Source organism: Haliotis rufescens, unplaced genomic scaffold (genome assembly GCF_023055435.1).
Source record: "Haliotis rufescens isolate VD_foot unplaced genomic scaffold, xgHalRufe1.0.p SCAF_1, whole genome shotgun sequence".
Classification (NCBI taxonomy): domain Eukaryota; kingdom Metazoa; phylum Mollusca; class Gastropoda; order Lepetellida; family Haliotidae; genus Haliotis; species Haliotis rufescens.
This window is the reverse complement of record NW_025963779.1, coordinates 51,026,326-51,259,765: the sequence shown is the minus strand read 5'-3', so window position 1 is coordinate 51,259,765 and position 233,440 is coordinate 51,026,326. Positions and strand designations below refer to the sequence as shown.

At 41.3% G+C, this 233,440-nt stretch overlaps 7 protein-coding genes across 8 annotated transcripts; 4 read left to right on the top strand and 3 right to left on the bottom strand.

Moving 5' to 3' along the window:
* Positions 1–13,482: 13,482 nt before the first annotated feature.
* LOC124131364 (chondroitin sulfate synthase 1-like) lies at positions 13,483–83,586 on the bottom strand. Its single transcript, XM_046494600.2, has 2 exons — positions 82,015–83,586; positions 13,483–20,820 (listed from the first exon to the last, which is right to left on the bottom strand). Exons 1-2 carry the CDS (start codon positions 82,816–82,818, stop codon positions 19,237–19,239), a joined length of 2,388 nt encoding a protein of 795 aa, XP_046350556.1. The 5' UTR covers positions 82,819–83,586; the 3' UTR covers positions 13,483–19,236.
* Positions 83,587–86,173: 2,587 nt separating this feature from the next.
* LOC124131365 (SH3 domain-containing protein C23A1.17-like) lies at positions 86,174–107,048 on the top strand. 2 transcript variants are annotated; one of them, XM_046494601.2, is made up of 10 exons: positions 86,174–86,570; positions 88,419–88,548; positions 90,754–90,854; positions 91,243–91,409; positions 92,809–92,935; positions 93,923–94,098; positions 95,787–95,973; positions 96,450–96,536; positions 102,033–102,089; positions 102,893–107,048. In XM_046494601.2, the coding sequence occupies exons 1-10, from the start codon at positions 86,417–86,419 to the stop codon at positions 105,127–105,129; spliced, it is 3,423 nt and encodes a 1,140-aa protein (XP_046350557.2). In that variant the 5' UTR covers positions 86,174–86,416; the 3' UTR covers positions 105,130–107,048. The 2 variants fall into 2 exon arrangements, with proteins under 2 accessions (XP_046350557.2, XP_046350558.2); XM_046494602.2 differs by lacking the exon at positions 96,450–96,536.
* Positions 107,049–115,132: 8,084 nt separating this feature from the next.
* Positions 115,133–147,868, bottom strand: LOC124131366 (regulator of nonsense transcripts 1-like). The gene is made up of 25 exons (XM_046494603.2): positions 147,515–147,868; positions 141,598–141,737; positions 139,498–139,587; positions 138,811–139,020; positions 138,498–138,636; positions 138,076–138,149; positions 137,243–137,415; positions 130,256–130,354; positions 129,845–129,953; positions 129,464–129,671; positions 128,808–128,954; positions 127,086–127,174; positions 126,445–126,559; positions 125,860–126,003; positions 123,951–124,164; positions 123,569–123,686; positions 122,826–122,982; positions 122,401–122,543; positions 121,983–122,025; positions 121,650–121,781; positions 121,212–121,284; positions 119,598–119,756; positions 118,989–119,131; positions 118,221–118,337; positions 115,133–117,904 (listed from the first exon to the last, which is right to left on the bottom strand). The coding sequence occupies exons 1-25, from the start codon at positions 147,701–147,703 to the stop codon at positions 117,785–117,787; spliced, it is 3,345 nt and encodes a 1,114-aa protein (XP_046350559.1). The 5' UTR covers positions 147,704–147,868; the 3' UTR covers positions 115,133–117,784.
* Positions 147,869–147,922: 54 nt separating this feature from the next.
* On the top strand, positions 147,923–182,316 carry LOC124131368 (poly(A) RNA polymerase gld-2 homolog A-like). The gene is made up of 13 exons (XM_048397428.1): positions 147,923–148,047; positions 149,651–150,140; positions 152,574–152,736; positions 153,013–153,127; positions 158,082–158,173; positions 161,624–161,687; positions 162,332–162,398; positions 163,227–163,303; positions 165,252–165,380; positions 166,451–166,497; positions 167,464–167,597; positions 178,634–178,743; positions 179,000–182,316. The coding sequence occupies exons 2-13, from the start codon at positions 149,677–149,679 to the stop codon at positions 179,137–179,139; spliced, it is 1,602 nt and encodes a 533-aa protein (XP_048253385.1). The 5' UTR covers positions 147,923–148,047; positions 149,651–149,676; the 3' UTR covers positions 179,140–182,316.
* Positions 182,317–184,858: 2,542 nt separating this feature from the next.
* LOC124131370 (TM2 domain-containing protein 3-like) lies at positions 184,859–193,340 on the top strand. The gene is made up of 5 exons (XM_046494606.2): positions 184,859–184,990; positions 188,020–188,270; positions 190,550–190,721; positions 191,445–191,520; positions 192,024–193,340. The coding sequence occupies exons 1-5, from the start codon at positions 184,906–184,908 to the stop codon at positions 192,187–192,189; spliced, it is 750 nt and encodes a 249-aa protein (XP_046350562.1). The 5' UTR covers positions 184,859–184,905; the 3' UTR covers positions 192,190–193,340.
* A 283-nt stretch (positions 193,341–193,623) lies between these two features.
* Positions 193,624–215,700, bottom strand: LOC124131369 (AP-5 complex subunit beta-1-like). The gene is made up of 25 exons (XM_046494605.2): positions 215,559–215,700; positions 215,016–215,107; positions 213,811–213,937; positions 213,472–213,600; positions 212,834–212,946; positions 212,063–212,111; positions 211,042–211,206; positions 210,145–210,219; positions 206,288–206,425; positions 205,276–205,423; positions 204,143–204,299; positions 202,446–202,535; positions 201,535–201,670; positions 200,983–201,118; positions 200,495–200,601; positions 200,269–200,341; positions 199,110–199,176; positions 198,801–198,853; positions 197,920–197,990; positions 197,307–197,385; positions 196,646–196,675; positions 196,321–196,384; positions 195,455–195,631; positions 194,644–194,726; positions 193,624–194,498 (listed from the first exon to the last, which is right to left on the bottom strand). The coding sequence occupies exons 1-25, from the start codon at positions 215,691–215,693 to the stop codon at positions 194,347–194,349; spliced, it is 2,646 nt and encodes an 881-aa protein (XP_046350561.1). The 5' UTR covers positions 215,694–215,700; the 3' UTR covers positions 193,624–194,346.
* A 4,996-nt stretch (positions 215,701–220,696) lies between these two features.
* Positions 220,697–221,254, top strand: LOC125371934. Its single transcript, XM_048380625.1, has one exon. It carries the CDS (start codon positions 220,697–220,699, stop codon positions 221,252–221,254), a length of 558 nt encoding a protein of 185 aa, XP_048236582.1.
* Positions 221,255–233,440: the final 12,186 nt, after the last annotated feature.

Below are 233,440 nucleotides of genomic sequence, written 5' to 3'. Positions count from 1 at the left end.
TGTGGACGATTGACATTAATACCAGCAGACTATTTCCAGCTTCGGCACGGGCGATCTCTGCAGCACAGCAACCACGAGCAGGTCCCATTGACGTGGTGCTTTGATTTTAATGTAATTAAGTTATGGAACTGCGTTACATTTTCATTTTAAGGATGAGGTTTTACGGATACATAACGTCCTGACGCCTTTACTGCAGCCTTGGGATGTAACGCAGTCGTACAAGCTCACGATTCCGTATCTCTAACTATTCCGTCATGTGTCTGTACACGTGTCGCCTGGACGGAAATGTGTATCTCAACATGGAGACACATAAACAACATGAATGAAGCAGCAGGGCTGGAAATATGCCTCGTATATCAGCTCGAAAGCTACAATTGCAAATATGTTTTCCCTGATTTATATTAATAAAATAGTCGTAGACTGCAAAAGCCATCATTCTTGTGTCTCCTGATTGCAGGACCAGTTATAAATGAAACACATACTCACGTACTCCCGCGTCCTTGGTCTAGATTATGAGTAGGGGACCGATCCCGCCAAATTCTTTCTGTACGTGAATTTGAACTGTGTGTGTAAAAATATATACAGTAAACTACGGTTATAACGAACACGCTTATAACGAACTGACGGATATAACGAACTTACTTTTTGGTCCCGACTATTTGCTGTAGTTATGCTGTATATATGTTTATTACGAACTACGGTTATAACGAACTAAAATTAGGGGCAGGGGTGGGGTGGGGTTGGGCAGGGTGTGGTGTGGTGTGGTGTGGTGTGGTGTGGTGTGGTGTGGTGTGGTGTGGTGTGGTGTGGTGTATGGCGTGGTGTGGCGAGGTATGTTGCGATATGGGCGTGGTGTGGGTGTGGTGTATGGCGTGGTGTGGCGAGGTATGTTGCGATATGGGCGTGGTGTGGGTGTGGTGTATGGCGTGGTGTGGCGAGGTATGTTGCGATATGGGCGTGGTGTGGTGGGGTATGGTAAGGGCGGTGCGGCGCGGTGGGGTGGGGTAGTGTGGGATGGGGTAGGGTTGGGTGGGGCAGGGTGGTGTGGTGTGGTATGTTGCGAAATGGTGTGTGGTGTTGTATGGTAGGGTGGCGCGGTGCGGTGTGGTATGTTGCGAAATGGTGTGTGGTGTTGTATGGTAGGGTGGCGCGGTGCGGTGTGGTATGTTGCGGAATGGTGTGTGGTGTTGTATGGTAGGGTGGCGCGGTGCGGTGCGGTGTGGTATGTTGCGAAATGGTGTGTGGTGTTGTATGGTAGGGTGGCGCGGTGCGGTGCGGTGTGGTATGTTGCGAAATGGTGTGTGGTGTTGTATGGTAGGGTGGCGCGGTGTGGTATGTTGCGATATGGGCGTGGTGTTGTATGGTAGGGTGGCGCGGTACGATGCGGTGTACATACTGTGCCAGAGTTCAATTTCCAATCAATAAAATTACAAACAGCACCCCAAAATAACACGAGACATTAATTGTGACCACCATTCTGTTCCTTCCACAGCTTACCTCTATACTGGGGCCATCACATTAGTGATCGTATCCAATGCTGTAATTGTGGAACGTTCATGCATCTGTTAATCCATGCATCCAGACAGGCCAGGTGATGTGGACAGCTGATAGTGTCAAGCGGGGACCTTCGTGCTCTCAACAAAATGACAGCGTTATAACTGATTCAACTCTATCAGATTCCGAGCAGCTGTTGATTAAAATTGTCAATAGAAAGTATAATCTCCTAGCTTGCATAGTGGTGTGTGAAATTGATGACTATATATATGTATGTCCTCAGTCCACAGGTGGGTCTCATACATAACCGCTACTTTACAACATAGGTCAGCTTGATGTACAGAAGTATGTACAACAAGTCATATGAGGCATCCACGCAAAATTATTATTACAAACATCCTCCGCAGACGGAGCAGATATAGGTCTCAGATAAAATACCCATATTTCCAGAATGTGAAAGAAAATATACCAGTTCTCTACTATGTGCCTAAACAATTTTAAAATCTTACTCCTTTTTAAGTCACTCGAAATTCCGGTTACGTTTTAGTATTTCAGTAATGCTCATAGTGTATCAAATTCGGGTTTCAAAAGGAAGTCGGTCACTGGATCGTGAGAATATTGTGATTGCCGATAAGATTTTATTTCATATTCTAACCGAAAACCACACAGTCATAACCCCCCAAGTTCAGCTGGCGTGTCACGTATCGGATACACATATGTATATGGAAAGTTGTAGTCTCGCCGTCTGTGTAGGGTATGGCATGGAGCCTATGGTAGAGCCACGCCTTTCAGCATGTGTTATAAAACTTGCCATCCCTGCCTGAAGTCGGAGTGAAGATCAGAAACACAACATAAACTCTGTATCATATCTCATGTATATCGACAAACATTGCTTACAGTTTAGGGAATGGGTACCCTACCTCATGTATATCAATAAACATTTGTAGTGTATACATTACTTACAGTTTAGGGAACAGGTACCCTACCTCATGTATATCAATAAACATTTGTAGTTTATACAATACTTACAGTTTAGGGAACGGGTACCCTACCTCATGTTGATCGATAACCATTTGTAGTTTATACATTACTTATAGTTTAGGGAACAGGTACCCTACCTCATGTATATCGATAAACATTTGTAGTGTATACATTACTTACAGTTTAGGGAACGGGTACCCTACCTCATGTATATCGATAACCTTGGGATACAGACAACGTGAACAATACCTCGTGTGTATGAGTGAGTCAGTATGGTTTTACGCCGCTTTTAGCAATATTCCAGCAATATCACGGCGGGGGACACCAGAAATGGTCTTCACACATTGTACCCATGATGGGAATCGAACCCGGGTCTTCGGCGTGACGAGCGAACGCTCCTATCGTGTGTAGAAAGAATCATACAGTGTATACATTATCTGGACTACACCATGCACAGAAATCATTATCTAGACTATACCACAGAAATCATTATCTAGACTATACCACAGAAATCATTATCTAGACTATACCACAGTCGACGTCACAATTCCATGTGGTCATGTTACAATTTGACATTGACATTACCTTGTATATACAATGTAGGTGTTTCTAGTCTGTGTTTGTACATGTAAAACAAACAAATGACAATGAAAAATCTGTCTTGACTCTATTAGTATAAACATAAATATTATACACTGAATGAGGTTTCATGTAACTTTGATCTTCGGGAATTTTGCCATCTCGCTATGAGAGTGTAAAATAGAGTATATCAATTCTGGACTTGTTCGTTTTTTTATCAGAGCAAAATACAATGTGATCAATGACCCGGATCACAAGTGCACGTAACGTTATTACGAGGAAGTACGGAAGTCCCAGAACCGACGTTAACGATACGATTGCTGGAGTCTCGAGTATAGATGTCGTAGTGATTAGATAAATGTGTAGTAGTAGCTTCTGGTATTTCTTTTACAGACAATGTGACAAAGAATGTGTGTAGATATGACTACAATTAATTATTTCCTAGTATTTGAGTTTTGTTTCTTTGTTTAAAACCACTGTTACACCACAGCAACATTCCAGCCATATCACGGCCTGTTTGTTTTGAATTAGCGACACACGCCGAGCACAGTGAGTGAGTATGGTTTTACGCCGCTTTTAACAATATTCCAGCAATATCACGGCGGATGACACCAGAAATGGGCTTCACACATTGTACCCATGTGGGGGTGGAATCGAACCCGGGTGTTCGGCGTGACGAGCGAACGCTTTAAACACTAGGATACCCCACCGCCCGCACGCCGAGCACAGAAATAGCAGCATGACCACTCGATCCATTAAGTCGCCTCTTACAACTTGTATATAGTGTTGGGGACCTTTTCTAACCCAGAATTTACCTTTGAATGAGCTTTCGAATTAATCAAAATGCAAATTTCATGAATCACTGGGCGTTTGTTTGTTTTCTTTGTCCCCGACGCATCCAGCAATATCACAGCAATATAAAGGCGGTATGTGAATAATCGCAGCGGGTTTACTCATTTGGTACACAAAATGTTCACAGAGGAAAAAACACTTTACATGTTTGTGATCCTGAAGCTTGTTTGTATAGAATGTAATGTTCTTGAAGATGAGAATCATGTCATATTCAATTTCCCTTTATAAGAAGATGGGAGAGTTATATTTAGTGATGTGTTAGTTAAAAATAGCCTACGTTACCAAACGTTGTACAGCCAAAGATAAAGAAACAAATTGTACGTTTGCGAAATATTTACTTTTTATGTTCCACATAAGAGTTGAAATGTAGCCTCAAGTACATTTATTTAACATACATTTTCATGTAATATAGCTTGTGAATAATCGAGTCTGACAATCCAGTGATTGACATCATCAGCATCGATCTACGCAATTGGGATACGACGACATGCATGTACCAAGTCAGCGAGTCTGACCAACCGATCTGGTTAGTCGCCTCTTACGACAGGCATGGGAACTGCAGCATGGGTTGCTGAAGGCCAGTTCAAACCCGGATGTTGACAGGATAAAGTACTGAATGAATTATGTTTTATGACGCACAATAAGTCACACATTGTGAACACCCGATCCTCTGTGGTCGGTTCAAGTAGGACAGAGTGAGGATCTATCCTGCCCCGGAATTTCGTTGGAGCCATAAAGTATTGCAATGGTCTAACTGGAACCAAACCTGTGTTAAGTGTAAGCTAATGTGTCTAAGCTCAAATGGAGAAAAATAGGAGAAAAACGTGAATAAGCCACTGTACACTTATTTTGTTTTCATCACTGAATTGTTTGCGTATTAATAACATTGGACAACTTTGGAGTAAGGGCTAAATCGAATCCCTTGACAATACCACGAAAACCCAAATTGAATCTTAAAACAATAACAATTTCTGTGATGAAAGAAATATCGTTTACAGCAGAATATAAGATAGCTACGCGATAAATCGCAAGAGCAATGCAGAACAAAGCGTGGTTTATTTCACGATAAAACATTGTTCTATCATGAGGTCATTTCTGAAGATTCGAACATATGTTGGACGACGTTATATTGAGAGGGAAGCGTCTGGTGAGTTGTTCCTCATATAGATGTAGCTGGCCAACGCAGATGAACGCAGTGGCCGAACGATCGCATCCAAAAAGTTGGAGAGATATGACAATCTGTTTTGGAAGAAAAGGAACAGATAATCGACGTGAAGATTGTGAGAATATGCGATAAATACAAACTTAACCCACCTGTTCAGTAAATGGACTTTTCCGACATCGCCGAGGTCGGATTCTATTCAGGGAGTCATCATTATTAAAATTATGGTGACTATTTTCAAAGCTTGCACATTATATCAACATCCTCAAAGTGACTGTGCATAATGTTGATATCTCATATAAAATATAACGTGATCGTTGTTTATCGTACAATAAAACACTGTATAAAGTCAGTATAAAACACATGCTCGTATAATAATCTTAATAATATCAATATTATGTAGAGCCTCTTTAAGGATGTTAAAAATAATGTACAAGTTTTGAAATATTTACTCGTATTTAAAACAATAAAATCTGTAACCTTTCCTCTCAATACCGATTGTCATATCGCTCCTACGTTTGGATACGATCGTTCGACCATTACGTCTGTCAACGTTGCCAAGCTTCATGTATGGGGAGACACATGAAATATCCTATTTATTATATAGTTTTTCTGTAGTTATCTACCGGAAAATTAAATTATTTAATTAGAAATGTAAAACCTAGAAACGTAAATTCTCCCTACCAATCACGAATGGACGTTTCACCACCCCTTGTATCGCGACTTAAAAAGTGGCTACGTGTTTGCAAAATCTTAAAAATATATACAGTAACCAAAAATATTTAGGGTCACAGAATTGTTTTATCATACATTTGGATAAGATTATATACAAAATCAACTTGAAAATATTCTTGAAATCTACGAGACAGCTGTTGGAAACGAAAGAAGACACGCTGGTCAAGTAGCAAAAATGGCGCATTTTCCATTTACGATAAATGGAGACAATTTGCAGGAAGGTAACTCTTGAATGACAATAGTTCCGTCCAAGTGTTCACTGCAGTGAAATATCAAGTGTTATGTACACTGCAATGAAGATATCGCTTTTCTCAAGTTCGGAAAGGTGAGTCTCTCACACTGAAGTATACAATAAAAACCACGCTTCGTACTTCATTGTTCTTTGCGATTTATCACGTAGCTATCTCATATTATTTTATAAATGTTAACTTATGTGAAATAGGGGCAGTTACCAAGTCGCATCTCACCGAGCCAAGTTGAAATACAAGTATCCCTTTGACTCCTCTGTTTTAACATGTTACATTGTTCACTGTTTACACGGGGAGACAGAAAGTCGTGACAGGGGAAACAAGCAGGGTTGAAACATCAAGAAGTCCGGAAACACCTGTATCAAACACTCGGTGATATTTGGCTCAGTCTGCAAAATCTACACATAACCGTGGCTCCAGGAATTGACATTGCCGTTCAGTTGTAGGTTAAATCCACCTATTACTGATTAGTGCCTATATAATCCACTATTGACATCTATGATCCACTGTTTGTACTTATGATCCACTATTAGTGTCTATAATCCACTATTAGTGTCTGTGAGCACGTTTCTGCATGAGACGGTAATTATTGTTGCAGTTTAGAGAAAACGGCACTGATCGTTTCAGGCTATTAACACTAGCTCGCACTTTATCTAATTTGTAAACAGCCCCGTGTCCGTTTTGAACTGCATCTGGACATCATATTGGATTTGGATGCCAATCTGTGCCCACTCTCTATTCTAATTTCTCCCGTTTTATCCCTGGCAAGACCTCTTTCTCCTATAGTTCTTTTTAGAAAAGTGTTCAGTCGGTAGATGTATGGTACAACCCCCTATATAGAGTTCTGTAGGAAGGTGAGGTGAGGTGAAATGGGATTAAACGTCGCGTCCAAGATTATTGCACTTACATGGCGACGTGCATGTATGTGCGTGTGTGTGTGTGTGTGTGTGTGTATGTGTGTGGCTGCTTGTACTAGTCCGGACTAATGCCAATTTTATAGTGTTAGCCCACTGAGATACCATGCCGCAGTTTAACAAAGTTTTCTGACTCCCGACTTGTTTTAGCTCCTTACCGGGCGCCAGGTAACAACAAGTACCATCTTGTAACGTTGTTTGGTATGACGAGACCGGGGATCGAACCCCGACCTTCAGCGTTTAAGCGACACATGTATAGTACAACCGCTGCCTGTTATTGTTTTGTAGGAAGGCGTTCAGACGGTACATGTATGGTACAACCGCTGCCACCTATAGTTTTGTAGGAAGGCGTTCAGACGGTGCATGTATGGTACAACCGCTGCCTCCTATACATGTATGGTACAACCGCTGCCTCCTATAGTTTGTAGGAAGGCGTTCAGACGGTGCATGTATGGTACAACCGCTGCCTCCTATACATGTATGGTACAACCGCTGCCTCCTATAGTTTGTAGGAAGGCGTTCAGACGGTGCATGTATGGTACAACCGCTGCCTCCTATACAGGTATGGTACAACCGCTGCCTCCTATAGTTTGTAGGAAGGCGTTCAGACGGTGCATGTATGGTACAACCGCTGCCTCCTATACATGTATGGTACAACCGCTGCCTCCTATAGTTTGTAGGAAGGCGTTCAGACGGTGCATGTATGGTACAACCGCTGCCTCCTACACATGTATGGTACAACTGCTGCCTCCTATAATTTGTAGGAAGGCGTTCAGACGGTGCATGTATGGTACAACCGCTGCCTCCTATACATGTATGGTACAACCGCTGCCTGCTATAGTTTTGTAGAAAGGTGTTCAGACGGTACCTGTAGGGTACAACCGCTGCCTCCTATAGTTTTGTAGGGAGGCGTTCAGTCGGTACATGTATGGTTATTTGGTCATTTTTAGTTTGTGTTGACACTTACTCTTCTGATATATAACCAGTCGTTGGCCTCACCATATGTAAGACTTACGGTTAACTGCGTGCAAGACTGAAGGCTTACGCTAATCAACGAGAAATAACACCAAACCGAAATCTCTATTTAGAGCAACATGTCATTGCAGTTAATGCATGTAACTTCACTCTCATCTTTCACAACTGCAACTAACAGTTGTTCTGACACGTCCTCACCAAGGTGACGCAGACATGACAAAGCGGGGACCCGAGCGTTCAGACATCACCGCGCACGTGCGGTTGTCCCTATGAGCCGCTCAACTCAACCAGACATACGATCAGAATGTTGTACAATGCCCAATGTGTTCACAATACCAGACTTTTACCATTTCATGTTCGCAAGATAACATTACGACGTAAATCCAATTTGTGTGGTCTGGCTAGAATTTCCCCTTATTTTGTTGAAACCTCTGTCGATAGAAAATGCGTTAACTCGGGTTGCATTGCTCGCAATTGACGCCTGACACCCCGCTAACTGCACTGCGCCATAGGAAAAATAGCCCGCAGATGACATTATGGAGAGCAGACGACAATTTACAGCCTTTCGTCCTAAACGTGCAAGACATCAACAACGAGCTGGGAAACCAGGATGGTCGCTGAAAAACGGAAGGAAAAGAAAGGGGTTTATGTTTCAGTATTGAATAGCATAATAAGTGTGATTGTAAAAGGTGGGTGGGTTTGATTATTCACAGAACCCTTCCCATTGCACCAGATTTGTTCAGTTCGAGAAAAGGTTACATGTAATCAAAATGTCATCCTGTGTCAATAAACGAGAGGTTTTAAATGTGGGACCGCGTGTCTGTTACATGGCATTATATTTTGCGAAACATTTTCTGGCCACTTTGCAAAATAAATGCATTGAAATATATTATGTTACATGACGTTCAAATGTAAATGTGTAATTGATGGATTTCGGTCCTGTGTACTATTGTGTCACAGTCCATGGTACTTGGCACTTCCTCATCCGTTATTTCAAATGAGATACGACGTGCACGAGCTAACACTGGGAGGTCAAGACCAAAATAACAAATATTTCACTATGATCATTCATGAAGATAATGACTAATGGAATAACGCGAGGCCGGGCTATAATAGGTTGATCTAGGTAGGGTCCCGTCCCAATCAGTATATTTCGGTAACAAGATCCACGTGGGATGCAATAACGTGTGATAGCGTCAGTATTACATATTTCTCACTTGCAGAGAAAGTGTCACACTACAGGCCACACAAACTATAATACTTGTTTTTCCGAAATCTTTCATTCCAAAATATTCATTTAGTGGAAGTGAACTAATCATCATGAACATACATCTATATTTAGGTAAAAATACTCTATGTTGCCATTCGATGACTTGGAAAAATGGATCTCAGAAGGAAAAGCCCTAAATTCTGAAACTAATGACATGTCGATATTGACACAGCTAACCACAAAATTGTTTCTGCCTTTGAAAACAATAAATGCTTGTTCAACAAACCTGAAAACAGGTTCTGGATAATATCTTTTTGAACTGAATTCTTTCAGGTTACAAAATGAGTTCAAATGCCGTCTCACTGCATGTAAGGCAAACGCTTGCCGGATGCAGCAGGACTTAAAACATATCCATCTGAATAAACTTAAGAATTCACTTCTAGTATGTGCTATTTGAAGTAATAAGGCAGTCACAATATCTCTCATGCTATCAACAAATAAACAGGACCAAACTATTGACAGGTGTTATAATAAGCAACTGACCTTAACGTTTGACATATTAGTGGCATTTTTATCACTTGTCATCATTTACACTGATGGAAAAGTGTTTTCTCATGAATTAAACTAGTTTTCCAGATTTGGTGACTTGGACTGTAAGTCAACCCAAATGAGAACCCACCTCCGGAGATGATGTATGTGAAGCTTGGTCAAGACCTATTACAGTGGCACAAGTTGCTGTGGTGAGAAGCCTTTCTGATGGCTGTGTTCATGATTGACCTCGATCGAAAATGTCAGTCATTACCAGCAGCAACAATTATGAAGTTATTGTATCATATCGGCAATACTTCAGTACACACTTGTAAGTTCATGACCTACTAATTGATGTGTATTAGGTGTTGATAAATGTCACTGATTGTAAAAATGTTTGTTTTCTCAGTAATAAAAAGCAAATTTGCAGTGGTTGCGCAGACCTTCAATGTTACCTAGTCACCATCTTCCCGAGGCAAGGGAGTGAACTGACTGTAGAAGTCCAGTTTCCACCCTTGCCGAACTAGACTGGAATTCCAGAGTGACATCTTGGCTGGAGTCTATGCACAGTCCAATCAAAATCGCGCAACGAACTAGACATCCGGTTCGTAAACAACATGAATTTCAACGTGCAGATTTCCGTCGACTGCAGAAATTGCAAACGTGTACTGCCAACTGGGCGTTGACAGATATTTTCCAAATCTTTTCATGTTTTTAATCATGGTGATCAAATGGTTTGATGCACTTCGCGAGGTAAGACCGTTTCCATTACAACATAGATCTTAAAGGGGCACTAATCTAACGCAATTCCCCGGGACTGGTTGTTGCCTTTGTTATTGTTTTTCCCCAGTGAGTACCCGGATGTACAGCAGAAATCTAGACTAGTTCGCGACCTCTGCTGCGCAATTCGTAAGCGCATCAGTCACTTTTATGGGTAGTAATAAGGGCGTATGGTCACATTGATCAACAAAATGAAACACAGTTTTCGAGATAATAAGGAAATGTAGGTATATTTGTGGGTAGCATCGGTAATGGTGACGAAGTTTTGATAAGTCACTTTCTTAGTAATTTTGCGATTTTCGTTTACACTATTTTGACTTGCAACACAAAGTAAATATTTCAGCTGAGCATTGCTTTTTTATAGTGTGTATATTTTTTTACTGTCAAAATATGTAACATTTTCAAATTTATTAAACGTCTAAATATTCAGTTATTTTACAAAGTGACTGAAAAACATTTCCATCTGTATTATTATGATAACGAATTCCAAACATTTTGATGTTTAATGTCATCACCAAGAGACTGAAAATGTTCCGTTGAAAAGTACATTTCTATGTTGTTTGGCTTCTAATCCTACATAATAATCTGTTGTGACTGAAATATTTACACATTTTATAAATTGCCTGAGAGAATCACATTTTACAAATTGACGGTAATATATACACGCTTACAAAGGAAAAGACCTGTGAAAAGAACGTCTATCGCGCATTGAAAAAATTCCCAACCAAGACGTAGAGAAACAAGAACGAATCGGTTCAAACGAAGGAAAACCAAATTTCAAATACCATTATTGCAACCTACCAAATTTATGTGTATAAATTTTAGGCAGCTTCCTTGGTCGAGGAGTGTATCCGTGAATATCCACACAAAGGAACAATATCCTACTCGTCTGCAGCTGTACAAAGAAACTTATTCGATGTCACGTGTCTCTGTAACAATCAAATATTTTAAAAGATATATATCGGTTCAGGATATTATAACCCGTGTTCCTTTCTCAACTGATCACTTAGATTGTTTCAGGTGTTTCACATAGGTGTCACGTCTCAAGGGTCGGCTGAGAAAGCCCACGTGACAACTATTTCAATAACGTCCACGGTTCCTAAAAAATCCATTGAGTGATAGATAACAATGAGCAATCAATCAACGTATTATTAGTTAACCCATTGAACAAAGTATGTTGTTTTTACATCGACACTTCACGCCATGATATGAGTGTATTCCCTTTGTTTTAGTAAACCTAGACATGTAAACACTCCCTTTTGACATATCCACTGTGCAAGATAACAGTGATTAATCAATCAACGTATTTTCTGTTAATCCTTTGATGACTAGGAACGATCCGTTGATTTACAAAAAAAGTAAATGAACTGATCATTCACCTCTTGCTGGGCTGCCACGTGCATATTACATAACACACATTTCACCTCACTTTAAACCTGGATTTAGATTGAATAATTACCCCAGACACAATAAATGCCAAATGGGAACCTTTGTCAGGTAATCTAAGTGGTGCTACCACTAATTGTACCTGTAATAAATTCATTAACTGAGCATCAAGTGAATGACGACAAATACACAAGTGTAGGGTTATACGAGAAAACGTGGAGGACAACAAGGGAGTAGTAATCGTATTATCGACGCAATCCGAAATCCGAAAGTGCTTTCACTGCATAGATACTTATTTTAGTATTAAACTATAATCATTTTGGGTATTTCCAAATGACGACATCCGATGAGCTCCGGCGTTCTTTTTATCTGTTTGTTTAGGCTGAAGAAATTAATTAACATGCGCCCTTTGTCGAAATCTTTATAGATCACAGTTAACCAATCAGTGTTTATGCAAAAATGCGTAAAACAAATATTGCCTCCAGCCTCCAAGTTTATTTAGCTGTCCTTGCAGACGGTAGCCCAGTCTCTGGTCACGCTCAGTTGCGTTGCGTATCATCCGGGTGCTCACGGGGAAAAAAACAATAACAAAGGCAACAACCAGTCCGGGGAATTGCGTTAGATCAGTGCCCCTTTAATTATCGATCAGATCGTCTTCACTGGGTGTCACAATTTTGTTCAAAGCAAATGCAAGTGAGATGAGAGGTGGAATCTGACTGGTCAATGGGAGGGACATAGAAGGGACATTACTCGTATTAGACACTGGTGGCGCTACGATCGAGCCAAGAAATTCCATCCTGGTTTGGTAAGGGTGGAAACTGGACTTTTGTAGTCAGTTAACTCCCTTGGTTCGGCAATATAGCAAATCACATATTCCCCAGTATATACATCTGAGGTGAAAGTATGGTTGTGAAAAGTTCAGACAAAGGCATCTAGCAGCTTCTTGTTGGTCTAGATATCTTCTTTTCTGGCATGATTAAGATTGTTAGGGTAACATCTTCTTTTTTACATTTAGAAATTACTTTGTCTAAAAGACACTTGTGTCTGACTTGTGCGTGACTTGTGTCCCAGTGTTGTATGTGCATTTGGTGATGTCCTGGAGGGTTTTGGTTCAACATTCTGGGGGCTGTTCTTATGTTCTTGTCTGAAGCATCACTTGGTAAATTATTCTGAGGAAACCTTCAGAAGGCTGAGAACAGTGATGATGAGGTTTGTAGCCAAGGGTGTAATGAAGAGAGCTTAAGTGAACCTTCACTCCTGTACCATCCTCATGCCATACAAGACAATAGCACTATCAGGTTCACTCTCATCTCCTGATAAAGTTGGGAATTGTATGCATACTGAACAAAAAAAGGAATCATGAATATTTTGGGGGATATGTTTTTGTAGTGAAGGCAGTGCACACACTTTCATAAAATATCCCCAAAAATATTCCTAACTCATTTGTTAACTGTGTACTAATGTGAATTTTGATATGAATATTTTTATCCAAAAATATCCATCATGATGATTTCCCTGTATCAACCATTCTGTAACTCCTCAGAATCTTTGCTTGTTGAGTACAATCAAGACTGAACCCTTGAAATCCCATATTACTCCATTCTCCCTCTTAAGTAATTTCATCACAAAATGCTTTTGTAAATAAATAATTATTTATTTTGATTCTTCACAAGAAATACATTCATTGTCAAAACTCCAATGTTTCTCTTCGGAAATTCTCTGTGTGGCACATATGATGTAAATCACAAAACATGTATGAATCATATACAAGAATATAACAGTGCGATCATGAGCAGAGTCCAGTTAGATGAACCACCATATATGTGATGCTACAAACCCACAATACATCATCATCCCATGACAACAAGTGATCCTACAACACTACAGCATACATGAACCTATTGTCACACCATAATATTACCATAATCTCCCTCTATGTCTCATTGTGAACATTCACAAATCAAAGACTTACATGGCTATATATATGTCACATAGGAAGAAAAGGAAATGATACTGTTTTATTCACAAAGTTCTGAAATGAATTACTTTCTTGATGGCATTAACATTTACAAGTCATGCCTATGAAACGTTCAAGGGTGAGTGAGTATGCTTTTATGCTGCGTTTAGCAATATTCCTGCAATATCACAGCAGGGGGACACTTGAAATGGGCTTTACACATTGTACCCATGTGGGGAAACAAACCCAGGACATAAGCATGACAACTGAACAATTTAACCACAACGCTACCCCATCGCCCCTAGTTTTCCCAGAAAAGATTTGAATAGGCATTCAAATTACCATTAAAACACACTATATTAAAAAATCCCTTACTTTTGGCACAATTTCTAACTTCCTACTTGGAATTCAGTGCAGGAAAATGTAGGATTCTATTGATGCATCTAGAAATACTCTAATGACATGCACAAAACTATAGCTCATTCAATCTACTGAGTATCACTAATGTGTAAGTAACACTTCTAAGACTAGACTGCTCAGAAATACCTCACTACATTATTTCCCCTTATTTCGCAAACATTAGTCTCAACAAGCTCAAAACCAATATTCTTGATATATTTATTTGTTATACTGAAGGTGACTGTCACAAACCACAAACAAACCTTGGTGCCAACTACTAATATCATTTCTAAACAGGCATATTAGCGAAACTGTGCAAATGAGCAAATTGTTGACAACTTTGCACACAAACACATAAAAAAGGTAGAATTCTACACAAGCATGTAGATGTTCCACACGTGACTACCTGCTTCAAACACCAGACTTTGAAATATGTGAGCAAGTGCAACACTTCACTGATGAATGCCCGCCCATTACAGACAATCTTACAGACAAACATGGCTTCACTACAATAAATATCAGGTATAGATTAAAATAAGAGAGATTACAAAAGATTGGAAATGACACCTCCACTAATGATCAAGTCATGTATCGGTTTCAGGGCAGGAAAGAAGACTACACCAGAGCAAAGGGTTCTGAATAATTATAGTTGTCACGATTGCTTAGAAGGAAAGGTTCTTCGCAATGGAGCCTAGTTTAAGTAGATGCATACTCACATATGACAAAGTAATAAACCATTCGATACCCATGTCAAATTGTAAAAGTTGAAGATAGTTTTTCTTTTTCTGTTTTTGTGTGCAAGTTTTATAAAAGTGTGGACATGTTGCAAATTTTCAATACAGATGTAATACTTCTTTACCTGGCTTGTTGGATGTGCAAGTAATGCACATATTGTGGAACCCACTCCTCCCCACCCATGCCACCAGAAGTGTTGTCACACTGTGCACACAGGCCGGCAGGGTACTGGGACCAACTCCTCCACACAGGCCAGCAGGGAACGGGGACCAACTCTTCCACACCGGCCAGCAGAAGTGTTGTCACACTGTGCACACAGGCCGGCAGGGTACTGGGACCAACTCCTCCACACCGGCCAGCAGGGAACGGGGACCAACTCCTCCACACAGGCCAGCATGGTACGGGGACCAACTCCTCCACACAGGCCAGCAGGGTATGGGGACCAACTCCTCCAAACAGGCCAGTAGGGTACGGGGACCAACTCCACACAGGCCAGCAGGGTATGGGGACCAACTCCTCCACACAGGCCAGCATGGTACGGGGACCAACTCCTTCACACAGGCCAGCAGGGTATGGGGACCACCTCCTCCAAACAGGCCAGTAGGGTACGGGGACCAACTCCACACAGGCCAGCAGGGTACGGGGACCAACTCCTCCACACAGGCCAGCATGGTACGGGGACCAACTCCTTCACACAGGCCAGCAGGGTATGGGGACCAACTCCTCCAAACAGGCCAGTAGGGTACGGGGACCAACTCCACACAGGCCAGCAGGGTACGTGGACCAACTCCTCCACACAGGCCAGCAGGGTATGGAGACCAACTCCTCCACACTGTGCACACTGGGTATGGGGACCAACTCCTCCACACAGGCCAGCAGGGTATGGGGACCAACTCCTCCACACTGTGCACACTGGGTACGGGGAGATGCAGGTATTACTCCAGATGTGGAGGCTGCAGCACGCCAATAATTATCCATCATCAGATTATCTACCGTATATGACCGTAGATAAGCCGATCTCACAGTTAAGCCAAGGTATTAACTTGGATCAAAATGTTATGTGCGGAACATACGCAGGACCTCCAACCTAAAACTATGTCTCCTAATGATCCGTCACCGGAAGTAGAATATCAACAAATCTGTATTGAATTACACGTTAATCAGGTCAAACCAGTAGACTGAGAATAACATGTGTACAGCTTAGTTTACGAGACAATACACACAGTAATCTTTATTCCGGCTATATATAAAACAATACGTAGCATAACAAGAAATACAATCATCTTGTCTTCTGATGTTTAATCGCAAATTTCACATTTTCATGGCAAAGTTTGTTTTAGACTTGATCCTTCACCTGAAGTGATACCATGTAGTTTTTTACCAACAGAATAAAAGTTGGATGAAAATGTAACCTTTACATAAGCTGAACCCTTTCTACAGAACCTTTTTTCTGGTCCTCAAAATTCGCCTTATCTAAGGTCATATACGATAATACAGAAAAACAGTTGTCATCAGAAGTTACACTGGTGGCAATCATTTTTAATACTAGTAAAAACTGGCAAGAACAACCTAATCTACACTTTCTAAATCAGAAAAAAATTCAGCAGTGCAAGTGAATTTTTCACATCTGCTACATAACAATCCCTTCTACTGATACCAAATGCAAAACAGAAGTAATATGTCCACACACAAAAACATGTTTGTTAAACAAATCCGTGATAATTTGATGGAAGGCTGTGTTATTGTTATTGCCAAATTCAAAATATGACTGCCAAAGTTCTAATAATGAAATATAACAAACAGTGCACATGACACAGGATGACATGATCCAGTGAGTGCAGATCTGTGTTCAGTGGACCATACATTTGTATTGCTGGAAATAGAACCTATCAAAGTGGACTGTTGTGTATGTACTAGTGGTATGACCACAGCTAGAAGTCAAGTTCACCTGAACAATGCCATCAGGGGATCAGCTGGACTTGCTTTCTACTTGGACACATTCTCATTTCCACCCCATATTTACAACCTCAGACAGAGCAACCCTTGCTTGGTTTACAAGGAAGACTTAGAACACTCAATAGTTTAAGACACTTTCATAGAAACTTTTTTTTAAATAATTCACACACATCTCTTGATAGGCTGTTAAAATTCACAACCAAAGCCAGACTCAAATGGATGGCACTGCAAGTTTTCCAAGATAAATTATGAAGACAAAGTGAAGGCAGAAATTCAATAACGTGAAAGTGTCTGCTACACAGTACAAGACAAGTAAAGTTATTTTGACACATAAATTTGGTAGAAATATGATAAAATGGTGGCAAACCCTACTTAAAAGTTTTATACTTGAGCAGGAATACAAAATTACTCATATTCCAAACAAAATCTTTAACTGTACTGTGCAAATTGATTAACATTGCACGCATGTTTTTGTGAAACTATTGGTACCCAGACAATTTTCTGCCTATACTGAGAGGATGATTTGGGAATTAGTGATAAGACCTCACCTGAAGTGGCTAGTTGATTATTAATGTAATGAGAAAAAGAAACATAAACAAAAGGTCTTAACAGAAACAGACCCCTCTCTGACTGAGCCATAGTTGCCTACATGATTAATGCTAAGGATGAATAACATTGCTTAAAGTGATTGATACACAAATGTGAATTGATGCACAACCAAGAATTAACTCGCATAACATTCATGCTTTTGCTGTACATACTGGGCCCACAAAGACAATTTGGTTTAGTTTTCAAGCACTGTTGACATATGCACACACACAGATGTCAAAAAGATATTTCCCTTAAAAGCCCATACCCACCCTAAATACAAAATATGAATCTGGGTATGCAAACTTTTTCAAATTAAAAGAATGATAGAAAAAAATCTTTGTCACACTATAAAAGAAAAAAAAAAAAGAAGAAGCTTTCTTTTGCGCCTAAAAACTAATTCCTCTTCTTTGCAGGTAACAGGTTGCAACTTTCTGTTCCGAGTTACTTGCGCTTCCAGTTTCAACAGGGGACGCTGAGCAACACTCAACCTGCTCTTATGCAACACAGACGAATATGTACAGTATGGTATGGACATCATCATCAAAGAGCATCTCACAATGCACTGCTATTTACAGTACATCCCCCTTCTGCTATGCCATTAAAAACACAACTCATAAAATTATAATTATGTCATAAATAGGAATAAAAATACTTTATCTAATACTTTTAGTACCAAAAAAAATGCATCGTTAATACCATATTCATACAATGAAGACAAAGCTTGTTTCTCTCTCACTTGTAACTATGAATTCTGAGTCTTACTTCATGAAATCACTTAAAACGATCTTTGTCTCCAAACATGCCAAATGTATATGTAGGTTATTTCATGTGTCTTGTAATGCTCCTAATGGATTGTTTTCATGAATATCACATTGATATCATCAATATTATAACATTAAAAAGACTAACATTTAAAAATAATGTGACTGTATTTCAATAATGTCAACCACTTTGCTGCCTTGTTACATAAAGAGAAGCATGTTTCAAATTCATGTTCTGATGAAACTTTATCCTTTACTATCAATGGAGTTCTGATATTGAATACAGCTTCAACTGCAACTTAATAACATTTGTATATTAAAAACGGGAATTCGAGCACTTCATAATTTTCTCAATAAAAAAGCTTCAAATACCTCCCGAAATGAAGTATGTATGAAGTGAAGTGATTCTGATGTTGAAGTGGTTGGATGGATGGATTAAACATGTGCAGAGGTCTAGAGCTGCACTAATTATTTACACATGTAAGTTGTGGGAACTCCCGAGGCAATTTACACCAGAAAAGGTGCATAATGGACATCTACTTTTCTAAGTCTATCTCATTCCAAGAGGCACATAATGTTTCTGTCATACAAAGCTTTTGATTCATCTTGGACTACAACATTCACAAAGCATAACATCGTGCACATTATCACACATGAATGAAGATAACAAATAAACAGCTTATATTTTGTTCTGTAAATAACATTTGTTCCCCAGTTGTGGTAGCTCTACCACTCCCATCCATGGCAATGGATACACGATGTAACATTCTTGAGCAAAACAGGACAAAGCAGCATATGAACAAATTCTACACTTTTACAAACATATAAACATCCATGAATATATCAACAGGCACATATGGTCTAATGTAGATGAACACTGAAGTACTTGAAGCCTGTCAAATGTCCCCCTGTACAACCCCCATCCGACCCTGTAGAATATATGCAGAGCAAAATGCAATGAGGTCCCCAGTGAGATCCTAGGTTGGATGTTCATTAGGATCGCACATCCAGTGCATGCTTCTCGTGGCGCCGCATGATGTCATCCTCTTCATACACTGTCTTGGCCATCAGCCACACTGACCCATAACTCTGGGCTTTTGAGTTGATACACATGGTCATCTGGTTTGTCTCGAGACTAGCATCACACTCTATTGGGTGGAATGCATGTGTCATTCCTGGGTCTATAGAGCGAAACACTGTGATATTGCTTTCGATGAATTTCGTGTAGAGGTCCACGTCCTCTTTCCCCCAGCCCTCTATGCTGAGATCGAAGCCTCCTACTGACAACATGTCACTACGATACATGGCAGCAATACCGAAGCCAAACTGTCTCCAGTAGCCTGTGTCATGATGAAAGTCGTATGGCTTGATGAGACAGTTGTTGGTGCTGGTGCACACACAGTGCTGGCTGTCCTCCTGGCACACTGATGATGGGTCGAACTGGCTGAACACAATGGGGAAGTACACCTGGAAGCCTTGCTTTGTGTTCAGGCGAATGCGATTAAGGGCATCTCTCCTCAGAACAATATCCACATCCACAAAATACAACAATGCATCACTTTTGCATTTTGAAGCTCCCAACTCCAGTCCCCTACCACGATTGAAAGCACCGTTTGCTTGTATGATCTCGATGCTATTGCCACCATATTTTCTCTGATACTTCTGAAGCAGATCGATGCTCCGCTCTAAAGCCATGTCCTCCTTTTCACTGTTGAACAACACCACATGAAGATGCACATTTTCACCAGTTTTTAAACACACCTCCTCAATGTTTCGCATAAAGCGCTGAAATATTTTTAATCGTCCTGCAAGAGGCATTATCAAATGAATTGTTTCTTTTCTTTTGTCTAAAGCTTTCTGATCATCAGAGCCACCTGCTATTTGCCTGAACAAGTTCATCACTTGCCCCCCAACACTTGGCCTTGGATGATATTTGGGAATCTCCTCAGTAAACAACACATTCAGAAAGGATTGCTGCAAATAAGCATGGCGACGCACAGGCACTGTCATTTTGCGGCCTTTGTGTTTGCGATATATGAGCAATAAGTCAAGAATGTAATCTGCCCCAAATAAAGGGTTAGTCCTCCTATAACCATACAGTATTTCTTTAAAATCTATAGTCCTCCCTCTCTGGCGGGCGTTTTTATTCACTAACTGCATGACTTGCATCACAACATCATCCAAAGCCCCGGACAAGGATGCCTCCATGCCCCGCTTTGGATTCAAATGATTATGAGAATATATTGGCTTTTTCAAAAAGTCCCAAGTGAGCACCTCCTCCTCTGATTTTGGTGGATACTTATTGAGCGAGGGCAAGATGCCCAGCTTGTCGTCCACGATGTTGGACTTCTGCAGTCCAAGCAGCTGCTCCATCATGGTGACCTCGCGCACAAGCTGCAGCTCTTTCTGATGCAGGTTCATGATGATGGTTGACTGGATATGGTTGTAGATGCGGTACTGATACACAGGGTCCTTCACTGGGTGCAGGGTCACAGCCTTCTCCACCTCCTTGCTCTTCAACGTCTTCTTGAACGATCCCTTGTCCTCTTTGTAGTTCTGGTACAGAATCTGCTGCATCTGAAACAACATAGGTGTGTTCATGTACATAATCATAATAACATACATGTGCTAGCTCAACAAAAATGCTAAAGCCATCAACCTCAACTGAGGAGTGAAATGTGGCTTTGAAAAGAATCCCATTTGTATGATGATTTTCAGGATTTGAACAAACAACCAGTCTAAACTTCCTCACCATCTCTTGAGTATACCCAAAGCATCTAATATCAGCTACAAACCTGGATTTATTTACACAATACAATTGGCCCTTCTTAAAAGGACTTATTTGTGACCTTAGATTCAAATGCATAGGGTTGATGTCTTGACTCGGCATATTTTCCCTGCTACATGGCAACAGCCTCTTACAAGCATTGGTCATTGGGGACATAAAGTATTCTGTACATCAGATACTTGTGACTTAGAATAGTATCAGATAGCGGAGGCTTGGACTTCGCTGTGACCAGAACAATGAACACTATACCTAGGGTCAGTCACAGAGGATAATCTGCTGTGTATGACAACAACTATGGTGTGGTGGACACACACAGTAAGTGTGACTGTTCAACTGCAGCTGGACATTACTCTTCCTTCATTATGACCAAGCATACAGCCAGCCAACGTTGAACATTGTGACTGAGCACTACTGGAGTGTAAACAATGCACCGCCACCCTGGTGCAATACAGGAGGAGTAGATGCAACAATGAGTTTTTTCTTATTTTTTTCTAAACAAGTCCAAGCCAATTGCATTGGGGGTTGAAATAAAACTTTTGGGTGATTACAATAAAACAGTTGTATTGCAAACTTCAATTTACATGTTGTTTAACAAGACATTTACACAAATGTACAACAGAATTTATATAGAATGACTAGGCAATGCTCAAAGAATTCATAAACCTATCTAAACATTAATTATTACTGAAAATGATTTGATGCAGAAGGTTTGCTAATGGGAGCTGCATGAACGCTGCATTGTGTGAATTTGAGCCCTTCACCATCATCTGATCTCACTGAAAAATTTCAAGATTTCTAGTTGTCATGAATAAAATACAAAACATCTTCAGTATGTTCAATGAAGGTAAAGTTAAATTTCCAGTGAAACGCCATGCTCTGTCAACTAACACTGCCCCACAACATGTGAAAATGATAAACCTTCCAGTTTGTTTTAGGCCATTAGCTACAGCTAAATCATGTATTGCCTGACTCAGGCTTGTCTGTTGCACTTCTTACAGAGCAATCACTCCAACCAAGCTGGCAATGTTTTCATTACTGGTCCATACCTCTTCACTTGACCTATGTTTGAAGGGATCCCTACCACAAGTTGTCTTGTGCCTACACAAGCTGTGTACAAAGGTTAGATGTCTTACACATGGACACTGTGTTCCGCTCCACCATACACAAACTTTCACCTCAGGGTGTGCTATTTACTACTGACTCAAGTGTTACTACACTTGTGTTCATCAAAAAGCTAGGGTAGGTTACATCTTATGTAAACTGACATACGATAACTTAGCCTAACACCACCTATGCAAGTAGGTATAGTAGAACAAGTTAAAGAACACCCACAACTGGAAGGATGTTTGCATACCAATCAGCTATGACAGATGAACTAGTCATATGAAAACATTGGGTGTTCTTTAACTTCTTTTGAATAGTATACATATGTACCAATTCAATATTCCTGCTCAAATTTGAAATGTCAAATTTGGGTTGAATGACCAATATGTTTGTATACTGCTAATGTCTGCTATATCATTCATAAGAAGGATCAATCTGATAAATACAATTCTTCATTTTTTGGTCTTCTTTCAAACCCAACCACAACATGTCCCATGCTGAATTCCTGGCCTAATGAGGAGCAGTCCAACCCTTCAAATATTGGGATAAGCAAGACTTGTATAGAATTGTGTCCACTCAAGGCAACAATGCGGGTAAATGTGCAGCACATTGAGGGCTGCTGGAAGCACTTGGCCGTCTGCTCCTGGCCTACATCGGGTGACGGCGGCGGCACAGTACAATCCTGGCAATGTGGTAGAAAACAGTAAAGAGAGCCCTAACAGTGGAGTGGGAGGCAAGTGACAAAGAATGCCTTTACTATTACATGGAAGCACATGGGCAACCCTTGCACTCCCCACATGTGTGTTCCACCTTCTGTTTGGCCTGGCCACTTGCTGCTGTGTAGCTTCCTTTACAGCAGCAGGATGGCCTACTTCAGATCCATGCAGACAAGATGACCAACTACAGAGCTGCATGGCTTATATGTCTTTCACGGAAATGTCATTTGAACCTAGGTATACATATCCTCCATGATAGCAGTTAGACCCTGCCAATATAACACTGGAAGTAAGTTGCCCTTGAATGCCAGCCAAAAGGAACACATGGCTGGCTTAGCTAGCATTTCATCACACTTCATTCTGTGTTCAACTTAGGTCTGTTTGTCCACACACATAACCTTAGCTGTTATATTAGTCTGTCTCACAGTCCCTGAACCATAATAATTTCCCCTCTATCCAGCCCTTACTGTAATGCTATGGCTCTAATTGAAGCAAGTCTAGATTTTCACTAGGTTATGAAACTCCCACACACAGGGGCTCTTTTTTAATTGAGGGGCAGTTGTTTGTTGCGTTAGTCTGCAGTTTGATGGACAGCATCTCATAACACTTCATCAATGTTCAACTCAGACCTGTTTTTCCATACACTTGCCTAAGCTGATATGTTCACATTAATCCAGACCATGAACTTCACATACCCACACTTTGTGTGACACTTCTCATATGACATTAAATTAATCATCATAATACGTGGACTACTGATATTGCTTTCAACTTTAAACGCTGAGAGACAAACTGCCGATTCGTAAGTTGTACCACATGTGAGGTTATAACTTATCGCATGAGAACATCATGAAACAAACTCTTGATGTTCAACCTTCTAATATGGTGCATTTCCAAGGATCTTTTATGGCTTGAACATAAGACCTCTGTTTAAAAACTTAATGAAAACTTTTTTCACATTTCACACATTTACAAGTGTTCGGGATATTCCTCGTTCACCAGAGGTGAGTTCATATCAGTTTGTACATCTCAACATGAAAGCTAAATGAGCATAGACTTAAGGAATATTATGTATAGAAAAACAGACATATTTCATTTCAACTACATATGGGTCAGCAATTGCCATCTAAAAAACACTCATTTCGTGTAATTTCGAAATTATGGAAGCAATGAAAAGTTCAGGTCATGGACTTTCAGACACATGTTTTCAATGTAATTACTTCTAAAAAAAACCTCACTTTCTGCAATGTTTGGATATTGTTAAACTTCCTTGATGGATGTTATCCATTGAGTCTTAATTAGGCAACACTATTTTCCTTTATGGTTAACAGATTTTACTGTGCATAGCACTATACTCATTGAGTTGATTATCAAATGTGACACCGAAAACAGAAAGTCAAGTTAATCCTTTTAGTACACTATGTGGTAAAAAAAAGTGTACATTGTATATCTTGATGTATGTTTGTTGTCAATTCTGAACAGTAATTTTGACGAAATCTAGTGTGAACTGATTGGCAGATTGCACCCACTCACCATTATTTAAAGCACCCATAATCAGATTGCCCCAAATGATACCTTGAAATAATCATTAGTTGTCATAGAATGGATACATATATAAAAAACGCCATACAAAGCAAGGGTCCGGAAACGGTCATATGCCCCGGACATGTCCCATTTGGAATCTCAAATGTCCGGTTTGAAATATTTCTTACCAGACATTTAAATTTTTCTGTCCAGACATTCTTAAATTTTGACCGAACATTCTTAAATTTTGACTGGACATTATCTACAGTTAGGACTGAGCAGCTTCTGTCTCCAGTTGTAACACAATAAAGATCATCTACACTGACAAGCTTTGTTTGTTTTGATTACTGTAAATACATCGTACCTACATGACAGTCCAAGTGGTCAATCACTGTAATAGGCAATAAACTGAGATCAGTCGAGCGGATCTGCCAAACCCTCAAAGTCTGGACAATCATTTTGTAAGTCGTGGTTAACGACTTTCACTTGGTTGACATACAATGAGGATGTTCAGGTAAAAGGAATTTTATTGTTTTCAGTCATATATTGAATCTTGATCATCTGCCATTTTGTTTTCTGTGACGATCGATATATTTTTAGTACAGATGAAAAAGATATTCAAATAACTATCGCTATCAACGATATTTTAGTATTTGTGGTCATATTATCTGTCTTGTTTATAAAAAGTCTTTAGTTTTAAATAAAATCTTTTCCCGTGAGGTCACGTGATAACCAAATATGGGATATAGTCTCGATCCAAATGTAATAACGCATACACTCAAGCAGATACAACTCATGAATATTAATTAGAAGACTGACCGTTCACTATGGAACAAATCAATATTATAACAGAAATAAATGTATGTTTTCCATGTAATTTTAAAATGCGGAACACGATTGAACGACTTTGACCCTAGACCGACGCTACGACGATGGAAGGGCAGGCGAAACAGGCAGATAGATGATACAGGAAAAGTTATTAATATGGCCTTGTCATTTGTTATTAATATTCATATTTATGTATGTAAATAAAACAACATGAATATCGGTGTTTATATTGTTTACTTCATCATATTATGAATACGTAACAACTTGTAATATGTGTGAAAAGTCGTACTAAAATATGCTATTTGAAGGGGGCGTGGCCTAAATGCAAATGTCCGATTGGGATTTTAAATTTTCCGGACCCCTAATACAAAGACTCATAAAAAGTCATATCTGTTGTAGTTTGACCATTATATGTCTACATATTGTTTTTGCATTCGAAACTGCAAGACTGCAGGAAGCCTCAAACGCTGACACATGAAAATATTCCTTACGTAACATATCTGGCAGAATACCAAAATGCTATGCTTATGGTTATTTTTTGTTTTTAATGTGTAGAGTAAATGGTGCATCTAAAATAACAATATATTAGAATATATTATTCCTGGGACAATAATAGTTTCTGATACAATTTCTTCCAATCACTGCCTCAAAATCCTTTTCAGTTATAATTTTGGGTACATTGGTACAAAATGTGTGTACAGCTGATTGCTATTTCTGGCTTAGTTTCAGAGACAGATACACATGGTAATCTTTATCTCATGATATAAAACAATGGCAAGCATAACAGGAAATACAACTGAAACTGAAAATCATCCTGTCGAGTGATGTTTTATCACAAATTTCACATTTTCATTGACAAAGTTTATTGTTATCTCCTATTTGTTCACCTGAATGTGAGTGAGTGAGTTGGGTTTAACACCGTTTTTAACAGTATTAGTTAGCTCAAGCGTGTCAGCTCAAAGTGGGAGGAAAGCCCGAAGTGATGCAGGTCTCAGACGTTTACCACTTCGGTGAAACCCACGAGCACGGGTATGGTGCTGACAAACCTAGAAACATTATCAGGGCGAATCAGGATTTGAAGCCACAATCATAGGTTTCTGGTGTGCCCAAGGGACGCAACTCTGCACAGCAAATCGCAGCGCCTTAAGACTAGGCCACCCGTGCCCCCTGAAGCAATATGATATATTTTTGACTGTACAAAATATACAAATAGCTATTTCCCTGAAACTTGAACCCAAGAGTGGAGGCTGCTAACTCAGTATATATAAAAAAAACAACCAAAAAAACCCCCGTAATCAATTAGTTTCAGAGGGTCAAAATATGAATAAGTTGTTGTGTAGCATAATATTTGTTCTTCTAATTGTCATCAAGTTCTATGAGTTTCCTGGATGTTTACTACCTTTAATACAATATATATATATATACATATATATATTTGCACGTCTAAACTGTGTTCATAAATAATTTCCCACTTTATGAGCTGGTGACGTGACCCCTGTAGGATACATAGGAAACGTACTTTCAACTGTGTAACCAAAATATATCAAAACCACCGAAATAATGACTAAATAGCCATTTGAAGTCAAGATTTAGTTTTTTACTATCAGTGACCCCTTTAATTCATGACCAATGTTAAGAAGACCATGCACATACATTAATAAGCTACCTATTTCAAGGGAATCATCAGGGTACTCCTGATTCAACCCTGATTCCAAAACTATTTATGTAACTCCGCCTGTCCTAAGTATATCAGTGAAGGCTCAGTTCTCTATGTTAGATGTGTGCAGTGGACAGAGACTGTATTAATGATGCACCTGGTCAGTTTTTATCTGAAAGTTTAACAGTTATTGTTGCAGGTGTAACTTTCTGTTTTCCCAATACTCAAAAAGAGCAGACATTAAACAAAAATATATCTTTTCTTTTTTTATATTATTTTCTTTTGATGGCCTTTTGCTCAGGTTGGGCACCTTAAGGCAAGAAAGTGAGAAACAATTTAGGTACATTATATGGTTATGCTTCTGGTTTGTTTTCTCTTTCCTATTCTTCAGTGTGGAACATACAAGCATTGTTATGCAACCCACATTACTAATCACATATTGAGAGAGTTCGGGCAACCCACATGATGTCAGGTCTGTGTTGGAGACGTGGCAGTGATATTGTTTTGTGACCGCCCTGTACTGAGGCCAGGTCAGGACGTCCACCCGATGCCATAGGCCATGTCATTGCCCATCCCCAACCTCCTGCCATGGGACCACATTACAACCATGGTGAGCCCTATACAACACATTCCATAAGAAACATCTTTGAAACATTTTCTTTCAATATGATCCCTATTTACTACCTGATCTCCTGAATGAGGGAGGTCTGTTGTTGGCAAGCTCAACCATGAGCCCCCTGTGCACTCATGATAAGATGGTCACTAAGAAGACTCCAAGACTTGGCTTAGTTATGAAAAGGTTCTGCTCAATATTGAATATTAAGTGATAAGTTGCTATTGATCACTATCAATACTGCTCTTGGTCAACACTCTCTTTAATAGCTAGCACAATTTCAAACCAAACATTCTGATTAATAAGCGTACCATCCACAAGTGTATACCGCTTCAATTTTACACTACAGCAGGTACATGAAAGTCATGTACTGTAACATTCTGTGCCATGCACGACCACCACTACTTACTGAACACTGACTGTACACGACCACCACTATTTACTGAACACTGACTGTACACGACCACCACTACTTACTGAACACTGACTGTACACGACCACCACTACTTAATGAACACTGACTGTACACGACCACCACTACTTAATGAACACTGACTGTACACGACCACCACTACTTACTGAATACTTAATGTACACGACCACCACTACTTACTGAACACAGACTGTACACGACCATCACTACTTACTGAATACGACCACCACTACTTACTGAATACTTAATGTACACGACCACCACTACTTACTGAATACTTAATGTACACGACCACCACTACTTACTGAACACTGACTGTACACGACCACCACTACTTACTGAACACTGACTGTACACGACCACCACTACTTACTGAACACTGACTGTACACGACCACCACTACTTACTGAACACTGACTGTACACGACCACCACTACTTAATGAACACTGACTGTACACGACCACCACTACTTACTCAACACTGACTGTACACGACCACCACTACTTAATGAACACTGACTGTACACGACAACCACTACTTACTGAACACTTAATGTACACGACCACCACTACTTAATGAACACTGACTGTACACGACCACCACTACTTACTGAACACTGACTGTACACGACCACCACTACTTAATGAACACTGACTGTACACGACAACCACTACTTACTGAACACTTAATGTACACGACCACCACTACTTAATGAACACTGACTGTACACGACCACCACTACTTACTGAACACTTAATGTACACGACCACCACTATTACTGAACACTGACTGTACACGACCACCACTACTTAATGAACACTGACTGTACACGACCACCACTACTTACTGAACACTTAATGTACACGACCACCACTACTTACTGAACACTGACTGTACACGACCACCACTACTTACTGAACACTTAATGTACACGACCACCACTACTTACTGAACACAGACTGTACACGACCACCACTACTTACTGAACACTTAATGTACACGACCACCACTACTTACTGAACACTGACTGTACACGACCACCACTACTTAATGAACACTGACTGTACACGACCACCACTACTTACTGAACACTTAATGTACACGACCACCACTATTACTGAACACTGACTGTACACGACCACCACTACTTACTGAACACTGACTGTACACGACCACCACTACTTACTGAACACTGACTGTACACGACCACCACTACTTACTGAACACTTAATGTACACGACCACCACTACTTACTGAACACTGACTGTACACGACCACCACTACTTACTGAACACTTAATGTACACGACCACCACTACTTAATGAACACTGACTGTACACGACCACCACTACTTACTAAACACTGACTGTACACGACCACCACTACTTAATGAACACTGACTGTACACGACCACCACTACTTACTGAACACTTAATGTACACAACCACCACTTCTTACTAAACACTGACTGTACACGACCACCACTACTTAATGAACACTGACTGTACACGCCCACCACTACTTACTGAACACTTAATGTACACGACCACCACTACTTACTGAACACTGACTGTACACGACCACCACTACTTACTGAACACTGACTGTACACGACCACCACTATTACTGAACACTGACTGTACACGACCACCACTACTTACTGAACACTGACTGTACACGACCACCACTACTTACTGAACACTGACTGTACACGACCACCACTACTTACTGAACACTGACTGTACACGACCACCACTACTTACTGAACACTGACTGTACACGACCACCACTACTTACTGAACACTGACTGTACACGAACACCACTACTTAATGAAAACTGACTGTACACGACCACCACTACTTAATGAACACTTAATGCACACGACCACCATCACTTAATGAACACTGACTGTACACGACCACCACTACTTACTGAACACTGACTGTACACGACCACCACTACTTAATGAACACTGACTGTACACGACCACCACTACTTAATGAACACTGACTGTACACGACCACCACTACTTACTGAACACTTAATGTACACGGCCACCATCACTTACTGAACACTGACTGTACACGACCACCACTACTTACTGAACACTGACTGTACACGACCACCACTTTTTACTGAACACTGACTGTACACGACCACCACTACTTACTGAACACTGACTGTACACGACCACCACTACTTAATGAACACTTAATGCACACGACCACCACAACTTAATGAACACTGACTGTACACGACCACCACTACTTACTGAACACTTACTGTACACGACCACCACTGCTTACTGAACACTGACTGTACACGACCACCACTACTTACTGAACACTGACTGTACACGACCACCACTACTTAATGAACACTGACTGTACACGACCACCACTACTTACTGAACACTTAATGCACACGACCACCACAACTTAATGAACACTGACTGTACACGACCACCACTACTTACTGAACACTGACTGTACACGACCACCACTACTTACTGAACACTTAATGTACACGACCACCACTACTTAATGAACACTTAATGTACACGACCACCACTACTTAATGAACGCTTAATGCACACGACCACCACTACTTAATGAACACTGACTGTACACGACCACCACTACTTACTGAACACTTAATGTACACGACCACCACTACTTAATGAACACTGACTGTACACGACCACCACTACTTACTGAACACTGACTGTACACGACCACCACTACTTAATGAACACTGACTGTACACGACCACCACTACTTACTGAACACTTAATGCACACGACCACCATCACTTAATGAACACTGACTGTACACGACCACCACTACTTACTGAACACTGACTGTACACAACCACCACTACTTAATGAACACTGACTGTACACGACCACCACTACTTACTGAACACTGACTGTACACGACCACCACTACTTACTGAACACTTAATGTACAGGGCCACCATCACTTACTGAACACTGACTGTACACGACCACCACTACTTACTGAACACTGACTGTACACGACCACCACTACTTACTGAACACTTAATGTACAGGGCCACCATCACTTACTGAACACTGACTGTACACGACCACCACTACTTACTGAACACTGACTGTACACGACCACCACTACTTAATGAACACTGACTGTACACGACCACCACTACTTACTGAATACTTAATGTACACGACCACCACTACTTACTGAACACTTAATGTACACGACCACCACTACTTAATGAACACTTAATGCACACGACCACCACTACTTACTGAACACGACCACTATCACTTAATGTACACGACCACCACTACTTACTGAACACTTAATGTACAAGACCACCACTACTTACTGAACACTGACTGTACACGACCACCATCACTTAATGAACACTTTATGAACACTTAATGTTCATGACTACCATCACTTAATGAACACTTGACTACATGACCACCATCACTTAATGAACACTGACTACATGACCACCATCACTTTATGAACACTTAATGTACACGACTACCATCACTTAATGTACACGACCACCATCACTTAATGTACACGACCACCATCACTTAATGTACACGACTACCATCACTTAATGAACACTGACTACATGACCACCATCACTTAATGAACACTGACTGTACACGACCACCATCGCTTTTGAAAATGTTTTTGTAAGTTATGTGCAGGACTTGCTGAAGACAGTGACATGATTTCACTGCCAATAGTTGTGATGTACATATATATATTGTTGATGAATAGATCTCAGGAGTGAATCTGGCCAAGGAGGAAAGTTAGTAAGTTACAACAGCAAGCAGACCCAACCTAACATTATACTGTCACCTCCCCACTACACTCAATATACAACTGAGGACAAAACGTTATTAGATTTGTTGCAACCTAACTATATATGTTTATATGTTCCAGTCCGGACATATGCTGACTGACTGAATGACAAGGCTCCATGACCGAGTGGCAGCTTATCGCCAGCAGATCTGTTTGCTGGGAGACCCAGGTTCCACTTGTAACAACAAAACATGTAACACAGAAGGTGACAGTCTACCCCTGGGCTGATTGCTGCTGCACTGTGTACACTGTGTACAGTGGCAGAGCAAGGAAATGCAATAGACACCGGTGGAGTGACAGACAGTTGTTTGTCCTGTACTTACTGAATGAACAACCTAGACTTGCTTCCTGACTCCCACATGGAGTGAGTGTACAATCTAGACTTGCTTCCTGACTCCCACATGGAGTGAGTGTACAATCTAGACTTGCTTCCTGACTCCCACATGTAGAAAGTGTACAATCTAGACTTGCTTCCTGACTCCCACATGGAGTGAGTGTACAATCTAGACTTGCTTCCTGACTCCTACATGGAGTGAGTGTACAATCTAGACTTGTTTCCTGACTCCTACATGTAGTACATGTATCTAGACTTGCTTCCTGACTCCCACATGTACTGAGTGTACAATCTAGACTCGCTTTCTGACTCCTACATGTAGTGAGTGTACAATCTAGACTTGCTTCCTGACTCCTACATGTACTGAGTGTACAATCTAGACTTTCTTTCTGACTCCCACATGTAGTGAGTGTACAATCTAGACTTGCTTCCTGACTCCCACATGTAGTACATCTAGACTTGCTTCCTGACTCCTACATGTACTGAGAGTACAATCTAGACTTTCTTCCTGACTCCTACATGTACTGAGAGTACAATCTAGACTTTCTTCCTGACTCCCACATGTAGTGAGTGTACAATCTAGACTTGCTTCCTGACTCCTACATTTACTGAGAGTACAATCTAGACTTGCTTCCTGACTCCTACATGTACTGAGAGTACAATCTAGACTTTCTTCCTGACTCACACATGTAGAAAGTGTACAATCCAGATTGCTTCCTGTATACTACATCTTTCACCACTGACTCCATGACAAAACCCTCTCAATACCCATATAAGGTAGGGCATAGATCTGTCAATGAAAAATACACAAACATATTCTCCACACACAGAAATTTATCCAAAAGTTTAATCCCTGTATTTACGACAATCTGTATTCTGACGAAAGTTCATTATCACAAGAAATCTACCCCAAGAGACTTGCAAAATGATTTCAACAATCTGTATGGAACCCTGCTACAAGACAGAGCTCTGGACGTGACAGAAGTTTGATAAAAATACCTGCAGTGATAAGGCTATCAATATTTTTTTTCTGTGATTCCCATCTCCTTCCTGCCCTGTCTTTTCATTGCAAAATAACAACAAGTTTTCTTATCTTAGTTCCTCTCCCATGGAAACTTATGCCCCAATTTAATACTCCTACAGTTGCACGTCTTTTTTTAAATTTCGCCCGTCCAATCCCTAGCAGGTTGGAGATGTGAAACACATAAAAAAAATATGGATAGCCTAAAGTGCAGTACATTCACCTCAAGTAGCTTGATCAAGACAGATACAGTGTTCCCTCGCTATTGCACCCTTTTTCATAGCTGTAACTTGGTTATATAGCACATGGTTTAATAAACTCAAGTTTCACACTGACACTATGTTTTTCCCCATCTCAAAAAACATTATCAGCTGATCACCGCAAGCACGTAACAATGGAAATACTAGTCAACAAATCCAAACTAAGTACACAATTTAATCCCATTATTATACCATCTGGTTATAAAAACGTGTCCATTGTATAGCTGGACTTATGTTTGTAATATTTTGTAATATTCAAAATTTCATTCAATATTGTTTGTGAAGTGATTGGTAGATCGCACAACTCACCGTTATTTACAGCAACCATTGTCAGATTATCGTTAGTAATGCCTTGAGACAAACTTCAGTTGCCAGAGAATGGATACATATATCATATATGCCATACTTTGACTCATCAATAGGCATATTTGTGGCAAGTTGATTATGATATGTCAACATAAAGTTTTCACAATCAAAATATATGTAACACGGGAAGTCCCAACATTGACTGGACAGATTGTTCCATATGTTAAAAAATATCCTGCAATAGCAATCAGCTGTACCAAAGTGCTAAGTTTACGAAAATAACACAATATTGGAATATATTATTCCTGATAAAATAATAATTTCTGATACAATTGCTTCCGACCTTTGCATCAAAAGTCGTTAAGTTGTATCATTGGGTACTTTTTAACTGAAAACGTGTGTACAGCTGATAGCAATTTCCGGCTTAGTTTTCGATAAAATACACACGGTATAGTTTTCGATAAAATACACACGGTAATCTTAATCTCTGCATATAAAACCATGCCTTGGAGTCCAGGAAATACAATCTAATTGGTAAATCATCATGTCTAGTGATGTTTAATATCAATTTTCAAACAAGATTGTCATACCTGTTCGTTCACCCAAATTCGCTGAAGGGATAAGATGTGGTTTTTTTACTGCACATAACACTCGATAAAATTTTTTTCACACTATGAATCATAAACAACTATTCTAATCTTTTTTCAAACTCTAAAGCATGCAGCATTTGGTGTCATTATTACTTACAAAACACAATGTTCCTGTTTTTTTAACTTCTTTCGCTCCATCGGATTCTTAGACAGATGAATCATAGCTATTTAAAGTTTGAACAAACATCAAGCTGCAAACACAAAGCTGTGATATGAGATAGCAGGTAATTATCACCTGGCTGAGGCATGTGTAAGAAGGATCTACCAACCCATACCTGACAACAGCGGCTTCACAACCTACACGATACAGGAACAACACTGGCTTCACAATCTACATGGTACAGGAACAACATCAGCCTCACAACCTACAGAAAATAGCAAAAACACTGGCTTCACAACCTACACGATATGGGAACAACACTGGCTTCACAACCTAGACGATACAGGAACAACACCAGCTTCACAACCTACATGATACGGGAACAACACCGGCTTCACAACCTACACGATACGGGAACAACACCGGCTTCACAACCTACACGATACAGGAACAACACCGGCTTCACAACCTACACGATACAGGAACAACACCAGCTTCACAACCTACACGATACATGAACAACACCGGCTTCACAACCTAGACGATACAGGAACAACACTGACTTCACAACCTAGACGATACAGAAACAACACTGGCTTCACAACCTACACGATACAGGAACAACACTGGCTTCACAACCTAGACGATACAGAAACAACACCGGCTTCACAACCTACACGATACGGGAACAACACCGGCTTCAAAACCTACACGATACAGGAACAACACTGGCTTCACAACCTACACGATATGGGAACAACACCGGCTTCACAACCTAGACGATACGGGAACAACACCGGCTTCACAACCTACACGATACAGGAACAACACCGGCTTCACAAGCTAAACGATACAGGAACAACACCAGCTTCACAACCTACACAATACAGGAACAACACCGGCTTCACAACCTACACGATACAGGAACAACACCGGCTTCACAAGCTAAACGATACAGGAACAACACCGGCTTCACAACCTAGACAATACAGGAACTCCAACAGCTTTACAACCTACACGATACGGGAACAACACCGGCTTCACAACCAACACGATACAGGAACAACACCGGCTTCACAACCTAGACGGTACAGGAACAACACCAGCTTCACAACCTACACAATACAGGAACAACACCGGCTTCACAACCTACACGATACAGGAACAACACCGGCTTCACAACCTACACGATACGGGAACAACACCGGCTTCACAACCTACACGATACATGAACAACACCGGCTTCACAACCTACACGATACGGGAACAACACCGGCTTCACAACCTACACGATACGGGAACAACACCGGCTTCACAACCTACACGATACAGGAACAACACCGGCTTCACAACCTACACGATACGGGAACAACACCGGCTTCACAACCTACATGGTACAGGAACAAAACCAGCTTCACAACCTTTAGATACGGGAACAACACCGGCTTCACAACCTACTTGATACAGGAACGAGGGCAGATACTGGTCATTGTATCCTAATTGCGTAGATCAATGCTCATGAAGTCAATCACTGAATTGTCTGGTGAAGACTCAATTAATAACAGACCACTGTCAAAAAGCTGGAATATTGCTGAGTGTGGCGATAAACAATAAAAAAAAGAACAAATATAATCTGGTTCCATCTCAAATCTGCTCAACCTTTACTATATTGTTCACAAGGTACAGATGGGATTGTCATTGGTTGAATTTGGTATCACAAATTCCTGTGTGAATGTCTTCTAAATGTATCTTTGAACTCAACTGCTGCTAATCCTGCCATTTCCAGGAGGTACCTACCCACCAGAGTGAGGCCTCTTCAACATCCTATCGCATCCATCTTACCGTTCTATACCCTTTCCACCGAAACAATGACAAATAACCCTCATCTAACAATTAACTTTTTAAAATGCCACCATGTTATGGGATAATGTCAACTCCCTTATGCATGAGGGGCATGGACATCATATGTTACATTCAGGTTAGACTGTGCTGTAAAAAATGCCATAAAACTATAGACTCAGTAATGTCATGCTGATCCACAGCAACTCTCAAAATGAGAGAGCAAGCCAGTGGGAGTGAGTGGGTGTGAGGGAGGGAGGGAGGGAGGTCACATCTGAAAGTCAGTCTTCTCTTGTTGTCACTGATGTAAGTATAGGTTAGACCATGAGGACCCAGTGACTAATCGTTAAAATGGTATTAAACCACTTAAACCATGTCCAATATTAATGGCACCTAAAATGCTCAAAAACCATTGTTTTGTGAAAGGTAATTTGAAAGATATTCAGGAACTCTATGCCGATTTTGCCGATTTGGGCTATGAAATGCATGTCCCGGGGCAAGTATACCATTCATTTTGGACCAACTCAAGTACATTTATCAGTAACCTAAATATTACTTGCCCATGTTGATGGGCCTATAATGAGCAAACATAGCCCTGATCAAGATAATAGTAAAAAAAATTCTATCTGTTCGTTTCATTGAACGAAAATCTACAAAATCACAAGTACTGTACAAATACTAGAATGCATAGCGTAACATACTGTATAAAAAATGTATAAAACACATTTCACAGTTCATAAAGGGATAAGCAATTGGTACTGATGTAAGTAAATATTCAGTTGTTAATTTCATACCATTTCTCCCATGTCGCTGTGGCAGAAGACTACATTCGTCAGCCTTCGGTGCGAAGTTTGTGGGTTTAAATCCCGCTGGTGACAAACATTTTTCACAAAATTGTTTTATCATCAAGATAAATGATATGGGAAAGAAGAAGTTCCGTCACTGCCAAGTGGTGTTTAACTAACAATTCAGTTAGTTAAACCACGGTCAAAGACAAAGGAGCCATGGTTTAACTACAGTTCACCTTCAGCAGTTCTTGTGACTACCTGGATGACCCAATCCCCGACAAGGATGGTGTCCAGGCTCCCTATTCTGTCCCTGAATACTGGCTGGGGAACAATAGTCCATGTGAAATGATAGTGCCCTACTTTGACAAGAGTCTGATAACATACATAGCAACCTTAATAATGGCCACTAGGTCCTCAATGGACCACAATACATTTTTATACAACCAACACCTTTATTGATGGCAAGACTTAAGATCCTTGGGTCAGCCAATTTCATGCCCTAACTTTCAATGTCAGGGCCACTGTGCAACATGTTTTTATGTATAAGCACTGGCAAATGGTTCGTTGATGTATTGGATATTTGGTATGTGTAGTCTCAAAGGATTTAATGTGCTGGAAGACTGTTTTCCACAATATGTCCTTGACGGATGTATGCGGTGTGTGTTTAGTGTTCAGGAAGAGTGAGTTATTTTGTTTTTAGACTGATCTCTTCATAACATAAGACAACCAGATACCAGATACCTAAAGTTTGAGTATCATGTTTACTTCAAGCATGTCACACGATAGAAGTTTAATCAACATTTTTCAAAGAATGAATCTGATCTACACCGAGCATATGTATAAAACTGCTCCTTGTTGTAAGTATCCCACTTAGAGCTGTGCCCAATACTTCCTCCACTTACAGGCTACATATACACACAGCATGGGGCTGAGTCTCCAGTCCTGCCATGTCACTGTGCAGGAAGGGACCTGCACACCCCAGCTACACACAGCATGGGTGTGAATCTCCAGTCCTGCCATGTCACTGTGCAGGAAGGGACCTGCACACCCCAGCTACACACAGCATGGGTCTGAGTCTCTAGTCCTGCCATGTCACTGTGCAGGAAGGGACCTGCACACCCCAGCTACACACAGCATGGGTGTGAATCTCCAGTCCTGCCATGTCACTGTGCAGGAAGGGACCTGCACACCCCAGCTACACACAGCATGGGTCTGAGTCTCTAGTCCTGCCACGTCACTGTGCAGGAAGGGACCTGCACACCCCAGCTACACACAGCATGTGACTTAGTCTCCAGTCCTGCCACGTCACTGTGCAGGAAGGAACCTGCACGCCCCAGCTACACACAGCATGGGTCTGAGTCTCTAGTCCTGCCAGGTCACTGTGCAGGAAGGGACCTGCACACCCCAGCTACACACAGCATGTGACTTAGTCTCCAGTCCTGCCACGTCACTGTGCAGGAAGGAACCTGCACGCCCCAGCTACACGCAGCATGGGACTGAGTCTCTAGTCCTGCCACGTCACTGTGCAGGAGGGGACCTGCACACCCCAGCTACACACAGCATGTGACTTAGTCTCCAGTCCTACCACGTCACTGTGCAGGAAGGAACCTGCACGCCCCAGCTACACGCAGCACGTGACTTAGTCTCCAGTCCTGCCACGTCACTGTGCAGGAGGGGACCTGCACACCCCAGCTACACGCAGCATGGGACTGAGTCTCTAGTCCTGCCACGTCACTGTGCAGGAGGGGACCTGCACACCCCAGCTACATGCAGCATGGGACTGAGTCTCTAGTCCTGCCATGTCACTGTGCAGGAGGGAACCTGCACGCCCCAGCTAGTGTGTGTTCTACACTGTCATGTATACATCCTTGACTAAACAATCAGACATGCTGGCTGCTAGTAGTACACATGGAAACTGTCTGTCATCACATCTGTACACTGGTCCAGAGTCAGTTCATAGGTTGCCACATCTGTACACTGGTCCAGAGTCAGTTCATAGGTTGCCACATCTGTACACTGGTCTAGAGTCAGTTCATAGGTTGCCACATCTGTACACTGGTCCAGAGTCAGTTCATAGGTTGCCACATCTGTACACTGGTCTAGAGTCAGTTCATAGGTTGCCACATCTGTACACTGGTCCAGAGTCAGTTCATAGGTTGCCACATCTGTACTCTGGTCTAGAGTCAGTTCATAGGTTGCCACATCTGTACACTGGTCCAGAGTCAGTTCATAGATTGCCACATCTGTACTCTGGTCTAGAGTCAGTTGATAGGTTGCCACATCTGTACTCTGGTCTAGACCTCCACACTGACCTCACTACCTCCACAAGATCCTTAATCCCCCACTACCCCTACAATAACCCAATTCCATCCATGATCCCCCACTACCTCCACACTGCTCTCATACCACCACACAGCTCACTAACACACATGCACTGATAACCCTCAGGAGTTCAAAGAACAGGGCCACTTGTCTCAAATTTCTCAACCAACCCTGATATGACAACTTTAGCCAAGGTAGCATACCATCTCTTTTTTTGCCTGTCAGGCTAAGGGCCGTGACAGGTAGTTATTAATTGTAAAAGCTTTCCCTCTGCTGTGCCACATGTGACAGTGTACAGCCTAGAAACAACAATAGTACAAGGTTTTCTCCTGTCCTGGGTAACCACTTACATCGCTATTAATAGTACATGAAGTGGGCCTGCTGCACTATATCATGCAGCTGAAACATCACAACAATGACCATGCGAGTCCAGTGCTATGTGATGAAGGGCATGTCTTGTCCCGCTTATGACTGAAGTATAGAAAACTAATTCCCATATATCTGCACATGGGAATATGTTTCCACAAAAGCAAAAGAATTCTTCTCGTAACAACCTTCCAAAGGTATTACAAAAATAAAACTCTCCTAAACCAGTCAGCAACAGCTTCCATCAAGTCCCATATTTCTCAAAACAGACACTTTATAGGAGTACTGTATCTCAACAAATTCCTTTGCAGGCTATGTGGCACGTCAAGCTGGCACTCCAGTGTGTGATATATAGTTTGTCAGCAATACAACACACTCCCATGATGGCTGTCAGAAGAGTTGTAGAAGCATTTGTCCTCAAAAAGTGAACTTTATGTTGAATGTAAAATATTCTCAAAAAAGCAAAGAAAGGAGTTAAAATATATATTTGTAATGTGACATCAAACAAGCAGAACTGACATTGGGAGATGTCTCATAAAATATTGGGGAAAAAAAGAGGTGATTCTCAGCAATCTTCAATTAATAAATGACGTTTTGTTATTTGATCTTACCAATTTTTGTTTCAATAAGTTCAACAGGTGTTGTTTTTTTATAGTGGTCATACAAGTTAAAGAAATCAGAAAAAAGACCTTTTCCATTCAGCATGACATCAGAAATTCTGAAGATCTGTCTATCTACTCAATACAGTTGATGAAATGGCTCTTGTATCAAATAATTCATCATACAAGCCAAATTATGCCATCAATTTCTAGAAAATTCTTGAAATTCAACAAAGAAGACTACATCTGTTCCTTTGATATAATTAGAGTAACAAGAAAACACTGATGTGAAAATTATGCTATTTTATGCTTCCGTCTGTCAGGATTTATGTTTTGGGTTTCAACACTATGCGGTTGGTCTTGATCTCAGCTGCTTGAAACAGGTGTCAAGTAGATACCACAGAAAAACAACTGTTATATTTCACAGCAGAAATCCCAAGCTGATAAATGCTGACTGCCTGAATGACCCTGCAATAACTTCAGGCATTCTATAAGTTTGTCTTGTTTTTAACACTCCAATCACATCACAGAAGCCAGTAAATAGTCTAATTCTATCCCAGAATCCCCACAGGTCTGGCATGTTAGGAATATGGTTTTATATATTTATTTGGTAAAATGAGATCATCAATGCCTCATTAACATGATTTGCAGACTGTTTTAAAAATCAGGATTTGTTATTTTTTTCAGTTAATTTAGGTTCACATTTTTAAATTTCCTGGATGACATTGGCACTGTGTGCGATCATAGGGTCTGTTGTCTGTCTAATGGTATCCATCCAGTACATCACCAATTCCTCTGCACCTAGCCCATCACCAATTCCTCTGCACCTAGCCCATCACCAATTCCTCTGCACCTAGCCCATCACCAATTCCTCTGCATCTAGCCCATCACCAATTCCTCTGCACCTAGCCCATCACCAATTCCTCTGCATCTAGCCCATCACCAATTCCTCTGCACCTAGCCCATCACCAATTCCTCTGCATCTAGCCCATCACCAATTCCTCTGCACCTAGCCCATCACCAATTCCTCTGCACCTAGCCCATCACCAATTCCTCTGCATCTAGCCCATCACCAATTCCTCTGCATCTAGTACATCACCAATTCCTTTGGAAACAACCACATTTTGACAATCATTACCTTGCAATTCAATGTTTTGGACACAAATATCTCCCATAAGCCAAGCAATGTTTATACAAGGAAAAAGTTAACAGAGACTATAGTATTTTAAAGAAAGAATAAACATAATCTTTGGCTGCCATTTGACATTCAAACATCAGGAGAATCCATATTTTCCCATCTGTTACTGCTTAGGCCGGCACCTAGAACCACGGTTTTAATGTAAGCAAAGCAACAGAAACACTGCCTGGGATGCAAAGGAGCAAAAGCAATAAAATAATGGTTGCCTCTTTTCCACTGTTACATCTGAGGCTACTATTCCAGATTGTCTGGACCAAATATTACTCTTTGTGTTTGTGTATGTATTAAGCGCCTGACAACCTTATGACCTCCAGTCGTCAGCTTGCTGGTGTTGCATTTGTTGGGCACCTGTTGAGGGGTACAGTTCCTCCTAGAACTCTCACCAAGGTTGGTCAGGGTGTAGGTATTTTGCCACGTGGCCATGGTCACAGGGAGTGGGAACTAAGGGATGTTTCTGTTATGGATGACTATCCAAGCAGACTGATAACCAACATTCTACAGGCTTGGGTCTTGTATACATGATGTCACAGAGCCTCCCAGTGAACCTCCCTACCACTGTCACATGTCACAGGGCCTCCCAGTGAACCACCCTGCCACTGATACATGATGTCACAGAGCCTCCCAGTGAACCTCCCTCCCATCACATGTCAGAGCCTCCCAGTGAACCTCCCTCCCACTGTCACATGTCACAGGGCCTCCCAGTGAACCACCCTGCCACTGACACATGATGTCACAGAGCCTCCCAGTGAACCTCCCTGCCACTGACACATGATGTCAGAGAGCCTCCCAGTGACCCACCCTACCACTGATACATGATGTCACAGAGCCTCCCAGTGAACCTCCCTGACACTGATACATGTCACAGAGCCTCCCAGTGAACCTCCCTACCACTGATACATGATGTCACAGAGCCTCCCAGTGACCCACCCTACCACTGATACATGATGTCAGAGAGCCTCCCAGTGAACCTCCCTACCACTGACACGTCACAGAGCCTCCCAGTGAACCTCCCTTCCACTGAAACATGTCACAGAGCCTCCCAGTGAACCTCCCTACCACTGATACATGATGTCACAGAGCCTCCCAGTGAACCACCCTGTCACTGATACATGTCACAGAGCCTCCCAGTGAACCACCCTGTCACTGACACATGTCACAGAGCTTCCCAGTGAACCACCCTACCACTGATACATGATGTCAGAGCCTCCCAGTGAACCTCCCTACCACTGACACATGTCACAGAGCCTCCCAGTGAATCTCCCTACCACTGACACGTCACAGAGCCTCCCAGTGAACCTCCCTTCCACTGACACATGTCACAGAGCCTCCCAGTGAACCTCCCTACCACTGATACATGATGTCACAGAGCCTCCCAGTGAACCTCCCTACCACTGACACATGTCACAGAGCCTCCCAGTGAACCACCCTACCACTGATACATGATGTCACAGAGCCTCCCAGTGAACCTCCCTACCACTGACACATGTCACAGAGCCTCCCAGTGAACCTCCCTACCACTGATACATGATGTCACAGAGCCTCCCAGTGAACCTCCCTACCACTGACACATGTCACAGAGCCTCCCAGTGAACCACCCTGTCACTGACACATGATGTCACAGAGCCTCCCAGTGAACCACCCTGCCACTGACACATGTCACAGAGCCTCCCAGTGAACCACCCTACCACTGATACATGATGTCACAGAGCCTCCCAGTGAACCTCCCTACCACTGATACATGATGTCACAGAGCCTCCCAGTGAACCTCCCTACCACTGACACATGTCACAGAGCCTCCCAGTGAACCACCCTGTCACTGACACATGATGTCACAGAGCTTCCGGGTCCAAGTGAACCAAATTCTATATTATTCTCCTTCACCTTTCTACAGCCTTTGGAGATCTCAACCTCGGAGAGGGCAAACATTGTTAGTCACGATTCTAAACATGGATGAATGGATCTCTCAATTTCATGGTATTTCATTTAAAAGAAACTGAAAGAACTGTGTTGTGAAGCATAGTGTTCTCACACAGACGATATAATATTGTCCATTGAACAAGATGGGGCTACTAGCAGGTACCCTTAGCACAACAAGGGTGCGCCCTAGATGTAGGAACACTGAATACACGCAGCGGCACACACAGTAATTGTGAAGCCACAGTATTAGGCTAAACAAAAAAGGGGAGTGTTTAACGGTCATCGGCATGTCACATTAAATCCTGCATGTCGGTCAATTTTATTGCCAAAGCAAAAACAAAAACTCAAATTTCCTGAATCATATAAAGTGGACTGTCATCCTTCATTAACAACTGTCATTAAATTAAATTGTATTAAAGGGCTGTGTGTGCCCAGTTGTGTTTGTTTGTATTCTTGATGAGAAGCGAACAAAAAGTGTTCCTGTCATCACTTTTGTTTTCACTATTAAAAAAGAAACAAGAAAAAACTCCCCTCCTCACATTTGAGAAACAAGAAACATCAAAACAAGTTTATGCAGCCTCATGAACTCAACACAGACTATGTATTTACAGACCAACTGAAATCAGCTGTGTGTCAGGTACCCACAGCTCATTTCAGTTTTTTACCAAATTGTATTCTGCATACATGCAGTGTTACCAGATACTTTAACAAGGTATTTATGACGTTGGAATGAAAAATTCTTTTGTATTTCAGGCATGTAGACACTATTCATAGAATGGATGGTTTAAAGGAAATGATGATACACATTTTCAAGCCTGACAACCATCACTGTCTTCATGCTAAACAACCATGAAACTCTTTCTGTATGACCCAGTTATCAGTATTCTGTCATGGACAGTCACGGGCATTACTAATCACTGAGATCCGGGGTGGAATAGGTCTTCAGCAACCCATACTTGCAGTAAAAAGCCACTAACGGGATCGGGTGGTCAGGTTCACTGACTTTGATGAAACATGTAATCGACCCCAGTTGCGTGGATCGATGCTCATAATATCAATCTCTGGATTGTCTGGTCCAGACTCGATTATTTGCAGGCATATAGCTGGAATATTACTGAGTCTGGCGTAAAACAACCAACCAACAAACCAACTAATCACTGACAGCTTGACAGCACATTTCAAATCTACACCTCTAACTCAGGATTAAAGTACATGCAAGAATGACCACTTTCATGATGATAAACTGCATGAAGAATAAAGAATCATAGAAAATCCGATCCCGTCTGTGCCAGTATCTAGGGCTTTGACTACCTTAACTGCCTCTCTCAATTGTTTCCTTGTGCATGGAGACATTGCTTGTGTTCCAGTCAACAGAGATGAATTTTATTCCAATCAATCAGCCCTAGGCAATTACAAGCAGGTAAAGACATGTGTTTACAAGAGTGGCTCCATTAAGACAGGTAGGAACTTAATACAAACAGGGCACCAGTTTGCAAAACAAACGCTTTCTATACAAACATTTTCTATAATTACTGGTGACGTACAGACACTACAAAATGTCTACATGCTGCTGTCTTCTGCCTGTGAACAGCCCCAATCTGGCTGTAAGGACCCACCAGATGATAGGTTGTCAACACTTTTTAGTCACTTCCAAAAATTGCATTGATCATGCTTAGTTGCAATGCTGATGTGTTCACCTGGTCCACATACTTTCTATTGTTGATGTCAATAAAGGACTTTAAGGATGATTGTGTTTGATAAATAAGTAAGATGTTTACAAAACATGAGCAGGAAAGCCAAATGACTGACTAACAATCTTAGTTGAACAGCATAAGCTGAATTATTTCTCCATCATCAAACAAAAAAAAGAAGTACAGCAAACTATCTTCATTGTCAAATATTACACCATTCAACTGAAACCCTCTCCCAGGTCGCCACACCTACAATTCCGTACACTGAATGAGGAAATAACATTGGACACGGCTCAACTCATGCAGGTCCTGACCAAACACGTCCTAACAGTAGAAAATGAGAATGAGAAATTCAGTTGACAATGAAACAGTTCAGCAGGTGCAGAGGTTTTGGTAATTGGGCAATTAAGTAAGTTTGGATGAGGCTAGATGAGGCTGGAGGGTTACTGGGCCTCACTGTCAGGTCACATCTCTGTGCTGGGGGTGAATAGTGACACACAGACACAGCCACAGCTAATCACACTGAACGCTGAACATCTGCAGGGCAACCACTACACATGGTATACACACTGAACACGGACACAGGTGGACAATAGTTAAGAAACTGACTGCAAAGTGATACCCATGATATAATACTGTATCATGGGTATATAACACTGTAGTATGTGTACTTAACACTGTATCATGGGTATATAACACTGTAGTATGTGTACTTAACACTGTATCATGGGTATATAATACTGTATCATGGGTATATAACACTGTAGTATGTATACATAACACTGTATCATGGGTATATAACACTGTAGTATGTGTACTTAACACTGTATCATGGGTATATAATACTGTATCATGGGTATATAACACTGTAGTATGTATACATAACACTGTATCATGGGTATATAACACTGTAGTATGTGTACATAACATTGTATCATGGGTATATAACACTATCATGGGTATATAACACTGTAGTATGTATACATAACACTGTATCATGGGTATATAACACTAGTATGTGTTCATAACACTGTATCAAGGGTATATAACACTGTAGTATGTGTACATAACACTGTATCATGGGTATATAACACTGTATCATGTAGGGCTGCAACGATACACCTAGGTCATGATACGATACGTATCTCAATACTTACATCACGATTCGATACGTATCTCGATACGCTACGATACACATAGTGACAAGAGAAGAAAAGAGATATATGAATTAAACTTAGTTTATTAAAATGAAAAATTAAATGAAAGTGAATGAATGTTCATGAGTCATAAAATATATACTGTAATGAGTATTTTAACTTAATGAATCATCTGCCATTTCCATGTAATGGCTAGCAAACACAAAAGTAACAGTCCTACATATTTGTGAGTTGTGACTAGATGGTAGATTCTAGGAGTAAATACTAAATGTACCAGTGTCCAGTAACTAATGATTTGCCATTTTCATGTATAAAGGCAAAAAAACAATTAAAAACAATTATAGCAACAGCCATGTTATACACCATTTGAAAGGTCTAGATCTAATCCTAGTGTTTATAAATATGAAAGTTATGTTTATCACATTATTTAAATAATGCATTGACGACTTAATTATGTTCGTTATAAATAAAAAAATATGTAAGCTAACACATTCATAACGTCCAGATTAAGGACCAAGGAAGCGAAAATTTGACGATTTTGGGCAAATATAAGATTTCAAAAGATCTATTTATTTCTTTTTTATTTTCATTGTTTACGTAATTGGAAAATTATTTTAAAAAGAATTATGAATAGTATCTGTTTTCACTCATTTCCAGGTATCAGCGGCTGTCCGCTCAGTAACATGAAGAAATACCTCCGTTTTCGAAATCTTTGTATGAATAACACGTTCGTCGAAGACTGACATGTGAAACATCGCTAGAAAGCTTGTTTTTTCATCTACATGCTCGTAACATTGCCTGGATTCTTTTCGAAGCTTTAACATAACTTTTCATTGGATAAAAAATGGTTCCTAATAACGCTTTCTTGCCTGAAGGTTCATGATTGGTCAAATTTCAGCACGTGACCTGAGGCAGGCAATCAAATTACAAATCCTTGTGTACGATGAATTTCAGATTTTTACAAAATATTTTGGTTAAATCGTGTTATTCTGAACGTTTTAAGCAGGAAAACGCGGTCAATATTAAAAATATGGAGCTTCGTGGATGTATCATGCTAGGTTACAAGCTGTGACAAAGATTTTTCATGCATATATTTTGGCATTGAACATTGTGTCCGAGCCGAGAATTCGATGCGACGAAAGCCGAGATGTCATTTGAACTAACATTACACACGATCGCACGAAAAGATGGAAATAATAACTTAGCTGTAAGTTTGACCACTTTTAGATATATTTTTGTTGATTTTATTTATCACTTTGTATAATATATTTAAAGATTTGCTTGAAACGTCTCTGTTTTGCTCTTTGACATGTTCGATGTGCACCCGTTGTTGAAGTGTGTGTCCGAGAATTATATTTTCAATAACATTGCGGGAAATAGTGAATAACTTTTTAATCGATAAAAAATGATAAATTGAAATAGAATACATATTTCAGACATTGTGAGATGTGTTAGATTTAATAAATGAATGGTATGACAGGTAGGTGCATAAAAATATATACTATATTGACGTGACTAAGGCTTGGCCGGTTAACCAGCCTACGGTGCCTGGGGACTTGATGCTTCTTGGCCGGTTTACCGGCCTACGGTGTTGAAAGAGTTAAAACACATTTAAAACGTATCTGTGATAAAAGTTTATTTACAACAAAAAAAAGACATACGTATATACGTGTCTGAAAAAACGTATCGTGAAAAATCGAGATACAGCACCTCACAAATCGCACACCGTAACGTATGGAGTGAATCGCGATGCATCGGTGTCCCGGGATATCGTTTCAGCCCTAGTATCATGAGTATATAACACTGTAATATGTGTACATAACACCATCATGTGTATGTAACACTGTAGTATGTGTATATAACACTGTAGTATGTGTATATAACACTGTTGTATGTAAACATAACACTGAAATATGTGTACATAACACTGTATCATGTGTATGTAACACTGTAGAATGTGTACATAGCAATGTCCAGTCCACACAACCTCCTCTCAACATACATATATATAATATGTGCTGATATATATACTCAAAAAAAAAATGCTGTGACACCAATAATTAAGTGTATTTTTCAAACAAGTAAAGTTTGGGTTTCAATATTGTAGTACATGTATGGAATCGAGTCACAAAAACGCAACTGCTACAGAAAAGCATGCATTCCATGCAAAAGTTGACTTTTATGCAAGCCCCATGCATTTCACTACGCAAGAATGGGTATAAAATCATGTGCGTTGACGGGATTCTATATGTATTGTTTAGCATCGTGCTGACAACAACCAGTCAGAAAAATAACAAAATTACGCAATTATTCAACATTACAAAATGCCACGCCTGTCCGAAAATGAGCGTCTGCGAGCCATTGGTATGCTTGAAGAAGGATCGAGTAAATGTGATGTTGCAAGACAATTTAACGTCCACAGAAACACCATTTAGTCGAATGCAGTCAGAGACCATCCACGGAGTGGCAGGCCACGCGTAACCAATTGACAAGACAACTGGATTCGAACAACACACCTACGAAATTCCAGCCAGCAACAGTGACTGCAAGAAGCATCCCTGGCCTTCGACGAGTATCTTCACAAACCATACGTCATTGCCTCAGATGTGCAGGGATCGTCGCCAGAAGACCCTCCAGACGTCCAATTTTGACAGAAAAACCACCATCAAGCACATCTACAGTGGTGCAGACAGCGTCTACGCTGGACGGCCATGCAGAGGAGACAAGTTCTATTCACTGACGAGTCTCGTTTTCAGTCAGTATGGCAAATTAAACCATTTGAACACTTACAGGAGTCTTTTATCTGTTGCAAACCGAAATTGTTTCAGATTTAATAAAAAACATAACTTTGCATTAAATCTTATTCAATGTCACAGGAACTTTCGTTGTTCAGTATACAATAACAGGATATTGTTATCCAAAATATTGATATCACTCCTTGCCAGGGGCCACAGTCATTGAAAATAACAAATGGCCTTCAATTTCAAAGCAATTTTGGTCCCCTAACATTGCTAACCTTCTTAACGCATTGTGGCTCACTCTACCGATGTGCAGTACAATCAACCGGAAGCCATGCTATATCTTGCAAACTTCCCTGTGCTTTGAGGCAGATTTACAGCTAATCACACTCTCAATAAACAAACCTTTTACAAAATAGTCCCAGTTGTGAGGATTCAAAACAACAGACAAAAGCATGAAAGAGAGAAGTCAAATTACAAGCAAGCTGCTTGAAAGGAGTCATTTGTATCTTCATAACATACCATGATTTCAACTAAGAAATCAAACACAATGTCAGTTGCAAAGAAACTGAAATGCTCTTTACTTTACTGGAATGAAGAAAGAATCCTGTATAAATCTGGGCCAAATCACACAGATCATGTTTATTATGTTTAATAAGATATTCAGAAGATGAATATTTCAAAGTCAAAGAAAACCAAATTCTTTCTTCGAAAACCCTCTAAAAAATACTAGTTCCCTAAGGATAATGTGTGTAGTTAAGAGTTAAAGTCAGACAAACATGTCTGTATGAAAGCCCATTTTACGCATAAAAAATGATGCATGGTTTTCAATTGCATTGTTTCCAAAGACTCAGAAATCACAGCTGATGCTGGATAGAGGTGTGAGCATAATACCCAACCCTAATTCTTACAAATGCAAATCTCTAGGAGGCAAGTTTAAACTGATGTAATGCTGATCTCGACAAACAGACCATTTTGGTTATGGGATTGGTGGAATCCAACCATGGCCTGATGTTCTAAACCAACAGACCAAGAGGAGTGCAATCAAAATACCTGGTATCTCCAACGACACAAAGTTGGACAAAGTTTCTCTCAGGCAAACATTTAACTTGCCATAAGTTCCAATACCTATAACAGAGAGAGGAATGACCTCTTTGATTTACAGGGTCTGAGGATTAAAAGATACTGGAATGTTATTCCAAGGGATTTAGCTTGGTGCAGTTTCAGATTTATTTGTAACTGTATCTCAATTCATTTTTGATGGCTTAAAGGATCATTTGAAACATATGTGAGCTTAAATGTGTCAACTGGCCTGGACGGCAGTGGCAAAAACTGTAGGAGGGGGTTTGAGGGAACAGTTCAGCTTCATCCACAATTATTAGGGTAGTCATAATTGTGATGATTATAGGATTACATTAATTATATGATCAGGAAATTACTGACTTTGATATCCAAAACATGTAAAAACTACTACAAAATAGTGCTAATCCATTGTGAAACAAAAGAGACAGGACATTTGAACAAATCACATCCTTGATATTTGAGAAAAATAACATGAAATCTTAAAGGAAATATTGTGTAGAAAGGAAACTTTTGTCTGGTTAAATCTTGTTATTTTAAAAGGTAATTCTCAGTTTCCGTTAGAATGTGGAACCTCAGCTCTTGCAATCGTATAAACCTCACTGCAAACCCACTGTCTCACCTGCGAAAAGACAAGTTCAGTTTTTCACTGGAGATTTGAAATAACAAGCATGTCTAGTCTGACTGCCTCCCCTTGTGTGGTTCATCCCTTTCATCTTGGCCCTCCCCCTCTACACTGGAAGCAAACCGAGGGCACCAGTTGAGAAATACCAGCCTCACTTGCTATAGATGTGCCACTGCCAACTGCCTACAATGACAATACCTGGAACTGTTGGCCATTTCTCCCTTTAAAAAGAAGTGTCACTAATAGTTGGTCTAAAGCATATCGCAAATGTTGGGATTCCAGTTGGGGAGAGGGATTCTCAGGAGAGTCTCCGGAAGTGGCGAGCAGTCCGACATATGCAGGCCATTTGTTCAATCTGGCAATTGTAGTGAATTATACACACCGCCAGACTTCACCAGGTAACAATGGTGTTCAAATAAACCCAGGGTTCCTCTCCCTCCAAGTTAGGGGAAACTGGGATGTGTGGGGACGGGGTGCAACAGCAACCTGATCTGCTTGTCTCCGCAGCCCCTCCCTCCTGGCAACAACATGCTTGAGGTACATCGTGCACAAGCACCTGTACAGGTCACCATGATCACGCCTTTGTGACCCTTTACTTCTTATATCACCTCTTGCCAAATCTGGTACATTTGTCTCTGATGGCAATGAAAGCATCCTTGCATCTGACTCACGTAACCATAGAAGGATATAACAAACAATACCAGAATGTGACAGGTCAGACATTTTCTACAACTAACACAAACATGTTTCTACAGCTGTCAACAGTTTCCTCACAATCCTTCCCAAGGCCAGTTTAAGACTCACAAATGTAAATTATACAATTTTCTAGGACACTGATTAATTCCATTTTCAAACTACTACACACTATTCTTTTAGCTCAATATGACAGCCGTCATAAACATAAAATCGTATCATTTGACGCATAATATTGACAGCATAATCACATTCCATCAAAAACATGCCATACATTTTTGCTGAAGCTTTTCCAATTTGATCCCACTAAATGCGTGAGCCCTGACTTGTGCCAACAAACGTTTCCCCTGTATGGTGGTAGTGATAGTCAAGACACGAAGACACAAAGCCACAGATCTGATCAAATACGGGATGTTTGAAACAGACTTTATAAGGTGGGTTATCAGGTACTGTGCGTTTGTTTACAGCCCTCAGAATGGCAGACAAAATAAACATGACATGATCGGCTGAGTTTCAGCTCGTCTGCCTGTCCTACTGCCTTCCTTATAACGTAGAAACAGACAAATTGGACACCGGACTGATTATTTACATTATCTTCCATGCACATTTCTAACAATTCTACTTCACAAACTGCTCAATTATTTGTTTTTGACAAAGTACAACCTATTTGACATTGTGTGTGGATTTTACAACTAGATAAATATAGTTCACAATACAATGGCTGTTACCCTAATTTTGCTTTCATTGAAGAAAAAATTTAATTTACGGCTTACTACAGACATAATATTTTCTATGACATAGCTCTGATTGTCGAACAAGATAATTAGAAAATAATTAGAAAGCAATTCATTTGGCTCCTCCCATTCCAACAATAACATACCTTTAATAGGTTTTCAAACATACCTTGATGTTTCGCTATATCACATCAAGAAATACAAAAACCCACAGCCTTACATTTCTAATTTGTATTTTGTGGACATCATTTGGGAGTAGTCCAAAAGGTTAATGTTGGATACAAATATGAATTCCTGAAGTTCAGTATAGGCTAACAGTTGTGCAGTTTTGGGGTGGGGACGTTAACAGTTGTGCAGTTTTGGGGAAGGGACATTAACAGTTGTGCAAGTTTCCCATTTGCCAAAATCAACCCTTTAAGGACCCTACAGTTCAATTAACAAACAAAACACAATACTCAACCAGACATACTCTGAAATCAAACAGCATCACTATTATTAATAAAATGAGATGAAATACTTTGAAAACTGTGCCAGTTCAAAATCCTTCCTTGATATTGCTCACAGAAGAATTAAGTCTTTTTGTCTAACATTAACCATTTGAACAACTCCCTAATGTGATCCAAAACCAAATATTCATGAACTCTACATTATATTTTAAATTAGAAAAAAACTAACTACAACACTTCTTCCAGTGATACTGCCATACACTCATGGCATCAGGACATTGTCAGGACTCATTAACTTTTCACAGGCTATTCCAGTATATCATTACCAAAATTGAAAAATAGCTTTAGGACAATTTGGGAAGCAATCAGTCCATGTCCTAGAAAGTGAACGAATCGGACATTATGCACACCTGCTGAACGCAGTGGGAATGGGGTTGTCCGTTCATTTTCATTCAAGCAGTTATTATTCAAGTATCGGTGTGAATATTCTCAGCTAGTGAGCACACATTCAATGGGGCAGCCCCAAGGGGCATGCTGGCATAATAAATCTAGAAGCAGACAGCCGCTGCATTGACACAATACACACAAGACGCTTGAGTGAATGCCCTGCTAAGGATTTAACCCAACATAACTATTTACTGCATTTGAGCATTTGAACAAGGACTGTGTACATTAAAGTGCAGGTAGTTAATCATGGTTGCAATGTTTGAGCAACAAGTAACCTGTTTATGACAACTGTTGACAAAACAGAACTTGGATGAACTATCCCTTGCAGCGATATCACCAAACCAACTACCCTTGTCGTTGTATGACCAATACAACTACCCTTGTGGTGATATGATCAATACAACTACCCTTGCAGCGATACGACCAATACAACTACCCTTGTGGTGATATGACCAATACAACTACCCTTGTGGTGATATGACCAATACAACTACCCTTGTGGTGATAGGATCAATACAACTACCCTTGCAGCGATAGGATCAATACAACTACCCTTGTGGTGATAGGATCAATACAACTACCCTTGTGGTGATAGGATCAATACAACTACCCTTGTGGTGATAGGATCAATACAACTACCCTTGTGGTGATAGGATCAATACAACTACTCTTGTGGTGATAGGATCAATACAACTACCCTTGTGGTGATATGACCAATACAACTACTCTTGCAGCGATAGGATCAATACAACTACTCTTGTGGTGATAGGATCAATACAACTACCCTTGTGGTGATAGGATCAATACAACTACCCTTGTGGTGATAGGATCAATACAACTACCCTTGTGGTGATAGGATCAATACAACTACCCTTGTGGTGATAGGATCAATACAACTACCCTTGTGGTGATAGGATCAATAAAACTACCCTTGTGGTGATAGGATCAATACAACTACCCTTGTGGTGATAGGATCAATAAAACTACCCTTGTGGTGATAGGATCAATACAACTACCCTTGTGGTGATAGGATCAATACAACTATCCTTGCAGTAATAGGATCAATAAAACTACCCTTGTGTTTCCGTTTTTGTTGCCCATACATCTGTCAAAACTAAAAATAGGAATGTATTGTGATAAAACACTACCTTGTCTTGCAGTACATGTATTTATTCCACATTACTTTTTTCCAATCAAAACTGACATCAGTGGATTAAGCTGCAAATCCAATTCAATTATCAGTGGTACTGGCAAGGTGAAATTGATTAACCTAAATATACAAATCGTTTATTTCATGTGAAATCAAGGAACGTCAGGGATCGTTGCCAAGGTTTCAGAGCACGAAACTCTGCCTTTGATTATGATGGATTAAGTGAATGTTTGATGTGCACGATGGTATAACGTCAGGATGAGTTGGCAGTTAAAACTGCTGCACACCACAACTTGCCCAATGTCAGAATCCACTGGCATGTGAAACCAGATTGTCATATCAGAAGATGGTTCAATATTTGAACACAATGTTTTCTTGGCAAACTGTAGTTGCAGCAGGAAGTCAAATTTTCTTCAATTATTCTCAATACTGTGTGAACAATGAGAAGTATTTGGTACCGACCATCTGCCACCCATTCCTCAAGAAATTCCAATTTCATGCATCAAGTAAGAGAGGGTTTAAACGACATCCATTCTTAACTGTGTCTGAAACATTAATAACCTCGTTGAATTAAATAATTTTTTGTTTCCATATACAAATTTAGGCAGTGCCTTTCATGGTGTAGAATTTCTGTCAGCTGTAAAGAGTAGCCTGTTGCAAATGTGTAATATAAAATATGTGTTTATGCAAGCACGGAGAATTGCTTGCTTTTACATGCACACCTGTTTTCTATGAATGTTGTACTATGGAAAGTTCTGCCTGGACTGGGACGGGTGACTTGATCAACTGCTTGTGCATAGGCAGGGAGACTGGGACACAGAGACACTGGTTTGCTCAAGGTTTGGATTAAATGCTGTCATGCTCCTTGCAGTAGTTTCCACCTGCTGTGACAGAGAGGGTGGTTTGTCTCCAAGTTACATAAACTTGGTCAGGATAAATCAGCAATTTGGACAATATTTGGTGGCAAGGGAACACCGGCACATGAAGCAGAGACTAACATTGGCAGAATTTCACTTCTTTCCTTCAAAATTCTGGTAATGTTTTCTGTGTGGAATTTTTAAACAGGCAATGTTGTCTAGGTCTAAAATGTGAAATATGCAGTATTCGAGAGCATTGTTTTCATTGAGGACTTGGGGTTTGGTTGATGCACATTGGAAAATCCATTTTCATTACCATTGCTGATCTTTTAACATTGCTGTTTAAATTGATGCAAAAGGCAATCTTCAAACAAATTGATGAAGGACTTGTGTAAACATTTCAAAGGAGTTAGTTAGTCGCCTCTTACGACAAGCATAGTCGCCTTTTACAACAAGCATGGGTTGCTGAAGACTTATTCTATCCTGGATCTTCACAGGTCGGCTTTTCCTTTTGAACCTGTTGACATATTAAAAGTCAGTAAGTTTCAACGTGATTTGACATAAACATGCATATCCCATTATTTTTCATATTGTGACCTATATATCAGGACCTTGCTGTATCGTTTCAACCCAAAAAGATATGCTGTTATTTTTAAGTGTGTCACTGAACACTCCTAAATAAAGACTTGGAATGTAAGTTGGCCAACAGGAGGAATAATTGGGATCAATCTTTGAACTCAGGAAACAACATAACCTAGACCATTTCACATTGTGAAAATCATACTTTGCATAAAGTGTGTTCATGTTGTCATTGCCAGTGTATATATCAAGTTTAGTTCAGTGAAACTACATTTGACAGAGACTGTGCCCCATTCACTGAGACCATCTACCTGGTGTTGTGACCTGACACAGACTGTGCCCCATTCACTGAGACCATCTACCTGGTGTTGTGACCTGACAGAGACTGTGTCCCATTCACTGAGACCATCTACCTGGTGTTGTGACCTGACACAGACTGTGCCCCATTCACTGAGACCATCTACCTGGTGTTGCGACCTGACACAGACTGTGCCCCATTCACTGAGACCATCTACCTGGTGTTGCGACCTGACACAGACTGTGCCCCATTCACTGAGACCATCTACCTGGTGTTGCGACCTGACACAGACTGTGCCCCATTCACTGAGACCATCTACCTGGTGTTGTGACCTGACACAGACTGTGCCCCATTCACTGAGACCATCTACCTGGTGTTGTGACCTGACACAGACTGTGCCCCATTCACTGAGACCATCTACCTGGTGTTGTGACCTGACACAGACTGTGCCCCATTCACTGAGACCATCTACCTGGTGTTGTGACCTGACACAGACTGTGCCCCATTCACGGAGACCATTTACCTGGTGTTGTGACCTGACACAGACTGTGCCCCATTCACTGAGACCATCTACCTGGTGTTGTGACCTGGCACAGACTGTGCCCCATTCACGGAGACCATCTACCTGGTGTTGTGACCTGGCACAGTCTTTGCCCCATTCATTGTGACTATCTGCTACCTAATGTTGTTATTTTCTACACACAGGCCCAGGGCAGTGAGTCCCTGTGTGTAGCCATCATGTTGTCAGGGTCCTGGTGTTTACTGTGTGGGGAAGATGGCCAGTCTATTGATGGAAGCAGCAGCCATGATAAGAAACACAACTTGTTTAGTTCTGAGGAACCCAGTATTCACCACACTAATGTGAGGAGTGTGAAAACGAAAAAAAGACAATTGGTCACAAGTCAGGCTCTGACAATAACAACTCTCTTCTTGGTGTCTTGAAGATGTTATGAAATCATTTGCCCAGAAACATGATTTGAAACTGGAGGTGCCTAAGTATTCTGTTCATAGGTGCAACACTAAAAGGAAATCATACGCATGGGATAATGAAATTTTATGACCCAATTCACTTCCACAGATTTTTTCAAAACAGATAGCAAGGACACACTTTACAGACTTGTTTGGTTCTCAGTAACATCCCTTCTGAAACATGACAAGAGTATACCAAACCAGTGGTTGCACTGCAGCAACAGCCTAATAGTGTGATGGTTTAACGTAACATGTTACATGAAATAACTATGGAAAAGTGGTATCAGATGTCATCAAGTTCTTTATTCTTGTGTCATTTCAAAAGATGAAGCCAACCTTTCCAAAGTGATTATGTTGTCTGGACAAAAACATAACACCTGTAACAGCCATGATAAATCTATAGTATCCTCTCAAAGTGGACTCTTCATGTGCAGAGACCAAATCCATCCGATTACAAGGCTGCCCTAGTGTCATCGCTGTGGTAACCCAGAACAACCACCACACATATGTAACGGCACACGAAGGTCTCTGCTTGTGAAATGACTCATGAAACAAACAGTTCATTCAGGAGCTCCTCTCACAACACCGGCATCACTATCTGGCTGGGGAGGCTGTGATGGCTTAATCTTCCCTTGCTGCCTGCCCCAGATAAAGACATTGGCACTGCCTGCATACTCGGTCAAGGTAGTGATCACTCAGTTGGGGGTGCAAAAAGTGGAGCAACCCTTCGTGACTGTAGATTCAAGCTAAGTGGAGATATTACTTATTCATCAGCATAAAGACATAAGAGTTCATTAATGTTTCCTCTTAACAAAGCTGTAAATCCAATGACGTCAACAGACAGAACAAATGTTTGCTCTCCTAAACACGGGGTGTCTCATTGGATATCCAAATAGGATCTTCGGACCATTCTCTAAAAGTGCTCAGGAACTTTCCACTGGTCTTGAAATGAAATAAGACATCTGTCACAGTTATCTCCTGACACAAATATACACATGTAGTGGTTGCCATTGATACTGGAATTCTGTTTATCATCACAAATAAATATGTACTAGGGAATATAATCAGTTAAATCTGCAAACACTGATAACCTGACCACAAGCAAATAAATACTGAATCCTCAGACAATGAACAGATCACCCAGGTAGGTAGATGTACAGCCTCAGACAATGAACAGATCACCCAGGTGGTACACGTACGGCCTCAGACAATGAACAGATCACCAAGGTATGTACACCTACGGAGTCAGACAATGAACAGATCACCCAGGTGATACATGTACAGCCTCAGACAATGAACAGATCACCCAGGTAGGTACACATACAGCCTCAGACAATGAACAGATCACCCAGGTAGGTACACATACAGCCTCAGACAATGAACAGATCACCCAGGTAGGTACACGTACAGCCTCAGACAATGAACAGATCACCCAGGTAGGTACACGTACAGCCTCAGACAATGAACAGATCACCCAGGTGGTACACGTACGGCCTCAGACAATGAACAGATCACCCAGGTGGTACACGTACAGCCTCAGACAATGAACAGATCACCCAGGTGGTACCTGTACGGCCTCAGAAAATGAACAGATTACCCAGGTGGTACACGTACGGCCTCAGACAATGAACAGATCACCAAGGTGGTACACGTACAGCCTCAGACAATGAACAGATCACCCAGGTAGGTACACGTACGGCCTCAGACAATGAACAGATCACCCAGGTAGGTGGTTTGGTTTCTTTGTTGTTTAACGCCGCACTCAGCAATATTCCAACTATATGATGGCGGCGTGTAAATAATTGAGTCTGTACCAGACAATCCAGTGATTGATATGCATCAACCAAGTCAGCAAGACTGACCACCCGATCACGTCAATCACCTCTTACAACAAGCACAGTCGCCTTTTACGGCAAGCATGGGTTGCTGAAGACGCCTCAGACAATGAACAGATCACCCAGGTGCTACATGTATGGCCTCAGACAATGGACGGATCACCATGGTGTGCCCTCAATAACATAATATAACTGTTGAGTTACTAAGGAAAAGTACTGTGTGCAGGCCGAACACTGTTGACCTCCTATCACTCTGTATGTATCAAATAAGACAAGGTGTAACAGTGTTGACCTCCTATCATCCTGTATGTATCAAGTGATACAAGGTGTAACAGTGTTGACCAACTATCACTCTGTATGTATCAAGTGAGACAAGGTGTAACAGTGTTGACCCACTATAACTAAGTATGTATCAAGTGAGACAAGGTGTAACAGTGTTGACCCACTATCACTTAGTATGTATCAAGTGAGACAAGGTGTAACAGTGTTGACCAACTATCACTCTGTATGTATCAAGTGATACAAGGTGTAACAGTGTTGACCAACTATCACTAAGTATGTATCAAGTGAGACAAGGTGTAACAGTGTTGACCCACTATCACTAAGTATGTATCAAGTGAGACAAGGTGTAACAGTGTTGACCAACTATCACTAAGTATGTATCAAGTGAGACAAGGTGTAACAGTGTTGACCCACTATCACTAAGTATGTATCAAGTGAGACAAGGTGTTACAGTGTTGACTCACTGTCACTAAGTATGTATCAAGTGAGACAAGGTGTAACAGTGTTGACCAACTATCACTAAGTATGTATCAAGTGAGACAAGGTGTAACAGTGTTGACCCACTATCACTAAGTATGTATCAAGTGAGACAAGGTGTAACAGTGTTGACCAACTATCACTAAGTATGTATCAAGTGAGACAAGGTGTAACAGTGTTGACCAACTATCACCCTGTATGTATCAAGTGAGACAAGGTGTAACAGTGTTGACCCACTATCACTAAGTATGTATCAAGTGAGACAAGGTGTAACAGTGTTGACGCACTATCACTAAGTATGTATCAAGTGAGACAAGGTGTAACAGTGTTGACCAACTATCACCCTGTATGTATCAAGTGAGACAAGGTGTAACAGTGTTGACCCACTATCACTAAGTATGTATCAAGTGAGACAAGGTGTAACAGTGTTGACCCACTATCACTAAGTATGTATCAAGTGAGACAAGGTGTAACAGTGTTGACGCACTATCACTAAGTATGTATCAAGTGAGACAAGGTGTAACAGTGTTGACCAACTATCACCCTGTATGTATCAAGTGAGACAAGGTGTAACAGTGTTGACCAACTATCACCCTGTATGTATCAAGTGAGACAAGGTGTAACAGTGTTGACCAACTATCACTAAGTATGTATCAAGTGACACAAGGTGTAACAGTGTTGACGCACTATCACTAAGTATGTATCAAGTGAAACAAGGTGTAACAGTGTTGACCCACTATCACTAAGTATGTATCAAGTGAGACAAGGTGTAACAGTGTTGACCCACTATCACTAAGTATGTATCAAGTGAGACAAGGTGTAACAGTGTTGACGCACTATCACTAAGTATGTATCAAGTGAAACAAGGTGTAACAGTGTTGAGCAACTATCACCCTGTATGTATCAAGTGAGACAAGGTGTAACAGTGTTGACCCACTATCACTAAGTATGTATCAAGTGAGACAAGGTGTAACAGTGTTGACGCACTATCACTAAGTATGTATCAAGTGAGACAAGGTGTAACAGTGTTGACCAACTATCACCCTGTATGTATCAAGTGAGACAAGGTGTAACAGTGTTGACCCACTATCACTAAGTATGTATCAAGTGCGACAAGGTGTAACAGTGTTGACCCACTATCACTAAGTATGTATCAAGTGAGACAAGGTGTAACAGTGTTGACGCACTATCACTAAGTATGTATCAAGTGAGACAAGGTGTAACAGTGTTGACCAACTATCACCCTGTATGTATCAAGTGAGACAAGGTGTAACAGTGTTGACCAACTATCACCCTGTATGTATCAAGTGAGACAAGGTGTAACAGTGTTGACGCACTATCACTAAGTATGTATCAAGTGACACAAGGTGTAACAGTGTTGACGCACTATCACTAAGTATGTATCAAGTGAAACAAGGTGTAACAGTGTTGACCCACTATCACTAAGTATGTATCAAGTGAGACAAGGTGTAACAGTGTTGACCCACTATCACTAAGTATGTATCAAGTGAGACAAGGTGTAACAGTGTTGACGCACTATCACTAAGTATGTATCAAGTGAGACAAGGTGTAACAGTGTTGATGCACTATCACTAAGTATGTATCAAGTGAAACAAGGTGTAACAGTGTTGACCCACTATCACTAAGTATGTATCAAGTGAGACAAGGTGTAACAGTGTTGACCCACTATCACTAAGTATGTATCAAGTGAGACAAGGTGTAACAGTGTTGACGCACTATCACTAAGTATGTATCAAGTGAAACAAGGTGTAACAGTGTTGAGCAACTATCACCCTGTATGTATCAAGTGAGACAAGGTGTAACAGTGTTGACCCACTATCACTAAGTATGTATCAAGTGAGACAAGGTGTAACAGTGTTGATGCACTATCACTAAGTATGTATCAAGTGAAACAAGGTGTAACAGTGTTGACCCACTATCACTAAGTATGTATCAAGTGAGACAAGGTGTAACAGTGTTGACCAACTATCACTAAGTATGTATCAAGTGAGACAAGGTGTAACAGTGTTGACGCACTATCACTAAGTATGTATCAAGTGAAACAAGGTGTAACAGTGTTGACGCACTATCACTAAGTATGTATCAAGTGAGACAAGGTGTAACAGTGTTGACCAACTATCACCCTGTATGTATCAAGTGAGACAAGGTGTAACAGTATTGACCAACTATCACTAAGTATGTATCAAGTGAGACAAGGTGTAACAGTGTTGACCAACTATCACTAAGAATGTATCAAGTGAGACAAGGTGTAACAGTGTTGACCCACTATCACTAAGTATGTATTAAGTGAAACAAGGTGTAACAGTGTTGACCAACTATCACTAAGTATGTATCAAGTGAGACAAGGTGTAACAGTGTTGACCAACTATCACTGAGAATGTATCAAGTGAGACAAGGTGTGGTCATGATGCGGACCATTCCCAACATCTACAACAATACTTCTGTTGAGTTGCCAACAAGCTCTTTCAAAGCAGTTTTGGCTGTTGTCAATATTTGGGTAAAGGTGCGTGAAGCTACTTTGAATACATAGATATAAGCCTGGCCCAGACCTTGTAGACAGTGTGACCCACTGGCTTCAGCTGCTGTTGGCTAGACAATTGTCATTAAGTTCAGGGTGGGCGAGAAAATGGCTGCCCTTGTCCTCCCAACCCTTTCATTTCAGTAACCTGATCTACAGCGTGACAAATCCCCTAGAAAAATGAACAGTTTGGTGATTGAATAAAGCGTTTACCAAATGTCAGAAGCTTTGTGTGCAAGTGCTTCACATGGGGCTGTTGCTGATTGCATCAGTGTGTATTCCCCTTGAAACCCGAGTCCATGTGTGCAGTCTGGAAACATGCCGTCACACACATTAGCAAATAAATCAAGCCAGATTGTCTTCAAAAAGCCCCACATCAAAAGTCTTCTGTAACAAGTTTGCATGATACATTTCAAAAATAATTTTTCTGTCTGTGATTTTCTTTCAACCAGACATATTCTTTTACAGTATTTCTGATCCTTAACAAGCATTTAAGAAAATAGAAAATGGAATCCCAGCTTTAATGAGAGGCACACCAGACAGGATCTGCACAAGCAATTAGTCTCCTCACTTGCATAGCAAGTCATAGCATGGCTTATTGACTTTCTTCATTCATACATCAAGGTGCCATAATACTCTCACCAAGAGTTACCTGGAGAAGGCATGACCCCATGATCTTTGCAGGCGTAGCAACACTGACTGTCACTGCAGTCATGCTCTGGCAAGAAATTATCACGGCTGCATATTGAGATGACCACTGCCTTACAGGCAAACATCTGTACAAGCACAATGGTTGTATGATAACTCAACATCAACTTGATTCCATCTACTAGACAATGTACTCAGAATGTACTCAGGTCAAATAAAATATTCAGCAAATTTCATGCTGAAGATACACCCACCCACACCAAAAAGTGTTAAACGACCCAACATAACTCCATCAAATACCTTTTTCCTTTCCTTGTTCTGTTTTTAACACCGCACTCAGCAATATTCCAGCTTTTTGATGGCAGTCTGTAAATAACTGAGTCTGGACCAGACAATCCAGTGATTGATATATTGAGCATCCATCTGCGCAATAGGGACATCATGACATGCATCAACAAAGCCAGCAAGCCTGACCACCCAATCCAATAGGTCACCTCCTACGACAAGCATAGTTGCCTTTTACGATAAGCATGGGTTGCTGAAGACCTATTCAAGCCCGGATCTTCACCTTTAGTTCAATATCATTGTATTCTCAGAAAAGTTCATTCTATTTGTATACACCCACTAAACCAACATCTAGTATCTAAAATGAACATATTTTACAGAAAATAAAAGATTCTACATTAACTTAGAAATATATGCTAAGGGATGCAAGATACTTTCTTCATGCCTAAAAATGTAGTAATCCAGACCTGACAAATATTTATAGACTAGCATGGGCTGAATTGGACAGACTGTATGACTAGACAACCACCACTACACTCCTTTTGAAATATTCGATAGTGACCAAACTGAGTCACTTGATACATGCATAGTGCACATTCAAATCATTTGATAGCATAGGTGGATCCACTGGGGGGATCCAGATTGGATCTGGATCTGGACCACCCCACATACATACATACATACATACATACATACATACATACATACATACATACATACATACATACATACATACATACATACATACATACATACATACACACCTTTGGGAAACCAAATGTAGTATGTTGTAGGCAGTAAAATTATCTGAGAAGATTTTGATATTTTGGACCCCTCCCTTTCAAAAATGCTGGATCCGCCCTTGGGACGTCATCCTTGTTCATGCTTGTAGCTGACCAGGCACACCACTCACAGCCACAATACACCTGTGTTGACACACTTGCAGTGGTTTGGAAGTGGAAAGCTGTGATGGTCAAATATAGCAAGAGAACACACAACAAACAATGATTCGCAAAGATCTTGAAACAAAATACCTGATCCCTGTTTATCACACCTGCATACATTAATGAAAGAAGACTGCAGTGGCAAAACATCTGTGCATATCAAGGCTGAGTATTTCAATTTTGTTGTATAGATTATTTTATGATTGATTTACCACTACTTATTTGGATGAAAATTGTTTTTCATGCAGTTTACCACTAACCCAACTAAGACAACTATTTCCAAGGGGACAATGCTCCCCCAAACAAAATGATGCGACACTAGGACAGCCTTGAAATCCGATGGCTTTGGTCTCTGCACTTGAAGAGTCCAGTTAGAGAGGAAATGATATTAGATTTATCATGGTACACACCGGTATGTGTTTATGTCCTGACTACAAATTGGAATAGAACATGGAAGCAGGACATCAACAAGTTTGTTTGTTTGTTGTTTAATGCTGCACTCAGCAATATTCAAGCTATGGACCAGGCAATCCAGAAACTGACATCATGAGCATCGATCCAAGCAGTTGGGATTCGATGACATGCATCATCAACCAACTCAGCGAGCCTGTCCGGCCAATCCCGTTAGTAGCCTCTTATGACAAGCATAGTTGCCTTTTACGGAAAGTATGGGTTGCTGAAGACCTATTCTACCCCGGATCTTCATGGGTTACATCAACAAGTAATGCACATGTTGTTTAATGTCTTTGCTTATACCAATTAATTTACTGTTGTATTTTGTTGTACATTAGCTCTGCACTAATGCTGTCAACAATGTCACACACTGGGATCATCTCCCAGAATTCCACAAAACAATATCATAGCTCATATATTTATGACCTTATTGCGCTGAAATTACTCCATCAAATATTGTGTGCCTGTTAGTCTAAATGCACCCCTGACAACAAACTGGAAAGCAAATATTATGGCTAACAATATCGGTTTCCTGGACAGGGCAGCCACGGAGTTTATGCCCAGTGTGTTGTCAATCCCGCTAAAGTTCACAAAATTCTTCACAGCGTTTTGCAAAGATCTCTGTCAACCAGATGCTTCCACACTTCTGGCTGTCAATGTAGACGGAACCAGGGACCTGACTAACCAAAAAGTGGGACTTATCATGGCACTCTGAGACTTTTCAAAAGCGTCCGAAACACCATACAAGAAGCGACACAGGCCTGTGTGAGAAAACAGTCAGATTGAAGTCAAATGATGCTGTCTAGTTAATCTAAAAGCAGCCGTGCACCTTAACTCCACAACAATTAAACATCTAACAAACTTATACCAAATAATGTGGAAACACATCCTGTCTTGATATCAAAGACAGCCATTGTTTGGAAGTCATGCGTTCATAGAAAGCTCTGATGAAACAAAATTTCCTCTGGAATATTTCCCCTGACCTGAAAGCAGAGGATTACATGGCCCTGCTGGGAAGCTGTGCTCCCCCTCCTCATGGGGCAATGTCAAGAGCCTGCGAGGGGATATCTGACACACAGTTATCAACAAGACAAATAATCCTTCATGTTCCTGGAATAACTTCAGCTTAGTTTTCACCTCCTATATACAGAAAGGTTACTGATGTCTGCAGCATGTGTGAAGACACAGCAAACTTCAACACACCAAGTCAGTGCTGGTGTTATCATATTATTCCATTTAACACAGGAAACAGGGCATGACCCAGCTACCCTGCTGAGCTAGTTTTCAGGGCATCAATCCTTGCCTCTTCCAACCCAGTTTCAATGAAAGAACATCCCTTCACCCTTATATAGATTAATCCTGATCATATTGAAATATGAACTCCATTATATAGACTAGCGTGTTCATATTTCAATATGAACTCCATTATACAGACTAGCATGTTCATATTTCAATATGAACAGGATTAGTCTATATGAGGGTGAGGGTGAGGAGGGTGAGGGGATGTTCTTTCATATTGAAATATGAACACCATCATATCATCAGACTATTTTACTTCACCAGGAATCCCTTGCATTTACAGTTGATATCAAAGATTCCATTTCAAATCCAAACTGAAATTTAATGACTCATTAATACAATTTTCATTACATCAGATATCAATGATTTCTTCACTAAATGGGTCAGGTAATTACATGCTGAGTTCAGTAACAAAACTGAGTTAGTAGGTGAATGAATGTTTTCGGACCCAATATTAGCATTTATTACTTGCCCGTGAAGAGATCACCTGTTTAATAAATAAACATACAGCTGTATTACACATTGTGTAATACCAAAGCGCGTGCTTATGTACTGCTCTCAGCATTTCTTGGTTTATTCAACGACATTGCTTGTGGAGATGATAGATCACTGAGAGGAGCTTATGCACACTCAATGACCCCAGCAACCTTGTTGCTAGGCTGGCATCATATGGCATTGTATTACTGATGGATCTTGCAACAAAATTCCACTAATTACGTCATCGGGTATTTTGTGACCTGATTGTAAACTTTGTGGTGCAGGGCCTCGTTTCACAAGGCGATCGTACTCTAGCGCAACGACGTAGTCGCAAGTTTCTGTTAGAGTATGTGAGTTAGGATAACCTTAGCGCTACGATAACTTTGTGGAACGGATGCCTGAATTCTAAAGGTGGGCGGTTGTAAGGTATTAAATTAATATGTGTGAACGTTTTACGTGTTTTGAAGTATTATTTTGTTAAACTCAATTGGACTACGTTGTGGATCGTGTAGTTGTCTGCCTATTCATACCTAACAGTTAAATTCTAAAAAAAAGTTATAAATGGCAAGTCATAAATGAAATACAAAACGAGCTCCCGTGTAATACCAATTTTATGAAACTCATGAATAGTTCTCGTCAAATAACAGAAATGTTCACTCGCTTCATAAAATTGGTATTACACGGGAGCTGTTTAGTATTCTATATACTTGATAGGGGTCTGTGAGAAAGAATCACAAAAAACAATAAACACCACCTTTAATAATTAGCATTGTGAATGTAGTTTTACTTGACCACTGTAGCCCTGAAGTTCTAGTCCACAATGCTCAGACACTCAGGATAGATCAGTGGTAATATTGTTATAGTAGTAATGGGTGTGGTTGGACCGAAGGACCTGTGGACTGCCACATGGAGCTACGAAACACTTTCCCACAGCAAGAACATGATTCACACGGCAAGGGTACTGGGACAACGTAGTGCATGTGGACAGGAGAATGTGGATGTTCACTTCCCCAGCAAGTAGAAGAGGAGAGCTCATTCATTCATCCCGATCATTGAGATACCGAGCAAGTATTTCCTGCATCTGCCCCTATTCCCACTTTATAGCTGGCCCCATTCTACTGGCTGAAATTGATTCAACTATAGACAATGACCATGATTATCAAGTTGACATTTGTCTTGATGATAATGATGTCTATTTTTAATAAGTTTAGCTTTGATCAGTAGTTGATAAAAAATAATAAAACCATGGCCTGGTTTGGGTCATAATTCTAAAATTTGACTTGTATAATGACAATTTATTGTTGGAAACTTTGTGTTTTGGTCACATTGTCGGCCGATCCGTAAACCAGGCAGAGGCCATATAAGGATTAATTGATATCCTTACAAAGGGGTGATTAATTAGCACTCACTCAGTCCAGTGATAAAGGTATCCTTTGATGTACGGGAAATGTCTTTACATTTGATACATGTTTACGGCTGAATTATTTCAGAAATATTGAAATAAAAAGTTGTCACCCGTCTCAGTCAACAACATCAGAGCAGTTTTTGTTTTTGTTTGTTTGTTGTTTAACAAATGTTTAATGCTGCACTCAGCAATATTCCAGCTACATGACGGCGAACTCTAAATAATGGAGTCAGGACCAAACAATCCAGTGATCCACACAATTGGGATACGATGACATGCATGAACCAAGTCATCGAGCCAGACCACCCGATCCTGTTAGTCGCCTCTTATGACAAGCATAGTCGCCTTTTACGGGAAGTATGGGTTGAAGACCTATTCTACCCTGGATCTTCATGGGTCCAAAAGAGCAGTTGGTATTTGTTGCATGAACAATGTTTTTGGTCATTCAGAGCTACTACCCAAATGTGGTAATGAAAAATATGTCAATAAGATTTAGTCCGGTTCTAAAGAGAATTTGGTTTTGCCACCAAAATCATAACTCAGCATTGTCTCTAGTGTTGGGGGTTAGGCTAAAAATTTGTGATCGATAATCAACATCAGCAATCAATCAATATTCAATAATTTACCGACAGTGAATGTTGATCAGAAGTTTACGATCATGTTTTGTTATTGCATTTCCGTGTCTGGTTACCTCAGCTTTGTAGCCTTTCGTAAACATGCAAGTCAGTCCTGTCACCTTACTATCTTGTTATAAAAGGTGTTCAGTATATTTCTGGCTTTATGTTTTCAATCTCTACAATGAAATATATTGAAAATATCATTCAATAGTGGGCATATACATTAATTTCAGCAAAATCTGTGCGTGAACTGGTTGGCAGATTGCGCCATCTCATGGTTGTTGTAAACAACGGTGATATGGCGCAATCTGCCAACAGATTTTTGCTGAAATTAATGATTAGATTACTGCCATTGATGCTTCGAAAAAACTTTGTGTGTCAGAGAATGGATACAAATAAAATACAATACACTTTGGCTCATAAGTCCTAGTTATAATTTGACTACTGTATGTCTGTATGTATTTTTATGAGCTACACATACAACCACTGGTTTCCTTCATGTCGCGACTTGTCAAACTGTTCCAATACGTAGAAAAATAACTGCTAATATTCCTAACTGTTTCACTTTTGATTATTTTATATGATAAAAGTTATAAGGGGCATTTTATTAAATGAATCACTGGTAAATCACAGAAGAAAATGTATGTACAGCCTACACAGCTATTTCTGGCTTATGTTTTGAGACAAATACAAGCAATCTATTTATTATAGCATGAATTTTTCAAGGAATATATGCTATCATATGTTATTATCAATAGAATCACAAATTTTCTATTTTCATAGCTAAAGGACTGTACCTCACATTCATAATCAAATGGAGTACCGAAGACTCAATATCACTAACTCAAACTCATGCATCTAATGTGTGACGGCCTGCAAGTAATCAAATTTAGGCCTGGCATACCAGTGGTTGACAGCATGAGCAGCGATCAGTCTTTAGGGCACAGTGACCTATACTCAGCCAGGTCACACACTGCAGCCACCTGATCCCTGTCAGTCTGAGGACATACATGGCGTGCTGGGACCCACTCTGCCCAGGCATTATTCTGATGCAGGGACTTCAAACAAAGTCAAGTCTGACTGATAGTATAATATGTCAGCCTTTCAAGTGAACACATCCTTGATTACCCAGTGTATTGTATCTCCAGTTTTTAAAAAATAAACGACGAATGGGATTATGATAAAAATAGTTACCCATATTTAATTAATGATGACGCCCTCAAAAGAATCCGACCAAGTCCATTTTGTGATCAGGTGGGTATTTGATGCATATTCTCACAATCCTTATGTTGAATACCTGTATCCTTTTCTCCCAGTACTGATTGTCATATGTCTCTCCCGCTTTAGGATGTGATCGTTCAGCCATCAGGTTTATCAACACTGACCAAATACATCTATGGGGAAGAACTCACTGGACATTCCCTTCTCAAAAATAACGTCGTCCAATACATGTAATCAATCATGTTCGAATCTCCAGAAATGATGTCATGACACAACAATGTTTTATCATGAAAAGATCAACACTTCGTTCTTCATTGTTCTTTGCCATTATAACTATCTTATATATTACATTCTACCATGAATTTGGAATTTACTCGATTCTCGACTTACTCGACTCACAATAAACCCCCTCTGATTGAAACAGCTGGTTTGACGTCCGCATCACAGCGGAAGCTAATATTCATATTCAATTACAGGTTACAAAATGCACAGTTGCGGTTACTACGGTATTCAAAGGATGTGTGGCAATACATTTCGTGCAGAAAACACGATAGAAATCTACAAAGGGAATGTATTTACGCTTTGGAGACAACAGAGAGCTTGGAATTTTGGCGCTTTTCTATATACGACTGTGACGTCATATCTTTTGCGTCACAATGAGCGATATGACGTCATATCTTTTGCGTCACAATGAGCGATATGACGTCATAAGGGTGATGTGCGATGTAGAGCGAAAGCCTTGCAAAGCTTGCTTTGTATATTTTGTTCGGTGATTCCATAATTCAGATTGATAACCACTCAAAACACTGGACTCTGCCCACGCCGCTTCACTCAGTATATTTGCTAACACCAAAGTGTTCGCGTTTTAGTTAGTCAGGGTAGATTGGAGATAAACATACTGTGTTTTCATGTAGAGCTAGGTTACCTGTAGATTTAACCGCACGTTCGGTTCCAAATTCAATTTAGCGCGGTTAAATCTACAGGTAACCTAGCTCTACATTGAAAACACAGTATCTCCAAAATAAATAGCATAAAGACATCCATCCCTGTTTCAATACTACAAAAACATCTCTAGACAAAAAATCATTTATCTGTGAGTGAGTTTGGTTTCAAGCCGCTTTTAGCAATATTCCAGCATTATCATGGCGGGGGAAACCAGAAATGGGCTTCACAGATTGCACCCTTGAATCAAACCCAGGCCATTACTTTGCATGACAAGTCTCACTCACAAACGAGAGAAATTCTGTTCTAAGTAATCAGAACGGTGGAGTTAGTGACGTCATTTGGTAGTGAGTGGGTGCAGGGTATTTATCAGTAAAGAATGGAGACACAATACTCTTGATAACACACTTGATGACATGAACCTGGTAAAACTGCCTTTATTCAATATACTTATGTCTTATTAGGAACGTGATGGGGAAATAACCAACGCTACAGCAGTCACGTACACTGTCTTTGAAATGTTTGTTTGTATAGAATACCTAAATCATCACAAATGCTTTAAAATATCAGATATTCATTTGAATAAATTGACTGCACTCACAATGGCTAGTGGGAGGTAACATTTACTTGGGTGGAGCATCTATATAAATATCTGTGAAAGAACACAGAAAGGTACGTGATGTCTTGAATACTCAAAATCCTGTCAGAGATTGAAGCAAAGTATGAGATGGCTATACAAACAGATCCACAATCCTGTCCTTGGACACTACGCCTCCACAATCACCATTTTCAGCAACAACTTGAGTTCACAATGGCATCAAGAACTAGGTGCCTGTTTCACAAAGTAATCGTAGCACTGATTGTATAGGAGTTACAATAGCCGCAATGCTACTACATGTATCACTTTGTGAAACTGGGTCCAAGTCTATACTCAAATGGAATTTGTATTAATTCAAATTTTTACAAAAGTCTTGCCAGAGTCAATGTGTTGTTGTTTTCCAGTCTGCTACCATCACTTTAGGCTAATGCTTAGCCCCTGACAAAAATATAATTTTGACAGAAACAAATAACTCCATTTCAATAGAAAACTAGCCCCAGTGAGATGGGGGAGTCAGCGGCAATCTTGACTTGCTTCATTTAAGACTTCTGCATTACAGTCAGAAGGGAAAATAATATCATTCAGGGACAGTGAGACGGACTACCATCACTTTATCTACACGTTATTCAGTGGAAATCTTTTAAGAGTTCTGTAACAAATATATCTGTATGTAAAATGATCATCAATTCTTGTACTAATGCACTGAAATTTAATCTCACGCAGATTTGTGTTCTTCAAACAAATGACATTTTAGGGCAAGGATCACAAACTCTTCCTCTGCATGTTTATCATCCTAGAGAAAGTCATGAAAGCGACTTCCACTGTGAAAATGAGACCACTGGCCGTACAGCTAGGTGAGAACTGGGTTCCAGTTGAAACAGTAGCCTGGTTCATGCTGAGTGCAGGACCCTGACAAGTGACAGATATTAAACATCATTGCTGGTGTTTAATTTCCCATGCATGTCACATGTCATGTTTTATCAAAATTCTAGACAAAACTTTATGCCAAAACTCTGACACAAACTTAATGGCCTTAAAAAGTTCACTACAAGGTTATCACTTGGGAAACTTTGTTTTGGGTTTCTTATTTGGATTTTTAATGAGATAAACATATGGTTATTCTAAATACCAACACTCATTGTTCAGTTTCTTGTAAAATGTGAAAATCATTAAGATCTTCTGTAGTTCACCAAGAAAATATTTCCAACGTACTAAAAACTTCTGAACCATGCCACCATGTTCCTGACAAACCCAAATCTCATTTAACTTAAATCATTCCCAAATTTTTTTACTAAAAAAATTCCAAAAATATTTTTCTAAGTATTACTGTTCTAGCCAAATAATGTACTACATTGTGTGCTTAAAGAACTCAAAGATGCTAAATATGGAGTTGCAAGATTGCTGAATTTGCACAAAAGACCATCAAAGTAGCATTTCCGTTAGTCTTGTTCCCTGTGACATCAGACTAAATAATAACAATCCCGTTTCTCATCACTTACCGACCCTAAATTTACGAAAATAGAAACTGTGCTTGCTAAATGAGGTTCCAGTGTCTATGTCCAAGTTAGTGTACATTCTAAATTCTGACAATTGGCAATGACTTTCCCCAAGTTTGCAAATCGGAAAACCTCTTTACATCATTATTTTCATTTGGTATAATTGTAAATTTTAGATCAAATTAATAAAAGAATTTTTTTTTAAATCACCCTCCCTACCAATTGGGGATTTTTTAAGTTAAGACAGAGAATTATTTTTTGTGCGGCCAAATGATCACAATTTTGGGGTCCACTGATATGAATGATGAAATAAACTGAATGGCAGCTTACTAAACCCTGACCTACTCTCTCAGTTTTCCTGCTTCTTGTCATCTATCTCTTATCCTGCATATAAACAATGTCAACATGCCATAAAACATTCATGTGACATTATCCCCTACTGTGACACTGTTGAAGGTGGTGACTCAGTAACAACAGTGGCTCTTGGCAGCTCAAATAACTCGCCACCTCAATATCTAATCCTTACACATGATCAATATTGCCTCTTTTATGAAATCATACATTCTGTATAAGTCACCAACCTAAATCCTTCAATCCCAGCTCACTCCCTGAACCCAAACATGTCAGAGAAATATGCATCAACAAGATAAGCCTATCCAACGTGGTAAAGATGTGCAGCCCCTGCAGCAGCACCACAGCAGTTGTAGGACAAGTCACAGTCATTAAGGTTCTGCTTGTAACATAATGCTTGGCTAATACTTGTAACAAGTTACAAGGAATTATGGTTACCTGCCTAAGTGAATTATTTGTGAATCACACAACTTGGCAATTGACTTTCAAGACAAATTCACAAGTGATAGATGCTCCTTATTTTAGGTTATTCTAAATATTATCAATAATCTGGTAACCAGTGATGTACGGTGTATTTAATACACAGGCTTTCGTGCAATACGCATGATTGAAATAATTAATATTTTATTTTGCAAAACAATTACACAAATTGGTGTCACATGTTACATGTCCGGTGGGTAGTAAGCTGTGTTATTTATATCGCATTAAATGGTCTATGATTTGACAAAAAATGAAATGAATAAATCAAATATTGGAGAGATGATAGGTGTACATTGAACATTTTGTAGTCAGTAGAGGCCACGAATAGCCACGCAACTGCTGGTAGGGTTAAAATAATTATCACTTACTAACTAAGTCAAGGACATAACTTAGCACCCTATTTGCAGTCCTGATACAACTTCTATGCAGAAAGAGTGAGCTTCACATACCCCCAAGTGAGGAATTGAACCAGGGTCTCCTTATCAAACTGCTAGGCCTGCCAGGCTGTCCCGGCCACAGTACATTGAAGACGATTACACTAATGCTGGCCACAGTACATTGAAGACGATCACACTAATGCTGGCCACAGTACATTGAAGACGATCACACTAATGCTGGCCACAGTACAATGAAGAGGATTACACTAATGCTGACCACAGTACATTGAAGACAATCACACTAATGTCGTGTAGCTTGACCTCACTAAACCTCAAGCAGGACCAATGTCTACTCTGGACTTGGCCAACAGATCAAGAACATATCAAGTTGCAGGTGTGTCCTGATTGATCGAAGTTGCTGCAGGTTAGAAGGGAATCTACATGGTATAGCAAGTAGTCAATACATTCTGGTTTTACAAAAATCCTGAGCAATTCAGCAATTCACCTTCACATGTACCTAATGCTTCAAAGCTGACATGCCTTCATTTTGTAACCACCACAACAATAAACCCTACCTGTTGTTGAAAAAGTATTATATAATGAATGATGTTTATATTTCCATCAACATTGTGGAAGTGATCTCTATGCATGCGTGAGGCCATAATTTCCTTAATGTCTCTATACACAATGAACTTCCTTCACGCACACCCTAAATGATTTCACTGCTGTGTTATTGCATCGGGTCAAACAGACATTTTATCTGGTCTTACAGACACTTCAATAGAGAATAAATCTTTCATGTAAAGTTTACACCATATACAGCTTTTCAATGGACAAAGAGGTCGGTCATATGACCATGAAATTGAAGTTCACAAGTGTATGAACATCACTGACTTTCATACATTTTTCACAAGACTGTATTCTTGAAATGAAGTTAGCAGTGAAGGACTACTTCCACATTCCTAGGGAAATCCCTTTGAAATCCAAAGCACGAATAAATACAGAAGCGTTGTTTTTGATCGTTCAGACCCTTTAACTTGGCATTTTAGCATCGATTATGAAAAGTCAGAGAAGGATATCTTCACTACGACCAATCCTGGTAAACAAAACGAAGAAATGCACATCTAAACTATCGCTGTATATATATATATCGACTCGATCCGTGTCTAGACGCACAGTGAATTAAGTATCTATTTGACGCATCTTTACAATCACCTTTCAAATGATCGGCCAGTTGATCAATGATGACTGACACTTGCGCAAGCTCCGACGTTCATACAGTTTGGCTCTCACTCTATGAAGATGCATGGTCCGAAATGAACGGTCAAAGTCTCACTCACATGGATCTGGGGGTGTTTAGTTGGCCTAGTGGTTAAAGTGTCCACTCGTCTTGCGAATATCTAGGTTCGATTCCCCACATAGGTACAATGTGTGAAGCCCATTTCTGGTGTCCCCCGCCGTGATATTGATGGAATATTGCTAAAAGCAGCATAAAACCATACTCACAAACTCACATGGATCTGATAACTTTGCCTTTTAAAAGGTAGGCTCATCTAATGTTAGTGCAGGTCCTGTAGGCTTCAAGGGGCCATTATCACAGCTTTTTTAGCATAACATGGATTATTTTGATGCTTCAATTAGGTATACTGACAGTGTTTGCAAAAACATTTCACTGATGAGTGAGTGAGTGAGTGAGTGAGTGAGTGAGTGAGAGTGAATCAGGTAGGCCTTTGCTTATTACACTTGTATGATGCTGACAAACCAAGAAACATATAGTCAGGGCGACTCTTCGATTCAAACCCATGATAATAGCTTTCTGGGATGCCAAAGGGACGGAACACTGCAGTTAACTGTGGCACCTTAGAGTGGGCCACCTGTGCCCCCTGAATATGGAAATATGGGGAGGAGGCACATCAAATATTTTCTACATGAAATTGTATTCTGTAGGAAAGAGTGAGTGAAAAAAACTTTCTGTCACATCAGCAAAAGAATTTTCAGCCATATTGTGGCTTGATCTAGATCTAGTCTACATTGATATTATTTAAAAACAAAATTGCTAACGAACAGTACAATCACTAGTACTTTATCACAGACAGAATACCCATTACTGGGTGGAGAAAACTAAAAATATCACACTATTAGACAATGATACATTGTGCTGAAGACCACCAGCAACCAATGTCAGGCCCCATACTACATGTACTAGGGACCATGGGGACTCAGCAGGATTTACACCATCCCCTAGCTGCTGGTGATAGTCAGAAAGTTAATCCAAAACTTAAAATCAACAAAATACTTTGAATGATGTGGCCTTACATGCCCTTTCAGAGAAACCCGTAGGCAAGACATTGAATAAGGTACATATAAGCTCAGTACTAACAGGAATAGTCCCGTGAAGATTCTGGGGTAGAATAGGTCTTCAGCAACCCATGCTTGTCGTTAAAGGCGACTATGCTTGTCGTAAAAGGCGACTAACGGGATCAGGTGGTCAGGCTCGCTGACTTGGTTGATGAATGTCATCGATCCCAATTGCTTGGATCGATGCTCATGATATTAATCACTGGATTGTCTGGTCCAGACTCTATTATTTACAGACCGCCGTCATATAGCTGGAAAATTGCTGAGTGTGGCGTAAAACAACAAACCAACCAACCAACCAACTAATAGGAATATCATACTGGAGTGTGATGATTTCAGTCCTGGTAGATAAACTTTATAGTGAGTGAGTTTGGTTTTACACCGCTTTTAGCAATATTCCAGCAATATCACGGTGGGTGACACCAGAAATGGGCATCACACATTGTACCCATGTTGGGAATCGAACCTGTGTCTTCGGGATGACAAGCGAACGCTTTAACCACTAGGCTACCCGACCGCCCCCATTTATTTCAGGGAAATTGTGTATGAAGGGATCAGAAACAAACTTTAGTTGACAGATAGTAGGTACATGTGTCATAAATGCCATACTTTACAATACAAATTTAACATATGGGCCGAAAATTTCTTAATGCCTTTTTTTGCAACTATTATACCAAATGTAATGCAATGTTTCCAAATCCACCAGAGCCATTACACCTATAACCTTTTTTTGAGTGATTCACTCAGTGGACAATATATCACATATGTTTACATTGTATTGTGTTGGATGCAACAATGTGCAAACCGACAATGGTGTGCAGTCAGAATTTAAGAAGGCTATAATTATATAATGCAAGCTGATGTCACATAAATTGTTGAGGAGACTATTTGAAAATATGGACACATTAACTTATCCAGTGAATCACATGTAGAGAAGTAAAAGGTGATTGTGTCTTCCAGAGATTAGGTATATGGCTCTTTTGGGCATCAACCTGACACTGGAGAAAAAGTGAAAAAGTATCTGTTCATAGTCTAAGCTCTATCACATCCAGTGTCTACTTAACAGAAGATATACTGCCTATTATGAGAATGGGATTTCAAATTCTAACCTTGTCAAGCTTGTCTCTACAGCATTTGACACTAATGCTGGTCCTTCAGACACATTCAAGAAACATTTTTTCAAGTACCAGCAGGGAATTATCAAGATCGAGACAGCAAAAATTCCCAAATTGAATAAAACATTTCCCTATTCCTTACAATTAACAAAAGTAAAAACAGTAAAAAAAAATTCAATCATAAATTTGTTGCCAAATTTGCCTGCCAATTGCACTCTCAGAACAATCAGCAACCCGAACAATCCTGGAATACTGTTTGCTTTCTGTATTAATTATCACACCTAATTCCTTGGACAGGACCACTGGAGGACCGCCATTGCTCCAGATGTAGGCCATCAGAATGGAGCAATGCAGTAAGTACAACTGTCAAAATACTGGGAAATGTTACATACATCAGTGACATGACCTACACAACACTTCTTTCATCCCAGACAAGAAATGACAATGTAGCATGATCAAGGCTTCAATACAAGCCTCACTACAGCTTGTACAGGTGATCTGTGCTGACCGGCAAAGCAATTAACACAAATGTATTATCATACTGTCATCAGGGTAGTTACTTCAAGCCCTCTGGGCCAAGGACGGTTATTTCACAGTCGACTGCCATGTGCCTGCAGACAGACACATGATGGAATGCATGTTAGCTATTGATCTGAAGACATTCCAGACTCCCCCCTTTGCCCACTCCAATGTCATGGACCATCTATGATTCCAGCACCAAACCCGGCTCCTGCCATTGTATTAACATTGACTCCGTATATCTCTCGCTACCCCCCACACACAATGGATGTTCTATAAAACTGCCCCATCCCTGTTCTATTTGATATCTTAAAAGTTAGGATATTGAATTTTAAATCGTCCAATATCCAATGTTTCTGTTTTCTAACAGAGAAATACATGTGATACCAGACATCCACCCAGGATGGGGGAATAAATTTGACAAAGTCATTATGTCCGTTTCACCGTTGGTGGAGTTTTCCAGGATTGGAACTAAATCAATGACATAAGCTGAGTCAATTATACAGTGTTAAACTTCACTTTACACTAAGGCCAGAACAATGCATTCAGTATCCCTCATTTTGGTGGTGGTAACCTTCTGACCATAAACCTGTTACCTTATTCAGATACAGCCTTGAATCAATCTCATTTAAAGGCAGATTGATCCTCCATTATAGAGGCCATATCCTCAGGGGAAAAAGACTTGAAGAAGTATCACTTTATCATCGCCTCACCAATTATTGTAACCATTCCCACAAAAGAAAAATATATATGCAAATATACAGTTATTACTACTTATCTCAGTGACTTTAAATACCCCCAAACTAAAGCATCAGTGTCAATGTTGACCACATCCAACTTACACACTTTCTCATGTCACAAGGTATTGCAAGCTAATCTACAGCTCACATAATGGATGTTTAATTAGGCCTCAATGGGTTCTGTACACTGTGATAAGCAGCTGCAACAGACTTGTGTTAATCTCCCAGCTGATAAGCTAAGGGTGTGAAGTACACAATGCTAATTAAGGTCACTGCCTTCAGGCGAAAGGTGTTATCTGGAAATATCTTCTAGTCCGAAAGCTGTGTTATATTCAGTAGCCAAGTGCTGTGAAGCCACACAGGAATAAACCACTCAAATAAACATACCTAACAATACAGGCAAGTTATGACCATCATAAATGAATAATTTCCTGCAATAAAACAATAAGAAATACATAAATGAATAATTCCCAACCACTCGAGTTTTAAGGATGACACTTGCCCGTCTACAAGGGCCTCCAGGTTACGACAAGGATCTGTTGAGTCGCATGCTAAATTTGAAACACTGTACACAAGGAAAAGAAATTAGAAAACTACATAAAAGCATCATGTCTCAACAAGTCAAATATTAATATTCTAAATATGCCAATGCAAATATCACTGGTGAACGAGACATGGCATGACATAACATACACTTCACCAGTGACCAAACATATGGGCTATCTAAATTAGCATTCCAACAAAACATGCCCGGCATAATTGATTGCTTCATCTTCCAACCACGAACAAGCAACTGCACTGATTATTCAACGAGACGCATTGATTGCACTGAAATTATTTAAACGTCTCAGCAAAGAGAGAGACAGATTACCTGCTCATTGACTCTGCTTCCAAGGACCACAGTATATATACTTAATGAATTATGAAGGTTTCCACACCATATTAACATGGGACAAATATAGCCCATACTGACACTAATTATTACCTTAGATTACAATGTGGTACTACAACAATATACAATTAGCTCTACAACAATATGCAATTAGCACTACAACAATATGCAATTAGCACTACAACAATATACAATTAGTACTTCAACAATATACAATTACATGTAAACTGAACATTATTTCAAACTATAGAATATATGAGAAAGATGTCGAAAATAAATGAGAGAAGGTTGTAGAATCAAAGTGAACACTTGAGAATATCTAACAAGACTAGAAAACTTGTACTGCATGAGGTTACAACATATATTTTGGAGTCCCACTACACCAGACCGATATACTGTGTGCATAAGTGTCTCTGTCACCCCCTACACTGGATGTGTCAATGTGAGAACACGGAACATTCCCAGGCCTGGCAATCCATGAGGAGTTCAATATCAGGACTACCAGTTACAGGCAGAGGATAATTCAAACTATCACATGAATTTGAACTTTAAAACCAGAGTCTCAAGTTACAGACAATGTTTACTTCAATATCATCTGAAACAAAAGTGTTTAGTTTAAGGAACATGAGACATCAATTAAAAAAACCTCAAAAAGACGATGAAGTATTTGAACAACTAACAAACTTCAAAGTTGTAATCGCAAATCAATGCAACTGTTTGATGTCCCAGAACTTGAAAAGAAGCACACCCTTTACATCTGCTAACAACAGGTAGGATTCATGATAAGTTAACACCCATCCTTGTCGTCGCATAAACAGGTTCTGTGAAGACTGCACAAAACATAACTCTGTGCACACAATTGTCTGGGTGGAAAGTAACCTGACGATGCAGGCTTGAAATACTGTCCGACATAATGAGCCCAAGGAAGGGTGTGAACCAATTGAACACATCAAATGGATAATCAGAGCATTTTGCCCTACTTCTGAGATATAAACATGATATGACCACAATACATTCATTATTACATTTTTTTAATCTCTATTTTGAAAATGTTGGTAAGGAGGCAAATTAATTTTTAATATTACTGTGTGTGAACCTTTGTCAGTTGATGAAATACTCCATATCCTACCTACTAAACATCCTTGCTTTGTATGAATCACATCATGACAGTAAATGTACACAGATGCCCGGAATAATGTTGAAAGAACAAACATTCTTACTGTAGACTGTGATATTGCAAGCGACAAATGTCATTAGGACATTTAAATGATTACTAACTTTTGATACCATTACCACTGATTACCAATTTTGAATAAAATCTTGGGAATATATTCAGTCAATGTCCTTGAAAACAAACAGATCTGAAATCTGAAATCCTGTCACCACACTTGGGAAAATGATGTAAGACTGGGTGTTGGTAGTGAAGCGATCTAAGTGCGAGGCGAAAACTGAAAAAGTTATTTGTCGTGGCCTGACAGAATATGTCCTTACAGCTCTGTGTCTTGCAAGTCATAGCAACTTTCCCAGTGGTTGTTTATGTATGAAACAACCCCAATCCTCATTATGGAAATGAAGCAGGCAGATAAGCAAAAAGCATGTTGACACTGACATGATTGGGCACACACCCAGCCTAGGCACTTTAAGTGATTAGAAGAACTAGGAAACCAAAACAGACTCACAAACTCATATACTGGGAAGCCAGTGCTTCCTTCAAAACTAATGTTCACCACAACATTAATAGTTCTGATACTTCACTTGTAGAAAGGGAAATACCCCAATTTTCTCAGAAGTAACCCACTTGATAACAACATATGTCAAAAAGATAATAATAGTAATATCTGTATTTCATTGTGTATATCAATGTTTAAAACTTTCTGTTATAATTAGTCATGTTCATGCTCTGTGCCCTGCCCCCTGTGGGTGTTTATGCAGCAGTAGAAACTAACAGTTTCAGTCCACTAATCCTTATAATGATAACACATAGCAAAAACTCTAAAAATGGCAAATTTCTACATGTCCTTATGATACCTTAACTATTGGGCAGTTTGGCAAGGACTGCAGGACAAGTGCCAATTTCTAACACTGTTTATGTACAATAAATCTTCTTCTTCAATCCCATCTTTATAAAATTGGAAAACACTGCTTCAGAAAATCATGTCTGATTCTCTCCAATACCATATTCCTTGAAGGATATTCCCCATCCCTGAACTGTTTCTGAGGAATTGTTGCAATACAGCTTGAACAGTGAACGTGGATGACTTGCTCATCAGCAATCATAACAAAGCAAGAAGTAGTTGAATATAATACATACTTTCACCACTAGTTAAAACTTGAAACTACAAAGAAAGGGGTTGGACTGACAATAAACAAGGGTCTATACTGTGATGCCTGTGTATTGCTATACAGTGACTGTTGCATTCAGTTTAACACAACATATGTTCGTCATTTACTACTCATTTTACAAAAATGACGACAAAATGATTTTATGATGTCCCTTTGGTCTTATAAGGTAAATCCATTTTTGATATTCATAAACCTGTACAAACATATCTGGCACACATTAATAAGTAAATCCACTTTATGAAACGTAGCAAATGAGAACTTCACTTTTAAAGTTTTTAACTGTTTACTGTGACAAAAATCACCAATTACAGAAAATAATACAAACTACAAAGTTTAAAACAAACAAGGAGACAGGTAATATAAAAAACATAAAATTTTACCTCATAGGCCCAGGTACATTGTATTCCAGCATACTTTCTCACACATCTTCCGATTTCAACATCTTCATGAGTGGTATACAAATTCTGAAGACAGTTGCTTACATAGGGTGCCATCCGACGGAGTGTTTCACGACTAAATATCATGCCAGGCCCTCCCATACAGAAATTTTCTGTTGCAGTCAAACTGAGTAGACCCAATTCTTCTGGTTTTCCAACACCTGCTTGGCCAATGAATTGAGGTTTGGAGCTATTAATTGATCGAAGAAATTTATCAAGTTTGTCTCCCTTGACAAAGACGTCGTCATCGGCCCTGACAAACCATTCGTATTGATCAAGAAAATGATCGTGCATATATTTTAACATCATGAAGGATTTCTTTTGGGGTGGATAAGAATCATCAACATTTGGTAAAGCCACAACAGGTACTCCATGTTTGGATATGGAACCTTCACTTGAGAAGAATCGCACCTCTCCATTGATCGTGTTAACCCAAGTTCGATGAGCCGCTAGCCCTCTTGAATCAATAAATTTTTTGGCTGTCATGATTCCAACAAAAACAAAATTATTTGTGGGTTTTTGATTTTGTTGCCCGTCAGATGATGTTTTGGCCATATTTTCATCTGGGGCATTGCTGGCCGCAATCTCTTCACGCCAAATATCTGGTAATCCACATCCTGTGGAAACTTTATTTTTGTAATAATTTTCAAGAAGTATACCCCCAAGGAACCCCAAGAGCAAACAAGTGGCATAGGTCTTAACTCCATTACGCTTCTTTGCCATAGTAGTTCCCAGTTCGCCATGCATCTGTCAAGATGTATAAATCAAGAGAAATAATACCACAGAAACAATATTGGAATTCAAGTTAACGCGTGTTCAGTCCGACATGTAATGATATATGATTACGCAACCACTTGATTCTCTCTCTTACGGAACACGTGTCTCCCACAGACATGATCAAGTTCTATTGACACTAAATAAATCCAGTCGTATATCCGTTACTGACACTATTCGTTCACATTTCAACTGACACGACACGCGGCACATGAAAAACACAAAGCGACTGGCTCGTAGTCTAACTTCTAAGATTCCATTCAGAAAACATCACCAAGTTCGAAAACTTTTTGGATGAGCCGAGGTACAACATCGACATATATCAGCTCATGTTTTCGCGTTCCTCATCTCTTTCTGAAACTTTCAGGCGTCCCATGGTCGCTGATTATACGGTCACGTGTAATCCAAGAACTTTCAGCAACTTTCTGTAACTTTTCGACGTGTCGATATGGCAGGAGGGGGCAAAACAACCACTCCCCGATTCCCTCCCAAATCACGAAAGTGTACGGCCGAGCACGCGAGTGCAACACGTCAAAACTCTTATCAAGTCATCCTGCCCTAGCACTGGCCAGTCCACCCGATTGAGAAGCCAGAGGGGTGTTTGCTGCTTTACAACCAACCGACGTCAACTGAGGGCATGCCGATGGGATCCCACCCGTCATTGTCAACAGCTAATAATAAACCACTTTGTACGCTTCAATGACTCGCTGCTGCCGCCACTGTCACGACCGACCCACTTTGCCTTCGGCTCTCTCCGTATATGAACGGAGGATGCCGATTTGATATATACTATAATCCGCACACCTATTTATCTAGTATATTTTCGAAAAGTACTCTACCGAAAATGGGATATTTAAATGGCTACATGGGATTCTCAAATAAATTCATTATTTTTTTCTTATGTATTGCTGTAGAAAACTGCTTTTTAGGGTTTTGAGTTTGAGAAATCCATTACGTATCACCAACGCATGATCAGTTGATATGCACCATCAAAAGGTTTGGATGCCTCAGACTTTGAAAATGTTGATTCCTTCTCTTCTTGTTGAACATGGAAGGGACATACGTCAAAAATAAAAATTCATTGTAACAAGGAGCAAATGAAGAAGATTTACTTTCCGTGAAGAAATGTTGCATTCTTCTTTTCAAATTCCTGAATTATGGATTCACCAGGTTAAACTTCGTGGGTTTACAAACAAACACAGTCAACGTCGTCACCGTTTTGTATTCAATCTAAGGTTATACAGTATTTCCCATTTCATTTCAATCAAATCATTTAAAAATAATTTTGCGTGAAAATAATCAACTTTACGTGTACGTCTTTTATCTTTTCCTATCTGCCAAACCAAGTTTCATGAAAGACAAACAATGAACAATTGAAATATTACAATATGGCATACCCTCTCCAAAATAAAAACAAGTTGACATGTGTAGGCAATGCATCGAAAACCTATGAAAATTAAGCATGTTCACATGTGATTTCATTCTGCATAATTGTGTGGATTATTAGATTAGTTTAATTGAAGATCAGTATAATAGCAAATCACGTGCGTCAGGTATAATACGTGCCACTTGTATATGCACAAAATGGACATATCATAACTGACCAGGGGGGATTCGAACCCAAACCAGTGCCACTGGCTCCTTGCAAATTAGAGTGATGATACACTGGATAATCGAGGGTGAGAGACACATCACTTCACATATATTCATCTTCTATTGATATTTTATTCATGTGTGTGTGGTTTTTCAATGGTGGGGATGGGGTGAACCCAATTATAAACCAGTGCAGTACGTACATCATGAGTCATCCAAAATACACAAGTGAGTGAGTATGTTATTACTCCGCGTTTGAGCAATATTCCACCAATACCACAGCGGGGACACCAGATATGGGCTTCGCACATTGTACCCAGGTAGGGAATCGTACCCGGGTCTTCGGCGTGACGAGCGAACACTTAAACCATTAGGCTACCCCACCTCCCCTCAAAATGCATAAACACATAGGTGAGGTGAAATGAGGATTCACGTCGCGTCCACGATTATGGCACTTATACACCGATGTACATGCACGTGTGTGTGTGTGTGTGTGTGTGTGTGTGTGTGTGTGTGTGTGTGTGTGTGTGACCAGGGATCGATCCCAGGACTTTCCGCTCTTCGGGCGGCCGCTCTCCCACATATAGGGGACCAAGGGACAGACATAGAGTATCTAAGGCCTCTGGGACTGAACCAACAAGTATATGTATATGGACAAGTAACTGAACAAACAAAGTGAAAACGTTTTTTTCAACAATAAAGATACTGTCCTCAAAGGATATCATTATACATCACAACAAATAGGTTATTTCGAAAAATAAAAAAATTAGCTTTCCTTCGCTGCTCAGTTGAAGGATAAACATGTCTCTAAACAAAAGCTACGGAAATGTAAAATACGGCTACAAGGACAAGCCAGTTGCGCCAGACCGCCCTTCAGATGACCACGGATTTCAGAATGCATTTCAAATGATGTGAACCTTTACGAGAACATGGTTTGCTTTGTAGTGTCAAACATTCATAGGTTTTGTTGCGTGACATAGCAATCAGGAAAAAGCGTTTCTTTTTCATTGTCTGCCGACTCCTTTGAACTGTGTGTCAAATTAGATTTTACAGACGCATCAAACTAATGTTCTCACCCTTAGATTTAATTACCAAGTGGTTTTTTTTAACTATATATAACCGGTCAAATGTAATGTCAATAAGAATTTTGAAATGCCAGTATGTAACATTTAATAATGAAATTGAACACGTGATCCCCCTGCCGGGCTTTCATATACACGAAAATGTAAACCGGTCACTTGACACAGTTTATTTGAGAAACAAAATCAACTTCAGTCCTATTTGCTTAGATAATGATAAGTTAGCAAAAATGCTGTATTTTATCGTATTTAATTGTGCTGTTGTTGCCGTTTTGTCCGTCAGCAACAGTGAATCCTAATTACTTAATACCAGTTGTTAGGGGTCTGTTCATCTGATAAACTGGGCTCCGACTCTTTGTAAATGCCATACAATGCCTTGCAAAGCTGAAATGTATGGATATAAATGTCGCAAATGTCATAGCGCAAAGGGAACTGGTAACCAGATTACACCAATCGCCTGCCGGCACCTGCTGAAAGACCCGATTTTCCATACAGTTCGTTAACCTATATAGTTTTAACAAACGTATATTCGAGTTTCCACGTTGAAAGTTAATAACAGTTGTATGCATTCTGTTTTTGCCCGAATGGCTCTTTTAGAAACAAAATGACGTATTTTTACAGTTTTGGAATATTATTCTTGTGAGAAATTATTTCATGTGATATATCGTGCTTCCGTTGGTTGGAACATGGCGGATGGCTACTTGGGAATGCCGTCGTGAATATCGGAATTGTTGTTCAGATTTTGTTTAAAGTCTCAAGTTGCTAATAGTGACAATACCTGTGTTTCAAAGACAATACGTGCATGTGCTTTGACCTGATCAACTGCATTAATTTCCTGGCGTTTCATAACTGGAAAATATGGTAATAATCTTCATGTGACCGGGCAAATAGAATCAAACATGGCGTCTGCCTTGAACGAGGAAAGCGTACAGAAGAAATTGCAGAGTGTTACAAACGCCCAAGACAGCATACAAAGCCTGTCTCTCTGGATCATACACCACAAGACACACCACAAAGAAATTGTGCGTTTGTGGTTGAACGTATTTAAAAAAGGTAATCATTGTATGCTACCTGCAGTATTTCACGTCAAATGAGGACAGTGTCATGTGTGCATGTTTTTGTGACAAAATATATAAATATATATTTACGGCGAATTGTATATGGTATTTTTCATCATGCATTGGACATTGATCGCAAGGAACAACTTAAATTGTAAAAATTACATGTCAATTTCATCAGATTAGGACACAACAGGGATGGGTACCATAAACAACTTTGGATACACATGATACAGTTGTCACATGTGCACCTAAGAAATGATCTTGCAGTGTTTGATAGGAAGTTTCCCTGTACACTTCCCTTCAGTGTCCATGGTACTACATGGGATGTTATTAGTACTAATCAGGTTGGAAATAACCACAGATCTTGCATGTTACAGGTCAGTCTACAAAGTGTAATACCTCGTATTGCTCATTCGTTGATACCCGATCAGCATTTGATGTCATGATTTCAATAGAAATCAATCATGAGATCTGGAAATTGTCTCCAAAATACTAAGTTGTGTTGTACCCTTATGTGTAAGTGATATGGTTTGTATTTTAGATGACTGATTTGTTAAAATATTTGTTAGGCATCACGATACATAGATCACGATACAATGCATATCGCAATACGCATATTTACGTCAAATCGTGTGGAAACTTCTTGACTATAAATATTTCAGAGCAGGTTCAAAAGGTAAAGCAATCTGTAGATACATGTTCATAGCGGCTATTTTTCGTAGTGAACTTAGGAGCAGCTTTAGCATACAGTACTACAAATTCTCATGGGGATGATCTCTGCTGTAGATCACATGTCTCAAAGACAAGCAACCATTTTTTGTGAAAATCCGTCGGACACGATCTCGTGACTTTTGGATTATTAGCCTGACAGGTACTGAGCTATGTCCACACTGTAAAAGTAAGTGCAAATTTAACTAGTCATGCCTACGCCATTTTAGAACTGAATGAAAAGGGTTGAATAGGTGACGGACACCTACAAAAGTTACGGGTAGGCATGGTGTTGTGACTTTAGAGTTCAGGGTAACATATCCTAACACCAGCGACATTTGGATGTGTTCAGCACAGATATAATAAACCTAATAAACTGCATTCCTGTATGTTAGTTCCCATTAATAATCATTTTTGCCGCTTGAATTACGTCAGAAACGAAATAAAAAATCTGTTGAAAATAAAAGTGCTTTCATAAACTAGCGCTTGCTATGAAATGTGCTTGCTGCAGGCTATATGTAGTAAACAAATATTAAAAACTCTCAACATCGCTGGGCTTAGCCTTATTCAATGACTTTGCGTGTAGAGTTGATAGATCACTGGGAGGAGCTTATGCACACTCAATTCTCAATACTTCAGTGAACTGTTACAGCCTTCCTTTGTACTTGCCCCGCGAAGATCCGGGCTAGGATAGGTCTTCAGCAACCCATGCTTGCCGTAAAAGGGTTGACTGTGCTTGTGTAAGAGGTGAATAACGGAATCGGGTGGTCAGGCTTGTTGACTTGGTTGATGCATGTCATTGTGTGGATCGGTGTTCATGATGTCAATCACTTGATTGTCTGGCCCAGACTTGATTATTTTCAGACTGCCATTATTTAGTGGGAATATTGCAGAGTGTGGCTTTAAACAAACAAACAAACAAACAAACTAACAAATTAACAAAAAACACACCTGGGCCCACTTGCACAAAGCGATCTTAGCGATAAGACTATTGTAAGCCTATGTTAAAGTATGGGAGTTACGATCATCTTAGCGCTAAGATCACTTTGTGCAAGTGGGTTCTGGACTGTTGTGGGTCATTTGTATCATTGATGTCATCCTTAATCATGTTAATGTTACCTGTTACTTTCAGCTAAAGCTGCCCATCGCCTGACTCTGTTTTACTTGTGCAATGATGTTGTACAAAACTGTAAGAGGAAGAATGCCATTGTGTATCGGGAGAGCTTCAAGGATGTCATCAGAGCAGCTGCTATATTTGCTAGGTAAGTTCAGCAAAGAACTGGGCACTAGTCCTGTAGTCCTTGCCAAACTGCCCCAATGGTTAAGGACTCATAAGGACTGGTACAAAATTGCCATATTTGAAGGGATTTGCTATATATTATCAATATAAGGACTAGAGGACTAAAAATATTAGTGTGTATTGCTGGAAGTTCATTATGTTTGCTGTTAAACCTGTTCCAAGTCATCAGAAATGTTTTTGTGGATGGGTGAGGCATCATCATGATAATTCATTGTCCTAGAAGTTCAGCTACATTCCTTCTCATGTCAGACCCTGTTGCTGTATGTACCTACTTTTGAAAAGGCACGTCAACATGGTCAACGTCAGTCAAACAAATGTAAATGAAAGTTCTTTAATCACAGATCTACCATTTAGAAAACCCTCTGCTTGAAGATCTTACAATAGAATGTCATGTCTGTGAACACTGAGCACATTTTGACTGCCCAATCTAAATGAAGGATGCATAGGCATTATACTAAAAGTGTCATTTCCGGAGCACAACTTGAAAACTGTGAAAGACTTTTCATCCAAACCTTGTACATATATTAACCAAGGACTGAAGTGGTGCCTTTTGCTATTTAGGAGTTTTTCAAAATTTGTTTTTTCCCTTCCTCCATGGCAACAAGTTTGACTTTGGATCATGTTCATAGAGGTGTGTTTGTCTGTACCATACCTCTAAAACTAATAGGTATTCATTCATGACACTTTGCACAAGACACTCGTCAAGCTGAAGACCCGGTTTTGTTTCCCGACATGGGTACAATGTGTGATGCCCATTTCTGGTGTCCCCCGCCGTGATATTACTGAAATATTGCTAAAAGCGGCATAAAACCATACTCACTCACACACTGAAATAAATGTAAACAATAGTATATTAAATTTTGAATGAAATTAAATAAACAGGTTGCAAACACAAGTCCTGATATACAAAGAACACTTTTTTTTACCAGAAAGTGTAATTACATAATTAATTTGCACTTTGGGGGGACACACATCACAGCTCGTTGTGTGTATAGTGTGCACACCCTTCTACACTTCTGTGTCTCTTTGAAAAAAGTGTGCTCAAAACTCAAGAAATATGGTAATTGATCTGATTTTGTTGAGTTTGAATACTCGCAATATTTTACTAAACTAGTGTGTTCTTGGCTCCTTAATTTGTCACTGACAATCAATGTCATGTCAGTTGACAATCAGTAATATTTCAACAGTGAATGGTGACAGGTGCTCAGAAGATCATGATCATGTGTTGTGTATGGGTTTTTATATTTCACTTTGTGGTTGAGTTTCTTTATCATCATAAATGTCAGCTTTAGCTGACCGATTTCAGTATTACAAGTCTTAACTTGCTACTACTGAAGCAGACTGGCTCTGTAGTCTAGTGGTAGAGTATCTGCCTGGAGGGAGGAAGTTCCGGGGTCCGATTCCCGGCCACAGCATACCAAAAGACGTTAAAAGGTGGTACTTGTTGTTACCCCGCCTGGTGCTCGGCATGAAGTGGCTAAAACAAGGACTGGTCGGCTCGGAGTCAGTATACTTTGTCTGAGTGGGGTATTCATGTTAAACTGCGGCATGGTATCTCAGTGGGTTAGCACTATCAACTTGCCATTAGCAGATTAGTCTGGACTAGTACAAGCAGCCACAAACACACACACATGCATACGTGTCGCTATGTAAGTACAATAATCTTAACATTAAACCTCATTTCACCTCACCTACTCCTGGAGCACCATGCATGAGACGTGGCAAAGATGACAGGCTGGACAATTTAAAAGCTTTTCACTGCTCACTTGCAGATTATCTAGCTGTGGGCTCTTAATTCCTTGTTGATTTAACATTATGTGACAGATGATAAAATTTCATCATACAGTGATCATATGATTTGATTGATGCCCCACTACCTGAGATGAGGAAAATTGAGTATGTTTTGTTTTCACTTGGATTACCTGTAAATACAGAAGGCTGAGAAGAAAACCAGCCAGTCCTCTGACCAATGAGCACTCAGATTGGATTACACGAGTGGGCATGTTGTCATGCAACAATTCTTAGACTAAGACTTAGACATTACTACACCACAAATCATCCCTGTGTATTTGTGGCTAATGGAGGAATGTAGTGTGTAAAAACCTGTGAAGTATTCTGTGAAGTGTCTATCCCTGGGTTTTGTAGTAATTCCTTTTTTTGTTCACAGAGATAAAATGATCAAGGGGAAGGTGGAGAGGATCTTCAACATCTGGAAGGAACGCAGTGTATTTGATGGGAAGTACATCTCTAGTCTACACAGCATCATGGGTGAGTAGACAGACGCCCACTATCTAACATATGAACAGAGTCAGGAGAGAGAAATCCAGTGTCTCATGAACATGGAACAGCATTCTGTGTAGGTGTCTGCAGCTGGTTGTGAATTCAAGGTTCGCCCAATTATGCTCCTTTGTCTGCATAGCCATATTTATGTTCATTAGTTGTACAGAAATAATAACAAACAGTGCCACTTTGACTTTCTTCCCACATAAAGACAACATGCCATAAAATAACTGACATGCCGTTCAAAGCAGTGGTTATATGCAACTCTTTTGTGAAAATGATTTCTCTTAATCCCGCCATACTGAAATAATTTCTCTGCATGTAAAAGGAATGCTTTGTTGAAGGATATATATAGATACATTACATATGATTGCAGGCACCGAGTCAGCATCCCATTCCTCAAAGCGCAAGACATCTTCCAAGCAAGCGTCACTTGCAGTTGCTGCAGCCTCAGTGACCCCAGCTGCCACTGTCTCCACGCCTCCTGTGGCACCTAAACCTGCCATCCCGCAGGTGGACCCCAAACTCATTGCTGATTTCAAGGTAGATACAGTTTCTTATATCATCTATTGTAAGCACTGACACTTAAGTCATTGCACTACCCATTGTAAGCCCCAACAAGTAAGTAATTGTGCTACAACTCTTGTGAACCGTTTTTTTCATACAAGAGTGTTTGAAATTAAGGGGGACTTATAGGTCTTTTGTTTATGAATCAAGGGACCACTACACCTACTTGTAACATTCAGGTTATAACATAGACCTCTTGACTTTCATGCCTTATTCAGGGTTAACATTGACCCACAAACCTAGGGCAGGTGGAGGAAAATCTCATACAGCCTGACAGAAAAATTACCAGCCACGGCAGGCAGTTATTTCGGACACTGGTGCAATATCATTTTCAACAATGCAAGGCATACTTCATTCTGTATTGATTCATCTTGTTGATGTCAATTTATTAATTTTAATTATCTCATTAGAAAGTCTTCAAACAGGTATACATATTGCTTGACATTTGGCTCCATAATTGCATCGGATTATGTATTGGTATTTGACTTATCGAAATCTCATTAAAATCAGACCTGAGTTCTCGCTATCGCTAAACAAAGATTTGAGGACATCCCATTACAGGTCACGTCAGAACGACCTTTCACAAACTTTGACCAACGACTGAAATGACAAACAAGAAGTCGACATCAGCCAATTAGAAAGCAGCTTTCTCGATCTTTATGGCAGTCGTTTCAACCTGGCGACTTCCATTTCAGACTACGTTTGAAAAATGTGTTGACACAGTTCTCGATTAAAATTTTGAAAACTGAACAAATGAACACTCCGGAATGTCTAATATATGGTTGAGATTGTATAGCAATGCTTCCCACATACTGTTCAACGTCTCCTCTGTTCAAATGTTTATCCCATTGAAGCGAGAGATAGACGATAATTTTGACGAATGAGTTGTACTGGTCGTAACTGTCGTTTGGAATACCCCATGTTGACGTTTTCAAGGTTGCATGATTAGGAAACACATTCCGACTGTCACTTTCATGATCTGGACCCTGATTTGTCGGATGAAAGGTCGTTCTGACGTGAACCGTAATGGGATGTCCTCAGATCTTTGTTTAGCGATAGCGAGAACTAGGATCTGATTTTAATGAGATTGTGACTTATCACTAGTTATAGTACACATGGTGGTTTCTTAATAATAACAGTTTGTAGTAGCAGAGTATATTGCCTATCTCCTTCCTATTACAAACAAAAAATTTACCAGCCTTTTAGGAATTTGGTACATCAGTAAATTTAATGCAGAACCTTTAAATAATTAACATTCTTCATTTCTTCAGGACAACTGAAAGATAACATGAATAGCTTCTGATTTGTTTCTGTATCCATAAGACTGCTTTATTATGTAAGATACAATGGGAAATTGATGCTGGTTGTGTTGTAGCCGTCAGTCCTCCTGGATAGGATGAGGACTTTCAACCTTCTGGAGCAGGAAGTTGTTCTCAGGCACAGACAGATGGCCCATCTCAAACTGGATGTGTCCAGCCAGGAGGCTGTTAAGCAGCTCAAAGGTAGGGGGGATTTCTAGGCATGTGCAATGCTTGAAGAGGGCACGGGTGGCCCAGTTGTCTAAGGTGCAGCATTTCACTGCATCCCTTGGGCACTTCAGAAACTTATGATTGTGGGTTTGAATCCCAGTTCGCCCCGATTATGTTTCTAGGTTTGTCAGCACCATACCAGAGCTTGTGTGTTTCACCATTGTGGTCAATATCTGAGACCTTCATCACTTGGGGATTTGGGGGCTGTTTTTCTATAAACATGTTTTCTGATTAGTGTAGACTAAATCATGTCTGCAGAAGCATGAGCAGGGTAAAATGTCAGTCGCATGTCCTTGGAACCAATGCTTACAAGTATTTGAAACAGTATTGAAAATATCATTTCATAATTAATCATAGGATGTGTTTCTGTGGAATCATAGCCTTGGTGTACAGCGATTTCCCCACAGGATACTTCAAAACATCAAAATTATATTATTTGATAGGAATCTGTAGATTCAAGTGTCTTCCTGCAGGTAGTAATATAAGAGCCCACCCGGCAAGGGAGGGGAGACATTGTTTTTGGCTCGGTTCCCATTGGCTTTGGCGATCCCATCCTATTCTGAGCCATGACTTGAAAAACATTCAATGTTTTTTCAACAATTTTGACTTAATCTCAAACAATTCTAGGTTTCGTTTCCGAGCCATAACTCTCAAACTGATGAATTATTTTGCATTGCCTTTTCATATGTTTCAATTTTTATATATATATTTTTAATTTCCTGTTTCCATGGAAACATTTTGACTTAATCTCAAACAAGTAGCATTTCTTTCCCCCAAAAATTCTACAGCATTTTTACATGAAACCATCCTCTTGTTTTTTTAATTTGCAAACGTGGGTATAGTAACAACTTGAACTAATGTATCCCCAAAAAGGAGGGGGAGACATATGTTTTATGATAAAAAACACATTCCAGTTTCTGATGGCTGACCTGCATGGTTGACATGTGTGATGTGTTTCAGACAAGACGCATGGGAAGGAGTTCTCCCATCAGTTCGAGGACTCGTGTGTGAAGCTGGAGGAGTACCTGGAGAAGCTGGACACACAGAATCTAAACAGGAAGGCCCTCCTGGAACTCATGGAGACAGCGCAACTCTTCTATGATGAGCAATACAGAGAGGCCAAGATTGTTGCCAATGTGAGCAATAGTCTCACAGAATCTGCTCTTGTCTTGTTTCTTGAGATTCTTTAAAATGTCTTTGTTTCAAACAATCTGAATATTGTATGGTACGAGGGGTGTTCATTAAAGATTTCCCCTAAACCACTTAGGGTTATCATATTTGGTTGAAATTTCACATGTGTAATGATACATATATCTATGGGTTGTGTCTGAATTTGCAGCACCGAACTATTAATCTTACCACTTTTACAGGTGTTATGATCGAGTAGGGTGTGACAATGGAGCCAGTAGAATACCGAGCAGTGATTAGGTTTTTATATTTGAAAGGTCGCACACCAAAAGAAACTTTCGATGAAATGAAAGCAACTTATGGGGAAGATGCCCCATCATATGACGTTGTTAAACACTGGCATCGCCAGTTCAAGTGTGGTCGGACATCTGTGGAAACAGCTGCCATTCCTGGTTGCCCCCATTCAGCCATTGATGAGGAAACTATCCATCAAGTGGAGACCGCCATTTTGGCAGACGGACGTATAACTGTTCGCCAGTTAGCACAAGATGTCAAGATCAGTGTAGGGTCTGTGGAAAAAATCATCCATGACAATTTGAACATGCATAAGCTGTCTGCACGATGGATTCCCAGGTTGCTCACACCTTTCCAAAAGCAGGAACGAGTCAAATGCTCAAAGGATCTTTTGGACATGTGCCAAAATAAACCAGGTAAACTTTTTTAAAAGACTTATCACACAGGATGAAACATGGGTCCATCACTATGATCCTGAGACTAAAGTTCAGTCGATGCAATGGAAGCATGTGGAGTCACCACCCCCAAAGAAGGCACGTGTCCAACCCTCTGCAGGCAAGGTCATGCTCACAGTGTTTTGGGATCAGCACGGAGTAGTGATGATGGATTTCTTGGCAAAGGGTACCACAATTACAGGAGCTTATTATGCTTCACTGCTGCGGAAATTGCGGGACGCTATCAAGCTTAAGAGGCGTGGCATGCTGACCAAGGGTGTCCGTCTCCTGCAAGACAATGCTCCAGTACACAACTCTCATGTTGCCCAGATAGAAGCACGGTCCTGTGGCTATGAAATCCTTCCACATCCTCCTTACTCTCCTGACCTTGCACCATCTGACTTCCACCTCTTTCCAACCATGAAGTCATTTTTGAAGGGAAAACATTTCACAGATGATGAAACACTGATTTCTGAAGTCAAGTCCTGGTTTGAGACACAAAATGAGGGCTTTTACAAGCGAGGTCTCCATAGTTGCATAAAACGATGGGAGAAGTGTGTAACTCTTGGTGGTTCCTATGTGGAGAAAGACTAATACCTATGCCAAGTTTCATTCCACTAGTTCCATCGGAAGTGGGTCAGGGGAAATCTTTAATGAACACCTGTATGACAGCTAATTAGGGGTGTCTTATGCTTGGTATGGAAATGCTTGAATGCTTGCTCTGAAAGTGTGAACATGAATGAATCAATTTGATCCATTGTTGGTGGTCGTTTTGAAGAATTATTTCCTCTATATTTTGTTAACTTTAAGTGGGCTTATATGTCTTTTTATACAGGCTGTAATTTCATGATCATACTCATGTGACCTTGGATATTTAGCCAGGGAAACTGCATTGTGGGGGGTGGGTGGGGGCTTCATTAATTAGGTTTGGGTGAAAACAAAGACTTATCATTTTTCTTCCGTTCCAGGCATACAAGAATTTTGGTACACGCATTACCAACATGAGTAAGCGGGTTAGTGACCTGAAGAAAAGCCTGCCATACACGATCAGCCCTGTTCCTTCACCTGCTCTTGATGCCCCCTCCCCCGGCCAGACTCCCAGAGAGGACGACAACACGGAGGCAGTGGACATGGATCTGTCCGAGGATGATGCAGGTGGGTAGACTGGAACCTCTGGAAGCACAGATTCACATATTGACATGGATGTACTCAGATATAGGATTTCACCATTGATTGAGAAGATAGAAAAGTTGGTCTGTGAATCTTTTCAAAGGGTGTATAGTGGCACGTTTCAAGGAATTCAGTTTATTCTTTGTGTTAGAAAATCTACAGATTTGCAAGGCTTTTTAGCACAACTTTTAACATAGAGGGACATTTTTGTAAGTACTATAAGACATTCCTGATTACAAAATAAGTTAAGTCATTTTGGAAATATTTTGAGATAACTTAATTATCTTCTGCCTTTTTTCAAAATTCTCTGCTGTTCTATTGATGGTTCTTATAGGCTAGAAAATATGAAATAAAGCCTTTGATTTAAACTGTATATGAGATATGATTAAGCGGCAGGAAAGTTTGGTGAAGGACCTCCTTTGTCCACTAGGACATTGTGTGACAGCAGTTGTGTCTTTCAGCTTCGGCAGTGGGGATACATGCTCACACTACAACTACAAAGTCCATCTTAAAACCTATTGCAAGTGTAACAGAGATTACAGTGAAAGGTAGACTTTGTGCCTACACTTATTCCTAATCATGCTTGTGTGAGAACACTTTCCATTCTTAAGTGGCACTCAAGTCAAGAAGTCCTCATCCATTTCAACGCTTTACCATCTTTGCTTAACCAATCATTGCCCACTTGAGCTTATGCTATCACAAATCTGTTGATTGTTCAAACTTTTTATGTCAATAATTCTCTTTAATACCAGGTCTCATTAGGATGATGCGATACCTCTGAAGTTAGTTCTTTTTATGTCAACAATTCAGTCTCCTTAAAACCAGATCTCATTACTGTGATGCGGTACCTCTGAAGTTCTGACATTCCCCCAATTTTTGCATCAGGTGAACTCTACAATCAGCTAATCAATGTTAAGATTTCTAATTCTTAGTATGAGTGTGCAAGAATTCATTGCAGTGTATCTGCTTTCTGTGTCCTGAAAACAAACAAGCACAGGAATATGTATGGAAGATAATAAAGGCTGTGCTATATATGTTGTGGATATTTGAAACAGCCTGTTGTTTCTGAGAGAATTGCATCTGCACCCACAAGGAAGCAGTTGTTGTCAGTGTTTTCTTTTATTAAGATCAAAATTTCTGAAGTTGACATCTGATATGTTTAAGAACCCATGCATCCTTCATTTTGGTGGCCAAACATAGCTCAGAGTTATCCTGAAGTGACCTCAATGGATGGTCTGTCAGTTCATATCGGAGTAAGAGATCTTATTTTAATGAGATTGGGCAATAATTGGAACACTCTGATCTTTAAATGCAACATAAATTTTAACAGCTGTCTGAATCTATGTATGGTAAACAGCAAGATGTGTACTTTCTTTGCTCACTGTCAAAGTTCCCTCTCAGCAATAATGATATTACCTGGAACAGATGTTGACCTCAGCATTAGCAGTGATATTTTCAGCCTATCTAAAACCAGTTGAGCACAACAGTCTTGGTCTGTAGTAGCTGCTTAATAGTGTCCCCTTTTTCCCTACATTTTGTTCAATGTTTTACTCATGTTTTTTTTATTTTGTAACATTATTGTGATATTATGTTAAGTAAGCATACCCCATAATACAAGTTGCCATGAATAGCTGCAATATTGTTGGTGCGGTTCACTCACAAACTCACCGAGAGATTTCAACAGATGTGTGGCAATAATCTGCAGCTGACTTTTGGATCTTCATCTTGCCTCAGTTATTCATGATCAGTTTTAATAAAATTTGGAATTTGCCTGTTGGTTATTTGTGTAGATAATGCTCTAATTACATTAAGTAATACGTTACCACTGTTATACCGAGGCTGTTGTCCCCCACAACTGCTCTTATAGCGAAATCTTCCACAGAGATCTCAATTACGTGCGTAGCCACCTAGCTGCCATGTGACACCCTTCACTATAGTCTCTTCGCTTGCCTTCGCAAGACGTATCAATACACTGCTCTTTCCTTTGTACCAGCCTCCTGCTATCCTTGGTGATATTTATTACTGTTTCTTAGTCCTAAGTGAACTGTAATATACTGGGCGTTCGTTATACGGCGCTTAGAAAATTTTCTCGCCTAAATTTGTGCGCCTTTTTCGCTACCCTTTTTCGCTACTCATTCCCCCGAGCCGATACTCCCGTTATGGACTAAGGACCGTGTGGCCATGGTGTATGACCTCTTTGAGGACATGCCACGGCCCCAGCCGGTACCCCGGGGAATCCACGGCTCGGTGGGTTCCTCCGAGGTTTTCGACGAGTCCGCTGACAAGACTCCCGTTACCTCCTCCGTCGTGGAGAAAGGGTTCGTTCCCGGTGCATGACTTGGCCTTCCCGGAATCAAGTCCCACCGCGGAGGCCCATGTGGAGAGGTTGGGTGTCCGTGCCCCACCTGCTGCTACAGTCACTCAAGCGACTTTACAGCAGATGGACACCCTCTCTCGGCACTCCATGCTCGCTATGTCACATGGCGACACCTACTTGGCGGCGGCGCCCAGTCTGGTCGAAGGTTCCCCCACGGACCGAGACCAGCGCATTTACAACTGTTTGATCGGTTTGAATGCAACCCTTGAGTACGTTGCCGGGGCTTCGGCCTTTCTTTCCGGCACGTGCCATTTTTTGAGGCGGCAAGCGTACCTTGCCTCTTCTGGGTTGGACGCTGCCAACCAGGGGGTGTTACTTTCGCAGCCTTGGTCTGTGCAGACCCTATTTAATAATCGGATCCCTGGTGTTCTAAAAGAACAGCAGTCTGCTTCGTCTGCCGCGGCTTCGCAGCATAAGTTGGATCTGGTTGGGTCTCTGCACAGACGCCTGGGTGGTGCCCCTAAGCGGAGCGCCCCTCAGGATGCTGCGGCCGGGAAGTCCAAGGGTTCGGTGTCTTCTTCCTCCGGGAAGAGGTCCCGCTCTGAGGGCCCCGGTAAGGGCAACCTGCCGCCCTTTCGGGGGAAGAAGGGACACTGGGGGAAGCCTAAGCCGTCTTGCTCCTCCAAATGACTCTCTCTTGCAGGGTTCGTGTGCCAACAGCGCCAGCTTCGGTTGGCCCGTAGGCGAACCCCAGTCATTCAGCCCTGGACAGTTGCGTCTGCCGCAGCCTGTCAGGCCTCCCTTCCCTTCCCCTTACTGGTAGAATTGGGAACAAGTGTTCGACGACCCATGGGTGGTCAACACGATTCGGTACGGCTATCGGCTAGATCTCAAAGCGGATCCGCCGCTCACCGTCGCCCCGTTGGAAGGTTTCTATTCGGAAGCCGATCTTCCCATCCTCGCCGATGCCATCAGCAGTTTGGTGGAGAAGAGGGCGGTACGGGAGTTAGTCCTACCAGAAATAACACCGGGGTTTTACTCCAGGATATTTCTGGTTCCCAAGAAAGACAGTGCCGAACTCAGAATGATTCACAATCTGAAATCGTTCAACGAGTTTTACCTGCACAAGCCGTCCAAGTTCAGAATGTTGACCTTGGCGGACCTGAAAGCTCTGATCATGCCGGCCGACTGGCTCGCTTCGATCGACCTGAAAGATGCTTATCTGCATGTTCCGATTCACTCGGATCATCACAAGTATCTCAGGTTTGTCTTTCAAGGCAGGCACTACGAGTGGGTTGTACTCCCATTCGGTCTTTCGTCCGCTCCCTGGCTGTTCACCCGGTTAACCACCCCCATGATGGGGTTCCTCCACAAGAGGGGTATCAGGTACTTCGCGTACCTGGACAACTCACTAGTGGCCAATCGAATGACGGACGCCCTGTCACGCCATCTCGATTTCGCACGTCGGCTCTTGGAGCAATTGGGGTGGATTATCAATCTCCCCAAGAGCGAGTTAACCCCCTCACAGTACTTGCAGTTCATCGGAGGTCGGTTCGACACGGTGACCCATCGCCTCTTTGTCCCCCAAGACCGGTTGCACAAGATTCAGGCGATGATTGCAAAAGTCTTAGTGGTGCAACAGACTGTTCACTTTTGGGAACAGCTGTTAGGGCTACTTGTGTCAGCCCAGGACTGCACCGATCGGGGTCGTCTCCAACTCCGCCCGCTGCAACGGTTTCTAATCTAATCCAGTTGTTAGCACAGGAGGTGAACAGTGCGACCGTCGCCCTCCCGGATCGGCTCCGACCGCATCTGGAGTGGTGGATGGTCCCTTGCAACGTCTTATCAGGTGTCCCTATGCGGCCCTTCTGCGCCACGTTGAACCTGTATACAGACGCCTCTCTAGTGGGCTGGGGTGCCCATCTAGAGAGGGGGGGGGAGCTCTGGGCTGTGGTGCGTAGACGAACAAGGTCTTCACATCAATTGCCTCGAGTTCAAGGCAGTGATAAACGCAGTCAATCAGTGGAAGCATCGTCTCGTCGACGCCCGGCTCATGCTGGCGACCGACAACACGACGGTAGTGTCCTATGTGAACAAACTGGGGGGAACCCACAGTCACTCGCTACTCGATCTCGCATTCGAGTTTTACGCTCTGGTGGACAGTGTCCCGTGCCAGGTACGCGCCCGTCACATCCCAGGTGTGCGGAACGTCCTGGCCGACGCTCTATCGAGGCCTCGGGATCCGAGCCCCACGGAGTGGATGCTAAACCCAGTGGTGTTTCAGTGGCTGTGCGAACGTTTGGGCCGTCCGATGGTCGACCTGTTCGCAACCAGGTTCAACAATCAACTCCCGTTGTTTGTATCACCAGTCCCGGACCAGAGGGCCATCGATCACGATGCTCTCGCGTTAGACTGGACGGGCATGGACGCTTTTGCTTACCCGCCAACGGCCAAGGGCGTGACCGTCTGTTCATATCGTGTAACCCTAATCGCACGGTTGACATAACTCGCAACTCGATTGCGTTATGGCTTCGTTCTGTCATCAATCTGGCTTACCGGTCTCGGGGGTTACCGGTAGCGGGGTCAAACCCGCACGAGATTAGGGCGCTAGCGGCAACATTTGCCCTACACTCCAATATATCTGTTCACAGAATATTGCGGGGTTGTTACTGGCGTTCTGACTCGGTTTTTGCCAGTCATTACCTCAGACGGGTCTCTGATGAAGATGTGGAGGGTGTGCACCGTCTTGGGCCGCTGATCGCGGCACAAGCGGACATCTAAGGGGTGTGCCTGGCGCAATTCCGAACTCCTCAGGCTTCAGACCTTGCACGGTATGCGCTTGACAGTGCTTTGGTATCCCTATATGGTAACGCCAAGCTGGGAGCATGCGCATTGAGTGCTTCCGCCTTGTTGTTTACTTCCGCTGGCCGGAAGGAACACGAGCAGTCAGGTTTCAGGTTGTAGGTGCTCCCCACCGCCTACTGTGGTAGTCAGCCTCGGTATAACAGTGGTAACGTATTACTTAATGTAATTTGTAGAATTTTCCTATTCGGAATATTCTATAAGTAATACGTTACCACTGGGCTGCTGCCCGCCCGTCCGTCCCCCGACGCAAGAGACTAGAGTGAAGGGTGTCACATGGCAGCTAGGTGGCTACGCACGTGCTGCATGAGGTAATTGAGATCTCTGTGGAAGATTTCGCTATAAGAGCAGTTGTGGGGGACAACAGCCTCGGTATAACAGTGGTAACGTATTACTTATAGAATATTCCGAATAGGAAAATTCTACAAGATATTCAGCTGTGTTATGTAACCAGTCCAGTAAAGTTTGAATAAATACTGAAAATTAGCACAGCATCTATCAATTGGTACTGCATCTAACAAGCTGAAGCCGTTTCTTTTCACCCAGGAACTTTACTTCACAGTCATTCACTTCTGTTTACAAATTACACAGGCTTCCAACCACTTTCAAAGTATTTGTATCATGTATTTATGACCCATATCAAGGTGTCATGCAGCTTACAAACCATCTAAACAAAAGAGTAGATGTGAAAAGTAATTGAAAATCAGCAAAATCAATAATGATAATCACGATGTCTTAGGATTGAAGAGACCACAGTTTGTTGTGTTAAGTGTTTGAAAGTGTAGAGTGGTTACTGTACTGAGTGTTACAAGCATGATCTACATGACCAGTGAGCCACATGTTGATAGCGCCCTGTCTGTTTCAGGTGGGGATTCCCCCCCAGGCACACCAGAACACCAACCCGTCATGGCTGTGTATCAGCGTAAGTTGCTTCCTTTACTTCCGCTGAAGATGTTCTCAGTGGTGTGGCCAGGTTATTCACTCCCACGGTACAATATCAACATTCAGTGAGGGAAACATTATGCTAATTCAGAAAAGATTTGTATGTTTTACTATTTATTTAGCCTTGAAAAAAAAGAAATCAGTAAACAGTCCATACTCCTTTTGAATTAGATCACCATTCAAGCGAAAGAGTGTTGCTTTGTTCATGTGTGACAGATGATCAGGACATGTTGAAGTCAGCAATTAATAATAAAGGTATCTGGTGTAATTAACATGACTTCCATTCACCTGATGTCTGTATCTAAAGATTTTGAATGATTAACACTGCATAGTTCAGTTCTGCCTAGAGGGGAAGCAACTGCCAAATGGGACATTGTCTAATACATGTGATGTCCAAGAATTGTGTTTATGACCACTCAAGCTTGTGATGTTGCTTGCACAAATCACAGCCTCTTACAGGAAAAATAACCATGTTAGAATATTTCATGAAATTAAAATATTTGACTGTGAGATTTTAACAGATGGAATTTCTATTGCATGCCAATGATACCTCTGAGACAATATTGTCTCACTTGTCAAGTTGTGGACAAAAGTACAGGAACTCCCCATTAAAAGCCTGAATGCAAAGCTGCAGTAGAGCCCGCTCTTCATTTATTATATTCCAGCTGTACAAAATCTTCTTTGAAGTTACTTTTAACTATTATTGGGAGTTGGGAGATGTATGTTTGGTTTGCTCAGTTGATTCGTATCAGTTATTAAAAGAATGCTTTTTTATGATTTCAGCTCCCAGTAAGAAGGCAATGGGTGATGGCCTTGACAAAAGACTAGCCAACCTAATTCCCAGTCTGCCAATGTCCCACAACTCGAAGAAGAATCTGCCTGAATCACAAGACGTGTTCTCCCATGCAGCTTTTGCTGGGACCAATAAGACCCTAACACCCCATAACATTCAGTCATTCAGTGCCAAGAATGTGTTTAGTGGAGGCAGTGAGGGGGGCTCCACCCCTCTGAGTGATGAACGCTGCTCCACACCGGTGCAAGATGAGGTGCCCGAGGTGGAGCCTGAAGATGAGCAGGACAGCCTGCTGGAGCAAGTGAAGGAGGCCGCCAACCCTATAGACATTCTCACTAAACTCATCAGTAAAACACAGAAGAGTGCTCCTTCTGCATCAGAGTCAAATTTCCTGCAAAGTTTGTCACTGCTTACTAGCACTGTCAAGTCACATGTTGAGAAAGCAAAGTTAGCGAAAATGAAAAAGTCTGAAGACAGTTCTGATGATGAAGATGGAAGTCAAGATGAGTCTGGTTTGCAGCCAAAATCTTGGGCGGCATGGAAAGCAAAATCAAATCCCCCTGAAGAAACTAGTCGCACCCCTCCCCGGCCTATCCCTTCCATTCAGTCCTCAAGACCAGAACAGCAGATGCCAGGTCTTGTGTCTGAATCCGAGGAGTCCATACCAGATCAAGGAGATTTGCAGGAAAGTATCCCCGATCCTGTTCCACAACAACAATCATCAATGCAAGTTCCACAAGGTCCACCGATTCAGGTGGCTCAGGCTCCTCTAGGGCAAGGGATGCATCCAGGCCCTGTGAGTGCTCCTGGTCAAGTTCTACCCAGCGGCCTACCTCCAGGACCAGTAATGCCCCCTGGCCATCCTCCAGGGGCAGTCCGGCTTGGTCATCCTGGTCCAGGACAGCCACCAACTGCAGCGCTACCATCAGGACACCTACAGGGACCTCCCCCAGGACATCATCAGGGTCCACCTCAAGGACATCATCAAGGACATCCCCATGCTCCACCACCCGGACTTCCCCATGGCCCTCCCCATGGCCATCCACCAGGACATCCTCAAGGTCTTCCACCAGATCAGAGACCTCCTCTAACATTACCTCCTGGTATACCCATGAGTCAGCCTCCAAGACCAATGCCTGGACATCCCATGCATCCTGGTATGGGAGGGCAACCTTTAGCCCCTCCAATTGCTCCCCCGCATCAATCAAATCCCCCTGTGAGTTACATGCCTCCTCGTTTACACATCCCTCCTCCACATTTTTCATCACCACCTCCCACTTCAGCGTCATACAATCCTCTTATGACACCTCCCCCAGGATACATGCTTCAGACATCTCCTGGTCAGAAAGAAAACTGGCCTTCTTCTGACTCTACTCAAAGCTCTCCTAGTGCTCTTGTGCCACTTGTAGGACCAGACGTTCACCCTATCAACCAAAGATCATCACCAGCAGCTGAGATGCCAAATCCACCCTTCAATTCGCCTCTCCCGAAACCACCTAAAGGTATATTGAGAAATTCACAGGCCCCAGTATTAAAAGAGGTGTCCCAAGCATCGGGTCAACTAGCAGACCTCACTTCACCTACTCCTGGCTCGGGTCCTAAGCCCCCATCAATACCCCCATCCCCATCAGACTCAAGACCACCTCCTCTGCATGGGCAGTCACAGCTAGTGCTACAACCAGGAGAAGATCTTATAGAATTCACAGAGAAGCTAAAACGAAAAACAGCTGAGTCTCAGCCAGAAGGGCGCCCCATTCAGCCTGTGTTTAGTCTTAACCCGAGACGGCCAAATCTAACAACAATTACTCCCTTCGAAGAAATGGACACTGACAATGGTACCGAGACAGAGAACAAGGAGGAAAATGACACTGAAAACTCAGAAGAAAACAAGTCAATTCAGTCAATACAATCTATTTCAACACTTGGCAGTGTAGTTCGGCGTGTTGATCATTCAGATCGGGACAATGGAAGCCACGCAGAATTGAGGCGGAAGCCTGTGGAACCTTTGCAACATGGAGGACATTCATCACATTACGAGTCTGAATATAGAGATCCTTACTATGACCGACACAGGAGTCAGCAACACCACTACCCCCCTCAAGACCCCTACAGAGACCCCTACTCCCGGTATCCCCCATACTATCATAATGATCCTTACGGTCCCTCACCACCTAAAAGACCGTACCCAGATCCTTATGATCGAAGGAGGCCCTATTACCGGTACTAATGAGTGGTGATTTCACTGAGAAGAGGAATGTGTGGTTTGTGAACGGCATCTGTAAAGATGCTGTACAATGGGCTGAATGTTTTGTAACCTAGTTACGTCCAGGGTACTCTGAATGTTTCCAAACTGGCATGTGTCGTGCAGGACAGCGAAGAAAGGACAGCTGCTGTAAGGGACATTCTGGGAAATACTATTCATGGCAGCATTTGAACTGGAATATGAGAATGTGATTGTGCTGTCATCTTTCTGCTTGATAGAAACCTTTTATTCCTGAATTCAAATGAAATTTGTATGCAATTCTTAATTCTCAATTTTCCTTGACATCCACAGAGGAGTCAGGTCTTATCAAGTGACAATCTTAGGGCATGTTGCCTCCAGATAATTACAGGTCAGTGTACAAAAAGCCTATTTCACTATCATGTTATGAAACATTTGTGACCATTTATGTGTTTCTGATGTTTAGTTAAGTTAAACTGTATATCTGTAAGAAAATGAAGCGTCTTATTGTATTGAGAAAGTTGATTTGTTTTTTGCCTGTGAGAATTCTTAAAGACCTTTGCTTGAGTTGTCTGTTGAGTTTGCATCCAAGTTTCCGTATAAAGTTGTCAAAATGAGTATGTAGATAATTGTGGGTTCAAGACATGCATGATTGGAAATAGAGTTAATTCTGTGACTGTATGGGTTGTATCTTGATCACTGTGAAAAACCTCTCGAAAAGGGCACTTATTTGGTATTTATTATGTTGACTTTGCAGAAGAATATTTTTTGGAAACAAGCATACTTTTCAAACACACCTACTTTGTACCTGCATCATTCCGTGGACAGTCCCAGTAGCGTCATCGGAAGCTTCTTGTTAACGCTTTTCCTGTCAATGCTTTTGGGGATAGTACTCACATTCTAGGGACTAATGTTGACTTGGTTACCTTGGTTTCCTGAAGCTTATATGTATCATGGCTTTGAAAGTGTTGAGAAATGTTTCCAAAGTGGACTTCGTAGAAATGAGTGAGAGGTTTCCAATAACCTAATACTCTGCATTATGTGACATGATATCATACATTGGTATTTCTGTTATTTATCTTGATTGTACTGTCTCTTTGAGAAAGGACATTTTAATATTCCATGTTTCACTTGTTTTTGTTTGTGATTTTCACAACACATTATTTTCAGTCATGTCTTGGGTGACTGTTCCAGCAGGCAGGGGTGTCAGGCACACATTGTTTAGCCCTACATCAATGAATTGTGGTATAGTGATTGATTGTTGGTAGCAATTTCTCTGTGAAGTTAAATGCATTGAATGGAAACATCTGCAGTAATGACCCATGCGAATGTGCTAATGAATTGTTAATTGAAATAATTGTCTGTGGTCTAATAGTTTTGTTTTGCTACTGATAACAGTACACACACACTTCAAAGGAAATAACGTTTGATTTATAATGAAACCGGCATAACATGCATTGCAGCATAACAAGAAATTATGATGTACATTATTAGTCTTTCAAACATATAGGGTCTACGTCTTCATAGAGTAATGATATACGGACACAAAATATAAAGCATTCATTTCATAGTATCTCTTTATATTCCTGTTTAGAGTCAACATTTTTTTATTTAAGAAGGAACCCTTTCACTGGAGGTCATTGAATGTGCTGGGTTCATGGTTATGTTAATGGTAAGAAATGTTTTTGTTACTTTGAACACACATTGTTACTGCCCAGCACACTTCCATGCCTATCTGTATGGAGGGATTCTGTGTTGCCAACAATCTTGACACCCCTGATTAATTGCTTCAGTTTGCACAGACCAACAGTTCCAGTGTTAATTCAGTTGTATGCATGGCAGAATGTGAAGAGTGAGATGTATTGGGAAGTTGTACAGCTTCTTGTATATTTCCAGGCAAAAATAAATAAGTCTGAATTTTTTAATTAATTTTCTTTTGCGATGATTGTCTGCTGATATTGTGGATCTTCACAGACTGATTATCATATGTCTGTTAATAATTGCATTTCAACATCTTAAATGTCAGGTTATGATTCCTTGACATTGCTTGGATGTCCCAGGGGAAAATGTCGTGGTGCTCACATAATCCAGATGCAGGTACAAAGATGAACTGTAAGCTTTGTCCCTTTACCCAGCCAATGTAATGGTAGTTGTCCTGGTATTGGATTATTGTTTTTGTCCCCCCGGTATTTAATACGGGGGGATATGGTAGCTTGTCTGACCATCTCTTTGTCAGTCTGTAATGCTCGTTATGTCTGGATTATATCTCTAAAACTAATAGGTATTCTATCATGAAACTTTGCACAGGTTGCAAAGACCAGGTTGTCAACTGGTGGTGCCTTTTGCTATGTGGGGATTTATAGAATTTATATTTTTAACGTTTCTATGTCAACAAGTTATGAATGTAACAGAAGGGAAATGTTTAGTGTAAACATATATATCTTAATTTCTATTAAGCTGCAACATATAAGATTTCATAAGTTTAATGTGAAAGGTGAGCGTCAGTACCTATTGATAACTACAGTTGGTAATGCAACAGATAACAGCATAACCATTGAACAATAGTGGGACATCCACTAACTCATATCTTTACTTTAAAAAAAGTCCTGACATACAAATACAAAGTACCGAATCCCAGATCCATGGTCTTGTATGGACAGGCAGATTGTATAGGAATACTCTCATTAGTTGGACAGATCACTCTTGCTGTAACAATCAGATGATTTGGTTGTTGTTTTTTCAAATTTGTGGGTTCCGGGGTAATTTGTGATCTTCAGATGACTCATATAATTTCAGCAACAGGCTCATCAAAGACGGCTTACTTTAAATTTTATGAAAATGACAGTGTGACCCATTATTCAGGCATCTATGCATATGCTAATGAGTGATTGGATATGAAGTATGTGCAACAGCTCTCCAGTCATTGAATGTCGCTGAAACTCAAGGGTCAGTGGAGCCAACCTTTTGCAGTGAGCATGTTTCTCTCTGGGACAAGCAGTTGAAGCTGGTGATTAATACACTCTTATCGTGTCAATGTGGTTACCTTGTGCTTCACAGGCATGTTTACGTATTCAACTGCCAAACAAAAGTTCCAACAAAAGTTCCAACAAAATGCTAGTTTAATGAAAGAGTTATTGTTTAGGAACAAAATGTTACTGTTTCAAGGTCAGTGTACACAAACATTTATCACATCGGTAATTTTGGTAGAGACAAAAATTATCATTTCCGTGATTTTATTGACTTTCTACATCTACTTCATGACCAAATTTGAAAACAATCTTCAGGACTCAGTTAATCAATGTCCCAGAAAATGAAGTGATCTGATACCCCTGCACATGGAGTATGTTCAAAACTAGAAAGGTTGTTACCCGCATAAAACAGCATCTGACCAATCACCACTGAATGACTTGATACATAATATGTCAACACATGCTTCAAGTGTGTCATGAATCGTTCAGAAAATCAGTGAACACTACAATTCCTTCGAAAATCCTACCTCTATAACATCATGACCATAAATTCCTCTTTTTCCTGTCATTCAGACTATAAATATTTTGAATTTTCAACACATCCTCTTCACTGCCAACTTATGTAATGTGAATGCACATGCGCAAGCTGGGAAAACATGACTTCTTTTCTTTGTAAACAAGTAAAAATTTATTGATATCATCTGATGGACAGCTGAGGGCAGCTTATAGAAGATCGGGGGTATAGAAGATAGGACTTTCTAGTAAGTAGGTAATCAGAGCAAAACTGGTATTTGCTCTTGGTGTGGCAAAGATCAAGTTGCTGGCGATCCATACCCTAGATGCGCAAGAAGAGCACATGCGCTCCTAATTTCAAAGGAAAAGTTCAGAAAGGTTTCCAAGAAAGGTTGTCAGCCAAAAAATCTAAATTATCTACTACTACTTGTACTGCTAATAAAGATAGAATGAAGGGGAAAGTGACTGAACCTGGTGTGGAACCCACCAGATAGACATGCTTGGGTCCCCCCTATTGATAAGAGATCGCGTTGCCCATCCCACCCTCCCATATTGATGGATCATCTAGGCTTCAGAGAAGCAATGGAGTACCATCTGATGCTACGATCCCCCTTTAACCTAGATGAGTTAAACAAATAAGATTACTTCATCTGTAACAGCAATAATTGAAAAAGGTTTAATTTCTCAGGAGTTATTGCATTTAAAAAATAGTCTCTCAAAATGAGGATATGAGTTAATGTACCTGAATATCTGTGGATAAATCGTATGACGGGCCATCATTTTGGATTATGAGAATAGAAGGGTCATCAGCAGGCGCGTGAATCTCGGAGATCCACGTCTTGCCACACTTATCATATGGAAGGTCATGTGTTACGGGCAACCTATCGCAGCCAGCATGGGAATATATACCATTCTTCACCTAGATATCATGATGCCAGAGGTGTAGAGAGATTCTATCAAGACTGGTTTGTGGTGATAGCTCAGATGATGTTACATAGCCAACTCAAAGCGACAGATCTGTCAAGCCTGTGCTACTCCACGTAATCACAGTTCACCCCACTTCCTAAGGAATGGAATCTATTCCAGAGGATGCATACAAGCCAAATGACTACATCGCCAAGGAAATTATGGAGTATACCATACCATCCTTTTCTGCCTTTATGTCCTACACAAACAAGGCGACGTCTATGAGGTAGAGCGTCCTCCCGGAGAGCCGAAGGTCCGGGTTCGATCCCCGGCCGCGTCATTCCAAAAGACCTTAAAAGATGGTACTTGTAACTTTGCCTCGGCATTAAGGGGCTAAAACAAGGATTGGTCGGCTTGGAGTCAGTATACTGTTTCTAAATGGGGTATTCATGTTAAACTGCGGCATGGTATTTCTGTGGGCTAGAACTATAAATCAGGATCAATCCAGGCTAGTACAAGCAGCCACACACACACATGCGTGCATGCACGTCTCTATATAAGTGCAATAATCTTGGATGCGGCGTTAAACCCCATTTCACCTCACCTCACAAACAAGGCAGTAACAAAAGCAGAGGAATTCCACATTCCAGATTACACCCAATCGAACATTTATGGGATGCACTGGATGAACAACTGCGAGCACGTCGGCAACAACAACAGAACCTCGGATAGTTGGCACAAGCACAAGTTGGTGAACATTCGCCAGGACACCATTCCATCCGTTTTGAATCTAGTGGTCATACAAGATATTAAAAACAGATGATCTTCACTTTGAAAATATACTGTTCCATGTGTGCCATATGGAACCTGGATCAATGACAATGATGTTTGCCAATTGTGAACAATCGTTACTATCTGTTGATTGTTTATATGTTATACAAAATATACACTTTTCCGTTTCATTTCTTGGAGAGTATAGATCCTCTATGCACAACATAAGACCGCCTGCCGTCTATCTACAAGAGTGACTACAAAACTCATGGTGCTCCTTTCCCACTACATCCTACTACCATACTGCGATACTGTCAAGCAGACCAATGCCAGGATGCTGGTACATATGACTAACATGTTGAACATCAGCTTTTACATCAACTGGTTTGATGCAGGCAGTTGTCACGTCATCCCTCTGACGAAACAAAGCACAAGTCTATCCTTAGACACCCAAGCCAACATGACCCTGAAACCAGGTTGGATTCAAACATAGATTCATATCCTGAAGAATCAGGACAACCTCCAGTCAGCGCAGATATGGATGTTGGCACAGCTTTTGCTCATGCAATGAAACCATTTTATACAGCAGGTACGTCATATTTTCCCGGAGACGCTGAAGAGAAGTATGTTGTCACAGCCTATTGCAGCCAAACAGGTCTTTAAGAGCAGACTTAAAGCCATCAAGGAGGACATCACCAGGGCAACCAACCAGTAGTCTACCATGAGCATGGCGTCAAATTCAGAAGCAACCGGCAGACTACCAGAGTCAGTGAGATCCTCCCAAGAGAATATTAACTGTCAAAGCAAGAGAATAACCAGTCTAGATTTTCCACCCACAAAAATTCCATTTAGCGTAAAAGGCAATTTAGCTGTGAAAATTATATGAATGGAACACTGAAAATCAGTGATGACACCAGGTGTTTGCGAAAATAGTAAGCATGTCTTGACCTACCGGTAGATCTTGCATTCACACAATTTGCATAAAAAAGTAAGTACTTATTGCCTGACGCAGCACAGTAGTACTGCCATGCGTCTGCGGCCTATCAACAAACCGGAAAAGTTATCAATGAACCAGAAAATCAAGTGACATGTTAATTTTGAATTACGTCTGCTGTGCACAAGTTAAGAGATTCTGGTCCTTATGAGCACAGAAAAACACTCATAAAAAGACACATATTCATTGTCCTGTCCCAAACATTTTTTTTGTAGGTGACTCAGCACAGATGAATGCTACCGACGCGTGATGCGGGGCGTGATTCTTTTCGTGCCCCAGCCTGGAAGGATAGTTCTTCACGTCCAAAGGCCAGAGTCTCCAAGAACGAGCAGCCATTTACACACAGCATTGCAGAGACTCATCAAAAGTTCAGCACATCTATCCAAATCCTGACTCACGGACATCGATACAAGACTACCAATATTCAAAAGAACGCCAATCCCGGGTCATGTCGGAGGTCATCTGATGCAGTGTGCTGAAAAATGGGTGGCAATCACAGACAATGCCTGGCAGCTCGAAGTAGAAAGAAAAGGGTACATGCTCCATTTCTTTTTTATGACCAAGTCTTTTGATTCATCCAAGCTTCTAGACAAGGGAATCATAAGCGCATTAGAAAAATCAGATACCACCTCCGGATTATAATCACCAGTCTTCCTGGTTCCAAGAAGAAATACATTGGAAATGAGCATGATAATCGATTTGGATCGACAAGGATTATCTGGTTTGGGCTCAGAGATTCGAAACGGAGTCGGTCAAGAAATTAAGAACGCCCTCAGACGAAGCGATTGGATGATAAATCTAGACTTAAGGGACGCCTATTTTCACGTTCCTATTCATCAAGGTTACCATCACAACCTACAATTTGCAGTCAATGGGCAGAGGTACTAGTATCTGTTCAATGCTCTACCGTTCAGCTCCATGCCTGTTCACCAGGATGTATTGGGTTTGCTCATCTAAAGCTAGTAAGGCTACACGACTTCCTTTTGGCTGATCAGGACAAGTTTCAGATCAAGCAAAGTCTTCCTCATCCAACTTCGAGCGCACCTGGTTTTCCTGGTTCTCCCCGGTCATCGGTAGTACCCAGTAAAGGCACTGTCCTCCTCCCCACCAAAGAGTGAGTGAGCACGGTTTCTACGCCGTTTTTAGCAATATTCCAACAATATCACGGTGGGGGACACCAGAAATAGGCTGTCATTGTACCCATGACGGGAATCGAAACCGAGTCTTCGACGTGACGAGCGAACGCTTTAACCACTTGGTACAAAATTTGTTGTACAGTATCACGAAGGGGACATTTTCATCCCACATTTAAAAAAATTTAAAGCTGTGATCCAGATATTTTTATGAAAAGGAAAAGAAAAACACCTTCCAACGCAATTATATTTTTCAACAGTCTGAAGCATCATTATTTTTTTCAGGACAATTTATTTATTTTCAATGAAATCACTGCCCCCACAATGCTACGTTACTAATAGCTTCAAGAAAAACAAGTTTCCTTCCTATGGTCACTCTTTCCAGGGTGGCAGAACCACACACCATTGATAATTCTCAAAAACGTACGCACAAGACTGGAGCACAATATCTTTCCAGAATTTGTTGAAAAAAACCCAGTTATCAGCATTTGTCCCCTCGGCCATGAGCAATATACGAAACCTGCCTCAAGTAGAAGTGTTAATTATCAGGACAGGCTGCTGTGTCCGATCGGAGCTCTGAAATCACAGCTACAGAAATCAGACGCTATTCATCTCATGCAAGCCCTCATCAGAAATGGTAATTTCTAAGGCTACTGTGGCAGGATGGCTCAAGGTTTGTTTGTTTATTGTTTAACGCAAGATTCCAGCGAAATGACGGCAGTCTGTAAATAACGGAGTCTGGACAAGACAATCCAGTGATTGACATCATGAGCATTGATCTACACAATAGGGTTACAAGTACAAGCATCAACAAAGTCAGCGAGCCTGACCACCCAATCCTGTTAGATCTTTTACATTGGTTGCGGAAGACCTGTTCTAACCTTGATTTTGACGGGTATGGGTGGCTCAACATCACCATAGTAGATGGCCAAGCACAAATTACTAAACCAACTTGGGGAAGCTGAAGAGCTCCTGAAATCAGAGCTCAGGCAACGCGTCTGGCCCTGGAACACAGTATTGATCGATGAAGTGGTGGTGATGCCAGCGGAAATCCCACAATATGTTTTCTAACTTTGAGAGAGAGAGAGAGAGAGAGAGTTTTTGTGTGTGTGTGTGTTTTTGTTTTTTTTACCTACTACCAACTATCGGGGGATACTAGATGCCAGATCCCACCGGTCACTCTGGTGTGTACTGGCTATGATGTCACACTCACACTCTGATCTCAGGCGACTGTAAGTCTCCTCCAACCCAGATCAAACACTGTTCTGGCACTGGTGTAAAAGTGCTTTTGTATTCATAGTAATTATGAAACAACAGCTACCAATGTAGCCAAAACCAAAACTAGCTCTATTACGTCAGGAGTAATTTCACCCATCACCCCAATAATCTGCATCTAGGTTGCTGATGTTGGAAAGAAGTGTTTTTCTCACCTTACGCATATGCAAGAGGCTTGTGGGGAGATTCTATTTGTACCTCAACTAGTTATGGATAGTTGACAGTGAACAGGACTTCTGTTGAAAATCTGAAGATTTTTTGGCAGTGATGACAGCCAAAATACAGGATTTCTGGTACTGATGATAGTTGTAGTATACACCTGTGCACAAGCCTGTAGTCACTGTGGCTGCAATACATGACTGTGGCTTTGAACTCAATAAACATCCTCCATCACCAGAATAGGCACCTTCAGATTTCCATTTCCATTCCAAAGGCACCTTCTGGAAATGATGCTTCTGAATTTGCATGTACTGAACATTTGTTTAGTAATCATAAGCATGAATGACTGTATAGTCTTGATAAAAATAAATCTTCTTTCGCATTGCATTTATCACGACTTAAATCGGCATATACAACCAATTAATACTTGTTTTAAGTGTACAATGCCAGTTAATTCCAGACAATGATCTTCAGACAAGAGTCCTAAATATTGGCAGAATATGGTTCAAATTATTGTAATGATTCCACCAAAATAGTAATGGTTGCCATCTTTGCCATCTCTCATCCTTCTTCCACATCAAGGCATTACTGTCTCATGTTCTTTATCCGAGATGCCAGGGTCAAAGGCACTTACATCTGGCCCCACTTTGCATCAATGGAATTTATGGCACCAGCATCCGAAGCTGGAGGGGACTAATCATATGATTTCTTTGTGGATCAGGTCAGGAGGGCACAATTATCCCCAGTTGAATGGTTGTGATTCACTCCTCACTGCATTCTCTTCAACCATGGGTTTTGTTGGTGATTTCAGGAGAATTACTTGTAAGGGTCAGGAGGCACAGATGGATCAAACACAACTTCTTAATACACACTCCATGCTTTCTTTTCAAAGATACCCAATGTATGATGAGATGAGGTGAAATGGGGTTCAACTTCTCGTTAGAGATTATTACACTTATGTTGCGACATGGATGCACGTGGGTATGGCTAGCTTGTTACTGACTTATGCCGACTTTATAGTAGCCCACTGAGATACCATGCCGCAGTTCTAACATGAATACCCCACTCAGATATACACAGTATACAGACTCAGCTGACAAAACCTTGTTTTAGCCCCATAATGACGAGCGACAGGCAGGGTAACAAGTACCATCTTTTAACATCGATTGCTGTGATGATGCAGGGGATTGGACCCCTGACCTTCCGATCTACCACTAGACCAGGGAGGCAGTTGAATTGTATTGGATCTGTTATAGCCAGCTTCCATGGTACACAAAACACAATTCTTATTCTGCAAGCATTTCATTTATTGAGACCACAATGAACACTATTTTCACAGTACGAGACAAAAAGGAAACAAATCATGATTATAAATCAAGTTTTACATTCATTCACTTGTTATTGTAGAAAGCAACTGCAGAGTAAGCATAACAGAATACACCATACTTCAAAAGGAGGGATACTTGCGACTGGGCAACAGCTTAAAAAAGAACCATCTGATTTGACAATGACCCAAAGAAAATTAGCTAATGATAAGGTGTGGGGACTTGCACGCTGAATACTAGGGATACATAAAATAAAACAATATACAATATCACAATAAGCAGTAGGGATTATATATAAAGAGCATTTCATTGGATAGCCAACATCTATAAAATATGCATCTACGGTGTTTATATATTATCGAGCATATCTTTCATCATTCACTTCCAACTTGGCAGCTTATGCGCTTTCTACCCGCATTCCGATACCTTCATCAGCTGTTCTAAGAAAAAGGTGACATCAATACTTTCTACATGCATGGATTATAAATGGATTTGACATTCCACTATCAACCATGACACATTCCTGAATAAAGCATAACAAGGTTCACTGGTCTATCAAAACGAGCTGTATCTTCCAAGATGTGCTTCTTCTACAAGATATGATTCAGAATGTCATGGCAAATCCACCCAAATCCAGCAGCATGTGACTGGGCAAAGATGAATGAATGCCAACAATTACCTACTTTCTCCTCAGTATAGAAACAGAACAGACACAGTACAACTGATAGGGTTAATGTGCTCACTCATGCATGCTCCCTCTATGATGCAATGTGGTAATGAGGATGTCAATGTCACGTCTATCGCAGATCTCATGTTGTTGATGTGTATCTCACAGAGGGAAGTTCTTGCTCAACTCTATTCTACATATTGTGTTGTTAGTTGATAAAGGCTTCTTGTTCTGGTAATTACTTTCACTTTTTCCTAGTATTCAGTCTTCAGGATAGTAAACTTTTGGATTGTTCAGAAAGAAAGACCTCTTCACTAAATAGGAGCATAGGCTCATTAGGCTAAAGATCAAAATATCATTTTTTTTTTCTATTACCGAAACTTTTTAGAATAATTACTCAATATATATTAAAGAATACAACATCACAATCAAAGGTACATTCTACATTACTAATGTAATACTTTCAACATTTGAATAAGCAGCTGATGACAAAGAGAACACTGTAAGTGTTTAGATTGTATCTGTATATAACATGGTAGCAATGTTTCAATGTCTCTTGACCATCAATTCCTTTTCAAACGGAACAACTCAATACTATAACACAGAACTAACTCGACAACAGACACTAAATCAAAAGATCTTTCGGAGGTTTTTTACATTGCAATTTACAACCAAGTTCTCATGTTTCTATTTTAACATTTTACCAGGAGGTAAACATTTGCGTTCTGATATAGCATGAAACAATGGTATGTCTGTGAAATACAAAATTGATTTGCTCGCCTTGGTAAGCAAATGACAATGTAAAGGAACCTCTCCATAACTGTTGTATCACATGAACCTTTCTCTAAGGAGTGATTTCAGTTACCGTTTCAGGCAACAATGCAACACGTGATTGTGATCACAGTCCTGCATACCGCCTACAGGCTTTGAAGGGCTGCATAGATTATTTATGATGGGAGTCGTTGATAGGGAGATGAAATACTCAAAGTTGCTTGCATTTTTTTTGTACTGCAAATGACAATATCCCCAACAGACTGATGTCATGCATAAATGACAGGCATAGTATTTTATTACACCTATTAAGATTGTTACTGTTGTCTCTCTGAATGTACCCGAGCTTACTTTGTCTAGCATTGTTCTTTCAACATTCCACAGGAATAAACACGTTCTTTGCTGCATTTGGTTCTTGCCATTTTCTGACTATACTGGGAAATTCCAATATTCCTCATATTCTTACCGTTGCATCTGAGTTATGGATTAAGAAATGGAAAAAAAAGAAAGAAAAAAAAGAATCTGTTTCCTTGCAAACTGTCTAAACAGAACACTGATACCCTGTACCTAGTAACCCCAGACCTGACGGAACTGCACACCAAGTCCCAAATCACTGATAGATTAGCTAGTCTTATAAACCATACAATTGGAAAAATCATGTGGATGTAACTGAAGCATTAAGACTGTAAGTCAATCGATAAAGAAAGTTACAAACGTCCCCAGAAGCCATTAGGTTTGGTCGACAATGACAAACCAGATTTTGCTCGATTCGTTTGGGCTGCCACCATAGGATGGCACACACACAGACAAAAATGTGGCTGTTACCAGGCAGTGTCGTTCCGTATTTAGAGTGACGATATTCAGATATTGCAGTGTCCACTTCTAGCCTTGGTGTCTCCACGCGCCCCGCTTCAACCTCTCAGCGCAGTCTCCACCTCATCGCCTCTTCCTCTCTCTCGCTGCTCTCTCCCTCCACGGCCGCCGTTGTGCTTGTTCACAGTGATGACGACAGTGACGTTACAGCTGCGACTGACTGCGCCTTTCGACCGACTGGCGTATGAACGTGTACGTGCGGGTGGCGGGTTGAGGACATCAGACACTGCAGATGGTACCTGACTGACTCTTCGTCTGCTGGTCACATAGCAATACCCACCATGTTGGTGTCGACTCTTTGGCCTCTAGTTGAAGGGCCCCTGGGACAGCTGGGAAGCGTAGAACATACGGTCTCCCTGGTAAGTCGAGTCCTGCGACAACATGCCGTCAGCCTGCGACTTGAAGTCCTCTGCTAAGAAGCTATCCTGAAATTGAAAAATGTCCCAAACATTGTACTGTCAGACAAGGAGTGTTATGAAGCCAATACTTCATAGGTGAATAAGTTCCAATCATATCAGATTATTATGTTCTTAAATCTTGATAATTCCTACGAAGAAACCTTTGATACTAGGCGGACATGAAAAAAGGCTTTCATTCTGGTGTTTATGATCTTCGTATGTCACATGCATGATATTCAGGGGACAGATTTCATATCATGTTATACTGTTACTTTAGATAATAATCATAATCAACATCTTGAAGCAGTGTGTCACTGAGAAGAATGCCTGCCCATCTACCCACCTGTGACAGCTCTGCCTGCGAGAGCCCAGAGAGCCCTGGCTGACTCATCTGGAATGGCTGACTCATGGACAGATGACCCTGGGTCAGTGGGCCCTGTGAGAATGACTGTGATGCATCCTGCAAATAAGTATAGAACATGTAAACGTCATACGACCACATGCGGAAGCCAGCTGTACACAAAGGGTCATACACATCTTTGCGGTAAAAATCATGCAATTAGTCACCAGAAAGTTCAGACGAAACATTTCCAACATCATAATCAATACAACAGTTTTAGAGCTTCAAGCTTTCCCATACTTTCCCCCGAGAGCCCAGTTCCACAAGGAGATTGTAGCGCTAGAACAGTCATAAGTTTATGTTAAAGTATGGGAGTTTCGATCACCATAACTACAACCGCTTTGTGGAATGGACCCCTGAAGTCAAATGCTAGAAAGGAACCAAGGTGCAATGTTTCTCCATATAGCAAGGGACAGGCAACCCAAGTGCAATGTTTCTCAATATAGCAAGCTACAGGAAAGTAAACAAAGCAATGAAACAAGTAACATCTATTTTTGTAAATCTTTTAAGGGGAAGTTTGTTCCAATCAAAATTACAGCACTTGTTAAGGACTGATAATACCATTCAAGCACTTTTCAAGCATATTGTTTGAGAAAGGGCAAATTTAAGTACTTTAAATTAACAGGGCTAAATTCAAGGATTTTTCAAGTTTGTATGAACCCTGTATTTAGACACAGAAGGCGTTGTTGAAACAACAGCTGATGTACTGACCTGACTAGCCTGGCTCTGGGACCCGGACAAGTTGAACTGCGAGATGTTCTGCTGCATGTTGCTGTAGCGCGGCGGCTTCTGACGACGGCCTTGGTTTTGGTTCTGACCCATACGCCGTGGGGGTTGCATGCTCTTGTTTCCAGCTGTAACACAAAGTTCACAATCTAAGCTGGAACATCAGAGTGAACAGGCTGATTGGGTTTAGTCAGCTAGGAAGCATCTTCACAGATTTTACTGATAACCTAACCAATTGGGAGCATGTACTGCAATCTGAACGGTTGAGAAACGGGGTTAAATGGGATGCAAAGCCTGAACATTTCCTGGAGTATTTACTAGGCATGAATACTTTTCTTGATCTTTCTTTCCTCTATTACCAAATTGGAAATTCCTGCCACTTGGCTTGTTGAATGAATACCACATTATTAGTTAAGTTTGATTAATATATATCTCAGGACAACTTTGATTTAGTTATTTATTTCCACATTTTGCTCGCCTATTAAAATGTTTGAACATTTCTGGGCATCAACTTTGCACCAAAGCAACTGAGGTGGCTTTCAAAATTGATAATGTACTGCATAATATAGTAAAATCTCTATATGTAAAAAGTACCTTGTGGCATTGGTTGTGCCTGGAAGTGTTGGGGAACTTGTGGGAGGAACATGTTGACAGGGACCGGCAGACTCAGGGCTGCTCCAGTGTAGGCTCGCTCTGGTCCGATGAAGCTGAGCTGGTCGTGAGTTCTCACCACAGGCTCACGGTAGCCAACAGCTGGAACACGTTAACATCATAATAAGTTTGTTTGTTGATTAACTCTGCACTCAGCAATAGCCCAGCTGTATGACAAGATCTGTAAATAATCACAAGGCTACTGGGTGCTTCAACCTGGATGTTACACATAGCTAAACATAGCCTTGTCTACTCACATGGGGAAAGAACACAGGTAATCTAGTTAGGCCTTGTCTACTCACATGGGGAAAGAACACAGGTAATCTAGTTGGCCTTGTCTACTCACATGGGGAAAGAAGACAGGAAACCTAGTTTGGCCTTGTCTACTCACATGGTGAAAGAACTCAGGTAATCCAGTTTGGCCTTGTCTACTCACGTGGGGAAAGAACACAGGTAATCTAGTTTGGCCTTGTCTACCCACATGGGGAAAGAACACAGGTAATCTAGTTTGGCCTTGTCTACTCACGTGGGGAAAGAACACAGGCAATCTAGTTTGGCCTTGTCTACTCACGTGGGGAAAGAACACAGGTAATCTAGTTTGGCCTTGTCTACTCACATGGGGAAAGAATACAGGTAACCTAGTTTGGCCTTGTCTACTCACATGGTGAAAGAACACAGGTAATCTAGTTTGGCCTTGTCTACTCACGTGGGGAAAGAACACAGGTAATCTAGTTGGCCTTGTCTACTCACGTGGGGAAAGAACACAGGTAATCTAGTTGGCCTTGTCTACTCACGTGGGGTAAGAACACAGGTAATCTAGTTTGGCCTTGTCTACTCACATGGGGAAAGAACACAGGTAATCTAGTTGGCCTTGTCTACTCACGTGGGGAAAGAACACAGGTAATCCAGTTTGGCCTTGTCTACTCACATGGGGTAAGAACACAGGTAATCTACTTGGCCTTGTCTACTCACATGGTGAGAGAACACAGGTAATCTAGTTTGGCCTTGTCTGCTCACGTGGGGAAAGAACACAGGTAATCCAGTTTGGCCTTGTCTGCTCACATGGGAACAGAACACAGGTAATCCAGTTTGGCCTTGTCTACTCACATGGGAACAGAACACAGGTAATCCAGTTTGGCCTTGTCTACTCACATGGGGTAAGAACACAGGTAATCTAGTTTGGCCTTGTCTACTCACATGGGAACAGAACACAGGTAATCCAGTTTGGCCTTGTCTACTCACATGGGAACAGAACACAGGTAATCTAGTTTGGCCTTGTCTACTCACATGGGAACAGAACACAGGTAATCCAGTTTGGCCTTGTCTACTCACATGGGAACAGAACACAGGTAATCTAGTTTGGCCTTGTCTACTCACGTGGGGTAAGAACACAGGTAATCTAGTTTGGCCTTGTCTACTCACATGGGGAAAGAACACAGGTATTCTAGTTTGGCCTTGTCTACTCACGTGGTGAAAGAACACAGGTAATCTAGTTTGGCCTTGTCTACTCACGTGGGGAAAGAACACAGGTAATCGAGTTTGGCCTTGTCTACTCACATCTGTCATAGATGCTGCCTGGGATCAGCACCTCTCTTGCATCAAACATGGTGTTGCTCATGAATCTGCCTCCCTGTAAACCAAACAATCACACATAGTACACACACTTGTCATTATCTCTAACAAGTAATAAAGTCAGGTAACCAATTTTCTAGAGTAGCATGCAACCCAGATATAGGAAGCATCAATTGAGTGTATATCATATTGTTCTGCAGTTCGCAGTATTCCAGCAATATCATAGCTGCTGATGACAAGATCACACACTCATCCAGGTCACAAGTATTAACCTCTTAATTCTGATTGGTCAGCTTGAATGACAAGCATAGTGAAAGAATACAAACATTCTAGGCCGCAAACAGCAGTGAAACACATTACACCCAGTTTTCTTGTGGATCTGTATGATGCCTGATAATCTAGACTAATCTATGTTCAACTTACAGGATTAGCAGTGTTGACGAGTTTGCGTGGCTTGCTGAACTGGATAAGGCTCTCCTTCAGGTTGTTCAGGGGGCCTTCCACCAGACACTTCTGTTCCTTGAAGTATGTCAACAGGTGGTTCCACAGGGTTTGCTGTCAAAGATCATATTTACATATTACACACCTTACTAGACGTAATACTAACTTTCATTACACATATATTTTGAAATTATAATAATAAAAACAATTGTAGCCTTCACACTTGAAAAATATGTGACCAGAGCTTTCTTCTTTGACTGATCATGGACAAGTGAAGAGAAGAGATCCTTCAATAATTATAAAGAGATAGCTTACCTTTGATAGCACTTTGGGGTTACCGACAATAATGATGCCATATCTGAAACACACATGCAAAATATAAACAGTGGTAGGTTCGGGAAGTTTTCTACTTATTGTGTCCAAAACCAATCTCAATAAAATCAGACCTTAGTGCTCACTTCCACTACACAAAGATACGAGGACTTCCCATTATAGGTCACACCAGAAAGACCTTTAGTGAACTTTGAACGACCACTGAAATGTAATTAAATGAAATGAAACAGAAAGACGACATTAACCATTCAGAAAGCAGCTTTGAGCTTTACATCAGTTTCAAACTAACGACTTTTATTTCAGACTACAATCAAAAGGGTGTTGGGTACTAGATCCTCAATCTGACACATGAATCAAAGTAAGCCAACAAAACAAAACGAAACTATCTGTGAGGTCCTACCTGGCTCTTGTAAGAGCAACATTGAGACGCCTTGGGTCATTCAAGAATCCAATCCCTTGGTGTTCGTTGGATCGGACACAAGACAGCACAATGAAATCCTTCTCTCGGCCCTGGAAAGCATCAACGCTTGCCACCTCAATTTCCTGAAACAAAGAATCACACATTTGAATTATTATCTCTTTACCAATGTGTAGCTTGCATTCAGCAGATATCTAATTGGAATAAAACACTTGTTAACTTGAAGAAATCCAGGCAGTTTCCACGCTTGAAATCCCATTGAACAACATTTTTCAACCATTGAGATTATATTACAACACAAGATCTACTGATACATGCTATAAATATTACAAGTTCAAGAATGGGAGTTCTGTCCTAGCACAGAGATTCCTTTGTAGAAGCTAATGGTGGTGTGGTGTTGGAGCTACCTGGTAGAGCTTCTTGTTGAGGGCTCCACTGTACTGCATGTACTGGACCAGGTACGCCCGCTGGCCTTCATATGGGGTGATGATACCGATCTGCTCAGGCTTGATCCCAGACCGCAGAAACCGTGTCGTCAGCTTTTCTACATTAGCAGCCTCAGTTCTGGGGGATAACATTCATATATATTATTTTCAGAAATGATATTTAGAAATGTATTTTGAAATATACTGAGAATTTTTAGTTTCAGTAAATTATGGTTATAGCTGTGAAAATGCCATAGCTATATAGCATTAGTGCTGTTAATTGCTCTGAATATCCATAATGATAAGCAGAGGTATCACATGGATCATTCTTTGATTGTAATTGTTTTACATACCATAAAGAATTTCTTTACATAACACAACTCGGTGATTGCTCAAGTCTCAATGCTACTTAGTCTGCTATGTCACATCACATTATTGTTCAGAACAATAGGATATGACATCATCCAGTGTTCTAAATGTCACAAATTGAGGACATTACCTCACCTGAAAAATGGGTTTACTTCAGCGAAGTTTCTCTCTCAATAGTGTTGACACTGCATATATTTTTAATGCCTTTCCTACACTAACACTAACGTATAGAATAATCAACTTGTAGTTATACCTTGTTGTTTGCTGGTTATTCAATAATTATTCGATTTAAGTGCTCCAGCACTCTCTTTCTTGTACACAAATGATTTAACTGAGTGAACGTGTAGAATAAGAACCTGTTGAGGTAGGATGTTCCAGAGCTTGAAATCTCTTCCTGGCCAGATGTACAGTAGAAGAACATTGGCTTGTCTGGCTGCGGGTAGGGGAAATCGAGGTTCTTCCTGCTACGCTCAGCTGGGAGGAGAATAACTTGCTTTAGTCAAGATAAACTCATTTAAAAGATCAACGAAACCTATCTATATCAGCTGCTCCACTGAACAACAAGTTTCATATTTCACTTGATGAGATGGACCCGAGATAAACAAGATGGATCAGATAAATAGTAAACCAGTTTTATGAATTCCTCTCTGCCATTAGACACAAGGACAGTCATATTAATTAATATGAGGAAAAATTGTAAACTGGTATCAAACTGACTATATGAGTGAATGCACTTACCTGCGGTGACTCCATTCTGCAGTGAGCCTTCGTAGAAGATGTTGGAGGGGAAGGCGCTGAGTGCGGGGTGCATACGGTACTGGACCTGCAGTCTGATGGGTCTGATGCCGAGGACAACCAGTCTCTCAAACAGGGACTGAGATAGACCAGCTCGTGCTGCTTTCTTGCACATCACGACTGGACCCAGCTGGCAGTGGTCACCTACCAGGATCAGCTGAATACATACAAGTAGAAAGCTGCAGTTGTATTGCAAGAAAAAAATATCAGCTCTATTAGCTGTTATTGTGAATCTCGTAACCATACTGTTCTTTGGCTCCCGGGAAGGTACAGGTTAGAATTGGTCTTTAGAAACCCATGCTAATAAGTAGAATAATCCTGAGTGTGGTGTTAAACACCAAACAAGCAAATGTGTGTGGAGTCCAGCAATGTGCATTAGGGCAAGGTCATTAGAACATGTAACACAAACATCTTACCCTATCAATTAACAGATTTCTGCAACATTCCAAGTTTTCTGCACTGTGACTCCCCTGTGGACAGCCTAGTATATGACTCCCCTGTGGACATCCTAGTGCATGGGATTCCCCTGTGGACACCCTAGTAGTGGACCCCAATGTGGACACCCTAGTATACGATTCCCCTGTAGACACCCTAGTATATGGGACTCCCCTGTGGACATCCTAGTATATGACCCCAATGTGGACATCCTAGTATATGGGATTCCAGTGTGGATGCTCTAGTGTATGGGATTCTCCTGTGGACACTCTAGTATATGACTCCCCTGTGGACACCCTAGTATATGGGACTCCCCTGTAGACACCCTAGTATATGGGACTCCCCTGTGGACACCCTAGTATATGGGATTTTGCTGTGGACACCCTAGTATAAGGGACTCCCCTGTGGACACCCTAGTATATGGGACTCCCCTGTGGACACCCTAGTATATGGGATTCCCCTGTGGACACCCTAATATAAGGGACTCCCTTGTGGACACCCTAGTATATCAGATTCCCCTGTGGACACCCTAGTATAAGGGATTTCCCTGTTGACACCCTAGTATAAGGGACTCCCCTGTGGACACCCTAGTATATGGGACTCCCCTGTGGACATCCTAGTATATGGGACTCCCCTGTGGACACCCTAGTATATGGGACTCCCCTGTGGACACCCTAGTATATGGGACTCCCCTGTGGACACCCTAGTATATGGGACTCCCCTGTGGACACCCTAGTATATCAGATTCCCCTGTTGACACCCAAGTATAAGGGACTCCCCTGTGGACACCCTAGTATATGGGACTCCCCTGTGGACATCCTAGTATATGGGACTCCCCTGTGGACACCCTAGTATATGGGACTCCCCTGTGGACACCCTAGTATAAGGGACTCCCCTGTGGACACCCTAGTATATGGGACTCCCCTGTGGACACCCCAGTATAAGGGACTCCCCTGTGGACACCCTAGTATATGGGACTCCCCTGTGGACATCCTAGTATATGGGACTCCCCTGTGGACATCCTAGTATATGGGACTCCCCTGTGGACACCCTAGTATAAGGGACTCCCCTGTGGACATCCTAGTATATGGGACTCCCCTGTGGACACCCTAGTATATGGGACTCCCCTGTGGACATCCTAGTATATGGGACTCCCCTGTGGACACCCTAGTATAAGGGACTCCCCTGTTGACACCCTAGTATAAGGGACTCCCCTGTGGACATCCTAGTATATGGGACTCCCCTGTGGACACCCTAGTATAAGGGACTCCCCTGTGGACATCCTAGTATATGGGACTCCCCTGTGGACACCCTAGTATATGGGACTCCCCTGTGGACATCCTAGTATATGGGACTCCTCTTTTTAACACCCTAGTATATGGGACTCCCCTGTGGAACTCGGGTATATGGGACTCACCTGTCGACATCCTAGTATGACAGGGATCATACACTCCGGTTCTGTGGCTTGTGTGCTCTCATCAATCAGCACAGATCGGAACTGCATCTTGGCGAGGCGGGGATCACCAGCTCCCACACACGTGCAGCAGATCACATCAGCAGCCTGACAGGAAGCAAGCAATGACCAGATTACAACAAGTACAACGGCAACACTACCTTTGGCCTGTAAACACAGGTCATTCTGCAGTTCACTTCTTCTTATGCTTATCAATCAGTTCAGCGATCATGTTCGGAGGCACAACCAAAGGCCCTGCCCGTCATACAATAAAAAACAGTGCTGTTGTGATCTAACTATCACAATTCAGGGGCTAACCATTATCTAATACAAACAAATGATGCCTCGACATATTTTATTTCTGATATGATTACCCTAATTACAGAGACAATTTTGAGGTTTCATGCTGGACACAAATTACAATGTCTAGAATGAGACTACAAGTGGGAACCAGGCAGTGGATCATTGAGCTTTTTAAAGTCATACTAACACCAGATTGCCCCTGGATTTCATGGCAATATTACACTAATACAAAAGCACTGAAGTTACCTGCAGTAGCTCCTTCTCACACTGTTTCTTGAGGGCACGATACCTCTTCTCATCCTGGGAGGACAACTCTCCTGTCTCATCCTTCAGCTGCTGCAGCTTTTGCAGTTCGGGCACACTGAAAACAGAAAACAATGTCTTGTTAAATGTTATCATGAAACATTTCAGTTCTAAACTTTTCAAAAGCTTTTTCCAAAGCTCCCATCCCAAATGCAATCTGAAAATGTATGCTGTGGGCCCTTCTTAGTTATGGATTCAGGGACACTTGACTTTGACAGGAGCAGACGATCATTGATCTGACTAAACTGACTAAAAATAGATCATTCACAAATTGTTTTCTCTGAAATTGACAGATTTCAACAGCAAAAAGATCAAACCATAAAAAGATGCATTTATTTTTACTTGATTTGGGGATAGTGTAAATTCAAGGACATTTTCAAGACAAACCCCAGAATTCAAGACCTGTTTCAAACCTGTGGCTTCTCAGGCCCAGACCTGATTATGCAATGGTCATCATGTACTGTTAGTTAATATTACTTTACAATGTTACAGGCTTTCAGCTGTGACAGCTCTTTCTTGGACAGTTTTGTTTTTCTGAAGCTGTCTAGTCATCTACAGCACCATGCTTGTGCATGCTGTCTCACCTTTCCATATTCCTGATCTGATTGTGGAGAGCCAGGAAGGATACAGGTGAGTCGATGGCTTCCCTACTCTTTGCACAAAGTCGCACAACCTATATAGAAATAGAAAGTATAGTTAGTCAATCCTAATGTACTGTGATGTTTGGAAATGAAACTGACATACCAGGGCTTGATTTAAGGAACTTGACTTAACTTGCACCAGGAGCATATTGACATGAAAAGCAAGTTGTCCCAAACAAAACAGAGTAGCACCCTGGTCCCATAAATGTATCCAAGTTGAAACAGGCCAGACTGCTGCCAGTGTCACAAACTAATGGTGCATTGCCGTAAAACGTAATGGGAACATGCGCACATAATCTTGAAGTACCCACAATTTGATGATACAAAGCCCAAATTACATGACATACCACTGGGATAAGTGTCGTAGTATGGTAAATAAACTTTAGAGGTACTGAGTGTGTTCAATGATTGATTTTGTGTGGACAGGTAAGGGTCAGTCAAACGTAAATATGAAACTTTGGATGCGCACTAGTTGCATGTTTACATATATTTTAGGTTGCATTTTCCAATAATAGGTTGCACTTGTGCATGTTTTATATAACTAAATGGAGCCCTGCATATGAACAGACATAACTCTACAGAGATCATTATTACATGATGCAAAGATTGTTTCCACATTCACTGACCGAGACGTAGTCATGTGTTAATTGAGAGAAACACATATTTGACTCCAAGTCGGGTCAGATAATTTACGGTATTGACTTGAGTTACTAAAAATAGATTGGGAACAAGGCAAAAAATGAGCAGGGCTCACTAACACCCCCGACCTCGACTCTAACCAGCTGAAGAACAATTTTAATATTGGAGATATATTGATGTCTTAATATTTGAGCCGGTTTCTCTAAAAAGCACAATAATATAGAAATTAGTTGTCATGAAAAACTCTCTGAAATTCTTTAAATGTTCAACAGTACATGTGTTCAATAATACATTTGAAAGAGAAAGTAACATTTGACATCGCTACCATCACACATATCTTGGCACTGCACCTCTTAATAACATTAATTGTGAAAACAATGGATGCAGTAGTTTTCAACTAATAAGTTGCACAATTTTCTGAGAAAATCAACATATCAAAATCAACAACATTTGAAGAGAATCCAAACAGTAGTTTTAAAGTTATGGTTTGCACAAATGTTTAAGTAAAGTTTTAGGTAAAAAAATGAAAAACAGCTGCATTTCTTTCAGACATTCCAAATACTGAAATCAAACTTCGCATGGCACCCCTCCTATTGGTATAGAAAGTGTTCACCAAGTTTGAAAAGAATCTATGCAGTAGTTTTCAAGACATAGGTTGCGCACAAAAGTGTCCTCTAAATGATGGCTGGATGGAATTCCTTGGTATAACTAGAATATACCGCTGCCCTTTCAGGTCAGGGGTATAATTAACCAGAAGTAGTTTTCCCCAAACCTAAGTCAACCAGATGTCTCTGATTGTTGAAACCTCCTTACATTATTGCTAACATAGTGTGATATGTTTCAATGAATTTGTCTCTCTATTACATAGCGAAAAAACATTTTAAACAATCATCGACTTCATATGAGGTCAATAGCTGTTTAAGGACTTGAAAAAAGCAATGTCCATGAAAACAGGAAATGACCTCGTATATTATATAGACGGCTTCTTCAGCGGTTTTAATAGCATATAAGATCAAGTGGATGTACCTTGAGCCCTGTGCGATGAATCTTTTCAGTCAACTGATCCACGGCAATGTTGGAAGGTGCACATACCAGGACGGGACCATTGTTTTGCTTCACAAGGTGGTACACAATTGTAGCTGATGTCACTGTCTTGCCAGTTCCAGGGGGGCCCTTAAAAACACACACACAACACGGGATAATTGTATTTGTTTCTTTGTTTGTTGTTTAACTCCTCACTCAGCAATATTCCAGCTGTATGACCGTGGTCTGTAAATAATGGAATCTGGACCAGACAATGCAGTGACTGATATCATGAGCATCAATCCACGCAATTGGGATACCATGACATGGATCATCCAAGTCAGTGAGCATGACCACCCAAACTCGTTAGTCGCCTCTTATGACAAGCATAGTCGCCTTAAGAATAGGTCTTTAGCAACCCATGCTCGTCATAAAAGGCAACTTAGAAGCAACTAACGAGTTTGGGTGGTCAGGCTCACTGACTTGGATGGTGCATGTCATGGTATCCCAATTCTGTGGATTGATACTCATGATGTCAATCACTGGATTGTCTGGTCCAGACTTGACTAATTAAACTGCGTTAAACAAAACAACATCAAAGGGTAACTATGAATTAAGCCTGGTACAGCAACAGGTTTGTCTGCCTAGTGACCCTCTACCTGGATAAGGCTGGTCGGTCTCTGCAACACAGTCTTCACAGCATACACCTGGGAGTGGTTCAGCTCGGGCAGGCCTGGGGCGGAGAAGCGCTTGGGCAGCTGACACTTGAGTACCACATCCTCCACCTCATGACCGAGCAGCTTGTGGTAGATGTAGCCCCACACCGACGTCTCGTCTACGGCAAATGTCTTCAGCGCTGCCTGCATCCTGCATGGGAGCAAATACAAATATTATTAAAACTGCACTACTGAAACCATTCAAACATTGAATTCAGCATTAGTTGAGATTTTTATAATGTCTTTCGAAATCAAATAGTTGACATGGGTTATATTTATATCAGGGAAACATCAGAAGCAAGCACAGAAACCAAAATATGTTACCTGTCAAAAGATGTTGACTTCCACACAAAATCCACCACAAAGTTATGAGTACACTCTGTAGGTACGCCTGCATTGCTCTTTAGTTCTATTGCAACTTCATCGCTGTAATCTGGAGTCAATGTAAGGAAATGCCAGCACAGAATGGGGGAACCTCCTTTGTCAATTCCTAACCCTCTTTCGAGGAAAAATGATTGAAAGAAGAATACTTGTCCCTTGCTTGCTGGCCCAAAGGAAACTGACTTATGTCAAAGGATTTCTTCAGGCAAACAGAAATGACTTATTTTTTATTTTTTGCCTACACGTTACCATAATTCTGTCCAAGAACATACAAGTCATTTTCTTTGCCTCATTGAAAAGGTCCTTGAAACCATTTCAGGTTTCTATAATGATTTTGTTTTAATACAAGGATACTGTCTGGTATCTTTATGACGTGGCCAACACCAGACCATGGTTTGTGCAGTTCTCCGATGTAACGTAGCCGTAACTCGTCTCCATGCATCAGTTTCATCTCTGGAAGATATAGGTAAAATAAATATGATAAAGACATTCACATAATAAAAAGCAAGACAAAAAGTGAGCAGGGCTCACTAATACCCCCGACTTCCACTCCAACATATTTCTAAGTTCAAAACAAAGAAAAATTGCTTATCGAAATCTAACTTTGCACTGCACCTTGCCTATTGGTATAGAAACTGTATTAATTAGAAAAGAATCTATGAAGTTATAGGTCACACATAAAATGTCCTCGGGAACGATTGATCGATGGAATTCCTTGGTATAACTATATGCACCTGCCCTGTTAGGTCAGGGGTATAATAAATGTAGACCATTTTAGCACCATCAACAAAAATTCTAACATGAATATGAAAATTACTTGATTCTGAATGGTCAATCAGCGTTATCAAATCACAATAACCACCTCTGACTGAAACAGCCACTTTGACATTCGCATCACCATGGAAGCTAACATTTATAAAAAATTACTTTTCCTTCTCAGTCATTGTCTGAAGGCACTTAAAATAATATGTGCAGTCATCACTTGGAAATGCAGATTTGCCATAACTACAATATTCGAAGGATGCATGACAATACATTATGGATAGAAAACACAAAAGACCCCTAAGAGTGTATTTCAAGTTAAAGGGATCACAGCAAGCTTGAAATTTTGTAGAATTTTCCTATTGGGAATATTCTAAAAGTAATACGTTACCACTGTTATACCGAGGCTGTTGTCTCCCACAACTGCTGCTATAGCGAAATCTACCACAGAGATCTCAATTACCTCATGCAGCACGTGCGTAGCCACCTAGCTGCCATGTGACACCCTTCACTCTTGTCTCTTGCGAAAGCAAGTGCTCGGGGGACGGACGGGCGGGCAGCAGCCCAGTGGTAACGTATTACTTATAGAATATTCCGAACAGGAAAATTCTACAAATTACATTAAGTAATACGTTACCACTGTTATACCGAGGCTGACTACCACAGTAGGCGGTGGGGAGCACCTACAACCCGAATCCTGACTGCTAGCGTTCCTTCCGACCTGCGGAAGTAAACACCAAGGCGGAAGCACTCGATGGGCATGCACCTAGCTAGGCGTTACCCTATAGGAATACCAAAGCACTGTCAAGCGCATACCGTAAGGCTCAATCGTCATTGCCAAAACGATTGGTGACTCCAAACGGCCCCACTGGATAGGTATTTCATCGCCGCAGCGGATGAGAACACTGTATCCGCGTGAGCTAAATCTTAGATCAGGTTAAACAGTCGAAAGAGGGAAATTAATTTCATTCAGACCGTATATCCCTGAGCAAGCCTACTTAAAGTATGTAATAGGCGCGTGACCTAATTCCAGTATTCGTAAGCATGTATCACAAGGTTGGAATACACGACAGACAATTAAATGCATAATTGTCAAAATACAAATAAGGACAAAACACACAAAAAGCCGCCTCACTTGTGGTGTGAGTGCGCTGGTTTGCAGGACCCCCACTCCTGTACCCACGGCGTGGGAACATTGGAGACGACCCAGATTGACCACCGTGCAAGGACTGACGACTGCAGAGTTTAGAATTGCACTGGACAAACCCCTTAGATGACCACTTGTGCCGCGATCAGCGGCCCAAGACAGTGCACCCCTTCCACGTCTTCATCAGAAACCTTTCTGAGGTAATGATCGGCAAAAAACCAAGGCAGAACGCCAGTAACAACCTCGTAATATTCTGTGAACAGAGATATTCGAGTGTAGGGCAAATGTTGCCGCTAGCGCCCTGATCTCGTGCGGGTTTGACCCCGCTACCGGTAACCCCGAGATCGGTACGCCAGATTGATGACAGAACGAAGCCACAACGCAATCGAGTTGCGAGTTATGTCAACCATGCGATTAGGGTTACACGATATGAACAGACGGTCACGCCCTTGTCTACGTTCATTCGAAGCCTTAAGAGAATACTTATGGGCCCTAACCGGACACAGCGCTCTGTCCTCAGTATCAGCAGGATGTAAGATTTCTTTGAGTGAATTCTCTCTCCGTTTGCCCGATTCTCTGATTCTTGGCGACGAAGCCCATGAGTAGGCCCAGGCGGACTGCTCCTTCGTCACCCCTATCAAATCCTACCTTGGCGACATCGAGTGCATGAATTTCGGATACACGTGCCGCCGTGGCAAAGGAGAGGAGAAATGCTGTTTTCCAAGTCACATGCCGGAACGAAGCACTATGCAAGCACTATTCATACGGAGCCTCCGTAAGTGATTGCAACACTAGGGAAAGATCCCAGGCCGGTGCCCGAAGGCGGCCCTTCTTAAGATCGTACTGTTTGAAACCCTTGATAATACCCCGTATCACCGGCTCTTTGGAGAGACTGGTACCCATAGCAACGTCCCGTACCGTAGCAACGGACGAGACATAGTTGGCAAGGAACCCCCGGAGAGTTTCAGGGTCTCTCACAAGTGAGACATGAAACGAGCAATATCCTGCACAGATACCTTATCTGGCGAATGAATGTGATGTTTACAACACCACTTCGTGAAAATAGCCCAACGTGCATTATACACCTTCTGGGTAGAATCACGATGCATACTAACGTATGCCTGAGACGCCCGGCGAGAAAAACCTTTACTCCTCAGACGCTCGGTGACAACATCCACACATGCAGATTGAACTGCCCTGCGTTTGGATGAAGCTGACGGGTGTGAGGGTGGATCAAGAGATCCGGTCTCACAGGCAGTGGAAGTGGCGACTGCGTGACCTGGGTCAGCAAGTCGGGGTACCACGATCTGTTCGGCCACATGGGCGCGATCAGTAACATTCGACAGCGAACTCCTCGGAGCCGGCTTAGAATGTGTGGTATCAACGCTGTCGGCGGGTAAGCATAAGTGTCCAAGCCCGTCCAGTCTAACCCGAGAGCATCGTGATCGATGGCCCTCGGGGCCGGGACTGGTGATACAAACAACGGGAGTTGATTGTTGAACCGCGTTGCGAACAGGTTGACCATCGGACGACCCATACGTTCGCACAGCCACTGAAACACTACTGGGTTCAGCATCCACTCTGTGGGGCTCGGATCCTGAGGCCTCGATAGAGCGTCGGCCAGTACGTTCCGCACACCTGGGATGTGACGGGCGCGTATCTGGCACGGGACACTGTCCACCAGAGCGTAAAACTCGAACGTGAGATCGAGTGGCGAGTGACTGTGGGTTCCCCCCAGTTTGTTCACATAGGACACTACCGTCGTGTTGTCGGTCACCAGCATGAGCCGGGCGTCGACGAGACGATGCTTCCAGTGATTGACTGTGTTGATCACTGCCTTGAACTCGAGACAATTGATGTGAAGACCTAGTTCGTCTACACACCACAGCCCCGAGCTCACCTCCCCCTCTAGATGGGCGCCCCAGGCCACTAGAGAGGCGTCTGTATACAGGTTCAACTTGGCCCGGTAGAGACTCCTGATAAGACATTGTAAGGGACCGTCCACCACTCCAGATGCGGTCGGAGCCGATCCGGGAGGGCGATGGTCGCACTGTTCACCTCCGTTGCTAACAACTGGATTAAAAACCGTTGCAGCGGGCGGAGTTGGAGACGACCCCGTTCGGTGCAGTCCTGGGCTGATACAAGTAGCCCTAACAGCTGTTCCCAAAAGTGAACAGTCTGTTGCACCGCTAAGACTTTGCCAATCATCGCCTGAATCTTGTGCCACCGGTCTGGGGGGACAAAGAGGCGATGGGACACTGTGTTGAACCGACCTCCGATGAACTGCAAGTTCTGAGAAGGGGTTAACTCGCTTTTGGGGAGATTGATAATCCACCCCAATTGCTCCAAGAGCCGACGTGCGAAAACGAGATGGCGTGACAGGGTGTCCGTCATTCGATTTGCTACTAGCGAGTCGTCCAGGTACGCGAAGTACCGGACACCCCTCCGGTGGATGAACCCCACTATGGGGGTGGTTAACCGGGTGAACAGCCAGGGAGCGGATGAAAGACCGAATGGGAGTACAACCCACTCGTAGTGCCTGCCTTGAAACACAAACCTGAGATACTTGTGATGTTCCGGGTGAATCGGAACATGCAGATAAGCATCCTTCAGGTCGATCGAAGCGAGCCAGTCGGCCGGCATGATCAGTGCTTTCAGGTCCGCCAAGCTCAACATTCTGAACTTGGGCGGCTTGCGCAGGTAGAACTCGTAGAACGATTTCAAGTTGTGAATCATTCTGAGTTCGGCACTGTCCTTCTTGGGAACGAGAAATATCCTGGAGGAAAACCCCGGTGTTATTTCTGGTAGAGCTAACTCCCGAACTGCCCTCTTCTCCACCAACCTGCCGATGGCATTGGCGAGGAAGGGAAGATCGGTTTCCGAATAGAAACCTGCCGACGGGGCAACGGTGAGCGGCGGATTTGCTTGAGATCGAGCCGATAGCCGTACCGAATCGTGTTGACCACCCACGGGTAGTCGAACACTTGTTCACAATTCTCCCAGTAAGTCTGGAGTCTGGCTCCCATTTGGGAAGGAGAGGGGGGCCTGACAGGCTGCGGCAGGCACAACTGTCCAGGGCCAAGTGACTCGGTTTCGCCTACGGGCCAACCGAAGTTGGCGCTGTCGGCATACGAACCCCTCCAATGAGAGTCACCTGGAGGGGCCCTTGCCGTCCTTAGACGACTTGGGCTTCCCCCAATTCCCCTTCTTCCCGCGAAAGGGCTGCTGAGAACCCTTACCGGAGCCCTCAGAGCGGGGCTTCTTCCAGGAGGAAGAAGAACCCGACCCCTTAGGCCTGCCGGACGCCTGATCCTGGGGCGCGCTCCGCTTCGGAGCGTCACCCAGGCGCCTATGCAAGGACCCCACAAGATCCAGTGTGTGCCGAGAGGCCTCGGCAGACACAGCGGCCTGTTGTTCCTTCAGAACCCCAGGGATCTTGTTATTAAACAGGGTCCCAGCAGACCAAGGCTGTGAAAGGAGCACCTCCTGATTGGCAGCGTCCAACCCTGAAGCAACCAGATACGACTGGTGCCGAAGAAAATGGCACGTGCCGGAAATAAAGGCTGAAGCCCTGGCAACGTTCTCCAGGGAAGCATTTAAACCGAGCAAGCAGTTGTAAATGCGCTGGTCTCGGTCCGTAGGAGAACCTTCGACCAGACTGGCCGCTGCAGCCAGGTATGTGTCTCCGTGAGACATTGCCAGAATGGAGTGTCGAGCGAGCGTGTCCAGCTGTTGCAAGGTACCTTGTGGTACCGTGGCAACAGGTGGGGCACGGACCCCCAAACGCTCCACAAGGGCTTCTGCGGAAGGACCAGCCTCGGGAAAGGCAAGGTCATGTACCGGGAAAGACCCTATTCTTCACGACGGTGGAGGTAACGGGAGACCCAGACCGGAGGCAGTCGTGAAGGCCTTCTCCAAAGAAGGCTTAATCCCGCGCAGCAAGGTTGATGCCGGGAAAGCCTTGTCGGACGTCTCGTCGTACAGCTCGGAGGAACCCACGGAACCGTGGATTCCCCGCGGTATCGGCGGGGGCTTGGGCATGTCCTTGAAGAGGTCATTAACCATGGCCATGCAGTCCTTAACCGATAGCGGAAGGACCGGTAACCACGGCTGCCGCCGCCGTACCGGTGGACCCCGCGGCCACCTAAGAGGCCGGGGACGTAACAGCCAGCGGCCTATCCTGCGATAAGGCCGCCAGCTTGGAGTCCACAAGTTTAGACAACAATGCGGCGACGGAATCCTCAGACAGCCTGAGGGCCGCAAAGGGATCTGCCGCAGCCGAGGAGGTGGTACCCGCACGGGGACCCCGACCGGATGAACTGGCCACCACAGGGGTGGAGACGGACTGGACGTACAGTCGGTAACGCTCAAACTCCGCAGGCCCCAGACCTTCGCACAGGGTGTCCCTGCAAGGATCATGGGGATCCCGGGATGACAAGAACTTGCGGCACACTTGCAACCGGGGACATTTCCATGTCAGACATGTTTGCTTAATTCTATGAACAAAGAGCAAAACATGGTTACAACGCACGCACCACAATGATTCACAAACGAGCATTTTCACAAGAAAATAAACGAACAATGTGAACATATAACATACACATATAACATAAAGAGAAATAAGTGATGTTAACCCCCAAAACATACAAGAAAAGGGGAAACGTAAAACACAATGTGAATACGCGAACCCCGCAAGTATAGAGAAAAAAGGGCGGGAAAAATTCTCCGTTTGGCGGGAAAATTATATCCAAGCGTAGCTACCGCAACACCCCATAAAAGCACAGTTTATTAGAGAATAAACTATAATAAATATCACCGAATATTTGAGGAACACTTCAGCAGAGGATTACACGTCTTGTTAAGAGTGAAGTGTGTCACATGGCAGCTAGGTGGCTACGCACGTGCTGCATGAGGTCATTGACATCTCTGTGGTAGATTTCGCTATAGCAGCAGTTGTGGGAGACAACAGCCTCGGTATAACAGTGGTAAAGTATTACTCAATGTAATTGGCCCTTTCTATAGCCGACTGTGACATCTTATTTTCTGTGCAACAATGAGCGGTGTGATGTTATTATAGTGATGTACGGTTTACAACTTAACCATGTTAGGCTTGATTAATATTCTTTAGATGTGCCCACTATTATATCTATACTGCACACTTTCATTTCCTGTTTTATATGGGAGTAAAATAAAATGATGTTAATATGGTTAACAAATAATGTTTGAGCACACTTTCATTTCCTGTTTTATATGCGAGTAAAATAAAATGATGTTAATATGGTTAACAAATAATGTTTGAGCATACAGTTTCAGTTACAAATTCAATATAGCATGGTTAAATCAGTTGGTAACCCAGCTTTTACACTGTAAAACATGGTAGGTATACATACAATCTAGATCAACACACACCAGTTGAAGATTGATTATCTCACCATCATTGGCGGAGGACATGTGAAAGTATGCAATCCTCTTCTTGTTGAGGCCGACATCCCAGCGCGCCACAATGTTATCTTGTGTCTGTGACTCCTTCAGCTTCTTGTCATAGTCGGCTTCATGCTTCACCAGCGGACCAAAGATGTTCTGATACTGGTATGCATCATCGTACCTGTCACAGGAGTGACGTCAAACAATATTTGTAAAATGAATGGCAGTGTAACCGGCAATTTGAAAATCTTCCTGACTGCACATAAATACTTTTCTTTGCATGTAATTTTTTTCTCAATCACACATTTGAAAAACATCCAAATGACTTCAGTTGTTTCCTTACACACTCTGCCAATCCTCAATAACATCCGCAAATCAGAAAATACATACTGTTTATCTGAAGAATGTCAGAAAACACAGCACATTTTTTGGTTGGAGTAGCCAAACAACACTGTACTTAGCATAAGCAAGCTGTCAAGGTAAGACACAATCAGGCAGGCTACACATTGTAATCTTATCATTAGTCAGCTGTCGCAATCATGGAGCAATGAGGACCAATTATCCTCTGGGATACACACGTCAACAATAAAACATGTTTTTGTGCAAGGCATTTTAGACATGTTAGATGTTCTGCAGGTGACAACATTTTAACAATTCAAACCAGTTTACAGTAGAGCGAAACCCCAATAATCCAGACAGGACATTTCCCAATGAAGTAATCTGGATTAACATATTTCTGGATTATTGAGTACAACAATCCATTTGTATTAAAATATATAGTCCCAGCTATCACTCTGCAGCCGGGACCATCAGCGGGTCACTGTATGTCATCACAACTCACCTGAGAAGTACCTGCTGCGGTTCTTCATCTACTCCTGGTTTCTCAAGATCTTCCAGTTTTGCATCTGGATTTTCCTGAGATAAATACACAACCGATATTACATACCATTCCATGAAATCAAATCACATGTTATACTAAATTATGTCACCATATTAATATCATGACTTTTTTTTTTATTGGGAGGCCTAACCTCGAACTTTTGTACACACAATTTAATTGGGCAAGTGGAAGTTTAATAGTTTCTTCAAATGTATTTGCTGAAGATTTATTTCTGATGACATCACAAAGCTAATGTCTTGGCCAGCACATGTAAAAAGACACTTTTGTCCTCAATGACAGTATTTTTAATGACGTTACTGCATCAGTTCACTGGGAAGACTCCTTTATTGTATGGCGGTGGAAGTTGTGCAAGTAGGTCGTACCTTCCACAGCTCCTCCAGCTTGTTGATCTGCTGGGCCGATATCTGCCTGGCTCGCATCTGGTCCTGGTCGGAGGGCACCTTCACCAGCCAGGACAGGAACTGTCGGTCTTGTATCAGTGGCTGCCACTGGCTGGGATCCCTGCAACACAGTAAACATATCTTCATTAAGTCTATTCACATTAACAGCAATCTTCAAAATTATTATTAAACACACCAAATCAAAACAGTAACGAATGATTTATGAACAATGCAAGCTTTTATTAACACCTAGTAAGAAACTTATTTCCAAGACATGAATTGCTGTTTAACTGACCAGTTCATGTCCTTGAGATTGCTGAGGGTAGCACAGGGATGACGACACAGCAGGACGACGACGGAGTCGGCCTTGGCTGGGATGAAGCCGAGGAGAAAGACGTTCCGACAACCACAGTTGTAACACTCAAGCACTGTCTCTCCGAGAGGGCCATCCTTGTGAAGGGTCACTTCCTTTGCCTTTGCTCGGACCAGATGGTTGATGATGTGGCTGAAATATTTGTAACATGTGCCTTCCAATATCTTCCCAAGCAGAAAGACACAAAGAAAACACTTCCACTAGGCCAGTGGAGTCTGATATGAGCAGTCTCAAAGAGGACTAGTTTGGGAAATTTGATTGAATTTGGTAGCACAAACTGTTAATGAATAACCTTATTACACAGATACAGTTCACTAGCTACAACATAGTTTTACACAGACAACAGGCCCAATAGCATAGTCCCTCTTTATGTGACATATGAATTAAAAAAAGCTCAATGCCAAGGAACAGTATATGGAGTTTTCATTCTGCCCATAGCCCTGTTACCGGATGTTATACTTACAGTGGGTGAAGAACAAGATATTCGTTGTTTCTTTATATCAAAACATGTCTGTGAGTGTACATAATGTTCACAATTCCATCACATTTTATCCCAACGACTACAATGGACTAGTGATCTATAATTGTGTCAGGGTGTGCACAACCTACCTGCCTGATGTATTGCCACGGCCATTACAGAACCACTTCTTCGTTGTGTTGCAGAACACCACACAGGCTGGGTCATGAATTCCACAATAACTGCAACAGAAACAAACACACAACTGATGGACATATTCACAGAGGCACACTTCAGTTCACTTGTGTTATATGTGATAGTTGAACACGTTTGTCAAGTCATTGTGTTCAGACTTATGACATTTCAGACTTTCGTAGTGGGTCAGTAAATTCAAATAATAATTACCACAGTAACAAAAATCAAGGACCCCCTAATTTGTACCACTGAAGTCACCATCACATTTTTCTGCACATGTTCAACATGTGAGAGGACTGTGCTCGGTTGAAGTTAAAAATGCTCAAACTTAAGAAGCAAAAAAATATAATATACATTTCAAATCCTTCAATAGTGTTGGATGTAAGAAATAAATAAATTAGGGGGTCCCTTGACCAAAATCCTATGGCAAAAATCTTGATTAGCCCCTGAACCCCATTAAACATCTTACAGAGTCTTTGCATACATTGTTTTCCAAACTAAAGATGTTGGACACAATACGTGAAACCCACTACAACGATCTGGAATTTAACATGAAGAGAGAGCATAGTATACTTGTACCAAATAAAACTTTTTTAAATACCTTTCCATCCTATATTTTGTGGCACCAATGTCTAGTGAGGTAGGCCACAAATGACATGAGTCACCATCACTCTCAAAAACTGCTTAAACTTACTCCTTGAAAAACATTCTCCTACTAGTGTGATTAATCTTTGTTTATAGTATTCATTACTACTTTTGTTGTTTAACTACATAAAAATATTGTAATATAGTGATAATATATTGTAAATTTAGAAATAATGGGGAAAAATTAGCAATATATCCAAGGAGCAAGTACTCATGTAAATAGTAATTCAGAAGCTCAAAATCCACTACAGTGTCACCATTTTCACTCATAACATACATATCCACCAAGCAACCCGAATTAAGAAAATAATCTGTAGGTCTGCACACAAAGTATTGAGTATTTGCCCACCAAAGAAAGCTGGGGTGTCAATCGAGATTACTCAATCACATATTATTATGCTTGTTATATTTGTTTCTTGTTTAATGCCAAATTCAGCAATATTCCAGCTATATGACGGCGGTCTGTACATAATTGAGTCTGGACCAGACAATCCAGTGATTGACATCATGAGCATCGATCAAAGCAATTGGGATTCAATGACATGCATCAACCAAGTCACCAAGCCTGACCACCCGATCCCGTTAGTCGCCTCCTACGACAAGCATAGTCGCCTTTTATGGCAAGCATGCATTGCTGAAAACCTATTCTAGCCCAGATCTTCAAGGGTCTGTTATGCTTGTGATTGAGCATTATTTACATATTAAAACAAATAGACGGGAATACCATTTTACAATCCTTTCTGAGTAGTGTGTAGTAATTCTACATTCTGTATTCCCATTGAATTCAAAAATACAAAGACCCATTGGAACGGTTATTATTTATTTTTATTTTAAAAAGAAAAAATCATGTAAAAGACAGGACATTACAAGAGAGGTAATTCGTCCCGGTAAACCTGCGTGCAAAGGTGCACAACAACCACTGTAACCAATGTCCTCAGGTGAGGTGAGGTGAGGTGAGGTGAGGTGAGGTGAGGTGAGGTGAGGTGAGGTGAAATGGGATTTAACGCCGCGTCCAAGATTATTGCACTTGTATAGCGTTCCGTGTGCATGCGTGCGGACTAATGACTACCGACTAATGTCCGCACTAATGCTAATTTATAGTGCTAGCCCACTGACATACCATGCCGCAGTTTAACATGAACAGTTTAACAGTATACTGACTGTGAGCCAACCAGTCCTTGTTTTAGCCCCTAAATGCTGAGCGCCAAACAGGATAACAAGTAACATCTTTTAACGTCTTTTGGTATGGGGCTGGGGATTGAACCCTTGGGGTCCAAGAAGTGTTATATACTATTTGTAGGTAGGGACCACTTAAATATTTAACATTATGATGACTTATACAAGAACCCCTTGAATACACATACCCAATAGACACAACGACAAAAGTAAACATTTCTGCCCGGCTAACTTACGCGCATGCATATTTTGGGAGATCTTTCATATAAAACTGTTCCTCTTCTTCCTCCTCAAAGTTGAGCTCCCCCACGCCCTGGGTGATGCCCGTGATTCCTCCATCAATCCCATTCTGCAGCGGGCCATCAATACCATTCACCTGAAATTGTAAACAACATGTTACCTACACTGTCACGATACATTCAGACAGTTATCTTTAGCGAACATACTAAATTAATATATCAATGACGGGATTACAAAATTGTAATTTGACAAGGCATAACTCACACCTAATCATTTACAATTTAACATACGCACTCAACAGGAACGGCAAACATACCACTTCACTGAAGGCACCATTTCAGCCCTTGATTAATACATGTACCAAGTTTGCATGAAAAATGTTGAATAGTTTTTAAGTTTAGCTCCGGCAACGACACCTTCCCAAGTTTCAGCTAAGTCTTAACTTGTTTCCATGGTAACAGGGAAAAATCTAATTTTAAACAATTCCTAAATAGCAAAAGGTACCACTTCAGCCCTTGGTTAATACATGTACCAGGTTTGGATGAAAAGTTTTTCACAGTTTTCATGTTGTGCTCCGAAAACAACACCTATCCACACCCTTTTGAGATTAAGTCCAAATCGTTTCAATGGGAATCGAGAAAAACAAAAATGTCAGTAATGCGCAAATAGCAAAAGACACCAGTTCTGGATGTGTTTGATATATCTGCCAAGCTTTGTTGAACGAGACTGAGCAGTTTTTGAGTTACGCTCCGGACACAAAATGATTATGGACGGAAGGACTGACGAGGCATTGACTCTATCTCCCCGCATTATGTGCCAGGGGATGGATAACAAAGGATAACTATGCAAATGGTTTTGGTTGTGGAATATTTTTGTCTGTCTATTAAAATGGTGACTGAGTGAAGGAACATTGCTTAACTCTCTATCCACACCCTTTTGAGATTAAGTCCAAATCGTTTCCATGGGAATTGAGAAAAACAAAAATGTCAGAAATGCGCAAATAGCAAAAGACACAAATTCTGGATCTGTTTGATATATCTGCCAAGCTTTGTTGAACGAGACAGCATTGCTTAACTCTCTATCAGGAATATTTTTTCTTTCTAAAAAAATATGTGTCAAAAATATATACATTCAACAGTCCTCATGATAATGATCATGGTCAATAGACTGATCAGTTTGAGAAGAAAAAACATTAATATGGCTATCTTGTTTGTGATGTGTCTCATCCTGACTCAAGTGTCATATCACATCTCTAGCCTTCAGAAGTATGGAAGCCAACAGAAAATATAATGTTACAACCAGTTTTCTTTTCAATAATGTCAGGGATTTATCTATACCGATTCTGAGGCCGATATTGAACACCTAGTCTGCAGCAAATGTCAGCACATATTCCCAAGTTGGAATTACAGCAGTGTTCCCGTTTACAAGTCATAACCATTTTCTTACCGGTAAAATTAAGCTTGGACCAGTAAATTCATGTGACTGCCAGTCCATGTGGACAGACAGGGAAAATATTTGAAATACTAAAAAAGAAGAAGAGAAAATTGTGACCGGACTTTGTGTCAATGATGTGTAGATGTGTGAAACTTGACTTTTACTGTCAGTTAACTCCCTTGCTCATTCAGTTTTGTAAGCTTAGCTTGTGATAGCCAATATGTCTGGAGGTAAATCTGCTCCATAAGGAGATGCAGATGGACAAGTTTGGGCAAGAGGATTCAAAACGTTCTGCTGCAGACTAAGTTTGACAGCTTGAAACAAAAAACAATGACAATAGAAACCAATCATAGCCAATGATTGATTGCTTGGAACCATTCTCAATACAAACAATTATCAATGATAAATGAAAACTGATTACCAACGCAAGTACTGTCGGACACAGCACGTATTAATTTTCTGGCCTTTAATTCTAAGCGTTAAATATAATGTTTACCAATTGTACCAATAAAGAATTACCTGATTAACAAAGTTTTTACTACCATACTGAATACCTTTGATTTGAAAAGTATAGACAGCAACAAGGAGAAAAGGACGATTTACCAGGAGTGATATCCACTTTCAAATGCAGTTGTGAAAAGAAAAAGATAAATGACATATTGTTATCATTGCACATTGTCCTCATGTATATGTATTTTGAGGCAACACGCCTTGCCACATGCATTTTCAGCTGTCATGAGTTATGTAATATCAACGTTACGTGATTCACATCAACCTGGCGACAGTGATCTGTCACAACATGGTATGGTTGGTTTAATATTGGTGTTGCATGGTCATACTGTTTCTAAATTCACAACACTTTTACATGAAAATGTGTTTTTTCGTATGTGCTTGGATGGTGTAGGCCACCAGCCAAATTGGCATGATTACTGGGTAGTAAGAGAGTTGCTCTTTTGATATATGATACTGATAATTGTCTTTCTTTAATAATCACAAGCGGCAAAAATGAATTCATGGTGATGCACACAAAAAATATGACAACCAAGTCATAATACTTGTCGTGAATATATATAAAAACTTGATGCCATGGAAACTTGAAAGATATATTTAAATAAAATCCCAAACTATTAAAAGGCACAAGTTCCCAACTAGACCTATCTATGGGACAAGTTTGGTGAAGAAATATAGTATGTTTTTCAAGACCTGCTCTGGAAAGAGCACTACCCCCATTTTCACCCTAAGTCAAAGGTTTTGCCCAAACCCCGAAAACTATATTTAAAATAAATCCTGAACTATCACGATACCACCAGTTCACCACTAGATCTATCTTTGTACCAAATATGGTACGTTTTTCAAGAACTGCTCCGGAGAAGACATCTTGCCAGAGGTAGAAACTAACATTTTTAGACCATTAGTCCTTATAATGATAACATATAGCAAAACACTTAAAATGGCAAATTTCTACTAGTCCTTAGGATACCTTAATTATTGGGCAGTTTGGCAAGGACTACAGGACTAGTGCCAATTTCTAACGCTGCTTGCACGGACAGACAGTGTCCATTTTAAGACGATAACAACGAAATAGGTTGCGGGTATAGAATATTTTGTTTTTTGTCATTGGTGTGTAGGTGAGTGTGTGAGCTTAACACTGCTTCAGACAGTATTTCAGATACATCACAACTAGTCACCTAGTCATCATGTTGAGGTGGGAGAAAATCCAAAAGTGATGCAGGTCTTAGATGTTTACCACTATTGCAAAACCCACGAGCATGGATATGGAACTGAGAATCCTTATTTATAAAAGTTGTAATGAGGATGAATGTGGGATTCAAACCCCTGAACATGGAATTCTGGTATGCCTAAGAAATGCAGATCTACACCGTGAATTGATTTGCCTTAGAGTGAGACAGCAGAGGACTGTAGAATTCAACGAGAATCAGGTCATCACATTAGTTAGTGCCACTATGTAAAGATCATATCAGGAAATCATGTCACAACAAAATAAAACACTGTTTTCTGTTTGTTGTTTATGTCGCACTCAGCAATATTCCAGCTAAATGACGACAGTCTGTAAATAATTGAGTCCGGGCCAGACGGTCCATGGATTGACATCATGAGCATAGATCTCCACATTTAGGATACAATGACATGCATCAACCTAGTCAGTGAGCCTGATTACTCGATCACGTTAGTTGCCTCTTACAACAAGCATAGTTTGCTGAAGACCAATTCTAACCTGGATCTTCACAGTTTGTCTCTGTTGTAGATACCATCAATTAGAATATATATATGCCACTATACCATGTATACGTGTCCTATGTGTGAACGCCGATGTAATGTCTCTATCAGTACATGTACAAGTTACTACAGAGCAGGTAAACAACTTCCTATTTTTTCCTAGTATGAGAACTGATAAGTGCCATCAAGGCCTACTGACAATGTGACCTTATAAAGTCTGTCAACGGTTCAAGTCAAGGCATTGAGTTGTATTCTCTCTGGTCTGTGCCAAAACCTTTTGAGGCTATCATGACTAGTACAGTGTTCATTCAGGCTGCTGAAACTGTAGGGCCCTTTGGCCAAAACAATGACAAAGGTGGGACCATTTAAATATAATAAGTACAGAGAGAGCAACTTTTATTGACGGTTAGAAGATAACGCTAGGACAATAAAGCGATAGCAAGCCTGACAGTATAAGTGACACTTGTTATTGTGCTTGCTCATCTCCAAAATCAGAAATGGTGTCCGGGATTTCCTTTTGGTACTCAATAAAATTAAGCTTGATTAAATCACAATTCAACTGTTGATTATCAGACAAGAGGATAGGGAGCTTTACCCATATTTATAGAATAAGCCAATCAACATCATCAAACAGCCTGTTTCATCATTGTTCATGTTTCAGATACCTGCAATGGGTACATCAACCTCAAACACTTTACAACAAAGGTCCTAACAGTGAAACTTTTTTCCCTTTGATCTAATTTAGCAGTTAAGAAAGTTGTCACACAACTGTATGGAACTGAGTTCCTAACATTTCGAATACACGTCTTTTCTGTTGCAATGGTATGCTATGTTTACGATACAAGATCAATTTGTATTTCAAACCATGCGCCCAACTACAGCACTTAGTTCATAATGTTTGAATTGCAATTGAAACACATGTGGTCATGTAGTGATGCCATCACTTTGAATGAACACTGCAGTCCAAACTTGTTTTTCACAGTTTCAGCATCATTTTCTCAGTTACTCAGGATATATTAGGCAAGAAGAATTTCCATACAAAAGTCTTAGTCAGTGGTCACATTCTGCTTTTCAGGTCCCCATAAATTAGTAACAGAGGGCAACAAAGGATTCAGTAACCTAGATAGATGTCAAAACATGTTACACGTTTATAAGCCTTAATGAACATTAAAAAGTCTATCCTGATAAAGCTGATAAGTGAGATTTCTTATCTTGGCTGTGGCAAGTACTCACGAAACATGGCGAGTTCACCTACTTTATGAATAACTTGGAATGACTGCAAAATAATTGTATCCTGGAGATGAACAGGTATAGTGCTTGTGGCCTTCTGCAGTGCACTCGCCCTTTGAAGTTTGATTTGTACTATGGAAGTACAGTTATTTCTGTCTGCAACTTCAGCCACTAGTCCGAAGCCTGAGTCTAGTAAAATTCTGTTGGTCTAGTAAGATCAGCTAATAAACATGATAAATGCCATATATTAATAAAATCTACTGAAAATGGTGCTTAGAGCCAAGCTCTGGCTAATGGACTCAAGGTTTTGGCACAGACTGTTATTTTACTAATCACTTCACATTCATACCAGGTACATTTAGGAAACTTTGAATGACCATTTACATATATTGTCCATACTGACAAAGTTGTTTTAAATAAATTATTAAATATTCAAATGCGAGGGATGTTTTACGCTGCAGTCAGCAATACTCCATCAATATCATGTTGGCCTGTAAAATCAAGTCTAGGTCTGGTAACCTAGTGGTTGATAGTATGAGTAACAATTGACATTGATGCATACATGCACAATTTTCACCAATTTAGGCGGGTTATAATTAGATTGAACTGCATAAACAGTTTATGGCAACTGGAGAATTTTGCAAAATATATACAACAATATGGAAATGATGCAGTTAATCTATACAAATAAACTTTCTAACCATGACAACACCAATAAACAAACAGGAACCCACATTGAAATACTAAGCCAACTGCAAACCGAAAATAGGTCATAACGAAAATAGAGCTGATAAGCAATATGTGTTGGCGACTCATTAACAAAAGACATTCAGACTTATTTATATTTTCGTTTTTAAATGATTAGGCACGTCAGAATAAAATGGTATGACTAACACTTTGGCAAACATGTGGGCGTGCTACTTCCCAAACCCGTTTCTTAAAACGTGATTGACCCGGACTTGCACCTGAGAATGGGAAATACACGTGGTTGCGAAAATTCTCTAAATTTACCTGGCCTTGGCTCTGACTTTGCCCCCCATCAAGCTGAGAGGCTTGAGTTTGAGACTGGGTCTGGGATGGAAGGGTAAAATCTGTAAAGTCGAAGTCGGATCCTTGTGTATCTGCGCCCAGAAGGTCGGTTTCTTCGGTATCCAGGAAAGTCAAAGTTTGCGAGCTTGGCCCATACGCATCTACGCTCATTTCTGATATTACTAATACCGTACACGAATACACTGATAATTAAACACCTTAAGTGTCTATCTTTCGCTTGTCACATGTTAAGGTCAACGGTAAAAACTGGAAGGTTGTGTAAAACTGAAAAATTCGTTGAAATGCAACCCTTCACGCCATTTCGTTCTTTAGCAGCTGACGTCAGGAAGTAAGCGAAAATGATGACGAAGTTCACATTAGCGCGAAATCTGATTACGTTTAACTCACAAGGGAGTTAACTCACCAAGCACACGTGAACTTCAATTGGTGCAAGATAGAAAGTTGGTGAACACATTCAATTTCTGTTTCATTAACAACCTGTGGCGTCTAAACGGGTATGGTATGGGTTCCGATCAGTAATAAAATCCTGTACTGCACTTTTAAATAGTTCACCACATGTCATTGTTTTCCTTGCTGTAGATCGAAATAGTTTTGGTGAGACCGATAGGAAGATCTCACTTGGACATTTGTTACTATTAAAGCTGATGCAGTAAGTAATGAGAGCTGTTTGTCAAAACTAAGTTGTAGGAGAAAGTAATTACTGAGATCTACTGATAAGGATAGGTGTGAAACTGACAGAATGTAAAGGTGAAGTTTTTATCACAGGACTGATCAATGCCAGAACCAAAATATTGGTTTGCCTAACATGTTCGGTTGGGTTGAATTTCATCATGATCACGATCAAAGTTGTATTTGTCAGCTAGATCCTCTATGTAACAAAATTGCAACATCCTCAAATTTATGTACACAAACACCTTTGCCAAAATAAAAAAAAATATGATTGGTTACGTTGATCTGATAAAACAGAAGTGAAATGTATTGATTCAGCATAAACATTTAGGCCAAAACATTTAGATGACTGCATTTCTAGTTATTGCAATATTAACAAGCAATTTACAGAAAACAGTAGCCATCTTGGTTGATTTAAAGAGTATAGGGAGGTAATGACTTATAAGTTATAGACACCATTCAGTTACAAATGCTTGCATCTTTGATCAACAAATTGAAATAGAAGAGTTTGTTTAAATAGTTCCACTATTTTTTGTGAATATATATATATATATATATATATATATATATATATATATATATATATTCTTTGTTTCAATTGATACTGTTATATACATGTAAGTGTACAGTTATTAAATTTGTTTGAAGTTTTTGGCATTTATGGAAACACTTGGTTGGTATATGTCATGTCTTTGATACCAGGATAAGTCTTGTAAATGTACAAAGGTTTGTTAGAAAGCCTTTTGAAAGGATGTAGTTTACTTGTTAAAATGTACAGTCCTTGCATGCATTAAACTTAAAGCAAATACTTACACATTTGTAAAGAAAATCATATATGTGAATGTCAGTTTAAGTTCAGTCAATCTGAAAAAGTAACCTAAAAGTTTAGTTTCTGTACATTCAGGATGAAAGACAAGATGCTTGTTACGTATACATTATTGACTACTGTTGTCAGTATTACTTGTGTCCCTCAAGCATTCGACCGCCTCCGTGGTCTACTGGTAGAGCGTCCGCCCGGAGAGCGGAAAGTCCGGGGTCCGATCCCTGGCCACGTCATACCAAAAGACAGTAAAAGATGGTACTTGTTGTTACCCTGTCTGGCATTAAGGGGCTAAAACAAGGACTGGTCAGCTCAGAGTCAGTATACTGTGTCTGAGTGGGGTATTCATGTTAAACTGCGGCATGGTATCTCAGTGGGCTAGCACTATAAATCGGCATCATTCCGGACTAGTACAAGCAGCCACACAAACACACACATACATGCACGTCGCTATATAAGTGCAATAATCTTGGACGTGACGTTAAACCCAATTTCAAAAGATGTCATGAAACTGTGCATTTCAGATTTTTACTCTTCTGTTAGCAGCTCCCAACCTAAAGCAATGAATGTATGAATTGATTCTTCATTCAGATCTGTTTGTGTTCCAGACTTTCACCATGAGTGTTTCCTGAGGATGGTTCTCACACAAAGTGTGAAGCATGTTGACTGTTTCCTCCGTCTTACCTCCAAGATAACTAGTGACGTCACAAGGTTAACCAGTCTAATCACAGAAACTCTCAACAACATCTCCTTGTTGGTAGTAATGTATAGGCCAGCAGCCATTTTGCATCCTGATTTCATAGCACAGCTTCAAAGAAGTGGACAGTATCCACCCAACCTCTTCGTCCCAGTCCTCAACTTCCCTTTCCAGCCCCAGATCTTAGCCAACCCTGCTGGCTTCATCAATCCCGTTACCTTGCCCGTCCAGAGAAATGATGCTGCTGATTTGAGAGAGAAGATACGTACTGATATACTGCGGAAGCTCAAGCACGAGGGAAGCGAGAGTCCTCGGTTACTGTCACCTGACTTTGCAACTGACAGTCTAGATGGTGTAACAATGTTTAAAGCTGCAAGGAATGATAATGTTGCACATAGCAGGTAAATGGTCCTGTTTTTATTAACATTATATATGTGAGCTTATGTAATGTACTTCTGTTCTTTGTTCACACTGTGATTGTGGTAAAATTTGTTTATCTGGAGCTGAATGTATGTTACTCTACCGCTTATCTGGAGCTGACTGAATGTCACTCTACCGTTTATCTGGAGCCGACTGAATGTTCCTCTTCCATTTATCTGGAGCTGATTGTATGTTTATCTACCGTTTATCTGGAGCTGTCTGTATGTTTATCTACCATTTATCTGGAGCTGACTGAATGTTACTCTTCCATTTATATGGAGCTGACTTAATGTTTATACTCTAACTTTTATCTGGAGCTGCCTGTATGTTACTCTCCCATTTATCTGGAGCTGACTGAATGTCACTCTACCGTTTATCTGGAGCTGACTTAATGTTTATCTACCGTTTATCTGGAGCTGACTCAGTGTTACTCTACCGTTTATCTGGAGCTGACATAATGTTACTCTACCGTTTATCTGGAGCTGCCTGTATGTTTATCTACCGTTTATCTGGAGCTGACTGAATTTTGCTCTACCGTTTATCTGGAGCTGACTTAATGTTACTCTACCGTTTATCTGGAGCTGACTTAATGATACTCTACTGTTTATCTGGAGTTGCCTGTATGTTTATCTACCGTTTATCTGGAGCTGACTGAATGTTACTCTTCTATTTATCTGGAGCTGACTGAATATTACTCTTCCATTTATCTGGAGCTGACTGAATGTTACTCTTCCATTTATCTGGAGCTGACTGAATGTTACTCTTCCATTTATCTGGAGCTGACTGTATGTTACTCTACTGTTTACCTGGAGCTGACTGAATGTTACTCTTCCAGAGCTGAATGTATGTCAGCCTCTGTATATACTGAAAAATGCATATATGAGGGTTGGTGCGGGGTAATTTGGGTACTTGGGTTGGGTGGGTGATGACTAGGACCCAGGTACCGACAGGACTACACAGACCCAGGTACTGACAGGACTAAACAGACCAAGGTACGAACAGGACTAAACAGACCCAGGTACCAACAGGACTAAACAGACACAGGTACCAACAGGACTACACAGACCCAGGTACCAACAGGACTACACAGACCCAGGTACTGACAGGACTAAACAGACCCAGGTACTGACAGGACTAAACAGACCCAGGTACTGACAGGACTACACAGACCCAGGTACTGACAGGACTAAACAGACCCAGGTACTGACAGGACTACACAGACCCAGGTACCAACAGGACTAAACAGACCCAGGTACTGACAGGACTAAACAGACCCAGGTACTGACAGGACTACACAGACCCAGGTACCGACAGGACTAAACAGACCCAGGTACCGACAGGACTAAACAGACCCAGGTACTGACAGGACTAAACAGACCCAGGTACCAACAGGACTAAACAGACCCAGGTACAGACAGGACTACACAGACCCAGGTACCAACAGGACTACACAGACCCAGGTACCAACAGGACTACACGGACACAGGTACCGACAGGACTACACAGACCCAGGTATCGACAAGACTACACAGACCCAGGTATCGACAGGACTACACAGACCCAGGTACCAACAGGACTACACGGACCCAGGTACCAACAGGACTACACAGACCCAGGTACCAACAGGACTACACAGACCCAGGTACCAAAAGGACTACACAGACCCAGGTACCAACAGGACTAAACAGACCCAGGTACCAACAGGACTAAACAGACCCAGGTACCGACAGGACTAAACAGACCCAGGTACTGACAGGACTAAACAGACCCAGGTACTGACAGGACTAAACAGACCCAGGTACCGACAGGACTAAACAGACCCAGGTACCAACAGGACTACACAGACCCAGGTACCAACAGGACTACTTATTTGGTTATGGGATATATGATATGACAAAAATGATCTGCAACTTCAATGTTCCACTACAAGTCCCGATGTTATATTTGGGATAACACTTTCTTAGTAAAGTACAGATTCTCGTGCTTTTTTGTAACATCGGTTACATTTGACCACTTTCCAAATGGCATTGTGTATTCATAGCTTTCGGCCATGGGAGCCGTGCCAATTTACACTTGTCAGAGGGGTCCTCAAAGTACGTGATCTAGACTACCAGTTGTTAGACTTTCATTTTTGTGGAAGCCTCGGTGGCTGAGTGGGTTAGATCGCTGACTTTGTGTGCTGGCGATTAGGTGCCTCACTCTGGCATGTGTGGGTTCGAATCCGGGACGGGACTCAACCCAAAAAAGTATGAGAATCTGTACTATACTAAGAAAGTGTTATCCCAAATATAACATTGGTTACATTTGACCACTTTCTAAATGGCATTGTGAATCTACAGTGGGTACCCAGGTAGTAAATTTGGACTCATCCCAACCCTAGCATATACCCAGGTCCTTCAATGTAATATTTCCAGGTCTAACAGTAGTAAGGAGAACCCTGGTATGAAGCGACCTCGGAGTGGGTCACGGTTCGAGACGCCAAAGAAACCCCGCATGGGAAAGCCTGGGGAGAAGGGTTTTCCTACAGGTATTCAGTGGTCCATTCCTCAAGCTATTGCCCCCACAGGTGCAGAGAGGGTAGGTACAACTTCATCACCTTTGGCTTTGTTGTCTGAAACTAGGTCTCTACTCCCCACCCCTAATCAAAGCAAATAGTCACAATCATTGTCCAGAAGGAAAGTTAGGGCTCAATGATTATAACTCTGATTGGTAACCAAGAGCAACAAAATGGGCTCTAAGTCTAGAAGAGTCAAGTTTTGGGTTCTGTGTTATATGATCAGATTGTAGAAGGAACTTGCAGTTTGTTGTTTCAGGATAAGTACACTCATGTCATGAATATCCAAATTGTTCCAGATATCGGAGTCTATATGGCAGTATTTCCTGCAGACTCAGCAGACAGAAGACATCTACCAGGCTAAAGTACGACTGAGAAATGCCCTGTATGCTGTGTTTCAGGGTGTCTTTCCATGTAAGTATGGGTGTTTGTGAGAGTACATATGAGAAGTGCCCGTATGCTGGGTTTCAGGAAATCTCTCTTGAACAGACTGTTTCATCTGTTTCAAATAGAATAATGTTTTAAGTTATCCTGCATTACTCCTTAATGCATTTACTGCTCCTTCTTGACACAGAAAGAGCTTGTGAGAGTTCTAGCTGAAGAAATTGTTCCAACTAGTTTTGTGGCTAACCCTATCACACAGCTCCATGTGACCCCGGAAGTTGTGAGACAAGGCCTGTTTTTGAGTCCCAGCATATGTTCTTGAATCCTTTGAGTGTTTTCAACACTATCTGTATTCTCTGTATTGCTTGATGTTGCAAATTTATTGTTGTACCCTAGTGATATTATTGTTATTAAACTGCTGTTTTTTTGTGGTGATTATAAACCCACATGGCTGGGATAAATGATTATAGCATACATAATCGGGTGTGAAGACTATTTGATTACACTCTGCATTCATTGCAGAGACATGCCCCGTTGAAGCAAGTGTCACGGAAATAAGTCGGGGTGGGACCCTCATCTCTAATGTCTGAATTGCACCACCATCTGCACCCAGACCTCTAAGTGAGTGAGTTGGGTTCAACGCCGCTTTTAACAATATTCCAGTTATATCGCGGCGTGTCAGCTTATTGTGGGAGGAAAGCCCAAAGTGATGCAGGTCTCAGATGTTTCCCACTTCGGTGAAACCCACGAGCACGGGTATGGTGCTGACAAACCTAGAAACATAATCGGGGCGAACTGGGATTCGAACCCTCAGTCATAGGTTTCTGACGTGCCCAAGGGACGCCCTCTGCACAGCAAATCACGCCGCCTTAGACGACTGCGCCACCCATGCCCCCCAGACATCTAAGTGTAAAGATTGTCTGCTACTATCCCCTTCAGCTTTCTCCAAATACCTACAGGTAACTCTCTAAAGGCAGACACAGAGGACACGTGGCGCAGACTACATTGAGCTCGACACTACCTGCGCATGACCAGCTTTCCATGGCACAGGCGCTTCAGGCGCCTCTAGGATTCGGACCCTCATCCAGTCTCATTAAAATCAGATCTTAGTTCTCACTAGCGCTAAACGAAGATCTTAGGACATCCCATTAGGGTCACGTCAGAACGACCTTTCATCCGCCCAATCAAAGCGTCGCTTACCAGATCATGGAGGTGACAGTCGGAATGTGTTTTCTACTCGTGCAGCCTTGACAATGTTAACACGGGGTATTCCGAACAACAGTTACAGCCCCTTCGACTGATTCCGTCAAAATTATCGTCCATCTCTCGCTTCCGTGGGCTAAACATTTCAACAGAGGAGGCGTTGCACAGTACGTGGGAAGCACTGCCATATAAACGCAACCATATATTAGACATTCTGAAATGTTCGTTTGTTCAGTTTTCAAAATTTGAATCGAGAACTGTGTCAACATAGTTTTCAAGCGTAGTCTGAACTGGAAGTCGCCAGGTTGAAACAAGTGCCGTAAAGCTTGAGAAAGCTGCTTTCTAATTGGCTGATGTCGACTTCTTGTTCGTCGTTTCTGTGGTCGGTCAAATTTCGCTAAAGGTTGTACTGACATGACCCGTAATGGAGTGTTCTCAGATCTTTGTTTAGCAGCAGCGAGAACTAAGGTCTGATTTTAATGAGATTGGACCCTCACCGAGTTCTCATTGACACCATCCTTCAAGGCGCCTTAATATAGGAAGGATGACTTTCCAGTCCATGCCGTGGACATTGCGGATGCAGCTCACACCTTGGATGACGACCTGTACCACATGACTGGCTCCAACCGCTCTACCACCATCCGTGCCCTGGACAATCGGCCGGCCTACATAGAGACTGAGATCTCTTCCCCAAAAAGGACTTGGACTAGTAGTACCACAACTTGGCTACATTCAAGCGCTAGCTGGAGTGTCCACTGTACTTCCGGCTACTCAGGCTCAGGCTCCTCAGATCCAAGATCCAGGCCCACAATGCCTTGATAAGCCTAGACATCAAGGATGCGTACCTACATGTACTGATCAACCCCAACGACAGGAAATTCCTTCACTTTTTCTGCGAGGGAGTCCACTATCAATGGGCAGTTCTCCCATTTTGAATATCTTAAACCCCGTGACTATTCACATTGCTTCGCAAAACCCATAGCTGCCTACCTCCATCTTAGAAGTGTCCAGTTTGAGGCGTACATTGATGACTCCCTCCTGAACCACCAGGACTGGTCCACCTGATCCCCCACAGGGACTTCACACAGCGTCTCTTCCATCAGTTGGGCTGGATCATAAATTTCCAGAAGTTGGAGCTCATGTCCTTGTATGATCTTCAGTTCATCGTAGGCTGCATTCTGACTGTGTCCTGGCTCTTCAACAACCCCGCACTCACTGCCATGGCAAGCGCTCCGGGGTCTCCTCACGTCGGAGCAGGAACCGACATCCTAAGGAAGGCTTCAGCTCTGCCCTATCCAAATGTTTCTCGCTCCCTACATCAGGCTCCAGGACCAGTCTCAATGTACTCCCGGACCACCTCAAGCCACATCTCAAATGATGGATGATGGAGTCGAATGTCTTAACCTGTTCGTAGACGCTTCACTCCAAGGCTGGGGAGCACATCTGGAGGGTCAAGTCGACTCAGGGCTGTGGTCCGCCGCTCAACAACAGTGACACATCAACAACCTAGAGCTTATCCTGGCTCTATCTCGCAACATCCTTGCAGATGCCCTCTCTTAGCCAGATAGGGTAGCCCTACAGAATGGAAACTCCATCCGGATGCATTCGGTCTTGTCTGTCAAAACCTCGGCGATCCCAACATAGACCTGTTTGCCACCAGAATCTATCCGGTGCTGAGCCATACACTTATACACTTTTCCTCCTTCAGAGCTCCTTCCCAGGGTCCTTCAGAAGATCAGATCAACCCGCAGAAGAATGTGGACCTCAGAAGAATGTGCCCCACCAACCCCCTTGAACTTCCAGACCTCCCAGCTTCACTAATCCGCCAGACAGATTACATCTTCACGCCTGGTCCATCTACAAAGAGCATTAGCGGAAGGGCTGGGGTTTGATCTCCGCCTGCGTCATACCAAAAGATGTTAAAAGATGGTACTTGTTGTTACCCTGTCTGGCGTTCAGCTTTAAGGGGCGAAAACAAGGACTGGGCGACTCGGAGTCTGTGTCTGAGTATACTGTGTCTGAGTGGGGAATTCATGTTGAACTGCGACATGGTATCTTAGTGAGCTGGCACTATAAATCAGCATCAGTCTGGACTAGTACCAGCAACCACACACAAACACGTGCATGCACGTCGCTATATGAGTGCAATCTTGGACGCGACGTTAAACCCTATGTCAACTCAGCTATAAAGACCTTTAGGCACCAAGGGCTACTGAGCAAGGGCAGTGAAAGCCATCACCTTAGTGCACAAACCTTCCACCAGGGGCCTTTGTGATGACAAGTGGCACTCCCTTCTGCAAGGAGAAACACCAGGATCCTGCCGCTGCGTCACCCCAATTCTTGGCAAAATACCTGCTGCTCCTGTGCCACAAGCATCATCTAAGGGGCAGTACCATCACGACCTACTTTGTGGCCCTTAACTACGTCCTGACAGTTCTGGAAGATCGAAAGTTGACCTCTCCACTCAGTGTCGTGTTACAACCTCACCAAAAAGACCATCTTTCTCCTGGCTCTAGCAACAGCGGCACGAGTGACCGAACTACATGCCTTAGGCATCACCTGTGTCAGATTTGAGCACAGAGCGCATGGAGCTTTTCATCTTTGGCTGTGCTGGGATTTCATCGCCAAGAATCAACTCCCAGGACAGTCGGATAGATCCTTCACCATCACGCCCCTATCTTCGATAGTGGGGATTAAAGACAAACTGGAACTAATATTATATCCTGTACTGGCACCGCGATGCTTCATCCGGCACTACAGGAATCACCCTGGAAAATGTTGTTGCCTCTTAATATCGATATCTCCAACGTCTCAGGCAGAAGTCATCCGCAGCAAGATCGCCCTGTGGCTTCACGCCCTCATCCTCCAGGGCTACAAGGCTGTGAGACTGGATCCTCCGAGAGCCAACAACCCTCATGATATCCGGGCTGTAGCCTCCACCATGGCCCTCCATAGCAACTGCTCCATCTGCATCATCATGGAAGGTTGCTTCTGGCACTCAGACACTGTCTACGCACTGTCTATAGCCACTAACCGCCCCCAGGCCCCACTGAAGCTTCCATGTGTCCGGAGCCGACCCCAGACTAGAAAGTTTCATGCTGCACACATTGGTTTGGTACGTCAGTATTGGATTTTAACTCCGTTTTAATTTCTTTTCTACAATGATACCTGGACATCACGCATACTGACTCTCCCTCCCTGCTGACAGGAATGGTCGCCCTCAATGCCGGACATCCGTTGTTGCTGGTTGGTGTAGTCTGTAGAGAGTCGGAAGATAACATCTGAAGGTATGCCCTCCTCCATACCGTCCGATGCAGATGCATCAAGAAGTAATGGAGTATGCTCTGTTTTAGCAGTTATGTGCTGATCAGTGATGTCACTACTTCGGGGGTCCCATGTGAGCTCTGTGATAGGGTTAGCCACACAACTCTCACAAGCTCTTTCTCTCTCTCAATGACAAGCAGAAAATGCATTAAGTAGCAATGTAGGATAAATTTACTAATAGTAATATAAAAAAAATCTAGGATTTTATTAGTATTGTCCCAAAGAATAGTAATGTGTTTGTTATCGTTAGTTGCCAGGATTCTTGTCATTGATGCTAAATGCTCTTTCTGTTATTCATGTTCAGTGAAAACATTGCATGTGTTGAATGTGCTAAAGGAACAAAATATTTGTTTCAACAAAATGAACTCTCACTACTTTTAATAGGCTCACTTACTCACTCTGCTGTGATTAATGAATACAGCAGTATCAACTGAGATATTTTTGTGTTTTCTTCCAGTTTGTGGGCTGTACATTGTTGGGTCTTCCATGAATGGTTTCGGCACAAGAAACAGTGACATGGACCTTTGCCTCATGCTGTCTATACATAATGTAGGTACATCACACGTCATTCACAGCCCTGTGTACAACCTCTGCCTTATGCTGTCTATACATAACGTAGGTACATTACACGTCATTCACAGCCCTGTGTACGACCTCTCCCTCATGCTGTCTATACATAATGTAGGTACATTACACGTCATTCACAGCCCTGTGTACGACCACTCTCTCATGCTGTCTATACATAACGTAGGTACATCACACGTCATTCACAGCCCTGTGTATGACCTCTCTCTCATGCTGTCTATACATAACGTGGGTACGTTACACATCATTCACATTCATGTGTACAACCTCGCACTCATGCTGTCAAACATAATGTAGGTACATCACACGTCATTCACAGCCCTGTGTACGACCTCTATCTCATGCTGTCTGTACATAACGTAGATACATCACATGTCATTCACAGCCCTGTGTACGACCTCTCCCTCATGCTGTCAAACATAACGTAGGTACATCACACGTCATTCACAGCCCTGAGTATGACCTCTCTCTCATGCTGTCTATACATAACGTAGGTACATCACAAGTCATTCACAGCCCTGTGTACGACCTCTCCCTTAGGCTGTCTATACATAACGTAGGTACATTACACGTCATTCACAGCCCTGTGTACGACCTCTCCCTTAGGCTGTCTATACATAATGTAGGTACATTACACGTCATTCACAGCCCTGTGTACGACCTCTCCCTCATGCTGTCTATACATAACGTAGGTACATTACACGTCATTCACAGCCCTGTGTACGACCACTCTCTCATGCTGTCTATACATAACGTAGGTACATCACACGTCATTCACACGACCTCTCCCTCATGCTGTCTATACATAACATAGGTACCCTACACGTTATTCACAGCCCTGTGTACGACCACTCTCTCATGCTGTCTATACATAACGTAGGTACATCACACGTCATTCACAGCCCTGTGTATGACCTCTATCTCATGCTGTCTGTACATAACGTAGATACATCACATGTCATTCACAGCCCTGTGTACGACCTCTCCCTTATGCTGTCTATACATAACATAGGTACATCACACGTCATTCACAGCCCTGTGTACGACCTCTGCCTCATGCTGTCTATACGTAACGTAGGTACATCACACGTCATTCATAGCACTGTGTACGACCTCTGCCTCATGCTGTCAAACATAACGTAGGTACATCACACATCATTCACAGCCCTGTGTACGACCTCTCTCTCATGCTGTCTATACATAACGTAGGTACATCATACGTCATTCACAGCACTGTGTACGACCTCTGCCTCATGCTGTCAAACATAACGTAGGTACATCACACATCATTCACAGCCCTGTGTACGACCTCTCTCTCATGCTGTCTATACATAATGTAGGTACATCACACGTCTTTCACAGCCCTGTGTACAACCTCTCTCTCATGCTGTCAAACATAACGTAGGTACATCACACGTCATTCTCAGCCCTGTGTACGACCTCTCTCTCATGCTGTCTATACATAACGTAGGTACATCACACGTCATTCACAGCACTGTGTACGACCTCTGCCTCATGCTGTCTATACATAACGTAGGTACATCACACGTCATTCACAGCCCTGTGTACGACCTCTCCCTCATGCTGTCTGTACATAACGTAGGTACATCACACGTCATTCACAGCCCTGTGTATGACCTCTCTCTCATGCTGTCTATACATATTGTAGGTACATTGCACGTCATTCACAGCCCTGTGTATGACCTCTCTCTCATGCTGTCTATACATAACGTGGGTACGTTACACATCATTCACATTCATGTGTACAACCTCGCACTCATGCTGTCAAACATAATGTAGATACATCACACGTCATTCACAGCCCTGAGTATGACATCTCTCTCATGCTGTCAAACATAACGTAGGTACATCACACATCATTCACAGCCCTGAGTATGACCTCTCTCTCATGCTGTCAAACATAACGTAGGTACATCACACGTCATTCACAGCCCTGAGTATGACCTCTCTCTCATGCTGTCTATACATAACATAGGTACATCACATGTCATTCACAGCCCTGTGTACGACCTCTCCCTTAGGCTGTCTATACATAACGTAGGTACATTACACGTCATTCACAGCCCTGTGTACGACCTCAGCCTCATGCTGTCTATACATAACGTAGGTACATCACACGTCATTCACAGCCCTGTGTACGACCTCTCTCTCATGCTGTCTATACATAACGTAGGTACATTACACGTCATTCACAGCCCTGTGTATGACCTCTGCCTAATGCTGTCCAACATAACGTAGGTACATCACACGTCATTCACAGCCCTGTGTACGACCTCTGCCTCATGCTGTCAAACATAACGTAGGTACATCACACGTCATTCACAGCCCTGTGTATGACCTCAGCCTCATGCTGTCTATACATAACGTAGGTACATCACACGACATTCACAGCCCTGTGTATGACCTCGCCGTCATGCTGTCAAACATAACGTAGGTACATCACACGTCATTCACAGCCCTGTGTATGACCTCTCTCTCATGCTGTCAAACATAACGTAGGTACATCACACGTCATTCACAGCCCTGTGTACAACCTCAGCCTCATGCTGTCTGTACATAACGTAGGTACATCACACGTCATTCACAGCCCTGTGTACGACCTCTCTCTCATGCTGTCTATACATAACATAGGTACATTACACGTCATTCACAGCCCTGTGTATGACCTCTGCCTCATGCTGTCTGTACATAACGTAGATACATCACATGTCATTCACAGCCCTGTGTATGACCTCTGCCTCATGCTGTCAAACATAACGTAGGTACATCACACGTCATTCACAGCCCTGTGTATGACCTCTGCCTCATGCTGTCTATACATAACGTAGGTACATCATACGTCATTCATAGCCCTGTGTACGACCTCTCCCTTAGGCTGTCTATACATAACGTAGGTACATTACACGTCATTCACAGCCCTGTGTACGACCTCAGCCTCATGCTGTCTATACATAACGTAGGTACATCACACGACATTCACAGCCCTGTGTATGACCTCTGCCTCATGCTGTCCAACATAACGTAGGTACATCACACGTCATTCACAGCCCTGTGTATGACCTCTGCCTCATGCTGTCCAACATAACGTAGGTACATCACAAGTCATTCACAGCCCTGTGTATGACCTCTGCCTCATGCTGTCTATACATAACGTAGGTACATCACACGTCATTCACAGCCCTGTGTATGACCTCTCTCTCATGCTTTTTTTACATAACGTAGGTACATCACACGTCATTCACAGTCCTGTGTATGACCTCGCCGTCATGCTGTCAAACATAACATAGGTACATCACACGTCATTCACAGCACTACCACTGTACCACTTCTACCTCATTGCCTGAAAATTCCGAAGAAGAAATTAGACTTGATGTTGTGGTTGGCTGTTTTCAGATTGACCAGAGGAAGGAGGCTACAGAGATACTGTTCCTGCTACAGAAGTCGTTAAGGAATTGTTGTAAGCGACTTCATTACACATTCTAGTTTACTGATGATGTTTAAGTTGAATCAATTCATTGATGCACAGCAACATGAAACTAAAGAAAATCTAAATGCTTCTCTCTGTCGTAATGCAGTGTTTCACAAATTGTTTTCATTATCTGCACATTGGATAATCCACAAGCTGGTGGACAGTCTGGCCAGAAATCTATGTTCATGGGAATGTCTTTCCTCCCACATCATCTGACACACCGTGATATAATTGGAATACTGTTCAAAGCGGTGTTAAACCCAACTCACTCACTCTTTCAGATCATGTATTTCAGTTTTCTTTAAGCAATACTAGTATTTGATTCTCAAAAGAGATGTGTGAAAAAAATAAACTTTTGTTATTCTGTTTTACCCCGGGATATCAACATTACACAAAAAATTGTCACACTATTTATGGAATATTGTGAACCAACTTCACAAAGTATCTTTTCAGGCTGAGTGAAACATATTTAACAAATAGATTTCCCTGAATTCAGGGGCTAAACTTCTACTTGGTGATTCCTACCTTTTGTGACAGGATGTGTTGTATCTGTTTCACCAAGGTGTGGGTTCTGTATGTTTGACGATATATCCAAGGAATGTTGAATACATGCATGTCATGTCTTCTTGCAGTCTTTGTCAAAAAGTGTCAAGTCATCAGAGCTGCTGTCCCAATTCTTCGATTCTGGGATAAATGCAGGTGATTTTTACATCAATATGATTTTCTATAAATAATAATAGTAATGTGTGTACTTACATTGCACTTGCCTCCATACTCTTGGTGTATGCGCAACACGTTAACATTATTAGCCCAGTCACTGGATCAGTGTGCACTTGAGTTTCTCCCTGGGGAATATACAACCCAAGCTGCCTTGTCAGGCACCAGAAGGTTAAGTCACATTATTAACCTGGTCAGTCGATCACTGCACACTCAATTTTCTTTCTCCTTTCCCTGGGAAATATACACACACCTGAAGCTGCCTTGTCAGGTGCTAGAAGGTTAACAGTCATATTATCAACCTGGGCAATTGATCAGTGTGCACTCGATTTTATTTCTCATCTCCCTGGGAAGTATACAGCGCAAGCCGCCAAGAAGGTTAATAGTCACATGAGCATCTCTTCCTTCCAAGTACCCATTTATATTGCTGTGCGAGGCATAATCACTTGCCTTAGGAAACACCACACGTGCTACCTGTACTTCAGTGTGGGACAGGACCAAAGCCCAAAAAACTCTCAGTACATCACAGACTCTTTATTATGAAGAGAAAGATACCTGTGGGATTTTGTTTGGTCTCAGTTGTGAATATTTGTGTTACATTTTCTGGGGCATAAAATATATATGTTTTCATCAATACACAAACAGATGTGAAAAAAACTAATGCATGTTTCCAGACTATAATATTCCTGTTTTGAAACTGAAAATGATAATGTTCTTGGTGCAAACTGACTTTTTTTACTTTCTTTTGCCTGACTTTGTTCTTGTGTATGCAGTAGACATGATTGCTAAGTGTGCACTCTTATTATTCAGGGACTTTGAGTGTGATCTGAATATCAACAACGCTGTTGGAATCAGGAATACACATTTACTCAGATACTATGCAACAAGTAAGTTTATGTCATCTTCCAGAGGCAAGAGCGTCCACTAGCCTTTTGATCAAACTCGTTTCCACCTTTGCCACACCAAGCCCACTTTCCTGTGCACATATTGTTAGTCCAGTCAGAGAACGTTTTACAGAATCAACATCCACAACCATATGAAAGTGATTTACCGATGCCTGTCTTTGTTGACACAGATATGTCTGTTTAATCTTTTAAGCCCCTCAATGATTGCCTGCGTTTGTCTGTCAGGGATGAAATTGCGAATTTTCGGTATTTGATCAACTAGGTCGTCGTCTATGGTAGTTGCCATCTTTGTGAAGCCATACGATATGAGAACAGCGATCTGATTGGATATCGTGCTTTCATCACAAGGGGCACAACTTGTGTTCTATGCGAGGTGGCGCCAGGATTGATCCAAGAAAAGTGGGCTTGATGTGGCAAGGGTAGAAACTAGGCTTTGATATAGGCTAGTGGACACTCTTGCCTGGGGAAGATGAGTTTACATAGTTCCAAAGAATTACAAAGTCTTAGAGAAAAACACTGATACCTTAATATTTTTTCTGCAAAACTAAAATGATTAAAAATGTGAGTTCTGAATAAAATGAAACCTTCTCCATTAGTCAATACCAGAGTTCGAAATAATCACCTGCCTGTGGCAGGTAGATCTCTTGGCAGACCTATAGTTTCTAATTTGTATGGCCAGCAGTAAACTTACTTGTCCATTTATTTGTCAAGTAAAGCTGCATTTTTTTAAATGAGGGCTTGAAGAATTTAGTCAGGTCCTGCATGTTCTAAAGTCTGTGGGTCCTGAAGGCAGTTTGGCAGTTGTTTTTATTTCGAACACTGGTCATAACCCGTAGTGGGCCTCTTTTGTGTGGAAGCCTCAATCTCTTCCAGGTGATTCTTGATGACATATTGACTATAAATTATTGAGGCTAACATAAATTCATTGATTGATTCTGTTCCACATTTTTCAGAAATTTGTGGCGGGAGATATTTTTATACCCCCGTTTACGAAGTAAATCGGGGGTATATAGCGTTCCGTCTGTCCCTCCTTCCGTCCGTCCATCCTTCCGTCCCTCTGTCCATCCGAGCTTTATACGGCCCATAACTTTTTAACCATGCACCCTAGCTTCACCAAACTTGCTACACACATTTACCACAATGAGTACTTGTGCCTTTTGCTAGTTTGAAGATTCTGAACTTTTTAATATTTGCCGTTTCCATGGAAACATTAGAAACTTAAACTTTTGGGGTGGGTGTTTCGTACGGCCCATATCTTTTTAACCATGCACCCTAGCTTCACCAAACGTGCTACACCCATTTACCACAATGAGTACTTGTGCCTTTTGCTAGTTTAAAAATTCTGAATTTATTTATGGACACATTAAGAAACATAAAGAATGTATGGTGTGCTGAGCATTGATTATCCCACACTAGATTGAAATATATTTGCAAAAACATGTGTTCATTTCAAACATAATGCATCCTCATGGGGTAACAAAGGAAAGGGCAGTTCCTCTGACTTAAAGCAACAGGTACCGGTATATTTAATTAATTACAAACTATTTACTATTTGTTGTTTACCAGCGGGGATAACGGGGGTATGTGAGCTTTGCTCACTTCTTTCTTGTTTTTATGATGTTTTCATTTTGAAGAGGTTTGGAGGGCAAATTTTTCAACTCATCTTTGTACATGATCTATTGATGGATTTGCTGTGGTAACCATATCTCTCTGCTGCTCCCTATAAACGATTTTGATTTTGACTTGTCGCTACACGGGAGTTTCAGACAGTTTCATAGTGTTTTCCTACTAGATTCATGATCCAAATCTGCATCTACATAAGACATTGTCCTTGACTGTGAAGCAATGTGTTTTTTCTGTCTTAAATTAGCTGTTACAAAAATCATCAAATCAAATGAGTGTTTTTGAGGAGTGTGATGTATTTTTGCAGTGGACTGGCGGGTACGCCCCTTGATGCTGTACATCAAGTTTTGGGCCAGATTCCATGACATAAATGATGCAAGGAAGAAGACGATATCCAGCTACTCATTAGGCCTCATGCTGATACACTATTTACAGGGTGAGATGGTGGTTGTAATCTACTGATGTGGACTTAAAAATACCTCTTAAAATATTCTGACTGAATTTGGTTTGGACTAAATGAAAGTTTGATAACACTTGTATGTCTTTCAGTCTTATAAGTTCAGTCTCTCGTAATATGCAGTGGAAACTAGGGGTTCATGGGGTTTCATGAGTTCCTTGTTAGGTTTAATAAACCCTAATGCAGGATGCATAAGACCCCATGTACCCCCGTGATCCTGCTACAACACATTTATCTTACAATCATATTGTAAAAGAATTAAAACTAATTAAAAATTGATAGAGAACAGCTGTTCAATTAAGCAGAGATTAACTTGTGCTATGTCACATGACTTCCATTGACTCAGGAAAAGCTTGCGGCTTTTTGCTTCGAAGAGGTGTATATGGGATTTATTCTACCTCTCAGAGATCTACGTGTAGTCTGACTTGCTCGTGGCTGGGTATGAGACATTTATTCCCCCTGAGAATTCTTTTCCCTCCATGGCGGTACACAGCAAACTACGGTTATAGCGAACTCAGAGGGACCACTAATTTTAGTTTGTAATAACCATAGTTCGTAATAAGCATATATACAGCATATATACAACAAATTACCAGGACTAAAAATAAGTTTGTTGTATTGGTCAGTTCGTTATAAGCTGTTAAAAATGCAGTTTACTGTACATAGTATTTGATCAGGATCAAGTAAGATGGACCAATCAAATCTCATCATTCTGTCATTGAGGTATGATAAAGGTTCTTGTGTCTCTTAAGTCTTCTCCACTACCATGTAGTACTACTGCTCAAAGATGTTTGCCCGTCTTTATTAGGACAATTTAGCTTCAAATCTAAAGGATTTATTCTAACTCTTTAAAAGAAAAAACCAGGTGCAGTTATTGACTATAGCGCCAAATTCACACTTTGATGATTTGATTCTTAGTCTGTCACTGTTGGCTACACTGCTTCATATTAGTAATAGACTGACTTAAATATGTGGTTGTTGGATACAAAACAGTTTGAGTTGCACTGTGAACACAAAAACATACCAGCAGTTTGAACTTGATGTTTCAGTTGGCTGTAATCCCCCAGTGCTGCCCTGTCTCCAGACACAGTTCCCAGTAAGTGGCACAAGTCATTTACATTTTCATTAAAATGTGTCAGTGTCTATATGGAGAAAGTTTTTTTGAAAATTGATCATAAGAACAAATCAAACTACCTTGTCTCACAAGTTGATGTCTTGTACCACCTAGTACCTGGATATCTTGTACCACCTAGTACCCAGGGTCTTGTACCACCCAGTACCCAGGTATCTTGTACCACCCAGTACATGGGTATATTATACCACTCAGTACCTGGGTATCTTGTACCACCCAATACCTGGATATTTTGTACCACCCAGTACATGGGTATATTATACCACTCAGTCCCCAGGTGTCTTGTACCATTCAATCCCCAGGTGTCTTGTACCACTCAGTACCTGGGTATATTATACCACTAAGTCCCCAGGTATCTTGTACCACTCAGTACCCAGGTGTCTTGTACCACCCAGTACATTGGTATATTATACCACTCAGTACATGGATATCTTGTACCACCCAATACCTGGATATCTTGTACCAACCAATACCTGGATATCTTGTAATACCAAGTACTTGGGTATATTATACCACTCAGTACCTGGGTATCTTGTACCAACCAATACCTGGATATCTTGTACCACCCAGTACAGGGGTATATTATACCACTCAGTACCTGGATATCTTGTACCAACCAATACCAGGATATCTTGTACCACCCAGTACCTGGATATCTTGTACCAACCCATACCTGGGTATCTTGTACCACCCAGTACCTGGGTATCTTGTACCACCAAGTACCTGGATATGTTATACCACCCAGTACCCAGGTGTCTTGTATTACCCTGGCCTTGACTATTTTGTACTGCCCAGTACCCGGTTGTTGCATCCACCCTAGACGATGTTAATTAAGTTCTGTTTGGGTTCGTTTCGGAAGGGGATTTTCCCTGTTCTTTGACTAGTGACTGTATGATCCTGAATGTGACAGTACATATTCCTTCTTGGCAGAAAACATTCCAACCTGATGCAGACATCCGGGAACTGAAACTGAATGAGAAACTGCCATTGACGGAGACACAAAACAAAGATTCTCTCGGAGATCTCTTCCTTGGCTTTCTAGAATACTATTCCTTCAAATTCAAGTAAGCATTGACAAGTGTAAAACATCATAAACTCACAAAGTGATCAGGCCATCACGATTGTGGACTACCTTGCTTTATGTTACCTCAATACTTTTGGTGTCTGATATAATTCTGAATTTGACCATGGACTGAGGGCTTACCCTGGGATGTTATCATTTAATATTTTGTATCAAACATTTCTGAGCAACAGTTTGGCTTAAAGTTGGATTTGTAAATTGCCATTGCCCTATTAATGAAATGTAAGTTTTTAAACTTATCTCACACTATGCATTTTTCCTTCTTTCGATCTTATGTTTCCAGCTTCTGAAAAACAATTCACCGAAACACATCCCAGCATCACCGTGGTCTCCAACCAAACAAATGGGTCACGCACTGTAATCCCGAGTGTAGCGACCTACAGGACCAGATCATGTGAATACCCCTGCCACATCATTCTCTTTCTCATCACCACACTGTGGAGACATGCACTGACTTCAGAGAATACATTTTTTGTGTACTGATCCTTGCACCAACATTGTACGGACTTTGCAGTATTGTTTGAGGGAAGATGTGCACGGATCAGAAATATCGCACGGCCTGTCTTAACTGTAGAACTACCTTTTCTACTTCAGACCCTCACGACAAAGCTGTGGTTTGAGTACCAACAAAGTTGTTCCCTGTGTGCCCATCTTACGGAACACTCCTTCAACATTTATCTATGCAAGTGCCTCAAACGCGAAATTGATCAACACTCAAAATCAAAAGACTCGGAAAGTGGACCGTCTTCTGTGAAGAAATCTAGCTGGTTACAAAGGTCAAACCACCTCTGGAATCCACCTTGCCTGTCCTATCGATGGCTGATGACTGTTTAGGATTGGATGTATTCTCACAAATTGCGTCCATACTGTGCCCGTTCAACAGTCCATTCCTAAAACGTCCTGGTCCGCGCCTCAGTCGGAACAATCAGCTACAATGGACGTTCGCAGTTTTCTCTCCTCTATCAATTCGTCTAAGTATGTTTCGACTAAACCTCTGTCGACACTGTTATCGCTCCTCGATCACCTGTTGCTCCTTTGCATGATATCCGGCTAGTGATGATCGCCCAAAGATACTGACACTCCTCCAGCGACAGTGACAAATACGACTTCACCTGGGACTGGTTGAACGGGTTCATCCCCTACTAAGGATTGACAGACATTGATCTCACTCTACTTTCAAGGGTCACTGTTCCAAGAACAGTCGTTCCAGTTCACCTCATTGCTTTCAGGATTGACGGTTGGAGGATCGATCCTGTCAGGATCAATGCTTGCGCACAAAAGCTACAGACTTGGCCAGACTTCCACTCCAGTGTTGACTACTATTGCTCTCCTCTTCAGGCTCAGCCCTTGGATCACCATTGCCAGGATGAGCCTAAACGTCCCCTCCTTCGTGTAGACATTCCTTTCCGCCGGATGCTCGTGTGGATCACCACTTACTTAGTCGCTCCCAGTTGTCATCTCCACCTCTGGTTCGTGTACATCCTACCCTGTGCCACCTCCTCCTCTGATGAACCCTCCTGCTACCTGCCTCCTTTGGCCATTGCAACCAGGATAATGTTCTGGCCCTGAAGCTAGGATTAGTCCTACAGGCTATGATTTCTGCCTTCCAGAATCGCTCCAGACTGCCAGTGGTACCTCTTCTTGGCATTTTGACTTGCCGCCATGTCAACACCCCTTCGTTGACACATCGAGAGTGGGTCTGGGAGCACACTTCTGCCATCTGCAACCTCGAGTTCAAGGTGGACATTTTGGCAGTGTCCCATTGAGCAGAGCTCCTTCGTGTGTCCCACCTCATGATCCAGTTGGACATTCTGTTGGTCGTTTGGTATATTAACAAGATGGGCTCCAGGATGTTGGTCCTGTTGCTGTTGATTGACTTCTTCCGGCTGATCGACTCCACCAACATTCAGGTTTGAGTGAGACACATTTGAGCATCAACAACATCATAGCCGACTCCCTATCCCAAATCAACCGACCATCTCCAAGGAAATGGCGTCTACACCTGATGATCTTCCAGTGGATCTGCCAATTTTACCCAAGCTCAGGCAGACCTAAACCTTTTTTAAAACCAGATTCAACGCTCCACTGTCCTTGAGAAAGCGGCATCCACCAGCTTCCTGAAACTGATTTTGGTTGCGCCGTATTGGCTAACTCGTGGTTGGTACACAACGTTGGTACAACTCGCAGAAAGAAAGTTCTACTGTCTTCCACTACAGGACGATCTTCTCGTTCAGCCTCGCTCCTCACTGCTCCACCCATCACCAGAAAACCTGCATCTTTGTGTCTGCCACCTCTACAGAGGGCCCTTGTCGCCAAAGGGTATGCAAGGAAAGTAGCCAATACCATCACAGATGCTCACTGTTCCTCTACTAAGATCCTCTATGACCACAAATGGAAAGGGTTTGAGGCCTACTGTCGACATCACAAAGACCACCACTGCTTATCTGCAACAGATCACTCACTGCCTCCATCATTTATGATCTTCCTGGAAGCCAAAAGGTCCACTTTCCACTATCTATCTTGCTACGATCAACTCCGTCATCGCTACTACAACTGGGTCAAAGATATCGACGGTTGCAAGTTGGCGGACCAGTCATCCCATTTCTGAGCACCAGCTGAGGATCTCAATGTCATTCTCCATCTTTTGACTTTGCCTGCGTATGAACCGCTTGCTGACAAGGATTTTGAGTCCATCACCTTCAAAACCTTCTTTCTCCTTGCCCTTGCAACTGCTGCATGCTCTGGATGTTGACAGGTTTCAATTACATTAAGTAATACGTTACCACTGTTATACCGAGGCTGTTGTCTCCCACAACTGCTGCTATAGCGAAATCTACCACAGAGATCTCAATTACCTCATGCAGCACGTGCGTAGCCACCTAGCTGCCATGTGACACCCTTCACTCTTGTCTCCTTCGTCTGCTTAGCAAGACGTGTTTTCTCCTGCTGAAGCGTTCCTTGAAGATTTGGTGATATTTATTATAGTTTATTCTCTAATAAACTGTGCTTTTATGGGGCGTTGCGGTAGCTACGCTTGGTTATAATTTTCCCGCCAAACGGAAATTTTTTCCCGCCCTTTTTTCTATCTACTTGCGGGGTTCGCGTATGCACGTTGTGTTTTACGTTTCCCCTGTTCTTGTATGTTTTGGGGGTTAACATAACTTATTTCTTTAATAAAAGTTATATGTGTATGTTATATGTTCACATTGCTCGTTTATTTTCTTGTGAAAATGTTCGTTTGTGAATCATTGTGGTGCGTGCGTTGTAACCATGTTTTGTTCTTTGTTTATAGCAAACAATCAATGTCTGACATGGATATGTCCCCAGTATCCACCCCCTCTACCCCTGCTCCTCGGAGTTATGGGGTGTGCAGAAAGTTTTTGTCGTCCCGGGATCCCCACGATCGTTGCCCGCGGTGCAGGGTTCCTTGCGGGGACACCCGGTGCATCCTGTGCGAAGGTCTGGGGCCTGCGGATTTTGAGCGGTACCGGCTGTACGTACAGTCCGTCTCCACCCCTGTGGTGGCCGGTTCGTCCGGTCGGGGTCCCCGTGCGGGTACCACCTCCTCGGCTGCGGCGGATCCCCTTGCGGCCCTCGGGCTGTCTGGGGATTCCGTCGCCGCATTGTTGTCGAAACTTGTGGATTCCAAGCTGGCGGCCTTATCGCAAGATAGGCCGCTGGCTGTTCCGTCCCCGGCCTCTTCGGTGGCCGCGGGGTCGGACGCGGGGTCCACCGGTAAAGCGGCGGATCTCTTGGCGGCCCGTGTGCTGTCCGGGGATTCCGTCGCTGCATTACTTGAATAACTTGTGGACTCCAAGCTGGCGGCCTTATCTCAGGATAGGCCGCTGGCTGTTCCGTCCCCGGCCACTTCGGTGGCCGCGGGGTCGGACGCGGGGTCCACCGGTACGGCGGCGGCTCCCGTGGTCACCGGTCCTTCCCCCGAACCGTTGCTCCCGCTATCGGTTTAGGACCGCGTGGCCATGGTTTATGACCTCTTTGAGGACATGCCCCGGCCGGTACCGCGGGGAATCCACGACTGTGGGTTCCTCCGAGGTATACGATGAGTCTTCCGACACGGCTTTCCCCGCATCAACCTTGCTGCGCGGTTTCAAGCCTTCCTTGGAGAACGCCTTCGCGGCGGCCTCCGGTCGGGGTCTCCCGTTGCCTCCGACGTCGTGGAGAAAGGGTTTATTCCCGGTACATGACCTTGCCTTTCCCGAGGCTGGTCCTACCGCGGAGGCCCATGTTGAGCGGTTGGGTGTCCGTGCCCCACCGGCTGCTACGGTAACGCAAGCTACCTTGCACCAGCTGGACGCCCTCGCTCGGCACTCCATGTCTCACGGAGACACTTACTTGGCTGCAGCGGCCCGTCTGGTCGAAGGTTCTCCCACGGACCGTGACCAGCGCATTTACAACTGCCTGCTCAGTTTAAATGCTTCCCTGGAGTACGTTGCCGAGGACTCTCGGCACACACTTGCTCTTGTTGGGTCCCTGCATAGGCGCCTGGGTGCCGCTCCTAACCGGAGCGCGCCCCAGGCTGCTGCGGCCGGTAGGTCTAAGGGGTCGGGTTCTTCTTCCTCTGGGAAGTAGCCCCGCCCTGAGGGCTCCGGTATGGGCAATCAGCTGCCCTTTCGCGGGAAGACGGGGAACTGGGGGAAGCCCAAGTCGTCGACGGACGGCAAGGGCCCCTCCAGGTGACTCTCATTGGAGGGGTTCGTATGCCGACAGCGCCAACTTCGGTTGGCCCTTAGGCGAACCCGAGTCACTTGGCCCTGGACAGTTGCGCCTGTCGCAACCTGTCAGGGCCCCCTCTCCTTCCCCAGTGGGAGCCAGACTCCAGACTTACTGGGAGAATTGGGAACAAGTGTTCGACGACCCGTGGGTGGTCAACACGATTCGGTACGGCTATCGGCTTGATCTCAAAGCGAATCCGCCGCTCACCGTTGCCCCGTTGGCAGGTTTCGATTCGGAAACCGATCTTCCCATCCTCGCCGATGCCATCGGCAGGTTGGTGGAGAAGGGGCAGTACGGGAGTTAGCTCTACCAGAAATAACACCGGGGTTTTACTCCAGGATATTTCTCGTTCCCAAGTAGGACAGTGCCGAACTCAGAATGATTCACACGTCCGCTCCCTGGCTGTTCACCCGGTTAACCACCCCCATAGTGGGGTTCCTCCACAGGAGGGGTGTCCGGTACTTCGCGTACCTGGACGACTCGCTAGTAGCAAATCGAATGACGGACACCCTGTCACGCCATCTCGATTTCGCACGTCGGCTCTTGGAGCAATTTGGGTGGATTATCAATCTCCCCAAGAGCGAGTTAACCCCTTCTCAGAACTTGCTGTTCATCGGAGGTCGGTTCAACACGGTGTCCCATCGCCTCTTTGTCCCCCCAGACCGGTGGCACAAAATTCAGGCGATGATTGCCAAAGTCTTAGCGGTGCAACAGACTGTTCACTTTTGGGAACAGCTGTTAGGGCTACTTGTATCAGCCCAGGACTGCACCGCACGGGGTCGTCTCCAACTCCGCCCGCTGCAACGGTTTTTAATCCAGTTGTTAGCAACGGAGGTGAACAGTGCGACCGTCGCCCTCCCGGATCGGCTCCGACCGCATCTGGAGTGGTGGACGGTCCCTTACATTGTCTTATCAGGAGTCTCTATGCGGCCCTACCGGGCCACGTTGACCCTGTATACAGACGCCTCTCTAGTGGGCTGGGGCGCCCATCTAGAGGGGGAGGTGAGCTCGGGGCTGTGGTGCTTAGACGAACTAGGTCTTCACATCACTTGTCTCGAGTTCAAGGCAGTGATCAACGCAGTCAATCACTGGAAGCATCGTCTCGTCGACGCCCGGCTCATGCTGGCGACCGACAACACGACGGTAGTGTCCTATGTGAACAAACTGGGGGGAACCCACAGTCACTCGCTACTCGATCTCACGTTCGAGTTTTACGCTCTGGTGGACAGTGTCCCGTGCCAGATACGCGCCCGTCACATCCCAGGTGTGCGGAACGTACTGGCCGATGCTCTATCGAGGCCTCAGGATCCGAGCCCCACAGAGTGGATGCTGAACCCAGTAGTGTTTCAGTGGCTGTGCGAACGTTTGGGTCGTCCGATGGTCGACCTGTTCGCAACGCGGTTCAACAATCAACTCCCGTTGTTTGTATCACCAGTCCCGGTCCCGAGGGCCATCGATCACGATGCTCTCGCGTTAGACTGGACGGGCTTGGTCGCTTATGCTTACCCGCCGACAGCGTTGATACCACACATTCTAAGCCGGCTCCGAGGAGTTCGCTGTCGAATGTTACTGATCGCGCCCATGTGGCCGAACAGATCGTGGTACCCCGACTTGCTGACCCAGGTCACGCAGTCGCCACTTCCACTGCCTGTGAGACCGGATCTCTTGATCCACCCTCACACCCGTCAGCTTCATCCAAACGCAGGGCAGTTCAATCTGCACGCGTGGATGTTGTCACCGAGCGTCTGAGGAGTAAAGTTTTTTCTCGCCGGGCGTCTCGGGCATACGTTAGTATGCATCGTGATTCTACCCAGAAGGTGTATAATGCACGTTGGGTTATTTTCACGAAGTGGTGTTGTAAACATCACATTCATTCGCCAGATAAGGTATCTGTGCAGGATATTGCTCGTTTCATGTCTCACTTGCGAGAGACCCGGAAACTCTCCGGGGGTTCCATTGCCAACTATGTCTCGTCCGTTGCTACGGTACGGGACGTTGCTATGGGTACCAGTCTCTCCAAAGAGCCGGTGATACGGGGTATTATCAAGGGTTTCAAACAGCACGATCTTAAGAAGGGCCGCCTTCGGGCACCGGCCTGGGATCTTTCCCTAGTGTTGCAATCACTTACGGAAGCTCCGTATGAACCCTTGCATAGTGCTTCGTTCCGGCATGTGACTTGGAAAACAGCATTTCTCCTCTCCTTTGCCACGGCGGCACGTGTATCCGAAATTCATGCACTCGATGTCGCCAAGGTACGATTCGATAGGGGTGACGAAGGAGCGGTCCGCCTGGGCCTGCTCATGGGCTTCGTCGCCAAGAATCAGAGAGTCGGGCAAACGGAGAGAGAATTCACTGTAAGATCACTCAAAGAAATCTTACATCCTGCTGATACTGAGGACAGAGCGCTGTGTCCGGTTAGGGCCCTTAAGTATTATCTTAAGGCTTCGAATGAACGTAGACAAGGGCGTGACCGTCTGTTCATATCGTGTAACCCTAATCGCACGGTTGACATACCTCGCAACTCGATTGCGTTGTGGCTTCGTTCTGTCATCAATCTGGCGTACCGGTCTCGGGGGTTACCGGTAGCGGGGTCAAACCCGCACGAGATCAGGGCGCTAGCGGCAACATTTGCCCTACACTCGAATATCTCTGTTCGCAGAATATTACGAGGTTGTTACTGGCGTTCTGACTCGGTTTTTGCCAATCATTACCTCAAACAGGTCGCTGATGCCGTCGTGGAGAGTGTGCACCGTCTTGGCCCGCGGATCGCGGCGCAAGCGGGCACCTAAGGGGTGTGCCCAGCGCAATTCCGAACTCCTCAGGCGTCTGACCTTGCACGGTGGTCAATCTGGGTCTACTCCAATGTTCCCACTGCCGTGGGTACAGGAGTTGGGGTCCCGCAAACCAGCGCACTCACACCACAGGTGAGGGCGGCTTTTTGTGTGCTTTGTCCTTATTTGTATTTTGACAATTATGTCTTTAATTGTCTGTCGTGTATCCCAACCTTGTGATGCATGCTTACAAATACTGGAATTAGGTCACGCGCCTAATGCATACTTTAAGTAGGCTTGCTCTGGGATATACGGTCTGAATGAAATTAATTTCCCTCTTTTCGACTGTTTAACCTGATCTAAGATTAAGCTCACGCGGATACAGTGTTCTCATCCGCTGCGGCGATGAAATACCTATCCAGTGGGGCCGTTTGGAGTCACCAATCGTTTTGGCAATGACGATTGAGCCTTACGGTATGCGCTTGACAGTGCTTTGGTATTCCTATAGGGTAACGCCTAGCTAGGTGCATGCGCATCGAGTGCTTCCGCCTTGGTGTTTACTTCCGCTGGTCGGAAGGAACGCTAGCAGTCAGGATTCGGGTTGTAGGTGCTCCCCACCGCCTACTGTGGTAGTCAGCCTCGGTATAACAGTGGTAACGTATTACTTAATGTAATTTGTAGAATTTTCCTATTCGGAATATTCTATAAGTAATACGTTACCACTGGGCTGCTGCCCGCCCGTCCGTCCCCCGAGCACTTGCTCTCGCAGGAGACAAGAGTGAAGGGTGTCACATGGCAGCTAGGTGGCTACGCACGTGCTGCATGAGGTAATTGAGATCTCTGTGGTAGATTTCGCTATAGCAGCAGTTGTGGGAGACAACAGCCTCGGTATAACAGTGGTAACGTATTACTTATAGAATATTCCGAATAGGAAAATTCTACAAAAATGGGAAGGTTTTCCTGGGGTTTTGCTGGGATTATTGGTATCACTTGTGTTGTAGAGGCTAAAGACCCCTTCTGGATTGATTGTTATAAGTTGCTATGCAGTCGTTCATGTAACGATGTCATACGTGAAAACACATAACACATGTCACAGTCAAGTCTGGTTAATCCGACACTCGTTAATCCGACAATCGACTTTATCTGACACTAATGATGGGAACCGATTAAATCAGTGTTATTTGGACCCGTTAATCCGACAGTCTCGCACTCCGACTCCGACACACCTAATTGGCAACGAATTACCGAAATCACTCATTAATCAGTCTCATGAATTCGACACAGTGATCAGCGTACTCCGTGATCATCTGCCCGCGAGTATACAGCCCGTGTTTTGATGCGAGACGAGTCGGCTGGTAGCTGCATGTTACAGTGGCTGCAGAGATAAACTTGCTTAACAATAAACAATTAATGCTTTAAATAAACAAAACAGGATTAATCACTTGCTCAGATTGCCTTAATCTTATTAAGATCAGATACAAGTTTTCGCTATCGCCGAAGACATCCTATTACGGGACACGTCAGAACAACCTTTCACGAACTATGACCGACCAATGAAATGACTAACAAGAAGTCAACATCAACCACTTAGAAAGCAGCTTTCTTGAGCTTTGCGGTACCAGTTTCAAACTTGCGACTTCCATTCCAGACTATGCTTTTTAAAGTATTTTGAATAAGTTATACAGTCCCAAACAGTTGTGTTGTGTTGAGCTTTAGGGGTTGCATGATTAGAAAACATATTCTGCTAACAATGTAACATAACAATATGAATATTTCATTTTTATTTTTTTATTACGTGTTTGTATCATTATCTATCGTGTAGACTTTATCCTATTTTCGATCACCAATGTTGATACTACTTAATTTCGTTAATCCGACATAATCACATGCAACCAACCATGTCGGATTAATGGGACTTGACTGTATATCCGATTTAATGCTGTTTTCCGATTTCATGGTGTTACGTCCGACTAACATATAGGAATTGTATCGCCTGTTATGGTGTGTTTTCCCGCTCACGAGTTCTTGTCTTCGTGACATTAGGCAGTGTTATAGATTATTTATTTCACTGTTCAGCACCAGCTTCCTCGTGTATGTCTCCCGGTTGTAGTCTCCTGCAGGCTAGGGTATCTGTGCCCCACCATGCAACCGTGGGATAGATGCATAATGTGAGATAGGATAATTTAAAAAAAATTGTATTGCTTATCTCTCTCACTTCCGAATAGGTAGTGGAAACATCCTGTGCTGTGTTCCCGGAGAACAGAGAAAACATCTTGGCCAAAGATCCTACATTCTCATTTTTCAAGCTCCATGTATGGATCAAATTAAAAACAGCTTCATTAAAGAGTTTATTCCATCAGAGCAGCTAAGGCAGTCTCCTTACAGATCAACGAGGCATCTTTAGGGTGAATTAAACATACCAAAGTCCCTGAACTGTCAGCCCTACTCAAATCTTTCAGACTTGAGGACCAACAGAAAAAATTTAGAGCCCCAGCCCTAGCCCCATATAGTACCGCAACACTTAACCATTGATGCTTATGAACCACTGTATCAGGTGTACTTCGAACACCAAACACAGAAAACCCTGCTTCTTCTGGCGCTTGCCACAGTAGCCAGGATGTCTGAGATCCATGTAATAGATTTCAATCGCATTAGATTTGTTCTCAAACAACAATTCCATTCTGGATGAGAGCTGTCATACAGAGCAGCTGGTTTGAATCCTCTATCAGCTTCCAACCCTAATAAAGTAAGAGCTATTCCATCAATCATGAAAGGCTGCTTTTGGAAATCTGATACAGTCTTCGCCAATCACTACCTCAGAGATTTACCTACAGAAGATGTAGCAGACATTCATCAATTTGGACTGCTTGTGATTGCACAGCAACTCACGAAGCCTACCAGAAGATAATCAAAATTACACTCGCCCACAAAACATGTCGACTCGTAAATCAGCACATGAGTGATAACAATTGTGTTTAAGATTATCTATCTTTTCTTAACACTATAATCATTCAAGGCAAGCAAGATCTTGAAAAATCTTCGCAAATCTTACAAAATCCATAAAATCTAAAAAGATTTTCTTCCATTTTTGCTGCTCACAAAAAAAGGATGAAATACATTTTCTCCAAAAAATACCTACTTTTACAATAAATTGTATATGTATATACTTATCCTATCTCACATACTACATGTATATGCCTTCCCTTCTATCCCCACATCATAGCTTCACAGTGTGTGGAAAGAGAATGATGTGGCAGGAGTATTTATGTGATCAGGTCGTGAAGGTCGCTATGCACGGGATTACAGTGCGTGACCCATTTGTTTGTGAGGCAACCCTGGTGATGCTGGGATGTGTTCGGGTGAATTGTTCCTTAGAAGCTGGAAACTTTGTTCAAGCACGTTTCCACAGAGGACTGAAAGAAGAAGAAACAAATGCATACTGTGAGATAGCGTTATAAGTATTTTAATCTTCAATATATTGTAAAACTTACAATTATTATGTTCTTGTTTCCAGTTTTGATGCAGATGCTATAAGTATTCGACTAGGTGCACGGGTACCGAGGGGTGTGATGATCAAACAAACAACAGACAACCAGAGGCAGTGGAAGTGTCTCTGTATTGAAGGTGACATCACTACACCTGCTTATTGATTCCCATGTGCTCAATATATCCCTAATTGAATTGTGTGAAGAAGCAAAACTAATAATTGTATCAGTCAGTTTGTTTGTTATATTCTTTTTCATTATATCAGAAACTTGGAATGGTTATTGGTGAGATATTTTGAGGAGAAATTTTGTTACATTAATACATGTTCATTAAAAGTATCCTTTGCTGTAGACTCGATGTCATTTTGTTTTTGAAATAATTATTTCTTTTCCAGAGCCATTTGACAGGTCAAACACAGCAAGGTCTGTGTATGATGAATTCACCTTTCAAAGAGTCCAGCGTGTTTTCAGGAACAGCTTCTTCAGATTACGAAAGACAAATGACATTGAGTCCATCACCAGTGTACCATTCTGAGGTCCTGGATGTGCAGACGCTGCAGCCGACCTCAACAGCTGGTACAGCGATGGGGCTGGAGGCCATCACAACACCTCCCCATCTCAGGGTCCTTCATGGACAAACGTCCATGTGGTGATAGGAATAAGGACTGGAGAATCTCCCCAGTATTCCTAACCCTACTGACGCTGCTCTCTGCAGCTTCGAGACTGTTGACTAGATGGCATATGGGCCACTTGTTTTGATTCATAATTGTGATCATTATCAGTATGAATTTCTGATGGCTTTTCATTGAAGCAAACAAAGCTCCTGGACACAAGCACATGCTTCAAGTTAGGTGTGCAATATTATTTATGTGTGTGCATAATTTGGGATTTTGAGTCCCAAATGTACAGTATGACAACTGAAAGGACCTTGTGTTGAAAAGTGACAATGGAAAAGTGCCCTTCTTGTTCAGAATTAATGCCAGTCAAACCCCAGTCAGTGTGTAGTCCCTCTGTTATGATGTGATCACAGGAGTGACTGGTGCCACATTAGTAACTGTCTGATCTCAGGGTATAAGCTGTCTTTGTGTTGTATCAGTGATTTCCCTGTCAGATCCTTCTGTGCGCGCTTGGTCTCGCAGTCGACTTCATCTCTCGTATGTGGCCCCAAGTGATGTGACGTATGTTTGGAAGAGAGGAATATGTCAAGAGGTCTGCTGGCAGCTGAAGTCTGTGTGAATGTGTGTAGACCTTGAGTGACTCTCTGTGGAATTATTCCTGTCAGTGGTGGATTCTCCATAAGTTGGACCAGAGATGGTGTAGGGAAGGTGTTTGACTCCTTATTTTCAGGGTACTTTCCATCCAAAATGATAAAAACATTAAACACTTTTTTATAACAACACAGTGGATATCATTTTTTTCAGCGCAACATTCATTGTCCTAACTGTTTTGATTATTCATACAATAAAACAAACACATCGTATGAAGGATTTTTCTGTTTGTCGCTTTGGACAATCTGAATGTCCGTCAGTGCATGTTCTGGTATTTTCAAACTATTGGAATAATTTACTAGTAAGTTATAAAAAGATGTAAGTTTTGCTGTAGGCTGTGATGAACAACAACCATGACACTGTTAGCAATGGTTCCTACATGTTAGCAACTAGAAGATCATAGAAAATGGCAGGCAAATCTAGATTATTGCTTTATTTATAATGTTGAGTTGTTCGAAATGCTTGAATAATTATTTAAACTGGAGATTGTATAAAAACAGACATTGTTTACTATGGGAAGTAACAGTGTAAAGTATTGTGTATTTCCTAAACAATAGATGAATATGACATATAAGTTAGTGTTCATTGTGATGTAGAGATGTGTATGTAGCATCTGTGTAGGTGAGGAAGTGGAGTGAAACGTGATTCAACCGTCAGGGATCTATCTGATTATTTTGCAAATGATTGCAAGGAAGCTCGGTCACCAGTGATCACAATAATATGGCCCTCAACTTTGTCTTTCAAGTTTACCCTTCACAACCTTGTATGCGTATAAAGAGAAGATCTGGATGGGATGATGAAAATCGGAGGTCAAGGTCACATCAATGTGATGTTTAACAATTCTTCAGTAAAAGGTGTCCTGCCCTGATACCAGTTTTGCTAGAGTATTGATGACAGTAGTGTAAAGCCATACTCACTCACTCACTCACTCTCCTTCAGTTTCTGTCATGTTTTTCACAAATGTCAAAGGTCGAATTAACTGTCAATGACCTCACTCAAACATTTTGTAAAAACGACCTTTGAACAAAATAATTAATGAAGTATTGATATAAGTTGAATACAGCTATGGACTCATCGGTCATCATCTCTGATATGGTAGGCAGTCTTCTAGTCATAATTCTTGAGCAGTCTGATGGTAAGTGGCATGAATCAAGAATCTTTGTTTCAGTTCCCTTAAAAAAAATCACTTGTTTTTATTTCATGACGTTTGTGGACTTTGTATTCTTTGCAAAGTGTATGTAAGACTATTCTTTTGTACCATTTTGTTTGTTTGTTTGTTTGTTGTTTCACGCCGCACTCAGCAATATTCCAGCTATATGATGGCGGTCTGTAAATAATCAAGTCTGGACCAGTGATTAACATCATGAACATCGATCTACACAAATGGGATGCGATGACATGCATCAAACAAGTCAGTGAGCCTGACCACCTGATCCCTGTCAGCGTTCAGGGCTAGTGGATATATAGAAGACTTTGTCCTGTTGTTTCCTTACAAAGACTATGAGGCCATGACTAAGTGCTAATTATTTTGGGTTTTGGTGCCAATTGTGTTCCAGGAAATGGAGAATGTTTATAATGATGCTTCAGGTTTGTCGAAAAGGTCTCCATGTTAAACTCTGCATCAACACTATTATAGATACAAGTACATTTATCAGTGCAGGTGTGCATTGGTAGTGATATAACTGCATCCTGACGCCATCTTATAACTAATATTTCTGACTTGGCTGTACACAACAATCATTCCTTGTTTGTAATGACAATAGATGAAAGAAATTCTGTAAAATTAGAACTGTATAACCATCATTACAATGGCTTATAATAAGCATAATATTTATTAAACAAACAAGACGGAAGTGTGAAGTGATCTGTTCCTTTGCCATGTGGCTGTAAGATTGATCCATAGATGCCTAAACCCAAAGCAGTCTCAGGGAATTTGTGTACTTTCTACAAGCTTTGAAATCACCCACATATTGTCTGAAGTACAAAGTGCCACTTGCTTAGCTCAAAATCATTATACATGGCTCCACTTACGTTGAGTAGCATATTTCTTCATGTCAGTTAAGTTTTTTTATCTACATTAATGATGCTAGTACCATGGAAGAAAAGACATAACTTTCTCAAGGTTTGAAATCGTACTTAAGGATTTCTGGAAGAAGTTGAATCGTGTGACTTAAACATACACCATAAAATAATGAACTGTTCCAATCCAACAATAGGGAATTAGTCTTAATTCCTATCTCATAATATATGAATACAAATAAAATATGAAGACAACTACAGTGTTCCCTAAACTGTTGGACTGATGCCAGTTAACAAACCACGTCATTGGCAGCTGGTCTGGTCATGTATGACACTGACCTCAGGGAACTTAAAAATCAAAAATCAAAAAAAAAAAAGAGTATGAAAATCGTCTCATTGTAAAAATATTGTGATGTTCATGTTTTCATAGTTTATGAATTGACTGTTTTAGGACAATTTTACATTGTGGAAGTAAATATGCTTTTTAAGATCATTAACTTTCATTGGATTAATGAAAATGGGCATACATTATGTTCCAGACCAACACATTCATGTACATTAAAATGTCAGACATTGTGATATGTATGATGATTCATGTGAAATAAAAAACATTAACAAATAAGGATGGATTTGATTTTTCTGTCATTAAGATGGAACATCTCTGTTAAATCCCTCTTGAACCCAGATTCTTCAAGATGGTGATTTTTGTTTGTCACCGCCATGCGACCCGTGAAGATCCAGGTTAGAATAGGTCTTCAGCAACTCATGCTTGCCTTAACAGGCAACTATGCTTGTACGAGATGACTAGCGGGACTGGGTGGTCAGGCTCGCTGACTTGTTCGATGCATGTCTTTGTATCCCAATTGTGTAGATCAATGCTCATGATATCAATCACTGGATTGTCTGGTCCAAACTTCAATATGTACAGACCAAGCTGGAATATAGCTGGGATATTGCTGAGTGCGGCGTCAAACAAACAACGCCATGCTCAAGTTTATGAAAGTCATAAATGTGCACAACCTGTTATCTTTGCTGAAATATACACATCCCAGTTTCTTTGAAAAAATATATACCCAGCAACCTAAGATGATTTTAAGAGACAATGGTGATAAATGCGTCAGGTGGTCAGGCTTGGCCACTTGGTTGATTGGGTATCATCGTGACCCCTCAGCCTGGATTGTTGCTCACATTATCGATCACTGGATTGTCTGATGCAGACACAACTATTGGCATGCTGCCGTCATACAGCTGGAAACACTGTTTTCAGCAGTGTTAATCCCAACTCTATTGCATCCTAACCTGGTGTTATCTAACACTGTGAGCCTGTTCTAGGCAGGAGTACATGATGTACCCTAGCTTGCATGAGTGTGGAATCTACACAAGATTTATTACAATTACACAACAATTTCAGTTTAATCCTATTATTACCATCAGTGATTCTATGTAGTTATACATACAGTGCGCCAACAACATAGTGCCAAAATATCTCTCAGATCTGATTAAACCAGGTCACTTCGCTCTTGTCAACAATGGAAATTGAAAATGTTTGGTTTCTTGTCATATACACCTGTGAAGAATAAACATGGGCAACCCATGCTTGCTGTAACTGGCGACTATGCATGTCGTAAAGAGGCGACGACTGGGTCGGGTGGTCAGACTCACTGACTTGGTTGATGCATGTCATATCACAATTGCGTCGATCGATACTCATGATGTCAATCACTGGATTGTCTGGTCCAGATTTGATTATTTACGGACCGCTGTCATATAGCTGGAATATTAGTGAGTGTGGCTTTAATATGACGTGCAAACTGCATTTAAATGTAACTCTTCTGATGGAACTACGATTGTCTCCAAATTTGGCGACATTTAAACGTCTGATAACTCATTGTCATTGTGTTTGTATGCCATTTGAGCTACATTTGTGTGTGGAGTGTACATCGACCTACAATATGTGTTGTATAACTATTACACATATACACTGACATAGATTTCATGTTAATTGTTACATACATGCACACTGACATTGTGAATGTGAATGTATGTACATAGCTGAAACAACAGACTGCTTGGTCACAGAGCCTGTACTGAAAGACAACGCCTAATGTACACACATTTGAGATGACTACTTCATATTATTGCAAGAGACTCTAAAGGGACGAAATGACATTATCAATATGGCTTCTAATGAATGATATGATAAAAATCAAATTGGAATTCTGTGAGTACATTAAGAGCTGGCCAAAACAAGAGTTTTCACACGAGATGTTGCAAATGTGGAATGTATTGTAGGAGTTGTATGTTAAAGTAAAAAATCAGACTGGAATTCTGTAAACTTGTTTCAGGGACACTATTGCTTGGATCACATCATTAAAGTTTGGCTTGGGGTCATGTTTTGTCACACTCGTAGATACAAAGTGCATGCTGGTCCTTGGATCCCAATAAAACCATACCCTAGGGATTGGTCATTTATCATAGGGGGCAGTCCCTGGCCAGTCCCTTATATTAATGGTCAGTGGTGCCATTTCACAGGTGGATTCTGACTAAACGGCAGCAATCTGGTGAAAACAATGTAGTCAATAAACTTCTGTGGTGTTGCTTTACTAGTGACACATATTTGAAACTACTGAAGAGATATAATGAAACACTGCCAAAATGTTTCCTTGTTTCCTTAAACACATTGTAACATTTAAAGAAACATTCCTTGTAAGATATATGATAAACCTTTGTTTTTCTTCAAGATGAAAGAATACAATTCTGTCAGACTAGATAAATTCACTAAACATCCTACTAAAATGTTACATAACGTTTGATTTTCGTATTTTTCACATTATCAGGTTTGGTCCGATGATGAAAAAATACAATTCTGTCAGACTAGATAAATTCGCTAAACATCCTACTAAAATGTTACATTACGTTTGATTTTCGTATTTTTCACATTATCAGGTTTGGTCCGGTGATATCCACTCTGCTGAACGTGTTCCGCATTTCAAGCACTTCCGGTGTTTTTAGTTATGGTGATCGTAAGATTTCCATGGAACACTTTGCTTTTCGTGTTGTTGACAGTGTTTTTCGATGGCTTGGACACAAGTATCGGCGGTTTGTATTTTGAAGTTGTTATTTCAACAAAAGTGTCTCGCTTAGGTAATCTGTATGTACCAGAGACATGACATATACCATCTAAAAGTTTGATCCTAACACGGTTTCTCATTGTCACTCTTGTGTCATTTGGAGCATTCAGCATTGCGATCAGAGTATGTTATTGGACAACAATGCAGTTTACCGAGCGCAGCTTATATAGGGCTCGGGCTGGCGGCTGTGGCTCACAGATCTCGCGTGCCTCTTCGATCCTTTGGGTTAGGGTGGTAGCCAAAACCCGCGATGGGGTCCTACAGTCAAGACATGACATAACCCTATTGTCTTGACTGTAGGAACCCCATCGCGGCTCTCGGCTAGGTTAACACCAACTCTATTCTTAGCCCTTGGATCCACTTTCCGATCAAGCTCTCCATTACGATTATGAGGGTTAGGTACCCTTCTGATCAAATACCCTTTCATGATCCGAAGGGCTGGACACCGCTTGCCAATAAAACTCCCCTTTACGATCCTAACTCTGTATTATTGATTAGAATTGTGATGTGTTATTATACAGCAGATGAACTCCACACCCAACTAGCCTATTTCCAAGTAAAAGACCGATGTGCAAACTTTTGTAAGAATCCACTATGCGGATTCATACAGTTTGCACATTGGTTTTTCGATTCATACCTCAATGAACAGAAAAAAATACACACTCAATCCTTAAATAATGTATTTCGTTATTTATTTGGGTGTTTTGTAAATGACGTCTATCAGAAAGTATCACTAACATGATGACCTCATTACCTTTGTTGACCACACTTCATTATGCTACATCTTACAGTACATGTATGTTGGTTAAACATCGTTATGATTAACCAAAAGTAGATTTAAACATTCGATCATTATTTGTGCATAAAAGTCATATTTATTGTAGTTTGACTGTAACATGTCAGCATATTCTTTTCGCAATTGAATTAGCAAAAATGTGGGAAGGATCTAATGGTGACCTGTCATTGTAAAAAGTAAAACATTTCATCTGTATATCCAAGTGCTACACTAGTTATTATTAATAGTTTATATTATTAATTTAAAAATTTAAAAAGCATGAACTAAAGTAACCCGATATTGGAATATACCATTGCTGGAAAAATAATGGTTACAGTTCAACATGTTCAAAATACCTTAAGTTATGTTATTGGGAATTTGTAACCGAGTCACTGGTAGAGGCGGGAGAAAATGTGTGTACAGCTGATTGCTATTTCCGGCATAGTTTACGAGACAAATACACACAGTATTCTTAATCTCTGCATCGAAAATAATGCCTAGTAGAACAGGATATATAAACATGATAAATGAAATGGAAAATCATCATGTCTTGTGATGTTTTATAGCAATTTTCAAATTTTCATCTTGCATTTGACCAAGTTTGTTATCGATCTTCTGTTTGTTCCCCTGAAGTGATACAATGTAGTTTTTGACTGTACTTATCCTAATACTCAAAATATATCAGTGTAATGTGCATGTGCGCTTGAGGAAAAGTGAAAGGAATTAACTCTCAGCATTCAAGCACTGCGTAAGATTGTTAACTAGACTACGGAAGTCCTCAGATAAGAGCATCTCCCCATATGTCGTGCATCTTGCCTGCTGCCAGTAGAAAAGATGCAGGACATCTCAATGTATCAATTACACTCATGGCACAGCAGTGATCGTTTGTGATAATCTACTACTGAGGCCCGTCCCTCAGTGTATGGTCTCTGACATTATCATTGATTGTACTGAACTATGGCTAAAGTCGCATGTCGCCTGGCATATCAAGGAACTCAGAATTGATCATGTCTATGTTGTTATCACTATGCCTCTAGGATTCATGAATATCAATAAAATAATAGACACATCTAACTTTGTCTGAATGAAACATTAATGCAACTGACATGTATCCTGACTATGATGATTATGTGATCTGATATGTAGCAAGACATCACTTCAATCAACCGACTTTTTTGTGAACAAGTCTCCATGTGAAAGTGGGTTGACTAGTATAGCCTACAGTATATTAGCCCAAAGATAATAAAAGAGGTTTTACATATTCTAGCAAAGAACAATCTCTTTTAAAATCAGATCTTAGTTCTCGCTATCACTAAACAAAGATCTGAGGACATCCCATACGGGTCACATCAGAACGACCTTTCATCCAACCAATCAAAGCGTCGCTTACCAGATCATGAAAGTGACAGTCAAAATTTGTTTTCTAAACATGCAACCTCGAAAACGTTAACACAGGGTATTCCGACTGATCCTGTCGATATTATCGTCTATCTCTCGCTTCCGTAGGATAAACATTTGAACGGAGGAGGCGTTGCACAGAAGGTGGGAAGCACTGCCATAAAATCTCAACCATATATTAGGCATTCCAGAATGTTTGTTTGTTTAGTTTTCAAAATTTTATTCAAGAACTGTCAACATATTTTTCAAGCATACTCTGAAATGGAAGTCACCAGGTTGAAATGAGTGCCGTAAAGCTCGAGAAAGCTGCTTTCTAATTGGCTGATGTCGACTTCTTGTTAGTCAATTTCAGTGGTCGGTCAAAGTACACGAAAGGTTGTTCTGACGTGACCCGTTATAGGATATCCTCAGATCTTTGTTTTGCAGCAGCGAGAACTTAGATCTGATTTTAATGAGATTGAGCAAAGAAATGTATTGTGGAATGTCCAGGCAAAGGCCTGTGATGCTTACTGCTACTGGAATGCTGATGACTGATATGTGCATGTTGAACCAAGCTGTCATAGTACTGTGTCTGGTGACATGCCTGAACAAAATAACACCAGTACCACATTATAAATACCATGGTTACTTCGAGGGTCATAAGATTTCATACACAAGAAAATAATCGGATATGTAACATGTCAAATGAACATATGTACATATATTTCTGTCTATATTCCAAATTTGTTTAACCTTATTGAGATATACAATGAAACTATTTTGATCCCCATTCAAAGGTTGATATTTATGGATTGAATTATACATATTTGACTGCTTTTATTCAGGTCAAAACACACCAGTGACACATGGCAGTAGCATTGAGCTACCATCTTCAACTCCAGTAGGTTCTACTGCTACAAGCCAGTCTGCAGAGACTAGAAATTTACAGAGCACAGAAAATCCTCATGATATGTGCCCAAGCGGTGTTGACTGCCACAAGCTGGGAGGAGCATGCATCAAGTGCAACTTTTCTACTTGTGAATATGGGAAGACCAATACTGCAGAGTGTGCCGCAGTTGAGAACATAACTTGCAATGTAAGTTGTTTGTGGATCAGTTATTAATATGTTTTACCACAACTATATCTGATGTAGTCCCACTGTGTATCAAGCGCTCATCAACTTTATGTGAATTTATTTGTTTTCAGTTTCCTAAACTGATGATACAGAATCCATTTCAAATAAATGATACAATGTCTCCAAAACTGTTTATGAGATTTCTCTTCAGCATGTTTGGAAGATTAGATGTGGAGTTTATTTTGCAATATTTTAAGAATCTGTGCCTTAAATAATATTGTCTAATAATTGATTTTAAATGTTATGACTATTACATATCCACAAACAGGGCCATTCATCTGCTTTAAGGAACGTACCAGCCAGTGGCTCTTTCATTTAGTTTACTTACTGTTGGTAAAACCCATCTTGTTTATCAAATCAGATGCAAGTTGAACCAACTAATGTACTAAGTACATCAGTCCGTGAAGTATTTATTAAATTTACTTTGGACACAAACAACATAAAGAAACCAGAATACAAGACAAACTGCATATGTTTTATGCAGGGGTGTTGACATTGTGTCACTGAGTAATCTTGTTCTTGACATCAAACTTGGAAAGATGGTCACAGTCACTGTGTGTTTTTTTCGATCACTTCTGACATTATTGAAAGAGGAAAGTAGTCAAGGTCAACCAAGTCAGCCTGATCAACCGATCCCATTGGTTGATGCATGTCATTGTATCCCTAGGACATGCTTCAACCAAGTCAGTCTGACCAACCGATTCCATTGGTTGATGCATGTCATTGTATCCCTTGGACATGCTTCAACCATGTCAGCCTGACCAACCAATCCCATTGGTTGATGCATGTCATCGTATCCCTAGAACATGCTTTAACCAAGTCAGCCTGACCAACCGATTCCATTGGTTGATGCATGTCATCGTATCCCTAGGACATGCTTCAACCAAGTCAGCCTGACCACCCAATCCCATTGATTGATGCATGTCATTGTATCTCTAGGACATGCTTCAACCAAGTCAGCCTGACCAACTGATCCCATTGGAAGATGCATGTCATCGTATCCCTAGGACATGCTTCAACAAAGTCAGTGAGCCTGACCACTCGATCCCATTGGTTGATGCATGTCATCGTATCCCTTGGACATGCTTCAACCAAGTCAGTGAGCCTGACCACTCGATCCCATTGGTTGATGCATGTCATCATATCGCTTGGACATGCTTCAACCAAGTCAGCCTGACCAACTGATCCCATTGGTTGATGCATGTCATCGTATCCCTTCGACTTGCTTCAACCAAGTAAGTGAGCCTGACCAACTGATCCCATTGGTTGATGCACGTCATCGTATCCCTAGGACATGCTTCAACCAAGTCAGCCTGACCACTCGATCCCATTGATTAATGCATGTAATCATTTTTCTAGGACATGCTTCAACCAAGTCAGCCTGACCACCCGATCCTATTGGTTGATGCATGTCATCGTATCCCTTGGACATGCTTCAACCAAGTCAGCCTGACCAACTGATCCCATTGGAAGATGCATGTCATCGTATCCCTTTGACATGCTTCAACCAAGTCAGCCTGACCAACTGATCCCATTGGTTGATGCATGTCATCGTATCCCTTGGACTTGCTTCAACCAAGTCAGTGAGCCTGACCACCCAATCCCATTGATTGATGCATGTCATTGTATCACTAGGACATGCTTCAACCAAGTCAGCCTGACCAACCGATTCCATTGGTTGATGCATGTCATCGTACCCCTAGGACATGCTTCAACCAATTCAGCCTGACCACTTGATCCCATTGATTAATGCATGTAATCATTTCCCTAGGACATGCTTCAACCAAGTCAGCCTGACTACCCGATCCCATTGGTTGATGCATGTCTTGTATCCCTTGGACATGCTTCAACCAAGTCAGCCTGACTACCCGATCCCATTAGTTGACGCATGTCATCATATCCCAATTGCATGGATCGATGCTGATGATAACAATCACTGGTTTGCCTGGTCAAGACTTGATTATTTATAGACCACCTTTCATAGTGGGATATTGCTGTGTGCAGCGTTAAACAACAAACAAACTCTCTCTATGTGTGTACTCTCACATTTGTGAGACAGACATGCCGTCACTCTGGAAGGCCATGATGTCATGATGCACAACCACACGCTCCTGCTCACCAGGTTAGCAAAAGCAACACCTAAATCATGTGCAGTGATTTGTCAATATTTCCAGGATTCAAATCCCATTTTATCATGTTTTTCACCCACTCATATTTATTTTACAATGTTGTATACATAGGGAGAAAGAACATTCCAGCGACAGTACCATTGTCGTTACTGCTACCAGCTGGACCCCTTGTTGTACAAGTGCAATGCCTCAGCCTGCCCCATCAACACCCCTCGCAAGACCTGGCCAGCAAGACCCTTCTACACTGCCCTGTGTACTGCCAAGGATGATATCCTTTGTCTCGGTAGGTTGGCATTGCGTGGTGTCACTTTTGTTTAAAAAGATTCTTGGATGTTGAAATGGGGATAAATTTCAGTTTGAATGTTTGAAAAAAAATTGAGGTTTAACAAAACGTCGGCGTCACGATACGATGCGTATCCCGTTACAATCATGACAATGGTGTGCTACGATTCATATCCCAATATTTCATTTCGCAAGTTGATATTCTTTCTTTTCGCAGGTGAATCACAACCCTGAGTCATTTATTATATTTCAGAGATCAAAGATAGAGGGCACTGTAATGTTATCCTAGTTATGTCCAGCCATGAAATACTAGAGAATCTGCATTAGCTGGTGGTTGAACAGTTTCTTATTATTAATGTTTTTGCACTTGTGATGTAATGTACTATATGTATCGCATTACATGGGTTGCAAGTCAGTGTATTGTATCATGGGCCTGGTATCGTGATACAAAACTGTATCCACCAATAGAGTCTGTCCAGTGAAGATTTGTTTGTATAGACCTTGTTCCTTTTGCAATCCAGACTTCAAAACAATTAAGTACATAAACTAATTAATGTCTACCGGTACATGATCTATGATCATGATTATAAAGGAAAACTTATCATGTCTGTGAATGTAGTAGAACAATAACAACTGTGATCATTTGAAAGCTTTGACTGTCAGGCTATTTGACAACCTTTGACTTCGAATAGGAAAAGTTCCAACTCTCTTGTCTTGGTTGCAGGTTCCAGGAGGTTTTATCGCCAGCAGGACTGTAACTGGACAAGTGGCTACAAGTGGTCCACTGCACTTATCTTGAGGTACCTGATCATGGTCTAAGAGAAGATATTTATGTTTAACTGTGGCATGTAATCTCAGTGGGCTAGCACTATAAAATCTGCATTAGTCAGAACTAGTAGCATCTCTCTCTCTCTCAGTTGTTCTCAAGTTATAGTTCTAACTAAAAAGAAAAATAGCTGTATTTTTTTCAGAAAATCCAAATACAGTAAACTGTGGTTATAAGAAACTCAAAGGGCCCTCTAAATTTAGTTCATTATAACCATAGTTTGTTATAAACATATAAACAGCAAATGGACGTGACAAAAAACCCAGTTCTTTCTATCCGTCAGTTCGTTATGAGCGTGTTCGTTATGAACGTGAGTTTACTGTATTGAAATCAAACTTCCCACTCCACCCCTCCATTTGGTATACAAAGTGAAAAAATGTCCTTGAACGTCTTAGGTTGAGGTATAATAACTAAAGTACATGTTTTAAAAGTATGAACAGCTTGTATAGTGGTAACTCATGTCCTTCTTCTTTCCAGCATTACTCTTGGAGGTTTCGGAGCAGATCGGTTCTATCTTGGTTTGTGGAGAGAAGGCATTGGCAAACTATTTAGTTTTGGTGGACTTGGAGTGTGGACACTTGTGGATGTCATCTTGATAGCTGTGGGCTATGTGGGGCCTGCTGATGGATCATTGTATATATAGTCATGAGATCATTAGCATTGTACATTTCATCATCAGTAAGTCATGGAAGTTCTATTGTGTCGTTTTACTTGAAGGCGTTTCATTTTAATTCCTCATCAACTGATGTCAGATGTTCACCATCATTAGGTTTCTGGAGAGTGGTTAAGACATTTCAGTTTGTGAAAATTGAGTACAGTACTTTTTGAACATATAAATTTGGACTTTTTTCCACCTCTCGGGGGTAATTTTTTTTATTGCTATTATTGTTGTTTATAGATGTCTTTTTTTTTGCCAATGAACTCAAAAGTGAAATAACATATCATTACAATATCCTGTGTTTCATGAAATAATTTATCATACTTTGTACATTTCATAAGGCCAATGCTGTTATATTGGACAGTCTGTTGTATATAATATTATACAATAGATATAAATTGCTATTATTGCTATTAGATATAAATTGCTATTACAGTGTTGAATTTTCAGTTCCATGAATTCCAGTCAATGAAGAAATCTATGGAACTGGCTTTTTGCCAGCTACCATTTATTCGTTGCTAATTTTCCATGTTTCCAGAAAGAGTCGTCATTATGTTAGTTCTTTAGGGCCACACCTTATTATTTATTTTTCACCTGATGATTTGACACACTGGCGCCAATAACTACATTAAGAAAATAATTACTAAAATAAAAATGATTGATTTTTCCAACCATTGTTTTACATTCCCAATCCATCAAAGATAATTATACAACTATGAAAATATAAGAAAAGTAATTGTTAACTTAGTAATTGATTATGAATTGAGCATATGCATAGTCTCAACACCTTGTATTGAGAAACCTTTTCTGACAGATGTATATGCATGTGTTCATGTTGTTGTACAGACAGTAAACATCCTGCACGTAAAACAGAATTATATGGATCTTTTCCCAATATATCAACCACCCCAAACAACTGTATGACAAATAATATAAGAAAATATTGAGCTGTAACCATGAAACAATTATTTTTAGTTTTATTTCAATCTCTCCAAGGTAATTGGTTAGCAAAGAATCTGTAAACAATAAAATATTAATGGTGTGGCCTTAGGAATACACATTGTATGTGAATTGTGTGAGAGAGGGTATGTTTGAGAGTATCTTGAAGTATAAAGAAATAAATCTATTTCAGTGTTGTTTGTCTTGTGTCAAGAATAACGGTTGGTATTGGACAGCCCAGACACAATGAATAGGACCAGTTGCTATCTTATGAATTATATCCCAAAATGATAGCTGATATATACTTTATACTTACGCGTTGTGATACATTGTCAGGGACACTGTACCTATCGAAGGTCACATGAACATGTCAATATGATATTGCTTACACTTCTATTATATAACAAATTTTATCAATCTTTGACATTCAAATTAAAGGCAAAGCTCTGGGCTTAATAATATATGAAACAGACGATGTTGTAGAAAATATTATTTATATCTTGGAATGCCTTCAAGAAGATCAATACATCAGTTCAACCTTCATACATGTTACATTCTTTACATATCACAGCACCTTTGATTAAATTGCACATGTCACATTTTATACCTCAGGAAAAAATATTCATATTATCATAATGCTATTACAATAAAGAAACACAATCAATCTACAGCAATATGTTTAAGAAACTGCTGATTCAATTTTCACATGATCAAATCAATAATCCTTTACCCACTTCAGTTGTGTCCTTACATCTGGGTTTGGACAGAGTAGGTGAGTGTGTAGGCTTTCGCCTATTATAGCAACATTCCAGCCATATGAGGGCTGGTGTATACCAGAAAGGGGCTTCACGCATTACCCAAGTGTGGAATTGAACCTGAATTTTTGGTGTGACAAGTGAATGCCTTAACCAATGCCCTACGACAAAAAAATATTAAATTTTCTTTGTTCTAAACAAAATGAGAGAACACCCAAATGTGACATTCAGAAACTAAAGGGAAATAATTTGTTAAAGTTGAAATTCAATGTCTGAAAATCAGTTTTTGTTAAATTTCTTAACCTAAATCCAGTGGTGGCAATACATGTATATGGCCTCCTTAAACCATGTCTTGGTTAACTCAAAAGGAAGATCATTTTGCATATGTTAGGTAAACTTGTAGCTTCAAGTTACAATGTTCTCACAACTTAATTTGACCATAGGTACTCTATGAATCAAGCTGGGCCAGGTATTCATTAACATGAGGGAGTATTTTCCAGTAATCAGTTGCTATGGAAACCACTAAGTTATCTTGTCTCTCATGAACCTTGAACAGCAGATGATATCTGGCAGGTAGAAAGATGAGATACGATGTTTTATCTGCAAATTAAATCAAAAGAATTATTCCAAAATGACCAACAACAGCAAGCTCTTAAAAATACTTTCCAACAATTTTCACCCGATCTTCATGTTCTTAACACTGCTGTGTGTAATGTAAACCCAACTGATGGCAATAGATACTGACCAGGTCCAAGGCGGAACCTGTCCCATTCCTGTTGTAATTTCTTCAGAGGACATGACACTATCTTCACTGACTGCAGGCCTTCCCTGCAAACATCATGAATAGAAGAAAAAGATGTGTAATAATTCCCTTTCTGATTCAATACTTTGTCATAAGAATATCATTCAAATCTCGCAACCTTCTTCAGGCCCTGATATGATCCAGGCGTCCATGTCATATTGTACAACAAATGAACAGTAAGTGAAGTTTTTGTGTGTTTGTCTTGTTGTTAAACTCTGCACTCATCAAATTCTAGCTATATGGTGGCAGACTGTCAATAATTGAGTCTGGGCCAGAAAATCCAGTGATTGACATCATCAGGTGGTAAGAAACTGGAGTTACGTCCCTTAAGGCATCGTCTCTTTAAAGTTTATTGGGGCACAGTCATCAAAAAAAGGTGAAAATGTATTGCATGGACTTGCAAATATATATACTTTACAATTTGATGTTATGGGATATGATTAAAGATTAATATAGCAGTTTATGTGTTAAACCCCATATCGACCCACAACCCCTATATTAGCCCTCTGGGATTCCGCACTTTGGCTGGTATTGGGGTATCTGGGTTGATATGAAAACTGTCACATAGTAACTTCCAATTGATTTCTCAGATCCTGAGATTAGTTCTTGTACTAACCATTAGTGGCTACCAGTACTTTTAATTTATAGCGAGAATACATTTCCAACATCACATATGTCTCTGCTCGAACTAGGATCCAGCTACCTTAAACACTATTGTACCACAAACCAAAATGTGAGTGAATTCACAACTCACCGAGGATCTGAACAGCCAGTAATGTGATCCCAGAGACTGGAGAAGAATAATGACTTGTTCTGTTCCTCGAGTCCAACATGTGTCCAAGGGTAGGGCAGGAGCAAGTCCTCGAAGCTGATGTCTGTGGTGGGCAGTCTACAGTAGTACGTGTCATTCTTGTACGAGGCAAACATAGCACTGAAAGTACATGCAAATATGTACAGACCTCCAGAATCTATTACAGGCTATATATGAATCAAACACCAACTAATTATTCAATACCCCTGTATATTTAAATTTTTATATAAAACAACTTTAGTATATTCTGACATTTTGTGTGGGTTTGAAAAACAATCAAATTGGCTTACAGACAATAAGTTTTAAAAGATCTGTACAGATGGGTGGTCTTTGTGCAGTGTCAAAAACATGCCACTTGGAGGTAAGAATTTTAGGGAAAAAAATGCTGTTAAACAAATGTTCTCATAAACCTCTGGTGACGTCATCCTATTGTTCTCCAGTAGGGTTAAATCTCATAAACAGGGATGCTATAATATCTCCGGGATTTTATTAATACTTTCCATTTTGATTGTAATACATAATTGTTTCTCGGTAGTAATTTATTTTACATTTTAACACAATGTAATGAAATGTAAAATCAAATGACATATGTTTTCTTTATATTCTCGAGGATTGAACACGCAGCCTTTGTGTCTGAGCCCAGTGAGTCCCAATAGGCTACAGAGGTGATGAAAAATCACAATGCTTTTAAGAATTTATGATATTTAAAACCCTTATCCTTGGGATAAAACCTTTGGGCTGATGGTGAAGGAATATCAACTGTTCATAGGTTCAACATACAAACACATGAAACACTGTGGTATGAATACCTTGTGTCAAAGCTAGCAGGGTCTGGTAAGGTTGGTTGTAGTTCTACACTGAGCTGTTTTGTGTCTGGAAAATTGAAACTCAATGATCTATGAACATGATGAAGCCAAGATATATACAAGTGGTTAAGTCTTTGTTTCTATTGCATAATGAGTACTGTTGCTAAATAATACTTTTGTTTGTTGCAGGTTTGATAATTTAAAGATGTTTTATTTTTTTACAGCCAGTCTATAATCTGTAAGATGAAAGAGATATTGATAGTCACTTTTACTGGTACATATTACAACCATAACAACTGGAGATGGACAAGCATGATCATCAACTTACCATGTCTGTTCATGAAGGCCACATGAATATCTGAAATTTAACGAAAAGACAAAGTCATCTACATCCTTCGCTCTTATAAAGATACGCATAAAATCACAAAATGTATGTCATATCCCTCATAACAAAAATGATAAATCTTGAAGCTGTGAGTACAACCGATATTATTACTGATGGATAAACCAAGTGATTCCCTCTATTCTTGAAATGCTTTCTTTTCCTTCCAATGACATAAGTTAGTAATTTTAATAGCAATGTAACAAATAATTTCAAAATTAACTCTAATGTCTGAAGAGCAAAATGCATCTGTTCAATGCATGCATGATACATAACAACAAATATTGACTGGTTTATGACTTGTGCTGGGAACTGAAAAGTGATGGACAGACTGATATCATAAAAAATGAAAAACTATGTATTCCTGTTGAAAGCTGGTCTCATATGCAGATGATTTTACAGACTGGGCATGACAGATCAGTGAAACACTGGATTTTAGGTGTAGGGGAGATGTGTACTTCCTTTGTTAAATAGAAGGCATCTGAATGTCTTTTAGTGTGACAAGCACAGGGATCACACCACCAATCTTCCACTGTACATGCTGACTGTCAGCTCTACTTATCAACCATTGAGGTGGTTGTGATGGGAGAGAAGGAGAGAGGCACACCTTTGTGTTGTCTGTAGACGTTGCTGGTATCTACCTTGATGGACAAAGCGTGTAGTGTGTCAAACTGGCTCATCTGTAGCTGAAACAAGATCACATTCTTCCAGCATGTGTTCAACATCAGCACTTGTTATCTTTTTCAATATTTCCTGGTATAACTAAAGCTAATATGTAAATGACATTTAAATCAGATGTTTGGTCAAAGAGTTTTTGTTTGAATGAAATAATGACAACTGTTTCTATTTATTTCATAGTCACAATTTCTCTTGGATTGATGAGAACATCTTACACTTATTATCGATGACTGTATGAGACTGAGATGTAAACTTAATGTGATTGAGTATTCATCAATTTCATACGTCTTTTGTTCATGTAATGATAAGGCTTAAATAACTTTAGAAAACAAAACAAAACAAAACAAAGAAACATATTTTGAAGAATAAATAACATATTTGTTGCTGCCTGAATGAACTGATTTCATCAGTCGGGATCCAGTATCATTAACAACAGATCTTTGATAAACAAAGATCTGAGGACATCCCATTATGAGTCATGTCAGAACTATGATCTGATTTTAATGAGACTGGTCCTGACCCTTTGACTGGCCTCAACCTACCACTTGTAGACTGTGTGTGATCTGCAGTGAGACAGTCAGGGTATCTAACCACTGGTAGTAACTTGACACATCTGAAACACAACACAATGATAAAAAGAAAAAATCAACTTTGATCAGTTATTTCAGCTTTAATCTCTGCCCACTGAAAACCCAATAATACCCACAAACCTGAAAATACATGTTTACTGACATAGTAAATACACACATTGTCTACTCGTACTCAAATACAATGGAGGATGTCATTAACTTCCATGACAACTGAACCAGCCAGGTTTGCAGAAAGCTCAAAACAAGAGTCATCAGGAAGATGACATATCGCCCACCCCTTGCCCCGGTCTGATGCAATTCGTAAATGGACTCATACCCACTTTTGGTTCATTTGGATACCTTCAGTTCAGTAAGGAAATAAATAATGCTGTTCAGAATTTTTCAAAATTCCAAATCATCAAAAGGCACAGTTCAACAATAGACTGATCTGTACAGCAAGTTTCATCCCGAAATATTCAATGGTTTTGGAGTTCTGCTCTGGAAATGAGCACTACATTTTCAGTGAAGTCCAACTTATTGTCATGCAACAAAAATAAAAAAAATAAATTAATAAAATTCCCACATCACTACCCTCATTTTCAGTATAAATCCAAATTGTCATGAAAAAAAATGCTGCCATGTTGAGTGCCTCATTATCAACTTATCAAGCACAGAATTCATGCCCGTCAGAAGTCCACAAAATATCCAAACTTAGAAAACTTTTAATATTATGGGGCACAGATGCCATATGGTTTACAATCTGATAGTTTTGAGTGTAGTTTTATAGCACGGGCTACACAAGTTTTACTTCAATGCATATCAAACTGTCATCCAAATATGTCAGTTTCACTTACCACTGCTGAAGGTGAAACTGGTTTCACTTTTGAATTCAGGCAGTAGGCCTAACCTGTAAGAATATTATAGAATCAGAGCAACATTCATCCATCACATACAAAGTAAGATGTTAATATGGCTGTTACAATGGCTGTCACATGACATCATAATCAGTGTAACTTCATCCTTCCTGATGATACGAATGAAACATGTTGGAGGGAGTATTCTGTGTTGTGTTTTGTTTTGAGTTTTATATACCAGTATATATTTACACAAGACATTAACATGGGCCTCTGAAAGCAACTGAAATAAGTACACGATGTCAATACCTCTCCCACTGGAATATTGGCTGTTTCACCTGGTGTAGTTCTGTCCTCATGGGTGTGTTCATTGACCCTGGAACAAAGATCCTGACAATAACACACATCTACACCTTATCTTCACTGATCACATGGTACAACTGCACAATCACTGGGCCAGTTGAAAACTTTCATAAATTTCTGATTGTTAACAATTCTTAAACATGTCTGGAAACATACTTTTGACATTGGCAATGTTGTGTTTCTCAAGTTGGTTAATTCAGTATAATTAATAATGGTCTTGTCAAAGTATTCTCAAAACCAGTCTTCTTTCAATGCCAGTTATACAGAGAATCTCACCCAAGTGCCTTCAGAGATATATCTAGACAAGCTGATAAAAGACAAGCTGATAAAAGTTACAAATATTTGAGGCTTGTCGAGGATAATAAATTTTTATCAACAAGTCTATATATATTTGAGCTTGGAACACACGAGGGTGAGATCTGTTTATCATCCGAAATCATTTGTCCAACTTTTTTGGTGTGTAAAGAGTAATATACAGTGTTTTGAGTGTAAGAGTACAACTACAGCTTCAGTGGCAAAGAGATTAATGATGTCAATTGATTGTGACGTCATGGTAATTGATCATGTCACAATCGACTGCAAAGCATTGTGATGCAATTAACTGTAGTTGCTTGTTCTCACACAAGCCATATCTGGGGGTATCAGTGGCCCAGTCGTTGAGATGCTGCAATTCACAGATGGATGCAATGGCAGTGGGTTCTCATCACGGTTCCACCTGATGTTTGACCCCATGTTTCCAGGTTTGTCAGCACCATACCCGTGCTCGTGGGTTTCACCAAAGTGGTAAATGTCCGAGACCTGCATCATTTCGGGCTATCCTCCCACACTAAGCTGACAAACCGTGTAGCACCCGAAAAAATGTTCAAAGCAGCGTTAAACCCATCTCACTCACTTACTCAGCCGAGCCATATCTCATGTGGAAGCCAGTTATAGATGATAAATTACATACATATTATGAAAACTGAATCCTCAGACATCATTTATATGTGGTAATAATTAATTGGCACTATTTAAGCATGGTAATATTGAGGATTCATCCCTATTGTTTGGACTGATGCGAGGCTGATACCAAGATCCACCCTTCAGCCGAGGACTTCCGACTCACCAGGCAGCAGTGAAGAGAAGGTCTGTTCTGTCACACGGCCGCCCTGCATGGCATCACTCAATACATCCCGGATCTGCAATAGCAGAATGTGACACTTTAACACCATCAGATCAATGATGTAAAGCTAACGTTTGAAAGATGATAACCATGTGTTATATATAATGACCAGGTTTGTCTTCCTGAGACATAACTGAACGTAACATGGATGTGATAACACATTGTTCACCTTCTTGTCAGCAGCCCCAGTGAGGAGAGCATAGTAGAATCTGGCCTTGTCCTGAACGTCAATGTCCAAGAAGTGTCGCATGGTTTCATGGAGCAGGTCGCCAAGTTCTGTGGAGATGCAAGATGGTCATAGGACTTACACAATATTGTTAGAATATCTGCAATGAAGAAACTGATTTTCTGATTTCAACAAAATGTGAGGTTCAGGGAGCTGGGTTTCACCATCTTCCCGAGGCATGGGATTTAACTGACTATAAATGTCCAGTTTCCACCTTTCCCCAACTAGGCTGGAATAATGGAGTCATATTTTGGCTGGACTAACGAATCTATGCATAGTCAGATCCAAATCGCGTAAAGAAATTGACATCTGGTTTGTCAACTGCCGTGCAATTCTCAGCAGTTTGCAGGATTTTACAAAGAATGTATACCGTCAATTTATATTTGCCTGCCCTTTAATACGGGTACTGAGTGGTAATATAAATATATTACCCGTGAAGATTCCTTCTGTGGGATGGTTCAGCAGTACACTTCTAACAACAGCCAGTATAGCATTGCCAAGGTGCCAGCTGCACTGGTCCAAACTAACAGCCCGCTCCGCCACAGACAGGAGGTACGTCATTGTAGGCTGCAGAGGAAACAGCTGATTAAGAAAACATGTCAAACTATGTCCTTGTCAGAAAGAAAGTTTCAACTGCTGTCAATCATACTAGAATCTTTTGATGCAGCCCTTATGTAATCAGCATATACCTTATTTCAGGCATTCTTAAAATTAGAACAAAAATGCTGTTTTATGAGCTCTAAACAGTACTTTCACTACAAAATTGGACTAACATGAAAAAAAACACCATAATTCTTTCAAACAGGTCTTAAAATAATACTGTCAATATGAATTTTTCCTGCTCATTTCTTTTCTTTTGCGTCGACACCATAAAGGGAGACAATTATTTCCCCCATTTGCTCATGTAGCTGTTGTTACAGTTTATTGTGTTTAAACATATTCAGTTATAAGTTATCTTAAACATGTTAAATGAAAGTACTTACAAGTGGGCTGATATCTGCCTCTTTAGCTGATGTCTTCAGGACAAGGAGGTAGAACTGAAACTGTCTGAGAACATCTTCGGCAGGCGATGACAGTACTTGCTTGTGTAGGGAGGACAGGATATTCAAGTACACCACACTGGAAAGACAAACATTCAACATGACGTACAACTCAAAAACAGTTGATTATGGGATTCCATTTCCAAACTATCTCATTCTCAGAACAGCTAGGCAAAACCCAGTTCTCAATGTGGGGGCAACTTTCTGTTTTGATGCTAAATGCACATTACTATTAGGAATATTTATGATGCATAACAGATAAATCTGACTGACCACATAGGAACTTGGAAATCTCTTTATCTTCCATATGAAGAAAATCTGCATTTGTAATAGAAATAGGTAACTTATATGTAACTACAAAATAGAGAACATGGTACAATAGTTTACCCGGTACTCTAACCAAAGAATTTTGAACTTAGATATTTTGCCGATTGCAGACTTGTGACTCTCATAAGACTATGTTAAAGAATGCATATAGGTGTTTGTAGTGTCACAATCACTCTGGACCTTTTACTTCCAAATACATGTCTGCATTAAGTCAATCATAACTCCATAGACTTACAACAGTCCTAGTCAAGGGCCAATCCAGCATCTTTAAAAGGGAGGGGTCCAAAATATCAAAATCGTCTCTCAGTCAAGTTTACTGCCAACAACATACTACATTTGGTTTTCAAAAGAGGGAGGGGGGTGTTGACTCCCTGGATTCCCTCTGGATCGGCCTAGGCTAGTGATGGCTTTGTTGAGTGGAAGATTAGTACGATGGGACTAAGCTTCACAAATAACCATAAAGCAAATACTTTTTTCCTTTAAACAGTTGTTAAGAAAGTCCAATGTTATGTGACAGTGTGACATACGTGTCTGCAGCCTGGTCTCGCACACACTGCAGGAAGTTAAGCACCAGGGGGATCAGCCTCGGGTAGCTGCTCAGTACTGTCTGGCAGATTCTGAAATATAGCAGGTTTTATTCAACATTAGCAAGGAGCGTCAGAGTGGCTCACTTGTCATGCCAAAGGTCTTGGTTCGATTCCTGTAATGGGAACAATGTGTGAAGCCCATGTCTGGTATCCCAATCCATGAGTGAGTGAGTATGGTTTTAAGCCGCTTTTAGCAATATTCCAGCAATATCACGGCGGGGGACACCAGAAATGGGCTTCACACATTGTACCCATGTCGGGAATCGAACCCTGGTCTTCGGCATAAAATAAGGCTTTGCTTTCACTCAACGATGAGGGTGGTTATGCCAACCACTTGAGGAATGGTAGAACCAATGAGTAAATAGGTTTTGGGAATACAAAAACTCTGCACTATTTCAACCCTACAAAGTTGCAGCATTATAGGCCTGGTGACATAAGAGTGATTTTAAACTTTTGCACAACGAAAAACATGCCATGACATAAACTCAATACTTTAATTAAGGAGAGTAAAACTAGTTAAAAATAGCGCCATTGTAGTTCACCTGGATAAGTCAACAGTCTCAAATGTCACAAGAGAGAAATTTTGAGATAATTTAAGAGCATTACCATACATTTTGTGCAGAAGTGGCTGAGCAGCAGCTTTAAAGAGGTTTTTCAATATTGATTACTGTTGGAACTTCTTGAACAAATTCACGTTTGAACAAGCATATGATTGTTCAGCTCCATTGGTTAACTTGCTTCTGAGGAGATGCATTCTGAGGGAATTTATGAGTATGGTTAAATTCCCATGGTCAAATAAAAGTCAAAATTACATATACAGAACATATGTGTTGAGGCCCACTGCCAATGATACACACACCACATTTCATGACAGTCTGAAACAAATGTTAGATTAACAGCAATGAGAAGTTCCAGCTTGCAGTATGGTTAAAGTGCAAAGGTCCAATCAAGGGAAAACTTTAAAATATCGAAAAAAGGGATCATATATTATTATGTTGAGCCCCACTGCTAACTACTCACATACCAAATTTCATTACAGTTAGAACGAAAATGTCCTAGTAATGGTTATGAATAGTATTTTCAATATGGCTGCCCTGTTGGTCATATATAAAATTGGGTTAAAACCTCAAGAGAAACTTGGGGTGTCATCATTGGTGAAGTTTCAGTTTCATTCATCCAGTGGTTTCTGAGGAGAAATATTTACAAAACACAGACAAAGAAGAAACAAGCCACGACATGAGCTCACTTGACTTTCAGTCAGGTGAGCTAAATATCATTTAACTTCTAAAACATTGTAGAGGTATGTCAAACTTTGTTTGGGTTGCATTCCATAAACAAAATCTGTACTGCATATCAATTAAATAGATGTTTTCATTGAAAGTTGTGAATATAATGGATTTGAATAAAACCAACTGCACATACAACATTGAATGTCTGAGTCTGAGCATTCTTTTTTGGGAAATTAAATTTCGTAAAGCTCAGTCATGTGCTTAGTAGTAAAAATTATTAAAAAGATTGCTTAAGGATGCTAGTGGACAAGAAAATAAAACAGTAACCATCTAACTTTAAAGTGAGAGAGAAAGAATATATTCATTAAAATTTCACATATATGCAAGTTTAAGAAACAGAGTACCTACTTGATAATGTTTGTGGCTATATCCTGTGAGCAGTGTTTGGCCTGGATGTTGTAGAGACAGCGGTATAGTGAGACAGCCACCTTGTGTTCACCAGTACAAACAGTCAACTTCTTTAAGTAAGTGAGGCTAGACAGCAGGAGGGACAGCTCCTCGGAACCTGACAGTGTAACAAGGTCTCACAGACTTACATGGGCACAGGATTAAATTATCCTTACTTTGAAATCCCTGAGGAATCAGAAGATGTCAAAGAAAAGCATTGATTTATTCAATGGTGGTAAATAAAGAAGCCACTCCGGGGCAAGTGAGATATGAGCAGTTATCAACAAATTGCCTGTCTCAGTCTTCTGCCGAAGCGTAATATCCCATAGGGAGCCTGACATCTGACAGCGGCAAAACAATGAATAACACATGAAGGGATATGTGCATATTAGGCAAGACAGCTCAAGATGAGAAACAGTGACTGGACAGAAAAAGGTTACAAATATTTTACAGATAAGGTTCAAACTTTTGTCACTTCCCTGGAACAAAACCAAAAGCCAGCTCTTATGTATTACATGTACTTGATTTACAAATTTTGATTAACAAGAGTTTTGATTGAAACAAAATACAAATTAAACACTTAAACCTCTTGACCAGTAAGTTGAAATACAGAAAACAAGTCAAAGGGTTCCTCCTGTTCCTATTTAGTTTAATTTTAAAAGAAAACAGAAGAATGTTTTTTAATTTTATTCCAAATTTGTGAAATCCCGGGGTGAGCTGTGAATGAAGAACGGTAGAAAGGCTCTGTAGCTCATTGAATTATGGTGTCATATAAGGCGGACTGGAATAATGTGTGAAGTCTTAGAAACACCAGAGCTGAAATCATTCATACAAAGTTTAGCAATGTGGGCCTTGTAGTGTCAGAGATGAACAAATTGTAAAAGCTAACACTGGACGAACTACTGGTTGGGCAACTGGAGGATAGACAACTCACCACAACATAAGCTCACTTGACCTTCAGTCAAGAAGTTCAAACACAAAAATACTGATGAACATCCCCACTTGCCTGTTACAATTTGAAAAGATGTCAAAGGCTCTGTGATTATTTTCTCCTATCATGTATATGAATTGCTGTGGTGAACAGCAGTGTATACCTGTGTCTGCCTGAAGTTGGGTGCAGATGTTCAGGGCGGTCACCTTCCCAACATGGAGGTCGACTGAGTCAAATACTGACGGTAGCAGCCTCCACGACAGCTTTTCTCTCACGTGACCCATAACAGTGCTGTCTTCCTCATCCTCCAGCTGCAAGGGACCAACCACATACAACACTTGTTAGTCCAAGGAATGTTCTTATCCAGGATACATGGATATCTTGGCATCTGTCAACAATTAATATTTTACAGGAATCCAACTTCTATATAACTTCTATACAACTTTCCAAGCAGAAACTTGATACATTGTTGAAAATAGTTGGGACATATGCCCACCTTATTGAGAATGCTAGTTGGGTTGAAAACATTTGAATTTTCAGAATATAACAGCCATTTATATATCAATAACAAGGTGTACATGTGAGTGAGTGAGTGAGTGAGTGAGTGGGTGTGTGTGGGTGTGTGTGGGTGTGGGTAGGGGTGTGGGGGAAGAGAGAATCAGGGGGTGACATAAAATATGACAGTCTCCAGGGGAGTGACATTTTATAATAAAACATGAAGTATTTTTTAGAGAGAGTGAGTGAGTGAGTGAGTGAGTGAGTGAGTGAGTGAGTGAGTGTGTGTGTGTGTGAGTGTGTGTGTGTGTGTGTGTGTGTGTGTGTGTGTGTGTGTGTGTGTGTGTGTGTGTGTGTGTGGGTGGGTGGGTGGGTGTGGGTGTGGGTAGGGGTGTGGGGGAAGAGAGAATCAGGGGGTGACATAAAATATGACAGTCTCCAGGGGAGTGACATTTTATAATAAAACATGAAGTATTTTTTAATGGGGAGGGTCATCCAAAGTATGACAAGCACTAGTGAAGGGTCATTATTTACAGCACACTAGTGCGTCAAAAAACTCTGACATTCTCATTACTTTGGGGTTTAATTTCATGACAATAGTATATCATATAAAGGCTTTATCCTGTTACACAGTCAATCCCAAAGGATCTTTTAAGAAACTCTTCTGTAGGAAATCCTACCAGGCAGTATCCTTTCAACCACTGAAGAAATATGAGCCTGTGGGCAGGGCTTATGGATTTTTGATTGACAGCTGTCACTAGCCTTGTCATCAGTAATTTCTCCTCAGATGATGTCAGGATCTCCCCTGAGTACTCTCTCTGAAACACATATCACAGCCAACATCAAAACAATAAAACAATCAAAGTGACACAAATAAAATTATTCAACAAATGATTAACTGTCAATCTGACAAGGCGACATCTATTTCAATTTAGTCAATGTCAATGTCAATGTCACATGGACAATTATTCATAAGTGTCTTAATTTGAGTAGATTCTTGTAAAATTTTCCCATTCGGAATATTCTATGGTAATACGTTACCACTTGTTATATGGAGGCTGTTGTCTCCCACAACTGCTCTTATAGCAAAATCTACGACAGAGATCTCAATTACCTCATGCAGCACATGCGTAGCCACCTCAGCTGCCATGTGACACCCTTCACTCTTGTCTCTAGCGAGAGCAAGTGCTCAGGGGACGGTCGGGGGGGCAGCAGCCAAAGTGGTAACATATTACTATAGAATATTCCGAATAGGAAAATTCTACAAATTACATTAAGTTATATGTTACCACTTGTTATACTGAGGCTGATTACCACAGTAGGCGGTTGGGAGCACCTACAACCCGAACCTGACTGCTCGTGTTCCTTCCGACCAGCGGAAGTAAACAACAAGGCGGAAGCACTCAATGCGCATGCTCCCAACTTGCGTTACCCTATAGGAATACCAAAGCACTGTCAAGTGCATACCATAAGGCTCAATCGTCTTTGGTGACTCCAAACGGCCTCACTGGATAGTTATTTCATCGCCGCAGCGGAGGAGAACACAGTATCCGTGTGAGCTAAATCTTAGATCAGGTTAAACAGTCGGAAAGAGGGAAATTAATTTTATTCGGACCGTATATCCCAGAGCAAGCCTACTTCAAGTATGCATTAGGTGCGTGACCTAATTCCAGTATTTGTAAGCATGCATTACAAGGTTGGAATACACGACAGACAATTAAATACATTATTGTCAAAATACAAATAAGGACAAAACACACAAAAAGCGGCCCTCACCTGTGGTGTGGATGCGCTGGTTTGCGGGACCCCCACTCCTGTACCCACGGCAGTTGGAACATTGGAGTCGACCCTGATTGACCACCGTGTAAGGTCTGACGCCTGAGGAGTTCGGAATTGCGCTGGGCATACCCCTTAGATGACCTCTTGTGCCGCGACCAGCGGGCCAAGACGGTGCACACCCTCCACGTCTTCATCTGAAACCTTTCTGAGGTAATGATTGGCAAAAACCAAAGTAGAACACCAGTAACAACCTCTCAATATTCTGTGAACAGAGATATTGGAGTGTAGGAGTGTAGTAGCCAATGACTGTGGGTTCCCCCCAGTTTGTTGACATAAGACGCTACCGTCGTGTTGTCAGTCGCCAGCATGAGCCGGGCTTCGATGAGACGATGTTTCCACTGATTGACTGTGTTGATCACTGCCTTGAACTCGAGGCAATTGATGTGAAGACCTAGTTCGTCTGCGCACCACAGCCCCGAGCTCTCCTCCCCCTGGAAGGGCCGCATAGAGACTCCTGATAAGACGTTGCAAGGGACCGTCCACCACTCCAGATGCGGTTGGAGCCGATCTGGGAGGGCGACGGACACACTGTTCTCCTCCTTTGCTAACAACTGGATTAGAAACTGTCGCAGCGGGCGGAGTTAGAGACGACCCTGTTCGGTGCAGTCCTGGGCTGACACAAGTAGCCCTAACAGCTGTTCCCAAAAGTGAACCGTCTGTTGCACCGCTAAGACTTTGGCAATCATCACCTGAATCTTGTGCCACCGGTCTGGGGGGACAAAGAGGCGATGGGTCACCTTGTCGAACCGACCTCCGATGAACTTCAAGTTCTGTGAGGGGGTTAACTTGCTCTTGGGGAGATTGACAATCCACCCCAATTGCTCCAAGAGCTAAAGCGCGAAATCGAATTGACGAGACAGCACATCCGTCATCCGATTTGCCACTAGCGAGTCATCCAGGTACGCAAAGTACCTGACGCCCCTCTTGTGGAGGAACCCCACTATGGGGGTGGTTAACCGGGTGAACAGCCAGGGAGCGGACGATAGGCCGAATGGGAGTGCTACCCACTTGTTATGCCTGCCTTGAAAGACAAACCGGAGATACTTGTGATGGTCTGGATGGATCGGAACATGCAGATAAGCATCCTTCAGGTCGATCGAATCAAGCCAGTAGGTGGGCATGATCAGAGCTTTCAGGTCCGCCAAGGTCAACATTCTGAACTTGGTCGGCTTGTGCAGGTAAAACTCGTTGAATGACTTCAGATTGTGACTTCAGATCATTCTGAGTTCGGCACTGTCCTTCTTGGGAACGAGAAATATCCTTGAGTAAAACCCCGGTGTTATTTCTGGTAGGGCTAACTGCCGTTCCGCCCTCTTTTCCACCAACCTGCCGATGGCATCGGCCAGGATGGGAAGATCGGTTTCCGAACAGAAACCTTCCAACGGGGCAACGGTGAGCGGCGGATAGGCTTTGAGATCTAGCCGATAGCCGTACCGGATCGTGTTGACCACCCACGGGTCGTCGAACACTTGTTTCCATTTCTCCCAGTAAGTCTGGACTCTGCCGGTGCGAAGGCTTTCTCCAAGGAAGGCTTGATCCCGCGCAGCAAGGTTGATGCGGGGAAAGCCTTGTCGGAAGACTCCTCAAATACCTCGTCGGAAGACTCCTCAAATACCTCGGCGGAACCCACAGAGCCGTGGATTCCCATGGTACAGGCATGTTCTCAAAGAGGTCATATACCATAGCCACGCAGTCCTCAACCGATAGCGGGAGCAACGGTTCGGGGGAAGGACCGGTGACCCCGGAAGCCGCCGCTGTACTGGTGGACCCCGCATCCGAACCCATGTCCACCGAAGAGGCCGGGGACGGAACAGCCAGCGGCCTATCCTGAAATAAGGCTGCAAGCTTGGAGTCCACAAGTTGAGAAAGAAATGCTGTGACGGAATCCCGGGACAGCCCAAGGGCCGCAAAGGGATCCGCCGCAGCCGTGGACCCCGACCGGACACCACAGGGGTGGAAACAGCGTGGCCTGCAGCGCTCGAATGCCTCAGGCCCCAGACCCTCGCACAGGGTGCACCAGGTGTCCCCGCAAGGAACCCTGCACCGATTGTGGGGATCCCGAGAAGAGAGGAATTTACGGCACGCCCCGCAACTCCTGGTTGCAGGGGTAGAGGGGGTAGAGGGGGTGGAGGAAGGCGAGACTTCCATGTCCAACATTGTTTACTATGAACAAAGAGTAAGACATGGTTACAACACACACACCACAAATATTCACAAACGAACATTTTCACAAGAAAATAAACGAGCATTGTGAATATAGAACCTACACATATAGCATATAGAGAAATAGGTGATGTAAACCCCCAAAACATACTATAACAGGGGAACGTAAGACACAACATGCATATGAGACACCCCGCAAGTATATAGAAAAAATGGCGGGAAAAAAAGTGTAGTTACAGCAAACGCCCCGAATACACAGTTTATATGAGTCAATAAACAGTAATAAATATCACCAAAGGTTGGAGAAACAGCTGGAGCAAGCGAAGAGACAAGAGTGAAAGGTGTCACATGGCAGCTGAGGTGGCTACACACGTGCTGCATGAGGTAATTGAGATCTCTGTGGTAGATTTCGCAATTAGAGCAGTTGTGGGAGACAACAGCCTCCACATAACAAGTTGTAACGTATTACTTAATGTATTTCATCTGTATAAGTATTGCTAAAATAATTTGAAGGATTGAAACGGACGAGTCTCACCTGTAGATAGAGAACAATGTGCATAAGGCAAGGGTCCTGAGTGGCCATATGGTGAAGCATTAGAGGTTTAAAAATCTGAAAACATAAATGATACATGATAATCTTACATTTGACATATCTAACAAGGACTGTAAACATAGAGCCACATGGCTCTGAAGCTCACCTGTATTATGGAGAAATAATGGTGGCCATGTTTTAATTTGGGATCGCTCATACAAAATTTCAGCTCCATAGGCCTTGTATTTTTAGATGTCAAAAATGCAGAAGTTAACTAAGAACGGGCAATGTGCCATGACATAAGTTCATTTGATTTTCATTTAAGAAATAAGTGATAAGTAGGAGTTGTTTATCCTAAATAGAACACTACAGGGGGAATAAACCATGAGGGGTGCACGCAGCTCAGTTTACTTCTTATTTAAGATATCAATATTATTTACAGCCTCTTTAAGGATGTCAGGAAAACATATATGTAAAAGGTAAAACGCAGTGTCGGACAATTCCATTTTATGAACAGGGAGGCTAAGTATTTCACGGATATTCTCACAATTTTCAAGGCGATAGTATGTACCCAGCTACATCCATGGGGAACAACTCACCAGACACTACCCCCTCAAAAATAACCTTGGCCAATTCATTGTTTTTTGCGATTAATCGCATCTAATATATGTTCATACATATCAAAATTGAACAGGGTCATCATTTTCAGTTGAACTAGACACATTGACCATATCTGTCATCATATTCATGAATGCTAAATTTAATTTTGAAGTGACATTTGTATAAGTCTGTATCGTTTCTTTTAGTGAATTCATTGTAGAATGTACATATTATCCTATTGCTGAATGTTGATGTTATATAATACAGTGTTTCCCTACAAGGCCGTCAAAGCTGACATACTGTTGGTGAGATGCCGGGAGAGTGCTGTACAATGCCAGACAGTGAGGCAAGGATGTCCCACAGCCCTGCCGGGGTGAAGATGGTGCTGTGGTCCATGATGAAGGAGACAGCTGACAGCGTGTCACCAGGGCCACCTGAAACAGACACCATCCTCTCCATGCTGGCCTGAAACAGACATGCGAAATAGACATGAACATACCTGTCAATCATATCTATAACAGGGTTCGTGAAATAAAAACAATGTCAGGTAGTCAATGAGACCTGTGCTACAGCAAAATCACTGAAGCTGAAGAGTGAGTGAGTGAGTGAGTGAGTGAGTGAGTGAGTGAGTGAGTGAGTGAGTGAGTGAGTGAGTGAGTGAGTGAGTGAGTGAGTGAGTGAGTGAGTGAGTGAGTGAGTGATAAGGGTTCAATGCCGCTTTGCGCAGTACAATGTAATAGTTTTATCCCAGTGTGTCAGCTTAATGTGGGAGAAACCCCGAAGTGATGTAGGAGTTTACAACTTTGGCGCTACCAAACCTAGAAACATAATCGGGGCGAAAAAGGATTTGAACCCACAATCATAGGTTTCAAACATACCCAAGTGACGCAACTCCGCACAGCTAAATGCAGTGCCTTAAATGACTGGGTCCCCTTATGCTGAAGAATATACTGTTAGACAAATAAAAAGAGTAGTATTTCACACATATAAACTGATATACGCTGCCTTTCATTCTGTAAAACCATATTACACACGTTTGGTGACTAACAATTCATGTTTTCAATTATCCATTTGGACAATCACAATGTAAAAAAAGTATGGGACTGATTGATGACTACTTGTATTTGACTAGTGGACCCTTGTATTGGTCAAAACATGTATACCGGATAATGATCTGTTGAATAGTTCAGGGACTCATAAAATATTTGGGTTTTTGTGTGTGTGAAACTCATGGTTTAAATTTAATAATACTGATAGTTATATACCGGAGAGGAGATTTCAGCTTGATTTACTGTGCTGTAACAGTTTGAAAGAACCTTACCCTCTGACTAGTATCTGGGGTAATAGGACTTTCAGGTACACCAATATCACTGAAAATATAAGAAAAATTAATAGAAAAATGTTCAAAATTATTTTTGTGTGGCCAGCAATGTCCAGATTTAGGTCTACTCATTAAGATTGTGTGCAACTGTGTACTATAACATAGGCTCACTGAGAACCTGGATACAATCAACGTATTCCACAGAACATTCTTGTGAACCGAATTCAAAATCTTTTGTATTCAATGTCTGCTAAATATAAAATTAGTTTCAAAATGATATGAGGGGCGGTCGGGTAACCTAGTGGTTAAAGCGTTGGCTCGTCACACCGAAGACCTGGGTTCAATTCCCGACATGGGTACAATGTGTAAAGCCCATTTCTGGTGTCCCCCGCCGTGATATTGCTGGAATATTGCTAAAAGTGGCGTAAAACCATACTCACTCACTCAAAATGATATGAAGTTAGAGAAGATGATTTTAACATGATTTTCATAACATATAGGGCTTTTCTAACATGACTTGGTTTGCAGATATTTTCATGAAAAACCTTTGGGAGAATTGAGAACATAATTGAAAACAATTGAACAAAATTATTTCATGTTTTCTGAAATTCTCATCAGTCAGGTCAAATAAGGTCCTACTTTGAATTCAATTCCAACGTTTGTTAAACTTTGTATACAAATAAAAGCTAGGGTTTATAATCATTTAGACAATATGTCAATATCCAATTACACCATCATATCACTACCCCTACATAGAGATGAGTCACACACCCTGCCACATGGTAGAGCACAGTTGTTAGGAGTGTCACATAGTCCTGACACACATCGGACCGGTCCTGCTTCACTGCCTGAACAAGTCGATCTCGCCACCGCCACATCACACCCTGAAAAAACATTTGCTATAACCTCAAACATTTCTCTAGACAACAGCATAGGACAAAACTGGAATGGAGTGATACTTAAAAACAAACAGAGACCTTGTTTCTGTAATGGTTGGGTTAAACCATCCTTGAATTACTGTTGATTCTCCAAAATCTAATCTTCAATTTCTGCAAGGCAGACATTGTAGTTAATCATGATGTGATCATAATTTAAGACATGTGCGAGTTGGGGGAAGAGACGGTATGGCATTGAGGTTTGCTCCTGTAGTACTTGAAAATTGGGACCCCCTTAATCTTTAACTTTTAGTGCAATGACAAGGACCCTGTAACTTTCATGCTAAATATGAGACACTGCACATATTTAGCATATGGCTTCGCCAATATTTTAGTTTTAATTATTTGTGGTACAGCGGTTATACTGGTACCCCCATTTTCATGACTACCACGCCCATAAAGCATGACCGTGAGACCCCAGGACTCAAGTCGAAGAGCCCAGGTAAATAAATGATTTCTACTTTGGCTCCTCACCGGTGAGGTCAGCTCCAGCTGAACCATACACTGACATGCCACAGCCCTCAGTCTCCTGTTGCCGACATCATTCACTCTGGCAGCTATACTCCACAGGATTTCTATCAGTGATGCAGCTGGATCAGTTGGCTGAAATCATATAAGTATTATTAGTTGTTTTGAACACCTTCTAACAAAATAAAGGCATCAAATTTATCATACGACAATTATCAAAGGTGTTGTTTGATATTACTTTCAATAATTGGAAAATGTACTTCCAAATTTATATCATTTATACTAAATGTTTTATTCCAGTGCTAAATCATCATGACAGATTCAATTCAATAAATGAAATCTTACAATATTCTCACTGCTGACTAATAACGTTGTCACAGTGATGAGAAGCTGTGTGAGAAAGTTGGTGCTGTCATCTCGACTCTCATATTGACGGAAGATGCCAAACAGATTGGAAGCAACCTCATCTATACTGAAAACATGGTAAAAGGCATAATAATTACAAACAATTAGCCATCATGCATAAGCATCATTATGATCATGATATTTTAGTGAATTAACATCCAAGGGAAACATTTTCATTTAACAGTTTCAAAACTTATGGGGACTCACTTTTGGTCTAGATTTAGGCATTGTCATTAGTTGTTTGTGTCAAACTGAGATATTGACTGTAGTGTATGTGTTTAGGGTAATCAACAATAAGAGCAATGTACATTATTTAAGTCTAAGTCAAAGTTGTTGCCATGGAAACTTGAAAATATATTTTTTTAAATCCCAAACTATCACAAGGCACCACTTCACCACTAGACCTATCTATGTGCCAAATTTAGTTAAGATATCTCTCATGATTTTTGTGTTCTGCTCCGGAAATGAAATGTGACTGACGGAATGACAGACGGACAGCACCCATTCCTATATCCCCCTTCCACTTAATGGAGGGGATAATAAAATTTGAGCTCACAGACAAAGTTGGTTCTGAATGACTATAATCAAAACAATTTGAAATATGTCCCATATTTGTTAGGTCTCTCATCGGTCTGTGTCTAGTTTCCCACTGGCCCTTGTCTAGTCTTGATTGGCCTCTACATTTCCATCGACCCATTTCCATAGTAAATTAGGGTATTATGTGATGCACAAATATGCATCCAGTATGCACAAAATTTGAGACTGGGCACTGAAATACAATATACTGTGTCCAGAGGGACACACAATAATATTCATTGTACCTACCGCACACCAAGAGCTGTAATTATAGAAACACCCAGTACACTACACTATTTCATTACTTTACAGGACCCTCATAATGCCTGCAAGGACCCTAAAACTAATTGTTGTATAATGTTTCTTCTTTTGTAATTGTTTGTCTTATTTGCAGTGGTGTATAAGAGTTGAGTAGGGGGTATATGGGGGTTTCATCCCTTCCAAATGTAATGTTGGATATCATGGGTTAGCATTTGTAGTTACAGAGACCATGTATATGCTTCCAGTTATCAATGCAACATGAGGAAGGGTACCGTGGCAACACACAAGTCTCCCAATTCACTAATCACCTCTTTGCGTCCAGAACATCACCCCCACAATCTTCAAGCACCCTCAGGAATTCTGTTTTTATTCCAATATCCACTGCATCTTCCACCATCAACTGTGAAGACATAACCAGTGTAGCTGCATTGCATTTTAATCTACAATTTACACTGCCATCCGCAGTGTCTATACTGATAATCAAATTATAGTCTGTGGGTTCCGGCTCTGTGTGTAGCAGTTTCCAATGAAGGTCTATCCTAAAATATGCTGAATCAAACAATTTGACCTGAGTTCTGCTAACCTGACACAGCAACATAGAGAATTTCCTTCATACGCAATTTGTACATATCTTTTGAATAATCGTGAACTTTGTTCAAAACTTCATAATCATGCAAAAAGACCTGACACTGGCATTGATAAAGACCTGACACTAATGTGACAAAATAGACCGTATTAAAAACAGCAATGATCAGCTGACACTGCTGGTCGTTATAAGGAGGTGGAACTCGGCGAGGGCCCGAGAAATACTGAATAAGAAGTTTCCAAGACGATTTATCCCAAACTCTCACTTTAAGCATTTGAAAAACAAAGTTTTCATCTTCAATCAACTTTTCAGTCGTTCCCTGTGCAACATGCTGTCTGATACTGGCGACTATTTGCCTGATATCGCCCAAAGCAGACGAGGAAATACGACTAGCAGACATCTTCAGCGTGAAGGTATGGAAGTAACAAGGGAGCAGTCATTGTGTTATACTTTGGGGAGTAATCATTGTCTAAAACTACAATGTACATGACAAGTTAGCTTAATAATCTCAATGATCTCAGGGAAACCAACAATTACATTTTGATTTCAGTGTTTTACCAGTTACATTCACAAATTATACGATTCCCGGATTTCCATAATGGTTGGTGTGCAAGGTTAAATCATCTGTAAGTTACATGTTGTCAAATCAAACATAACGATAGTAAATTTAACCCATCATTAGAATGCTTTGGACGTAGGGTTCGTGTTTGTGGGCATTCTTTAAGACGTATGTGGCAATGGCAGTCGATATTACCTTCCCCTGGACAAAAACAAGTACGTTCCATCATACACAATCAAGGTGTTTTGGGCGGGGAATGTGTTTTGATAAATGGGTTTTTGCCTATCCTCAAAACAAAGTAACCAGACATCTTTAACTGAACATATTCTGAATAGAGAAATAAACATTGATGTAGACATAAATAAACATTGAATTAAACGAAAATAATCACGACAGACAACGTTTAAAATAGCACAAAAATCAGACATTGTAATCACAATATAAGGGAATACATACCCAATGGGGAAACATTATTTTCTAACTATCTGAATACCTGTCTTTGTAAAATAACTATTTACATAGAGAGTGGGTATTTTAATCATGGAAATGTCTGATTATGTTGGATATAGCTGCGTGTCAGTTACCCATGTTATAAATAGTGATTATTTAGGCTGCCATATAAACATGCACTGTTGTCCCGTCAGTCCCACAGAGAGACAATTTGCGAAGAACCGCCACTCGTATGTGTTCCCGCAGCGATATAGCTGTAATATTGCTAATATTTCCCCTCACTTTCGAGGCGCGGATAATGCTTTTATGAAAAGAAGTGATTCTTTTTATGATTCATTTTATAATCGCAAGGTAACATATACAGTTGCCGCCAAGCAGTTTCCGTTTGGTGGTCGTATCATTATATTTGTAAATAGAATGTATGTGAGAAAGATAGTGTATGCCTATTAAATATAAACAAATATTATTACTCACTGGATATGCACACACACACAACACACACACACACACACACACACACACACACACACACACACACACACACACACACACACACACCTATATTAAAGTATATGGTCGGTAGGAGCGTTGGTTCGAAGATCCGGGATTGATTGGATACACTGGGATACATCGTGTGTTAAGGCCCAAGTGTTTTGGGTGGATTTAATATGCCGATGGAAAAATAGTATGCATTGTTAGATTGTGAATAGGTTATAATACATGGCTAACGGAAACTAAATTCAGGTGGGAAACTCACCCGACATTATCTGATTGTTAGAAGCCCGAGTATTTTGAGAAATCTTGTTTCGTGAATTTAGTATTAAACAGGTTTTTTCAATTCAATTCAATTTAATTCTTTATTGTATGAAAGCAACAGGCCCATATACAACGGAGTTACATAACATATTTTATAAGATACAAAGTCAAGGTAACAATTCACTTCGTAACACGTTTTGTACAAAGCCATTTGATTTTGTGTTAGAAGATCCTTGCAGGACAGTAATGAAGACAATGTTAGAGCATTAAAATGAGATAGAGATCACTGCGGTAAGTACTTGTTTCTTAGATTTTCGTATATAGGGCAAATAAACATAAAATGGTATTCATCTTCGACAACACTGTCACAGAATGGGCATAAACCTTAGGGATTTCTCAATAGATGAAAATCACGCTATGTTAATTTTTTGATCATTCAGGCCAAGTCTAAACCAAATAATGATGTTACGAAAATTCCTGTACCGTAAGTTTGATAAATAAGATTCCGGTTCAAGCAATGACTTGAAGTGGCGATACCTATCATATCTTGAACTTTCGTAAATATCTGAATGCCATTTCTGATGAAACATATCAATGGCACACATGCGAAAGTACTTAATGAAAACATTTGCGTTACCAATTGTCTGCGACAGCCGAATGAAACCAAAGCCATGTGTAAAAAGCAACGTTCGTATACAAGAAGCCCATGTGTTCTTTCCAAGACTATCGAGGTGTACAAGTATATTGTAGGCTTTCTTAGGTAAACGGTGTTCAGGCATAATTATTATTTTACACCAATACTTCAAACAACGAGTGTAAGATAAACTAGTGTCCAAAAGAAACGATACCAACTTATTTTCAAAATTGTTTTTTTACTAAGTGAATTGTCAAGTATGAAAACATGCCAATTCGTATTGCTCATCCCAAACACAGCATAGTCGATAAAAAATACCGGGAACACGTGATCACTTCCGGGAAAAAACGTAAATTTCGTGAAAGTGACATTTCCCTCTCTAGCATGTTCTGCACGTGCAGAAAAACTGACAGGTATAAAACGGCTGATCAGACACGTTGATATCACAGCAACAAAAAGAACACAAGATATGCCACGTTTGACAGCCATCGAGAGAGAGAGAGCCGTTGGAATGGTCCAACAAGGAGCGTCACACGTCGACGTCGCCAGAAAGTTGGGCTGCGCACGCATCACTATCACCAGGTTGATGCAGCGGTTACGTCAGACAGGTCAGATGTCAGACAGGCCCAGGAGTGGAAGACCACGAGTAACCACGCCCCGTGAAGATCGTTACATCCGGGTATTACACCTGAGGAACCGCACCGTAACAGCGACGTCCACGGCGGCTACAGCACTGGGACACAGGATCAGTCGACAGACCGTCTACAGGAGACTACGGCAGTATGGTATCCGGCCACGTCATCCCTACCGCGGACCGCTCCTGACGCCTCGACACCGGAACAACAGACTGATCTGGGCCAGGCGAGCTCGACGTTGGCAACGGCGGGACTGGGCACGTGTTATGTTCTCTGATGAGAGCAGATTCCTCATCTTCAGAAACGATGGACGGCAGCTTGTATACCGACGATTTGGTGAACGTTTGGCGCCTAACTGTATCCAACAGGTCCGACCGTTTGGAGGTGGAGGGTTAATGGTTTAGGGTGGCATATGTGGTGACGTCAAAACGATGCTTGTCGTAATTCGTGGAAACCTGAATGCACAGCGTTATCTTGATGACATCCTACGGCCTGTTGTGGTGCCCTTTATTCGGCAACAGCCTCGTGGACTCCTTTTCCAACGTGACAATGCAAAGCCACACAGCAAGATTGACACAGAACTTCCTTGCCAACGCCAACGTACAGGTTTTGCCATGGCCCGCATGTTCACCGGACATGGATCCCATCGAGCACTTATGGGACCACCTCGATCGGCAAATCCGACGTCGCCGTGTGCCTCCAGTCAACGTCCAGGACTTGGAACGATGTCTCCTCGAGGAATAGCAACGCATCACTCCCAACGTCATCAGACGTTTGACGTCATCAGTCCGTAGGCGTGTTCTGGCATGTATTGATGCTCACGGTGGACATACCCGCTACTGACTTGACTTTGAGACGTGTGGTGTGACATTTCCCGTTGTTTCTGTGATCAGTGCTCTAACGAAATGTTCATTTTTCGACCCCACCCATCTTTAAAGGCTTGTCATATTGGTTGTACAGATTTTATTGAAATAATTTTTTTGTACAGATGTTGTGAAAGGATTTCTCAAAAGCATAACACCAATCCTAAACTTCTGCATTGTTTAGTTTATCTTTTATGTCGTTGCAAACAGGTGGTATCGTTTCTTTTGGACACTAGTTTATAATGTACAATGGGATTCTCCCGCATTCTCCATAAACCATATTACTTGGTGTTGACATACCAACATTCAAAAACCTTTTACAAGCGAGGAGATGAACCTTTTCAAATGTATAGAACTCTTTACAACCCCATATCTTAGACCCATATAGTAAAACTGGTTGTATTTGAGAATCAATTAATTTAAGATACATTTTCGGTGAAATAACTCCAAGCTTAGAGATAACAGAGTGAAGTTGTAACAGAGCTTTCTTTGCTCTGTTTGTGAGATTAATTACAGACATATTCACATTCAGTGTATGGGTAAACAATATGCCAAGGTATTTGTATTCATTCACAACATTAATACATTAACCTTAAAACAACATTTCTCTCTTGCGGCCACTCGACCACTTCTACGAAATATAACAATATCTGTTTTATCAAGATTAACACTAAGTTTCCATTTATCTGAATATTGTTAAAGTATGTCAAGCTGCTTCTGTAGACCAATCATAGTACTAGACATCATCTGCAAAAAGTAGCATGAAAAGTTCTAATATGTCAGGGAAGAGCTGGACGCCATGTCTACCAGACTGCATGATATCAACATATAACTCATTTATAAAAAAATGTGATAGGTATGGGACTCAAAACACATCCTTGGCGTAAGCCTATCGGACAATAAAAAAAGTCACTTTTTGTATCACCATAGCGAACACATAATTTTACATCTGCATCCATTGATTTAACAATGGCAAGCATTTTGCCTCCTAAACCATTATTTTTGATGATAGCACGAGCTTAAAATACATAGTGGGTATATTGCAAAATCCCTTACCACTGCCAGAGTTCTTAAATTCAGCGATACCACTGGACAAGGGACAGGTCATGAAGGGGTAGACCACGTGTGACCACCCCACAGCAAAACCGCTTCCTGACTGGTACGTCATCGGCCTTGACGGGACTGGGGCGCGCATCAAGATGCAGTGTCAAGACGATTATATGCAGATGGAGAGATCACTTATTTTCTAGGATGCACTCAAGAGATTCACCCTTTTGGAGGCGGTGGCTTCGTGGCGTTGGGCGGGATTTATGGTGAAGGGAAGACACGTCTTGTCATCATCCGGGGAAATTTCACGCTGAACGTTACAGGAATATCTTTCTGCAGCCAGTTATTTCCCTTTCTCGGGAGATACTGTTCCAACAGAACAATGACAGGCCCCCACACTGCTCGAATATTCCAGGACTTGCACAACATCAATAACGCACCGGTGTTGCCCTGGCCGACATGCTCACCCGACCTCTCACCGGTGTTGCCCTGGCCGACATGCTCACCCGACCTCTCACCGGTGTTGCCCTGGCCGACATTCTCACCCGACCTCTCACCGGTGTTGCCCTGGCCGACATACTCACCCGACCTCTCACCGGTGTTGCCCTGGCCGACATACTCACCCGACCTCTCACCGGTGTTGCCCTGGCCGACATGCTCACCCGACCTCTCACCGGTGTTGCCCTGGCCGACATACTCACCCGACCTCTCACCGGTGTTGCCCTGGCCGACATGCTCACCCGACCTCTCACCGGTGTTGCCCTGGCCGACATACTCACCCGACCTCTCACCGGTGTTGCCCTGGCCGACATGCTCACCCGACCTCTCACCGGTGTTGCCCTGGCCGACATACTCACCCGACCTCTCACCGGTGTTGCCCTGGCCGACATACTCACCCGACCTCTCACCGGTGTTGCCCTGGCCGACATGCTCACCCGACCTCTCACCGGTGTTGCCCTGGCCGACATACTCACCCGACCTCTCACCGGTGTTGCCCTGGCCGACATGCTCACCTGACCTCTCACAGGTAGAACATGTCTAGGATCATCTTGGTCCACAGATGGACAACGCCCAAACCCGCCGAACAACGTACCGTGAAGATTCCGGGTTAGAATTGCTCTTCAGCAACTCAAGCTTGTCGTAACAGGCGACTAATGGACACAGACCCAATCTGACAAAAAGGTAACATCTGATGCAAAATTCATAACGTTTTCCCGTTTTCTCGATGGGATCGTTGGTTTTCGAAAGTACACAGTCCTATTAAAATGTTATTCCCAAATTATATATTTCCAACGGGGTCTCTGCAGCCCTGTACTATTACTTAAACGGATGATGTCTTAAATCAGTATTACGTCACGACAGAACAAAACGCTCAGCGAAACAGAACAATGTAGGATATTTCTTTAACCTATTTGAAGGAATCTCCAGTGTGAGCGACAGAATAATTTGTACAAGCATAGTTATCTTCTATACACCGTAACATTAAAACTTCCAGATTAATTGAACGTCAAAAATAAAGTTCTCGATTTGTAAATGCAATTTATATAGCATATACCAGTATCCGCGTTGATTTTATGGATCGGGTGGTCAGGTCGATGACATGGTTCAATGCGCTTCGTCCAGCCTGACAGCGCGGGATGTTGTACATAATAACAAACATCGGTGTGTCTGGCCAAGATTCGATTATTTACAGGCCGCCGTGATTTTGTTAGAAACTATCGCTGAGGACGGCGTAAAACAACAACAACTAAAGATAGATCGTAGAAGTGAGTCCGTGACGGAATGCGCTCTACTTCGCTATGTTTTTCATTGAGCCTGACCAGCGGATCCTGGCATCAAGAGGCCGTGGCAGCTTTACATCTCGGACCTCTGGCTCGCCGAGCCCTCTGTATCCTTCACATTACATCTCAAATTCCTTCTTTTAATATTTTTATATTTGTTGCATTCCATATCGTTTTTACAAACAGAAAAACACCATATGGCTTCAATGTTACAGAAAAATTAAATGATGACATGACATGATGACCAAAATTTATAAAATCTGTCTAAACTCCCACTCATAGTTGCTGTACATTTGGAGACGAAATACAACTGCTTGAGTTCATTCTGGAAGATCTGGAACGTATGAATATGCTTTGTATCTTTACGTGAGAAAATAACATTTTTGCAAAGAATAATTATAAGGTTTAATGGGTCATTATACTTCTGAATTGGTATCCAAGGAAAACATGTTGTTTGGTGATATTTACTTTGATATGATCGCTGGTACTTAGCCAAAGTTCCAGAGACGTCCAGATCATTTTTACTTTGGTGCAATCCCCAAACAAGTGTTCAGTCGTTTCTTTTTTGCAAACAAGTAGTTTGGTACTCAAACAAGTGGTTTCATTTAGGCAAAACAAGAGATTTTCAAAATTATATTTCTGCCGAGGGGAGTTAGGTGTCGAAGTGACCAAGCTGACATTAGTGCTTCAAAATGCGGTCAAAGGAACCTTGGATCGAGTTTAGTGTCCACTGTGGACATAGCTTAATTCTTGATTATTTGTTCACCCTATTCAAATAAGCCGTGTCTTATCAATGTTTACTTTTAGTCCTGAGAAGCGTGGATAAACATTAAGTACTTGTTGTACTGCGTGCAGACAGCGTTCAGATCCATCTAATAGACAAGTTGTATCGTCTGAAAACTGTTGTATGAGGAATTCGGCGTTCCCCAAATTTATTCCTTTTATATATGCATTATTTCTGATCATTATTCCTAGTATTTCGGCACACAGATGAATATATATGGTGAAATCGGATCTCCGGACAGCCCCTAAAGACACAAAACATATCTGTTCCATAACCATTTAGCTAATACATTTGATTGACTTCCTTCGTAAAATACAGTCATCTATCTGCGAATTGCATATCCAAAATTAAAGAAGCACAACGTTTCATCAATGAATGTCCAATTGACTGCATCGAAGGCATTTTCAAAGTCAGTTGGTAGCAGTAATCCTGGTATTTGAAAAGTGTCTGTTCCATCAAGTCATAAAGTAGTCTAGTAATCTCACCCATGTATCTTCCAGACCATAAGCCTTTTGGGTCTCCATCTTGCAATACATCAAGAACTGGTTTGATTCTTCGCGATGTTTTTTAAGTGATGCATTTTATAGAACACTGATAAAAGAGAGATATGTCGCCAATTTTTCAAATATGCTTTGGTTTGCCCCCTTTGGGAATTCAGGCAATGAGACCTCGTTTCAGTGACGTTGATAATTCACCTTTCTTATATGCCATATAAGGAGATTTGATTACATATTTTCCAATATCTATTCAAAAGAATTTGTGAAACTCAGCAGTGAAACCATCAGGGCCGGGACTCTTGTCATTTTTCAAGTATTTCTGGGCTGCAATCATATTCCAGTTCACCTTCCATTGACGAAGCTATATCATCGCTTAGTTTTGGAACCTGGTAAATTTTAACAATTCGTTCAAGTTAATATTTGTAACTTCATGTCTTGCATATAGTTTTTGATAAAAATGTACAACTTCTTTTTGTATATTTTCCTGTGAATCAAGTATTGTGCCTTTGCTATCTGTTAACCTGGTAATCATTTTTTTCAAGTTTCTTGACTCAAGTACAGGAGAGATGGTTTTTGGTTTTTCCCCTTTTACTATCCAGGTTGCTTTGGATCTCAAATTCTTCCTACTTGATAAGATCTTCAATACTTAGTCCAGTGTAATGGACAGTATCTTCTGTACTTAACCATATCCCATATACTAGTACTTGATCATATCCTATATCCTTGATCATATACTCTGTACTTAACCATATCCCATATACTAGTACTTGATCATATCCTATATCCTTGATCATATACTCTATACTTGATCATAACCTTGATATACTTGATCATATGACATATACTAGTACTTGAACATACCCTATATCCTTGATCATATACTCTATATTTGATCATATCCTATATCCTTGATCATATACTCAATACTTGACCATATCCCATATACTTGTACTTGAACATACCTATATCCTTGATCATATACTCTTTATTTGATCATGTCCTATATCCTTGATCATATACTCTATACCTGACCATATCCCAAATACTAGTACTTGATCATAACATATACTTGATCATATCCATATACTAGTACTCGATCATACCCCATCTACTAGTACTTGATCATATCCATATGCTTGATCATATCCTTTATACTTGATCATATCCATGATATACTTGATCATATCCATGATATACTTGATCATATGACATATACTAGTACTTGAACATATCCTATACCCTTGATCATATACTCTATACTTGACCATATCCCATATACTAATTCTTGATCATATCCTATATACTTGATCATATCCTTTATACTTGACCATATCCTTGATGTACTTGATCATATCACATATACTAGTACGTGAACATATCCTATATCCTTGATCATATACTCTATACTTGACCATATCCCATATACTAATTCTTGATTATATCCTATATACTTGATCATATCCTTTATACTTGATCATATCCTTGATATACTTGATCATATCACATATACTAGTACTTGAACATACCCTATATCCTTGATCATATACCCTATACTTGACCATATCCCATATACTAGTTCTTGAACATATCATTATACTTGATCATACCCTTTATACTTGATCGTATCTTTGATATACTTTATCATATCACATATACTAGTACTTGAACATATCCTATATCCTTGATCATATACTCTATAATTGACCATATCCCATTTACTAGTACTTGATCATATCCATATACTTGATCATATCCTTTATACTTGATCATATTCATTATATACTTGATCATATCCATATACTAGCACTTGATCATATCCATATACTAGTACTTGATCATATCCATATGCTTGATCATATCCTTTATATCATAACCTTGATATACTTGACCATATCCCATATACAAGTACATGATCACATCCTATATCCTTGATCATATCCTTTATACTTGATCATATCCATGATAAACTTGATCATATCCCATACACTAGTACTTGATCATATCCTTTATACTTGATCATATCGTATAACTATGACCATACCCAATATACTTAATCATAAACTAGTACCTGATCATATCCCATATACAAGTACTTGATCATATACTCCATACTTGATCATAATCCAAATACTGGATCATATCCATTATACTTGATCATACCCGATATACTTGACCATATCTCATATATGCTAGTACTTGATCATATCCTATATCCTTGATCATATCCTTTATACTTGATCATGATCCAAATACTGGATCAAATACTTGCCCATATCGCATAGACTAGTACTTGATCATATCCCATATACTAGTACTTGATCATACCCTATATCCTTGATCATATCATATATACTTGATCATAATCCCAATACTGGATCATAATCCAAATACTGGATCATATCCCATATACTTGAGCATACTAAATATACTTGATCCTATCCTCTCTACTTGATCATATCCTCTATACTAGTACTTGATCCCATCCTCTATACTTGATCCTATCCTCTATACTAGTTCTTGATTCTATCCTCTATACTTCATCCTATCCTCTATACTTGATCATATCCTCTATACTTGTACTTGATCCTATCCTCTATACTTGATCCTATCCTCTATACTTGATCCCATCCTCTATACTTGATCATATCGTTTATACTTGATCATATCATCTATACTAGTACTTGATTTTATCCTCTATACTTGATCATATCCTCTATACTTGACCCCATCCTCTATACTTGATCATATCGTTTATACTTGATCCTATCCTCTATACTAGTACTTGATTCTATCCTCTATACTTGATCCTATCCTCTATACTTGATCCTATCCTCTATACTAGTACTTGATCTTATCCTCTATATTTGATTCTATCCTCTATACTTGATCGTATCCTCTATACTAGTACTTGATCCTATCCTCTATACTTGATCCTATCCCTATACTTGATCCTCTCCTCTATACTTGATCATATCGTTTATACTTGATCATATCATCTATACTAGTACTTGATTCTATCCTCTATACTTGATTCTATCCTCTATACTTGATCCTATCTTCTATACTTGATCCTATCCTCTATACTTGATCCTATCTTCTATACTTGATCCTATCCTCTATACTAGTACTTGATCCTATCTTCTATACTTGATCCTATCCTCTATACTTGATCCTATCCTCTATACTTGATCCTATCCTCTATACTAGTACTTGATCTTATCCTCTATATTTGATCCTCTCCCTATACTTGATCCTCTCCTCTATACTTGATCCTATCCTCTATACTTGATCCTATCCTCTACACTTGGTCCTATCCTCTACGCTTGATCCTATGCCCTATACTTGATCCTATCCTCTATACTTGATCCTATCCTCTATACTTGTACTTGATCTTATCCTCTATAATTTATCCTATCCTCTATACTTGATCCTATCCTCTATACTTGATCCTATCCTCTACGCTTGATCCTATGCCCTATACTTGATCCTATCCTCTATACTAGTACTTGATCCTATCTTCTATACTTGATCCTATCCCCTATACTTGATCCTATCCTCTATACTAGTACTTGATCTTATCCTCTATACTTGATCCTATCCCCTATACTTGATCCTATCCTCTATACTAGTACTTGATCTTATCCTCTACACTTGATCCTATCCTCTATACTTGATCCCATCCTCTATACTTGATCCTATCCCCTATACTTGATCCTATCCCCTATACTTGATCCTATCCTCTATACTAGTACTTGATCCTCTCCTCTATACTTGATCCTATCCCCTACACTTGATCCTATCCTCTATACTTGATCCTATCCTCTACACTTGATCCTCTCCTCTATACTTGATCCTATCCTCTATACTTGATCCTATCCTCTACACTTGATCCTATCCTCTACGCTTGATCCCATGCCCTATACTTGATCCTATCCTCTATACTTGATCCTATCCTCTATACTTGTACTTGATCTTATCCTCTATAATTTATCCTATCCTCTATACTTGATCCTATCCTCTATACTTGATCCTATCCTCTACGCTTGATCCTATGCCCTATACTTGATCCTATCCTCTATACTAGTACTTGATCCTATCTTCTATACTTGATCCTATCCCCTATACTTGATCCTATCCTCTATACTAGTACTTGATCCTATCCTCTATACTTGATCCTATCCTCTATACTTGTACTTGATCTTATCCTCTATAATTTATCCTATCCTCTATACTTGATCCTATCCTCTATACTTGATCCTATCCTCTACACTTGATCCTATCCTCTACGCTTGATCCTATGCCCTATACTTGATCCTATCCTCTATACTAGTACTTGATCCTATCTTCTATACTTGATCCTATCCCCTATACTTGATCCTATCCTCTATACTTGATCCTATCCTCTATACTTGTACTTGATCTTATCCTCTATAATTTATCCTATCCTCTATACTTCATCCTAACCTCTATACTTGATCCTATCCTCTATAATTTATCCTTTCCTCTATACTTGATCATATCCTCTATACTAGTACTTGATCTTATCTTCTATATTTGATTCTATCCTCTATACTTGATCCAATCCTCTATATTTGATCCTATCCTCTATACTTGATCATATCCTCTATACTTGATCCCATCCTCTATATTTGATCCTATCCTCTATACTTGATCCTCTCCTCTATACTTGATTCTATCCTCTATAGCCTTGATCCTATCCTCTATACTTGATCCTTTCCTCTATAGCCTTGATATTTATCATATTCTATGTATAACTGATAATGTGCTGATAATGCCTGTTTATGTCCTGACAATGACCGGCATTAGTTTTGTTTATAACTTATAACTGTCTGAATGTGGGAAATAAATTAGGGCATACATGATTAACGTCAAGAAAAACGTTGGTATTTTTTGGTTCGTAAAAGGAACAAACTTATCGATTACATTTATCTGCGATTGTTCACTTTAAGAGGCAAAAGCTGGCACAGCAATGACCGGATTTTCACAAGCCGTTAGAACAATATAGAAGAAATCAGTCAAGCAGCTAATGCACTTCCCGAGATGGGAACTCCCACCAAATATAAATTACGGAGATCAACACTTTGAGATTAACTGTAATAGAGATCAGACTGCGTCTATGATGAAAGGCGCATTCTTTAACTTTTGATCGAAATTAAATGTAGTGTTAAATAATCAATGAACATCAAACAATGAGGACGGATATTAGTTCGATCATCGGAACGTACAGCTCATAAGAACATCTCAAATTGAGGCCGTTAATTTCATGGCGAATTTGAATGCAATCACAGCATAGCCGTGCACGTGGCTATAACGCCCATTTTTTTGGTCAAATTGATATTCATGTTAGAGTAACTTTTCAGCTGCTTTGTCAAAATGTGATATGTTTGGAAATGAGTTTTTAAAATTGATTAAATTTAAGAAATGTAATTGCTTGAGAGTTATATTTGGAAATGTTCATTGCGACGCTGCGTTGTTCAGCTTAAGATTTTTGGGGAGCTCCGTCTTGTACCAAGCGTCATCGGAGTAGCTGATAATACATGTTAGATCTGTGGTGAAAAACACAAAAGAGCAACACAGTTTGCGCACAATTAATGGCCATGTGCAGGACTAAATGCTCGGATTAGGATGCTGTAAAGGGCTTCTTCAATTGCCTCTAAAAGTTTTCCGTTTGATGTTACCGATACTTATATAATGGACGTGGGTCCATTTATTGTTCAGCGAGTCTGAGTGGAAATTTGATCTCTCAGTAATAATTCCTGATTTTGCAAATTTCATCTAATAAATTGTGTGTTTGTAAACAGTTGGAACACTACAGGGCCCGCTACTGTGTGAAGTTGCTGTAAAATACGTGGGAACGACGAAAGTCGGTTGTCAGTGGACTTGCTTACTCGTTTGAGGAAAGTTGGCATTATGGCACATGTAGCAAAGAAGTGTGCACCTATGTGATAGTTTGGGACGACATATGCAACTGTCAGTCATGGCCTTACAACGCCAAAACAGGCCAACAGCCCAACACACCAGGGCCCGGTTGCACAAAGCAATCTTCGCGCTAAGGTGATCGCCGAGATCGCTTTGTGCAACGGGGCCCAAGACGTTATGGACGTGTCACCTTCTTAGGGATAAAAGATGTTTCACCCTTTCAGAGACTGAGGATGTTTTTACCCTCAAAGAGAATGAGGATGTTTTCACCTTCTTAGAGATCGAGGATGTTTTCACCTTCTTAGAGATCGAGGATGTTTTCACCTTCTTAGAGATTGAGGATGCTTTCACCTTCTTGGAGATCGGGGATGCTTTCACCTTCTTAGATGACTGAGGATGTTTTTACCTTCTTAGAGATCGAGGATGTTTTTACCTTCTTAGAGATTGAGGATGTTTTCACCTTCTTGGAGATCGGGGATGTTTTCACCTTCTTAGATGACTGAGGATGTTTTTACCTTCTTGGAGATCGAGGATGTTTTCACCTTCTTAGAGATTGAGGATGATTTCACCTTCTTAGAGATCGAGGATGTTTTCACCTGCTTGGAGATTTAGGATGTTTTCACCTTCTTTGAGATGCAGGATATTTTTACCTTCTAAGAGATTGAGGGGATTCTAACCTTCTTAGAAATCGAGGATGTTTTCACCTTCTTAGAGATCAAGGATGTTTTCACCTTCTTGGAGATTGAGGATGTTTTCACCTTCTTTGAGATCCAGGATATTTTCACCTTCTAAGAGATTGAGGGTATTCTCACCTCCCAGAGATCGAGGATGTTTTCACCTTCTCAGAGATCGAGGATGTTTTTACCTTCTTAGAGATTGAGGATGTTTTTACTTTCTTAGAGATTGAGGGTATTCACACCTTCTTAGAGATCAGGATGTTTTCACTCTCTTCGAGATTGAAGATGTTTTCACCTTCTTAGAGATCGAGGATGTTTTCACCTTCTTGGAGATCGAGGATGTTTTCACCTTCTTAGATGACTGAGGATGTTTTCACCTTCATGGAGATCCAGGATATTTTCAGCTTCTAAGAGATTGAGGTATATATTCTCACCTTCTTAGAGATCGAGGATGTTTTCACCTTTTAGAGATCGAGGATGTTTTGACCTTCTTAGAGATTGAGGATGTTTTCACCTTCTTGGAGATCGAGGATGTTTTCACCTTCTTAGAGACTGAGGATGTTTTTACCTTCTTTTATATTGAGAATGTTTTCACCTTCTTTGATGACCGAGAATGTTTTTACCTTCTTGGAGATTGAGGATGTTTTCACCTTCTTAGAGATCGAGGATGTTTTCACCTTTTTAGAGATCGAGGATGTTTTCACCTTCTTAGAGATTGAGGATGTTTTCACCTTCTTAGAGCCTCACGATGTTTTGATCTGTAACTAACACAGATTTTGTCTACGAATGTCTGCGTCAGACAAGGTTTTTCCTTCAACAATAATGTGATCGATATTCTATTCTATGTTCTGTGTTCTATGTTCTATGTTCACAACCAGCTGGTAAACAGCCCATTATATTCTATGTGGATGCTCGGTGCTGTCGTACACAATGCACAGTGAAGATTTTTAGTAAAGTATGTACAGTCCCACACCCGCTTTCTACAACTTTTTTTTCTGACAGAGCACCGGTTTTAGCAGTTGCGGGGCCAACCATTATCAATGACAATGCAACGTTTTAGCAACAATGAAGCCTCGGCATGACGTCACTTTTAGCAGAGACCATATAATAGATGATATTACATGGTCTCTGCTTTTAGTAACTGTGTAGTATCATGACACTTTTGACAACAGTTAAACCCCGGTATAACGCCACTTTAATAGCAATTGTGGGTCTCCGACGTAATATTATGTCATATTTAGCAATAGTCAACACCGAGATGACGCCGCTTTTAGTAATGGTGGACCTATATTCTGATATCATAATTGCACGAGAGGAGCCACAACGTTACTTTTAGCAATTTTGCTGTCACACAACTACGCCGTTTTTAGCTATACCAGACACAAATACTACATGTACTATACTCGGGGGTAAAAGAAAACAATCCTAATGTTGTATGGCCCAAAACGCAAAAGTTAAGTAGAATGTCAAGTTCTAGTTCCCCAACATGAAATGTATATTAACATAACCGCTGTGCGATTGAGGGCTGGTGTTCCCGTTCACTGACCCATTATATGAAAAGCACAACGACATAGATAGTTCGAAAATGCAACCACACATGACGCGCAACCTGAGGCACCCGTGCCCTATGCACGCAGATGTGACGCAGGAGTGAAACCTAATCCAACTTGGTCTGAACCTCAGGATACTTTGTCATTGCCTACGGGTATAATATTTGAGCAATTATGAAGCCACACATTGATGTTACTTTAAGTAAGAGTGGACCCACCTTCACTTTAGTTTGAGCAAGTGCAGCTCTGCATCATAGCCCCGCTTTTAGTAATAGTGGAGTACTATGACTCCCAGTAAGTGTTGGAGCCATAAGGTAACGCGGCGTTTAGGAATAGCTGAGTCAACCATACTATGACTTACAGCAAGTGCGGTGCAGAACGCCGCTATATGCTTAGGTTGTGTCACGTACACCATAACGGAACTGTGAGCAATGGTGAAGCCACATCTGTATGATGAACATTAAAGATAGACAAACATCAAAGGGACCTTAGGTGGCCCTTGTTGCGTGGGCGATGGTGCTCTACGGTTGTAGGCCACTGCCGATATGTTTTATTTGACCAAGCTTGGGATGTATTTATAAGGTAAACATTATCATTGGGTACGTTATCTGCTTGTAGTCGGATTGGCAACGTCAGCGTCCTCCCATCTGCTGCCTGTGATCCTCGTGTGGGTATTTAATCAATTAGTGTCAGAGAAGGTGTTTCCCATTACTCTTGATGATATATCACGTGACAATTTATCCATAGATCCTGTTACGATAGATGTATTGGGGTCATACAGAAACTCTCTCTCTCTCTCTCTCTCTCTCTCTCTCTCCCCCCCCCCCTCTCTCTCTCTCTCTCTCTCTCTGTGTCTCTCTCTCTGTCTCTCTCTGTCTCTCTCTGTCTCTCTCTCTCTCTCTCTCTCTCTCTCTCTCTCTCTCTCTCTCACGAACTGGGGATCGGCTGTTATTGAATGAATGATATCCTGAGAGTTCCATCAGGGACCTCTTCGCGGAGACCTGACTGATTGCATTAGTCGTAGCCCGACAGTGTGGGCCGGTGATTACACTATCGAACCTAGCCTTAATCCCAGGCTGTACTAAATGATAAATCCATGGGTGTATAATAATTTTATCCTTATAATAGGATATACATTCTTCAAAAAAAGAAACGCACAGGTAGATTTTTAGTTAATTTATTGTACCTAATAAAGTCGAATATTTAATTTAATATCATAGATGCAAATATGAAATTTTGGAGCTCGATAGTCACCAGTCGTTGAACAAAGGCATTAAAAATTGTTCATTGTCATGTCACATAAGGCCACAAGGTTGCGCTGAACTCTCGTGTGACCGCCCCGGGCAGCAATCACGGCTCTGCATCTCCTCGGCACTGACTGGATAAGTGTACGAATTATGTCCTGCGGAATTCTACTTGCATCTCGTTGGCCAGTTGGAGGAATGGTGGACGTTGAAGTGGCGTGCAATAGAAGACTGCGATTCCCCTCTTTGGATACGACCTATGGCGATGTTCCGAACTGAGTCTCGACATTTTCGAATTTGAAAAATGTTGAATGACAAATTATTGGCTTTTTTTTGCCTTTTAATAGCCACTACCACCAGTTACGAAAGCCATTACTTGCACGTGCATTTTGTTTTGCTGTTTTCCTCCATGACATTTTTTAACAAGTGTGAAAACAATGCCGTTTTAGACATTGCAAATCGACAATGGCTGCGTTTTGACGCACCGTTTGTCGAATATCAGGCCACCAACATTTTCCAATAACATATATCCAATTTATATATCGGATTTTTTCTGTGCGTTTCTTTTTTTGAAGAGTGTATACGCGGACAGTACGCCAGTCTCTTACATGGACAACTTGTTCTTATTATTTATGTAATCTAGAAATTATGATTTAAACTAATAATGTGTGCCTTAGAGACTTGTGCAAGTCTATATCGAACCCTGCGTTGTCTGCTCTACTGATGTTCC

Coding starts and splice junctions, on each gene's coding strand:
- LOC124131366 (XM_046494603.2), bottom strand. CDS start 147,703: ATGAGCGTAGATGCGTATGGGCCAAGCTCGCAAACTTTGACTTTCCTG. Junction 124,165..125,859: donor TCATACTAGGATGTCGACAG/GTGAGTCCCATA, acceptor GTATGTATTCAG/CTGATCCTGGTAGGTGACCA. Junction 122,026..122,400: donor GTTGCTCTTACAAGAGCCAG/GTAGGACCTCAC, acceptor TGTGTGTTTCAG/ATATGGCATCATTATTGTCG.
- LOC124131364 (XM_046494600.2), bottom strand. CDS start 82,818: ATGCATGGCGAACTGGGAACTACTATGGCAAAGAAGCGTAATGGAGTT. Junction 20,821..82,014: donor AATGTACCTGGGCCTATGAG/GTAAAATTTTAT, acceptor ATGTTGTTTCAG/ATGCAGCAGATTCTGTACCA.
- LOC124131368 (XM_048397428.1), top strand. CDS start 149,677: ATGGTTCTCACACAAAGTGTGAAGCATGTTGACTGTTTCCTCCGTCTT. Junction 166,498..167,463: donor GTCTCCAGACACAGTTCCCA/GTAAGTGGCACA, acceptor CCTTCTTGGCAG/AAAACATTCCAACCTGATGC. Junction 167,598..178,633: donor TACTATTCCTTCAAATTCAA/GTAAGCATTGAC, acceptor TCTTGTTTCCAG/TTTTGATGCAGATGCTATAA.
- LOC124131370 (XM_046494606.2), top strand. CDS start 184,906: ATGGTGATCGTAAGATTTCCATGGAACACTTTGCTTTTCGTGTTGTTG. Junction 190,722..191,444: donor GGATGATATCCTTTGTCTCG/GTAGGTTGGCAT, acceptor TCTTGGTTGCAG/GTTCCAGGAGGTTTTATCGC. Junction 191,521..192,023: donor TCCACTGCACTTATCTTGAG/GTACCTGATCAT, acceptor TCTTCTTTCCAG/CATTACTCTTGGAGGTTTCG.
- LOC125371934 (XM_048380625.1), top strand. CDS start 220,697: ATGCTCACCCGACCTCTCACCGGTGTTGCCCTGGCCGACATGCTCACC.
- LOC124131369 (XM_046494605.2), bottom strand. CDS start 215,693: ATGTCTGCTAGTCGTATTTCCTCGTCTGCTTTGGGCGATATCAGGCAA. Junction 194,727..195,454: donor ACTGGCTGTTCAGATCCTCG/GTGAGTTGTGAA, acceptor TGATGTTTGCAG/GGAAGGCCTGCAGTCAGTGA. Junction 194,499..194,643: donor CAGGTTCCGCCTTGGACCTG/GTCAGTATCTAT, acceptor TTTAATTTGCAG/ATAAAACATCGTATCTCATC.
- LOC124131365 (XM_046494601.2), top strand. CDS start 86,417: ATGGCGTCTGCCTTGAACGAGGAAAGCGTACAGAAGAAATTGCAGAGT. Junction 94,099..95,786: donor AGGCCAAGATTGTTGCCAAT/GTGAGCAATAGT, acceptor CTTCCGTTCCAG/GCATACAAGAATTTTGGTAC. Junction 102,090..102,892: donor CGTCATGGCTGTGTATCAGC/GTAAGTTGCTTC, acceptor TTATGATTTCAG/CTCCCAGTAAGAAGGCAATG.